The sequence below is a fragment of the Eretmochelys imbricata genome, chromosome 1, assembly GCF_965152235.1.
Source record: "Eretmochelys imbricata isolate rEreImb1 chromosome 1, rEreImb1.hap1, whole genome shotgun sequence".
Lineage (NCBI taxonomy): Eukaryota > Metazoa > Chordata > Testudines > Cheloniidae > Eretmochelys > Eretmochelys imbricata.
The window spans coordinates 162,648,739-162,871,729 of record NC_135572.1 but is presented as its reverse complement, the minus strand read 5'-3'; the positions used below and the strand labels follow the sequence as shown (position 1 = coordinate 162,871,729).

Genomic DNA, 222,991 nt, shown 5'->3' with positions numbered 1-222,991 from the left:
TTCATGTATAACAACCCCACCAGACTTGTATGGATACTCATATAGATTTCAAATATTGTCCATGTTACAAATATAAAGCCAGTTAAAAGAAACTTATTAAAATTGCGATACATTTTGCATTTCCAATTTTCTGAACTGACAACAGTAGCTCTTTGAAATGTATTGTTGACACGTGTGAAACCACAAAGTCAGAGTTGATGAGGAAGGAGAATTGAGTTCAACTTAAAGACAAAAATGAGAGACAGAGACCAGATAACCAGGTTGGGCTGATCATAGGCAAATCTTCCATTCCCCCAGCACAGATTTCCCATTTTTTAATTAAATTCTTGGTTATTACATATTTTTACATCTTTACATACTCCTTGTATTAAGAATTTTTGTGTAAGTTCTTATATTTGTTCTTTCCCCTTGTCCCCAGCTCCATATTTCCTTTTTCTCAGCTGTCTTATCTTTTCTTGTGTCCCTTTCAGTTTGTTGTCTTCATTGTTTCTGTTTCGCAGAACAATTTTTTCTCCTCCAACTTCCTTGTTTTATATTCAGGGTCTTGCAGGTTGTTTCTGTTACGAAGAGAAATTGATGATAAATAAACAAGTCCTGCTTCCCTGAACAAAGTAAGACTCAAACAGGAGGAAGTCTCTTTGCTCCGTGGTCCAAGGCCCTTTCCAGCTAGCGCTCTGCCCAAAAGCCCCCTCTCTTAGCTTTGTTCTCACTGTCACATTACAAGTGCACAGTCTTGTAACAAGTGCTATGTCTGGTGCTTCCTTCTCTGTTTGCCTTTGTAATGTTTCTCCTATTCACACACGTTTGTGCATAAAGCTCTACCATACAATACCTAGCCCCCTGTGTTTGCTTTTCTAGCAAAGTTCCTTGTCCTGGGTCCTGTGTGTGTTGTGTTTGTGGTTCGTTTGTTTGTTTTGTTTTTTTTTTGAGGTGGCTCATATTTCAGGTATCTTACTCCACAAAGGAGCTTAGCTGTTTTTTACGTTTATTCTGAATGAGGGCCTGCTGTTAAACTCACCAGCTTCAATGGTTTCACCCAAATCCTGGCATAAAGATATGGCTCCTTTCCTGTTTTGTATTCCTCATTCTCAATTTCTCTGTACTCTTTCCACTGTCATCTTCTCTCTCATATACTGTCCTACCTCTCCCACTATAAACTGTCACACATTCTTCTTTTTTATCCCAACTAATGCTCACTTCTGCTTCATGCCCCCCAGATCTTTCACAGATGCTCCACTGCCTGGCTTTCAAGTTTGAGTAACTGCTAAACACATGCAAACTCCCCAAGAATCTTCTCTTGCACACAGACTCCCTCCCCTGCACTCACCAAAGGTATTGACACAGGCAGGCTCCCCTCAATCCCAACCTACTTGGGATGCGTTACATAGCCTCACCTCCAAAAATTTATTTACATTGTCTCTCTCCCACTATGAGCAATCTGTCCCTTCCTTGTCAAGTTCTACTTCCCTCTCTAGCCTATAAACATACACAGCCTCCAACTCCCTCATGGTTTTCTCATTCGCATACTATCACCCTCCCAATTTAACCGATTTAAGTTAGTGATACTTCTTTCTTGTGAAGACCAGGCCTAAGTCTACTAGACCTAATAAATACCAGTGCTACAATTTAAAGGAATACAATGGTTGAATGCTGTCTACTGAGCACTATTTAATTGTACATACTGTCATTCCATTAAATTTTTAGAAATTTAACTTGTTACATCTTGTCTCTCCTGACTTCAGTTCACTTTTTTTCTGTTGTAGATCATGAGGGGTGGCTGGTGCCCAAAATCAGTGGTGAGACAACAGATACCATAGTAAAAAGAAAAGGAGGACTTGTGGTACCTTAGAGACTAATCAATTTATTTGAGCATAAGCTTTTGTGAGCTACAGCTCACTTCATCGGATGCATTCAGTGGAAAATACAGTGGGGAGATTTATATACACAGAGAACATGAAACAATGGGTGTTACCATACACACTGTAAGGAGAGTGATCAGGTAAGGTGAGCTATTACCAGCAGTGTTTCCCTAACTTACCCCTTCTCTGGGTTTTCTATTTTGTTGACTGGAGTCTTCCGTACAGCATCATGGGCTTTTTAAAATTTATTCCATCAAGTCAGGTGATACCTGTTCTCCCTCTATATAAAGAACAACATTATTATTATTTTTTTAGAGCATTTTCATTCTCCATCAGGTAACATATGATCTGCAACTATGATCCCTCACCACAAATTAATTAGATTTTTCAAAGTATAAAACTGGCACACTAGTGAGCATGTCCCTTAGAGGCTTTTGGTGAGGAATGAGGGAGATTGGGGACAAGCTGAAAGAGGGAGAATCCTTTTCTTCCCTCTCCATAACCCTCTTTCCTAATGAAAAACTGGGAAACATTATAACCAAGAGAAGGGTGGAAGAAATGAATGTCCCCTTTTGTGCCTTGGTGAAAAATAAGGGAGAGGGAGATTGTGATCCCTGCTTAGTGCACACACACAAGCTTATTCGCCAGTTCAACTCTTATCCCTCTCCTAGCCGTTTCCCTTTCAATTAAGAACATCCAAGTTCCTTAACTATTTCTTTCCAGCCTGATCTCCCCCAGGCTAATCCTTCCTCCCCCTGCCCTCTGTTTCCCTTTTACCTGCAGGTAAGAACCCTCTCCCCTGCTTGCTCCCCACCCCCAAACGCCCTTCTACTTCCAAAAATGAGAGGAGACCTACTCTTCACTGTTTTTGCTGATACAGACTAACAAGGCTACCACTCTGAAACCTTCTACTTCCAGATAACCTTCCTTCACTCTGGCTCAAACCTGCTACTCCCTCACAACTTAACCTCCATCAGAATCCCTAGCTCAGAAGTCTTCTTCCTCCCATGTACCAAATCTTCAGTCCTCATCATAACCATCCTCCCTGACTAGTCCCAAGTTCAGAATTCCTCCCATCCAGCCTTTCTTTCTCCGGTCTCAGAAATTCACCCTCACCCACCCAGTGCCTCTTGCATATTCAGAAACCCTTCTCTAGCCAACATATTGGGTTTAGAACTTCCACATGGCTGCTACTCTGAAACTTGTCATCTCCTACCTGTTGCTAAACCTGATGAAGCAGCAGGGAAGGACTGTGGCTGAAGGCAGCATGTAGAGGGGCTCCATATCTTGTTTTTAAGTCTGCCTTGCAGAAGCCTGTATTCCTGGTATCTACATCTGCTTCCTCTACTGCCTGCATCTTGTGTGCTGCAGCAAGACCACCCACCAGGAGTCTGACAGTAGCAGCAAGTGATACGTGGGTACAACAGCTACATTGAACAACAGCTACATTTGTTGTGCTCTCCATGCCAAAGGGGTGGCATTAAGTGTTAAAAATTCAGCTTGCCTGGTATCTTATGTGAGCCACATAGTATATTCAGATTCTGCAGAATCTAAACTTTCATTAAAAATTCTAGCTTTCATGGTTGCAAAAATAATCTTTCAAATGCAAACTGAGTGTAAATGCAGTGCTGTTTTCCTGAATGTGCAAGCAGCCTGAAACAATGCCTTAGAGAAGTGTGAAGTTCCTGTCTGCTTAAATCTTTTTATTAACACTCATATCTAACAATGACATTTTACATGTCTCTAACTATTTAATTGTTGATTTTTTTTCAGATGGGATGGAAAATGGTGTAGGAGTGAAACTATATGGAGGGAATTGGGAATTGTTGCACATCAGACACTGTAAAGAGACCTAGAGGCAGAAAATATTGAGAGAAGACACAAAATAAGAGTACAAGGAAGGAAGAGGAAATAGAGGGAACAAATAGCACTAGTTGGTCCTAAACAGGAGAAGCATTTCCCGAGTGATGCTGTATGTGACTTAACACATAATTAAAAGTTTAGGTATTAAAGACCATATTCTACTACTGATTTTTGTGCAAGCCTCCCAGTAAGATGATTGGGAACTCCACAGTAGATTTAGAGTAGTATGTAGAACTAAATTTAGAGCCTGAGCCCAAATTAAAAGTAATATTCAGGCCTCTTTAAAGAATGTGCATGGCACCCTTACTATAGACACTAAATACCATCTGTACTATGGCTGCCAAATTGAAGCTTTACAGTCCCTAAGGACTGGACACTCAAATTTTTTTTTTGGGTCTGTCTTCAGTGCGTATTTCCTCCCCTCAATCCAACCTTCTTATTCATTTCTCTTTATTCCCTACATCCTGTTATCTATCTTTTCTAACATTTTTGTCCTCCCCACTAATCTTTCTCCCAGTATCCTACTTCTGCTGTCTAATATATTCCCCCTGCATCTCTCCCTTATACTGATCCACTCACAAACCAGGATAGCTGGTAAATTTTTCTGTGTAAATGCCAGAGAGCTAAACCTACTAGCCCAAGCCCAAAAGAATATGTAGGAACTATCTTGTGCAGAAAAATGCCTCAGGGAGATGTCAACTCTCCTTGCAGGAAAAGAGGAAGACCCTGGGCCTCCCTCAGGTGCTTTCTCTGGAGGACCTTATCTTGCCCTAAACTTGCTGGCTACACACAGTAATAGATGGGTTAGGTTCTCTGCTATGCTAAGCCTGCTGGGTGATGCAAAGTTCCAGGTCTGCTACCTTTTCCTTCTAATCTCCACCTGGGGTCTCCTTCCTACTAGCTAGCTGCAGGGCTACCTTCTAATATTGCTCAGTGTTGGTTTTTCTTTGGGGGGGCTCTGTAGAAGGCTTCTTAATAGCTGCCATTGCCCTGGCCTCAGCTTAAGCCTGAAAGGTTAGTCCGGCAGCAGAGGTACTGGAGCTGCCTGCAGGTCCAGGAAGGCTGCGCTGCCCCTCAGCTTATCCTCCCGTAACGCGTGGAAGGGTTTCTCTCCACAACTGAACACTAGAAACTTCTTTGCCTGCTGCGCGAAGAGGGGGCGAGTGCGGCTCCTGCCCGCTGGCGCTCATGCGCCAGATCCCGCTGGCTCAGGCCCAGGGGCAGCAGAGAGGAGGCACTTCCCGCCGCGGCGCGCAGGGTGCTGGGCCTAACGCCTGGCGCTCCAGGGGAGCCGAGTCCAGCCAGGCGCGGGGCGCGCGCCCCCTCCGGAGGCTCCCCCGGACGACTCCCGCTGCGGCGGCGGCACCTCTGAGTTCATAACGTCACACGATGGTGGAACGAGGGAGGGAGAGAAGCACCAGTTGCCAAGGCAACCAAGCCCCTCCTTCGCCCATTTCTCCCCCTTCCTCACGTCAGAGCGGCCTCCCGCCTGGCGGGGGCGGGGCGCCTCCCGGCGTGATTGACAGTTGCCATAGTAACAGGCTTGTCCCGTCGCCATTTTGTCAGTTGGGTTTTTTTTTTTTCAAATAATTTCCCTTCCCGCCCGAATTATAATTTTACCCAGGAAATTGTCGTCGCGGGTTTTGGGGGCTTCACCCCTCGCGGGCGCAGGGACAGCAGAGAGGGGGCGCAGGGGAGGCGGCAGCGCGGGCGGGCGCGGCAAGGAAGGGTCCGGGGTACAGCCCTGGAGAAGCCGGCTCGGAAGGGGGGAGGGGGAGGAGCGGGGGGGGCGGGCAAGTGAGCGAGGAGTTCCCGGGGGCTCGGTTCGGCGCTGCGCTCCCCCCCGCTCGCTCGCTCGCTCGCTCTCGCGGCTGTCTCCGCTCTGCCTGGCCGGGGCTCCCAGGCCGCCGCCGCCGCCGCCGCGTCCGGGCCCCGCTGCCGCCGCCGGTCGCTGCGCAGGTTTGGAACGCGCGCCATTTTGTGAGCGATAGAAAATCTGCCCGGCCAGGAAGCGCCGCGGATCCGCCCGCCGGGCCGGGCCCCCCCTGAACTCCCCGCGAGAGGGAGGCGCGCTCTTTCCGGGGCCTGGGCCCCGCACCACACCGGGGCCCGAGGGCGGCTGGGCTGCGGAGCGGAGGTGCTGCGGGGCCGGGGCCCCTGACCGAAGAGGGGGAAGCGCTGTGCCCCGCCGCCTCCCCGGAGCTTGAGAGAGGAGGCCTCTGCCGGGACCGGCCCCCCACGGCAGGAGAGCAGTGGCCACCCCCCCAGCCTGGTAAGTGCCCTGGCCGGGGCCTCTCGCACCAGGCTAGCAAATGCCATCCCCTCGGCGTGAGGACAGCCCCGCTGCCATCTTAGAGAGAGGGGCCCGGGGAGTCTCCGCCCCAGCCTGCCGGGCCGGGGCCCGCTGCACCCGCGCAGCCCAGGGGAGGCTGGGTCTGGCCGGGCGGCCGCAACACCCTTTTCTCCCTGGCGTGAAGGTGGCGGGCCCCGTGCCCGGGAGAGGCTGCTCTTGTCGGTGGGGGTCGCTCCGCTCGCGGGGGCTGGGAGAGCAGGGAGATGATCCCGACTGTGCGGGGGGGAAGGGGCTGGCAGGACTCTCCGGTTCTGACCTTACGATAGGTGGGGAGTGTCGGACTCTCCCGCTGCCCCCCAAGGCCGGGGGAAAGAGTCAGAAGTTTAACAGAGCAGGCACCTGTTGGGGTGGTGGGTTGAGGTGCCCCCTCTGCACTCGGGTAAGTGGCTTCCATGGCAGGTGTGGAAGTTGGAGGTGTGGGTGGTGAGAATACTTGTGTCACGTTACTGTCATTCTGGGGCACCCACAGTGTGCACATCTTCTAGTTAGACAACTGGCTGCAATCTTTTAGGGATTTTGCTCTGTGTTGGTAAAGAAACTAGAAACATACATTATCCACTTCATACAGTGAATGTTTTTGCTGAAAAGCAGCTCTTTCTCTAACAAACTCTCAAAACGCAACCAGGTGCTGTAATTAGACATTGCAGTATTGATGGGTTTCTGACTCTTAATCAACTTTGAAGTTTCCAGGTTAGTCTTTCCAAGGACTATATAACGATTCTTTGATCAAGAGTCTTGAATGCTGGTGCTGCTTAGTTCTTCCATTATTCCCCAGTCAAGAGAGAAAAAAATCAAACAGATATGTCTTTTCTTTTAAGCTAATAAACACAGAAGATCTGTCTACAAAAAATCAACAAGCATAAAATATTTTTTTACAGCAGACTTTTTTTCATCCCAGTCATAATGTGCTATTAAAATAGCTTGTGTTTCTAAACACTTGCAAGGAATAACGTCACTTTTATGGGGACGCTCTTCCAAGGTTCTATACAAGTAGAAGTTAGCTGTTTTATCGTTATATTGATATTTCCATGTTGTGGCATCAATTTCTTTAATTTATTTCCAAATTAAGAAAGCCTAATCCTGAATTAATCTGATAAAGCATTAACAATTTTTTTGTAATAGTGGAATACTATTGAAATAATTATACTCTTTTGGGTCTGATGTTTTAGTAAGTACATTGCAATATTCAAATGTTAGATGTTACCTGCTTATTGGCTACTGTTTTTCATATATTTAGTGAACTTTGTAAATACATAAACTATTCTGTAGACTGTCCTTAGTATCATCAGTTCATACGAATGAGGTATCTACAACTAGGGTGTTTTTTGTATTTGAGCTTTAAAGTAATTAACATATATGCAAAAAGAAAAGGAGTACTTGTGGCACCTTAGCTTATGCTCAAATAAATTGGTTAGCCTCTAAGGTGCCACAAGTACTCCTTTTCTTTTTGCAAATACAGACTAACACGGCTGTTACTCTGAAACCTAACATATATGGTGCGTTAGGTTTGTTTTCTTTCCATTAATTTTTTTTGGCGTTTGTTTAGCACAAGTGTCTGAAGCTTAACATCGCTTCATGCATGTGTCTTGAAGTTAATGTGTAAAGTTAATGCATCTGGTATAGGAGTTGAATATGAGAGAGCTATTGCTTTTATAATCTTACTAAAAAGGACAGTTCCCTATTTCTAGATACTGTGCAAGTGTTTACTAAATGAAAGTGCTTTGATATTGTTTCCAGGCAAATGTGTAGGACACAATTTGTTAGGTCAGTAACAGTATTACAGTTCCTGAAATAAGATTTGTTTAGGTTTAGAACTTATCATCTTGGTTTTCTTAGTGTTGGCAACTTGAGGGAAAGAGGAGTGAGTGAGGATGGTTTTAGCAAGTAGTAGTAGCAAAGAGATTTCTCCGATACTTGTGCTTCAAAAAAAGTCCAGTGACTTGTAGATAGTAAGGTGTAATGATGTGGTCTTTTAAGCATCTATCCATTTTTGAAAGTTTTGGGCTCTGTGTAGATGTGAGAACTTGTTAGCTAATAGTCTGGACAAGGTGCACTAACTTGACCAGGTTAGCATGTATTAAGTAAGGCATTGTAACATGTCTAGACTAGACTTTTAAAAAAAGTTAGCATGTGTTTTCTAACATATGCTAGTACCTCATCTTTAAATCTTAGCCTAGAAAAGGGCTCAGTGAGAAACTTGTAACTGAGTTAAAACCTCTAGACTGTCTTAATAGGCAAAAGAGTTGTGAGGTGTCTATCATGTTAACTCAAATGAGATAGCATAACAAGATTGAAAAGCTCTCCTTATGCTTGTTAGGATGCAGGCTAAGACATTTGAAACTGCTAACTGGTTCTATTTTGGCATTCTACCTAAACAGCTTCATGTTCAGCATGGCTTTTCAATCATATTCAGCTAACTTAACAGGAAAACATACTTTTTATCTGTCAAGACAGGGCTTTATAGCTACATTTCTCTTAATAGAAGAACTGGGTAGTGAGCTAAAACACAAATGCTTCTCTATTAAATAGTGCTATAGTGTGTCTGAATTTTCCTTTTAAAAGCTCTTATTTGGAGGTGTTCATAATTGATACGGTCTGTTTTTATCTGAAAGTTGGCTCATAAGGGCTCAAACTTGAAAGCAACTATTGAAAATTAGATTTAAAAATAATTTAACATATTAGTGCAGTTTCAGTGGCTTTTTGGCCTTCGTATAACTTAAATGACACAGATTTTTAAAAGATGATCATTTGGAAAACTATTTCTCCATAATGAGACCCTAAATGCTTTTCGTATCTTTCTATTTTTGAGAATGCTGGGAAACTTGTAACACTTCTGAGACTCTGAACTTTTACAAATGAATACTGTTGTTGTGCAGTAACTTATTATTTTTATAGTCCTATCATAATTACTTTTGTCTACACACTTGATTAAAATGGGTTGGGTTTATAAATCACTTTAAAAATGAGTAGTATTACACCTGTTTTTCTTCTTGAGTAGGAGTGTATTAGGGCAACCTTAACTTTTGACTGACTTTGGTTGTGTCATAAATTCATCTAACTAGACTTTTTTTAAAAACATCAAAAGGTTTGGATATACTGTGGTGGTTTTTGCTACAAGAATGTCCATTTGGGAGATTTTCCTATTGAAAGCTTTCCAAATTGTGTGGTGTGTGTTTTTGTTGTTGTAAATCTGTGAGAAAATAAGGTAACAAGTAATTATGGTAAAGGGAGTATATTCTTTGGCCACTGGAATGAGAGAGGAATTATCTCTAGTATATTTAAAAAAATACCATTTAAAAAAATTACATGGAACAATTTCCAACACGATCTGGACACTCTTCAGAAACAACTAACTATACTGTTAAGTGAGAATATATGTGCAGTCTAAAAATACAGTAACACTTTTTCCCAAGGTGGTGAGGGAGACAGGTCATCCCCATAAAAGCTTGAATGGCTTTATTATCAACTGTACAACATGCTTTCATGTAACAGTTCACTAGTGGTCTCCAAATATAACCTATTTGGATCATCTTTTCTCTTTTAGGGATGAAAGATTTAATTCCATTTTCTTTATCGTCCTCCATCTCTCCCGAGCACAACTTACAAAATTTACCAACTTATAACTTCTTTTCCTATTACAGATATATTTTGATACTTTCAGTAAGTCTTCATTGCAGAGTTCACCTGTGTTTTAACCCAACCTCCGGTCTACATACCATTGCTTGGAGGTTTAAGCTTAGGCTCTGCTTTAGCTTAGGCTGGAACCTGTCCACTTTGCAATGAGGATGTAGGCTAAATTGCGCAAGTGCTGATAGTCTCCCCACAGTTCCCCATGAAGACCAAGCAAGTTCTCCCAGTTGACTGTGAAAGAATCATAGATAATCTTAGTCCAAACAGAACATGAGAACAGCCATACTGGGTCAGACCAAAGGTTCATCTATTGCAGTATCCTGTCTTCCCACAGTGGCCAATGCCAGGTGCCTCAGAGGGAATGAATAGAACAGGTAATCATCAAGTGATCCATCCACTGTCACCCATTCCCAGCTTCTGGCAAACAGAGACTACGGACACCGTCCCTACCCATCCAGGCTAATAGCCATTGATGGATCTATCCTTCATGAACTTATCTAGTTCTTTTTTTAAACCATGTTATAGTCTTGGCCTTCACAACATCCTCTGGCAAGGAGTTCCAAAGATTAACTGCATTGTGTGGAAAAAATACTTCCTTTTGTTTGTTTTAAACCTGCTGCCTATTACTTTCATTTGGTGACCACTAGTTTGTGTGTTATGAGAAGGAGTAAATAACACTTACTTCTTTATTTTCTCCACCCAGTCATGATTTTATAGACTTCTATCATATCCCCCCTTAGTCGTCTCTTTTTCAAGCTGAAAGGTCTCAGTCTTATTAATCTCTCCTCATATGGAAGCCGTTCCATACCCCTAATAATTTTTGTTGCTGTTTTCTGTACTTTTTCCAATTCCAATATATCTTTTTTTCAGATGGGTCGACCACATTCGCTCTCAGTATTCAAGACGTGGGCCTACCATGGATTTATATAACGACAATATGATATTTTCTGGCTTATTATCTATCCCTTTCTTAATGATTCACAACATTCTGTTCCCTTTTTTGACTGCTGCTGCACATTGAGTGGATGTTTTCAGAGAGCTATCCACAATGACTCCAAGATCTCTTTTTTTGAGCGGTAACAGCTAATTTGGACCCTGTCATTTTTGGGATTATGTTCTCCAGTGTGCATTACTTTGCATTTATCAACATTGAATTTCATCTGCCATTTTGTTGCCCAGTCATCCAGTTTTGTGAGATCCTTTTGTAGCTCTTCGCAGTCTGCCTGGGACTTACCTATCTTGAGTAGTTTTGTATCATCTGCAAATTTTGCCATCTCACTGTTTATCCCTTTTTCCAGATCATTTATGAATATACTGAATAGGACTGGTCCCAGTACAGACCCCTTGGGGACACCACTATTTACCTCTTTCCATTCTGAAAACTGACCCTTTATTCCTACCCTTTGTTTCCTATCTTTTAACCAGTTACCAATCCCTGAGAGGACCTTCCTTCTTATCCCATGATAGCTTACTTTGCTTAAGAGCCTTTGGTGAGGGACCTTGTCAAAGGCTTTCTGAAAATCTAAGTACACTATATCCCCTGGATCCCTCTTATCCACATGCTTCTTGATCCCCTCAAAGAATTCTAGTAGATGGTGAGGCATGATTTCCCTTTACAAAAACCATGTTGACTCTTCCCCAACAACTTATGTTAATCTATGTGTCTGACAATTCTGTTCTTTACTATAGTTTCAACCAGTTTGCCTGCTACTGAGGTCAGGTTTACCAGCCTGTAATTGGCGGGATCACCTCTGGAGCCCTTTTTAAAAATTGGCGTCACATTAGCTAATCTCCAGTCATTTGGTACAGAAGCTGATCTAAATGATAGATTACAAACTGCAATTAGTAGTTTTGCAATTTCACATTTGAGTTCCTTCCGAACTCTTGGGTGAATACCATCTGGTCCTGGTGACTTATTACTGTTTAGTTCAGGGGTTCTCAAACTGGGGGTCGTGAGCCCTCTGGGGTTGCAAGTTTATTACATGGGTGGTCATGAGCAGTCAGCCTCAACACCCAAACTCTGCTTTGCCTCCAGCATTTATAATAGTGTTAAATATTAAAGAAGTGCTTTTAATTTGTAAGGGGGGGTCGCACTCATAGGTTTGAGGTGTGAAAGGGGTCACCAATACAAAAATTTGAGAACCACGGGTTTAGTTTATCAATTTGTTCCAAAACCTCCTCTGACACCTTGACCTGGGACCGTTCCTCAGATTTGTCACCTAAAAAGTATGGCTTAGGTTTGGGAATCTCCCTCACATCGTCAGCTGTGAAGATGGATGCAAAGATTTCATTTTGTTTCTCCGTAATGGGCTTATCATCCTTGAGTACTGCTTTAGCATCTTGATTGTCCAGTGGCTCTGCTGGTTGTTTAGGAGGCTTCCTGCTTCTGATATACTTAAAATTTTCTTTGCTATTACTTTTTGAGTCTTTGTCTCTTCAAATTCTTCAAATTCTTTTTGTTCTTCAAATTCTTTTTGGGGCATCCTAATTATATTCTTACACTTCATTTGCCAGAGTTTATGCTCCTGTCTATTTTCCTCACTAGGATTTAACTTACACTTTTTAAAGGATGCCTGTTTTGTCCCTCACTGCTTCTTTTACTTTGTTGTTTAGCCACCATGGCACTTCTTTGATTCTCTTACAAAGTTTTTTAATTTGGGGTATACATTTAAGTTGAGCCTGTATTATAGTGTCTTTAAAAAGTTTCCTTGCAGCTTGCAGGGATTTCACTTTTTAAATTTCTGTTTAACTGACTTCCTCATTTTTGTGTAGTCCCCCTTTCTGAAATTAAATGCTACAGTGGTGGACTGCTGTGGTGTTTTCCCAGCCATAGGGTTGTTAAATGTAATTATATTATGGCCACTATTACCAAGCGGACCAGATCCTGTGCTTCGCTTAGGACTAAATCAAGAATTGCCTCTCCTCTTGTGGGTTCCAGGACTAGTTGCTCCAAGAAGCTGTCATTTAAGGTGTCAAGAAACTTTATCTCTGCATCCTGTCCTGAGATGACATGTACCAGTCAATATGGGGGTAGTTGAAATCACCCATTATTAGTGAGTTTTTTTTGTTTGTAAAGCCTCTCTAATCTCCCTGAGCATTTCACAGTCACTATTAAGAGCCATGAGATATGTTCCCCTCCCGATACCACAAACACAGATGAATGCAGAGATGGGGAGGACACAGTAAAATGGGTATGGTTTTGCAGTGGGGATGCTCACACCTGGACTAGGCTAATTAATGTACCCTTAAAGTGAAATGTTCCCCATCCCCAAAGAAAGAATATTTAATCGTCGGATTTGTTGTTACCTTGGGGCAATAGTTTGAAAAATCTACAGATTGAGGCACCAGGACATTACTGTTCTGCACGTTTTAGTTGAGATGCCTAGAAATAATCTGTTCAAGTGAATGACTGGATAAATTAAAATAGCAAAAATTACCAATTTGCAACATCTTAATTTATATGAATGGTGTTAATGTTTAATTAAACACTTTTTTTATGAATTAATGGAGCCAACCCATGGTAAGCGTTAAAAATTATATGCAAAGATATTTTAAAGTGATTGACTTGTCCTTTCCCTGTGTGTGGTATCCTGGGTTCAAATGTAAGTATAGTAGAACCTAGGAGTTACAAATATTAGAGTTACGAACTGACCAGTCTAGCACACACCTCATTTGGAACTGGAATTACAAAATCAGGCAGCAGCAGAGTTAACCCCCCCGCCCCAAAGAAACCAAATGCAATAAAGTGTTAAACATAAACTACTTTTTTTCTAAAATAAAGGGAAAGCAGCATTTTTCTTCTACATAGTAAAGATTCAAAGCTGTATTAAGTCAATGTTCAGTTGTAACCTTTTGAAAGAACAACCGTAACGTTTTGTTCAGAGTTATGAACACCTCCATTCCTGAGGTGCTCATGACTCTGAGGTTCTACTGTAGTTAAAATTGATTGTTTTATTATTAAACCTATTCAGTGTGTGTGTACAAGTTTCCACTTGTCTTTCAGAGAGCTAAGTAAACTACAGACAGCCTCTAGTTTATTCTGATAGCAGGGTCTGTTGCTGAGGAGCTAGTAAGAACTATGCACATTCATTTTCCTTGTAGAGGAAGCAGATTGGTAGCATCTGAGACCAAGGACATAGAAAACCACTATTCAAACTGAAGTAATGGGGTAAAGAGAAGAAAACTGCTGTCTGTCAGGCAAGGCAAGTGTTAAGTACTTGCCCATTTTTTTTCCATTGTCTTGAACACATGGACTCTTTCTCATGCAGATCCCTGTTTTGTCTGTCTGGTTATCACAACAAATTTTGTTAGTACACCTAAACAAATAGTTACAAGAACATAACATAAGAATGGCCATACTGGGTCAAATCAGTGGTCTATCTAGCCCTGTCTTCTGACAGTGGCCAGTGCCAGATGCTTCAGAAGGAATGAACAGAATAGGGCAATTATTGAGTAATCCATCCCTTGCTGTCCAGTCCCAGCTTCTAGCAATCAGAGGTTTTAGGGACACTCATAGCATGGGGTGCATCCCTGACCATTTTGACTAATAGCCAGTGATGGACTTATCCTGCATGAACTTTTTGAACCCAGTTATACTTTTGTATAACATAGAGGTGATAGTTCGTTTTTAAATAAGTTGTTTTACAGGGCTGAACTACAAAATACATGTTGGGTACAAATCCGATTACAGTCATTTGTGTTAAATGGTTTCATTTACTTTTCTTTTTTAAATAATCCAGTGATGGTAGCAGAAATTCATTGGCTGTTTTGATATCTGATTCTGGTTTCTTTATTATTGGAAATTCTGATTAACAGCTAAAAACACATTTGATGGTATACTGACAAACAGGAAAACTTACCCTGGACATCTGAAATATGGTGATAAATTTGATAATGTTATGGGAGGTGATAATCAGATGTAACGTTTGAGAATTCACTTATCCATATGTGTAATTCTTCACCTCATATTTCTGGAATAATAAAATCTAATATACATTTTTTTCTAGAACCACAGATGCATAGGTGTAGCATCTTGTACTTTTTTCTTTCTTATATGTACTAACTTTTTTGTAATAAAGGTTCAGTATAATTTTACAAGTTTAAACTTTTTATATAGGCATTCTCTTTTTATGGTATGCATTTTAACAAGTTAGGACCTGATACTACAGATATTTACATACATGCAAGTGGTCACATTTAAAGCAGTGGGATTGGTTGATGTATGTTAGTGTTTGCAAGATAGGGCCTTGAATCTGCAGCAAGGTATTACGCCCCTCTCTCTCTCTCTCTCTCTCTCTCTCTCTCTTTAGCTAGTATCACAAACTTTTGATTACAAAGTTAATATAATTTCATTGTTGGATGGCCTACATATGTCAACAGACTTTCACTGTTACTCTGTATATTTAATATGCAATATGTTTTATAAGTTTGTTTTACTGTATGTGTTCATGAAAGTCATTTATATGACACAGCGTCTGGGACACATGGTATTACAAATGCTACGTGTGTACAAGGTTGAAGGGAAAATGTATAATCTAGTATTATTTGAGACATGACTATATATGAAAACTGTATCATAACTACTTCCCCTGTGTATGCATTAATATTGTTTTATTTTGTCTTACTATAGTGCTTAGAAACTTTGGTCAGGATCTGGTTCCTATCGTATTGGGTGGTGCATAAAACACAGCATAAATGCAGTCTCTGTCCCAAAGAGTTTACAGTCATAAAATCTTGACTTGACTGATTATCCATTCAAGTGCATCATTCTCCTAATGTAGGAGTTTTTTTTGTGGGGAATTAATAAATATTTCAAAAAATGCTCAAATAAAACAAAAGAGAGTGCATGCTAGTGTACTTGAAGGTCTGTTGATTTGCAGAACTTTGGCAATAGCACATCTACATTTCATTACCTGCAAGTGTGGCTAGAAACCACTGATAATGTCTTAGGGTGGTGCTCTGGAGAGAGCCTCTGTCCTGTCCACATAGGATCTATAGAGCAGCATTCCAAACTGTGTGTTTTGCACAGTAGCCCTTTGCACCTTAGTGTCTGCATGAATCCTCTTTCATTCTCTTTGCCCCTTCCTTAGCCTACAAACTTCACTACGCTATGAAGCTAAAGTAGCCACCCTCGTTCATAGCATGGCCTTCCTTACAGTTTGAGCTTAGTGAAAGACCTTGTGTGGAATGTATTGCACATATAAAAACAGACCGTTTGAACAGAAATGCTCAGCCACCTTAACTCTAGTGGCTGGTGCCATTACCAATATAATTTTTTTTTTTAAATTGCTCTTCCCTGTGTCCCCATAGGGTATAAGTATTTCTTGTGCAAGGGGCTACTTTGTATTTAACCGCAGATACAAGGAAATATGTATGATTGCAGATTGCTTCACCATAGAAGTCTGAGTATAATACACCTTCTAAAATAACATCTACTGTCCTTTCACTTAATTTGCATAGTGCCCAGTTGCTCTCATTTACAGCAAGCTAAACATGTTTTAAAAAAATACTTCCTTAATAGTAAAGGTAAAAGGTTCCTAAAATGAGGAAAGCTTGTTTGCATTTGAAGGGGAAATGTTATATTTTATCATCAGGCCCTTATGGTTTATACCATAACTGTCAGATACCTGTTTCCCAATTCAGGTAAATATTACCAGGGTTAAATAGAGGATCTCTATGTCTAGTAGAAAACCAGAATGTTCTTACTCACCATCCATTTATTCCAAGACATTGGTATATGAGATAACAAGTTTAGTCTTTAGTTCACAAGATTGAAGTATATATTTTGAAATCGTTCTCTCTTCTACCTGACTTAGAGATAAATGCTACTTCTACTTTTTATTATCAGTTTAACTACTGCTTTTGTAATGAAAGTAAAAGTATACGATGATAATGTTTAGCTAAAGAACCCATTTTTTCATTGGTGTAGGGAGAAAAAGATGTATGTGTGTGGCAAACTTTTTTTTTTTAAATGTGTACTTACCTGTTGCAGCCCAATGATTGGATGAATGTAGGTTTGTGCATTTAGAAATAAATTGCCATGCTAGATCAGACCACTGATCAATCTATCTCAGTATCCTGTTTGAGGGCCAGTTCTGGATGCTTCTGGGAAGGTGCAAGAAATCCCATATTGAAATAACCTGCCTATGGTAGAAGTTTCTTTCTAACTGCTTGGGGTTAGTGGTTGGATTATGTCCTGAAGCAAAAGGCTTTGTAATTATAGATAGTTTTGTCCTGTCTAACGTAACTAAAGATGCTCCTTGTTAATTTCTGATTCTTTTTAAAGGATTATAACGTTTTAAGTTTTTGGCCTCAATAACATCTTGTGATAGAGTTCCAAAGGCTAATCGTGTTGTGTGGAAAAAATATTTCCTTGTATCCGTTTTACATTTGTTGCTCTTCAATTTTATTTGTCTCTTATTCTATTATTATGAAAAAGGGTGTATGGAAGTTTTTGACTTACCTCATCTACGTTATTCCTTTTATACACCTCTATAATCTCCTCTCATATTTGTCTGATTTCTAAAGTATAATATAGGTTTAGGCCAACATTTTCAGTCCTCCATGCCTAAATGTTAGGCTCCAAAATCCATGTTTAGGCATAAGTAAATCCTGTCTTGAGTCTCCCCATCCCCCTGCAAAGACACTGAGACGTCTAGTTTTTGTTGACTTGCTTGAGCTGTGTGTGTTCAGCAACTCTAAAAATGAGGCCACTTTTATTTTGGTGCCTGAATATAGGATTAGGAGCCTAATTTTTGGTCAGATTTTATCCTTAATCTTTTTAATCTCCTGATGTGACATTAGTTTCATGTATTCATTGCCTTTCTCTGGACTTCTGTTATTTCTGTTATAGATATTTAATTAAATTGCACACATGTTAATGCAATGTTAAGGTTGTATAGTTACACCTGGGACCTGTTGCTTAGGGAGCTCACAGCGGAAAGTTCAATGATACATTGTTTAGGAAGTATACAGTGGGACAGTATACAATTCCCAAGTTACGTGCCGGTGTTTAAAGGTGCTCCTAATGGAAAATGATGGAAAATAATCAGTGTCATGGCTAGGGGAAAGATGTGATTTGGGATGTGTGTGTCTTAAAGACAGCCTTTCCCCTTACATTCTATCCTAAGATGATGATGAAATTACAAAATTACATGCTATTTTTTCCACAGGACATATGCCTCATTCAGAGGAGGTGCTTTGGGAATGATACAGCATTCAAAATTTGTTTGTATTCTTTTCAGTGTGTGGCCACACAGGTTACTTTGGATGGTGCTGCACACCATCCGAACCTTGCACTAAATGGGGAGTTAATCATGGGCTCAACAGTGCAGTATCTGAGCCTAACAAACACTGTTGAAGTTATTCTCCAAGCACCGAGAAGCAAAACTCTCCATTAATCTTGGAAAAAAGAAAAGGAGTACTTGTGGCACCTTAGAGACTAACCAATTTATTTTAGCATGAGCTTTCGTGAGCTACAGCTCACTTCATCAGATACATACCGTGGAAACTGCAGCAGACTTTATATATACACAGAGAATATGAAACAATACCTCCTCCCACCCCACTGTCCTGCTGGTAATAGCTTATCTAAAGTAATCGTCAGGTTAGGCCATTCCAGCACAAATCCAGGACACTTCAATCTCTCTGGTCACGCAATCACAGTCATGAAGGTCGCTATCTTAAAACAAAAAAACTTCAAATCCAGACTCCAGCGAGAAACTGCTGAATTGGAATTCATTTGCAAATTGGATACTATTAATTTAGGCTTAAATAGAGACTGGGAGTGGCTAAGTCATTATGCAAGGTAGCCTATTTCCTCTTGTTTTTTCCTCCCTCCCCCCCCCCCCAGATGTTCTGGTTTAACTTGGATTTAAACTTGGAGAGTGGTCAGTTTGGACGAGCTATTACCAGCAGGAGAGTGAGTCTGTGTGTGTATGGGGGTGGGTTTTTGGAGGGGGGTGAGGGAGTGAGAGAACCTGGATTTGTGCAGGAAATGGCCTAACTTCATTATCATGCACATTGTGTAAAGAGTTGTCACTTTGGATGGGCTATCACCAGCAGGAGAGTGAATTTGTGTGGGGGGGTGGAGGGTGAGAAAACCTGGATTTGTGCTGGAAATGGCCTAACCTGACGATTACTTTAGATAAGCTATTACCAGCAGGACAGTGGGGTGGGAGGAGGTATTGTTTCATATTCTCTGTGTATATATAAAGTCTGCTGCAGTTTCCACGGTATGTATCTGATGAAGTGAGCTGTAGCTCACGAAAGCTCATGCTCAAATAAATTGGTTAGTCTCTAAGGTGCCACAAGTACTCCTTTTCTTTTTGCGAATACAGACTAACACGGCTGTTACTCTGAAACCTGTCATTAATCTTGGCTATCTCAATGATTGGGCACAGAACTTGAGAGACAAGGCCTGATTTTTCAGAGTACAGCACATGGCATTTTTTTTTTATTGGACTTCTGTGTCTACATAGTGCTCTGAACATACCATTAGTTCTTGCAATAGCTGTAGGACATTGGTTCTCAAACTTTTGAACTGGTGACCCCTTTCACATAGCAAGCCTCTGAGTGCGACCCCCCCCTTATAAATTAAAACCACTTTTTAATATATTTAACATCATTATAAAAGCAGGAGGCAAAACGGAGTTTGGGGTGGAGGCTGACAGCTCATTACCCCCCCCCCCCAGGTAATAACCTCGCGACCCCCTGAGGGGTCCTGACCCCCAGTTTGAGAACCCCTGCTGTAGGAGGTAGGGAAATAAGTATTAACTTGTTTTACATAGGGGGAAAACTGAAACAGAAAGGCAACATGACTTTCCCAAAGCTACATGATGAATCAATGGGAGAGTCAGGTTTAGAACTCTAGGCCTTCTGGCTCCCAACCCTGTGCTTATTTCCTCTAGACCTTACTGCCTGAGATGATGAACATCTACATTTGCTATTGATTTTAGCTGAAATTGTGAGGGTTCAGTACTTCAGAAAATCAGGCCTTATGCGTCTTAAGTTGGGGACCCAGAAAATGAGAATAAAATTAGTGGCCACATCACAAAACTTTGGTGTAAGGGACTTGCCATCTTCACATAGCAAGCCTATGGTGGGGTCAGGGATAGCAACCAGTTCTTCTGTGTGGCATTCATCTGCCTTAACCATATTTCCACCTCTCCTCTTCCCAAAGTCTCCTGCCTCATTCAACACATGTCTTCCAACTTTGCAATAAATTATGCAGAGTTCTTATAATCCACCCGTTTTACTGCAGAGCCTGGATTCATTCTCTGTGTGCTTAGAGAGGCAGGTGTCCTGTAGATAAAATAGTATGTGACCATGTAATTAAAGACTATTGTGTTACATATACATGGATAACCTTAATTCTGGCATTTCCTAACTTTTGAGTGCTCGACTTTTTAACCTTAGTAACATTCTTCTAGATTTTGTTTTTGGAATGTAAGTTTGTTAGATTGCTTTCCTTTTAATTAAAAAAAATGTATGTGCAGCTGTAATGCCACCTGATATTAGCAAGATTTGAACCTGGTTCATCAGCACTGCAGCACACACCGCTGCGATTTGATCCAAAGAACTAGCTACAGTAGGAGTGTTCTGTTATCTTTGGTGTACTGGCCACCAACTGATCCACAGTATGGTGAAACAGTGGCTTATAATATACACAAGTAGCCCCATTTTACAGGCAGCTTTTTTGTGAACTTAGGTTTAGCGGATTCTTTCTTGACAGTGGATAAGTGATTTAAATGTGATATTGGAAATCTAGGTTCAGTTTCCAACTTGTATAACCTCTTATTGGCGCATGAGACCTTGCTTAATAAGTAATAAAGGGTTTGAAATGGCACAAATTTACTACCTGTTACTATGAACACTTGAACTCAAGATCTCTTGGGTTATGTCTCACAGCCCGAGTCAACCGATGGGCTTGCTCTGCAGGGCTAAAAATAGCTGTATAGGGCAGTGGTCTCCAAACTTTTTTGATCGCGCACACCTAGGAAAAAAAAAATGTGACGCAGGCGTGCAGCTGAAGGAAAGGGGGAAAAATGTGGAAGAGCCACCGCAGAACCAAAGGTGGAAGAGCTGTGGCAGGCATGCTGGCGGCGCTTCTCCTGCCGTGCACCCCCAGGGATTGTCTTGCGCACCTCACTTTAGAGACCACTGGTATAGGGATTCAGGTTTGGGCTGGAGCCTGGGCTCAGAGACCCTCTCCATTGCCAGGTTTCAGAACCTGAGCTCCAGCCTGAGTCTGAACTACTACACAGCTTTTTGTAGCCCTGCAGCATGAACCCCACAAATCCAAGTCAGTTGACCAGGGCTCTGAGAATCTCTGTTGTGGGTTGGTGGTTTTATGTGTGCATTTATGTATGCATGTAGCTGTATAGATCAGTGGTCTCCAAAGTGGGGTGCGCACAAGATGATCCCTGGGGGTGCGCGGCAGGAGGAGTGCCGCTGGCACGCCTGCTGCAGGTCTTCTACCTTTGGTTCTGTGGCGGCAGGAGGAGTGCGCCTGTGGCAGCTCTTCTACATAGCAGCCCCTCCCTTTTCTTTTCTGCGGCGGCACACCTGCGGCAGCCCTTCCCTTTTCTTTTCTGCGGCGGCGTGCTTGCGGCAGCCCCTCCACTTTTTTTCCTTCGTTGGCACGCCTACATCAAATTTTTTTTTCCTGGGGGTGCGCGATCAAAAAAGTTTGGAGACCACTGGTATAGATGAACCCTTGGTTCCCAGCCCTTCCTATAGGCCACAGGGAGATGGGAGAAGTGCAGGAAGATTCCATTTTTTTTCTGTCACATCCAGGGTGTATTCGATTTAAATCAAATTGATTTAAATCACTAATTGGGAAGACTCGATTTAATCATGGTTTTCTACATAAAAGTGCATTCTTGTTGGTTGTTATAAACTTAATACATATTCTTCACAACTCAGAGATAGATGTAGGTTTCATTTTTAGAAGGTACACAGTATACATTTTCAAACAGTGATTTATTTTGAAAACTTTTCAGATTAGTTTTACAGCTATATCAGAAAATGAATGATTGGTTATTTCATTTATCAAAGGTAATTGAAGCAGATATTTATGAAGTCATTGGGAGGTGAACTATCTCCAATTCAACAGGATAGTCATTAATATTTGGAGGATTTTCTTGCCATGATGTATTAGGAGACCATCACCGGACAGACATTTAAATTGTTTTATTTAATTAAAACAATAACGTTAAGTATTCTGGATTTTTTTCTTCAACAGCAAACATATAATATTTTAACAAAACAAGCATATGTCCCTCGCTTCTCACATTTATCTCCAGACTTCTCCTTGTCCAGATCTATTCTGCCCCCAACCATCTTCTATTCATTGAACTTTTTGAAACTTTGCACTTTTAGAGAGAGATAAGGGATTGACTGTGTACACAAATTTGCAGAGGGACAATAGAGTTGAGGTTTTTTAGGTCTCACCTCTATTTATTTATTTATTTATTTATTTATTTATTTATTTAAAATATTTTTGCTGTTAAAAAGGATGTTACTTCTGGAGACACAAATCCAGTTTGTGGACTGCAAAACTAAGCGTTTCTGATGGTATCTTCTAGACTGAGCACTGAATCCCATTGGATAGATAGAAGGATTAACCTAAATAATCTATATAGAAGCCTGTGGAATCCCATAAGATTCGGTTCCTAATCCATGAACTACTGGAACTCATTTACAAAACTTTTCTTAAACTTTACATGAATATATTGTCTCATACTATAGAATTAGAATTTATAATCCCTATTCCATGATGAGATATCTTTGAGCTATAATGTATCTTAATTAAAACGATCTTTAGATAAGTTTTTTCCTCAAAAAGCATTTTATCAAAAAATCCAATTTAAATCTGATTTTTTTTTTTTAATTTAAATCATTGATTTTTATTCACCCTGGTCACATCTAGAGCAGTTCTGTGTGGCATGCTGAAGTGAGACACCAGGGTGGTACATGTGCCGTGCTAACAGAATGTTCAGGGTTTTTGGCAACAAGCCAGGAACAAGCTGTGCAGAGGAAAAGAGAGACAGCAAATGCAGGATTTTGAGCACTGGTGTCTTGCTCAAATCTGAATGGACTCTTGTGGGGCCAGCAAAAAAGGCATTTTGTTGTTGTCCCCAGAATTAGTCTTCTGCCAGAGTTTAACCTCCTGCTGCAAACCATGGAGATGCTAGAGCTCTTTGATGAAAACCATTGGAAGAATATTTATAATAGAAAGTGTTAGTTTAGGTATTGCTGCTGCTGCCATTGCCTCTGTAACAAACTGCACAAGGTAGGGAGGAAATCTACTCAAGATGACCAGTCCTTATCAGGGACATCAACTTAAAGCACATTTGAAATTTCTAGACTAAATCTAAAAATTTGAAATCTGAATTATGTTGAGTCACAAAAGTGTTAGAAATAAATCAAAAAATGAATATACAATTTCTGGACCCTCACATCTTCCAGACTCATCTGATGTACCTCTAACATTTCCAGTTAAATTATACCCTGACATAAGATCATACATACAAAATCTTTGTATGGATTGGCTTTTTGCTTGACAAAATTGAAGGTTTATACAAGGTTTTCAAAATTGAGGTTATAATGAAAGGCTTGTTTCAACCTTACTAGTCTTGGAGACTAGCATGTCTCCGTAATTTGCAAAAATTAAATTGCAAAATTAAAAAAAAAGGGCTTGTGGCCTTTTCTTTATAGTGTAGGACAGTGGCTTTTGACTTGTGGTCTGTGGACCCCTGGGGGTCAGCAGACTATGTCTAAGATTTCCAAAGGGGTCCGCACGTCCATTTGAATTTTTTTAGGGTTCTGCAAATGCAAAAAGGTTGAAAACTACTGATGTAGAAAGAAGGTCCGGAATGGTATTTTCTTCTACCTGCCACCTTTTTTAAAATTTATATAATAATAAAAAGAAAAGGAGTACTTTTCTTAGTGGTCAGTAGGTTTCCGGTATAGGGCAGTGTTTATGTGACATGGTCACATAAACACCGCCCTATACCGGAAACCTACTGACCGCTATTCCTACCTACATGCCTCCAGCTTTCACCCAGACCACACCACACGGTCCATTGTCTACAGCCAAGCTCTACGATACAACCACATTTGCTCCAACCCCTCAGAAAGAGACAAACACCTACAAGATCTCTATCAAGCATTCTTACAACTACAGTACCCATCTGCTGAAGTGAAGAAACAGATTGACAGAGCCAGAAGAGTACCCAGAAGTCACCTACTACAGGACAGGCCTAACAAAGAAAATAACAGAACGCCACTAGCCATCACCTTCAGCCCCCAACTGAAACCTCTCCAACGCATTATCAAGGATCTACGATCTATCCTGAAGGACTATCTCTCATTCTCACAGATCTTGGGAGACAGGCCAGTCCTTGCTTACAGACAGCCCCCCAACCTGAAGCAAATACTCACCAGCAACCACACACCACACAACAAAAACACTAACCCAGGAACCTATCCTTGCAACAAAGCCCGTTGCCAACTGTGCCCACATATCTATTCAGGGGACACCATCAGAGGGCCTAATTCACCTGCACATCTACCAATGTGATATATGCCATCATGTGCAAGCAATGCCCCTCTGCCATGAGAGTGGGGTGGGGGGAGAAAACCTTTTGAAGTGATAAACACCCATTTTTTCATGGTCTGTGTGTATAAAAACATCCTCACTGCATTTTCCACTTTTATGCATCTGATAAAGTGAGCTGTAGCTCACTTTTGCTCACTTGTACTCCTTTTCTTTTTGCGAATACAGACTAACACGGCTGCTACTCTGAAATATATAATAATAGAAATTTCCATCTTGTCTGTCATGGAAGACAGAACCTGTGGGATTATGATATCAAATACAAGGAAGTAAAAACTGATGGGAGAAATAATTTTTATTCATACTGTTTTATTTTTAATGTCTATTTAACACTCGAGAGAATAACTTTTTAATTGAGAAGACAGGTGTGGTGAAGCCTTAATGTTTGAGACATATTTGAACTATCCAAGGAGTTCTCTAATAAAAACTGGGAAGAGCAGCCCTAATATCCTGAAATTTTAAGGTGAAAAACAAGCAATCTTCTTTCTCTCACCCTTTAACCCTTTCTTTTGCGGAAAACAAAACCTTTTAGGCCTTCGTTACAAAGAAGCCAAAGGAAGGGGGAGCAAAACCCCTTCTTTTTATTTTGCAAATCGGATTTACAGATCTGCATAAACATTAACTTGGCTGGACTGCACATCCTGTGTGTGTGTTGTATGTGTGTGGTATACATTTTACAGTAGAAATAGTAATATATTAAGCTTCACATTTAACCAGTAAAACAGGAATAGAAAATACCACTTACAGAGAGACCACAGTTTGACTGTAATCTTGTCGGACATTCAAAACACTTGTAAAATCAGCTTTTCCGACAACAAATTCTGTAAAGATGTTATCAACACAGGCTCTTCACTCCTGCCTTTCTCATGGTAGGAAGCACAAGACCCAGGACACTCCCAGATTTAGGGCTTCTGTTTCCTAAAGGCAGCAGTAGTGTATTGGGACATGAACCATGCCCCTACTAGTGGGCACATGCTACAATTCTAATTGGTGGCCTTGGAATCTTCTAATCAATAAAGAGTTTCTTGCAGGTGCTTCATCTATTCAGCTGCTGCTCTGGTTCTTTATGGTATCTAGCTTCCACTTTCCGTTGGGTATCCTGTTTGTATGCCTTCCTACTTTCCAGTGAGGTCTATTTATTATACTTTTAAAATAGTATCTTTCAGGGTTCTGTAACGTTTTGACTTCTTCTAACCAAGAAGCCCTGCTCAGTCTCTGGAAGCACTCAGTCAAGTCAAGGTTTACGTGCTTTAATGTTTTGCTTTGGTGTCTATATCTCAGCACTGTATTTTTTTCACTAAGCCTTGGTGGTGGTTTTTCTCCCTGCAGGTTCAAAGTTCTCAGTTTCCTGCTTTGAGTGTCTTCATTTGCCCTTCAGGATATCATCCATTTCTTCAAGCCTTTAGGAGGAGGGAAAACTGTTCAGTCACTTCAAGCAATGTCTGCGTGACTGAAAAATCTCTCATATATTAGCATGTTCATCAGTATCGTCTTGATCACACAAGTGTCATGGGTAAAGCTTCCAAGCCTACCACAAGAAACCCCCTAGCAATTCCTGCAAGTCCAGCATGAAGCCAACCTGGAGTGCTCCAAATGAAAATCTCTCCAAGTGAAAACATAAGTGGGCCTTCACTGCTAAATGCTGGTACTGCAGTGGCACAGACCCAGCTTCCTCTCCAGGTTGGCCTAATGGAACATCTTCAACTCTCCACCACAATGTCTTTCAACATCTCCTCTGCAGCTGGGGACTCTGCCATGTGCTAAGACCATGTAGCCATTAATTTATCTTTTGGATCAGTGGTTCTGAGCTCTGGCTCATTGGATGAGATCTCATTTCTTCATAAGAAGTGCTGAGAGAAGGAGCTGAAAGAGCCAGCAGCCCTCCAGCTCTGAAGGCTGCAGCTTCTTGTTAAGGCACCTGGCATCCTCCTTTCGGTAGGGTTCAGGATAAGTAGACGAGTCAGGAATCCTGATTACTTCTGTGTATTTGGGAACCTGGACAAATCACTCCTTATTTCTGTGACTGTCTTCAAGGTTTCTTCATTATTTCCTTCTTGTCCTATGTTGGGAATTGGCTGAGCTTGATGGGCAATGGGAGTGATTTTTGTACAGAGATCAGCCCCCCCTCAACACTGGGAGTTGAATCATTTACTGGGCAGAGTATTGGTTCTGACTCCTGAGACACTGTTGATGACCCATGCCCCTCAGTTTCATCCACTTGTGTGAGGGCAAGATCTTGATCCTACTGAGACTCAGAAATTGGGCACTTCTAATGCCAAATACTAGGACTTAGAAACTGGGGCACTCTTCAATGCCAGATACATCTCCATGGTAGGATACAGTGATTCTACATGTGGGGATTCAGCTTCCCATCAGCTTCTCAAAAACTTACCACGTCAATTGGCCTTGAGTTAGGGTTGATACAGATATCTGTCAAGGCCTAAAGTGGCACCTGAGCCAGTAACTCCTCTTCAATACCTCTGTGCCCTTGCACCCCTATTTTGGAACAGCTGATGGTGTGGCAGGTACTTTACACTGCTTCTGCTTTCTTAGAGGTGGTTGAGGGGAAAGAACTCCTCCCCAAGGACGCCTCTGGCCACATCTTCCATTCAGCACATTGAGGTATCACCTTATATTCTCTTGTGGCCATGTCCTTTCTCTTGGGCCCTTTTGTGAAACAGAAAAAAGAGGACCTGTTTCAAAAGTTATCTTTTCCAATCACAATACTTTTTAAGGGAGCATAGTATATATTTACATAAGATGCTCTGCATCTGTAGCATTAGCAGTCACCAAAGGATACTAAGCCCCCTTTCAATAAGCACAAAAAACAAGTTATGAGGGGCTCTAGAGCATCTAGTGATCCATCCATGGTTAGTATCTGCTGGCATTTCAAGGGAGACAAGGGGTGTTCTAATTCCTATGGCCCTGGTCATCTCAGACACCTGGTTTTGAGCACTGTTTGGTAGGGCTCTACAATCAGGTTTTTACAAAGCCCTTCAAGTTCTCTCTCTATTATGCCGTCTCCTGCTCTCAGTCACATTCTGTTAAAACTCTTGAGAATCTTATTGGGAAGAGATGCTTTCAAGAAATCCAATCCCTCCTGGTAGAGACTTGTCAACTTTTAGTGTTGTTTCAGGTACTCTTTGGTAATCAAAAAGACAGGAGGTCTCCCACTAATTTTGTATTTCAGGGTCCTAATTCAGTGTTTTGTCAGAGAGATTCAAGTTGGTCATCCTGAAAGAAGATATCCCTGTTGTAGAGCAAAATGATTCGGTATGCACTCTAGACTTTGGACATTTATATGCACTTGGAAAATATCTTATCCTTACAAAATTAATAGTGCAACTGCCATATTGTATCTTGCCTTTTGATTTGGCATTAGCATTGTGTGTTTGTATGAAGTGTGTGGTGGTAGTTGTATCTGCTTATACAGAATAACAATTCTAATCCCCCTACTTAAAAATTGGGTAATCAAAGACACTAGTTTGGAGGATGTCGAAAGATTGTTTTTTTACCATTAGGGCATTGGAGGTGCTAGGGTTCAACTACCCAAAGTTTCAATTAGTTTCCATCTGGCAATTGGATTACATAAAAGCCTTGCTAAACAAAACTCATCTGAATGTTCTCATGTGAGAGAGCCTCCAGGGGCCTTGAGATCGTACGGGAAACAACTATCACATCTGGGCAACAGGTGTCTTCTGGACTTCCCTGTTCTAATAGCAGTCTAAGGACAAGATTCATTTAGGATTTGAGTTCCAAACACTTCCCATCCAAATTGTGGTGAGCATGGCTGTATCCAGCTGCTCATCATTGTTATGGAAAGGAGCGTAGTCCCAAATTCATGAAGGATGTTGAGAGCTGGTATACCAAAAATTAGCCCCAATTTCAAATGTACAGTCTGACCACAATATCATACATAAACAAATTTGGTTGTACCAGTTGTGTCTCCAGTGCCAGAAAGCCCTGCAGACGTGGCAATGGTCTCTGACCTCAAGTGTATTTCTGGCTGCCTTGTATCTAGCATGTAGACAGAGTCAGTCCACAGTAGATCTGCAGGAATGGTCTCCGGATTCAAGAGTTATAGTAAATAGTTATCCACTGATAGGGGACATAAGAGGTGGTGCTTTTTGCCACCTGTTTGAACAAGTTATCTGTCTTCTGCTCATGGCACCAAGAGAAGTTTGCTGCCCAGAAACGTTTTCTCCATCTGTTGGGGTACAAGGCTTCTGTATGACTTCTCCATCAATACCTCTTGTAATGTGCGTTTTGGCAAAGCCCAGGAGAAACCAAACGCTCAGTGATCTTCTTAAGACAAGTTTTGGTTTTCAACCCTTTTGTATCAGAGGGCACTGCACTTAATCCAGCCCAGGAGCATTTTTCCTGGCAGCTTGGCTCATGTCATGGTCCAATTCCATAGGTACCAGAAGGATTTAGAGTGATAAGTAGACTAGGTTTGAAGAGTGGTGCAAACAGCCCCAGATTTGACCCCTTGACTAATATTGCTCAAACTACGTGACAGTTTTACCTCTGTCTGATTTATCTGCCAAATAACTCTGATTGAATTAATCTAATTCAATTCATGGAACACTCCAAGATAGACCAGTGTTTCTGCAGCCTTTGTTAGGTTCATGTAGGGCTTAATGCTATTAACCTCTAATTAACATCATGCTATTAACTTTTCTTTAAGAAAAAGCCCTTGCATCATAGGACATTGGCAAAACTTTTTTGAACCATTTAGTGTCTGCTAGTTTAAGATAGACAAGTCAGACAGGAAATAATGCACAAATATTTAACAGTGAGGGTAGTTAACTCAGTTGAATGTATCAAGAGATGTGATGGATTGTCTACTACTTGATGCCTTTAAATTGATTTGATGTATTTCAAAGAAAGATGCTGTAGCTCATCCAGAAGACATGGGCTTGCAGTAGAAACTACTAGGTTAAACTGTGTGGCCTGTGTTATTTAGAAGGTCAGACTAAATAATCAAATGGTACCCTCTGGGCATAGTTTTTTTGATAGAATGTAATTTTCCTGTTGGCAGTGACTTCAGGTCACAAAGTGAGAAAGTTTCAGTCTCTAGTGATTGATCTACCTTTTATACCATATTTTACAAGAATAAGGTGGTGCCATGAACTCCATCTGAGATTCCTATCCAAAATGATAACAGATTTCACCTTAAGGAACTTATCATCCTGTCAATATGCTTACCATGTCCTTATGGTCATCCCAGTGAGGCTCTTTCCCACATACTCAACCTTTAAAGGTCCTTGGAGTTCTGCTTAATGGGCTGATGCTCTTAGAAATTCCGTCAACTTTAATTTCCTCTGAAACTTTTATTTCCTATTCTGTAGGCAGTGAAGTAAGTCTTTGTGTGTGTATTGTGAGCTCATGCCTTAATTGAAGGGTATGGTTGTTTTACTATATTTACAGGAACATATTTTAAGTCTATAATTAGTCATTGAAGTCCAATGAATGCTTACAAATTAATAACATCCCTACATTTTAAATCTGACTAAAAACTTGCTCATTACTCCATTTAAGGTCAAGAAGTTCTTTTAGAGAATTTGCAGTTTGAGACCTGCACAATTTGCAGGATGAGAAAACTGCACAGTTAGAGCTGAAGAAATCCACCTCTTTCTCCCACTGGAACCTTTTATAAGTCTTGGTTCAGAAATCCCTCTGAGCCAGGGTCCGCAGAACACCACAATTAAGCTGGTAAAGTCTTCCAAACAGGCTGAGGAGAGTTTTGATGCTGGGGAATTAAGCCTTCTCACTACTTATCTCCCCCTTCCTGGGAAGAAGAAGGGGGCGGGTTTTAATTCTTTTAGCCACCAGAGTTCTAGAGCTGCACAGTAAATAGTAAATAGACTAGTGGTGTCCTTGTCCATGCTAGGACTGCTACTTTCACTGCCAGAAGGGTTACTACACTGGTGGAAAATTGGGGGAATTTTTTAGGTTAAAAATTATAATGTAGATTACAGCCATATGGGTGGTTTTACGCTCTCTGGCTGCTGGCATCTACTCATATGCATGCATACAATTTGAATATCCTAAATTACAAAAGTCAAAGGACAATTCAGCTCATTGTTTACTTTAAATTAGGCAGGATCTGCACTTAAAACTACTCCTGGGGGAATTCTGTGCCAAAAAAATAAAAAATTCTGCGCACAATATTTTAAAACTCTGCAAATTTTATTTTTCAAAATAACACTACATAATCACACCAGTTTCATTTATTTTGGTAATTTATTTCAAAATACCTGTCAGCAAGTATGTCCGTAACAATATGGACACGCACAAATTCCACCAGGAGTAGAGAGTGAAAGAAACACCTATGACAACCCGGTTCCTGTTTCTCTGCCCCTTTCCACTTCAGAGCCCAGTCGGGGGGTAAGACACCCACAACCATATCCCCAGAGCCCAACCATAGCCTCCTCCCCCCGCCCCACCTGAGCCCAGCTGCGGGGCCCCTTCTTGCCCTGTTACCTGCAAACCTACCCCCCCCCCACCCAGCCACAGGGCCCCTTCCCCCCCCAGCCCAGACACCTCTCCCTCCCCCGCAGGGCCCAACTGTGGTCCCCCCAGCTCAGATACCTACCACTCAGAGCCCAGAGATCCAGAGGGAGAAATAGCCTGATGCTCGGTCCTAGGCTTGTGTAGATTTTCCTGCGTGCTACTGTCTCCTTCCCTCAGGGTGTGCGGGGAACTGCAGATGCCGGGAACCCTCTAGCTCCTTCCCCATCCCCTGGCAGTGTCTTCTAGGTATGAGTTGGCCTCTGTCGGGTCCTGCGGCCCCTAGTGACGGGCAGCAGAACTGTAGCCCATGGGGAAGGAAATTCTGCATGCACATTAATTTCTGCAAGATTCTGCATTGTGCAGTGGTGCAGAATTCCTCCAGGAGTAACATAGTTAAGGTGGTCAGGTGTGAAACATCCACGCCGCTGAGTGTTGTATCTATACCAACCTAATCCCTGATATAGATGTAACTGTGTGTTGAAGAAGAATACTTCTGTTGGCCTAGCTATCGTCACTTGGTTTTTCTACAGCAAGGAAAAACCACTTCTGTTGCTAGGCTGTGTTTTTATTATGGAGTGGAGTTATGCCTGCGTAGCTACAGCACTGTAGCTGCGTTGCTACAATCCCGGTAGAGTAGATGCAGCCTTAGTCTTTGTCCCCTTTTTGGGTTCCTTGCTAATAATACCAGCCAGCTCATTGCATTGCCCAAGAATGCCACAGAATGGGGCACTGCAGCTGTTAATGGGATGACATTGAAGTGTGAAGCTGCCTTACAAAGGATCTAGTAAGTTTCTTTTATTCCATGGTATGGTTAAGACCATTTTAAAATTCCTGTATATAGTCTTCACAAGTTGCTTGTCTGATGCCATGTAACAGTGGTTTTTAACCTTTTCCCATTTGTGGACCCCTAAAAAATTTTGAACGGAGGTGCTGGACTCCTTCGGAAATCTTGGATATAGTCTGTGGACTCCCAGGGTTCCGCGGACCGCATGGTGAAAACCATTGCCGTATAAGAAAATACTGTGGGTTTGTCTTCACTGTAGGAAATTAGCTCGATTTAGTACACTTGGGTTATTAGCCTTGCTCAAGTGAGAGCAACCACATTGCAAAACAATACTCAAGCTACACAGAGTTGATTAGAAGCACAGAGTGATTGAGTTAGGAGATGATGACCTGATGTAAGCTGACCAGCTGCATTCCCACAGCATTACTAGCTACAGCATCAGCAGCATTAGAGTTTCAGCCTATCCTAACAGGCCAGCTAGCTTGAGCTAAACCAGTGATACTCACCCTTCATTGGTTCAGGAGCCAAATTAGTGATCAGCATTACTCAAAAGAGCCACAGTAGTGTGAATTTGTTTCATTTACTATTTTTTATATATAATTCCCACAGCAAAATGACTGACCAAGTATTATTTTATCAACTACAGTTGGTTAATAACATAGAAAAAGCTTCCCAATTGGTTAATAAGTTCGGTTAATAATTAAATCACACAATCTGTATTTTACTATTGTGCTGAAAAGAGCCACAGGGAGACTCATTAAAGAGCTGCTTGTGGTTCTCAAGCCTCAGAGGTCTGAGTATCACTGAGCTAGACTCAAGTTAGAGACTTTTGCTTGAGGACAGGAGTTGGGTTAGAGGTGAAACTTGAGTTATACCTTGAGCTGACTATTAAGTGAAAAGCCATGGCAAATACCCGTTAAAAGGTATTGCTTACTTTTAATCTATAATTTTTTGTGTGCAGAATACTGTAGTAGTGGCTGTGTTTCAGTGGAGTAGAGCATTTTGACATCCTTCAAGATGAAAGGTACTGTATAAATGCCCCCCCCCCCCAAAAAAACAAAACAAAACAAAAAACAACACCCTAGCTCTTCTATAGGGCTTTTCATCAATAGATTTCAAAGCGCTTTACCAAGGAGGTAAGTATAATTATCCTAATTTACAGATGGGTCAGCTGAGGCATAGGCAGGTGAAATGACTTTCCTGATGTCATCCAGCAGGACTGTGGGACAGCTGGGAATAAAACAGTCTCCTAAGTCCCAGTCCACTATTCTCTCCACTAGCTCAAACTTCCTCCCCATGGTATTTGATGTATTCTGACACATACCAATACATTTACTTAATTTTTCTTAATTAGCACACCACCTGTAAAACAAAACTCAGGGAGGATTCTTTGGGTCAATGATGGAATGTGGGAAAAGTCTTACTGGTTTTTTAGACACATGATATGATGACAGCTGTGCATCTTATTACATAGGGATTTTTTTATATCACTTGTAAATAATTTTTCATTTCTTAGTTTATAATGGTCTGTTTGAGCAGGTTTTTACATTACTCAATCATCTATTCAGAAAGAGTTACTATGTCTTTTTTGATCTCTTGACCCACGTTACAATAATTTTTATCCTTAAAACATATGACAATGATTTGTAATCATCATTACGCAAATCAGGGTCTAAAACTACATTATGTCATTGTGTGGGACTTGTTCTATTCTGTATCAGAGCAGTATCGCAGAACTGCTGCTAGAGCAACAAACTAGTAATTGTTTAAGGTCCAATAGCTCATCTTCCATGTTGTTTAGAAACACACCTGTGGACCATTGGAAAGCTGTAGTTCACATGGGTTTATTCACAAAAGTTGACCCTTAAAATTATGCTATTTTGATTAGCATTTTGTTTTATTACAGTTGATAGAATTTCTACCTGGTTTTTGCAGCTGCCCTTGAGAACCATTGGAGGTTTAGAAAACGGTACCTTCTAAAACTTTGTAATTACAATTGAAGTGTTTGGTGGGGAAAGCTAGATGATGATCTGATTAATAGGTCTGACATTTTGCAGCCTTTCTTGAGTTAGTAGCACTTCATTACAGAATACTGATGGTGAGAACTCTTGTAATACTTCTCAAAACTTTGGTCCTGGACGAACGTTAGTTATTTTCATCCAAAGTAGATTCCCCCATAGCCAAACCCCTTAAAACATCACAGCTGTGTTTATTGAAAGGGACAATGGAAACAAAATTATTACATTATAATTAAAGTACTAGTCAACAACCACCCAATAATGATGTGGTAAACGTATAGATATACTAGTATGTAGTAAAGATCTGTGAGTTGTCAATGAGTGATTACCTGCCTTTGAACTTGTTTACATTAATTTTAATTTAGGAAGTGCTGGATTAAAGGGACAGTTTTAATTTAAATCTTAGGTTTGTCTTAATATTTTTTCCTGCTGTTATCAATACTCAAAATAACTATAACTCAAAAAGATTAGAAAAAAATGGGGAGGCTCACATCTTTTAGAACTGTTTCTGGCTGTCTGCAGTTTAAAGAATTTAGCTGTGGTTTGGTTTAAATTTGGTTTGCATTTTGAAGGCTCTCTTCCCAACCACAAGGACTAAGAACAGTTTTATATGAAATCCTCAGTTCTGGAGATCAACTCTACAGCAAAAGATGGATTCTTCAGTAAATTTCACAGCGCAGCGGTAGAATCGCACAATATGTGGAGCCCTACCTAGAATGGGATGAACTGATTTACAGTATTCTCTTAAATGTTCTTTGTGGTACTGTAAGATTACGTGTGTGCTATCACACTATACATTTTTCATACATGCAACACAGAAACTAAATATACTCTGTTAGTACAATTACACACAAACTTGTACATCACATACCATCTTCTAAAGAAATTGTGTAGGAAGTACACGTTAACAAGAAAAAGACCAGCCCAGGATTGTTTTTTCAATATATGAAGTAGTTTGAGCAACTTCCAGTATTTAAATAGCTTAAAATATATTCATTTAACACCACACAGAAATAACTCCTACAGCAAAGTATTCAGATTTTAGAAACGTAATTATAACTTGTTTCCAATGTGAATTTGTAATGGAATTGTTTCCAATTATCACATAAACATAACTCTTTAATAGTTGTTGTAATATTCAGTAAGCTCATTAAATGCTGCTAAGACAAGCATGTTGGTTTAAAGATTTCATCAGCAGTCAAACAGTAGTTCTGAATATTTCAGCTGGGGGATGGACAGCTGCTTCTGAAGCATCTCTTTGCTTCCAATGCATGGGGGATGGGAATGTAAACAGAGCAGCATGACTTGCTGTTGTAACCAGAATCTTAACTCCATGCTTATAAACCTGACTATATTGCTTTCATTTAACAACATAAAACTCCACTTTCCCCAGTTTTATTGTGCATTGTCTAGTCAACCAATCACTAAAGCCAACTTAACATTTTTATATGTTGTCAGTATAGGAGCATGAAAAAATTCTGCTGGAATTCCATATATCCAGAATCACTAGATTAGCAATAAAGATATCATTTTTTTCTTGAGATAGTTAATAATCTCTAGAACGATAGCCCTAGTTAGAGATTTATTCTGTCCTTTGAATAGCTATCAAAAACAGCACTTGCTAATCCTTACAGTTTTTGTAATTGTTTCCTGTATTTGAGGTGAAAATAACAAGGGACTAAGTAGTGAAAGCTAATTCTCATTAGAATCATATTAACTGGACAATGTGGGATTTATTTTCAAAATATTTACTACTTTTTTGTGTGAAATGAGGGATAATATGTGGCTATAGAACGAACTTTGAAAAAAATTCAAAATAGCATTACCTGAATTAATAAACAGGCATGGATGGCGTCTTCCTAGCTTCTACTGTGATAGCTACACGTCGTATTAGTCCTCACTTTGCCTGGGTTGAACTCAGATAAGAAAGATATGTTTGTGTTGCACAGTAGAGGCTGACTACACATACTGTCATTATCAGAACTGGAGCACAAGTTGAAGTCCAATTTAAAATACAAAAGTGATACACTATGTAAAACTAGTCTCACAAAATTTTTTCACTGCGGGCAAGTAATCTTTTTTGGAACCGTGAGTTAAAATTTTAGTTTTCTCACCGTCAGAGCGGTGGTAATGGTGGAGTAGATTTTGTGTTAGACCTGGTAAATTTTCAGAACAGTTTTGCAAGTTTGTAAACTTACAGAATATTTCCCTCAGAAATGTATATAAAAAACTTGCTTTGAATGTACAAAAAAAACCACCTAAATTGAAAGTGTGTGTTATTGGTGAACGATGAGTAAAGATACGTTTTACTCACAGGTATTTTTAGTAAAAGTCATGGATGGGTTACAGGCTGTAAACAAAAATTCATGCCACATGACCGGTCCATGACTTGTACTATATACCCCTGACTAAATCTGGGGGAGGGGAAAGCCTGCGAGTGCTTGGGGGCGGGGGTGCAGAGGTGGCCCAGGACCTGCTCTGGTGTTGGGGGCAGGAGGGCGGGGAGGAGGAGAAGGGGGTTGGCGGCATTGGCTGGCTCTGCACCTCCCTGGAAGTAGCGACATCCCTCAGCTGCTAGGCAGAGGCGTGGCCAGGCACCTCTGTGTGCTGCCTCCTCCCCGAGAGCTGGCTCCGCAGTGCCTGGCCAATGGGAGCTGCAGAGGCTGTGCACAGAGCCCCTGGCTGTGCCTCTCCCTAGGAGCCGAGGGATGTTGCCGTTTCCAGGGAGCCCCCTGAGCTTAAATGCTCCCAGGGCCCTCACCCCTTCCTGCGCTCCAACTCACTAGTGCTGAGCGCCTCACCCAAACTCTTGCTGCTGCTGGGTGAGGGGGAGGTACAGCGGCCCTCTGGCCAGCCACACCGGCTGCTGCAGAGGTTGCAGAAAGTCACAGAATGACACACTCGCAGCCTTAACTATGAGTCAGTCAAGTTTAAGGTGAAGTAGAACAGTCTTGAACTGGTTAACACTCAAAGCCTGTAGATGTCTGAAAGGGATGCAACCAATTTGAAACCTGGTTGTATTCACCTATTTTAATCCCAGTATTGGTCTACAAAAGACCCACACTAAAATGATCCCATGCACAGTTCTGTAAAATGCACAAAATAACCTAAAAAGAGAATATTTCAGTTGCATAGGTTCTTAACTTTGAAACCTAGAGATGACCTAGCCACTTCAAGTATTCCACTGCTGATCGTTTTAGTTGGAACATCCAGCTAATATGCTTATTCCACAATACCAAACCACCTAGCCTTCACAAACAAGTGCCTTTCCACTTGTTTGAAGACATTTGGATTAGAAGTAAGACGTTTGAAAAGTCAAATAATGTGATCAGTATGCTATTTTCTACTAAATGTTCAATGTACTGTGCACCAAGTATACAAGCAAGCAGGTTGTGTAAAACTGGAGTTGTATATATTGATTTACACATTGATATAAAATGTATCTAGTATTTTTATTTGAATGTTTGATTCTCTGTATGCCTTAGATTATGTACTGTTTATTTGGATAAATTTTGCTTTGTACATTAGATAAAAGACGTTACACTGTATTTGTGTGTTGAAATATTGGTTGAGTATCACTCTTGTTAGGTCTTTAAGGATGGAAACGAGTATATACTTGATCATAAGCTGGTTTGTTTATAAGCCGACTCCCCCAAAAAATGGATAAGTAAAAATGGAAAAATTTTATGACCCTATAATTCAGGGGTCAGCAAACCTTGGCTCCCGGGCCATCAGGATAAGCTGCTGGCGGGGGCCGAGATGGTTTGTTTACCTTGAGCCTCTGCAGGCACGGAGGTAAATCTAAGTAAACAAAGTGTCCCAGTGTGCCAGGGGATGATGTCTCTGGCCTGGCTGGAGCTGCTCCGGCAGGCTGGGCTGCGCGGCCGCAGCATGTTCCAGTGGGCTGCACTGGGCAGCATGGCCGCAGCGTGCTTTGGCGGGCTGGGTGGCGCAGCCACAGCCTGCTCTGGGGGGCTGGGCCAAGCGGCGTGGCTGCATTATTGTATCTTTTTAGTTCCATTTATACATAAAAATGAGTGCCTATGCCATTGCCCCAGCTTTTGAGCCTTGAAAGCAGTAAAATATACAAATGTACTTTTTAAATGCACGAGAATCAAATTCATTCACCTTTATACAAGGCACTGGTGAGACCTCATCTGGAATACTCTGTGCCGTTCTGGTCTCCCATGTTAGAGAAGGATGAATTCAAACTGGAACACGTACAGGGAAGGGCTACTAGGATGATCCGAGGAGTGGAAAACCTGTCTTATGAAAGGAGACTCAAAGAGCTTGGCTTCTTTAGCCTAACCAAAAGAAGGCTGAGGGGAGATATGATTGCTCTCTATAAATAGAGGGTTTAGCTGATCGCCATATTTGGGGTCGGGAAGGAATTTTCCTCCTGGGCAGATTGGCAGAGGCCCTGGGGGGTTTTCGCCTTCCTCTGCAGCGTGGGGCACAGGTCACTTGCTGGAGGATTCTCTGCACCTTGAAGTCTTTTAACCACGATTTGAGGACTTCAGTAGCTCAGACATAAGTTGGGTTTGTTACGGGAGTTGGTGGGTGAGATTCCGTGGCTGCTTGTGTAGGAGGTCAAACTAGACGATCATAATGGTCCCTTCTGACCTTTAAAGTCTATGGCTTCCACAGCAATTATAACTTGGCCCCTTTTCACACATGTATCTTGTATTACTGTGTATTATCGTAACTTACATGTATGTATTGGACAATAAAAGTTAAGATTTTATACTGTAATACCAAACTATATGTTCAGGGTAGTTACAGTTGCTTGTAAGAACCATAATTTTGAATTGCCTCAGTAGTACGTATTCAGGATCCTGTCCTAGAAAGTAAGGGTAGATACAACTTGCAAGATTGGGTCCTTACTGTTGAAATCTTGACATATTAGTAATTCTTGGCATTTTATTTATATAGTATTTTAAATGGAAAACAAACTGTATTTACGTATATCTTTTTAAATTTGGCAGATTGTTTCCTATAGAATGTCTGCATGAACCAACATCATTGTCATTGTAGCTTCAAGAATAGGCTGTTGCAGGTATAGAATAAAGGAGCACAAGAGTGATTTTCTGTTTGGTTCTACACCAATATCTGGTCAGTTGTATGTTTGCTAGGTGGTTTGATTTTGCTGTTTATGTACTCTTGGATGTTTCTACTCTAAGAACATAAGAATGGCCATACTGGCTCAGACCAGTATTCCATCTAGCTCAGTATCCTGTCTTCCTGGCGTTGGCCGCTGTTGGTGCTTCAGAGGGAATGAAACAGAACAGACAATCATTGAGTGATCCGTCCCCAGTTGTCCACTCCCAGCTTCTGGCAGTCAGAGGCTAGGGACATACAGGGCATGGGGTTTTAAGAACGTATGTTTCTCACGTTCAGGTAGGCCTGTTGGTATCAATGTATCAAGGACTATTGATCTAAATGTTGCACGTTTTTGACTACTGTTCCCTATATCTGTAAGGAGGAATATACGGGTTTCTTGTATGCCTCAGGAGAATTGCTATTAGAAGTTACAAAATAGCCTTTCTGTGGAGAATAGAGGTCCTTCCAGAAGCTGCTGTTGAGATAGACAGTCTTTCAATCCTTTATGAAAGCTTCTATTGAGTCTTGTGCAACAGTATTGAGCAAAGAAAGTTAATCTGTAATAATAAGTAAAAACTTCTAATAAAAAAAATCCATGTAGCCCTGTTCATTCATGCAGTGTTTTGTGTATGACAAAGATAGTTGATCCTTTAAAAACTTTTATTTAAATTTGTTCTCAGAGGAATGTTTTGATTGCTATAGAGCAGGGATTGGCAACCTTTGGCCTGCGGCCCACCAGGGTAAACCCCCTGGCGGGCTGGGTCAGTTTGTTTACCTGCTGCGTCCGCAGTCTGGCCGATCGTGGCTCCCACTAGCTGCAGTTTGCCGCTCCAGGCCAATGGGGCTGCGGGAAGTGGCGCGGGCTGAACTTACCCTGACGGGCTGCGTGCCAAAGGTTGCCAATCCCTGTTATAGAGCAACAGTGAAGCTGTGGTGAAAATGTTTTCTGTGGTGCTAATTATAGTTCATGAACTCTGTTGCTTGCTTTCTGTCTTTTGTCCTATCCAGTAGTAAAATGTAGTACTTTAAACACTACTTACTCTAAATTTTATTTTAACAGTTAAAGTAGAATTTTAACCTGTGTTTTAAAGTATCAAGTTGTAGTTCTCCAATACACCTACAGATTTAAAATTATGAAATGTGGACTTCTAAAATTATTATTATATTAGTACCTAGAGGCCTTAGTCTGGATGGGTATGCCATTGTGCTCACATGTAGTAAGAGATGGTCCCTATCCCAGAATAATCTCAGTTTAATTTGAGACCCAATGCAATAAGTGAATTTGACATACAAAAAAGAAAATGTGGGGAGGGATGAAGACTGAGGGTAATTAAAATGACATCATAGCATTGCACAATTTAATGGTGCCAAATCATTTTACTTCTAAAAAAAAAAAAAAATTTAAAATGTAGTCATCCTGACTCATGCACAATCTACCTGTTGTTGGTTAGCTGGTTTCTTATAGAGGTCACAGCAGAAGTATATTCTGAGGAAGGTTTCAAAGGAGGAGAGATTTTTCTTTTTTATATGAATGGTGTTAAGGAGCAATGTGGAAGAAATCATTGTGAGAGATGCTGACAAATAGGAAAATGAAGGCTGGTTGGGTGAGGGACAGTATAGGTGGGTCTACATTACAGAACATTATTTTTTGTGTGTTGTTGTGAAGAATAGTTAGGTAACATGTCGACCAGAATCTTCTTATAGCATATCCTAGGATGAATTGTGTTCATCAGTATGTAAGGACACTGAGTAAATATTTTGTAAGAAAAATGACCCCCTAGTTGAGTTTACTGTGGTGGAGAGGGGAGCAGTGGAGGGATTTAGAGTAGAGTGATCCAATCAGAGTGACTGGTAAGGAAATTGAACCTGTCAGTTATATTTTTAATGGATCATAGAGGAGCAGTGTATGTGTTGGGGACATTAAAATAGAGGTGGGTCTCATTTTTTAGGTGAATTGTAAATTTGCTGAAGAAAGCATTTGGGGGTGGAGGGTGGCATGGAAGCTATTCAAATTCAGGTTGAATTTGATGAATAGTTTTGGTCAAAAAACCAAACCAAAGCCCCAGAAAACCAAAACTTGACTATTTGTTTTGGGGAATTGTTGAAATGAAAAGTTTCAACATTTGTGAATTGGATAATTTTGGCTTTTTATGTTGAATTGACTTTTTGTTTCAACTCAACACGTTCTAAACTTTTTGTTTGTTTTTGTTTTTTTGTTTGTTTTTCAACTTGGTGATAAATTTTTTTAAAAAGCAGTGTTCATTTTTCTGACCCCCCCCCCCCCCCAATTTTTTCACTTTGGTCACCAAAACAAAAAAATCTATTATTCACTCAGCTCTACAGAGGAAGCAGCAACAATAATTAAGTTGAGAGATAAGAGCCTGAACGAACGTTTTAACTGTATTAGTATTAGAGGATTGATGAAGACTTACATCTGATCTATGGTGACCACTCTTGTCTCTTGGTTTCAAATCAAATGAAGCTTCTTAAATTAACTCTTTTTGCTTGTGGTGTCATGCTCAATCCTTTGTCTCCACCCCCCTTTCCTATCTCTTTCCTAACTACCCTTTGTTTCTTCCTGTTCTTCCACAATTGCTTCATTTCCTATTTTCAATTCTTCTCCCTTCTTCTTTGGTAAAGTAGGTCATACTGGATTACACACTAGTCCATGAAATCTGAAAGTGGTACTTCTCTTGAGGAGGAAGTTGGTTTACTCTCTTAATGACCTAACAAAGAGCGTGGTGAGGGAGATTCCTTCTGGACTCTTGTGGTGATCAATGTATGTTGTGACTCATGAGTCCATGTGCCTCTATTTTAAATTATGCAAAAACGTATCTGTTGTTGGTCACAAAACTATCTGGCCCCTTCTTAAAACTAGCACTTTTTTTTGTATGTGACCCTCTGTGGCTTTCAGTTTCAGAGGTTAAATAAGCGGGGGAGGGATAGCTCAGTGGTTTGAGCATTGGCCTGCTAAATCCAGGGTTGTGAGTTCAATCCTTGAAGGGTCCGTTTAGGGATCTGGGACAAAAACTGGGGATTGGTCCTGCTTTGAGCAGGGGGTTGGACTAGGTGACCTCCTGAGGTCCCTTCCAACCCTGATATTCTATGATTCTATGCGTTATTGAAACTCCTAGACAGTTCTTTGATATTCCTGATCCTAATGGCATACCTTTCTGATGTTAGTGTTTGGTAACTTGAAAAAGTTTGGAACAGTGTTAAGGAGACAATATTAAAACAAATATGCTGGATTGCGATTGTTGTGGCTGCTTGGTTACATCCACCCACTTTATAACTGTTGATTTCCTTTTCCTAGGACTTTACATTTGTTGTTAGTGAATCTCCCGTTATCGCCTGCAGCTCCAGTCTGCTCTAATCTCGCTGGATTGCTTTCGAATTTTAATATGTGAGAGATACTCTTCCAATCTGGTGTCTTTTGCAAATTTGATCGTGACTGAATTTTGCCAGACATGTCACAAAAGGTACGCAGCCATGCAGGATTCACAGAGGGATGTGCGCGCTTTTTAAAAAATCGTGTAGAAGGGTACTGGAATAGTTTGCAATTAGTGGAAAGCATAACTATTTGTATATGAACAATCTGTTCACCACTGTGACAGAATCAGTTATGTAAAACTTGGAACAGTTCTGTAAGATGCAGATTGAGAACTCCTAAATTTTACTGGATGTTGTAATTTTATAAAGTTATTACTTTTTTTTGTATTATGGGACAGAGTAAGTAAAGAGGAGAGATTGATCAGTATGACTTCAAACTTTTTTGATTCCCAGTCCCATTACCCAGGAGACCGTGCTCTCTTGTGGTGTAGCAGTCAGAGTTGGGAATGATACTTCAGATCATGGAGTACCTTTATTCAGTATATCATATTTTCTCTTCCTTTAATTCATACAGGTGTCCATTAGCTTTATATAATTGTTACTTTACACAGGGCAAGTATCTTTACTCAGCTATCAATGAAGACCTCAAAATTTCTTTCTTTGGTGAATGGCACTAGCTTAGAGCCTGTTGATGTGTTTTCATTTTCATGTGCCATGGTGGTGAACACTGCATACGAGTCCATTTGCGTGTCTCCTCCTCGCTAGTCTTTATGAAAAGAAACTGTTCTGTGTCAGACTTTCACCAGTTTGCCACCCAACTCTATCCTTCAGAACAACACAAGTTTCTCTTTTTTCATTATTGTAGTATGCAGTTCTCTCACACCCACTACACTTTTCAATACCTCTCACTGGCCCACTTTTTCTCTGCTTTAAGAACTTGGGTGCAACCGTAAGCTGAATTTGCCATTTTGTTCAATTCCTCTGAATGATTTCACGTTTCACAAAACTTTTGCTATAAGAAGTGCTGGAATATGTAGGAAATGCATGAGTATGTTTCCGCTTGTAGACCGAGAAAGTTTATAAAGCGACTAAAAACGTAGTTTCATGCTTGAAAACTGAGCAGGTGGTGGTGGCATAAATTATGACGAGATGAAGTTCAGTAGGCTTAGTTTTCTTAAGAAGAAAATGATTATTTATTAATTTTGAAAATTAATATCTCAGGAAGTGCTTGAATACTGACTTGGTGTTCTCAGAGGATGCAACGTAGAATAGAGATAAACTTGCTTGCACTGAATCTGAACACAGATTTTGTATATCAAAACAATTAACCAGTTTAGTAATTCAAAAGAATGTCATCTAAAATACTGAGTTCTTAAGTATTTTGATATTTTGCATAGGTTGCATAGTAAGTAAAGGCCACATATCTTGGAGCATATTTTGAAAATGGGCCATTCTTACAAAAAAATGTCTGGTTCTTTGTAGATACTTTCTGCTCTTTATTTTTGTTGGAGTAACAGCTTTCTTCCTTACAGCTCACCTTTTCTTTCTGCTTAATCTTGTTGTGAAGTCATAATTCTTTGGTTCTGAAAATATATTAATATTTAGAAATGATGCTGAATTAGATCATTTATCATGTGAGATCAAGCAGAAAAGCTGGACTATATGAGGGAGATCCCTCCTTACACTAGGTGTGTCTATGAGCTTTCTGTAGTGGTGATTCAGTAAAGTCATACAGAATTTTAACATTATTTATTAGTTTTACAATATTATTGTAGGCTTCTATAACACTTAACATCCAAAGATATCTAAGAGCGTTGCCAAGGTGGGTAAGTATTTCCATAGAGGAACAGATTAGCTAAGAGTCTGATTATTCAGTGGTGCTGAATTAGAGGTGGGAAATGGAGGGTGAGCAGCATCTCTGAAATTTGGGCACTGTCTGATTTGTCACTGACAGTTGGGAATAGAACCCAGGTCTCCTGATTTCTACTCTTTTATACAGTAACAGCTCGGCACTTCTTCCTTCCGTGTAAATATATGATTTCTTTGAAGTTGTGTATGTCTTGCACTAGCACCTAGAGGCCATGACCAGTGACTAGGGCCTCGTTGAACTAGGCAGTATACACACACATAACAAAAAGACTGTTCTGTCCCCAAAGATTTTAAAGTCTTAGATCCTTTATTAGAAATGGATTATCAGGGTAATTGCATCTTGTATTTTTGCCTCTTGTTTTAAGCTGTTTTTCTTCATTTTACAGTGTTGTGTTTTGCTGCTGGACACTCCCCTGCCACCCACCCCCACAGGATGATATGAGACTTGAAAGAAGACGATGCATACAGGTGATCCTAGTTTTGAAATTCATGTAGAAAGATTGATCTATATTGTTATTTTGATTTCTATTCTTCCTTTGGATTTTTTTCCTACACCCCAAAACTGCATCATTACAACCTTCATAAAACATATTTACAAAAGGAGTAGAAATCATTGAAGCACCTTTGATTTTTCGGAAATGACTGTCTAAAAATTATAGTTTGAAATGTCCAGTAGGAAAACTGTTTTCCTGAATGTAGATTCTTTTCCAGTTTTCTCTAAATAGATGGCCAGGCAGTCAAAGTGTTGGGAAAGCATATTGCTTTTATATTAAGTCCCCTTTCTTTGTTAATATTCCTCCTTTCATACCTTTCCCAGTTATAGATTTCCAGTTGTGTTGTATAATTATGTGAATATAAATTTTAATGTTAAAATAATGTATTATTTTTGATCACTTCGTAAAAAAGACCTCAAGTATGCATCTGACAAACTATTTTAAGCAAGGAAATAGTTAACACTGCTTCATCTCTAACTCTCACCATTGGACCTAGATTTCGTAATGGTTTCATAGGAGTTGATGATATAGCCCTCAACTGTTGCAGTATACAGCCATTCTTCAAGCTGATGCTTTGTTTTTGTGCCTTTTTTAAAACTGGAAGTTCTAAAACAAGTGTGGATAAAAAAAAAATTTCAAAACCTTTTCAGATATCATACCCTTTTTGGGGGGGGAAGGGGGGCGCTGCTATGTGGATCTCTCAAAATGTCGTGTATATTTTGTTTCAACCAGAAGGGCATTACTATGGCCAAGCCTCAAATCCCGTAAAATGGGATACATAATGGAAAAAAACCAAATGAAGCAAAGTAGATTCCTTGGGCCTCATAAGGTTGGAGCAGGAGTGTAACTGCTTAGTTGCAATTAGTTTTACCAAAAGTTTTGATATATGTGGAATCTATAAGTTAAGAAATCTTATTTCTGATGATATACATAAATTCTTTTTTTGGGGGGTATGGTTAATAAGTTGATCTGAAAAGTGCTGATATTCAAGAGATAGACCTGCACTTACATAAAGTATAGTAACAGTAGCCAGCTAAGACTATAATAATCAATTGCTCGTATTCCAAAGCCTCTAGAGGTGAACAAACACAGAACAGAGCAAGACTTTGTCATTTGTTTGTTTCACTTTAAAACTCATGCATACTTAATTAAAAGACAAAAAGGATAGATGGCTGCATGCATGCATGCATGCATATCTTTTGATTGAGAGTCCTTAGTTGCATAGATCCTTCATGCATGAACTGCTTCACATGATGTATTTACATGGAGCAAACCGAATTAAGTTTAAGATGCTGTAGATGGATATCTTTCAAAATTAAGCATTTTGTCATTTCGTTTAAATATCTGAAATATCTTATGGTGATAGATATAAAAAAAAAAGTGCTTTTTTCTGGGGACACAGTTGAAGAAAATTGTTGATGCCTGCCACCCAATGGAGCTAGGAATGAGGGCTTCAGAGTGTGGGAGGGGGCTCTGGGCTGGGGCAGGTGGTTGGATTGCGGGAGGGGGTCAGGACTCTGGGCTGGGGGTTCAGGCTCTGGGGTGGGGCCAGGGATGAGGGGTTTTGGGTGCAGGGAGGGGTTCTAGGTTTGGGGGGGGGAGGGGTCAGGGCAGGGGATTGGGGCACAGGGTTGGGAACTGGACTTACCTCTGGTGGCTCCCGGTCAGCAGTGCATCCGGGGTGCAGAGTCAGGCTTTCAGTCTGTCCTGGCACCATGGACTGCGCTGGGCCCCGGAAGCGGCCAGCATCAGGTCTGGCTCCTAGGCAAATGCGCACAAGTAGCTTCAAGCGACTCTCGCCTGCGGGCACCGCTTCCCCTCCCTCCCCCAGTTTCCATTGGCCAGTTCCCAGAGTGTGGAGCTGGTACTCGGGACAGGGGCAGCGTGCGGAGCCCCGTCGCCTCCCTGCCTAGAATCCGGACTCGCTGATGACCGCTTCCGGGGCGCAGCATGGTGGCAAAATAGGTAGGCACTAGTCTGCTTTAGCTGGGCAGCACCGCCAACGGGAATTTTAACATCCTGATCAGCGGTGCTGACCAGAGCAACCCCAGGGCCTGACTTGCCACGACCCAGTACTGGATCACAATCCGAACTTTGAAAAACGCTGGCCTAGTGGACACGCAGCATATACCAGCAAAAGGAGTCACTTTGTGTGTGCAATTAAACCACCTCCGTGAGCATCATAAGATATACCAGCAAAAGGACTCTCTTTCTGGTATAACCTGCATCTGTACAGGGGATTTTGCTAGCATAGCTGTCAGAGGTGTGATATTTTTTTTTCTCCTCACATTCTTAAGCGATATAACTATGTCAGCAAAATTTTGTGATATACTCCTGGCCTGAGTGCTCTCATAAGGATATCCAAAAACAGTACTGAGAATCCCCTTCTGTTTTAAGGCTACCACAGACACACTGGTGAATAAGCATGTTTGGGAGATCATACCATGCTAATGGTGACAGCATGAAGATGGGATAGTTATCATGTTTGGTCAAATTCAAATACTTATGTATGGTGATCGAAATCTGTGGCCATGTTAAATAAGGAAATGTATGTCATGGGTTTTTTGTTTTTGTTACTGTGCAACAGAATTTATCAAGTATTAACTCCTTAATCTCAGCCATCTATAGAGCCATATAGAGCCATCTATATGGTTAGGACAGAGCTCAAAGTGGATAAATTACATATTTTTATGTATGTTGATCATCCTATATTCAGTGTGAAGTTATTCTGAGTGCACCATGAGATGAGCTGTGGAATGATAGATGTCTGAAATGTTAAGGACTGGAAGATTCTGAGCCACTGTATGTTCCATTTTAAAACTTCTAATTCTGAAGTTGATAGAAAGTGTAATAATACTATATCTTACTTCAGTCTACAGTTGTAAAACGCTGCTCGCTGGAAAGGGAACAAAGCCAAAGTAGTGCTCCTTCTGACATTGTATTACAATGTTGATATTCTACAGTTTTTTTTTAAAATTTTTTGTTTGTTTTTTGTGGTCAGATTGCTTATTAAAATTATTTGGAGAAAGTTCGAACACATTTCGGGAAATAAAGAGTACAGAGCTGGAATTACAGATTTGTAAAATATTTGGGTGTTGGTTTTATGTAATAGTAAAAAGAAAATGACAGTATGAAGGGTTGGACTGTGCCTTCTGTGTGATTGTTTCTGACATAGTATTTAACTGCTAATTTTATTAAATGTTTATTCACTGCACCTGTTTTAAAAGAGGGTAACTGTTGTGCTATATTATGAACAAGATCTAATGTTGCTTCTTCAATTTTTGTAAATCATCTGTTCTTTGAATGATTGTCCACAAGTATTCCGCTTCTTGTACACATCTGCATGAGATTAGAGTCTTTTGAGTAACAGTTTATTTTGGTGCCATGCTGCACCTGCAAGCCCTCTGGTCACCCTGAAGCTGAGGGTAAAACAATAGTGCGGCCACAACCACTCTCCAGTTCTTTCTTACTGCTCATAGCTGTGATACAGAACACCTATAGTGTCTGCATCTCTGTATGCTGTACAGTTTTTCTTTCAAGGTAGATATAGTTTAATTCTTTTAGTCCATTGACTTAAAAAAATGGATTTTAGGGTCTTTGAGTCCATGTGCTGCTTTTGTCACCCGGACCTGCCTGTCCATGGTGGAGACAAATCCCCTGGATTAAAGATCTTCTCCTCTTTCAGTGGAAAAATCCCCATCAATGATGGAGACTCCAGGTGCCTCTTCTGTCTGGGGCAACTACACATATCATGAAAGTGCTCTATAGCTGCTTTTCAAAAAGAACCCAGAGTCCATGTGTCTTGACTCAAACTTTTCTTCCTCAAGAGCTCAATGAGGGTTTTCTTGGCACTGGAAGGCAAGAAGACTGGTCTTTACCAGACCACCTCTCAGAGCTCCCCAGTAAGCCATCTGTCTGTCTGCTGTGGCTTCCAGAGCCCATTTGGGGTTGAGGAAGTTCCATTTCTGTGCTATGGAGTTGGTCAGTACCTCCTTCATCTCTTCAGCCCAAGCCTCTGATGAGAGAGGATGGAAGGAGCATCACTCTTGAGGTGGCTAGAAAAGGAGATCCTCCTTCTTTGGATCTGAGCAGATCCAGCCTAGGAGGCAGTTTGAGGCCCAGATCAGGTCCTACTGATGCCTCAGCACCAAGCAACCATTGACCAGCCTCTGCGGATGTTCCAGAACCTGACAGTATATTTGGTACTGGTGACCGAGGATCAAAGTGCTTGGCGCTGAAACAATCAGCACAGAGACACTCTGCACTGAAACCAACAGTATAGAAGTGCTCTTTGGACCTCCTGGCACCAACACGGTAGCCCCGGCACCAGAAAAGTGTGATCTGACTGATAGTTTTCCTTCAGTACTGAAAACCTTGGCACTGACTTCTGCCCTGTGCTCTGTGGTACCAACCATTCTTCCTGAAACTTTGCCCCGGAGCCTCTTTGTGGTACCAATGTGGTTCATGGTACCAGTAGATTTAGTATAGGACCAACCTGCTGTTCTATTGCTGTCCTCCACTAAGAAACTTTCTACGCTGGTTTCAGCACTTCCAGTACAGGTTACTTTCATATTCTCGAAACATCTACACCACCTATGGAGGGTGGTAAATTCTTGCTTTCTCGTCTGCCTCAGAGGACCAGTGTGAAACGTCTGCCTTAGTCCCTAGACCCATACAACTCTAGGTTGTCTGAAACGGTATTCAGAGACTGTCTCTGTAGTTCCTCCTGTGGGAACAACCATGAGCAATACCCTGCATGGTACCTATCATGGTCTGAACCTCACTTTTCCAGAATTCCATGCAGTCAAGCCCCTTCTGGGCCCCGGGGCGGGGAGTATGCTCTACTGACAGGGTTCCCACTGCCTCTCTGACAACTAGAGCAAGGCCCTCGTAGACCTCAAGATGGTCACGGCACTCAGCTGGCACCTCATGTACTTGATACAGAGAGCGAATAGAAGGACTTTCAGGAAACTGAAGGCCAACCTGTCCCAACAGCAATCTCATCCTCTTCACCTAATGAAGCAGTGGCCATGATAGTTCTAAACCAGCCTATAGATTACTGTATCTTTGAGAAACTTCCAGGAGGATGGCTGACACTCTGGAAACCCCAGTTGAGACTGTGCGACTACTTCTCATAGACTACAAGGCCAGAAGGGACCATCAGGATCATCTAGTCTGACCATCTGGACATTGCAGGCTACAAAACCTCACCAACCCATTCCTGTAATAGACCCATAACCTTTGGCTGAGTTACTGAAGTCCTCAAATCATGCTTGTAAAATTTTAAGTTACAGAGAATCCACCATTTACACTAGTTTAAACATGCAAGTGCCCCATGCTGCAGAAGAAGGAGAAACCCCCCTGGGTTCCTTGCACTAACTTCTTGACATCCTGCACTTGTTGGCCCCTGGTAGATTGGCAGTACAATCGTGTATGGTCATTAATGGACTCCAGTATGCAAGATCTCTTTCACAGATGTGGGTGCCTGACTTCAGAGCTGTTTGCATCCAACCAGAATGTCAGATGCTCCAGAGCGGGAGCCAGTCCTAGCTCTCTGCCTTTCTGATTCCATGGGCACGGGATTGATGTATGCCTACCCTCCAATTCCCCTGATACCCAGAGTCCTCAGTAAAATCACAGAAGACACAGTTCAAATGGTGATGCTAGCCTAGCACTGGAGTGGCCCAGATAGTTCTAGTTCTCAGACTTCTTGAACTTGTCAATATGGCCTCGACCATGCTCTCACATACCCGGACATTAGCATGCAATTGCAGGGATAAATCCTGCACCTAGAGATATCTCTCCATCTCACAGTCTGGATGCTAGCTAGATGATATCCACTGACAGATTTTGCTATTTAGCAGTTCAAAACATCCTGATTTTCAGCAGAAAGAACTCCACCAGACTGAACTATACTGCTAATTGGAAGAGATTCTCTATCTGGTCCTTGGAGAATTGCCTCTCCCTGGGATGCGCCTCTGTCTGCCATCCTGGACTGTCTGCTTGCTTTAAAGTATTTGGGCCTTTTCATTAGCTCCATAAAGTGCTTCTCTTGGTGATCTCTGTTCACCATCCCCCAGTGGAAGGTCACACTGTTTTTTCTCAGTGACTAGATTTCTCAAGGTCTGATTCATGTCTGTCGAAGAGGCCCTCCACCCTTCTGGGACCTCACCATTGTTCTAACAGGTTTAATGGGAGGGGACCCCCTTTTGAATCTTTGATGACTTGCTCTTTGTAACACCTCTCTGTGAAGACTGCATTCCTACTGGCCATAACCTCAGCCAGAAGGATAGGAGAGATTCAAGTCCTTATTATGGTCAGGCCAGTTTATAGAGGTTCCCATGGTTGCAAAATGACTTAAAGACCTCAGTGAATGACTTCAGTCTTAATCGAATAATCCACCTACCAATCTTCCCTAAGCCTCACTCCATTTGAGGAGAAGCTATAATTCACACTTTGGATATTGTCAGGGTTTTTTCCTACTGTCTAGAAAAAAGTCCTTCAGAAATTCTTCTAGATTGTTCCTCATGTTTGCTGACAGGATGAAAGGTCAGTCAGTCTCCATTCAGACTGTCAGAATAAATCTTGGATTATATTGAAATGTGCTATGTGGTGGGACACTTAGATCCATCTGGACAAGTTAGAACTGATTCAGTCAGGGCTCAGGAGACCTCGGTTTTCTCTCTGTGCATGTCCCTACCTCAGAGGTTTGTAAGACCTGGAGTTCAGTCTATATCTTTTACTCAGCACTATCTCTTAGTAGAGGGCTCCAGGTTAGACACCTATCAGTAGACTCCCAAGTATCCACCTCCAGGATACGAGTTACTGTTGCTTTTGAAGGGAATGCAGAAGTGGAATGCATGTGGACTATCACTCGAAAAATGGTTGCTTTATAGTGATTGGTTGTTCTTCGAGTGCTTGCTCATATCGAGTCCAATTAGATGTGTGCGCGCCGCGTGCGCGATCGTCAGAAAATTTTTACCCCAGCAACACTCGGTGGGTCGGCTGAGGCGCCCCCTGGAGTGGTGCCTTCATGGTGCCGGATATATTCCCCAGCCGACCCAGCGCTCCCTCAGTTCCTTCTTACCGCCCATGATGGTTGTTAGAACTGTGGGGTGCAGTGTAGCTGATCTTCACTCTCCCTAGCCTTCTCTCTTAGTACCTGTTAATAGTTGTAATTAGTTGTTAATAGTTAGTGTAGTTAGATTAGTGTACTTAGTAGGGTGGAGTGGGGTCTTCTCCCCTCTCCCCTGTCCCGGAACTGCGGCTCATGCCGAGGTCTCTCGGCTTGATTGAAGCTGATGCCAACGGGAGACCCCCATGACTCTTGCCTAAGGTGTCTGGGGGAATCCCACCAAGCGGACAAGTGCTGCATTTGCAAAGCCTTCAAGCAGAGGACCAACTGTAAACTCAAGCAACTCCTTATGGAGGTGGCACTTAGCCCGGTCCCTTCCTCCGTGCACCGGGACTCGGCGTCATCTTCGGTGCGGAGTGCCCCTGCGGCACTGACTGGTCCAGCACGGCGTTCAGACTCTGCTGAAGACTCACGGCGTCGGGGCCCCCCCCGGCACCTCCACCACCGAGGCGCTGGTCCCTGTCTCTGGGCCAGAAGAAGCAGCAGCCCAAGCAGGTGACGACTGCTTCTTCTTTGTCGGTTTGACAGCCACTGATGCTTCCTGCATCGCAGCCGGAGCCACGTCCATTGCTGGAGCGCACAGGACAAGTAACAGCTCCTGCACTGTCGACTCCGCCTCCATGTTGTCACGCTCACAAGGTAGCCACCATGCCTAGGACCAGGGTGAGGACGGTGCAGGACAGTGGCTGGACGAAGGCCAGGACCCAGGCCAAGGACCTCCACAATGGTCTTTTTGGACCCCCTGGGCATACCATCAGGCCCAAAGGGTTCATTTAGGGGCTTCCTGTTCCGCCCCTTTGGAGCCCTGAGTACTGAAGGCTACTCTGTCTCCCCCCCCCGGGGGAGTTCTGAGGGGACTGCTCCAGCGCCAACACAGGCCCACGCCCCTAGCGTGGTGGACCTTGGGCAACAAGTTCCTCCACGTGAGGACCCCACGGAGGATCCCTTAGTCCTGGGGGTATCTTCCTCGTCCTCGCCCGATGAGGCAGTGGCAGGGACTACGGTTTCGGGCCCTCCTCCTATGGACCTCCGCGCATACCAGGAGCTGCTCTGCAGGGTGGCACACAATATAAACCTCCAGGGAGAGGAGGTGGTAGAGGTAGAGGACCTGTTGGTCGATGTTCTGTCTGCGGAGGTACCGTCCAGGGTGGCCCTCTCAGTCATACAGACTATACAGGCCAATGCCAAGACAATCTGGTAATCTCCAGCCTCTCTTCCACCTATGGGTGGAAAGGAAGTATTTTGTTCCCTCAAAGGAGTACGAGTACCTTTACTTGCACCCCCAACCATGTTCCCTTGTTGTGGCTTTGGTCAACGAGAGGGAATGGCATGGTCAGCAGGCCCCAGCGCCCAAATCAAAGGATGCTAGATGCCTAGAATTGTTTGGACGTAAGGTGTATTCGGCTGGAGGCTTGCAGCTCAGGGTGGCCAACCAGCAGGCACTCCTGAGCAGATACGATTGTAATTCATGGCACTCTGTGGAGAAATTCAAAGAGTTGGTTCTACAGGAGTCCAGAGAGGAATTTGGAGCTCTAGTGGAGGAGGGCAAGAAGGTGGCCAGAACCTCCCTACAAGCCTCTCTGGACGCGGTGGACTCGGCGGCTAGGACCCTGGCCTTAGGCATAGCCATGCGCCACATCTCATGACTGCAGGTCTCTGGCTTCCCACCAAAGTTGCAGCAGACCCTCCCCTTTGATGGCCAGGGCCTATTCTCAGACAAAATAGACTCAAGGCTGCAGAGTCTGAAGGACTTGAGAACTATTATGCGTTCTTTGGGAATGCATACCCCAGTAACGCAGAGGAGGCCCTTCAGACCACAGCCTCAGAGGTCCTACCCTCCCCCTTGGCCAAGACAGGACTTCTTTAGAAGACGCGGCCAAAGTGGTAGAAGACAACAAACTGGCTACCAAGCTGGCCAGGGCCCTCCCAAGCCATCGGCTGGGCCTAGCAGAACTTTTGAAGGTGCGCCCGAGGACTGAGCACCAGTCTCCATTCAGGATTGTTCCCTGCCTTTCCAAGATCATCTCTCCCATTTGCTCCGTGCATGGTCTCGCATAACATCAGACCGTTGGGTCCTTCGCATGGTGGAAAGGAGTTACTCTCTTCAATTTGCTTTCCCCCACCCTCCTACCCTGTCTCTCTTCAGGGACCCTTTTCACAAGCACTTCCTTCTACAGGAGGTCCAATCACTCCTCGCTGTGGGGGCAATAGAGGAGGTTTCAAGAGAGTCAAAGGGCAGGGGTTTTTATTCCTGCTACTTCCTAATCCCCAAGGCCAAGGGCAGGCTTCGGCCCATCCTGGACCTACGCGGACTCAACAAATTCATGGTAAAGTTGAAGTTCCGCATGGTCTCTCTAGGGACCATTATTCCTTCCTTAGATCCCGGAGACTGGTACACCGCCCTCGACATGAAGGATGCATACTTCCATATTGTGATCTACCCAGCGCACAGACGCTTCCTTCACTTTGTGGTCAATCAACAGCACTTTCAATTCACCGTCTTTCAGCCCCCAGGGTGTTTACCAAGTGCATGGCTGTTGTGGCTTCTTTCCTTCGTCGACAACAGATCCAAGTGTTCCCATACCTTGATGACTGGCTTATTCGGGGCCGCTCTAGGGATCAGGTGCAGTCTCATGTCCAGCTCACCATGAACATGTTCAATCGACTGGGCCTCCTGCTCAGTGTCACGAAATGTACTCTGATACCAACCGAGAGGATAGAATTCATAGGAGCAGTCTTAGACTCAGGCCTAGCCTGAGCACTTCTGCCGGAAGCATGCTTCCAATCCCTGGTGAACATCGTCCACAGCCTGCAAAATGTCCCAACCTCAACCGTGAAAACATGTCTCTGCCTCCTGGGACGTATGGCCTCTTGCACATATGTGACCATGTATGCCAGGCTGCGGCTACGTCCACTCCAAGCCTGGCTATCAACAGTATACCGCCCAGGTCGGGACAGCTTGAGCACGGTGGCTACCGTCCGCCAGGGATATTAGCCTCTCTAGACTGGTGGCTGAACCCCAAATCAGTGTGCGAAGGGGTGCCATTTCACGCCCCGCAGCCCTCTGTGTCCCTAGTCATGGATGCGTCATCCCTGGGATGGGGAGCACACCTCGGGGCCCTCCATACACAGGGGCTATGGTCGGGAGGAGAGTTATCCCTGCACATCAATGTACGGGAACTCAGCTGTGCACCTGGCGTGTCAGGCATTCTGAGAGCGCATTCAAGGCTGTTGTGTTGCAGTCCTCATGGAAAACACAACAGCCATGTTTTACATCAACAAGCAAGGGGGAGCCCGGTCATCCCCCCTCTGTCAGAAGGCCACTCATCTGTGGGAATTCTGTATAGCCCACTTGATCCATCTGGTGGCGTCGTTTCTCCCAGGAGTCCAGAACACCTTAACAGACCACCTCAGCAGATCATTTCAGACTCAAGAGTGGTCGGTTTGCCCGGACATCATCCACTCTGTCTTCCTGAAGTGGGGCTTCCCCCTGATAGAGCTATTCGCCTCTCGCGAGAATCGGAAATGCCAAGTGTTCTGCTCTCTACAAGGACACTCTCCAGGTTCCCTGTCAGACGCCTTCCTCATACAGTGGAAGGATCACCTGTGCTATGCCTTCCCTCCATTCCCGCTAGTCCACAGGGTGCTGGTCAAGCTGCGCAGGGACAGAGCCTGTCTGATTTTGGTCATCCCAGCGGGGCACAGGCAGCACTGGTATACCACTCTCCTAGAGTTGTCGGTGGATACTCCAATTCCACTCCTTCTGTGGCCAGACCTGATCACTCAGGACCACCGACAACTCTGTCATCCCGACCTGCAATCTCTTCACCTCACAGCATGGATGCTGCATGGCTAACTCAATCTGAGCTGTGCTGCTCTTGCTTGGTACAGCAGGTAGCAAGAAGCCCTCTACCAGGTCCACATACTTAGCTAAGTGGAAGCTTTTTTCCTGCTGGTGCGCTCAGTCATACGGCCCAGCTACAGGCGTCAGTACCTATCATCTTGGACTACCTCCTGTCCTTAAAACAGCAGGGCTTGGCAATATCATCCATCAGAGTGCACCTGGCAGCTATTTCGGCTTTCCACCCGGGCGAAAACGGGCGTTCGGTCTTCTCCAATCCTATGGTCAGCAGATTTCTCAAGGGGTTGGAGCGCCTGTTCCCACGAATTCGACAACCGGTCCCTACGTGGGATCTTAACCTTGTCCTCCCCAGACTCATGGCCACCTGCTCACTCCTGTACATTTCCTGGAAGACAGCCTTCCTCGTAGCTATCACTTCGGCGAGGTGTGTCTCTGAGCTCTGGGCACTCACATCAGAACCGCTGTATACGGTGTTCCATAAGGACAAGGTACAGCTGTGGCCCCACCCAGCCTTCCTCCTTAAGGTGGTGTCCTGGTTGAGATGGAAGGCAGACGTCTTCCTCCCTGTCTTCTACCCGAAGCCGCATGCCTCTGGACGGGAACAACAGCTGCACTCCCTGGACGTTCACAGGGCCCTCGCCTTCTACATTGAATGAACGAAACCTTTCAGGAAAACATTGCAGCTGTTTGTTGCTGTGGCAGACCGGATGAAGGGCCTTCTGGTCTCCTCCCAGCGCATCACATCATGCATCCGTGCGTGCTATGACTTGGCTGGTGTCCCGACTACGCACCTTACGGCCCACTCCATGCGGGCTCAGGCTTCATCTTCTGTTTTTCTGGCACACGTACCCATACAGTAGATATGAAGGGCAGCGACTTGGTCATCGGTGCATACCTTCGCCGCCCACTATGCGATAATTCAGCAGTCCAGGGGTGATGCCGCATTTGGTTCAGCGGTCCTTCACTCCGCGACATCTCACACCGACCCCACCACCTAGGTAAGGCTTGGGAGTCACCTAATTGGAATAGATATGAGCAAGCACTGGAAGAAGAAAAGACGGTTCTTCGAGATGTGTTGCTCATATCCATTCCAAACCCGCTCTCCTTACCCTCTGTCGGAGTAGCTGGCAAGAAGGAACTGAGGGGGCGCTGGGTCGGCTGGGGCATATATCTGGCGCCATGAAGGCGCCACTCCAGGGGGTGCCTCAGCTGACCCACCGAGTGTTGCTGGGGTAAAAATCTTCCGATGATCATGCATGCGGCACGCACACACCTAATTGGAATGGATATGAGCAACACATCTCGAAGAACAACAATTACAAAGGTGAGTCACCGTCTTTTCTCTGAGACTTGTCCACATGTATTCTACAGCCTATCCTCTTTCCCTGATACTGGATTCTGTTTTTTGTGAAGGAACTGGAGAATGGTTGCAGCAGCCCTACCAAATTCATGGTCATGAAAAGCGCGTCACGAACTGTGAAATCTGATCTTCTCTGTGGAATGTGCCTCTGTGAGGGCAGTCCAGCTGCAGCTCCTATCATGCGCTGGGCTCCAGCTGCTAGTCCTGATGGGGCTTGGGAGGGACAGGACATCCTTTTCTCCTGTAGGGGCCATTGCTGGGTCTGGGTCAAACCCATCTCTGGGAATCTACCCGGCTACAGGAAGCTGTGCCCCCTGCTCTGTTTATTGTTCTCATCACTCCCCAGCTGCGGAGGGAGGGATCACTGTATGGGGAGAAGCCATGGAGCTCCTTGCAGCTGGGACAGGTTCCTGGAGATGAGTCTGACCAGTTCTGTTTTGTCTTGATTCTGGTTGGTGGCTTATGTATGTTCCAGTCTAAATATACTGGAGTAATCTTTTTGTAACTTTTCTACATATCTTGTACTGGTATTGCTTGTACTTATTTGCTGTACAGACATGTCTAGACATGGTAGAGGTTTCTTAAAGGAAGATGTCAAGAAGATAGTCCACCTTGGGTGAAAGGTATGCCTATTCACCATGTTAGTTATATGTAGCTAATGAACAAGCATTGTGTCAGGATCCTGGCTGTCGGGGTGTGGGCTGAGGCTGGGGCCTGAGTTGGAGGGGACCTAAGAATGTGGTCCGAGTTCAGTCTAGAGGGCCAAGACCTGAAGCAGCAGTCTGTACCAGTGTCACGCTGTAGGTAAGTTGGAGTTGAGGTCAATGAGTTGTACCAAGTCAGAGCCAAATGAGTCAGCTGAAGTAGGATTAGTGGAACAGAGGCAAGGTGAGATGTCGGGAGGGAGGCAAGGTGACTGGGGATCTGGAACTAAGAGCATGGTAGGTATTGGGAGTGCACAGCAGGTCTGTTTGCAGTAGCAAACCAGGGATTCACAGATAGCCTCTGGGTGTTTTCCCTTGGTCCAGATATGCTATTTAAGGCCTATCAAGGAACATGGGAGACTCTGCCAGTCTTCACCTCTGTGGGCAGGACATTCTGTGATATTTGAACCCGTAGGGCTCGTAGGCTGTTGTTCCTCACTTTGCCAGAGCTGTTGGGTGCTGGTGTGAACACACTGACGGATCCTCACATGTTGTGGGTGAAATATAATTTTTTTCTTGGGATAGACTAACGGTCTTACTTGAATAGAGGCCAGGAAGGAAATCTCAATCTCTTGTCGGTGGTGGACAGAATGCAGTCAGATATGAATTGAACACAGTGGCCTGTTCCAGGGCAACAGTAGTTATGAAGAGTTGCACATCATGACGGAAGAGGAAGCCTAGCTGAAAGTGGAATTCTGTCTTTCAGGAATCTAGTTGTAGTCTACTCAACAAATGAGAACCTTGACTTCAAAACTAGATGTGTACTATAATCTTTGAATTTTGGGTTAGAGTTTTAAAAACCTTTATGCCTGATGTTAGACTCCTAAATCTGTATTTAAATACTTGAATAAAAGTTGCTTGATCTATTCGAAGGTACTGGGCACCGGTTGCTCCTCATGACACCAAGACACTGAAGTCCAAAATTTTCAGACTTTAGTGTCTTGGTGTCATGGGGAGCCACTGGTCCTCCCCCCATCATTGTAGCAAGTGTTTACGGCACTACAGTGGCAAAGCTGCAGTACTTCTGTTGTGCAGCTGTTGTGCCTGTGATGTAAATAAGCCCTAGGTTTTCATCTAAGAGGAAGTAGATGCCCACTAAATTTTTAAAATAGGATTTTTCCTCAACCATAGATCAGCACAGAAACTAACTTCCTTTTTTCCTAGATAGGAAAGGATTTAAAACAGAAGGCATTATTGGCAGCCCCTATTTTCTGTTTGTCTCCTCCTATGAGAGAACAATTTTGTTGGGTTTCTTGAGGGACTCAGACCTTTCCTAGTGGGTACCTAGCCTTTTCTTTTCATCCCTGGGGATTGCCTTTTCTTTCCTTGTGGCATGCAGTGGAGTTATATCAGACAAATGAGTCTTAGAAATACATATAACTAATATGACAGGTTTCAGAGTAGCAGCCGTGTTAGTCTGTATGCGCAAAAAGAAAAGGAGTACTTGTGGCACCTTAGAAACTAACAAATTTATTTGAGCATAGGCTTTTGTGAGCTACATCTCACTTCATCATATGTATCCAGATGGTATTTTCTGTTCAGTTTACTCTGTGCTGCCATACCCAGTCCTTTTTCCTGTTCCTTTTTTGGGGGATCCCTTTTTTAAGAGTCTCTAAGGTGCCACAAGTACTCCTCTTCTTTCTTAAGAAGGAAAGAGAAGCCTCTGTCTTCTAAATGTGAGCAATATAGAATCTGCACCAGCATCATAAGAAGGCAATTTATTCCCCCTCCTCATTTCTAGGAACGATTTTTTCTATATCTAGAGTTAAATGAAGGTTCACATAATCCTTTCTGAAAGCTAAGAGACTGGTTTGTGCCTTTCAACCCAGCGGTGTTATATTTTCATATATTTATTGGCCAGCAAAAATACCTCTAGTTCGGAATTACCAATACAAAGTGGTTACTTTTGGTGCTTTTACAGCTCCCAAATTCTTCATTAAATGTCTAGATGTAATGTCTGTACACTTAAGATGTTGAGGTATCTACATCTGTCATTACGTGAATCACTGGTTGAAAGGTGAATGAGAGCACATCTTCGGGGAATTCATTGTGTCCTATAGATAGTGGATGTAGTTCCAGGGTTTGGGTTTGAGGAGAAACTGAGAAAAGCCTTCTTTTTGCATAAACTTAGACTGTGGTGTTTATAGGGGCTGTTCTGGAATCTGCCAGAGAGACACATGTCAAGGGATGCAGAAATCTGTGCCTGTGAAGGACTTCATTGAAAGCCATATGGATCATTCGATTTTTGAGATTTACATGGCTTCTTGCATTTAAGTGATATTGTTTATTAGACTCAGGGTGGAAGCTCTGGCAGTGTACTTCTTGGGCAGCATATCAAAATCAAGAGGACAATATACAGTCCACTTTTACTGTGCTTTGAACTATCCAAGGTTCTCTACTGGGGTGGATAGTACCGGAAAAAAAAATTCAGAAAGTACCATTCAGTCCTCCTTCATCAATTGTAGCTGTGACAGATGCTTTGGTCATAGGTTGGAAAGAACTCAATGAACAATCCTGGGGCTCTTAAAAACCATAGTCAAAACTTCATATAAATGACTTAAGAGCTGAGAACAGTTCAATTTTCATTCTTTCATTTTGAGCTTTTCTATTTCCAAATCACGTATTGGTGGATAAGTCTTGATGGGCACCACTATGAACTCATATTATATAAGATGGCAGGGTTGCATTCATTCTTTTCTGTCTTACGAGAACATTGTGTGGTTTTGTGAATGGTTGTCAGATATCAAGTCATATCTCTGACCCTTCATTTTCTATCAACAGATTTAGAAGTCAGAAACTACATTGTTTTACACAAATAATCTTTACAAGACATTAGTCAGTCAATCAGACATTTTGTCACAAAGGAGAGAGACGCATGCCTTCAGTTTTGCTTTAGAGGTGCAAAGATTCTAGTTCCTTGATAGATGTTTTCTTCTATACGGAAGTAAGTTGATATGCACCTGCCTTTGGCACACCTGCAACCAAGGGTCCTTTAAGAAAAGAGAGGACAAAGTTCATGTGATATTAATAGGTAAAGATACAGTTATATCATGGTGGTCACCACTTCTCATGGAACCCATGCATTTGTCTCTTTATTTCATCTCGGCCATGAAAGGTCGCAGAACTGTGAATGTTGCCATTTATATAGACCCTGCTGCTGCACATTAGCAGTTCATTAGTTTGTTTTGATCAGTTGCATAGTTTGCTTTGATTTAGTCCCGTTGCAAAGGGGGCTATGTCAAAGTGAACTAATGAACTGCTGTTCCTCAACAGCATGGTCCAGAAGGTTGCCATCATCATAGCGTGAAATTATCTTCTTTTTTTTAACTGTGCTTGTGCTGTGAATTAAATATAATTTTACTGTGACAAAATCGTATCCAGGCTAATTTTTTCTTGGCGGGTTGCTTCTTACTTCCATTCCTTGCATTGAAACCTAATCCATTGTCTGTACTCTGGACCTCCTGTCTCAAGGCCAGAATCCAGTTTTTCATCTGAATCTAAATTCTCTTGGGCTGGTCGGTTGGGGTTTGGCATGTTGCTGATTTCTGATTTTGACTGTTCCCAAGAAGTTCAACAGATCCTTCAAGAAGTTCAAGAGGCCCCTCTCACTCTTAAGAGAATGCTTCTAATCTCTTGAACAGCCAAAGAATTGAGACTTGTGGGACATCTTTTTATCTTCTCTGAGGGCCCTAGAAGGAAAATAAAGAAAGGTTTTGGTGGTGAAGTCGTGCATCGTCCAAATCAATTCTTTCCAGGTGGATAAAGTGTCAAGTCTGAAAGCTTGCCTCTCTGCAGACAAAGTCCACTGCACTGGAAAGTTAACTGTCATGGGCTGAGAAGGTGTATTCATTGCTATTGGAGATGTATAATCCAAGCTCCCTGGGTTACCTATTCTACGCTATTTATTTTCTCTGAACACCACAGATTTATGTTCAGTTATCAACTAGTATATATTATTCAGTAACTGTGTGTTGCAGGCAGTCTTCTTAAGTTTGGCACCACACTGATTTGGGAGGTCCCAAGTGATTGGGATTGGCATAGATGGAAGAGAAGAAAATTCTCCTTACCTCTGTTTTCATTGAGATCTCTGATGCTGGTCTAGATACCCTCCTCTTTGCTGCCTCTTCGAGGATAAACTCCTGTTTTAATACAAAGATTTTTTTTGTGGGATGGGGAATATTTGTGAGCAAATTTCATGCTAGTGTTTCAGGATCTCAGGTTTGTGAGATTTGTATTTTACTTAGTATATTACATTTTTAGAAGATACAACCGAGTTCTAGTAACAGTTCTAGTAATGTTAGTTAGGCTGCAATATTTAGATTCTATATTAAACAAGTTGATTGGGGACTATGGCTCCTTTATGGTACAAATATAACCATGTTGCAGACACATTTACAATGTCATTGTCTCCTGACCTGGTTATAATATGGCTAATGTTCTATTTGTATCACAAACTGAAATTGTGTTGCAACTGGGTCCCATGACACAGTTATTTGTAATGTAGATGAGATATTTATTAGAGCAGAGCTAACCCTGCAGGCTTCAATTCTTGTTAAGTTTTCATATTGAACTTGTGAGGTTCAGTTCACAGGTTAGTAAGTTTAACTCTAAAGAGTTGCATAGTTGTTTTGTACTTAGTCCCACATAATCCCTTCAATGCCCTTCAAACAAGCTTTTGAGTCCCCTTCATTACATTAGAGGTCCCTCCTCTGCCTAAAAACCCTCTTGCTATGGCACTGGGTCCAGGAGGCTCCTCTGTGTCTACCTTATCTTTTAGCCACCCTGAAAGGGGTGGTAGAATGTTTGTTTTCACCCCTGCTCTTCTTCCTTCAAATCAGGTATCTTGGTAAAGATCTCAGTTTCATATCTCTGAAAAAAGAAAAGGAGTCCTTGTGGCACCTTAGAGACTAACCAATTTATTTGAGCATGAGCTTTCGTGAGCTACAGCTCAGATGATGAAGTGTGCTGTAGCTCACGAAAGCTCATGCTCAAATAAATTGGTTAGTCTCTAAGGTGCCACAAGGACTCCTTTTCTTTTTGCGAATACAGACTAACACGGCTGTTACTCTGAAACATATCTCTGAAAGAATCTTATGGTGGACAGGATGTACCTATTTCTCTTCTCCCCTTCTCCCACAGTAGTGCAGCAGAAGCAGCAAACAGGCTGCTCTGAGTAACTTGCTTTGGGCGGCAGGGAGCAGGTATACAATGCCCTATTAAAAACTGGGGACACACTCTCTCTCTCTCCCTTCTCCACAAAATTGTGGGTGGAAAGGGAGATGAGAATTGTTGGGCTTATTCGTGAAAAGGGGGAACAGATGGAGATAGGTCAGTACAGAGTGGGTCACAAAGCTAAACATGAGTCTCAGCCCAGGTTTCTGAAATTCTTGTCACCAGGGGCTGAGGTTTAAAGAAGCAGGGAATCTTAAATCTAGGGTAAGTTTAAGATTTGTTGTAAACAATTTGCACAGCTCTAAAACTTATAAACTATCATTTCCAGGAAATCACAGTCGTGAGTAAAGGAATTTCAACAATTTCTGGAGTACACACTGCTTTGATTGTAGACCAGAAACATGAGAACATATAGATGTCGAGATATACAAAGTATAATACTTGGAAAATAAAAAATTGTGTGTGTATGTATATATGTGTGTGTATTATATATATATTTTTTGTATATTCCTGGGTCGTAATACTGTTTTCATGACACAGTTGCAGTTAAGTAATATACCCTTTTTTAATGTTGTATTGTATTTAAAGAATCTTAGTACTGCTTTGGGCAAATAAACATTCACAAACTAAGTTTTACTACTTCAGATTTCAGTGTGCGTTCTCTCTAATGAGGAGGTAAATCAAGTAGATAGGAAACAGTGCAATTTATTAACTGGGATGAGGTTGTTTAATGATTTCACAAAGTCTGAGTGTAGAGTATCAGGAACTAAAAGCTGAACTGAAACACTTCTGATTTGGGTTAAATACCACTGCCAAAATATGTAATTTTGTTAAAGAAATACCTGGCAGCTTCTTCTCAAGTGTACTAATTTTATGAAAATAGGAAAAAAATTATTTTAAATAGTTTTAAGTATGGTTTTGGTAGATACACAGGAGAGGTGTGTGTAAATAGCCTGAAATTTTTTTAAGTCTGTTCCAGTTTTATTTGTTTAAAAGCACAAATATTCATGAAACTCAAATAAATTGCTCTAATCTTTACACACCTATTCTTTTGTTTGATTGAAGTCAACTAAGGCCTTGTCTGCACTAGAAAGGGTTTGCTGATACGAGTTACGTCTCCAATAGGAGGATTTGCAGCAGAGTGGATTTAATTTAATCATGGATTTCTGCATAAAGGTGCACTCTTGTTGGTTGTTATAACCTTAATACATATTCTTCACAACTCAGAGATAGATGTAGGTTTCGTTTTTAGAAGGTACACACTATACATTTTTTAAAGTGATTTATTTTGAAAATTTTCAGATTAGTTTTACAGCTATATCAGAAAATGAATGAACGATTGGTTATTTCATTTACCAAAGGTAATTGAAACAGATATTTATGAAGTCATTGGGAGGTGAACTATCTCCAATTCAACAGGATAATCATTAATATTTGGAGGATTTTCTTGCCATGCTGTATTAGGAGGAGAGCATCACCAGACAGACATTTAAATTGTTTTATTTAACTAAAACAACAACATTATGTATTCTGGATTTTTTTCTTCAACAGCAAACATATAATATTTTAACAAAACGAGTATGAATTTTTGAATTTAGTTAAACATTTAAGGTTTTTAAACTCAGGTTTGTTTTTGTGAAAAATTTTTTTAACTAAAATAGTTAGTTAAAATATTTAAATAAAAAGACAACAAAAATTAAATCAACTGTCAGCCAGGTCCACATGAGAAACTTAAAATATTGGCTTCTGCTGCTAACTCGGTCATCTTCACTGTCATTTTCCTGTTTGTTCATAATCTGGAAAAGAAAAAAAAGCTTTCTTGCTTTTTCAGGTAGCAAATGATTTCTCAGTTTTGAATGAATTAGTCCAAAGGAGGAAAATATTCTTTCTACACTGGCAGAAGAAGCTACTGCTGTTAAAAGTGAGATTATCACTTCAACAGTCTCTGAATCCAAGTGCTTAAGGGACTTCCACCGGTTCACTGGGTTTGATTTTCTTTAAAACATCATCAGCAAACATTTCTTGAATGGTTCACGCTTAGCTCTGAAGTTTATTATAGTTGGCTTTATGGAGGGATGATTGCTGGATGTCCATGTCACAGCCGACTCCTCTTCACCAGTTAAGGTTTGACCCTGGTACCGAGTATTGAGAATATTTGGAAAAAAAAGAGCTGGAGATAGTGCTTGTCCTGTTTATTTTTTTTAATGCTTGTAATTTAACTGTCATTGACTATTTCTCTTTTTAAGATCTCACTCAGTTCCTTGCAAATTTCAACAGTGTCAGCAATAAAACAGCTATTTCACTGCATTTTGTTCAAGCTACAGAAATAGACTTCAGGGTACTCAGCATGTGTTCAACATTTCTCTTATGCCCAGTGTTGAGAACTTTGGCGGTGACAGTGCCATCTATATTTTTCACGATTTTGTTCACAAACTGTCGTCAGATTAGGCCAGCTCTTGATCTAGTGCTCAAAACAGTCCACTACTGTGTTCCATTGCATGTCTTGTGGGAGAGTTAGCTTGGTTCCTCCCACTTTTTTCAGAGCAGCTGCTGCAAAGTGGTTGCTATGGAAGTATTTTGCAATTTCAACAACATTAGCCTTTGTTTCTGGAAAACTGAAGTCTGGTTAGGAGGTGCATCAAATGAGTACTGCAACGTATGTTGTTAGCTTGGGACTCTCTTCTAAATAATTTCTTCTCATCTTGGATACATTTGCAACATAGTCTGTGACCAAGCTTCGTACTAGACATTTAATTATTTTTCACAGTTTGTTATAGTTTTTACTATACTGTTTATACTGTACTACTATTTGCCTGCAACATCTGCTTTTGGGTGGACTGTATCCTGGTCTTATGACTGAACCATGTTAATGAAGTGTGGGTTCTCAATCCTATAGAAAGGGGAGTTTGTTGATTAAACAAACCAGGCAATTTTTTCATCAATTACCTCTTTTTTTAATCTGTTGGTTCTTATCACAAACTTATCTATGGTGGCTTCTGGATGATGGAGAGTTTTTTTTTTTTTCTTTTTGGTAAAGATGATATACTGTGACTGTGTGATGTACATGATGTGACTGAAACACTATCATTGACAGATAACTCTGAAACTATAGAAAATGATGGTGATCTTGAAGGTTGATAGTCTTCAGAATCTTGTATGTTGAGGATGGATTCTCCTAAACAAAATAAGTCAGTGCAGTTATTTAATTATTATTACCATAGTGCTCACGTAGTACTGAGTGTCAATGAATAATACTACTTTAAAGGTGAAATTGTAAAAGGAAGATCTGCCTATATCAGCTATTTATTTTTTTTATCACAACTGCATCTAAAATGATTGTACCATAAAGTAACGACTGTATTTTTTGTTCAAACATGAGAATGCAAGAATAGTCCAGAAGGAAGACAGACAGTCCTTAAGAAAAGTATTGAATAAAAAAGTTTAGCAACCTGAAGATCCTGCGTGTTCAGACATGTTCCTTTCATAATCTTCAATGCAGCTTCCTCCTGAGAGGGAACACTTCTCATGATATTGTTTCATTGAGGCAACCAGGCCTTGCATTTCTTTGTTGCACTGTTTGCATTTTGCATGCATGCCTTACCCACAGGTAGAGGAACTTCTTTAAAATATTCCCAAACTGGGTCTCTTTTACGGCCTCCTACCATTATAGGTTTTCCCTTCTAGTGAGAGAATAGTATGGTAGATCTCAAATCAGAAAGGCCTCAAGACTTCTGGAATATGCTGCTCAAACAGTTCCACTTTTGTTTCTACTGCTGGTTCATCCCTTCTCACATTTATCTCCAGACGTCTCCTTGTCCAGATCTATTCCCCCCTGACAATCTTCTGTTCATTGAACTTTTTGAAACTTTGCACTTTTAGAGAGAGGTAAGGGATTGACTTTGTGTATACAAATTTGCAGAGGGACACCTCTATATATTATTGTTTTAAAAACATTTTTGCTGTTAACAAGCACGTTATCTCTGGAGACACAAATCCACAGTTTGTGAACTGCAAAACTAAACATTTCTGATGGTATTTTCTAGACTGAGCCCTATTGGGTAGATAGAAAGATTATCCTAAATAATCTATACAGAAGCCCCTGGAACTCTATAAGATTGGGTCCCTAATCCATGAACTATTGGAACTCATTTACAAAACTTTTCTTAGACATTACATGAATATATTATCTCATACTATAGAATTAGAATTTATAATCCCTATTCCATGATGAGGTATCTTTGAGCTATAATGTATGTTAATTAAAACTAGCTTTTGCTAGGTATTTCCTCAAAAAGCATTTTATCAAAAAAATCCAATTTAAATAAATCCGTTTTTTATTTAAAAAAAAAATCATTGATTTTTACCCACCCTGATTTGCAGTGACAACTAGCTATATAGAAGTTCAGTTTACACTTGTTCAAAAGGACTTTGTTGCCAGTATGACTGCACCTACAACAAAATTTTTGCCAACATAGCTGTTTTAGTTGGGGTGTGATTCCTTCCCCCCCCTCCCCAAACTCCTAACCCATGTGGCTATGCCTGCAAAACTTAAGTGTAGACCAGGTTGAAGGCCACACTGCGAGAATGCTTGTAGTAGCTGTAGGATTAGGCATTATCCAAAGCCTTTTGGTGGAGGGAAATAAAATTCCAAAACCACAGGACTTGTGAATATAGAAATGTGTTTTATAGTATGCTTCTTTTCAGTATTGTATGAGAGATGAAGCCTACCTTTATGGTACGCATTAAAGTGCAGTCTTCATTGAGTTCATATAATGAAAGTAGCTTGATAATTAAGGCAATTGTTAGAAAGCAGATTTTACAACTGAATTCTAAAATGAAGTGTATTTTTAATCCAATTCATGTTTGGCATAATTATTCAAAACTATAAAACTTCTTTCAGACCCCTGCCTCTGGCCAGTCTGTTTCCTTGGTCAGGTATTACTGATTTATACCATGTGAGACTATTGCACATGATGTAGTCATCTTTTGTTTAGCTCTTACATTAACAGTTTGGCATGTTGGCTGTGCATACATAGGATAGATGTTTCCCATTTCTTCTCTACCAACTGTTTAAATATATCTCGTGCCTCAGTATCTACACATGAAAAATGACTTGAATTATTCTGTTTCTCTTGCTGGCACTTATGTATATAGGAAGAGAAAAGTCTAATTTCTGGTTGTACTATAGATTAAGAAAAAGTTTGAGGATGTTTAGGATACTTATAATGGACACTAAATTATGTATAATTGAAAAGACATGGGTTTTCCTTTTTAGCAGTAAATGGTCTTGTATTTGTGATTAATTATGTTTACAGACATTAGGCTAAGGTGGTCTGTCTATTGTTGTGTGTATTTTATCCCAAGAAAGTTCTCAGTCATCTTTTTTTTAGCTCTATGCTAACTGTAGGGCATTGTTTCAGTACATAATTATTAGTGTAGGATTCACCTAATGTATTACATGGGTATGATTGTGCAGCAGCTGACTTATGTTCAATCTTATCTGTTACTTTGCCTTGTAAACCATTAAAAATTTTAAGTATTGGGAATTGATGTTTGGTCTTTGGAGTTATGGAGATGAGGTTGCAGCAGTGTTAGAGACCCCAAGTTAGCTAAACCACTGATAAAAAGCTTTACTTCTCCTGAGGAGATAGTGGAGCAGACTAGTTGAAGTATTAGTGCTGCAAAGTGTTGGTCCAAATAGATTGCTGAAAATCTTGTAAGCTTATGGTCAGATAATGCCTTCCTTCTGCTCTCTGCCAATGCTGCTGCAAAACTGTCTGTGCAGTAGATATACTAGATGGGCATAAATTGAAAGGCTGTAAAAATTTAACTGTTCAAATGAGATAAAGAATAAACTGATTTTAATGTAACTACTAGGTGGCATGTTTATATTGAGACTGTAATATGATGATGTGTCCTGAGGAAATTTAAGAAGAATTATTTTCATTAGATTTCATGTTAACAACTTTCATTTTGAACATGGTTCTTCCAAGTGAGGCATCCCATATAATTTTTTTATATTAAAATTGTATCATGGAGATAAACTTTTGACATAAACTTTTCCAAATTGTGTTTAGTGCTCAAAGTTCTGGCTGGTATAGGGATTGGTAATGAAATACAGAGTCTGTCACCTCTTCAGCTGTGACCTGGATTGGGCCACTAGTATTTGAAAGTCATTACCCTCTGACAGCTAGGTGATGGACAGAATAGTATTATGGCCCATTGACAGGGTTGGGATGCATATATTGCTGCTACTTCATGTACCTGGCCTGTGGTTTAAAAGATGACAGTTTCCAGGGCTGTCAGACACTTTTCACAAGCACATAAGAAAGTGAATTGCATTAACACTTTCACTTCACTGCAAATCTGTAGAAAATGAGGTAAAACATCTAAAGAATCTCTTCCTTTGCTACATTATAAAGTTAAGATATGTAGCTGCATTCTGCTTTTAAATGGAGGCAGAATGGTGCAGAGAAATAAATCTGAGTTAATCTTTTTGGGTCTTGTAATAGATGTTTAATTTTAAATGGACTGAATCACGCTGAATTTCAGAAGAAACATATGTATGGGATGTGAAAAATTCTCTTAGAACTATGGAAAGTATTAATGGTCAATACTGTTGTTTGTATTTATACATATATAATTTGCCTGTTAGTTATATAGATACTTATTGAAACACATTAGTTTTATTTTACTTACATCCTTTAAATTTTGTAAATGATGATGATTTGAGGAAAATCTAGCCATTCCCTTGCATTCTAGTGTTTATATCTTGGCACTAATCTGTTAATTGAAATAGAGTTCAGTGTATGGAGTATTGTAAAATATTGAAGTAGCTTCCTATTTTATTTTATGCTTGTCCTCCACAATGATCAAAATATCTGGAACTTTGGTGCATGGGATTAAAGGGAGTTTTTTAAAGAAGTGTATTTTAATTTTTATTATAGCAATTGTTCTACGTATACTTCATAAAAACAAATCCTTGATAAAGTAAACTGTGTTCCTCCCTTGCTATAATTGTCAGCTTTATATATTTAAAATGTTTTACATTTTTTTGTTTAAATTCTTCCCCATTAGAAGTGTATGGCTACCTTTTGCAATTGTATACTTTAAAAATCCCAGAACTTTGAAGATTTTTTTTCATGCTTACAGTGTGGCTATTCTGTGAGAAGTTTAAATCCTAATGCAGTACTTAGCTATAATCCTTGGGTATCATTACTGTATTACCCCTTTCTTTGGGGGTGAACTGTAAAGCATGATTCTGATCCTTTCTGGGTGTAGCTAATTTTGCTTTAAACTTGAAAGTGTGAACAACTTGAAAATATGATAAAGCTCAGTTTCATTTCTTGTTTATTGCTTGTTTTCCTATTGGACAATAGGAAGCAGCTCTACCCTGGCAACTAAAGTATGCTATTTGCATAACCTGGTTTGATTGGCCAGCTCGCTGACTAACTCTTCCAATCATATGGTGTCGTTTTAGTGGTAGGCTATGCTAATTAGCTGCTGTTGCTGGGGTTCCCAGTGGTTTCTGTGTGCTGTTCTGCTGCATTGTGTTGCCTGGTGAGAGACATTGATAAATGAGTATTTAATGATCTGCAGCAGTTCCCACTCACTGCAGGCAGACACAGATTTTAGAACAGAAGTGGAAATAAGGATTTAATTGCTGTTAAATATCTATAACTGCTCTATATAAACTTAATATTAGGTTGATACTTAAAATGCTTGTCTTTATGGAATACTTCATAGATTTTTAAAGAGGAAACAGTGCAGTGTAGATGGGTTTTATTCAAGGAGGAGGGCTGGGGTTTTAGATTTTAAAAGGGTCTAGTATCAAAGTAACAAGACTGATATAAGCATGACTTTGTCTGGGAACATTAATGACGCCAAATTAATATCTGTACTACCTATATAATATCCCTTTGTTTTCACAAAAAATGTTTAGACTGTGTGTCGATACAATGTATATCCAGAGTGAACTCTCTCCTGTAAGCACAGTAAATTCAGATGTCATTGGGTTTTTCATATAAATGTGTTTGAGAGGTTAGCATGCATGCTATCTAGGCAGTGTGGCCTAATGCATCGAGCACTGGACTGAAACTCAAGATATCTGGGTTCTATTCCCAGGTCATCTGCTGGCTGGCTGTGACACCTGGGGCAAGTCACGTGTCTCTGTGCTTCAGTTTCTCCATCTCTAAACTGGGAAGAATAATACTTGCCACCTTCGTAAAGCATTTTCCTGTTGTGTGGTGCACTGATGAAAAGCATTCTGCGAGAGCTAGGTATTAGTATTATTATTGGTTCTGCTTAAGAACATTGGTTCTTCTTCGAGTGATTGTTCACATCCATTCCAATTAGGTTTGTGTGCGCTGCATGCACTTATGTCGGAGCTTTTCCCCTTAGCAGCTCCTATCAGGATGGCAGGGGAGCCCCCCAGAGTGGCACCCTCATGGCGGTGTATATAGTACCTCCCTTCAGTTCCTTCTTACCATCCATGGCGGTGTTGGAATGTTCTCTCTCTCAGCCTTTCAGTCTTCTAGTTAGAGTTGTTCTTAGATAGTTATCAGTTAGTTAAATACTATTGTATTCAGGTGTCTGGAAGCTAGTTCCAGCACCAGCCTTGGGCTGCAGGGCGTGCCGCAAGTCTATGCCTAACAGTGACCCCCCATGACTTGTGTCTCTGGTGTCAGGGAGAGGCTTGTCGGGCAGAGCGCTGCAAAATCTGCAAGGCCTTCAAGCTGTGCACTAAGAAAGAAAGAGACTTTAGCCTTAAGCAGTTACTCATGGAGGCCGTGTTACAACCACTGGCCCCAGACCGACTGGCACCGCCTCCAGCTTCCTTAGTGTGAAGTGCCCTGGCATCCGTGTGCGATTTGGCACCGTCCAGGCACTGTAAATCGCCAGCACCGAGACGGGACAGCTAACCTTGAAACCGGTTGACCTCTCCGCGTAAGCGTCACAAGAAAGGGGAAAGAGGGTGCTCTCCCCAAATTGCCGCTAATCCTCTCAAAAAGTCCCTGGCGTGCAAAGACAGATTGCGGGCCTGAGCCCGGAACTGGCACCATTGTCTCCGGCACCACAGGCCCCGTTGAGTCCGGAACCCAGCAAATTTAGTGCCGATAAATGTCTGGAGGAGGTCCTGTGTCAAGGTTCCTCCCCCACTCTGAACTCTAGGGTACAGATGTGGGGACCTGCATGAAAAACCTCCTAAGCTTATCTTTACCAGCTTAGGTCAAAACTTCCCCAAGGTACAAAGTATTCCACCCGTGGTCCTTGGAATGGCCGCTACCACCACCAAACTAATACTGGTTACTGGGGAAGAGCTGTTTGGACGCGTCTTTCCCCCCAAAATACTTCCCAAAACCCTGCACCCCACTTCCTGGACAAGGTTTGGTAAAAAGCCTCACCAATTTGCCTAGGTGACTACAGACCCAGACCCTTGGATCTTAAGAACAATGAACAATCCTCCCAACACTTGCACCCCCCCCTTTCCTGGGAAATGTTGGATAAAAAGCCTCACCAATTTGCATAGGTGACCACAGACCCAAACCCTTGGATCTGAGAACAATGAAAAAACATTCAGTTTTTTACAAGAAGACTTTTAATAGAAAATAGAAGTAAATAGAAATGAAGAAATCCCCCCTGTAAAATCAGGATGGTAGATATCTTACAGGGTAATTAGATTAAAAAACATAGAGAACCCCTCTAGGCAAAACCTTAAGTTACAAAAAAGATACACAGACAGAAATAGTTATTCTATTCAGCACAATTCTTTTCTCAGCCATTTAAAGAAATCATAATCTAACACATACCTAGCTAGATTACTTACTAAAAGTTCTAAGACTCCATTCCTGGTCTATCCCTGGCCAAGCACAGCATACAGACAGACACAGACCCTTTGTTTCTCTCCCTCCTCCCAGCTTTTGAAAGTATCTTGTCCCCTCATTGGTCATTTTGGTCAGGTGCCAGCGAGGTTACCTTTAGCTTCTTAACCCTTTACAGGTGAGAGGAGCTTTCCCCTGGCCAGGAGGGATTTCAAAGGGGTTTACCCTTCCCTTTATATTTATGACATCCTGGAACACCCCTCTATGCCTGACGCTTTCAAGGCAGCGAAAGAGCTCATTGAGCTGTCGGTCCCAAACCCCCGCCCGTACAGGGAGAAGCCTCCGGCACCACCCAAGAGGCTGTTGTCCAGAGGGAAGCCGGCAATGGTGCGCTGCTCAAGGTCACCATCTCGGTACCGCTCACGGCACTGTTCCCGTTCGAGCTCGGCATCCCGCTACTCCCTGGCACCCGTGACCCAGCGTGAGGTTATGGCACCGGAGGTGAACCTGCGAGCGGTACCCACGGCGACTACACGCCGATCCATGACATCATCGGTTGTGCGGCACCGACAACCTCACCGGCACAGAGTAAGAGGCACTGGTCCCGGTCCTGAGACTCCTGGTACTGTTCGCTGTCCAGGTCAGCCGGGGTCCGCTCCCTGGCCCCTCATGTTGTGGCACCCTATGGCTGCTCAACATTCGGCATTGCCCTGGTCCTCTCAGTCAGCATCCTCCAGCTCTGAGGCCAACACCAGTCGCTCCAGCTGTAGCAGACATCGGATCGTGGCCAGCAGAGAATCCCACTCAGCATGGCAGCGACAGTGGCCTCCTCTGGGTCAGTGGCCTTTCTGGACCCCATGGGCCTACCATCAGCAGCAGTGCACCATATCTGGAGCCTCCAGGTCCGGATACTCCATGTGTCACCATTCTAGGTTGCCACACAAACATGCATCAGGGTCAAGGGAGGCCACTCTCTCCAGGCTGCCCCAAGAGTAACTGGAGATGCCAGGCCCAAGGCCTGAGCCTGTGCCAAGCACTGTGACACCTCGAGAGGGGTCAGCCCCATCGGGCCCTGAAGTGACCCAGGCCTATGGGGACACACAGGAGGGTCTCGATGAGGACAACCAGCAGCACCTCACTTCCTCCTTTTCCCCAGATGAGGCTGTGGCGGGTACATCCGTGTCAGGACCGCCACCAATCAACCACAGGGCTCACCAAGAGCTGCTCCGCAGAATCACCTTCAATTTGGGCCTTAAGGCGGAAGAAATTCGAGCAGAAGGATCCGATGGTGGACATCCTGGCTCCCGAGGGTCCCTCCAGAGTCGTGCTCCCTCTCATAAAGACCATACAGTCAAACTACAACACTATATGGCAGACCCCGGCCTTGATCACACCGATGGCCAGGGGGGAGAAAGGAAATACTTCACCCCTTCCAAGGGCTACAAGTTCCTATTCTGCCATCCGACTCCCTCCTCCCTAGTTGTTTCAGCAGTCAGTGAGAAGGAACAACAGGGCCAACAAGCCTCAGCCACAAAGGCCAAGGAGGCCAAACGTTTGAACCTCTTTGGTAGGAGGGTCTACTCCTCCGAGGGCCTCCAGCTATGCATAGCCAACCAGCAGGCTATCCTTAATAGACATAACTTCAACTCTTGGATGGCCGTCTCCAAGTTTTAAACATCGCCTGCCCCAGGACTCTCACTCTGAGTTTGCTGTGTTATTCGAGGAAGGAAAGGAGGTGGCTAAGACTTCTCTACAAGCCTCCCTCAATTCGGCTGACTCTGCTGCCAGAACCATTGTCTCGGGGGTGGTCATGTGACACTCAACATGGCTCCAGGCATTGGGCCTCCCTTCAGAGGTCCAGAACACCCTCCAAGACCTCCCCTTTGAGGGCTTGGGCCTTTTCTTGGAGCAAACAGACTCCAGGCTGCACAGCCTTAAGGATTCTAGGGTCACGCTGAAGTCGCTAGGGATGCATACGCCGGCAACCCAGAGAAAGCCCTTCAGGCCTCAGCCTCCTCAGCAGAGGCAGTATCAACCCTGCCCCAGACAGGAGCGGTATCACAGGTGGGGCAGAAATAACAGGCGTAGACCGCAAAATAACATGCCTGACCAAGGCCAGAATAAACCCTAGCCTGGAAACAAGCAAGGGTTTTGAAGACATCCTCGGACAGTGTACCAACCCAGTACCTGAATCCATCTCCTCGGTTTTTAAACCAGCTATCCCACTTCTACCGTGCATGGTCCCGTATAACATCAGACCTCTGGGTCCTATGCATGGTATAGGTGGGATCCTCCCTACAGTTCTCCTTTTTCCCTCCCTCCCACCCACCTTCCCTGTCCCTCTCATGAGCAACTCCTTATGCAGGAGGTTCGTTCGCTCCTCGAGATAGGGGCGGTGGAGGAGGTTCCACAGGTGCTAAGGGGAAAGGGGTTTTACTCCCATTACTTCCTAATCCCCAAGGCAAAGGGGGGTCTTCGACCCATTTTAGACCTTCGCGGGCTCAACAAATCTATGGTCAAACTCCGGTTCCGCATGGTCTCCCTAAGCACTATCATTCCATCACTGGATCCGGGAGATTGGTACACGTCCCTCAACACGAAAGACACCTACTTCCATATTGTCGTTCATCCGGCGCACCGACTCTGCTTCTGGTTTGTTATAAACCAACATCACTACTAGTTCACGGTTCTCCTGTTCGGCCTGTCCACAGCTCCTCGAGTGTTCATGAAATGCATGGCGGTGGTGGCGGCCTTCCTGCGGAAAAGGCAAATCCGAGTGTACCACTACCTCAACGACTGGCTACTGACAGGTTGTTCCAAGGACGAGGTCCAGTCCCACATGACAGTGGTCATGGACACAGACTGGGACTCCTCCTCAACGTACCCAAATCATCACTCATACCTACCCAAAGGATAGAGTTTTTAGGGGCAGTCCTAGTCTCGGTACAGGCAAAAACGAGCCTTCTAGAGCCCAGGTTCCAAGCCATAGAACAGATTGTCAAAACAGTGCCTCAGTATCCCACCATGACAGTCAGGTGTTGTCTGCAGCTAATGGGGCATATGGTAGGTTGCATGTATGTGGTCAAGCATGCCCGACTGAGACTCAGGCCAATACAGGCGTGGCTCGCACTATCTTACCGTCTGTACCGAGACCCCCGGACCTTGTGGTGACAACCTCGGGAAAGATACTAGAATCCCTGCATTGGTGGCTGGACCAACCAGTGGTCTGTGCAGGAGTCCCCTTCGCCAAGCCCCAACCTTCTCTGACGTTAATAACAGACGCATCAGATCTGGGCTGGAGTGCACACTTAAGGGATCTGAGGACACAAGGCTTGTGGTTGAGGGATGAGATACCTCTCCATATCAACCTGAAAGAGCTCAGGGCGGTTCATCTGGCCTGTCAAATCTTTCATGCCATTTTGCAAGGTCACAGCGTGACAGTCCTGACAGACAACACCACCGCCATGTTCTACATAAACAAACAAGGCGGAGCCGCGCCTCATCTCTCTGCCATGAGGCTCTTCTTCTCTGGGACTTCTGTATAGCCTGATCCATTCAGTTGGAAGCATCCTACCTTCTAGGGGTACGGAACGAAGCTGGCGGATCGCCTCAGCAGGTTATACCACATGAACGAGTAGTCAATCAGATCGGACATTATACAGTCAGTCTTCCAAAAGTGGGGGTATCCCCAAATAGACTTCTTTGCCACCAAGAGTAACAGGCAGTGCCCTCAGTTCTGCTCATTCCAAAACCACAGTTGGGGCTCTATTGCCGATGCGTTCCTAATGCCCTGGGGCGAGGGGCTGAAGTATGCCTTCCCTCCTATCCCGGTCGTCCACCGGGTCCTCCTGAAAATTCTCAGGGACAGGGCAATGGTTATCATGGTTGCCCTGCCTTGGCTGCGGCAGCATTGGTACATGACCATCCCAGAGCTGTCCGTAGATGACCCGATAGCCCTGCCTCTCCACCTGGATCTAATCACGTAGGACCACGGGTGCCTCCTCCACCCGAACCTGCAGTTTCTACATCTCATGGCTTGGAAACTCCATGGCTAAATCCCATGGAGAGCCAGTGTTCTGAGTCGGTGAGACAGATTCTCCTTGGTAGTAGGAAGCCTTCCAGTAGGGCTACCTACCTGGCGAAGTGGAAAAGCTTTTCCTGCTTGTGTGAACCCAAGTGCCTTCAACCGCTCCAGGTTCCTATCCCGGTTATTTTGGAGTACCTCTTACCCCTTAAGCAACAGGGTCTGTCCCTTTCCTTCATCAGAGTGCACTTACAGCCATTTCAGCTTTCCATCCAGGGGAGTCTGGGCACTCAGTGTTTTTGAATCCCATCGTGGGGCGATTCCTCAAAGGGCTGGAGAGGGTGTTCCCATACTCACGCCCGCCAGTCCCAGCCTGGAACCTGAACCTGGTCTTCTCCAAACTCATGAGCCCGCCGTTTGAGCCCCTGGCTACTTGTTCCCTCCTCCACCTTTCTTGGAAGGTGGCATTCCTGGTGGCCATTACACCAGCAAGGAGGGTGTCCGAACTGAGAGCTCTCACCTCTGAACCCCCTTGCACTGTGTTTCATAAGGACAAGGTGCAGCTTAGAGCACACCCCAAATTTCTCCCCAAGGTGGTCTCCCAATTTCACATGGGTCAGGACATTTGCTTGCCGGTGTTCTTTCCGAAACCCCACACGAGTCTGAGACACCGCAGCCTACACATGCTGGATGTCCAAAGAGCCTTGGAGCTCTACATAGAGCGCACAAAACCTTTCCGCAAATCAACCCAGTTGTTTGTCACCTTAGCCGATAGAATGAAGGGCCTTCCTGTCTCTATGCAATGCATGTTGTCCTGGATCACAGACTACATTCGCACGTGCTACGAGCTGGCCAAGGTCCCAGCCCCAACTATTACAGCCCATTCAACCAGAGCGCAGGCATCTTTATCTGCCTTTCTGGCTTAGATCCCCATCCAGGAGATCTGCAAAGCAGCCACCTGGTCTTCAGTGCATATGTTTACAGCCCACTATGCTGTTCACCAACAGGCCAGAGATGATGCGGTGTTCGGCAGAGCTGTTCTTCAATCAATCGTTCCATGACTCCTATCCTCCTCCAATGGTAAGCTTGGAAGTCACCTAATTGGAATGGACGTGAACAATCACTCGAAGAAGAAAAGACTGTTACTTACCTCTCGTAACTGTTCTTCGAGATGTGTTGTTTACGTCCGTTACTGTCATAAATATAAAGGGAAGGGTAAACCCCTTTGAAATCCCTCCTGGCCAGGGGAAAGCTCCTCTCACCTGTAAAGGGTTAAGAAGCTAAAGGTAACCTCGCTGGCACCTGACCAAAATGACCAATGAGGGGACAAGATACTTTCAAAAGCTGGGAGGAGGGAGAGAAACAAAGGGTCTGTGTCTGTCTGTATGCTGTGCTTGGCCAGGGATAGACCAGGAATGGAGTCTTAGAACTTTTAGTAAGTAATCTAGCTAGGTATGTGTTAGATTATGATTTCTTTAAATGGCTGAGAAAAGAATTGTGCTGAATAGAATAACTATTTCTGTCTGTGTATCTTTTTTGTAACTTAAGGTTTTGCCTAGAGGGGTTCTCTATGTTTTTTAATCTAATTACCCTGTAAGATATCTACCATCCTGATTTTACAGGGGGGATTTCTTTATTTCTATTTACTTCTATTTTCTATTAAAAGTTTTCTTGTAAAAAACTGAATGCTTTTTCATTGTTCTCAGATCCAAGGGTTTGGGTCTGTGGTCACCTATGCAAATTGGTGAGGCTTTTTATCCAACATTTCCCAGGAAAGGGGGGGTGCAAGTGTTGGGAGGATTGTTCATTGTTCTTAAGATCCAAGGGTCTGGGTCTGTAGTCACCTAGGCAAATTGGTGAGGCTTTTTACCAAACCTTGTTCAGGAAGTGGGGTGCAGGGTTTTGGGAAGTATTTTGGGGGGAAAGACGCGTCCAAACAGCTCTTCCCCAGTAACCAGTATTAGTTTGGTGGTGGTAGCGGCCATTCCAAGGACCACGGGTGGAATACTTTGTACCTTGGGGAAGTTTTGACCTAAGCTGGTAAAGATAAGCTTAGGAGGTTTTTCATGCAGGTCCCCACATCTGTACCCTAGAGTTCAGAGTGGGGGAGGAACCTTGACATGGTGGCATAGTGGTGGGATTAACCTGAAATCATTTTGAGATCCAGTTGAGATTTTTTGAACTAGAAATACAGATTTTAAAAAGGAATTTTTTTTTTCCTTTGGAAAGCAGTTGAAACTGAAAGCAGATTGTTTTTCTCTGCTTTGTGGCCAAGCAGAGACAAAAGGGGATTATCTTGTGAATTGCAGGTTTTCTTTGCCTGGAGGCAGGGTACTTAACTCCTGCAGGGAAATTCACAGTCTTCCAACCCAGAGGTTTTTTTTTTTTTTTTCCTTCCTAAAAGTAAATAGGGGGTGTGTGCTCTACCCATTTGCCTGGAGACAAAAGTGGCAGGGGTTTTTTTTTTTTGGATTTTGATTTTTTTGTTTTACAAGGAGCACAGGTTTGAAAGGGAATTTTTTTTTTCTTTGGGCTGGGTAAGCAGGTTTCCAAGTAGCTGGAGGTTTTTTGCTTTAAGTTGGGCCCAGAGCAGAGACAAGGGAATTGTCTTTTTCTGTAGGCTGACAATCACTATCAGAGAATAGGTATTCTATTCCAGCACAGCAAAATTTTACAGCCAAGTTTTGTTTGTTTATTTCTAAACCTCGGGTGTAAAGTTAGTTAAAAACAGAGAGGTTAGAATGACCAAATCCTCAGCTCGACTACAGCTGGAATTAGCCAAATTTCAGGCTGAGGAAAGACAAAGGGAACATGAAAGACAGATAGAACTCATGCAGCTGAAGAAGGAACAAGAAAGGGAGGCAGCGAGAGAAGCAGAACAACACCAAGCGGCTGCTCACAGGAGAGCTATGGAAGCGAGGGACAAAGAACTGGAGGAGAAGGAAAAAGAGAGGAAGTATGTGGAGGAGATGGAGAAGATAAAGGCTCAGCAGAATATCCCAACAAACCCTAGTAATCCTTCTCCAAGTACCACTTCCCATCCCAGAAAGTTCCCCACCTACAAGGCAGGCGATGATACTGAGGCCTTCCTAGAAAACTTCGAAAGGGCCTGCCTTGGGTACAACATCTCTACTGACCAATACATGGTAGAGCTGAGGCTGCAGCTCAGTGGACCCTTAGCTGAGGTGGCAGCTGAAATGCCTAAAGAACACATGAACAAGTATGAACTGTTTAAATCCAAGGCGAGAGTCAGAATGGGGATAACACCCGAGCAGTCTCGTCGGAGGTTCAGAGCCCTAAGGTGGAAACCAGACATGTCATTTACCCGACATGCCTACCACATTGTGAAACATTGGGATGCCTGGATATCAGGAGCAAGTGTTGAATCTCCAGTAAATTTGCCCTTCCTAATGCAAATGAAACAATTCTTAGAGGGTGTTCCTGAGGAAATAGAAAGATACATCCTAGATGGGAAACCCAAAACTGTAATCGAGGCAGGAGAGATTGGAGCCAGATGGGTGGAGGTGGCAGAGAAGAAGAAAACTGGTCGCAGTTGGAGCGGAGACCAGAAGGGACCACCCCAGACCACACCCTATTACCGGGGGCCGCCCAAGGCCCCACCTACCTCCCAAAGAACCCTCCAGACCCCTTATCGTCCCACCACCCCGTTCTCCAGCAACCCTCCTCGCCCCAGTGACCCGTCAGCTGGACGATGTTTTAAATGTAACGAGCTGGGGCATGTAAAGGCCAACTGCCCCAAGAACCCCAACAGATTACAGTTCATTGCACCGGAATCACACCAGAGGTCCACAGGCCCAGATACCTCCCAGATACCCTTGGAGCGGAGGGAAACTGTGAGTGTGGGCGGGAAGAAGGTCACCGCGTGGAGGGACACCGGAGCACAAGTGTCAGCTATCCATGCTTCCTTAGTGGACCCCAATTTAATCAACCCAGAGATCCAAGTGACGATTCAACCCTTCAAGTCCAACTCTTTCAATTTGCCTACAGCCAAGTTGCCTGTCCAGTACAAGGGCTGGTCAGGAATGTGGACTTTTGCAGTCTATGATGATTATCCCATCCCCATGCTGTTGGGGGAAGACTTGGCCAATCATGTGAAGCAGGCCAAGAGGGTGGGAATGGTCACCCGCAGCCAGGCTAAACAAGCCGTGAGGCCTAGCTCTGTTCCGGAAACTTCTATCAGGACCCAGTCAGAGGTGATGGACCCGGACCCCAGGCCAATGTCTGCAACAGCAGTAGTGGATCCAGTCCCAGAACCGGAACCAGCCGAACAACCAACACCAAACCCCGTGCCAGCACTAAATCCAGTACTTGCAACCTCAACACCAGAGGGCCCCACCGAACCTGAACTGGCAGCAGCCGATAACCCTACACAAGAGGCTCAGCCGGAGCCTGAATCCCAACCTAGTGCACCAGCGGAGAGCGGTTCACAGTCAACAGAAACAGCTCCATCCCCTATATCGCTTCCAGAGGGACCAAGCCTAGGTCCACAATCCAATGAGGAACTGATGTCCCCAGCATCAAGGGAACAGTTCCAGACCGAACAGGAAGCAGATGAAAGCCTCCAGAGAGCTTGGACGGCGGCATGGAGCAACCCACCGCCTCTCAGCTCTTCTAATCGATCCAGGTTTGTTGTAGAAAGAGGACTTTTATACAAGGAAACTCTTTCTGGTGGACACCAGGAAGACTGGCATCCTCAGAGACAGTTGGTAGTTCCAAGTAAATACCGGGCCAAGCTCTTGAGCTTAGCCCACGATCACCCTAGTGGCCATGCTGGGGTGAACAGGACCAAAGACCGTTTGGGGGGGTCATTCCACTGGGAGGGAATGGGCAAGGATGTTTCTACCTATGTCCAGTCTTGTGAGGTGTGCCAAAGAGTGGGAAAACCCCAAGACCAGGTCAAAGCCCCTCTACAACCACTCCCCATCATTGAAGTTCCATTTCAGCGAGTAGCTGTGGATATTCTGGGTCCTTTTCCGAAAAAGACAGCCAGAGGAAAGCAGTACATACTGACTTTCATGGATTTTGCCACCCGATGGCCGGAAGCAGTAGCTCTAAGCAACACCAGGGCTAAAAGTGTATGCCAGGCACTAGCAGACATTTTTGCCAGGGTAGGTTGGCCCTCCGACATCCTCACAGATACAGGGACTAATTTCCTGGCAGGAACTATGAAAAACCTTTGGGAAGCTCATGGGGTAAATCACTTGGTTGCCACTCCTTACCACCATCAAACAAATGGCATGGTGGAGAAGTTTAATGGAACTTTGGGGGCCATGATACGTAAATTCGTAAATGAGCGCTCCAATGATTGGGACCTAGTGTTGCAGCAGTTGCTCTTTGCCTACAGAGCTGTACCACATCCCAGTTTAGGGTTTTCCCCATTTGAACTTGTATATGGCCGTGAGGTTAAGGGGCCATTGCAGTTGGTGAAGCAGCAATGGGAGGGATTTACACCTTCTCCAGGAACTAACATTCTGGACTTTGTAACCAACCTACAAAACACCCTCCGAACCTCTTTAGCCCTTGCTAAAGAAAACTTACAGGATGCTCAAAAAGAGCAAAAAGCCTGGTATGATAAACATGCCAGAGAGCGTTCCTTCAGAGTAGGAGACCAGGTCATGGTCTTAAGGGCGCTCCAGGCCCATAAAATGGAAGCATCGTGGGAAGGGCCATTCATGGTCCAGGAGCGCCTGGGAGCTGTTAATTATCTCATAGCATTCCCCACCTCCAACCGAAAGCCTCAGGTGTACCATATTAATTCTCTAAAGCCCTTTTATTCCAGAGAATTAAAGGTTTGTCAGTTTACAGCCCAGGGAGAAGATGATGCTGAGTGGCCTGAAGGTGTCTACTACGAAGGGAAATGTGCTGGTGGTGTGGAAGAGGTGAACCTCTCCATGACCCTTAAGCGTATGCAGCGACAGCAGATCCAGGAGCTGTGCACTAGCTACGCGCCAACGTTCTCAGCCACCCCAGGACTGACTGAACGGGCATACCACTCCATTGACACAGGTAATGCTCACCCAACTAGGGTCCAACCTTACCGGGTGTCTCCTCAAGCTAAAACTGCTATAGAACGGGAGATCCAGGATATGTTACAGATGGGTGTAATCCGCCCCTCTGAAAGTGCATGGGCATCTCCAGTGGTTCTAGTTCCCAAACCAGATGGGGAAATACGTTTTTGCGTGGACTACCGTAAGCTAAATGCTGTAACTCGCCCAGACAACTATCCAATGCCACGCACAGATGAACTATTAGAGAAACTGGGACGGGCCCAGTTCATCTCTACCTTGGACTTAACAAAGGGGTACTGGCAGGTACCGCTAGATGAATCTGCCAAGGAAAGGTCAGCCTTCATCACACATCTCGGGCTGTATGAATTTAATGTACTCCCTTTCGGGCTGCGAAATGCACCCGCCACTTTCCAAAGACTTGTAGATGGTCTCCTAGCGGGATTAGGAGAATATGCAGTCGCCTACCTTGACGACGTGGCCATATTTTCAGATTCCTGGGCAGACCACCTGGAACATCTACAAAAAGTCCTTGAGCGCATAAGGGAGGCAGGACTAACTGTTAAGGCTAAGAAGTGTCAAATAGGCCTAAACAGAGTGACTTACCTTGGACACCAGGTGGGTCAAGGAACTATCAGCCCCCTACAGGCCAAAGTGGATGCTATCCAAAAGTGGCCTGTCCCAAAGTCAAAGAAACAGGTTCAATCCTTCTTAGGCTTGGCCGGTTATTACAGACGATTTGTACCGCACTACAGCCAAATCGCTGCCCCACTGACAGACCTAACCAAAAAGAAACAGCCAAATGCTGTTCAGTGGACCGGAAAGTGTCAGAAGGCCTTTAACAAGCTTAAAGCGACACTCATGTCTGACCCTGTACTAAGGGCCCCAGACTTTGACAAACCGTTCCTAGTAACCACAGATGCATCCGAGCGTGGTGTGGGAGCAGTTTTAATGCAGAAAGGATCTGATCAAGAATTCCACCCTGTAGTGTTTCTCAGCAAAAAACTGTCTGAGAGGGAAAGCAACTGGTCAGTCACTGAAAAAGAATGTTATGCCATTGTCTACGCTCTGGAAAAGCTACGCCCATATGTTTGGGGACGGCGTTTCCACCTGCAAACCGACCATGCTGCACTGAAGTGGCTTCACACCGTCAAGGAAACTAACAAAAAACTTCTTCGGTGGAGTTTAGCTCTCCAAGATTTTGATTTCGACATCCAACACATCTCAGGAGCTTCTAACAAAGTGGCTGATGCACTCTCCCGTGAAAGTTTCCCAGAGTCAACTGGTTAAAATCGTCCTTGAGATGTGGAAAATATTGTTAGTCTTTATGTACTTGGTAGTATATTTAGAGATGCATGTGTCTTATTAACTCTGTTTTTCCTAGAGCTCCAGGAAGAAATCCCAGCCAGTGTTTCACCCTAGCTGAGATTTGGGGGGCGTGTCATAAATATAAAGGGAAGGGTAAACCCCTTTGAAATCCCTCCTGGCCAGGGGAAAGCTCCTCTCACCTGTAAAGGGTTAAGAAGCTAAAGGTAACCTCGCTGGCACCTGACCAAAATGACCAATGAGGGGACAAGATACTTTCAAAAGCTGGGAGGAGGGAGAGAAACAAAGGGTCTGTGTCTGTCTGTATGCTGTGCTTGGCCAGGGATAGACCAGGAATGGAGTCTTAGAACTTTTAGTAAGTAATCTAGCTAGGTATGTGTTAGATTATGATTTCTTTAAATGGCTGAGAAAAGAATTGTGCTGAATAGAATAACTATTTCTGTCTGTGTATCTTTTTTGTAACTTAAGGTTTTGCCTAGAGGGGTTCTCTATGTTTTTTAATCTAATTACCCTGTAAGATATCTACCATCCTGATTTTACAGGGGGGATTTCTTTATTTCTATTTACTTCTATTTTCTATTAAAAGTTTTCTTGTAAAAAACTGAATGCTTTTTCATTGTTCTCAGATCCAAGGGTTTGGGTCTGTGGTCACCTATGCAAATTGGTGAGGCTTTTTATCCAACATTTCCCAGGAAAGGGGGGGTGCAAGTGTTGGGAGGATTGTTCATTGTTCTTAAGATCCAAGGGTCTGGGTCTGTAGTCACCTAGGCAAATTGGTGAGGCTTTTTACCAAACCTTGTTCAGGAAGTGGGGTGCAGGGTTTTGGGAAGTATTTTGGGGGGAAAGACGCGTCCAAACAGCTCTTCCCCAGTAACCAGTATTAGTTTGGTGGTGGTAGCGGCCATTCCAAGGACCACGGGTGGAATACTTTGTACCTTGGGGAAGTTTTGACCTAAGCTGGTAAAGATAAGCTTAGGAGGTTTTTCATGCAGGTCCCCACATCTGTACCCTAGAGTTCAGAGTGGGGGAGGAACCTTGACAGTTACAATGCCCCTTCCCCCCTTCCCCTCTGTTGGAGTCAAAAGCAAGAAGGAATCAAAGGGGGGTTGGGCTGGCAGGGTACTATATACACCACCATGAGGGCGCCACTCTGCGGGGCTCCTCTGCCATCCCTACTGAAGCTGCTAAGGGAAAAAGTTCCGACGTCCCAGCACGCGCACACCTAATTGTAATGGAGGTGAACAACACATCTCAAAGAACAACAGTTACAAGAGGTAAGTAATCGTCTTTTTTTCACCTTCGACTGATGTATACATCATTTTCCTTCTTGCTGCTTTCTTGCCTGTTCATAGACCAACTTACCTCCTTTAGCCTTCTGTTTCTCTTTTCTGTCCACATTCCCAAAGAATCAGAGAAATGTATGGCTGGAAGTGACCTTGAGAGAGCATCAAGTCCAGCTTCCTGCATTGAGGCATGATCCAATAAACCTAGACCATCTCTGGCAGGTGTTTTGTCCAACTTGTTCTTAAAAGCCTCCAATGACTGGTATTCCACAACTTTCCTTGGAAGCCTAATGTAGAACTTGACTACCCTCATAGTTAAAAAGTTTTCCCTGGTATCTAATCTAAATCTTCCTAGACACAGATTAAGCCCATTACTACTTGTCCTACCTTCAGTGGATGTGAAGAACAGCTTGATTGCCATCCTCTTTATAACAGCCCTTAATATATTTGAAGGTCCCCTCTGTTGTCTTTTTTGAAGACTAAATATGCCCAGATTTTTAACCTTTTCTCATAGGTCAGGTTTTCTCAACCTTCTATCATTTTTGTTGCTCTCCTCTGGACTGTCTCCAGTTTGTTCACATCTTTCCTAAAGAGCGACGCCTAGAACTACACACAGTACTCCAGCTGAGGCCTCAGCTGTGCTGTGTCTTACATATGACACTCTTCTTAATGCCCTTAAGAATGATACTGGCCTTTTTTGCAACTGCATCACACTGACTCATATTCAATTTGTGATCCACTATAACCCCCAGATCACTTCTAATGGTGCTACCCATTAGCCAGTTATTCCCCCTTTTGTAGCTGTATATTTGATTTTTTTCCTTCCTAAGTTTAGTACTTTGCACTTTATTGAATGTCATTTTGTTAATTTCAGACTAATTCTCTAATTTATCAAGGTTATTTTGAATTTTAATCCTGATCTCCTAAATTTGAGCAAGCCCCTCTGCTCCCCCCCACAGTTGGTGTCATCCTCGGATTTTATAAGCATACCCTCCATTCCGTTATCCAAGTCATTAAAGAAAATATTGATTGGCTCAGGACCCAGGCCTCTGACCCCTGCCGGGCCCCACTAGATACAGTATTACATTGTTGACACAGATTTAGTTGGTGATTCACTATAACCTTCTGAACCTTTTCTGCCGTCCACCTTCCTAGGCAGTCATTTGCAATTTTTTATTTGTGCAATGGATTATTCCTTCCTAAATGTAGTACTTCGCATTTGTGTTTGAGTTTCATTCTGTTTAATTCAGACCATTTCTCTAGTTTGTCAAGATCATTTTGAATTCTAATCATGTCCTCCAAAATGCTTGCAGCCTCTCCCAGCTTGGTATCATCCACAAACTTTGTGTACTCTGTATGCCATTATCCAAATCCATTTATTGAAGATATTGAATAGAATCAGACACAGGACAGATCTCTACAGGACCCACTTAATATGCCCTTCTAGCTCGATTGTGAACCATTGATAACTGTGCATAGAAACGGGCAAAAAAGGAGGCTAAAAAGGCAATTGCAAAGGCAAGAATGGAGGCTGATCAGGAAGAATTATACAGAAAGCTGGAGGAAGATGGCAGGAAATCAATTTTTGGATTGGCAATAAAGGGGAACATTGAAACACAAGATATGAAGAAATATTTGTGTGTGAAAGATGGGAACTGTGTGGTGACTAAATCTAAAGAGATGTTAGAAGTATGAGAAAAATATTTCCAAAGGCTGTTAAATGTGAAGACAGAGTTGTGAGTGCTAGGTCCACCAACAATTATTGTGAAGCCTCTCAAATGTTATCAGTCTCTGTAAAGGAGGTAAAAGAAGCACTGAATAAGATGAAGAGTGGTAAAGCTGCTGGTGAAGATGAGACAACTGTTGATATGATCATGGTATTCTGAATACAGGACAGTCTGAATGCAGGAAAAAAGTGGCTACAAAGATTACTTGGTGGATCAAGTTAGATAACAGCAGACTAGAGCACGGGATTGATTGTGCTTCTTTGGAAAGTTAAGGGTGATACAAATGATTCAAACACCTATCAGGGCATCCCCCTTTTAAAACAGCTTGTTGACGACGTGCTTGAGAGAGTTCTAGAGGTTAGGTTGAGGTGCAAGGTGGAGGAAAATATAGGAATGGAGTAATATAGCTTTAGGAAGGAAAGGAGTATTGTAGATGCAAATGAGGTCAGTTTGAAAGAAAGATAAATGGAGGGTTTAACTGCTAGGTAGCATTTATTGCTCTTGAGAAAACATGATCTTGGTTCTGTGGGAGTTGGTGTTTGGAGTATTAAAATGGATGGGTGGGGGTCTTCAAGAAGTGGAGATGATAGAGGAGTTATATCAAGGATCAGGAGCTAAGGTGGTGACAATGCAAGGAATTTGAGTTTTGAGGTGACAGTAGGATTGAGACACGGCAGTGTGTTGCATCAATTTTTCTTAATCCTAGCTGAAGAGTTCATTAGTAGGAGAACTAAGCCTTTGGAGACCCAGAGAAATCTAACATATGCTGACAATCTGGCCTTTTAGCAGACCGGAAAGAGGAATTGGTAAATATGGTATAAGAGAGGGCATTCATGTTTGAAGATCATGATTTGAGGGTATAAACAAAGAAAATTGAAGTCATGTAAGTGGGGAATGTAAAAAAAGACCTATTGATTGAAATTTCAGGAGAGAAGCTGAATCAGAAGTGTACTTTGGAAGTATACTTAGTGCCCTTAGAGAGACATCTGGGGAATTGAAAAGAAGAAGCTGATGTGCATGTGTGGCAGTCAAAAAGATAGCAGAAGTAGTGTGGAACTGGCAAGTAAGTCACAAACTGAAAGGAAAAGTGTATGTTTTGTGTGTTTTGTCCCTGTCTGCTCTATGGTTTGGAAATGGTGGGTCTCAAAGAGATGGAAGAAAAGATGATGCAGGTAGTAGAAAATATGCCGAGCAAGATGGCAGGCAGCGGAGGGTGTACAAAGTGTGTATGGAAGAAATAAGGGAAAAGATGAATTTGGGCCTCTCAGGGATAGGCTGAAGAGTGTACATTTGAGGTGGACTGGGCATATGATAAGAATAGGAGAAAAATGACAATCAAAGAAAGCATGAGAGGAAAGCTGTTTTGAAGAGAAAAGGACTGGAACTCCCAGACCTACATACCCATGCCATCGACTGGAAGGAGTGGCAAAGAACCGTGGGCAATCCAATTCCAAGTAAATGGTCAAAGGAGTTGAGTAGTGAAGTGATTGAACCGCTCCACATACGTTTGTTACCACGTGTTGATTTGTAACTGAGAATGCATTACAAGGTTAGTAAGATTACCTTTGTGTTCTAGTAATGGTGTAAGCTACTTTGACCCTTTGGCATATATAGGGCCAAATTCAGTCTTGGTGTGAGCAAGTGTAAATCCCTTAAATCACAGATGGTGTTCACTCCTGGCATAATTGGGTACATTTGAGCCATGTTTTTTGTTTTTCAGATATTTTTGGAAAACATCTTTGCTCCCACTTTTTCATTTTTAAAAATGTCAAGAGACTCTCTACTTTTAAGACAAAGATAAAAACACCAAACCTCTGATAATTAAGGGTTTACTCTTTGGAAGAAAGCCATTTGAGAGTCCATTGGGTAATAGCAGGAAGGGTATTTTGCAGTGGTCTGCAGCCATTTTCAGTAAATGTTGATGTGAGTTGGTGTAGAGGAATACGCTAAAGTATAAAGCAGTGTTGGGAGTATCTTGGGAATATATTTGGATTTAAACTAATAGTTTTTCTACTTTTAATATTTAATTATGTTTTGTAAACCGTGATTTGAGAAAACAGACATGGGCACACACAACTTTTATTTGAGTATAAACATTTAACAGTTTCTTTTAACAGATTAATTTAAAAATTGTCAGTACATATGTCAAGAGGCTGGAAGATGATAATGTGTGATAGTGGGGAGTATGGTTTGGAAAGGAGAGTGTTTGAGGCCTGGAAAAATATGAATTTAGTGGTTCCTTAGCAGCTTATATCTGGTCAGTGGAATGGAATTTATAGGCAAATATCAACTTCAAAATAACATTTATCTGATTTTATTTTACCTACTGTTACAGGATTACTATGGCTGAAAGAGAGACAAAATATTTTTGTCTTTCAGTTTACTTCATGCATTTGTAACACTGTATATAATCAATTTCTCCTATTCCTTGTATGGGTCCATAAAATTGGCATTGGGACTCAAACTACATTTAACAATTTTTTAAAAAACTGCTTAAAGTTCACAGTGTCAAATAAAAAGAGTACTTGTGGCACCTTAGAGACTAACCAATTTATTTGAGCATAAGCTTTCGTGAGCTACAGCTACAGCTCACGAAAGCTTATGCTCAAATAAATTGGTTAGTCTCTAAGGTGCCACAAGTACTCCTTTTCTTTTTGCAAAGACAGACTAACAGGGCTGGTACAGTGTCAAATAAAATAGCTTGTAAACATTCTAAATATGTAATTACATTTACATTTTATTCTTTGTTTCTCTGTGTATTGTTTTGAACCTTTTATTGATCATAAAATACAATGTATCCATTTTCCTGCAGGTGTATATGTTCAGTTTGTAGTAAATACAGGGATTTTCATTAAGGCAAAAAAAAAAAAAATTACAAACTGTGTAGTCCAGTAGACTGAGTTGTGTACTTGCAGAACACGTATTAGAGCTATAATAGATCTGAAGGAATCTGTGCTTCTGGGGGAATTCTGACCACTGTGCACGGGCAAAATTCATGTCCCTGAAGATTTCTTTGCTTTCTTGCAGAAAAGTTTTCTGACTGGACAGCAAAGGGAAGCTGTAAAAGTGGTCACATGCTCCTTCCCAGCAGCATAGGCATGTTGTTCAGGGTGCCTGGAGGAGCTGGTGGAGAGGAAGGCAGGGCTGGAGATGCCCCGAACTGGTGGCTCCTACCCTGTGCCAGGCTCAGCTGCTAGTCCTTGCTGGGATGGAAGCAGGGGAGGATGGGACTTGCTCTTCCCCTGCAAGGAGCAGCCAGGTCAGACCCACCCCTGGAAACCTCCCCCAGCTGTAGGAAGCACCGCACACTCCCCCATCCCTTTCTTCCTGCCCCCATTGCTCCTCACCCATGGAGAGAGGAGTCACAGTTTGGGGAGCTGCTCCCCCGTCTCCCCAATCCTGTGCATCCAGACCCCACAATAACCAAACTCCCCTGGCAAGCCTCACTTCCCACCACCCGAGCCCGCATCTCTGAGCTTCAACCCTGGCATCCAGAGTCCCGCTGCACTCAGACCTCTTTGGGTCCTGTGCACTGCATCTGGACCCTACCTCTGCACTCAGACCACCCCCCACTTGAATCCCCACCCTGATGAGCCACACCCCGATGAGCCTTACCAAGGGTGGATTTGATTTAAATCATGAGCTATAATGCATCTAAGTTTTTCTCTCAAAAAGCATTTGATCAAAAAAAATCTGATTTAAAATTTTTTTTTAAAAAATTGATTTTTATCCACCCTGCCCTACCCCCTGCATTCACAACCCCCCTGCATGCAGAGCCACCCACTGAGCCCCAGTCAGCTGCACCCAAGCCCCCACTCACCCAGCACCTGGATGAGCCCCATCTGCCCTCACCTAAACCCACTCTGCTGCACCCCAATAACCTTCACCCCTCCTGCAGAGTCCCATTGTCCCTGCACCTGGAAACCCCCCCCCCCCCCCCCCCAAGAGGCCCAGTGCATCCAGATCCCATGCACCTGTACCTTCCACTGAACTGCCCTCATCCAGATTGCCTCATACAGAACCTTCTCACCCCACACTAAGTCCCTCCACCTTTGGATCCTGCTGGATTGAGTCTGCCTGCCCACACCTGGTATGGAGAGGCAGGGTCCCAGGGTGTTTCTGGGGCAGGCCCAGGCCTTGCAGTGGGTCAGGTTCAACCTCGCTGTCGAGTCCGTGTCCGGTGACGGGAGGCCACAGGGAGATCTCCCACATGCATGCAGCCAGTGGCCTGTGCTCCCCACTGCCATGCTGGAGCCAACATTTATTTATTGACAAATAAGATTTGCAAAATTTTGCATATTTTTAAAATATTGTGCGCAGAATTTTTTTTAAACTGGTGCAGAAATCTCTCTAGTAAATCTGAAAAAGGCAAGGATGATGGTACTGATGTAGCTTCACCATCAGCAGTAGCCTCTGAAAAATAAGTAAATCTGTAGTACTGTTTAATCTTGGATTTATTTCTGACCTTTTAATCTGGCAGATACTGAACTATATTTTCCTGATTGGTCTTTACATGCCAACCTCTAGTTAGCCCTCTGTCTTTCAGAGAGAGCTTCTTAAGCACTTTCATTTTATAAGCAAATGTTGGTTAGAACTCATTTTCTAAAGTTACCTATTGAATATCACCTGTTCACTTTCATTTGCTGCAATTAAGTTCATGTGTATGCAATTTGTCTGAAGTAATCTGCAGTTTCTCAGACAAATTGGACAGTTTCATTGTACTTTGTCAGAACAGAACAAGCTAGGTAGCTCTTATGAAGCCTCTCATTCGGTTTACTGGATCAGTACAACTGTCTGACATCACAGCTTTATGAAAGGGACAATCTGAATTTATTGCCGTTGTTATTAATTATACACTAGTGCCTTCTGGCACTGATGAGCCATGTTCTTCTTTAGTCTGTGACACGAAGAACTGAACTGCCTTTCCTTAAGTCTGAGTATTTCACTGTCAACAGAATTGAATGCCTCACCTAAAACTCTCATTACATCTGCACAACTTTCAATAGTAGGAAATCTTTCTGGCTTATTGAGTGCTTCAGTTTTCTTCCTGAGAGTTCAGTAAACCAAAGTTTTTTTATAGACTTAAGCACTTCCCAACATTTTTCTTACACAACAATTCTGAATGATCTGAAAAATCCAGGCCTGGGAACCCTGAATTAGTGAACAATTTTGACCATAATCCCTGTACCTCTGTTCCTCATTTGTAAAATTGAGATTCCTTACCTCACAGGAGTGTTATGAACATAAATTCGTTGTTTGTAAGGGACTCAGATACGCTGGTGATGGGTACTTTAACAACTCTTTATTCAGAGCAAGTTATGAAGAGTGCAGTAAATAAGGCATGGGGCCATCCAGTGAATGAGGAGGATAAAAATGTTGAATATCTGCCAATTTAGTGATCACTGTGCAATATAGGAGGCCAGACTAGATGATTACAGTATTCCCTTCTGACCTTTGGAATTTATGAAAAAGGCAGACATCCTATGGAATAAAGTAGTATATGAGCATGTAGTTAAAGACTGACAGAAGGGGATGAATTAAAGTTGCACAGCTCTGCCAAGCTGCTTCAACTGATCCTTCCACCATTCAATATAGGTACACCTAACACAGTGAACACGGCAGGAATGTGTGGAAATACTGTAATTCAAATTTATGAATCATAGCACAAACAATGGTATGTTCTTAGTCCTTTCATCTACTTATTGTAGATTTTTTTTTTTTTTTAAGGCCAGAAGGAACCATCAGATCATCTAGTCTGATCTCCAGTTAAGAGATCAGAGAATTTCACCCAATTATTCCTGCATTGAGCCTAATAACTTGATTGACTAAAGCATCTTCCATTAAGGCATCTGGTCATGATTTGAAAACATCATGGGATGGAGAATCCACCACTTCTTTTAGTAGTTTAACCTTGTACCACACCTACAGAACCATGCCCCAGCAGCTATTGCCTGTTCTGGAGGGCAGAGTTAAGGTTGTGTTGCAGGGGTGGCATGTACTTTTACTTTGTATTTCCTGGTTTCCAAAGGTTTAAATTTAGCCCGTCTCCATATTCTGGAACCTTACATACCAGTGGACAGCCTTAATTTTGTGTTAACTAAGGCTTTGTCTACACTGCAGTTTTAAGTGGACCTAACATAGGTTGACTTACAGCCACCGCATTAATTACTGTGGTGGCAGATGTCCATGCTACCTTCTTGCCTTCACACTCCTCGCTGGGAGGAGTGGGGGCAGCAGTGTGGGGCTTTTTGCCTCAGGCAGGGAGATACACACCTGGAATCCAAATCAGCTGCTGTGCTCCCAGCCGAGAGCCAGGACCCTGGGGGCAGCAGGGCTCCCTCCAGGGAGCCTAGGGAGCAGTTCAAGCCGGGAACCTGCGTGGCAGCCTGGCTTGGAGCAGAGACAGGGCAGCAGCCTGGCTGGGGAGCCAAGGAGCAGGCTTTCTGGAGCCATGAAGTTGACAAGAATGATAACAAACAGCCAATATAAGTAAGGCAATGCCCACACAGGCTCGGTGTCGCCCTAACTACACTGCCATAAGCCCTATGCCTCTCAGTGTTGTTAAAGCAGAGGATTTACGTCGACGGGAGGAGCATTTCAGTGTGTACACCTTCAGTTTTTTCAACAAAAGCCGACTCTTGACAAAACTGTGTCGTGTAGACAAGGCCTAAGTTAGAGTATTTAATATGTATTCAGTGTATAGGTATAAGTAAAACACCATGTATGTTATGGTGTTGATATTTAGAGATTATAGTATGTATATTATACATTGTGACAAAGTTCCTCCTCTGCGTTGGTGGCTCCTGCACTTATTGGAGGATTTTCTCACCTCAGAGCTTTACTGCAGTCCTCAGTTTGGCCACTTTTATGGCCCAAATCTGCCATTCACTTAGTTAGCCTCATCACTGGCCAGCATGGGGGAAACAGAGAATACTTGCAGTCTATGTGTCCCACGTGGTAGGTCAGGGACAGGGCAGCTCCCTTTCCCTTACCTTCACTTCTGGTGTTTCTCACAGACCAGGTCATCTCCTTCTGTGTCCAATCAGGAGTTGAGGGGATGGGAGGGAACCCAGGCCCACTCTCTACACCGGGTTCCGGCCCAGGGCTCTGTGGACAGAAGCTTTCCACAATGTTCCCTGTATCAGCTGCATGACAGCTACAACTCCCTGGGCTACTTCCCCATTGCCTTCCCCCCAGCACCTTCTTTATCCTCACTGCAGGATGTTCCTCCTGAAGCCTGATCATGCTTGAACTCTTCACTCCTCCAGCAGCACACCTTCTTACTCCTTGCTCCTGGTGCACTCCCCTACTAACTGATGGAGGGTCCTTTTTAAACCAGGTGTCCTAATTAGCCTGCCAGCCATAATTGAATCTAGAAAGTTCTTAATTGGCTCCAGGTGTCTTGAGTAGTTTGCCTGTCTTAACTCGTTCTGGCAGGTTCCTGATTGCTCTAGGGCAGCCCCTGCTCTGGTCACTCAGGGAACAGTTTTCTGTTCACCCAGTGGCTAAAATATTTACCTTCTACCAGACTCCTGTATCCCACTCGTCTGGGTCTGTCACAACATGTGTGCAGATCTAGTTATTGGACCCATGAAACATGAACCAAAGACCTCCATGATAAGAGAACTAGAAATGTAAAGGAGAACTTCAGTTTTCTTTGTATGAAGTAATTTTCTAATAGTCTTCCTTGGGAAGATATACAGTAGAACCTCAGAGTTAAAAATACCTTGGGAATGGAGATTGTAACTCTGAAATGTTCGTAACTCTGAACAAAATGTTATGCTTGTTCTTTCAGAAGTTTACAACTGAACAATTACTTAATACAACTTAATAAACTTTACTATGCAGAAGAAAAATGCTGCTTTTAACCACCTTAATTTAAATGAAACAAGCACAAAAACAGTTTCCTTACCTTGTCAAATCTTAACTTTCCCTTTATCTTTGTAGAAGTTTACATTTAACACAGTGCTGTATTTGCATTTTTGTTTTTATTTTTGTTTTTGCTGCTGCCTCAGTGCAAACTTCCGGTTCCAAATGAGGTGGGTGGTTGACTGGTTGTAACTGGTGTTCGTAACTCAAGGTTCTATTGTAAGTGGCCAGATAGTGGGGAAAAAGAACGTTAATGGACATCTATTTAAATTATAAGTACACTCACCTGGCAAAGCTACCCCATAACCCAGGGATCGGCAACCTTTTAGAAGTGGTGTGCCGAGTCTTCATTTATTAACTTTAAGGTTTCGTGTGCCAAGAATACATTAACGTTTTTAGCAGGTCTCTCGCTATAAGTCTGTATAACTAAACTATTGTATGTAAAACAAGGTTTTCAAAATGTTTACGAAGCTTCAATTAAATTAAAATGCTGATCTTACACCACTGGCCCGCTCAGCCTGTTGCCGGCCTGGGGTTTCGTTCACCTAGGCCGGCAGCGGGCTGAGCGGAGCCTGCGGCCGGGACCCCAACTGGGAAGGGGCGGGCAGCCAGAACTTCAGACCAGCAGCGGGCTGAGCGGGGTTGGCGGCCGGGACCCCAGACCAGCAGCGGGCTGAGCGGCTCAGCCTGCTGCTGCTCAGCCCACTGCCAGTTTGGGGGTCTGTCCGCTGGCTCCTGGCCCTGCTGCCGGTCTGGAATCCCAGCCCTGTCCACATCGAGTGGGTACCTACCTTCTCCCTGGTTCTAGCCATTCTCTTCCTCTCTCTGCACTGAGATGAGGGTGGGAGTGTTCTGAGTACAGGGCTGGGGGGTGAAGGAGCAGGCTGGGGGTTGGGGTGCAGGTTCTGGCCAGGAGCTAGAATGAGGGAGGGGGGCTCAGGGTTGGGGCAGGAGGTCTGGGTGTGGAGCACTTACCTGGGCAGCTCTCATTTGGTGCTAGGGGTGCAGATGGGAATGTGGGTGTGTGTGGGGTGCAAGAGTCAGGGTAGGGGTCTGGGGGTGTGTGAGTAGGGTGCAGGAGTCAGGGCTGGTTGTGTGTGAGGGGGTGCAGGGATCAGGCAGAAGGCTGGGGTCATGGGGGTGCTCCCAGCCACCTGCCCTGAGCGGCTCACAGCAGGGGGCTGGAGGGGATATGCCGATTCCACCCCCTTCCCCAGGGTCCCCCGAGCAGAGATCCTGAGCATGCTGTGGCTCCACTTTTCCCTCTCTCCCTCTGTAGCAAGGGCCATCAGCTGATCAGCCACAGGGAGGGAGAAGAGGAGGGGCAGGAACCCAGCACACCCGGGGAAGGGGGAAGCTTGCCTGCCTTGCAAGGAGAGAGCAGTGGGCAGGGAGCAGGGAAGAGCAGGCTGGGCCGGATTTTTAGTGACAATTAAAAATTGGCTCGCATGCCATCTTTGATGGCAGCTGTTGGCAGCCAACCTTTCACTGCCAGAGTTGCTACATTTCCCTGGGCCACTTCCCCACAGCTCCCACACTTTTCTCTCTTAATGTCTTCTTCACCCTTACCTTAAGGCTCCCTTTCCAGTGGCTTGAGGATGTCTTCATTACCTAGCCCTTCAGCTTCACTTCCTCTCCTCAGCCTGACTGGAGTGAGCCCTTTTATAGTATCAGAGGGGCCTTAATTAGAGTCAGGTGTTCATATTAGCTTAACAGCCTCACCTGACTCTTTGCAGGTTAATTGGAGTCAGGTGTTCTCATTAGCCTAACGGCTTCAGCTGACTCTTTGCAGGTTAATTGGAGTCATGTGTTCACCCTAGCTTGGAGCAGCCCGTGCTCTGGTCAGTTAGGGAACAGAAAAGTGCTTCTCTAGTGGTCAGTAGCTCTGCCCTCGCTCCTCTCTGATAGCCCTCTAGCTTGGAGGAAGATGGGAGGCTGCTGCTGCTGCTCCTCCAGCAACACCGCTGGCTGGGCCAGGCCACCCCCTTCTCTGTTACCTGGTTGCTGGCTGGTGGACACCCACCCCCACCCCCCTGGAACCTTCCATTACTGCTGTTCCTGCTGCAGCCCCTTGGCGAGGCCTGCTGGCTCGCTCCCCAGAGGAGGAGAGTGAAGGGCCCCAGCCGTTGCTGCTGTGGACACCACCACCTGAGTGGGGTCCTTCCTGCCTGGCCACTAGACTGCCTGCTGGAGCTGCTGTTGTTGCCTGGGAGCTGCTGGAGCCTCGAGGAGGAGGAAGAAGAGGACTGTCTGCTGCTGGGGGAGCGCGCAGAGACTCTGCAGACCACTGTGGAGGGGGCCTTTAAGACTGAGTAACTTTTGAACTATGCTCTTGTGGTGGGGGGTCTTGACTGTGTTTGTGGGGATATAAGGGGTGTGGTGTGGAGCCTCTCCCCTCCCCTACACTACCCCCACTGGCTGCTTACCATCTGCCTCAGCTCCTGCCTCTGGGACTCAACTGCTCGCCTGGCTTGCCACACCCTTTTGGTGCCATTTGGGCCTGAAGCAGCAGCCAGCAAACGTTGACATTGCCTTTTTTTTGCAAGCGCACGTGGGTGCACATAGCCCCCCTCCCTCGGGACTGACCCTCCCCCCCTTCCCTGTATCAGTCTCCTTCTCTCCCCCCTACCCCCTTGCAGCTCTTTGCCCTCCCTTTTTGTCCTAGCCCCTCAGCAGCTTCAGTTTGTTTGCCTGCCCCAGCTTTTTCCCTCTGCAGTTTTTGCTTGTTTGTTTGCCCTGCCCCAGCATCTGAAGCTAGCCCCTTGGTTTCCCTGCCCTACCTCCAGCCTGGTTGTTCACCCCCCACCACCCCCGCGGCCCCCTATCCTGACTGGCCCCTTGCTCTGTGCACCCATGCCCCCTCCCATGCGCTTGTGCCCCTCCCTTGTTTCAGTTCACTGCATACCGCCCTCCCATGCTATTATAACTCTCCCTCCCCTAGTGCAGCTAGGGGAGCTGGAATTCCTTCCTGAGTTGGTGACTGACACCCCTCCACCCTACCCAGTCTTTGCCTTTGTAGGCCGCCTCTATTCAGCCCCCTGCTTCTGGCGCCCTCCTCCCCTGCCTAGAGCCTAGTGGAGAGGAGTGGTTGACCTGTTTCATTGAGCATTGCCTGAGCATTGGCTGGCCACCACGGATGTCCTCCGGGAGATTGTCAGCCATCGCTCTCTGGTGGACGTCTGGCAAGACTACCACCCGGACAATGTCTCAATGTTCACCTTTGACCGCGTGGAGGCCCATCGGTTGCTCCACTCCTGGTTGGATTTCATATACCTATCACGCCGTCACCTTTCATGGGCCCACTCCTCCAACATCCGGCCGGCCCTGTTCTCTGATCACCACCTGGCGACCGTGACTGCCTCTCTCAGTGTGGAGAGGCTGAGACTGGCCTATTGGCATTTTAATAACAGCTTGTTGGAGGATGTGGGCTTTGTGGCGTCCTTCCGGGAGTTCTGGCTGGCCTGGCTAGGATAGAGGTGCGTCTTTCCCTTGGCGCGGCACTGGTGGGATGTGGGGAAGGTGCGCGCCCGGCTCTTCTGCCGCGACTACACCCTGGGCGCTAGCTGACGGAGGGATGCGACGATAGAGCAGTTGGAATGGGGGGGTCTTAGAGCTGGAAAGGCATCTGGCTGCCAGCCCCAAGAATCCACCCCTCTGCGGAGTGTGCCGGGAGAAGTGGGAGGAGCTCCGGGCCCTTGAGGACTATTGGGCCCGGGGCGCCTTTGTTTGATCCTGCATCCATCTCCTTCGGGAGATGGATCGCGGCTCCCGCTTCTACGCCCTGGAGAAAAGGAGGGGGGCCAAGAAGCACGTCACCTGCCTCCTGGCAGAGGACGGCACCCCCCTCACGGATCCAGCAGAGATGTGTGGTAGGGCCAGGGCCTTCTATGTGGGCCTTTTCTCCCAGGATCCGACCGATCCTAATGCTTGCAGAGTGCTCTGGGATGGACTCCCGACAGTCAGTGCGGGCGCCCGACAGCAGCTAGAGCTGCCTCTCACTCTGGCTGTGTTCTCGGAAGCCCTCCGCTGCATGCCCACCAATAAATCCCTGGGCATGGGCTGGCTGACCGTGGAGTTCTACCACGTGTTCTGGGACATCCTCGGCCCAGACCTAGTCACCATCTGGGCTGAGTCCTTGGAGAGCGGGGTCCTCCCCCTGTCATGCAGGCGAGCCATGCTTGCCTTGCTCCCAAAGAAGGGGGGCCGCTGCGACCTTTGGAATTGGCATCCCGTCTCGCTTCTCAGCACGGACTACAAAGTTGTAGCGACAACCGTCTTGCTGCAGCTACGGTCCGTTCTGGCAGACGTGGTCCACCCCAACCAGACGGACACCATCCCGGGCTGTACCATCTTTGACAATCTGTATTTGGTCCGGGATATCTTGGAGCTTGGGTGTAGGAATAATCTGTCATTCGCCCTTCTGTCCCTGGATCAGGAGAAGGTGTTCGATAGGCTGCACCATGGGTATCTCCTGAGCACTCTGCGAGCATTTGGCTTCAGACCCCAGTTTGTGAGTTTTCTCCAGGTGTTGTGCACCTCCGTGGAGTGTCTGGTCAGGCTCAACTGGACCCTGACCGAGCAGGTCAGCTTCGGGCGGGGAGTACGGCAGTGGTGCCCTCTCTCAGGCCAGCTGTATGCTCCAGTGATCGAGCCCTTCCTCTGTCTCCTCTGCTGGAGGTTGACGGGGTTGGTGCTGCTGGAGCCGGAGTTGCCGCTGGTCCTGTCGGCATACGCTGACGATGTCCTCCTTGTGCCCGGGTGTCTTGGTGTGGGTGGAGGTTTGCCAGGTTATCTACTTGGCGGCCTCCTCTGCCCGGGTCAGCTGGGTCAAGAGCTCTGGCCTGGTGGTCGGGAATGGGTGGCAGGCGAGCTTCCTCCTACCCGCACTTCAGGCCATCCGGTGGAGCATGGGTCCACTGCTCTGTCTCGGCGTTTACCTTTCTGCCACGGATCCGTCTCTGCCGGAGAACTGGCAAGGTTTAGAGGGCAGGGTGGTAGAGCGGCTCCGGAGATGGACAGGACTTCTCTGGTGCCTCTCCCTCCGAGGGAGGACACTGGTGCTCAATCAGCTAGTCCTGTTCATGCTCTGGCAGCGGCTCAACACACTGGTCCCGGCCCCGGATTTCCTGGCTAACCTCCGAAATCAGTTCTGGAGTTCTTCTGGCCAGGACTGTACTGGGTCTCTGCAGGAGTCCTCCACCTGCCCCTGGAGGAGGGAGGACAGGGCCTGAAGTGCCCGCACACTCAGGTCCACGTCTTCCGCCTCCAGGCCCTGCAGAGGCTCCTTTATAGTGCAGGTAGTCTGGCGTGGAGCGTACTGGCGCACACCTTCCTGCACCGCTTCCGAGAGCTCAGATACGACTAGCAGCTCCTTTATCTCCATCCGAGAGATCTTCCACGAGACCTCCGGACCTGGAAACTGCTCTCGGCGACCAGGTCTGTGGCAGCCACCGAGGGGGCGGATCTCCTTGTGGAGCTCCAGCTACACAACCCCCAGCTCCATGTGCAGGTGGCGGAGTCCCCCTCAGTGCGCCAGCGGTTGGTCCTGGAGGAAGTCACCAGAGTCAGAGACCTCCTGAACTACGACCGGGGAGACTGGCTGGATCCCCTGATGCTCGCGTGGCGCATGGGGCTCTCCAGGCCTCATACTCCCTGGTGCGTACTTCAGGAGGCAAGGGCCGCTTTACCGTCCACAGCTCGGGTTTTCCTCGACTGGGTCGTACGAGAGGGCATGCCCCACCCACCCTCCATCCCAGGCCCTTTGGACCTTTTCATCAAGCCCCTGCCCTGTGGACGCTCCCCGCCATCCCCGCCCCTTTACCGTGAGCTGGCTGCACAAGTTGCAACCGCCTCGGTTCCGGACTGCGCCGAGAAAACATCTGTACACGCTTGTGCTCCACACCCTTCACATCCTCACCCTTGCATCCCGTCCCGACACGAAGTCGCGGGATCTTCTGCCACCTCTGGAGGGTGAGGAGCCCCGGTGGGCCATCCTATATTCCACCCTGGTCCCGAGGCCTGCTGGGGACATCAGCTGGCAGCTCCTTCACAGAGTCTTGAGCACGGGTGTGTACTTGGCTCAGTTCATTCCCCTCCCACACACCTGCCCCTTTTGCGGCATGAGGGAGACCCTGGCACACGTTTACCTGGAGTGTGCCAGGTTGCAGCCCCTATTCCCACTCCTCTTGGACATCATGTTATATTTTTGGTTGCACTTTTCCCCTCACCTGTTCATCTACGCACTCCCCATCCGTGGCCTCACAAAGTCGCAGGACCTCCTTGTCAACATTCTCCTAGCCCTGGCCAAAATGACCATCAACAAAACCAGGGAGAGGAGGTTGGCCAATGGGGGATTCCTTCGCCTGTGGGGCCTATTTTCGCTTCTCAGTCCATTCAAGTATCTGGGCAGAGTTGCTCTGGGCGGCATCCGCTGGCTCCCTTGACACCTTCGAGGAGCAGTGGGCACTGTCCGGGGTTTTCTGCTTGGTGTCCCCGTCAGGTTCCCTTTGTTCAGCTCTGTGACCTCACTCCCGATCCTGTTATCTCATTAGGTGTCACACGGAATTATTTGGTTTCCTGGACCTGTGGATCCTCCCCTTAGGCTGGTGGGAGGTCCTTTAGCAGTGGGCGGGCTTTACTTGCCCACTTCCTGGACACCAACAGGACTACTCTGCTGTACCCAACTGGCCTGGGTCTATCACAAAGAGAAGAAAATTTAGTTCATCCTCAGAATAGGTTTGGAGCCACTCAGCCATTAAATTAAGTGCAAGTTTAAAACATTGAGTGTGGAGAACTTCTACCATCATTCATTTGTTTGAGGCCATAGCCCCTCATGCATCCCAAGACAGACCAGAACAAATTAGTGAAATCAGTTTTAGGGTTTTTATACTGGTGCACTGTAAAATCTGAGGACTTCCCAGGTTACTTGGATTGGCATTCGGAGGTATCTGATGGTCTTGTTGGAGTCTAATGTTCTTTCTTTTCCTTCATTCTTTTCTTTTTTCTTGTATTTGTAGGATGATATAGTTATAAATTTAAGCTTTTCCATCAAAACAAGAATTAATCAGGAGGGTTATGATGCATGGTGACCTAAAAGTGGTCAAGCTCTGGATCATTATAATCTTTTCTGAAAGTTCATTCCACATCTGGATCCCCTAGACCAGGGGTGGACAAACTTTTTGGGCCAAGGGCCACATTTGGGTGGGGAAATTGCATGCCGGGGGAGGGGGTTGGGGTGTGTGTGTGTGTGTGTGGGGGGGGGGGGGTGCGGTGTGCAGGAACGGGCTCAGGGCAGGGGATTGGGGCAGAGGAGGGGTCCAGGATGTATGAGGGGGCTCAGGAAAGGGGGTGGGGTGCAGGAGGGGTTCAGGCTCTGGCCCAGCACAGCTTATCTAAAGTGGCTCTGGGGTGGCAGCGGTGCACACCGGGGCCAGGGCAGGCTCCCTGCATGCTTGCCCTGGCCCCATGCAGTGCCTCTCTGGGAAGCGGCCAGCACCACATCCCCCTGGGGGGAGGGTGGAGTGCACACAGCTCCACGCGCTGCCCTTGCCACGCCTCCAGGTTCCCCGTTTCCGGCCAATGGGAGTTGCGGGGGGCGGTGCCTGGAGGCAAGGGCAGTGCATGGAGCTCTTTCCCCACCTCCCCCCATGGGGGGCAATCCCGCGGGCCAGATCCAAAGCCCTGAGGGGCCTGATCCGGCCCATGGGCCATAGTTTGCCCAACCTTGCCCTAGACTGAAGGTGCCTTGTCTTTTGAGTTGCATGGTTTGTTCTGAACGTTATAATCTCTGTTGTCCCTGAGGAATGCATCTTGGATGGCAGTTTGTAGATGCTCTTGCATTCTTCTAAGTAGCTAGGATCTGATCTATTAATGGCCTTAAAGATCAGGACCAAGGCCTTGAACTGACAGTGGAAGACTGGAAGAGAGTTGAGGGACCAGAGCAAAGGGAATGATGCACTCAGAGTGTCTTAACTTATTAAAGAGGTGAGCCGCCTCTATGTATCAGCTGGAGCCTGTCCATTATTTTTACATCAATTTAGATATAGCAAATTACAATAATCCTCTCTGGAGGTAACATACTTGGATTACCATGATCAAGTTATCTTATGGGAGGAAAGAGCAAAGTTTGCTAGTAGGATGGAGATGAAAAACAGGCCTTTTTCCCCATTTCTTTAATTTTAAAAAAATAAAATAAAATCACTGACCGTACCAGATCATCCAGGCTCAGTGATGAGGCAGAAAAATAACAGATGCTTTACCCAACTTTGTCAAACTGGATGCATATTTTCAAAGAAAGGAAAGTGTCCCATGTAGTTTCTAGAAAAAGCAGCAGCAGTGGCTTTCAGTGGGCTGATGCTGTGTTTTGATTTATAAGCCTTGAAAGGTTTGGGATGTAGCTGAGATAGTGTCTCTGAACCAGTGACACATTATCTCAGTTAATATCAGCAGAGGTGTTTGAGTTGGTGTTCCTTCAATATAACTGAGATTTGCTGGCAAGCCTCATGTCATTGGAAGAGGAGCTTATGCTCTCACTATATTTAATTGATCTCGTTTACCTTTTGCAGAAAAAGATAAACGATGGTTTAGATGAGCAATTACAGCTACAACTATTGGTCCTGAAAAGAAATGACTTGAGTTATTGAAGTGCTGTGCTGCCTATGCCTTGTCTATCTAATAATGCAAATTGTGGAGATATAGCCATAACCATGAAGACAGGGTCTTTCAGTGGTCTTTCACATATACTGTGTCCTTGTCTGAAGCCCAGCTGAGAGGCATCCAGGATGTTAGCACATGCCACTTCCTCACAGATTTTTGCCTGAGAGTCTGAGGTTGAAGAAAAGGTCATAGTTGGAATGGTCTTCTGGATCAAGTATTCAATTTCTGACGATCAGGTGAAGTTAGTTTTTCAGGGAGATTCTCTGAAACAAGGCTGCGATGGTTTCTTTTACGAGTGAAAGGCATTGATCGTTTCCATTAGGTGCTTTTCCCAGCCGGCACAATTATTGAATTATTTCACATATGGTAGCTCTGATCTTTTCCAGAGTTTCTTGAGATTCACCAGTGCGATGGAGCCAAACTCTGGGAATGGGTAATGTAGTTTGGTCAAGTAGATCTAATCTACGTGGATTTCAGTAAAGCATTTGATACAGTTCCACGTGGGAAATTATTAGTTGGGATTAATATGAGAATCGAAAGATTGGTAAGGCACTGGTTAAAGGAGAGACTGCAATAGGTTATACTGAAAGGAGAATTGTCAGGCTGGAGAGAGCTTACTAGCGCAATTTCTCAAGGATCGGTCATGGGACCCAATCTTATTTAACATTTTCTTTCATGACCGTGGCACAAAAAGTGGGTGTGCGCTAATAAAGTTTGCAGATGACATAAAGTTGGGAGGTATTGTCAATATGGAGGAGGACTGGAATATCATACAAAAAAATTTTGACCTTGAAAACTGATGTAATAGAAATTGGATGAAATTTAATAATGCAGAGTGCAAGGTCAAGCACTTACGGGCTTACAACAAGAATTTTTGCTATAAGCTGGGGACAGATCAGTTGGAAGCGACAGAGGACAACGAGAGACCTGGATGCATTGGTCAATCATGGGATGACTATAAGCTGCCTATGTGATGCGGCCGTGAAAAAGGCTAATGCAGTCCTAGGATGCATCAGATGTGGTATTTCCAGTAGAATTAGGGAAGTGTTATTACTAAGGCTATTACTTCGTAGTAAGGCTACAGTTTTGTCATGGAGGTCGCAGAAGTCACGGAATTCGTGACTTCAGCCCTGGCGGCTGGGAACTGCAGGGTCCTGCTGCCTCCTGCAGTGGCAGGGAGCTGTAAGGTACCCCACCGCCTGAGGCAGCAGGCACCCAAGCTTGCAGCCGCCATAGGCAGGTGGGTACCCCACAGCTCCCGGCTGCTGCAAAGGACACGGGGATCCTGGCAGCTCCCCACTGCAGCGGTGGCAGGGGAATTCCCAGAGTGCTCCCTATCGCTGGGGAAAGGGCAGGGGAACCCTGGAGCTCTGAGCCCCCCCATATGGTGGGGCCCCAGAGCTCCCAGCCATCCCACAGCTGCCCAGTCCCTTCCCATTTTATCATGGACAGGTCACAGGTAATAAAGAAAAATTCACGGCAGTCCATGACCTGTCCCTGACTTTTATTAAAAATATCCATGACAAAATCTTAGCCTTAGTTATTACCATTATACAAGGCACTGGTGACAACTGATCTGGAATACTATGTGCAATTCTGCTCTCCCTTCTTTAAGAAAAATGAATGCCAAATTGAACAGGTGCAGAGCAGGGCTGCTAGGATGATCAGAGGAATGGAGAAGACTCAGAGCTTGTTTGCTATGTGGAACAGCTACATTGGCCATGATTTTGGTGCTGTGATAGTGGAAAAGAAGAATGCTTTAGTTTCTTTACTGTGATGGTGTAGTCCTGTGAATAGTTTTTTGTTCTATTGGCAGATGAATTCGGGTCCAGTTTTGTACTGCTTTCATTGTAATCCTCTGCCTATACATTTTTTCCACAGCAGTTCATCTGAGCTATGATGGTCTATGGTGGCTTGGGGCCAAAGTGTCAACTGTAATGGTCATCAAGTCATGGTACTTATTGGGAACTTTACTTTGTAGGTGGGTGCCTTGTTGTCCCAGAATGAGTTGAAAATTGAATCATCAAATATTTTCAAGGATGAACCAGCCTTGATTGCTTCCCTAGTAAAATGAAGGAAAGACCCTGATTTTCGTTAGGATGTGGCAGTTGCTGGCCCAAAAAAGTAAATGTGATTTCTCCCATACTGGAAATTGGTCCCGAGTGTATTTGGCTAAGTGTGAGAGTTGGGGATGGTGTTAAAGCATCCAGTGGTTCCCCCGTAAACTAAAAGATCACACACTAATACTGGTGTTTACTTATATGGAAGTTGAAGTTGCTGAGTATGACCACCCTTGAGGTTCCAGAACCCTCCTGGCCAGCGGATCTATTATGTTTTTCCAGGAAGTTTCCAGGATTTTCATCTGAAGAGTCTAGACCACCAAGAGGCCTAGCTTTTTTTTTTTTTCCTCACAGATTAGATGGGTGCACTCAAATATTACTGTTTCTGTAGTGCAGTGTCCCCTGCATCTGAGGTTAGTGGGATTAGGATGGCTATTCTGCCTACTTATGTATTCTTTCTAACTCACTGGATCTTTCTTGGCTTTCAGTATATTGTAATGACTACATAAGGATTAGATGTGCTAGAGTAGGGTTGGAAGTGGCATTGAACCAGGTCTGTGGTGCAGGCAAGATCAGGTTTCAAGGATCAGATTTTGAATGGTGGTTGTTTTTGTTGATGGCTGACCTTGTATTCATCAGCAGAAGCCTGACTTTCTCTCAGTTTCTCTGTGTCTCCATCCCAGTGACAGCAGGAATTGGTAAAGTTAGGAACAGTTGGTTTCCAGATTTTTCAACAGGCCTTGTATTCCAGTTGTTAAAATTCTGAGTGTTTGACATTGATGTGCTGGCCTCTCATGGAAAAGGTTTGCATGGTGGAATTGATCTGTGGAACCAAGCACACAAACCTTGCACATTTTTATGCGGAATTGTTCCAGCTGGTGAATAGCCTGGTTAATTTGGGCTGCCTCCAACCTGAAACAGTCCAGAAGTTGATACAGAATGCAATTGCCCACCTATTAAATGGCGCTTCACAATAAGCGTACATACAGCAACACTGCTGCTCAGTTGATTAGTTTTCTTTTGGCTTCCATGTTGTGTTTTAGTTATTTAACAAATAATGCCCTAAATGTAATGAAACTTGGCCATCTGAGAAATCTGTATGTCTGTGTGATTACTGCAGCTGTCATCTATAATGAAGCTTGAGTGAGATACTGCTTGGTTTAAGTGGGTGGAGACTACTAATGAAGTATTCTGTTACTGGTCTTCTCTGGAAGTTATTTTACCTCTAGATCCACTGGAGCCTGGTTTTGTTTAACCATGTAGGTGTGCTGCAAATCTTAGTGTGTCAGGTTTTTAGCTCAACAGGGGACATAAGCCCAGGATCCTTGTCTGATGCCTTTTTAATCTAGTGGTTTGGTGTATACTTAATTGCCAGTTCCATTGATTTCCAGAGTGCTCTGCAAGAGAAGAAAGTACTTGGCCAGACTATATGGATGGCTCTCTTGTGGTTGAGGCAGTTTTGGTTCCCAAGCAGCCTGAACCTGTCAATCTGCCAACCAAGGACCTTGCATCTGCTTCTGGATCTGCTGTTGCAGGATGAAGAGAAGATTCTGTACCCAGATCTGAATTCCCTTGATCTCACAGTTGGGCTGCTGGATGGATATTGGAAGTAGAGCATTTGTGCTCTTTACCTGTTCAGAATATTTTAGTGAACAGTAGAAAGTCTCTTTGAGGTGCTCACCTGGTGAAATGGACAAGGTTTTCTTGTGGGTGTCATCAGAAGTCCCTGATTCCACAACAAACTTTGGTGCTGGAGATTTTAGACTACTTTCTGGGCTTGAAGCAGAGTAACCTTTCACTGAGCTGAGAAACAGTCCATCTGGTAGTTTTTTATGCACACCATCCGCCTATAGAAGGTCACAGTGTCTTTTCTTATCCAATTGTAATCAGATTTTGAAGAGCCTGGCTAAGGTGTTTCCAGCTGTTTAAAAAAAAAACAGTCCCACCATGGGACCTTAACTTAGTACTTTTGGCCCTGATTGGGCCTCTGTTTGAGCTGATGGCAGTCTGTTCCCTGTTACTTTTCAATGAAAACATCCTTTCTGGTTGCCTTTACATCTGTGAGGATGGTAGAGAGAGAGACCCACCCATTTATTTTTTATTTATTTAAATATTTAAATTTTAAGCTTTTATTTTTTAAATAAAATTCTGTTCAACCCTGGAAGACAGAAACTAAAAAGTGTTTAAGATAAAATCTTGAGCAGAGTGAAAACCAATGAAAGGACCTCTGCAGAGTACCTGAAACAGTAGCTCTTAAAAGGAGTGAACCCAGTTAGGGCTCTGTGGACTCCATGATGCCTGGGAAAATTGGCATTTTTCAAGGTGTTATAGAACTCTGCATTTTGGCCACAGAATTTTTCATTTTGATGCAACAAAACATCCAGCCTTTATATGTCTCTTTCTCCCTGCCCTGCAGTTGCCTCTTGCACTTCAGTTTTTCCTGCCTAAAAAGTAATACATTGGGTTGTAGTGCATGCTTCCTGGTGGAGCTGTGCAACAGGGATCAGAGAGTTAGGGCTAGAGTCCAGCTTGTAGTCAGGGAATATGGATCCAGAAATGCAGATTGGTGAACTAGGCTGTCTGTAGAAAAGCAGAGTGGCTGAGGCCCCAGGGAAATGAGCTGCTGAATCTGTATACAAATTATCCTCTTCCCTGGAATGCTTGAAGGAAAGAGTTACTTTTGTCAAGGCGCCTGGACAACATCTTGGGAGCAGAGGCCTGGGGATTGTAGCTGGCCTCCTTGGAGATCATAACAAAAATTCCCATTTTTGAAAATAATCACTGACATATTTTATTGGTATTTTTAATTACGAATCATAGGTGAGGGTGTCTGTGAATGGGAGTTAAGGGTTACAGTACTCTTCTCTCTGTGAGTATTCAGCCACAATTGAGATCAGAGGTACTCAAGCTGAAGCTGTCTCAGTATAAATGAGAGGAATCCTGCTCAGAGGGCCTTTGTTTTGGAATTTGCTTCCCACTTTGGTCTGCCAGAGTCCAAGTTTGTTAACATTGTGGGCACACTTCAAAACCATCTTCTGTCTCTTTTCTGATGTCAGGGATGGGTAGACTGCACGGATATGATAGGGGCAGTCCTTTCATTATTTAGGTATTTTAATGTATGGGATAGGCCTCTAAACGGACCTTAAATTGCATTTTAGATATTTCAGTACATTAAAAAATGGTGGTAGAATAAATTAATGCTTTTAAAGAATTTATGGGTTATTGCTGCAGAATTTAGTCCATTGTGTTGCAGCATACACAGGGCTCTGAAGTTATCCTCTATTTTAAACAGTGTCCAAGACATTTTATAACTATTGTTTAAATGACTCTGAAATTAAAAATTTCCTACTTTCCCAAGTGTTGTGTGTCAGCATAATTTGAAAAGTTCCCTTTGGGGTGTCTCCTTTGTCGTAGTCATAGACTTTTGAAGCACTAGGTTGTGGCAGCGATGTCTATAATTTAAAAAAAAAAAAAAAAATACTCAACATGAGGAAACCTTGTTTTAACAGAGACAGCTTTCCAGTATCAGCCTGTTAAAAAAAATTGTTCATTAAAATTCTTGAAGTGTCTTATCTTGGAAAGAGTTGTGGTCTAGTGTTCAGAATTGAAGACTTGCCTACATTAGGAAATTGTAGGGGAGAAAAAAAATATCAGTGGTGTTACCACTAGATCAGCATCCGTAGGAGAGCTGGTATAGAGAAGGGTTCAGCAACTGGACCCATTTAACCTTGTCAATTAAACCTGCTTTTTAGCAAGTTGAACATAGCAGTAATATGTCAGAACCCACCAGTACCTCATCTGTTATCGCTTCCGCTTGAAACTAGTTTAGTTTTAAAATATTGTTTTCCAAGTATTCTGCCTAGAGCTGGGCAAAAATAGATTTTTGATTTGCTGGTAGTTTAAAAAATAAAAATCTTTCAGGTTGACCCAAAAACAAAAATTCAGAAAAAAATTAGGCAAATCAAAGAAGTCAGTTTTAGAACACTTCATCTCAAAATGTTTTGTTTTCAGGCATTTTTAGAGGACTAAATTCATGAAATGGGGGAAGTTTTTGTGCCCTACTTTTAATTTTTAGCCCAGTTAGTTGAGACAGTCACCTAGAACGTATGAAGCCTGTTTTCACTTCTCCCCTCTGCTTGATATGGAACAGCTCTAATTCCACCTGAATGTCTATTCTTTTGTTATGATTCTGCAATATTTTCCATTCATTTACATTTATGTTTTGTCCCTTTCTGCTGTGTGAAAGACTCTCACGATCCAGGAGAACTGAAATGATGAAATTGATCGTATAGAAAGATCTCTCGTGGCATTAAATAGAGAAACCACACAACTATATTTTCTTCTTATCTCTTTTCAGTTATAATGGTAGATGTTACTTGTAAAAGTGGGAGGTAAACAATTTTTCTAACACATTTTTTAGTTTGTCACTTCAATGCATCTCTGTGCCACAACTTTCCCATTTGTAAAATGGGGTGTAATAATACTTTTTACTCACCTTTGTGCACTTTAAGATCTCTGGATTAATGCTGCTGTATATGTGCAAAGTATTGTTTTATCTGGTATTATTTATTTTATGGCCTTGGAAATGGAGGTCAACTGGTGCAAATACCATGAGGATGTAAACATTACACTAAAATCTTGAATTGTTTTTCTAGGAGGAGAGACTTCAGCATGCAAACCTTCATCTGTTCGGCTTGCACCGTCATTTTCATTCCATGCTGCTGGCCTTCAGATGGCTGGACAGATGTCCCATTCACATCAACAGTACAGCGATCGTCGGCAGCAGAACATAAATGACCAACAGGTTTCTGCCTTATCCTACACTGACCAGATTCAACAACCTCTAACCAACCAGGTATGTGATATCAGGAGAGAGACTTTTCCGTTTTGAGATACGTGCTTTCTTCCCTAAATATTTAAATATTTTGGGACACTTTACCCATAACTTTGTTTAAAATAGAAACCTCTGTGATTACAAGGTTCACATCTAATGCATCTAGATCAAAACTTTTGATATTTTTAAAAATTGAGAAATACTATTGCTCCTTTGTAAGAGGCTTCAAGAGACAATCTTTTAGCAGTTAAATAAATACTTGCCTTATTTGTAAAAGGAAATATTCTATTCTAACCATTCTTGACGTGGAAAGGAAGTAAAGTAATCTGAGGGGAATTTATGGCAATTGAAGATTAATCTAATGATAATCATGAAAAATGTAAATTGAAGTCCAAGTTTGACTGCTTTATTTTTATAAAGAGGGAGAATTTTATAGGTAACTTTGGATTGTAAAGTTATTATACAGAACTTTATAAAGATCTTGATTTCAAAACAATAATACAAATTTATACTATCACTGGGACTCTTTCACTGCTCCTCTCCCACGTCAGAGTTCTGCATTCTCATATATTAGCTCTTATCTTGGATAGATGAAGTGAGCATACTTGGGGAGTAGGAGGACTCCAGCTGGGTACTTACTATCTGGCTGACATACCTTCCCTAGTGTCATTGGACTATGGCAGCAGCTCCCCACCTATGAGGGCTAGATTACCCCCTTGCTCTCCCTGAGAGTATTCCTCTGTAGTTCCCCCCCTTCTTGAAAGCAGCAAGGAAGCTGACCACCTGCTTAAAGGGGGCTGTTTAGTACCTGCTCCCTGCTTACATCCAGATTGACTGACTGATTTTGGATTTAGGAAGTCTTTAAATTCTGCCTTCAAAGCATACAGGATAGTAAAATGAGCCCAACATAAGAGGAGGGAATGCTGCTGCTGCGCCCTGGTGCAAATCATCCCATCCCCATCTAAGCCACCTTGGATGTGCTGCAATACTATCATGAGAGCTTTACCAGGACTCCCCAAGTGTGTTGCTGTGTGGAAAAGCAAGATGAGGGAAGGGACCACAGAAGAAGAGGAAGAGAGAGAGATTAGAGAAGATGAGTGTGATCAAGATCAGCCCTAAGAGATGCAGGATCCTCTGGCATGTAAGGGGGGAGAGGGAAGTTCAGGCTGTTCAAGTGAAAGGACTTATCAGACTTACTTTCCAGGATTGCTCAGCTCCTGAAAATTGGAAATGGAAGAGCCAGGTGATCTGATACCAAGCAATCCCATCCTACCTAGTTCATATAGGTCCCAGAAAACTCCATATGTTAAAAACAAGACATGATGGCTCAAGAGTAGAAATCTCCATTAAGAAGTTGCCTGCAGGCAGGCTTGTGAAGATCCTATATCTGCCAACAGAGGAAAAAATGCCAAGATCTGACTGTCCATCAGTGGATATAGCCACCTCAAGAGTGGCAAAAGGGGTGATAGTACCTATCAGAAGGCGTGTTTTCCGTTTAAAACGGTTGCTTAAGAGAGAGGTCAAATCTGCTTTTAAAGGAGCATTTAGCTCAGGAACCCTGCAGGGGACCCTGTATGTGATTTATTCTTCTAGGGTAATATTTGGTGAATGCACAGATTTTTCATGTTCTCTAATGCTAAGGATAAATAGATGGTGATGGCTGAAATGCTGCCCTTGTTGGAAGCTGCAGTGTTTTTCATGGCAGATGTGACATACAGCTTAACCAGGACCACCTTAGTAGCCAGGGTGATGTTCATAACAGTAAAGAGGTCCCCGAGGGCTGAAGTAGTGGTCAACTGATTAGATAGCCAAGGCCAGCCTAGCTCCTCTACCCTTTAGGACAGCAATCCTGCTTGGCAAAGAGCTTCAGAAGCTGTAGGAAAAACAGAGTCTTCCCACAGTACACCACCTGCAGACACTGGTACAAATCTCAATCTTGGCCGGCTCTTGCCTCTCTAAACCTACCCCCATCAACCAGGGAAAAGAATTTGGCAGGCTTCTTTTTGAGGAAAAAAATCTGTGCGCTTCTCTGTGGGTACAAAAGTAATTAGGAGCCCCAGGCAATCAGCATGAAGGTATGCAGACGAATACCGCATCTTTGCCACCTCCTAAATGCAGAGGTTAACACCACTTTGGATCATTGGGTATTGCATGCAGTACCCTGAGACTTTTGAGGAGAGACCCACTCCAAAAGCTTTTTTTACTTAGTCACCTTGCTTCAGCACCAAAAAGAGGCAGGATGTACAAGACCATAGACACCCTGACACCCTGCAGAATTTGTAGCAAATCCCCAAAATCATTCCAGTTTCCTAGAATTTAGTGGGAACAGGGGACCTATTAAATGTACTTCACATTTCCCAAGACTAGCGATGGACTGTGCCCAGTTTTGGACCTGTGTTTGGCACTAGTGTGACTGCTGTTGGGATAGTGTGCCCCTTTCTGGGGTGTAGAGTTCAAGAAAGATATTGATAAATTGGAGATCGCTCAGAGGGTAGCCATGGAATGATTAAAGGATTGGAAAATATCCATTATAATGATAAACAGGTTGAGCTCTTTGAGCCTATCTGAACATAGAGAAAGTTAAAGGGTGACTTGATCACAGTCCATAACTATCTACATAGCAAACAAAAAATTTGATGCTAAAGAGCTCTTCAGCCTAGCAGATAAAAGTATTACAAATAAAAATGACTGGAATCTGTAGCTAGACAAATTCAGACTAAAATAAGGCAAACGTTTAACAGTAAGGGTAATTAAGCACTGGAACAGTTTACCAAGGGATGTGGTGGATTCTCCATCACTGGAAATTTTAAAGTCAAAATTGCATGTTTTTCTAAAAGATATGCTTTAGTTCAAACAGGAATTAATTCAGGGAAGTTCTATGTCCTGTGTTATACAGGAGGTCAGACTAGATTATCATAATCATTCCGTCTGGTCTTAATTTGTGTATCTGTGAAAATAAATTCTTCATTTCAGGGTTAGAGAAAGATCAAATCTCAAATTAGGGATTTGGTCAGTCAATTCAGGAATTTGCCTGTTCCCTGGATCTTCAAGATGCCTGTCTATACATCCAAATTTGGCATTATATCGATTAATCCTATTTTACACAATATTTGGAGCATTTCCGGCAATATCAAGCTCTCCCAAAATAGGACCTAGATATGTACTGTGACTGCGATGAATTTCCTCTGACCCAAATCAGGCTCCAATTTGTAGAGCCAAGGTAGGATCATCAACAGGGGGTTTCCTGTCACAGTGTCAGCAGCTGGCCTGTCTGTGAGCCCAGTTAACATACAAGCAGATAAAACCTTAATTCAGGGCAGGTGTCGGAAGCAGCAATACCAGTTGCCATCCCTGTTGCAACTGCAGGTAGTGTTCTCCTGGGATTACGTATGGGTGCTGGAGTCTATGGCAGCATGCTTGACAATAGTTCCCTGGACCGACTTCCAAATAAGCATGCTACCATGTTTTCTGTTTTCAAACTGAGCAGAATCAAAGAACTCCAGGCTATATCATCAACTGCTCTCTGCATTCAGAATGGCTCTAAGGTTGTGGCTAGACAACACAAATCAGAAGGGTTGCTCCCTTGGTTGTCCCTGATAATTGGCTGATTAAGACTGGAAGCTTGTTAGGATAGGGAAGCCAACTAAGAGAGGCTGTGGCTCAAGGGAAATGGTCCACAAGGGAGAAGAGCTCGTAAATCAGCCACCTCAAAATTAAGGCTTAAGACTCACCTTGCTCCACTAACACACAACCTGGAGTTCCCCTCCTCTAATTCCATTTAAGATCCACTCCAATCTGGCTTTCACTCCTTGTATTCCACTGAAATGGCTCTCATTAAAGGCTGTAATGACCTCTACCTAGCCAAAGCTCAGAATCAGTATTAGATCCTTATCCTCCTTTACCTGTCAGCCGCTTTCAACACAGTCAGTCGTACTCTTCTTGAAATCTTTTCCTCCCTTGTCTTTTTGTGACTGTCCTCTCCTAATTCCCCCTCATCTCTAATCTCTCCTTCTGGATGTCCTTCGGAGGATCCTCCTTATCACCATCTAGTTTTCTCAGTGCGTTCCACAGAGATCTGTCCTTGGTCCCCTTGTCTTTTCCCTGTATAGCCTCTCTAAGTAATCTCATCCTAAAACACAAATTCAGCTATCAACTCTGAGTTGATGACTCTCTACTCCAGACCTGTCATCTTCTGTCCAGACTAAAGTCTCTCTCTCTCTCTCACACTCACTCACACCCCTCTACCTCTCCTTGTGGAAGTCTAGATCTCCTCTCAAGCTCAACTTGGCTAAAATAGAACTTGTAATTTTTCTGTCCAGGTCTTCCCTACTACCTCCTTTCCTGATCACTGCAGACAACACCACCATCCTGCCTGACACTCAGGCCTGTAACCTGGGTGTTATCTTTGACTTGGACCTCTTTAGGTCCTCACACTAAGGCTAAAGTTTGCAGATTCTTTCTGCATAAAATCTCTGAGATATGGCTTTTCCTATCCAACTGCAGTTTAAGTTCTCATCCAGGCTTCTGTCTTCTCACATTTTGATCACTGTAACATCCTTCTGTCTAGCCTTGACAAATGCAGTCTTATCCTTCTGAGAATTGAGAATGCTGCTGCAAAGATCATTTTCCTATTCCTTTGCTTTGATCATGTTGCCCCATCTGCATCCCTCCATTGGCTCCCTCTTCAGGATTGAATCAAATGTAAGCTACCTGTCTTCACTTTCAAGGCCCTTCATTCCCTATCCCCACCCTACTTATTATCTCTCATTTTCTATTGAGATGCCAACTTCTAGCTCCAATTGGCACATGATGCCAGTCTGCATTGCCCACTTGTCAGGTTTTCAAACAAGCACTTTTGTGCTTTCTCCCATGCTGCCCTTCATGCTTGGGAGGAGCTCCCAATAAGCATTCTCAAAACTAACTCATTATTCTCCTTTAAAACCTTTCTCAAAACTCTACCCATGTTGCCTACAAAAAAGCTTGACAGTGGCTAGCCTGCTGATACCACTGCCCATCATGCTGACCAAACTGTGTAATTGTTTCCTTGTACTTCCGCGTCTGTTGTCTTGTCTTATAATTTTGTAAGCTCCTTGGGGCAGGCTTTGTCTTTTGCTCTGTTTGTACAATGCTGAGTACAATGGGGTCCTGCCTATGACTAAGACTGCTATGTTCCACAGTGATACAAATAATAATCATGGACTTAATGAGCCCATTTAGATAGTCCAATATTGTTATCCTGGGCACATACACACATTGTCAAGGAGGTACGAATAGCAAGGGCATGGTTAAGAAGCTGCTCATGCTTATGACCTGGCCAGAAAAAGCATTTTGAAAGATGTCACCCACAAATAGCAGGGGATCAAAATGACACTGTAGACTGGCCAGGCAGGCAACAGGTATGTCCATGAGAGGTGGGAACTCAGTTGTAAGATGCTTACTGTAATATGTCAAACATAAGGAACCCCGTAGATCGATCTGATTGCCATCAAGATCAGTAGGAAGACAGAGGTGTACTTCAGCAGATGTAAGGAGCATAACTCCCTCGGAAATAGGCATTCTGCCTCTCTCAACGGGTTTTCTCCTCACACATCACCATCAGTAACAGGATACTATGTACCAATTTACCAGCCCTGCCGCACACAGTAATGGTTTCCAATGACAGATCAAAGATCCAGTTTATTGTTTTGGTGCTACCGTACATAGCAGCCTCAGGGTCACATGTTACCCAAAGGGAGGAAGCCTTCTTGGGTATGATTTCTTAGTTCAACCAGATGTTCTGTAATACTCTCTTGCAAGACCTACACACCAAAAAAGTGGTGGTGTGGGTTTTTTTGTGTTTTTTGTTTTGTTTTTGCTTTGTTGTTTCAGTGACTGTATTGTACACAGTGTGAGTGAGGGTCTTTCTCTAGCGGTTTATTTGCCATGCTGAGATTATTGGACAAAATTTTTAGTTTTATAAACTCCAACCTCCATCTTCTGGCCAGACTGCTGCACTGCACCACTTGCTCCTGTTCAAGTTCAGTGCCTTGGCTGGTGAGTTCAAGTGCTTTTGCTCTGATAAGAGACTTTCCTCAAAATTCCTAAACCTTCCATATCTTGAACAAGCCTAATTCTTCCTAATTTCAGTAAAAATTTCTGTTGGATTTTTAATAGCTCCTCTCCAAGCCCAAATGTTGTATTAATATTTCCTCAGCCTCTATCTCAGTGGGACAAATTAAGGAAATCTTTTTTCAGTCTCCAGGACTCCTCATTTCTTCTTAGTCTCCTCATTTCTAGCATTTAGGACTGAAATGTTTTCCACAAAGATTCTGATGTTGGTGGATACCAAAGGGAGCACACAATGATTTGGAAGAATATACAGATTTCTCTAAAATGGCCTTCATATCTATTGTCAGTTGTCTCCTGCCCTCTATGATTGCCAAAGGTTGTATGGCTTATTGTTGGGATAGAGCATCCAGCAAGAGGAAAAAACAACTTCAATCCAGCAAGTTGACTCTGGTTTTCATTTATGGTATTTTTGATACTGCAAGCAGCCATTCAAGTTTATTTACATTTATGGGAAATAATGCTGCCTGCTTCTTATTTACAATCTCACCTAAAAGTGAGAACAGACATTCATATGGCACTGTTGTAGCCGGCGTTGCAAGGTATTAACCTGCCAGATATGCTAAACATTTGTATGCCCCTTTATGCTTCGACTTGTAGGCTCTAAAGCAGGAGTTCTCAAACTGGGGGTTGGGACCCCTCAGGGGGTCGTGAGGTTATTACATGTGGGGGTCGTGAGCTGTCAGCGTCCACCCCAAACCCCACTTTATATCCAGCATTTATAATGGTGTTAAATATATAAAAAAGTGTTTTTTAATTTATAAATGGGGTCGCACTCAGAGGCTTGCTATTTGAAAGGGGTCACCAGTACAAAAGTTTGAGAACCACTGCTCTAAAGTAATAATAATTCTACATTTGAAAGTGGCACTTTCACGATAGATTGTACTAGAGTACTTGTATGAGATGTATTGAAAAATACTGTTATACAGTGCAAATATTTGTAGTACAAATGATATAAAGTATTCTGTATTGTAATTGAAATCAATATATTTTAAAATATAGAAAAATGTCCAAAATATTTATAATAAATTTACATTGGCATTCTATTATTGTTTAATAGTGTGATTAAAACTGTGATTAATCACAACTGTTTTTTAAAATTTAGTTAATTTGTTTTGTGTTAATTGCTTGCTTTAACTGCAATTAATTGACAGCCCTAAAAATAAGTTAACTGGAATTTTTAGTTAGACACAGTGGTATAAAATATAAATTCCTTTCATTGTACTCCCTTTGTAAACAAAGTCACACTAGATGTAGCCAGAATCTCTGCTACTCCTTGTTATACTCAATTTCATTTTTTTTTAAGTATCCAAATATCTCTTGATGGATTAGGACATCTATTTTACAAGATATATATCCCCTGTCATAAAAATTCTCATAATGAAATAAGGTATATTTAACAAGAAACACCACTGCTTTGGGCAGTAAAGAATGGGACCACATGAAGAAATTTGTGTGACAGTCACTTAATTATCTATTCCCTCTTTTACCAAACACTGCAAAATTAACATTATTGTCAGCTGATACGTGGTCCTTCAAGCTGCTCTGGACCAATTAAAGAAATGAAAATAGATCAATTTAATGTGCATAGCTGGGACTCTTAGGCTTGTTGTCTACTCTGTTTTTATTATCTGTTTTTATTATTTGGTTGTTTTCCTGTTCTGACTTTGTGCTTCCTAACTTTCATTTGCATACCGACAAATGGGTCATGTGAAATTGAAAATTTGACTTTCTTATTTGTAATTTTAATTTCTCTTAGAGGTACCAATCCCTGCTATGCATGTCCTGCTCCATGAATCTGTTAAGATGATAAAATTTTGTTGTTTATTTACAATTATAATTGCAATGAAACCACTTGATTGTCATTTATCTTGGCATTTATACATATTTTCTGAGTTATGTTTTCCAACCTTCACATTTTGGAAATATCTCGTGGGGTTTCAGTTAGCTATGTGGCCAGCTGGTAGAGACTGGAGTCTGCAAAGCAGGATTTAAAAAATTAACCAAGAGAGCCGCTTCAAAGCCAAAGGAGAGGCAGGATTACCTAACAATACAGTATGGTATGTTACCACTATGCAAAATAGGCATTGTCCCCTTCTTGTGCCATCATTCTCTCCTTTCATTCCTCAGAGGAAGAGGTGGTTATATAATTGGAGCAAGATTCAAATCTTTCATATTTTTCTGAGGGGATCTTGTTGTACCATTAGAATGTCCTGATTAAGAATATAGCTAAGCATTTTAAAATGCAGCCTATGTAGGAATCTGCCACCTTTTTCCTCCATTTTTTTCCTTTCCAATCTTCCATCCCATTTTTCAGAAGGTAGAGAGGAAAATACTGCCTCTTTAAAAAGTTAATACAGGTCATATTATGTCCTTAATAATAACTGAGCTGCTGTATTAGTTTTAGACTATGTCTATACTGCACTGAAGTTGGGACTATGGGGATGTGAATAGCAGCACGCACCAAAGTGCTGTGCTATAACTCCCCTGTGTGGATACTGTAGGAACAAATGAAAAGGTTCCTAGTTCCCATTACTGTGGTCCTATTTGAAGAGGACTGTGATAATGCAAAGTAGGAACCTTTTGGCTTGTGGCTGGAGCATCCACACAGGGAAGTTGCAGTACAGCCCTTTGGTGTGTGCTGCTATTCACACCCCTATAATCTGAGCTGTGAGATAGTGTAGACAGGCTCTGAGTGATGCTGCACAGGTGTAATTGAAAGCATGATTTGGAGATAAAGGAGTTAGGGTTATCACTGTGAAGCTGAGAAGGGCGCAAGTTGGCCTGCAGAATCTTAATTATTGTTTGTGGTTCACAAGAAGAAAAGAAAACCAGCCTGATTTTCTCAGGTTGAATTTTCAGGGCTGTTGCTAGAAAAATGTTTTACTTGTAAAGTGAACAAATTTGAGCTAGAAATTGGAGATGGACATGGAACCCCTGCAATTCTGTCCTACAAAGGAGAATATGCATGGGTCCTACACATGCCTATCACAAGGGGTGAACCTCATCCGGTGCACTAAATGCCCCAATAATGATGTGGGTGAAACCAGACAATCACTATGCTCTTGAATGAGCGAACACTGGAACATGATAGAAGACAGAAACACCATAGCACCTATGAGTGAACACTTTTTGCAAAGTCCTCATTCTCAAAGGAAACCTGCACAACACTTTTTCAAAAGACAAGCCAGAGAGCTTAAATTCATAACTTTTCTAGATACTAAAAATCATGGACTGAAGGATTTGTGGCTTATTACAACATTCTATAACCCACTAGTCCTGCCACTCCCCTCTAACCTCTCTCCCCCATTCCTTTTCCTCCCTATGACTGGAATGGTGTTAACGAGGGCCACTTCACCTTGAATGGTCCCTTGAAATATGTTAGCTACTTATTCTAAAAAACCTCTTCCACCTTGTATTTATCTGTGACAGTCTGTGTTTGTTTTCCAGACCTGAAGAAGAACTGTGTAAGAGAGACAGGCTTTAACAGGGCTATAACAACACTGCATTCTACAGAACAGGCACGCTGCTAACTTCTTCCACAGTTGGGAGAACAACCCCACAAAGTCTAGTTGTGGCAGCAAAGAGACTGGTCATTACACATGCCCTGAACAAAGAATAGCCTTTACGTTTTTCCCTGTGACATGAGTGGAGTGATTAATGGATAGTGGCAGAGCCTCCAGCCACGCTACCAAATTCCTGCTTTTGGCTTAAATGCTTATAAGGATATTACCAACTGAAAAATCCTATTTACATATGTAAACTTTGTACCATGTAGGTTTATAAATAAACCCTACTATTATTATTATTATTACTATTATAATAACTGAAACAGATTGGAGGGAGAAATAATTCCCTTTATTTAAATTTATTTTCTTCATTTTATAGCACTTTATTTTATAGTCAGTTTTGCTGTCTTGTCAATGGTGCACACTGCTCTTTTTGGCTCTGCAAAAGGGTGTTTATCAGTTATAGTGAAACCGATGAGGCTGTAGGCTACATTGTGTACACAGCGAGGAGAAGTGTTCCTAAGCACATTTGGTGATATCACGTTGGCACTAGAGCAACACAATTCTCTACTCTTTTTTTCTAATTCCTGTTCACAGTTAGTCTTCCACGTGCTGTTTAAAGGTTGTTCTACCAGAAAATTGAATGTTTTAAAACTAGTCAGTTTTGGAAAATACAATTTGTGTTCCTTTTTAAGTATTTTAAAAAATATATACTTTTGATTTGTCTTTAACAGATCCATTTATGTCTAGATCTCTCACATCATATAGATTGATAGATTCCAAAGCCAGAAGGGATCATTGTGAGCATCTAGCCTGGCCTCCTGTATAAAACAGGCCACAGAGCTTCCCCAAAATAATTTCTAGAGCATATCTTTAGAAAAAGTATTCAATCTTGATTTAAAAATTGTGAGTAATGGAGAATCCATCACAACCCTTTGTAAATTGTTGCAGTGGTTAATTACTCTCACCGTTAAAATGTATACCTTATTTCCAGTCTGAATTTGTCTAGCTTCAGTGGTATACCAGCTTTTCTAAGCCCCCATAATATCACTGAATATAATGAAGCATTTTTGAAATGTATTGACTCTGCTGTTCCATAACAGCATTCGTGGCATTTTACTATTTAAACAGTTGGTATACCTGTATTCATTATGGTTTTATGTTTAACTGCAAGTATGTTTAAAATACAAATATTTTGCATGTGCCTGATAAGTCAAAGGACCAGAGACAGAAGTGGGGTAGGGAGGGCAATAAGGGGATATATTGTCAACTAGCTCAAAAAACTATGGGAATACTAAACCTATTAGTAGAGGTAATTTTTTATTTAAACACAGCTTTGTAAATATTAGAAATTCATCACTTAGAGTGGATAGTAATTATTTAGTTAAAGTACTAGTTTTTTCTGTCTTTCTAAAGTGATGCCTGATATTGTCATGTTACAGAGGCGGATGCCCCAATCTTTCCGTGATCCAGCTACTGCTCCCCTGAGGAAACTCTCCGTTGATCTGATCAAAACATACAAACATATTAATGAGGTAAAGACCGTATAGTTCACCGTTATATTTTTATTTAATGTGTGATAGCTTGCTAATAATTACAATATGTAGTGGTATCAAAAATATTGTTTAAAGTGTTCCAAGTAGATTTTTCTGTAAGATGCAATGAATTTAGACACATTTTCTTTTACTGGCACATTATACAGGCATTCTTTCTTAATTTATGAATTAACTTGATGAATTCTAAATTAAACAAGTCCATGTACTTTTATTGTCAGTAAAAATAACATGCAAACTACAAAAGGGGTTGTGCACTTTTTTATTCTTTATTATGTAGCCCTGAAAAATGTGTTTAAAATCTGGGTTCATCCCTTCCCCATCAGTAATGCCTTGTCTTTTTTTTTTTTTTTTTTGGTGGGATGTCTCCTTCAAGGACCTGAAGTTGAAACTTTCTCTGCCTGTAATTTAAAGGGGGTTTGTTAGTATTGAATATTTAGGTCTAAATTTTCAAAAGTGACTATTTTGGGCTCCTCAGTTTTCGGGTGCCCAACTTCAGACAACTTTAGCGAGCCTGATTTTTTCAGAACTGTTGAGCACCTGCCTTTCAGTTGTCTCAATTTGAGCACCCAAATCCTGGCTCCCAAAATCAACAGTCACTTTTGAAAGTGTAGGTCTTTGTAGTTTTTTTCTTCTTCCAGCAGTTCGTAGGGCATTTACTTTCCATTTACAAACAACACATGCGTTTTAAACACTGAATAAAAATCAGATTCCCTCCCAATTGCTCATGTTTCCCTACTTGATACCTGTGAGGTCATAATCCTACAGGCTTCCAGTCCATAACCTTCTGGAAAAGAAGGCCTAGACAGCAGTTGAATTGCTATTGTAAATATAAATAAACCTGAAGGTCTTTTATATGTATCATCAGGAAAACATAAGCCATCTTTGTCTTTCATGTTATCTTTTGAATACTTTATGTTTTAGGAAATTTGTGCTTCTGTACTGCCTCCTTAATTGATCTGATTATCTTAATTATTCAAAATCCAAAAGAAGGCAAAGTTATAAAGCAGGGAAGTGGTGATGTCCTCCTAGATGCCTGTGGTGATTGTAGAATAAAAGGAGTGGCCACTGCAGCCACCCATGATTTCACTTTGTTTTTTCTTTTAGTCTTGGATACTTATGGACTGGCAAAGTTACTATCTTTAATCAAGGCCCCAGCAGTTTAAAAGCAGCTGCTGCTATCTAGTGGCCTGTGCTTGAGCCTGGGAATCCAGAACTGCTATGTCATTGAGTGGCCATAGCAAGATGTTTAATTCTTTTTCCTCACGTTTTCTACCCTACTGTTTTGTACAGCACTTGAAAAATATAAAATGTTAAGTGCCAAGTACTTCCATATTTAATTAGCATTATTATATTGTGTATATACTGCAGTGCTAGGCAACAATTGAATCTTTTGTTACTCAGCTTCTCCCAATGCTTACGTATATAATTTTACTTTCTGTTGGTTATGCTTTAGTCGTTGTCTTACCTTTTTAAACATGAAAATTAACCTAACATCTTTATTTATGTGTGTGTGTGTGTGTGTGAAGTACAATCATAGGACTGTAAGGGACCTCGAGAGGTCTTCTAGTCCAGTTCCCTGCATTCAAGGCAGGACTAAGTATTACCTTTTGTGTGTGAGAGAGACAGAGTAAGTGATTTAACCATGGTGTGTTTTCTCTTTTGTATCCTTTGTTTATAATAGGCTCAAAGGCTACGTTTTATGAATATGTTGCTGTGGTGTGCTTACAGATGTTTCTTAAATATTCATAAATATTGGGATATTTGTTTTTGGTATAAATGACTGACTGAATTTCAGATCCTGTGATTATAATTAAAACATTGTGTGCACTTCTAAAGGGACACATTAATTCAAAAATTGCTCTTTTCCCTGAAACTTTATCTACTTTATTTATAAATATCACTTAGGATTATTATATCTAAAATTATAATTCTTAGATACATTTTCTGTTTTACTTTGTGAATTTGATAGCGCTGTGTTCAGAGATTCACTGTTTTCTCAGTATAGTCAATTAGTTATCCTGGTTTTTATGGGTGTCTTTCACACAGTAACAGGGGAGGGGAAAATAACTTTTAAAAAAAGGAAAATGGTTTTGTAAAGCCAGAAAATTTTGCTGGCGGAGGTGGGAGGGAAGACTAGAGTAATACCTGAAGCTATTCTTTACTGATTAAAGTGACACCATCAGTTGAAATTTAAACCAGTGTGTTCCTCATCTTCAGGTTTACTATGCAAAAAAGAAGAGGCGGCACCAACAGGGCCAAGGAGATGATTCCAGTCATAAAAAGGAACGGAAAGTTTACAATGATGGCTATGATGATGATAACTATGACTATATTGTAAAAAATGGGGAAAAGTGGATGGATCGTTATGAAATTGACTCTTTAATTGGCAAAGGATCCTTTGGGCAGGTAATGGATGTCAGCTGAAAAATCATTAACTCATTTGAGTTATAATAGCCATCTAAATGAGTTAATATCTAGGCCACGCCCTATCTCATTCCTTATTGTTTCCTTATTCATTAGCCCTTGGAATAAGATGTCTATTCAAAATTTCTGCATTTGTAATTTTTCTTCTTTATAAAACATGAAATTTGAATTTTCTTGAGCATACGCATCCAGTAACTGCTTTTGCAAGATAATCAAACCTGTTAATTTGGAAAAGAGACGGCTAAGGCGAGATACGATTGAGGTCTATAAAATCATGACTAGTGTAGAGAAAGTGGATAAGGAAGTGTTTACTACTTCTCATAATTTCATTTGGTGACCCCTAGTTCTTGTGTTAATAGGCAGCAGGTTTAAAACAAATAAAAGGAAGTATTTCTTCACACAACGCACAGTCAACCTGTGGAACTCCTTGCGAGAGGATGTTGTGAAGGCCAAGACCATAACAGGGTTCAAAAAAGAATTGGATAAATTCATGCAGGATAGGTCCATCAATGGCTATTAGCCAGGATGGGCAGGAATGTTGTCCCTAGCCTTTGTTTGCCAGAAGCTGGGAATGAGTGACAGGGGATGGATCACTTGATGATTACCTATTTTGTTCATTCCCTCTGGGGCACCTGGCACGGGCCAATGTCAGAAGACAGGATACTGGGCTAGATGGACCTTTGCTCTGACCCAGTAGGGCCATTCTTATATTCTTAATTTAACACTTAACTTGCGTTTGCTGTCATTCAGAATTTTTAGCACATGGTGGTATGGAAACCCAAATTTAATTTTCTGTGATTCCGGAGATAACAGACAGCATAGTGTATGTAATAAATACACATCATACCCTAGTTAACTCTTGAAAAAGGCATTTTGAGAATTAAGCATTTCTAAATAGTGAATATTTAATAGAAAGTGGATTTTACTTTAATAGTTGTTTTCTATATTGATCTTTTTTTATACTTGTACTTGAATTAGATGTTATTTCCTCAGTCCAGCTTCTCAATGACGTCTGCATCCTGTTTTTGTGGCATTTTTGTTATGAAAATATCATAGTATCTCCTATGGTTTCACAGTAGAAACAAGAAAAGAAAATGGTCTAGATAGTATGAAAATTCTTATTTTCAAGAAAAATATCTTCAATACAAGTTAAATGTACTTAGTAAAATTTTGGAATATAAACTGGATTATTAAGTATGTTTTAAATATGATTAATTTCAAAGCTTTCTTGATTTTGAAAGTCTGTTTAATAAATAAATTTAATGAAATGTGCAGTTACTTGAACATTGTATTTAGCACGTCTTTTTTTTCCCTTTCAGGTTGTAAAGGCTTATGATCGTGTGGAACAGGAGTGGGTTGCTATTAAAATTATAAAGAACAAGAAGGCTTTCCTAAATCAAGCCCAGATTGAAGTGCGGCTTTTGGAGCTTATGAACAAACATGACACTGAAATGAAATACTATATAGGTATTAAGATAATTCTTGCAAATATTTGAGAATTGGCTGGAGAACCTAAGACCATACTACTACTTTTTACAGTGCTCATAATGTTGAGGAATTACACATTTGTTTGATTTTTACATCGATAGTTACTTTACAGCAGACTGTCTTACCTAAAGAGGTCAGTTGACCTGTGCATGTAGAACCTGATCCAGAAGAAGTTATATGAGACCATCTGACATTATTAACTCTCTTGTGTTTTTAACAATGAGTTCTGTTGCTGTATATGACAATTAGATTGGACAGAGTCTGTTTTGCCCCTGAGAAGGGGGCAGTCTTCAGTCCCTACTGCCTCTTCTTAATATGGAAAAGCTGTTGGCAAAACAAATTTGACCTATACCGGGGGTATAAATTCCAGAAAAAAATAAGAAGCCCAATATGATTATGGTACCAGAGAAGATCATATTGCTGGCATTTGCCCACTTCTCATAGAAACTTGCTAAAAGGAGGCAGAAGCTCCAATTCATTCCCCAGCTGGATCCAGACATTATACGTTTCTTAAACTTGGTCTTTTAAGAAGACAAGGCAGGAAGTAGTTTTTCTTATCCTCTCGGTTTACTTGGGATAGTTGGAACTCTGTTGTGGACCAGCATGTTCCCACAAGAGAAGAATGTTCTTATGACAACTAGTGGCTGCCCTTTCTCTCCCCCATTCTCCTCTACTTTCCCTGAGACAGGATGAGGAGGATAGTCAGGAAGCTGCCTGGACCGTGGTCTACGACTGGTTCCATGTTCTCTGTTTCCTTTCTCTGATATCGTCTGTTGATGGGAGATGCTGGGATTTGCCCAGTGACCCCTGTGATACAGCAGGGCCAGGGAGCAGTGGGAGAGTGGTAGAGGGGAGACATAAGCCTGAGGCTAATTATGGTGTCATTCCATGTAGACTAGGAAAGGTTACTAAAAGTTAATTGGAGCACCTGTAGTCAATTAAGGCCCTGTCAGGAACCTAATAAAACCCCCTGCTTCAGGCAGTCAGCATGGTGTGAGGCAGGAGGGAGGACTGAAGGTCTGTTGCTGAGACTTGAAAGAACAGAGAACTGAAGGAAGGGAGACCCCAGCGTCAAGGACCAAGGGTAACCCTACCCAAGGGGGAAGAGGATAAGAAACCCACAGGAGTTGAGAGGGGCTGGGGCTCAGAGTGAGGAGCAAACCCAGACCTCTTCCCCACTTCCCTCCTCTACCACCTTCCTGGGCCACTAGCGGGGCCCTCGGCACCCCAAGAGCAGGAGCAAGGGATGGCGTCCTAGCCCTCCCGCCAAGAAAACCGCAGGACCCACCATACCAACTGTCAGGATCCTTCCACCACCACCACTCTGAACTCCGAGGTACAGATGTGGGGACCCGCATGAAAGACCCCCTAAGCTTATTTTCTACCAGCTTAGGTTAAAACTTCCCCAAAGCACACATTGCTTTCCTTGTCCTTGGACAGTATTGCTGCCACCACCAAGTGATTTACACACACATTCAGGGAAGGGTCACTTGGAATCCCTGTCCCCCCAAGCCCCTTCACCTCCTTTCCTGAGGAGGATTGAGAATAATATACCAACCAATTGCCATAGCGATGTGAGCACAGACCAGACCCTTTGTCTTCAGAACACTAAAAATCAATCAGGTTCTTAAAAGAAGAAATTTATTTATAAAGAAAAAAGTAAAAGAATCAGACCTGCAAAATCAGGATGGAAGGTAACTTTACAAGGTAATAAAAATATTTAAAACACCGAGGATTCCCCTTTGGGCTCAACTTTAAGTTACAAAAATAGGAATAAAACTACCTCTGTAGCATAGAAAAATTCACAAGCCAAAACAAAAGTTTACCTAACACATTCCCTTGCCCTACTTACAATTTCTGTGGTTTTAGATGGATCATTCCAGGTATATTTTCAGGAGATGTTGAACCTGCTTGTCTTCTCCCTCCATCCGGAGAGGGAACAACAAACAAATCCCGCCCCCCCCCCCCCCACCAAACCAAGAAACCTAGGTTATTTGAATTATTTAATCCCTTACAGGTAAGGCAATCCAGTACAATTGCCAAGGATACATAAAGGTTGCTACCCTTCCTTCTATTCATGACACCAACATGGCCATTTTGTTACCCTCCCACTCCCTTCATAAGTTCCGAGGAAAAGAAATACTTTCAACATAAGTAAAGATTCTGATTCTGAGGATGTTAACCAAGTACTTGTGCCCCTTATAATTTCCCTCAGGATGGCAAGCCATTAGAAGAGACTCTGTCATTCCTACTTTATCTGACATAGGCAAGCAATATCCTTCCTCCTCCAAGAAAGAGACCCTTTTAAGTCCAGCTAGAAGTCTGATGTGTATTTTCCAATTCACTTGGATGTTGAAGAGTTGATCACAAGAATCCTGGAAGAGATCTGATGCTAAACCTAGCTTACCAAAGGCCAAACGTGATTTGTATAGGCTCCCAAGAAGGTATTTAGACTTGTAGAGTACTCTGTTATGTATAGACCGTGAAGTTACATCCTCAGTAAGGAAGTCTTCCTTTCCTGAAGAAGGCCCTGTGTCCCTGTAGGGCTCCTCTGACCATATCTTAGATTCCAGTTTCCACAGAAATCACAATTAAGTGATTGTCCATTGCTGCCAGTTATGCTATGACCCTATGTCCAAAAGCAAAGGAGGGCTCTGCAGAAACTGTTCTGAACTGTGGTTAAAGGCCTTTGCTGAATGAATCACTGATATTAAAATGCTTGGGAATACGTTTGGTCAGTCTCCGACTTTCTTCATAGCACAGTGTTGGATTGATTCACCTAATCATCTCTTGTACTGGCCAACAACTAAACCTGCAGAAAGGTTTTCTGGCTTAGATCCCGGAAAGGGGAATTCCAGAACCAAGTGCATCTCTTTGCAGTTCCCATTTTAAAAGGGGTACACTTTCAAATATGTCTTGGATCAGACATTACAGGATCTCCATGACAAAACCTCCCTTCTCGTAATCAAACAGTTTGCCGTTCATGCAGGAACTATACTTTTTTTTTTTTTAAAACTTCTCCAGCATATCCTCGTATGGATCTCTAAAGCTCTAAGAAGCATGAAAAAAACAGCTCAGCCTTCAAAGCAAGTCAATTCTTTTTTTATGCCACTTCCCAATGTGTTAGTGTCTCCTGAAAATCATTTTACAAACTTGGGCTTTTGCTTGTAAATAATTCCTTTGTTTTTTTTCCCCCTCCAGTGCTTTCTTCCAATCTTGATATTTTTTCACTCAGTTCACCAGCATCATTAAGAGAAGAAATCCCGTTTTCTTCAATAATGAGCTCTGAAAACAAGAAGCAAGTGGGTATTTTGCCCACTTTTTAAGGGGGATTCTCAGGTAGAAAATGGAATCCCTTCTCCAGTGAGGCGCAATAGTGCACATACCTCTTCAACACCAAGAAAAAGATGCTTACTCTGTGTACTTCCTAGTCCCGAAAAAGATGAGAGGTTGGAAACCTATCCTCAAGCTCCGCAATGTCAACCGCTTTATTTGCTAGCTGACATTTTGCATGGGCACACTGGCATCAATAATGTTGTCCCCTGGAAAAAGACATATATGGTTTATAGCGTCCTTCATAATAACAGCTTACTTTTGGCAGCATTGCCCATTGGGGAAGTGCCAGCACTTTGTGTCCCCATGCCCCAGCTAGGTGCATACGCGGAGGGGACACCTCAACTATCGCTCAGTTCCTACTCATCACCTGTGGCTACGGGTCAGAGCTTGCAGTGACTGCCTCTTCATATGCGTTGTAAATTGCTAATTAGGTACTTAATTTAAAGAAGTGTTAGGAATTTTTCTAGGGTTTCTTTTTCCTTTGTGACAAAATTGTCCTTTATTTGTTTATGTGGGAGGTACTTTCAGTACCACTTCAGTCATGATGACTGAACATAAATCCCCGGGATTCAAGAATTGCCCTTTATGTGAGGCAGCATGGGCATGCTTGGTGTTTGATTTATCTGAGTGTAGGTGTGTTTTAAATCTGCAAATCATTCTCAAAAATAATCCAGAGGACAAGAGTCTTGTATTAAAATGTTCTTTTTAGAGAGGTCAGTGCACCCTGCCTCTCATCCTGGCTTGTCTGGGGCAGAATCATCTGATTGCTCCATTTCAGGGAGTGCCCCAGCTGCTGCTTCTCCTAAAGCTATCATTCCGAATTTAAAAAACCTATCATCTTCATCTTGGAGGTTCTCAGAGCAGGAGAAAACTGCATAAGTCTCAGAGAGAGAGAGAGCGCAGATACAGAGCTTCTCTGGGCCCTTCAGCTTCCAAGGCCCTTTGATTTTCAAGGCCCATAAATCCTCTCAGTTGACTGAATCTAAGGGTATGTCTACACTGCAGTTAGACACCCGCGGCTGACCCATGCCAGCTGACTCAGGCTCGCAGGGCTCAGGCTTAACGGGCTGTTTAACTGCTGTGTAGACATTCAGACTGCAGACCAGGCTCTGGGACTCTTCCCACCTTACAGGGTACTTGAACCTGGCTCCATCTCAAGCCTGAACATCAATGCTGCCGTTGAACAGCCCCTTAGCCCGAGCCCTGCGAGCCCAAGTTAGCTGGCATGGGCCAGCTGAGGATTTTTAATTGCACGGTGGACATATCCCTAAGGGTAGCCTTAGAGCTAAGAAGGGTTGTTACAGCACCCATTCAGACTCCGGATACCATGCCTCAGGATCTGATATTATGTTCCCTCAGAAATTGTCTGGTACCAGCCCTACAATGTCAAGGCCCCTGGTACCAACAACTATGGTACCGATGGCCCCGGAACCACAGGATCCACTTCTCTATTAGTGACTTTACCAGCACAGTCACTTTTGGTAAAAGAGAACTGGATAAATTCATGGAGGTTAAGTCCATTCATGGCTATTAGCCAGGATGGGTAAGGAATGGTGTCCCTAGCCTCTGTTTGTCAGAGGGTGGAGGTGGATGGCAGGAGAGAGATCACTTGATCATTACCTGTTAGGTTCCCGCCCTCTGGGGCACCTGGCATTGGCCACTGTCAGTAGGCAGGATACTGGCCTGGATTGACCTTTGGTCTGACCCAGTATGGCCGTTCTTATGTTCTAAGTCATCTGTCATGGGTGTTTCACAGACTTCAGTGTATGCATTGCTGAGGGTTTACTTGGTAGCAAAGGACTTCTCCGTATCCTCTGTACTGGACTTGCCTCTGTTGGCAACCTTAAAAGTTCCTCCACTAGTACCACCATCATTACTGACTTCAGTGCCTAGTGTATCCTCTACACCAGTGAAATCTCAGTTGGTCTGGGCACTGAGTACACCAGCTGGAAAGTCCCTCCTTTGCACAAGGAATATTCTTTCTCCTCCTGTGAATCTGAGGACAGCAGGAAAGCTTCATCAACAAGATCCCTTGTGTCAGGATATTCAGGCAGGATATGCAGGGCAGGGATTCTAGAGCTGATTTTGATTGTCAAAGGCTGAAGCCTAGGTAAGAAAGGATATGAATCCTTAGTACCCTCCTCCTTGGCTAACAGCCTCCTATGCTTATCAACACGTGTGGGCTTATTGGGCTTTCTGAGACATATTCTGCATGCTCAAAGAATTGCTTCAGCATCACAAACCAGACCCAAATTATCCTTGCCCCAACTTCCCATGAAGGGCATATCACTCTTATGTCGGTACACTGTCCTTGATCATGTTTCTTCTTCCTCTCCAGATGAGGCTGTAATGTCAGAGTCTTCATCCACCCCAGGTGATTATAAAACATTTCAAGATCTTATGAGGGGAGTTGCCTCAACTCTAGAGATTCCTGTTGAGGTAGTCCAAGACAAACCTCTCAGACTCCTCCATACCTGTGTATCAACTTGCGTGACTACCAATTAGGCCCTGCCCAACTACTGTGATAAACCTCAGCCTCAATGGCTTCAACATCTAAAAGAATGGATGGGTGCTATTAAGCCCCTTCTCAAGGATTTGAACAAGTTTATACCTATCTCACACAAGACTCACTGGCAGCAGCGAATAAGATGAATCTCCAGAGACGACAAAGATTGATGCCCCCCAGAATTGGACTTGTTTGGCAGAAAAAAATTATTCCACCTCTAGTTTGCAAATAAGAATTTACAACTACCAAGCCTTGTTGGCAAAATATGATTTTATTAATTGGGACTGACAAAATTCACTGAGAAGATTCCACAGGAAGTGATAGATAAATTCAAATCCATCATTGCTGAGGGTCAGCTTGTGGCTGGAACATCTCTGCAGGCAGCACTTGGTGCAGCAGATAGTTTCCACATCAGTGGTTACTTCCATAGCCAGGGGAAGGTCCTCTTGACTCCACTCCTCTGGAATTCTAAAGGAGGTACAAGTCATAATTGAAAACCTTCCATTCAAGGGATGCAGCTTTTTCTATGCAAAGGCTGATGAGGCACACTACATTCTCTTAAGGACTCAGTGGCAACCCTGAGGTCTTCGAGAGTTTATATACCTGCTCTCAAAGGAAAGCAATATAAGCCACAGCTTTACCAAATGCCATTCTTTCTATCAACAGAACAAACAGTTGGATCCACCAAGGAAATGACAACAGTTTCCTTGGTAGAAATCTTCCACTTCCACTGCTGTGTTGACCCATCAGCCTTCTTTGATTTTGACTGCTTGCTTAAGAGCCGAGTACCAATCCCTACAGATCATCCCATCCCATCCCATCCCATCTTTCTTTCGGGAACCATTTATATCTGTTTTGAAAATTCTGGAACACTATCACTATTGATCAGTGGGTTCTGAACATAGTAGAGATTGGATATCCAATCCAGTTCCAGTCTCCTTGTCACCCTCAAATACCTTCCCCAAATGATCCTCGTGATGAGAGTATTTTTTGTTAAGAGGTGTGTCTCCTGATGCAACAGAAATCCTGTGTTAGTACAGGGGAGAGGAATTTTAGTCCCCAAGAGAGCACTGAAGTCTATCCTGGACCTAAGATAAGTAAACCCCTTCATCAGAAAGATCAAGTTCAGGATCATTTGCCTCTGTTACCCTATCCCTAGAGCAGAGGAGATTGATAAACCACTCTCCATTGCCTGGATGCCCATTTTTGCATCACAGTTCACCCGGCCCGCATAAGATATCTAACATTCCTAGTGGGAGATTGCTATTACCAGTACAGAGTACTAACATTTGGCCTGTTGATAGCTCCCAGACTGTTCACAGTGCCTTGAAAGAATGGCAACTTACCTCAGGAAGTTGGAAATCCAAGTGTTCCCATGCTTAGATGACTGGCTGATTTGTGCGAAGTCTCGTCAACAGGTAGCATACTTCATCCAGCAGATACTGCTTCTTTTGCATGATTATTTTTTGTACCGTTGTCAGTACTTACTGGTCTTTATTTTCAGACTTAGAGTTCATTGGGGTCATTATAGACTTGGACAACAGTAGTATGCACGCATGTCCAGACTAATCCAGAATATATCTCAGATTACTGGCCTGTATGGCATCCTGTACCTTTATGACTCAATATGCCAGACTTTACCTGTGCTGCATGCAAAAGTGACTGAAGTCTGTGTATCAGCTATGCAAACATCATCTGGACATGTTGGTTCCTGTTCCACCGTGAGTCCTGTTATCATTAGAGGTGGATAGACCTGACAGAAGTCTGCAAACAAGTTCCAGTCTTCCCCCACCAGTGCTATCAAAGACTCTGGTGATAGATGCATCCACATTGGGCTGGGAGCCCAATCTTGGATGACTGGCAAATACAGTGGTTTTGGACCGTGAGAAACAGCTCTTCTCATAAACATGCTAGAGTTAAGAACCAGTCATCAAGCTTATGTGATATTTCTACCAACTATCAAGGGGCTTACCACGTAAATCATAACAGGCAACATTAGCATATTTTACTTAAACAAGCAGAGTGGAATCAGATCCATTCTGCTGTGTCAAGAGGTAGCCCAACTGTAGAACTTTTTACATATGCCATAAAGTCGCCCTGAAGAAGTTTCATCTTCCAGAAATACACAGTGTACTGTCAGATCACCTCAGCAAAAAGTTTGTGGAGAACAGGAAGTGTTGTCCATAAAAGATGATGTAACTCAATAGATGCTGATCAAGTGGGGTTCCCCTACTATGAACTTGTTCAACATCAGGCTGTACAGGAAATCTCATCGCGTCTGCCCCAGAGAGGGTCAGAGTCCAGAGACTACTTTGGATGCATTCCTGATCCTGTGATCCATAGATCTTCTCTACACCACATTTCTTCCAATTCCATCAACATCAAGAGTCCTCAGGAAGTGGTCAAAATGATCATGTTAGCCCCAGCCTGGCCAAGGGAATTTTGCGTCTCAGTTTCCAAAGTCTCTCAGTCAGGCTTCCAATAACTGTGCCACTGATTCCAGACATATTGTATCATGGTCAAGTCCTACATTCTTATCCACGCACTTTCCATCTTGCAGTGTGGGTGTTGAATAATTGACTTAGCAAAGAGCATGCTCATCAAACTTTCAAAATATCCTTATTCATAGAAGAAGAGACTCTTCTCAGATGTACTTACTTGGCAAAATGGAAGAGATTCAGCATATGGAACACTTGCTGTCAATTGTCTCCTTCCGGAGCTTTCAGATCCTTGATATTCTTGAATAACTGCTGGAATTAAAGAATTCAGGTTTATGAATGAGCTTGTTAAAGAGTTCATGTACTGATTCTTTCAGCAATTCACTCTCCTTTACAAGGACATTGCACTCTCTCATACCTTGGTAGCCAGTTTATTGAAAGGATTTATGTGGATCCTTTCTCAGAAAGGGAGCCTGTTATTTCCATGGGACCTAAATTTAGTGTTAACAGGGGTCATGGGCATCTCTATTTGAATCCTTAGCCTCTTGCTTCATTTTCCATCTCTCACTGGGTGCTGGACTCACTGCTGGAATTCACCCCCTTTAGGTGATCCTGGGGATTAGTTCTGTCTGGTTCAGTGCTCCTCTCTTATCTTCTACCATTACACTCTCCTCCCACTCAAGAAGTCACAGTTCAACTGCTTTGTGACTTGGCCCTTTGGCCAGGTCACGTTGTGATTTCCCTTTCTGCAGGGGGTGAATCAAAGAATATTGGGACCCACTGTCCCAGTCAGTGTTCTGTTTCACTGCCCCTCAACAGTGTCATTTCCCCAGTGGCTGTTAGGGGAACCTGGGGCCATCCTTTTCTCTGGATACCAGCTCAGGACTCTCTCTAATTAGCAGCCAAGGTTTGTAACATCCTAAACTGTGTTTCCTTTTTCCTGAGCCTTTTCTACACCTTCTGGCTCCCCTCCCCAAATCTGGGTTTGGCAGCCCAAACTCCCCCCTCCCAAAAAATAACTGCGGATTAAAACTCCATAGACCCAAATGAGCCTCCCTTCCCCCAGGGGAGTGACTGCAGACTACTTCCGTGCAGCCTAAATCTCCCCCTGTCTGCGGCTTAATTGGCTAATTGGTCCCTCCTGGCCTAGTCAACTCTTTCAGGTCTGCTGTGGGGAGTACACCCCATCACAACACCTTTCTATCAAGACAGCCTTTACAGTGGCCCTATCATCAGCCAGGAGTATGGGGGAGTTACAGGTGTTGATAGCAGGAACAATCTATATAATCTTCTGTAAAGACAAGATATCCTTGAAATCAGACACCAAATTCTTTCCTAAAGTGGTGTCTGAGTTCCATTTAACTCAGATCTTCCATCTGCCAGTGTTTTTTCCTTAAACTACATATGAACAAAGGTGAAGAGAAATTACATTCACTAAACTCTTGGTCTATGTAGACAGAATAAAGCATTTTAGAACTTCTAGACTTTTCATAGCATATGGAGAGAGGGCAAGAAGTTTCAATGTGACGTCTCTCTAATTGGATCTCATCCTATATTAAATTGTGTTACCAATTGGCTGGTATGGCCCCATAATCAAGAGTTCATGCCACTTCAGTAGCTTCCCTGAAAAATGTTTTTAGTGCAGCCATGTGGTCTTCCGTTCATGTGGTTACCCAGTACTGTGCTATTGTAGAGGCATGTAGAACTGATGTAAACGTTGGCAGGGCTGTCATAGACATTATTTAATTAAACTCCTAGTATCCACCTCCAAAAAGGATTACTGCTTGGAAGTCACCAACAGTGGAATATATATATATATATGGAGAAGCGCACACAAAAAGAAATTGTTTGGTACAGTAACTGTGGCTCTTTGGGGTGTGGTGTGTTTGTCATATTTCTGTGTCCTGTCCTGTCCCCTCGTGCTCCCTGTTCCTTGCTACTGCAGAGTCTCTTAACATGAAGATTCTATAGGATGAAGAAATTGAGGGGTGGTTGGGGTGGCTCTGCCCTTTATGCTGTCCGTGTCTGAAAGGACATTCAGGGTGCAGGCACTATTCCAACAGACGCTGTAACCTGACATCCAGGCTAAATCTTGCAGATTCTTTCTATGTAACATCTCCAAGACATGGCCTACCCTATCTATCTGCACAGCTAAAACTCTCGTCCATGCTCGCATCATTTTGTTTTGAATGCTGTGACATCCTTTTCTCTGGCTTTGACAAATATAATCTTGGCACACTGAGATCTATTCAGAATGCTGCTGCAAAGATCTTTTTTTTTTTTTTTTTTTTTTGGTCACTTTGATCGTGTGACCACTTTCTTTGAATGCTTTCATTGGCTTTCCTGTTTTCTTTGTATCAAGCATAAGCTGCTTCTCTTCATTTTCATGGCCCTTTACAACCTAGTCTCATCTTACCTATTATTTCTCATTTGGTATTAGCTCAGCCTGCATCAACCACTTGTTAAATTTTCAGACAGGCCCCTTCATGCTTTCTCCCATGCTGCCCCTCACACCGGGCACACTCTCCATTGCCATGAGACCTCCAAAACCTTGACAATGGCTAGGCTGCTGGTGTGCAGAAATCACTGCCTATCATGCTGACCAGTATTGTTCTCTTGTTTCCTTGTAATCCACGGTCAGTCTGTATTTATCTGTTGTCTTTTGTCTTATACTTAGATTGTAAACTTCTCGGGTCAGGGATTGTCTTTTTGTTTTGTGTTTGGACAGCATCTAGCACAGTGTCATAACTAGAAAAGGAGTACTTGTGGCACCTTAGAGACTAACCAATTTATTTGAGCATAAGCTTTCGTGAGCTACAGCTCACTTCATCGGATGCATTCAGTGGAAAATACAGTGAGCTGTATGGTGTCATAACTGGGGCTCTTAGGTGCTGTAGTAATACAAATAACAAATAATTGCTGGCTGATAGAATCAGTGTCAAGTGTGCTGGGCGCACACACACCAAAAATATAACGTAACCTATATAGAAAACACCGCTTGGAGAAACCACAGTTACTTTAAGGTAAATAACTGTTTTTTTGCCTCCACTCAATCAGATTGTTAACAAGGTGAACTTTTTTTCCTGCTCCATGGATAAAAATTGATTAGATTTGGACTAGATTGGATGCTTTTCGTAGACTGACATAATGTCTAAATGGGACAGATGTGAGTGATGCCTTGGGGATTTTGGCCCATTTTATTCCATGAAATTTTGGAAGGCTGTAACCTGTGATTTGCACGGTACACCTTTTGTGATTAGTTAAATCATGCAGGAGTTGTTGGTGAAAATTGTTAATACTGCCTTCTGGAAAGGCAAGAGACCACTTCCTTTGAGAGTTACAACTTTACTCAAGAAACCATTTCTAGATGGTAGTAATCTTGCCTAATCTTTTCTTTTACTCCATTGTCTCTTCCCCAGAAAACAGAATACTTTTGTTTTTCTTCTTGGCTGAATGATTGCAGATATCTTATACTTTCCCATTATTAAAATAATTAAAATGTATGTTTTGGAGAGGCAGCCTGCATGTGTTTCTCCTAGACCTGGGAGATGCTGTAAAGATATTCATATCATAAAAGTCCCTTTAAGATCACGTTGTTATAGCTCCATAGCTCACATGCTGTGCAGATCCATACTTGGCATCCCTTCCCATTTTTCACTTTATTGCATTCTCATCACTCACTTCCTTTCCTTTCCGTGAATGTCTCTTCTTTGTTTTTTCTTATTTCACCTCCTTATGTAATCATTTCAATCAGATTAATGAGGTGTTAAGTGCATACTGTTTTCGATAAATAATTACAGTCAGAAAATATCACTAACTAGTACCTATTTTAATAAATATGTTGGAAGTTGACCCTATAAGGTACATGAAGCACCTTGTGTAATAATTTGTTGTATTTTTGCATTTGTTAGTTATCACAGTGAATATGTACTTCTAATGTAAAATTATTTTCTTTCTTCTTTTAGTGCATTTGAAACGCCACTTCATGTTCCGAAACCATCTCTGTTTAGTTTTTGAAATGCTGTCCTACAACCTCTATGACCTGTTGCGGAACACCAACTTCAGAGGTGTCTCACTGAACCTGACACGAAAGTTTGCACAGCAGATGTGCACTGCACTGCTTTTCCTTGCGACTCCTGAACTTAGTATCATTCACTGTGACCTAAAACCTGAGAATATCCTGCTCTGTAACCCCAAACGAAGCGCTATCAAGATTGTTGATTTTGGCAGTTCTTGCCAACTTGGGCAGAGGGTGGGTGTTACATAAATGTTAATGTTTTGTCATATTAGAAGTTTGAGGAATATTTAAAGATGAGATTTAGCAAATCCTAACACTTGATCATTGCCGATTTCAGCTTTGCTTATGTTGATTAATATCAAACACTCATTTGTTTTTATGATGTGGCAACATAAGAGTGCATATGAAAAATAATATCTTTAACAAATTCCCAGTTAATTTTCCTGATGCTATTTCATAATGCAGAAGACATCTTCATTTAACAGTAGGAGCTTAATATAGTACAAGGGTAATAAATTAAATATTTTCATTAGTATTTTCTTTTTCTGTGTTTGTATTTCCTTTTTTTATTTTAAGATATTACTTATTTGGGATGAGTAAGAGAAAACATTCAAGATATTTGTTGGTAGTAACGTTAGAATAGTTGGCTTTTAAATATGGGGCCAACCAGACTCTCTCAGAGCTTTGAGGTAACTTTAAAAAAAATATTTAGAGAGAGAGAGAACACCATTTTCATAACATTAATCTTTTGTCATAAAGTGTGTTCATTGTCAGGAATAGAAGAAAATAAGTGGTAGACTGGGAATACTGGGTAGCTCAGGGGATTGGTGATGGAGTGTGGAACTTCTAACATCTACTTTGCTAGCTGAAATTCAGTTCCAGGGTGAAAAACTTGAGCCACTGTCATCTGATAGTTGTTCAGTGGTTCAGTCCACATCACAGAATCCACCACCATAATTAGCACTGATTGGCCATGTTCTTGAGAGTCTCTCCCAAGACAAAAACTTGAGTGGGTTTAGTGACGAAGGCCTCAATTCTGCAAACATTTAAGCATATGAGTAACTTTACTCATATGGGTAGTTGCATTGACTTCAGTGGGATTATTTGTGAGTAAAATTGTGTATGCATTCAAGTGTTTGTGGAATAGGGGCCTGAATTACCCTATGTCTTGGAGATGGTTCCTTTAGATTAGAATAGAAGCACATTGCTTGGGCAGCAAAGGAAAACTTAATTTCCATGATTTATGCTGTATGTGTTTTGAGATGACTTCAGTATTCAGGGCTATCTATCTAGCACCTTCAGTGAGTACTAATTTCATGTACAGTAAAAAAAAATTGTATTAAACCATTTACTATAATTGTAGATAAGTATATAAATGTTGTTTTGGCTGATGCCAAAAGCCTCTCCCTTCCTGAGGAAGAATTGGACTCTCCACCTAGTTTAATTTTTAATGGCAGTCTGCTCATAGACATTATTTCAAGATACACGGAGCATATTTATTGCATCCCAATATATCCTAGTGTGCAGAAAGGTTCTTCACTGTCTGAATAGCATTCAGTCAGTGAAGAAGCATCCCACCATACATAATAACCTTTCCCTGCCTGACAGCTCTAAAACATGGGTGTCAGTCATACAGATGACTAGGAATCCTGTAGAGAGAAATTTTTCAAAAGCATCTAAGTGACTTGGGAGCTTAAGTCTCATTGAAAGCCAATGGGACTTGGTCTCCTAAGTGCCTAAATCACTTTTGAACATGGCATTTAGGCTTGCAAGTCACTTAGGCACTTTTGAAATTTTACTTGTAAAGATTAAGAATTCTTTGCAAAGGTTGAGTGTTGGGAGGAGTGTGAAGAAGGATGTTCCCCACCCACAGCGGGTACCCAACAGAAATCTGAATAGGGTATTCAGAGGAGGATATTACTCTGAATTGGGAGAAATCCTATTTTTTCTTAAAGATTAATTTAAAGAAACAAAAAAGAATCACTTTGAGTAAAGCCCTATTTTTAAAAGATGTGTAGCAGATGTTGGGGCTCAGGAGAGTGATGGTATTAAGTGTTGATATGTAAATATCTGAGACTTCAAATACAAGTTCTGATTTTTATATTTATTATTACATTTTCAGACTTCCCTTTTCGTCCTCCCCAACCTCAAAAATACTTTTCTGTGGTAAAGTTCTTGTAAGTCACTAATGTCTAAATCAGGACATGACTTTTCAGAAATTGTTCATTATCTTTCTGTGCGTTTATTTCAGATATACCAATATATCCAGAGTCGTTTTTATAGATCTCCAGAGGTGCTACTGGGAATGCCTTATGACCTTGCAATTGACATGTGGTCCCTTGGGTGTATTTTAGTAGAAATGCACACTGGAGAACCTCTCTTTAGTGGAGCAAACGAGGTGTGTAAATTCCCAATGGTAGAAGTGATCTTATTCTTCATTCTTTCTAATCAGGAGTTTGATCTAATTAATTGTAAGGCACACCTAGAGGAAGCCTGTTTAATTGTTTAAGAATTGGCATCAACTTTGCTGTAGGAATATCTTTTGACAGGAGTCTAAAGCAAGATTGCTTATATCAAATTATAATGTATTGATTTCTGCAAATGTTGATACTTGTACTTATTTGTGTATTTGCTTCTTACATAAGAATTAATATTCTCAAATGTTACAGCTGATTTGTAACTCAACAGCTTTTTTAGGTAGTTCCAGTTTTCTTCCCACATGTCTACCTAGAATTTTAGATTTCATCTCATAAAAAAAAAATGTAGTAAATAATTTGGCAATAACTATTCTTTCTTTTGAACCAGGTGGATCAAATGAATAAAATAGTGGAAGTTCTGGGTATAGCACCTGCTCACATTCTTGACCAAGCACCAAAAGCAAGAAAGTTCTTTGAAAAGTTGCCAGATGGCACTTGGAACTTAAAGAAGACCAAAGATGGAAAAAGGGTAGGTTAGGTATCCGAGTTAAGGGATGGAGTGTTCTAAATAAGTTTCTGTGGTAACTATTGTACTGATTTTAAAATGTTTGTTCTTCTGAAGACTTAATTTTAACACTGTTTAATATTATTCAGTGTGATAGAATTGATTTGAAAATTAAATCTATTAATGTTCTCAGTACTGACAAAGAACTTCCGACTTTCATTTGACTGATTTTTTTCTTTTATGATTTATTTAAATGGTGATAATGTCAAGTTTAGCTTGAATGACAATCAACTGCTAACTTCTCAACAGGAGTACAAACCACCAGGAACTCGTAAACTTCACAATATACTTGGAGTTGAAACAGGGGGACCAGGCGGACGGCGTGCTGGGGAATCGGGTCATACTGTAGCTGACTACTTGAAGTTCAAAGACCTCATCTTAAGGATGCTTGATTATGACCCCAAAACCCGAATTCAACCTTATTATGCCCTGCAGCATAGTTTCTTTAAGAAAACAGCAGATGAAGGTACAAATACAAGTAACAGTGTGTCTACGAGTCCTGCCATGGAGCAGTCGCAGTCTTCAGGAACCACCTCTAGCACATCTTCAAGCTCAGGTACATTTCTCATTAGTAAATTGTCAAGATAGTATTATTTGAAAGAGAAAATATTGTAAAAAATTTCAAATCAGCAATTTTTCCATATAAATGTCTTCATTTTTTCACTTCCGAAAGCCTGTCTTTTTAAAAACAAAAATGTTTAAAAAATTCGTAATAGTTTTCCACTACAACCTATAACTTAAAAATCCAGTAGAATTTTTTTCATCTAGACCTATTTCTGCTTTATAAGGAATAAATTGTTTCAAGATAAAAGTCTAAGATTATGTTCCTAATGTAGTTGTTCTATGGAATGCTGTAAATATTGCTAATGTTCTATTACTGCTTGTGTTATGATTGTTATAGGCGGATCTTCTGGGATAAGCAACAGTGGAAGGGCTCGGTCAGACCCTACACATCAGCATCGACACAGTGGTGGACACTTCACTGCTGCTGTCCAAGCTATGGACTGTGAAACACACAGTCCACAGGTATGCTCTTGAACAGAGCTTCTCCCTGATGCATTTATAAAAATGCAATGGCTTTTATATTTTGAGAAAATTGAATCCATAAACTATCCTGTAATGTCAAGATTTATGCTACTTAACACTTCGAAATGAGGAAAAAGGGTGGGGTAGGCATGGAACTGGGAGTTGGAAGACTTGGATTCTGCTAGTCCCAGTTCTTCCACAGATAATCCTCTGTGAATATCTTGGGTAAGTCACTTCGGCCAAAATAGTACCAGCAGCCTTAATAATTTGTCTAAGTACTGGGGAATCCTGCAGCTATAAGGGGGAAGATCCCCCACTCCCTAACTAGGGAGTGCCAACAACAGAAAGCATCTAGGGCTCTTGAAGCTTTTCCTCCATTTCCCTGTTAAGGACCAGAGAATCCAAATAGTCATAAATCTTCCAGTCCATCCCAAAGAGCAGTTTGAACATAGACTTTAAGGCCAGAAGGGATCATCATGATCGTCTAGTTTCTAGAATCTCACCCACCCACTCCTGTAATAGACCCATAACCTCTGGCTGAGTTACTGAAATCTTCAAATCATGATTTAAAGACTTTAAGTTACAGAGAATCCACCATTTACTCTAGTTTAAACCTGCAAGTGATCCACGCCCCATGCTGCAGAGGAAGGCGAAACCCCTCACAGGGTTCCCGCCGATCTGATGGAGGGGAAATTTCCTTCAAACAACCCCAAATATGGTGGTCAGTTAGACCATGAGCATCTGGGCAAGACCCACCAGCCTCACAGCTGGGAAGGAATTCTCTATAGAAACTGAGAGCCCTCCCCATCTAGTGTCCCATTGCCACATGTTGGAGATATTTGCTGCTCTCCGTCACAGATTGGCAATATGCCATTGTACACAGTCTCATCATACCATACACTCCATAAACTTATCAAGCTCAGTCTTGAAGCCAGTTAGGTTTTTGCCCCTACTACTCCCATTGGAAGGCTGTTCCAGAACTTCTCTCCTCTGATGGTTAGAAACCTTTGACTGATTTCTTCTAATGTTGATCACCAGTTTATATCCATTTGTTCTTGTGTCCACATTGGTGCTTAACTTAAATAACTCCTCTCCCTCCCTGATATTTATTCCTCTGATGTATTTACAGAGAGCAGTGATATTTCCCTTCAACCTTCTTTTGGTTAGGCTAAACAAGCCAAGCTGTTTGAGTCTCCTCTCATAAGGTAGCTTTTCCATTCCTCTGATCATCCTAGTAGTCCTTCTCTGTTCCTGTTCCAGTTTGAATTCATCTTTCTTAAACCAGGGAGACCAGAACTGTACACAGTATTCCAGGTGAGGTCTCACCAGTGCCTTGTATAATGGTATTACTACTTCTGTTTCTCTACTAGAAATACCTTGCTTGATGCATACTAGGACTGCATTAGCCTTTTTTCACAGCATCACACTGGCGGCTCATAGTCATCCTGTGATCAACACCCAGGTCTTTCTCCTTCTCTGTTGCTTCCAACTGATAAGTCCACACCTTATAGCAAAAAATTTTTGTTATTAGTCCCTAAGTGCATGACCGTGCACTTTGTACTATTCAATTTCATCCCATTTTTATTACTCCAATTTTCAAAGTCATCCAGGTCGTCTTGTATGATATTCCAGTCCTCTTCTGTATTGGCAATACCTCCCAACTTTGGGTCAGTCACAGTCTTTATTAACACACACCTGCTTTTTGTGCCAAGGTCACAACAGTATTGCAGAGAACCCACACAGAGCTTGCAGTGGCAGGGTCTGTCCCCAGGTAAACTTGTGCATCAGTTTCTTTCTTTATCCTCATTTGACATTAATGTTTCTGAGACATATTAATGTTCTTGAAGGAAAGCCACTATACAAGTGCAAAGTAGTAGTAGTATTTTTTGTTGCTTTTATTATTTGTTGAACTATGGTCTTGGTTAAAAATATAGATGAGTATATGTCCACTTGGTTTACTGATAAAAGAATAAACTAAAATTTAGTAGTTTACTGGCCACTGCTGCTCATCACTTTACAACATAAAGCTAGTGGAAAAACAGAGCTTCTCTGTATTGCCATCACTATTATAAAAGGAGTAATTTTACTTCTTCCCAGGTGAGGGGAATAATTATGAAAATAAACTTATGAAATCAGTTTTATTAGCTAATATTTTGGTAGAGTTTTAAATACTCTTCTGATGCTATTGACATCTCAGTGCAAGCTTCAAACTACAGCATACTTGTCTAATAATATTAATTACAGTAAAAGCTGTTTTATCTGGCACTTCACCAACTGGAAAGCTCTATAAAGCAGCCGGGACAGGTTGCCGCTTGCGGGGAGCCGCCTGAGGTGAGGGCCTCTCGCATCCACCATCTCGCACTCCCTCCCATGCCCCAGCCCGCTGCCTCGAGCCCGCACCTCAGGCCACTGCCTTGAGCTCCTTCGCACACCTGAGCTCTCTCCAAGAGCCCATTCTCCGCACCCCCTCCCGTGCCCCAACCCCCAGCCCCGCACCCCCTCATACATCCAAATTCCCTCCGTCTTAGTTAACCGGCATTTTTCACTTACCAGCAACCCCCATTCCCCCAACATGCCAGATAAAACTGCTTTTACTGTCCTAATAATTTGTTTTTCAATACTAGAGGCCCCAGTCAGAGATCAGGGTCCTGTTGTGCTAGGCTCTATGTAAACACATACTTACTGATTACTACCATTAAACAATGCTGCCTCTGCATTTGCTTTTTACAGCTTTTGCAGTAAGGTCACATAATATTGCTGATACACTCAAGAAAAAAAATCCAATTAAGTTAAAAGTTTCTGTCCTAGTTTTTCTTTTCCAAAGATACATTTAGAAAAGCATATTAGAAATATTTCTAAATTTGTACTTTTATCAGTTTTTATGCTACTTAAAATTTAGATTTTTTTTTAATGTTCGTAAATTTTAATGGTTTTTAAGCTCTTTGTATAAGTGGTATATAAAACATAATTTGATTAAATATTTTATTTCTTAAACTATGCTCATAGGTTCGACAGCAGTTTCCTCCTCCACTTGGTTGGACAAGCACTGAAGCTCCTACACAGATCACCGTTGAAACCCATCCAGTTCAAGAAACCACCTTTCATGTATCCGCTCAGCAACAGAATGCATTACATCACCACCATGGGAATAGCTCCCACCATGGGAATAGCTCCCACCATCACCACCACCCCCACCACCATCATCATGGACAGCAAGCCTTGGGTAGCCGGACCAGGCCAAGGGTCTACAATTCTCCAACAAATAGCTCCTCCACCCAGGATTCTATGGAGGTGGGCCATAGTCACCACTCCATGACATCTCTGTCTTCCTCAACTACTTCTTCCTCTACATCTTCCTCTTCTACCGGTAACCAAGGCAATCAAGCCTATCAGAACCGCCCAGTGGCTGCTAATACCTTGGACTTCGGACAAAATGGAGCTATGGACATGAATTTAACAGTCTATTCTAATCCACGCCAAGAGACTGGCTTAGCTGGACATCCAACATACCAGTTTTCTGCTAATACAGGTCCTGCTCATTACATGACTGAAGGACACCTTGCAATGAGGCAAGGAATTGATAGAGAAGAGTCTCCCATGACAGGAGTTTGTGTTCAGCAAAGTCCTGTGGCTAGCTCGTGACTAAACTGAAACTAAGTTTGTTTCTTGTGTGTTTTTATAGAAGTGGTGTTTTTCCAAAAAACAAAGTGCAAAGCTGCTTGAATCAGAAGGAGATAAACTCACTGAACCGCTACAGGAGGGCAAAGCTGACTATTTTTTTAAACTTGAAAAAGATTGCAAAGGGACAATGAAAGTTTTTTAAGAGCCATGTCCAAACCCACCTTAATGGATAGCTTAGAGGTGTTGTCTCACCTTTTGCTTCCCCCTTTCCCCATTTTAAGTTGTTACAACCTAGTCATAAATTTATTTTTTCATCTCCTTCAACAGGGGTTAATGTTCAAACGTTGGTCTTAGTTGCAAATTCTTTTTTTTAAAAGCACTGCACATGATTTACATAAAAGGACCCTTTGAGGTTGGCGGGGAGGGATTGAGTAATATAGGTTTTTTAAGTTCCCCAAATACACATGGGCACAGAAATGGAGTACTGTAAGGAAGAGGGACCTTCAGATTACACAATATATAATATTCAGCTGTAAAAAGGGACAGTTGTAAAGGAGTTTGTAAGGCACATTAAGCATGCTAAATGGCGGTGATCAGAACTCTCCTTATCTGAATCTACTGAGGATCAAAGCAGCAATTATAATGGGATTCTGTGTGTCTCATATTTTAGAGACCACAGTCAGCTAGTATTGGAATATGACTGGTCTCATAACTAAGGTGCACTGAGAAGCAATCAACGGGTTGATCCTGGCCAGTCTTGGGGAGGTCTTAAGTGGTGGTCTTTGGGATAACCTTTGGCCTTATGGATTTGGACTCTTAAATTAGAAGAGCCTACCATTTCAGATGCAATCACTTTTGGACATGCTTTTGCAGACAGTCCTTAATGCTGAAAACAGAGAATGGGTAATTCAAGAGGCCTTTCTTTTAAAATAGACTTTTGTGACCCACTTATTGTAAGGTATTGCAAGGTCACTTTGCGTGTGTCATAAAGTTGACTTCCTTATTGGTTGAAGGTCACAGAAGTAGTGGTTTGCGTTTGATGGAAATAGCTACAACTGTGTCCCTTCCTGCTTTTTTACTTTTTTCTTTTGCTTTTTCTCGGCACGTGGTTTCTCCACCATTACTTCTGCACAAATATGTCTTCTGTTCATTCTGAACATTTTAAAAAAATGCAGAATTTTATGTGACTGCTTTTTTGCCTCACAATTATGCTGTGAATTTTACAAAAATTTATTTTCTTTTTTGATAATTTATTGTACCAAAGCTGTTTTTATAGCACATAGATGTCTGTAACCAATAATGTAGCAGTTCTGCACTTTGACACAAGGTGTAATTAGACCATTTTTAAATGTCAGTTGAAAATTATGGCTGTACTATTGCTTAAACAAAACTGGAACTGTTGTTGAATTCGTAGCCAATACATTTACAGCAATCTGTGTACTGAACATAATAGATTGACATCTAATTCAAGACTGTAACATCTGTTACATTATAAATGTATTCAGGCTTCTGAAGGTAAAAGGGACATTAGATCCAGAAGCTATGAAACCAGCAGTTGATTCTTGTATTCCCTATTAACATAAATGTGAACTTGAAGGCAAGACCTTGATTGCATGAACAGGTCCAAAACAATAGTATGAGTAAAGCAAAAAGCTCATGAGGGACCTGAAGTTAGAAGGCTGTATTTAACAGGTGCCTAATTTTTGGGTTATGCTGCCTTAATATAACACAGTCAGCTTGGCAGTTGCTAAATTTATGGGCCCACATAAAGGTTTATAAATACTAGGAATAAAAACTCAGTGAATTAAAGTGAAAAATAAGGGTAATTCAGCAATTACCCATCCCAGAACAATGTTTGCCCATTAGATATTACAGAAGCAGTGATCTACCTCTGCCAGTAAGCCCTTTAAAAAGGTAATTCAGCAGAAGAATATTGCATACTTGTACTGGTCAATTCCATGTGGCTGGCTAAGTCAGTTGTGGTTTTTTGTTTTTTTTTAACGAGGTTTTTTTATTGTTTTCTTATACTTAACAATGGCAACACAGCAGCTGAATACTGTGTAAATGCAAATGAGTACTTGGGGTTTATCAGTTTTTGTAAATCACAATTTTTTTTAATCAAGGGATCCATATTTCTTTTGTATTGACATGTCAAGCCTGTGAATGAAAGTATTTTTGAACTCAGTAGTTTAGAAAAGTTTACAGCAATTGAAATTCTGTCATCTTAGAAACAGAGCACTGAGTTTAGCAATATAAAAAGGAATCCAGTACTTACTGCTGTCTAGCAACATAAAAGTAATATAAAATATGGGTAATTTTTCCTGTGTTGGTTGCCACACTTTAGCAAGCACCAAAAATTAAAGCCGTTTAAAAAAATATTTACATAAAGAAAAATAATAAAATCCAATGCTTCTGCATACTGTGTTATGTTACAGTCCAGTTTTGTGTGCTTTACTACACAGTTTGGTTACAGGACTTCTGTGCATTGTAAACATAAACAGCATGGAAAAGGTTAAATACCTGTGTTCAGATTGTAAGATCTAGTCCGGACTTGCTGTGTATATTGTAACGTTAAATGAAAAAGACAAGCCCTTTGTATTATAGTCATGCAGTCTTATGTATGATAAACAGTTGAATAATTTGTCCTCAGACTCTTTACTGTGCTTTTTAAAAAGTAATTTAAGATAAAAATGTAAACATAGTAATATCTTCCTATGCAATTAACTTACTCCAAACCTTGGTTTGGTAGGTATAACTATAGTAAAATATGTAAATATTAGATACATTGACACAGACTTTTAAAAAATTACAGAAGTAAAAGTTGGAGGCGTAACAGATCATTTTGAGTTTTTAATTGAAACAGCAAGATATATAAATCATTGATGTATAAACACTGATGCATTTGATCTCTGCTTGATTCCAATTGACATATAGTATTGCTTTTAATTTCAGAATTGTTTATATTCTCATCCACTAGTTTCAGAATATTACAGAGATCTTCTTACGTGCACTTCGGAGCTCCTACGATTATAAACCAATTGATAGATTTCAAGGCCAGAAGGGCCATTATAATGATCTAGTCTGACCTCCTGCATAACACTGGGCATAGCATTTTATCTGGTAATTCCTTCATCAAGCCCATATCGTTTTAGAAAGACCTCTGGTCTTGATTTAGAGGTTTCAAGAGATGTAGATTCTCTGTCATCTCTTGGTAAGCAGTATATAATTATCCACACTTAAAAATTATTCTCCTGGCTCCCAGTTTAAATTTGTCAAGCTTCAGCTTCCAGTATTGGGATATTGTTATGCTTTTGCTTACTAGGTTAGAGCTATCTAGTTTCAGACATCTCCCCCGTAAAGAGTGAGCAAGTCACCCCATAACCTTCTCTTTAATAAGCTGCCTTGATCAGGCCCCTTAAGTCTCTAACTGCCAAGCATGTTTTCCAGACCTCAAATTATTCTTGTGGCTCTTCTCTGAACTTTCTTCAATTTTTAACATCCGTTTTAAAGTGTGGATACCAAAACTAGACAGTGTTCCAGTAATGGTCTTAATAATGCCATATACCGAGGTAATATCACCTTACTCCTATTTGTTTATACCTATTCCTGTTTATCCATCCAAGGACTGCATTTTAGGCTTTTTAGCCACAGCATTGCACTGGAAACTATGTTTAGTTGGTTATCCACAATGATTCCTAAGTTCTTTTCAGAGTTGCTGCTTTCCAGGATGCAGTCAACCATCCTGTAAGTATGACCTTATATTCTTTACTAGAGTATGGTTTTGCATTTGACTATTTTAAAATGTATGATGTTTGAATGTGCCTGGTTTACAAAGCAGTCCAGTTCTGTAGAAATGACCTGTCCTTTTTATTTACCACGCCACCAATTTTTATGTGGTCTGCAAACTTTATCAGCAATGATCTTATATCTTCTTCCAGATAACAGATGAAAATATTGAAATAACTTTTGAGCTGAAAGCCATCCCTGTTGAATCTCTCACTAGAAACACCTTCAATTGTTGGTGATTTCCCCATTAACTGTTATATTGAGATATATTGATTAGCCAGTTTTTAATCCATTTAATATGTCCTGTATTTATTTTTGTATGATATTTTAATCAGAATGTGGTATACTTTGAGGTAGCATGGAAATATCTACATCTCCAAAATAACCAAATAACTCGTAAAATGGTATATAATTATAAACTTAGCATGCATGCAAAATTTATAAGATCAATATCACCAGTTTCTTATATATGATTCAGCATGTCTGTGTGGTAAGATGTATCCTGATGTAGAGGTGCACATCAAAATATTAGAATTCTACAGGATATTATGGTTGCCAGACAAACAGACATACACATCGTCTCTATAGGATAATAGGTGATCTGTGCACACCATTGTTTGACTGGGTCCTGTTGAATCACCCTATTGTTGGGTATATCAAGAAATTTCGTATGATCGTTAGAAATTAGCATTTATTGTCCACCTGATGATTACCTTTAAATTCCTAATTTTTCCATCTCTCTCTCTCTCTCTCTTTTTTTTTTTTTTAAACCTGCTTAGGGCACTTGTTTAATTTCCATAACATTTCTCCAAGATAGTGGTGTGAAATATGCTGGCCCCCTCAGATCTAAGTGATTGTGATTTCTAGAACGAATAATACTGTACATAGATTTATTATGAAGCACTAACATGCACAATACTGCATAAGACACAAACACGGTACCTGCCCCAGAGAGCTGAATGACAAATATAGATGTGATACACTGGGTAAGCTAGAGGAGAAGGTATACATACAAATATAAACTACAGCTCCTACTTTTCTAAAGGTTGTGTAGAGAGAACAATCTAACTCATCTGGGTTTGTGCTTATGGGTCTCAGAGAAGAAATGGGTCATTAGGAGAGATTTGAATTGGGAGTGGGTTAGGACCTAGCACAATGGAATTGAAGAGAAAATCTATGTGTAGTGGGCAAATCTGGAGGGTATGCGGGGGGGAAGCTCTGGGTGAGGCTGGTATTGTTGGTGGAGTGATAGGGTTGAGAGGCAATAAAACAAGGAATCGGATACGAGATCAGGGTAGAGTGGAATTGTGTAGATCTTGAAAATGAGAATGAGAGGTTTAATTAGATTGATCCTGGGAGACCTAGTGAAGGGATTTGAAGAGGTAATGAATGATGTGGTCAGATTGGTTGAGGAAGATCATTTGAACAGTTGTACTTTGGATTGTCTGGATGGAAGCAATATGGGTCTCAAGGAAGCCAGAGAAGAGCAAATTCCAGTAATGAAAATGGGAGATAACTAGGGCATAGATAAATGTTTTGGCTGTTGGGACAGGATTGATTTTCAGTATGTTATGTTATGGAGGAGGAGGAAGTGGCAAGACTTAGCAGTAGTCCTGATATGCAGGATAAAGAAGAGAGGAAATGAAAGATCATAGAATCATAGAATATCAGGGTTGGAAGGGACCTCAGGAGGTCATCTAGTCCAACCCCCTACTCAAAGCAGGATGGATCCCCAATTAAATCATCCCAGTCAGGGTTTTGTCAAGCCTGACCTTAAAAACTTCTAAGGAAGGAGATTCTACCACCTCCCTAGGTAAGCATTCCAGTGTTTCATCACCCTCCAAGTGAAAAAGTTTTTCCTGATATCCAACCTAAATCTCCCCCACTGCAACTGGAGACCATTACTCCTTGTCCTGTCATCCGCTACCACTGAGAACAATCTAGATCCATCCTCTTTGGAACCCCCTTTCAGGTAGTTGAAAGCAGCTATCAAATCCCCCCTCATTCTTCTCTTCTGCAGACTAAACAATCCCAGTTCCCTCAGCCTCTCCTCATAAGTCATGTGTTCCAGACCCCTAACCACTTTTGTTGCCCTCTGCTGGACGTTTTCCAATTTTTCCACATCCTTCTTGTAGTGTGGGGCCCAAAGCTGGACACAGTACTCCAGATGAGACCTCACCAATGTCGAATAGAGAGAAACGATCACTTCCCTCGATCTGCTGGCAATGCCCCTACTTATACATCCCAAAATGCCATTGGCCACCGTGGCAACAAGGGCACACTGTTGACTCATATCTAGCTTCTCGTCCACTGTAACACCTAGGTCCTTTTCTGCAGAACTGCTGCCAAGCCATTCGGTCCCTAGTCTGTAGCGGTGCATTGGATTCTTCCGTCCTAAGTGCAGGACTCTGCACTTGTCCTTGTTGAACCTCATCAGATTTCTTTTGGCCCAATCCTCCAATTTGTGTAGGTCCCTCTGTATCCTATCCGTCCCCTCCAGCGTATCTACCTCTCCTGCCAGTTTAGTGTCATCTGCAAACTTGCTGAGGGTGCAATCCACACCATCCTCCAGATCGTTTATGAAGATATTGAACAAAACCGGCCCCAGGACCGACCCTTGGGGCACTCCATTTGATACCGGCTGCCAACTAGACATGGAGCCATTGATCACTACCCTTTGAGCCCAACAATCTAGCCAGCTTTCTATCCACCTTTATAGTCCATTCATCTAGCCCATACTTCTTTAACTTGCTGGCAAGAATACTGTGGGAGACCATGTCAAAAGCTTTGCTAAAGTCAAGGAACAACATGTCCACTGCTTTCCCTTCATCCACAGAGCCAGTTATCTCGTCATAGAAGGCAATTAGATTAGTCAGGCATGACTTGCCCTTGGTGAATCCATGCTGACTGTTCCTGATCACTTTCCTGTCCTCTAAGTGCTTCAGAATTGATTCCTTGAGGACCTGCTCCATGATTTTTCCAGGGACTGAGGTGAGGCTGACTGGCCTGTAGTTCTCAGGATCTTCCTTCTTCCCTTTAATAAAGATGGGCACTACATTAGCCTTTTTCCAGTCGTCGGGGACTTCTCCCTATCGCCATGAGTTTTCAAAGATAATGGCCAATGGCTCTGCAATTACATCTGCCAACTCCTTTAGCACTCTCGGATGCAGTGCATCCGGCCCCATGGACTTATGCACGTCCAGCTTTTCTAAATAGTCCTGAACCACTTCTTTCTCCACAGAGGGCTGGTCACCTCCTCCCCATGCTGTGCTGCGCAGTGCAGCAGTCTGGGAGTTGACCTTGTTCATGAAGACAGAGGCAAAAAAAGCATTGAGTACATTAGCTTCTTCCACATCCTCTGTCACTAGGTTGCGTCCCTCATTCAGTAAGGGGCCCACACTTTCCTTGACTTTCTTCTTGTTGCTAACATACCTGAAGAAACCCTTCTTGTTATTCTTAATATCTCTTGCTAGCTGCAACTCCAGGTGTGATTTGGCCTTCCTGATTTCACTCCTGCATGCCCAAACAACATTTTTATACTCATCCCTGGTCATTTGTCCAATCTTCTACTTCTTGTAAGCTTCTTCTTTGTATTTAAGATCAGCAAGAATTTCACTGTTAAGCCAAGCTGGTTGCCTGCCATATTTACTATTCTTTCTATACATCAGGATGGTTTGTCCCTGTAACCTCAATAAGGATTCTTTAAAATACAGCCAGCTTTCCTGAACTCCTTTCCCCCTTGTGTTATTCTCCCAGGAGATCCTGCCCATCAGTTCCCTGAGGGAGTCAGTCTGCTTTTCTGAAGTCTAGGGTCCGTATTCTGCTGCTTTCCTTTCTTCCTTGTGTCAGGATCCTGAACTCGACCATCTCATGGTCACTGCCTCCCAGGTTCCCATCCACTTTTGCTTCCCCTACTAATTCTTCCCTGTTTATGAGCAGCAGGTCAAGAAGAGCTCTGCCCCTAGTTGGTTCTTCCAGCACTTGCACCAGGAAATTGTCCCCTACACTTTCCAAAAACTTCCTGGATTGTCTGTGCACTGCTGTATTGCTCTCCCAGCAGATATCGGGGTGATTGAAGTCTCCCATGAGAACCAGGGCTTGCGGTCCAGTAACTTCTGCAAGTTGCCGGAAGAAAGCCTCGTCTACCTCATCCCCCTGGTCCGGTGGTCTATAGTAGACTTCCACCACGACATCACCCTTGTTGCTCACACTTCTAAACTTACTCCAGAGACACTCAGGTTTTTCTGCAGTTTCATACTTGAGCTCTGAGCAGTCATACTGCTCTCTTACATACAATGCAACTCCCCCACATTTTCTGCCCTGCCTGTCCTTCCTGAACAGTTTATATCCATCCATGACAGTACTTCAGTCACGTGAGTTATCCTACCAAGTCTCTGTTATTCCAATCACATCATAATTCCTTGACTTTGCCAGGACTTCCAGTTCTGCCTGCTTGTTTCCCAGGCTTCGTGCATTTGTGCATAGGCACTTGAGATAACCCGCTGATTGCCCCTCTTTCTCATATGAAGCAGGAGCCCTCCCCTCTCACGCGCTCCTGCTCGTGCTTCCGCCCGGTATCCCACTTCCCCACTTACCTCAGGGCTTTGGTCTCCTTCCCCCAGTGAACCTAGTTTAAAGCCCTCCTCACTAGGTTAGCCAGCCTGCTTGCGAAGATGCTCTTCCCTCTCTTCGTTAGGTGGAGCCCATCTCTGCCTAGCACTCCTCCTTCTTGGAACACCATCCCATGGTCAAAGAATCCAAAGCCTTCTCTCCAACACCACCTGCGTAGCCATTCGTTGACTTCCACGATTCGGTGGTCTCTACCCAGGCCTTTTCCTTCCACGGGGAGGATGGACGAGAACACCGCTTGTGCCTCAAACTGCTTTATCCTTCTTTCCAGAGCCATGTAGTCTCAGTGATCCGCTCAAGGTCATTCTTGGCAGTATCATTGGTGCCCACGTGCAGAAGCAGGAAGGGGTAGCGATCCGAGGGCTTGATGAGTCTCAGCAGTCTCTCCGTCACATTGCGAATCTTAGCTCCTGGCAAGCAGCAGACTTCTCGGTTTTCCCGGTCGGGGCGGCAGATAGATGACTCAGTCCCCCTGAGGAGAGAGTCCCCAACCACCACCACCCGCCTCCTTCTCTTGGGAGCGGTGGTCGTGGAACCCCCAACCCTAGGACAGTGTATCTCATGCCTTCGAGTCGGCGGAGTCTCCTTCTGCTCCCTTCCTTCAGACGTATCATCTGGTCCACTCTCTGCATTAGTACCTGTGGAGAGAACATGAAAATGGTTACTTACCTGTATCTGCGTTGCTGGTACATGGACGTTCCCCTTTTTTCTTCTGGAGGTCACATGATGCCAAATTTCTTCACCGTCCTCCTGTCTCCGCTGTGCAGCCTGCTCTGAATCTTCAGAACCTTGTGCCCGTAGAATCATATCCTGACATGTGTCCAGGAAATCTTCAGTTTCTCTTATGCAACGCAGGGTCGATACCTGTTGCTCCAGACCTTGAACCTTCTCTTCCAATATGGAGACCAGCTTGCACTTTGTACAGACAAAGTCGCTTCTGTCCTGTGGAAGAAAGACAACCATAGCACATCCAGTGCAGGTCACAACAGCTGAACACCCCCCATCCATATTACCTTCCTTCTATGAGCTTCCTCAGGAGTTGTAGTAATTACTCAGAGAATCCGGCAAGATGTAAGCCTCAGTGGGCTCTCCCCACTGGGGGAACTTCCAGGCAAACTCCTTCTGTTCGCTGCTCTGCTGGTTTGCAGTTAACCGGCTTTTTATACAGTCAGGCCCACTTAAGGCTCACCTGGAATGATGATCACAAGTATTCGTGACTGGATGAAAAGTGTTGTAATTGAGAAAGGCAGAGGTGGAGAAGAGGGCTTGGTTTGGGCCTTTTAAGCTTGAGCTGTTGTGGTGAACCAACCAGGATCATATGTCAGAGAGTCAGAAATGTGGAGGGTGAACAACAGAAACTGAAGTATGTAGGTGGTAGAATAGAGTCAGCATAGAGGTAACAGCTAATGCTGCTAATTCATTAGGTCAACTAAGGAGAAAATGAAAGGACTTGAGGACTGAGCCCTGTGAATCACCAACAAAAGACTGGCTGAGTAGGAGGAGCCCCACTACAACAGACACTGAAAGTACACAATGCTAGAACAGCATCACAAAAGTCAAGAAGACGGTGTCTTCTGAGAGAGTTATCAACTGCTAAAGCCTGTAGAAAGATTGAGGATGAGCATGGAGGAGAGGCTACCTCTTTTTCCCACAAGTTGTTTTACCTGAAAAGCCTTGGCTGTCATGAAAGCCTCAGCTGGCTGCAACCTTTGATAACAGTGAGTCCTTTGTCACCAAGGGCTCTGGCTCATGCCTCATCAGTCCAGTCGGTCTCCACTCAGCCGAGACCCAGCAGCAGGGAGCATGGGGATGAAGTGATTCAGATCTCTCTTATCTGAGAGATGGTCCTGCCTTCAAGGCTCTAGAGGGTTATTTTATGTTGTAGCTGAGAGCAAGCCTCCCAGCGCGGGTGGCCACTTGCACTAGCAGGGCTCGAGCTAGTGTATTAAAAATACCAATGTGGCTGTTCTGGCTATAAGGCTGGAGCTCAGGTGTATGGGGTTGGATAGGCTTGAGAGCCTGCGCTGGAATGCCCACATTGGTATTTTCAGCACAGTAGTGTGAGTCTGTCTATCTGAGTTGGGAGACTCTGCTAGCTGCAGTATAGACATGTGCTAGAGTCCCGCAGGAGATCATAAAGTGGGCACTGTTTTCCTTAGGGAGATATGCAGGATATGTGTCTGCAGCCTGCCCTTTCAGTCTCCCTGGTAACACACACTCCCCTCACAGGGCCCCTTCCCACTTCTCTCAGGGGTTTGGCCCATGGACTGGTGTAGGATATTGCTGACAATCAGCTCTTTAAGGGTCAACGCAGTCTTAAAACCTCTCCTGAGTCTCCTATGCAGTTCCTCTGAATAGGAGAAAGCTCTAAATCTGTGAGTTACAGTGAAATACCCAGGACTCTACGTTTTATCAGAATTAAGCAGGAATGACTCACTAACTTCTCAGATGCTTTTAGTTTTAGAAAAAGAAACATCAATTCCTCCTCCCTCCAAATAAAAATGAAATAAAGAACCTTGCAAGGTTGAAGGGCTGTGTAATTCATTCTTACTTGGTTTATAAGGATGGATTAAGATGGATTAAGATGGAGTGGGAATTCCCTATCAAGACCTATGTATTCCTAAAGACTCAATGTCTTCATTACTCTGAAAAAAGAAAAGGAGTACTTGTGGCACCTTAGAGATGAACCAATTTATTTGAGCATAAGCTTTTGTGAGCTACAGCTCACTTCATCAGATGCATCCGATGAAGTGAGCTGTAGCTCACGAAAGCTCATGCTCAAATAAATTGGTTAGTCTCTAAGGTGCCACAAGTACTCCTTTTCTTTTTGCGAATACAGACTAACACGGCTGCTACTCTGAAACCTTTCATTACTCTGCTTAATGTTAAGCTTACTCCTGACTCCTTAATAAAAAAGGGCATAGTTATGCCAGTGGAGATAGTATTCCTGACAAACTTACAGACTGGAGAATACATCATCACTCAGACTAAATTTAGATCTAGCAGTCTCAGCCCTGAGAGTATTAGCTGTAGTCTCCAACTGTGAAGTCTTACCTGGGAGGCCATTGTGAGCACATACAAAAAACACCCCAAACCACCGCACACCTACCCTGCATAAAATCTACTTTAAAGATTTCCCTAGCAGCTTTTTCAGGACTGATGCTTCCCCTGGCTCTGATTTGCTGTATGTTGAAAACTTCCAAAGATATGTCGAAGGGGCAACTGTGGCTCCATCTGAAGAAGTTGGAATTGCAGGCTAACATCATCAGGCGCTTTGGGGAGCAGAGACAAAGCAGCCACTGAGACTTCAGACAAGGGAAAAGTCCCTCCCTCCATCCAGTGAAAGAATCTTCGAACTACATTATCTCAGCAGGCATTCCCTTTGAAGCTGCTGCTTCTCCAGATTCCAGCACAGAGTTTACATGTTTTGAGGAGGCCATTTGCTGCCTTTCCTGAGAGTTGGAAGACTAAGGCTGGGATTCTCTGGAATACTATCCCACCCCAAAAGCATCTCTTGATTTTACATTTCACAAGTCTGGGCAAACTAAATCCCCCTTCCTGCGAAGGGATGCTTTTTCAATCTGTGATTGAACCACCTCAGAAAATGAGTGGTTCAGATAATCAGGGAAAGATATTCAATAGAATTCACTTACTGTTCCTGGGACAAGTTTATCCTTTGCCCAAAGTAAATTAAAATAAAGCAACACTATCCACAAGATCCTGTGTACCATCGGAAGATGAAGGTGCAATAGTCCATATCCTCCAACCAGTTCTTTGGAGACAGGTATTTTCAGAAGAATACAAAGATTCTTTGTGGTGCAAAGAGAAACAGACATAGAAATGGATGTGAACAGAGCCTACTGAGGAATAAAGGCATGTATAGCAGAGGCATTTAAAGTCTCGGGTACAACCCCTGTCATTACTGTGTGTTCTGAAGATAGCTGTGATTTTGTGGGGGAAGAGATTGTACACATCTTATGCAAAAGTCTGTAAGGTGCTGTGATGATTTAAAATATCTGTCACCAATATCTAACTTTTTAGTGAGTACTTTAAAAAAAATTGATCTCCATTATTGGATAGCGTTTAAGAATTCTGCTTAGTTCAAGATAGAGCTTCGTCATTTTCTGTTGCTTGAACTTAAGCTTACATCATTTAGTAGTATTTGTAATAATGAATTGCTACAGATTCACTTGAGGCAAGGATTTTTTGTTTATCACATTAAGAGGCTCTAAAACCACACGAAGTCTCCCAGCAGACAACTCAGTTTCTATCCTTTTTTGTGGTTTGTCCTAAAGCAATGTGAAAGGCCTAGTATTCTCGTTGAACACCACATCTTACAGGCCCATTATAACATTTAGGCATTACTGATAGGTGATGGTAAAGAATAGTATAACCTGTGAATTAAGAAATAAATTTCCAATTAAGGTATTTCATTAAGCTGTTGTAGGTTTTCAAAAATGTTTATGAATATTGTTGATAGCATCACTTCTGAAATGTTAACATTCACCAATATTTGATTAGTATTTAAGGCAATAAGAATACTACTGCTTAGCACTTGAGCTATTAGTACACCATTTTGAAAAATGTAACACTTGCAGCTTCCCAGGAAAGATGCTTTTTACAGAATGGGAAACTGAGGTAGAGCAGTTAAAGTATTTTGCTCAATGCCATGCAACAAATTAGTTCCAGTGCCCAGGTTAGTGCTTGGGGAAGCTGGCTGACAGCCTAGTGCTCAGTTGCTTAGACAGCTCTCCCACTCTGCCTCATGCATCATCAAACAAATTAACTAAATTCCAATTGCAAAAGAAATGTCTGCCATTAGTTACACCTGTGCATGCCCAGTGAATATAAAGGGGCTGTACAGGTGTAACTTGGCATGTTCAATCTTTACTGTTGATGGTGATATCAGTCAAAAAGAGCACAGCTTGACTTTCAGATCCCAAGTTTGCAGAACTGGCATTTAGAAACCCCATCATCTCACTTGTTAAATAAGCAAATTTGAAATTAAAATACTTGAGATAAAATAAACATGAAGCCCCATATTATCATTTTTACTGTCATTTTCTATCTCCTAATTACTCCTTCAATCTGAGACATTTAGCCTGTACCTCATTTCCTGCAAATTCCAAAGGCGATTCAAACCATTCCAAAGGGCTCTGGAGCTTGCCCCCTTCTATCTTTGTACCAGATTCTCTTCCTTGGGCAATATATGCCTTCCTCTGCCTTAGAGGAGCAAATTTTCCAATGTTCTGCACCCCCCAAATGTGATCGCCTGTTACTTGGAGAAATATGGTGGGAGGTGAGGATCCCCATCCCCTTTCCAGCAGAACTTAAGTATTGTAAGGTTGTTAAACTTGGTCTTCCAAGAAGTCAAGGCTGGAAAAGGGATCTTTCCTCCTCCTAGTTTTCTCAGAACAGTCAGCATCAGCCCAGTGCTCTTCCCAGCAACTGTCTACCCTATTCCCTTTTCCCCTTTCTCCGTCAAGACAGGACGAGACTGAGGAGCCTGGAAGTTGCTTGGATCATATTCAACAGCTGGCTCCAAGTTCTTTTCTGCCCTCATTGCAGTTATTATTGGGAGGCAGAGCAGGCTCATCCAAAGGGGACCCCTCTTGTAGGCCCTGTGCCCTTTCTAGCTTAGATTGTTGGTAAAAACCTGGAGTCCTGGCTGAGCAATATGGCAAACAATTTCCCTCAGAGAATATTAAGACATTAGGAAAGACAGCGTAATCTATCTGATTCTTGTCTGAGGCAAGAAACGCCTCTTAAATTCATCCAGAAGCCTGGTGTATGCTTTCCAATTCATATAGATTTTGACGAGTTAATCACCGCATCTTGGAAGAAACCTGATGCCTAGCCATCCTTACCTAAGAGTAAGTATAAGTTTTTATAGGCTGCCAGAAAGGTGATTGGAACTCCTGGAGCCTCTACTTCATATAAATCCTGTTTTATTCTCTCCCCCTATAGAAGGCACTGCATCCCTAAGGGACCCATGACAACAATCTACCACAGGAACGACAATTAAGTGAACAAGTCCATTGCTACCATCTGCCATGGCCCTATGTATAAAAAGCATAGTGTTTTGGTAGAGGAGGTCTCTCCAGAAACCATTTCAGATAGTGGTTGTGTTAAAAAGACCTAAGAAGGCATGTGGTCAGTTTCAGATTTTCTTCATGGTGCACTGTTGGATTTGGTCACTTTATGATTTTCTACTGGCCAACAACTTAACTGACAGAGGACTTTGTATTGGGTCCTGGAAAGGGAAATTATTTGGTGCATTCTCCAAGGCAATTTTAACTTTCCTGTGGTACAATAACCAATCCTGTACATAATATTTCAGAGAGGGGTCTGCCCAAGCGCTCTCCTCATTAACCATTAGAACACTGTGGACAAGCATAGTTGCTCATCTCTGTATTCTGTACCAAGGAGCTGAAAACAAATTCACTTTCGTTAATCTTTTCTCTCCTGACCCTAGAAAAGGAGGTTAATAGAAGATAACTAATTTGAGAAACTAAAGTACCGCTGAATTCAGTCCTCCTAGAATATCAACTTTGAACAGAGAGAGAGAATCTCCCAATTTATATCAATTTATTTTGTATATACCAAATGCAGGGAAATAGAAGCTACTGTTAAATAGGAAAGGGATTTAAATGAACAATGTTTTAGCTTGGTTACCTATTCCAGTCTCCATCAGTGGAAGGTTCCAAATGTGTGTGTTTCATTTAATTCATAGAACATATCACTCCAGAAATATGTGCTCAAAATAGATGGTGGTGGTGGTGATGAATATATAAAATTTAAATTCCAAAAGGGGTTGCCCCAAAAATCACTGTTCTGACACAAGGTTGAAAAATCAATTGAAGATGTCCTGGAAATGTTTAATATATGCCAATCTCAAATATGTGTACTCCCATGTTCTGTATGACCTTCCTCTGGACATACAGAAAAGTGAATTCTTGGATATTGCACAGTCTGGTAGTAAGGATCTGTCTTCTAAAACAATGGAAAGACATTTTTCTGTTCTTGGAAGAATGGATGAAGGATGGACGCTCTTTCCTCTGGGAGAAAGCAATTTATGAGAGAAGATAAAAAAATTTCTGATTTATGTAAGGAATTATTACATTTACCTAAAACATTTCATAATGTATGCATGGCATGTGATGCTGAACTTAATTAGGGCTACTATAGAAACTTAAACGTTAACATTAAGCAACTGTGTATAAGAGGACTGTTGAGAATTGTTATGTTAGACTATGATTCCTATTTGATAACTTATTGTGATGTCCTAATGCATATTAACATCATACCTTTGCATTACTTTTCTGCATTGCAGCAGTTCTCTTTGAAGTCAATGGAGCTGTGCCAATTTACACCTGCTTAGGATCGGATCCAGTGTCTCCTTTTTGGGGGGGAACGTGGGTAAAAGAGGGTTTTATTTTTGCTAATCCTCACCATACTGACTCCCTAAAGAATATAGAGTCAAATTCTAGGTCTTGGTCCTTGTCTTCAGGACATTCTATAACCTGGGCCCACGGTATCTAAAAAATCACTTACAGCTCCAGTATAGGACCACAATTGACAACACTGCTTCTCATACACAAAGGAACTGTCTATTGTAAGGGTAAAGCTGGTCTGTGTAAGAAATAGTGCTTTCATGGGGACCAGTCCAAGACTCTGCACCATAATCCGTCAGGATCTAAGAACAGGCTGAACCCTCCTATCTCTTAGTCGAAGGTCTACATTTTTTGACCTGGCCTTCAGTAATTAAAATGCATAACATGGTAGTGTGACCTCAGAGCATCCTAATGCCAGATGGCAAAGGGCCTCCTGCTGTGTAACAGTAAAACTCAGCTGGTCTGACCAGCTCGATACACCTCATACACTGTTGTCCTGATATTTATGTAAAAGGCGTCAGGTGTATACATCATTTGAAAACTAACCACACTGTTTGTAACATTTCAGGTGAAATTATGGATATTCTCCAATATTATGTCTTGGAGACTAAACAGACAAAGGAGACAAATTTTTTTCCCCCAGACACCCAGGAAGGCAAACACCTCTGGCTTAGTGGCAAATTGAGCTAGGCGTTACCAGAGATATAGAGAATGGTCTGTTTATTTGCATTGGAGATTACAGGAAATCATTTGTATTGTAAAATCATAGAGACTGCAAGATGAACAGGGTATTGGCTTCCCTGGGGGACACAGAAAACAGAGCCAAGCTGAGCCTCCAGTAGGGCTTCCTAACTTTTAAGTCAAAGATAAACTTTGGGAATATAAGGAATTGCTGAATGACTTTGGAGTATCCATCTTTGAGTGATGAAAGACACCTGCATTTTGATACTGTAAGAATGGATCCTGGCTGGAATAGCTGGTCATGCTGGGGAAGTTGCTGAAAGTAGGGAAACCATCTTGAACAAGAACTATAGCAGATTAAGTTGAGTTTAGTTTTAGAAATGTTTTTGTACTTGTATTTGTTTGTAACCATTTCTGTCTATTCCTTCTACTTGGTATCTTTTGTTTTGTTTTATTCGTATTATAACCCAACTCAGTGCTAGGGTTGAAGGAAAGGATGTATTTTACCTAGCTCAAGATAATAAGCTATAGTGTACTGATTCTTTAAAAGAGCAGAACTTCTGTGAATGGTCAGTATGAGGGCTGGACATTGCAGGGCAGATGGTTCTGGGGAAATTTGGAACTGAGAGAGTATTGGGGTCATTCTACAAAAAGTAACTGGGCAGTGGAAGCCAGGGTGTGACCTGCATGCCTGTAGGCTGGCTAATGGTGTCAAACTGTAAGCCACAGTTATAGTGTTTAAGGTACCCAGAATTGCAAGTGGTAATGCAACCCCTCACTGGTCTGGTCTGAACCCCAAGTGTCACAAGTATATATAAAGATTATTAAAACAGCAGCAGCAACCCTCTCTCACAATTCTCCCCCTGGGCCTGGGGAGGAGAGTGGGAGAAAGTATGTGTCCCATATGATAGATATTAGTCAAATCATGCAATGCAGTGCAGAGATACTATGTTGAGGAGGTCAGTATAAGAATCTGAATAGAATACAAATCTGTTTTTGATTTGTGTGTTGTTGCTTCCCTCATACCACCTGCTCCCTTTTACCAACAAAATGAGGCCCTTCCCATAGTATCTTCCTCAGTCCGCAAAATGTACCAAAAAATCCTTCTCCCTGTAGTCCTCCAGCTCAGTTCACCAATCCTTCCCAGGTACCTCCTTGCTTCTGGCTTCCTTCACAATTCTTTCCCAGCATTACATTCCAAGCATTAAGGGAACAATGGGGTCAAGGTGGGAGTGGATGCAAGAGGGTGAAGAAGAGTTGCCGGAAGGAGGATTGGTTCTGTCCTGTGCGCATTGGTCATCCAGGGTTTGCTGCCAATCTCCAAATTGCTCCAGCTCTCAGGAGGGTTCTAAGTCCTGGGCTCCTTTGGGGGTGTTCCATTCCACGACCTCTGTTCCTGGTGGTCTTCTCCGCTTTTCCAAAACACAACGACTCCAGGGACACGAAGCTCTGCTCCCCACCTCGTCGTCTCGCTGGTGTTTTCCGTCTCCGCAGCCCTGGTTCAATGTACTTTTTCTTTTCTCGTGGCTGGCTGTGGCTGGGTAAGATTTTTCGTCTAGCGCCGTGACCTTGGACTGGGGCCAGCTCTTATCGTGGGACTGAGCTTGCTAGCTGCAGTATTGCGTTAACCCCTTCTCTGCTGTCTTTCTCCTTCCCCCTTTGGCTTTTCGCAGCCTGCAAAAGAATCTTCCATTCCACACTCACTCACACCTTTGACCCTTCCCAAAATATCCTGCAATACTTAGCAATATACAATGCTGATCTGCCTTCCCCAGGGGACCCCTTGAGGGAGGGGGCCAGCGGGGTGTGACACAATCATCTGTCAGAGAATTATCTAGTTTTCAAAAGGTTCTCTGTACCATCTCTTGCTTTTTCTTTCCCCTCCACTAATACAACCTGTTGCACCGTTTGCCATTTCCCCTTACCACAACCAGATAAAGTATTCATTGCTTTTATTTTTCCTCCAATGCAGTCTTCTGAACATGAAAAAAAAATTTCTGATTTATGTAAGGAATTATTACATTTACCTACATTTTTATTTTGTCTATAAAAATACTGTTCACAAATTACTCTGAGTAAATAAATTCAGTGGGGTTGGAAATCAAAAGATTAGTGTCTACTGACCTAGTAACTTCAAAGAGACCTGTCTCTAACATAATCCCAGTAAGTTAGAGGAGCTGAGCTAATAGCTGTACACAGGACTGTGCAAAGACATCAGCCCAGCAAATGACAAGTGCTGAGAGCCAATGGTATCATGGACACTTGTGCCTTGAAACCAGCTGGAGCAAGGAGATATACTGAGCCAGTGATGTCACAGCAGTCTGTCCCTTGGCATCAGCCCAGCAAGTTACAGGTGTTGAGGCAGTGACATCACAGAAATCTCTGCCTTGACATCAGCCTACTAAGCTAGAAATACTGAACCAGGAATCTTAAAGAAGCCAATGGCTGGAAATCAGCCCAACAAGGTGAAAGTGCTTGAGTATAGCTGGTAGGGAAAAACTGGATTCCCCCCCCCCTCATTTTTCTTTGAATGAAATATTTTAATTTGAAATTTCTTGATAAACTTCAAAACAAAATGAATTTTTTCATTTTACAGTAGAATGTCAGAGTTACGAACACCAGAGTTATGAACTGACCAGTCAACCACATGCCTCATTTGGAACCGGAAGTATGCAATCAGGCAGCACATGGGGGGGTGAGGGGAGGCAAATGCAATACAGTACTGTGTTAAACATAAACTACAAAAAATAAAGTTAAAGAAAGATTTGACAAGGTAAGAAAACTGTTTCTGTGCTTGTTTCATCTAAATTAAGATGGTTAAAAGCAGCATTTTTCTTCTGCACAGTAAAGTTTCAAAGCTGAATTTAGTCAATGTTCAGTTCCAAACTTTTGAAAGAACCACCGTAATGTTTTGTTCAGCGTTATGAACATTTCAGAGTTACAAACAACCTCCGTTCCTGAGGTGTTTGTAACTTGGAGCTTTTCAATGTTGAGAACAATACACATTTGGTTTTCAGTTATTTCCCTGTATTTTTTCAGCTGGAAAAGATGGGGGGAGGAGGGAAGCAAAAAAGTTTGGAACTGAACATTTTAAAACTTTTTTATTTTTTCCACCACTGGAAAAGAGGCAGTGAGGGAGTAAAAAATCCAAAGGAAATGGTTTTCCTCACACACATTCTCTTTTTCTTTCTATTTGAAAAATGGTGGGGAGGAGGTTTTTTTTTAAAAAAAAAAATTGGAAAAAAAGTGTTACTACTACTTTGATTGTTTATATATAGTCTACTCTTGGAGTATATGCACTCTTGTGTTCAAGATCAGATTCTTTTGGATAGCACTGCCTGTTGGGGCTCTTCTATGCCCTTGTTTTTCTCATGCCCCTGACCTTGGGGGCGCATAAAGGGCAGGGGGACCTCAAGTGTCCCTCAGTTCCTTCTTACTGCCCATGGCTATGAATCGGAACTCTAGCAGCATCTATGTCTCTTGCTCACTGTAAATAGTGTAAATAGTTCCTAAGATATTTTTTAGTACTAGTTAGATAGATAGTCTTTTACCTCCTTTTAAAAAAAACAAAAACAAGTTAACCTTTTTTTAAAGCATTTTTTCTTGTGAAAATTCCCTTGTGCTGGGTTCAGCCTTTATGACAGAGCTAAACTCTCCTAGATTTGGAAACTGGCTCTCTTGCAATGCAGTGACATTGCTTAATGATGGAAACATGAGGTGCCTGTTGTGCCCGTGTGAGGAGGACGTTCCCGAGAAATATGTCACTTGCCAGTCTTTCTTTGAGAATGCAAAAAGCGAGAATGGCTTGCCTGAAACTCTTTTTTTACTGGAGACATCTATGTGCCCCTTTTTGTATCCAGGAGTGGCTGAGACTAATAAACCTCTTCAAGAAGTGCTCCAGCAAACTCAGGGACAACTCACAACTTGGGGATTTATTGTCAGGATCCTTGCTGCAGGCCACACGTCCAGGCTTGAAGCTGTAGCCTGCACAGGTGTCAGACTGCAGTTAGAGTCGGTGAGCTGTGCCAAGTCAGAAGCCCAGTGGCTGCATCAAGGCTGGACTAGTGGAGCAGGGGCAGAGTTGAGAGGTCAGGGAGATCGGGACCCAGGAAGCAGGAGTGATTAGGGAGGCCAACTTTCTATTCATACAAAACCAAATATCCTTGCTCTGCCTCGCCCCCTGCTCACTGCATCCCTGCTCCCTTTGTTGTTTGCTCTCCCCACCCCCACTCACTCACTCATTTTCACCAGGCTGGCTTGGGGGGTTGGGGTGTGGGAGGGGGTGAGGGCTCCAGCTGGGGATGCAGGCTCTGGGGTGGGGCCAGACATGAGTTCAGGGTGTGGGAGGGGACTCTGGGCTGATGCAGTAGGTCGGGATGCGGAATGGGGTGAGGGCTCTGGCTAGGGATGGGGAATCTGGAGTGGGACCAGGGATGAGGGGTTTGGGGTGCAGGAGGAGGCTGGGGGTTTGATCTGGGACCCCAGTTCAGGTTGCTCCACCTCTGGAAGAGGAATACTCTTTCTTCTCTTCAGCCTTTGAGCATAGCAGGGAAGCACCATGGATTCACTCTCTAAGGTTCCTATCTTTTGACCCCTATGTGGTATATCTACACTCCAGTTGAAAACCCGCAGCTGGCCTGCGTCAGCTGGCTGGTGGTAAGGGGCTGTTTAATTGTGGTGTAGACATGGGGGCTCAGGCTGGAGCCCAGGTTCTGGGATGCCATGAGGGGGGGAGGGTTCCAGAGCTCAGGCTCCACCCAAGCCCAAATGTCTACACCACAATTAAACAGCCCCGATGCCCAAGCCCCATGAGCCTAAGTCTACTGACATGGGCCAGCCATGGGTGTTTAATTGCAGTGTAGACATACTCTGTGGGGTTCACATCCAGCTTTTGCAGTTCCATCTAGGGTCAGATTTCCCTTGAGACATCAGAGAGAACTGCAGGGAGCTCAAATGGCAATTCTCCTCCTGAATAACTGCAGGAACAGGGCTCTGAGGAAAAGATCTGCAGGCTGATGAACAGATTGTACCAGCACCTATTTCCTTTTCTTCACTCGACGTGGAGGTATTCCTTTCATCAAGTGCACAGACTAATAATAACTATAAGACCTTCCAAGAGCTGTTACACTCTATGGTGGACACTTTTGAAATACATGGGGAAGTTGTTCAGGAAAAATTCCATAAATTCTTGGAGATGTGCATAACTTGCTGCCTGGACAGTTGGTGACACCGATAAATGAGGGTGTGTTAGAACTGGCTAAACAGCTCTGGCAGATGCTAGCATCCCTAGTGCCTACACCCAAATGAGGAGATTGGCAATACCCAGGCCCTCTCACCAGGCTTTGAGCAATTCCATAGGCACCCTGTTCCCTGGCCTTTTGTTGCAGCTGCAGTACATGAAAGGACCAGGTAACAGGGACTACTGAGACTCAGGTGCTGACGAGACTATTTGGCTGCCAAAACTACTCTTCAGCCAGTTTGCAAATGAGGATTGCTGATTATCAGGCTTTATGGGCAAAATATGATTATTTAAATGAGGACAGTGCCTCCAAATTGATGGACAAACTCCCCCATGGCAGCAGAGAGGAATTTAAGTAGTTTGTCTCTGAAAGTCAGCTCGTGGTGCACCCTGCTCTCCAGGCTGCTCTCAATGTTTGAGAAACAGCAGCAAGTTCCATGGCCACATGGGGGAGCACATGGGTCTCAATTTTTCCCAGTGGGAAATAAATACATAAGTGAGTGTGTTTTGGTCCCATTTTCAGTGTTTTGCCTCTTCCCCCATTTTTCCAGTGGTGGTGGGAAAAGAGGCGGGGGGGGGGGGGAGAGCAGGAATGTTACAAAAATTTCAAAATTTGAAATATTGAAAATATAAAATAAATAAAACTTAGGGGATTGTTTTGAAACAGCTTTACATTAGAATTTTTTTAATGTTTTGATGAAACTCCATTCTTCAATTAAACACTTATTGTTAAAACTATTTTAACCCATTCTAGCACTGACACAGTGATCTCACAAAGTCCTAGGAAACTAGGGGTGTATTAATCCAATAACCTCACAAATACCTTGAGCCTTGGTTTCAGCCCAGTATCCTAATGCTCCTGAGCTAATCACCTCACAAACTCCTGTCCCCTGATATCAGCCCAACAAGCTACAGATGCTGAACTGAAGTTATGTAAGGGAGAGTGGGTGGGAGTGGAAGAATTGTTCCTCTTCCTCTCCTAGGTTTAGGGGAACTCAGCTCCCATCCTTCAGCCACTATTGTTGAAATGAGGGGATACCAGGTAGGAATGTCTGTAATGCCAGTAGCAGGAGGAGCTCTTTCTGGCTGGGGAGTTTATGGAGCTCCAGGCCTTCTTGCCAGTGGGTGGATTGGCAGTAGCACCTGATGAGAGAAGAATTGTCCAAGCTGAGAAACCACAATCTGCCTTTTTTCTTTAGCTGGAAGATCGGTCCCCCTGCTGGTTCCCTTCCCATCCAGAGAAACACAGAGAGAAAGAGGTAGAGGTCTGCCACTTCTGTCTCACCCTTCCTTTCAGGCTTCTTTTCAGCTAGAATCAAAGGGAAACAGAACTGTCTTGTCAGTGCCTCTGCCCTCCTGGCTCTCCGTATTGTGTGTGGGGAGGGGGGAACTTGAAGGGGCTTGCAGCACAAGGATTTTCCCTCTTATACAGCAGGGATATGCACTCTGGACATTTACATGTACAACTTTTGCCTGGCTGGCTGTGGATCCACCAGGGACCTGAACATCCCCAAGGTCCTTCCCCAAGCCATGCCTTATTACCTAAGGTCAGGTAGCGTCGCTTTGCCACAACACCCACAATGCCTTACGGGCACCCAAACTGGTGAACTTTCCCTCCTGTTCTGATTTACTTAACTACTGTTCAGTTCAGCTGTTTGGTGGGAGTTTGACAGACTGTGTGTCCTGTTCTTTATTGGAACACCTCATGGTTTTGTGTACAGCCAAATTGCTTTTCTAAGGGAAGATTGTGCCTTAATAGAGATGCCTATGATGGGTGTGGTGCAGAACCACACAACTGCTAAGCTAGCCAGCATGTGCCACGCCACCATTCTAATGTGAGGAGGGAAGGGCATAATCCTGCCCTCTCTGGGTTGGCTAGTGCCCCACAGACTGCAAGTGTGGCTAGTCCTCATACAGGGTTTTTAAGGAGGGGGACAGGCTCCTTGTGCCCTGTGTTTGGTGCTCATGCAAGGGATGGGGACAGTCTGTCCCTCAGTAAAGAGTAGAAGTTGTACTTTTTCTGTCTCCCATGAAAGCAATGAAGGGTTACTCATGAAGTTTTATCCATTGTGACAAAGTTCCTCCTCTGCTTTGGTGGGTCCTGCATTTATTGGCAGCTTTGCTTGCCTCAGAGATTCACGGCAGCCCTCAGTTTGGCCACTTTTGCTAGTGGCTCAAACCTGCCATTCACTTAGCTAACCTCCTCATTGGCCAGCATGGGAAAAAGGAAGGAGAACAATCCCCACAGTCTCTGCTGATCACCATGTGGGTCAGGGAACAGCCCAGAGACTTTCCCCTCTGGTGGAACCCACAGTCCAGGCCAACTCCTGTGTCTGATCAGGAGTTGGGAGGAACCCAGGCCCACCCACTACTCTGGGTTCCAGCCCAGGGCCCTGTGGACAGCAGCTGTCCAGAGTGCATCTTGGTACAGCTTTGTGACAGCTACAACTCCCTGGGCTACTTCCCCATGGCCTCCTCCCAACACCTTCTTTACCCCCACCACAGGATCTTCCTCCTGGTGTCTGATAAGCCTTGTACTCCTCAGTCCTCCAGCAGTACACACTCTCAGCTCCTCGCACACATGCCATGAACTGAAGTGAGGTCCTTTTTAAACTCAGGTGTCCTGATTAGCCAGCCTGCCCTAATTGATTCTAGCAGCTTCTTAATTGGCTCCAGGTGTTCTAATTAGCCTGCCTCCCTGAATTTGTTCCAGCATGTACCTTCTTGTTCTGGAACTGCCCCTGTTATCCTACCCAGGGAAAATGGACCTGCTTAATCTGGGACTAATATATCTGCCTTCTAACTGACGCCGAGCCTTCTGCCTTGCCCACAGGTGCGTTCCATCCACCGGTGCTAGCTGGGGAAGACGTGGCAGCACTGGAGGGTCATATCGTCCCTCCATGGGAGTCTGTCACCACCGAGGCCCCCGATGGAGCCCCTCCTGCCTCGGAACCATCTGAAGCCCCTGTGAGCCCTGAGGTGACCGTCACTTTGGGTGCTGGTGGGGAGAACCCTGGGGTGGCGGAAGGTAATCTCCCCTCCATTTACGAGGAGATCGAGGCCCTGGGTCTGACCCTGGTCACCCAGGGGGAGGACGACCCTCTGTCAGCGAGCCTCGATCTGAGTGACCTCACCCTGGCCCCCTTTCCCCATGCTCCCTCCCGCTAACCATTACTTCCGCTCCTGCCTCCGAGGAGCCCCTGGACTCTTCCATCAACCCGGCTGCAGGTGGCACCCTGCTGATGGCCGCCAAGCCTGTCGAGGCCAGTGCCACGTGGCCGGGACCCGAGCCACCAGGGGCACCTCTCGTTGCTGTGGAGCAATCAACCTCCTTCCCGAGGGGGGCCCTACAGAAGACAGTCCACCACCTGGTGCCATGGCTGCCAAGCCCACCATAGAGTTTGCACCCAGCATCGCTGAGAGCTCCCTCTCCACCCCCCGAGCCCTTGAGCCTGACCGGGAAGTGCCACCACCCAGTTGCTTGGCTTCTGGAGCCTGGAATCTCACCTCTGCCCCTGGCCCTGGCCCTGCCCCTGATGCCCATCCTGTCCCAATCCTCTCCACCTCCCGTGATGTTATTGCCACCCCTGGGGCAGTCTCCTTCCCTTTTCCGGTGAATGACCCCCCAGAGAGCAGCCTTTGTGTTTCCCTGTCCCGACCCACTAGGGGCTGCTATCTTCCCGCCACCGCCCCCTATTGACCCAGGGTTTGAGGTGGGCCGCGAGGCGCCAGCCCATCGGGCGCCACGTTGAGGTTCTGCCCCTTGCCTGCCCATCTCGGTGGGCCATGGGGCTGTATCACGGGCCCTGCCAGAGGATGGTCAGAAGGCAGTAATCCTATCCCTCCATGCGCTGCAAGAGGAGCTGCGGGAGTTTCTTGAAGATGTCCGCAGCTCCCGCAACAAGGTACAGCTTGCTCTCCAGCGATGGGGGGACTTTCATCAAATCCTCCGGGCCGCAAGGGCCCTTATGGGGGAGGGTAAAGGGAGCAGGAGGCAGGCTGCCACAGCCTACTACAGGTCTGCGGCTTCCATGACTCATTGCTCACCTATAGGGTAGGTCACAGTTTGCTGCGCGGCGCAATGGGGGCCACGAGCATCCCTGCCGGTGAGGATTCCCCCCAGCCCTCCTCATGGCACCACTCATCATCGCAACATTGAACACCTGGGGCTGTAGGATGGGTCTCTGCAGGTCCAGGTGCTCTCCTTCCTTCAGGAGTGGGGGTACTCTGTGGTTTTCCTGCAGGAGACCCATACGGAGCCAGCCGCTGAGGACAGCTGGTGGCTGGAATGGGGGGACAGAGTCTATTTTAACCATCTCACAGTTCGTACAGCTGGAGTGGCGACCCTGTTCTCCCCCGACCTACGGCCCGAGGTGCTGGGGGTCGCCACGGCTGTGCCACGCCACCTGCTGCACTTCCGGGTTCATATGGAGGGGCTTGTGGTCAACCTTGTTAATCTCCATGTCCCAACATTAGGCCTGGAGCGGCTGCGATTCTATCAGCAGGCATCCGCCTTTCTTGGCACCTTGGATCCTTGCGAGTGCCTGGTCCTGGGCAGGGACTTTAACACCACCCTCGAGAAGTGGGACCGCTCGGGGACCGAGCAGTGCCCAGCCGCCGCAGACGTCCTCCGGGAGATAGTCGAACATCACTCCCTGGTAGACGTCTGGTGCGACCACCACCTGGATGACATTTCGACGTTCACCTTTGTCCGGGTGGAAGCCCATTGGTCGCGCCACTCCCGGTTGGACTGCATCTATTTATCATGCTTCCACCTTTCACGGGCCCGCTTCTCCAGCATCTGGCCGGCCCCTTTTTCTGATCATCATCTAGCCACTGTGATGGCCTCCCTCTGCGCGGAGAGGCCTGGGCCGTCCCATTGCCATTTCAGCAACAGCTTGTTGGAGGATGTGGGCTTCATGGCATCCTTTCAGGAGTTCTGGCTGGCCTGGCGAGGGCACCGGCCTGCCTTTCCCTCGGCGCGGCAGTGGTAGGACCTGGGGAAGGTGTGCGCCCGGCTCTTCTGGCGTGACTACACCTGGGGTGCCAGCCGACGGAGGGATGCGGCGATAGAGCAGTTGGAACGGGAGGTCTTAGAGCTGGAGAGGCGTCTGGTCGCCAGCCCCAAGGATCCATCCCTCTGCGGAGCATGCCGGGAGAAGCGGGAGGAGCTCTGGGCCCTCGAAGATCATCGGGCCCGGGGCGCCTTTGTTCGATCCTGCATCCTGATCACGGCTCCCGCTTCTTCTACGCCCTTGAGAAAAGGAGGGGGGCCAAGAAGCACATCACCTGCCTTCTAGCAGAGGACGGCACCCCCCTCACGGAAAGGGTGGAGATGAGCGGGAGGGCCAGGGCCTTCTATGCAAGCCTTTTCTTCCCAGATCCGACCGATCCTAATGCTTGCAGAGTGCTCTGGGACAAGCTCCCTACGGTCAGCGTGGGCGACTGAGACCTGCTAGAGCTGCCTCTCACTCTGGCCAAGTTCTCGGGAGCCCTCCACCACATGCTCACCAGTAAATCTTCGGGCAAGGATGAGCTGACCATGGAGTTCTACTGTGTGTTCTGGGACGTCCTCGGCCCAGACCTAGTCACTGTCTGGGCCAAGTCTTTGCAGAGCGGGGTCCTCCCTCTTCCACGCAGACGAACCGTGCTTGCCTTATTGCCAAAGAAGGGGGACCTCCGCAATTTATGAAATTGGCATCCCGTCTTGCTCCTCAGCACGGACTACAAAGTCGTAGCAAAAGCAATCTCGCTGCGGCTAGGGTCCGTGCTGGCGGACGTGGTCCACCCAGATCAGACCTATACCATCCTGGGCCGCAGAATCCTTGACAACCTGTAGCTGGTCCAGGACCTCTTGGAACTCGGGTGTAGGGATGGTCCGTTGTCCGCCCTCCTGTCCTTGGATCAGGAGAAGGCGTTCGACAGCGTGGACCACGGGTATCTCCTGAGCACTCTGCAAGTGTTTGGCTTTGGACCCCAGTTTGTGGGTTTTCTCCAGGTGCTGTATGCCTCTGCAGAGTGTTTGGTCAGGCTCAACTGGACCCTGACCAAACCGGTCATCTTCGGGCGAGGAGTATGGCGGGGTGCCCCCCCTCGGACCAGCTGTATGCTCCGGCGATCGAGCCCTTCCTCTGTCTCCTCTGTAGGAGGTTGACGGGGTTGATGCTGCAGGAGCCGGAGCTGCAGCTGGTCCTGTTGGTGTATGCCGACTATGTGCTCCTCGTGGTCCAGGACCCGGGCAACTTGGCGCGGGTGGAGGCTTGCCAGGCCATCTATTCGGCAGCCTCCTCCACCCAGGTCAACTGCGTCAAGAGCTCTGGCCTGGTGGTCGGGGACGGCTGGCAGGCGAGCTCCCTCCCACCCGCGCTTCAGGCCATCTGGTGGAGCGCGGGTCCACTGCTCTATCTTGGCGTTTACCTTTCTGCCACACATCCTTCTCCACCAGAGAACTGGCACGATTTAGAGGGCAGAGTGATAGAGCGGCTCCGGAAATGGACAGGACTACTCCGGTGCCTCTCCCTCTGAGGGAGAGCGCTGGTGCTTAATAAATTAGTCGTGTCCATGCTCTGGTACTGGCTCAACATCCTGGTTCTGGCCCTGGGTTTCCAGGCCAACCTCCGGACATCGATTCTGGAGTTCTTTTGGTCAAGACTGCACTGGCTCTCTGCAGGGGTTCTCCATATACCCCTGGAGGAGAGGGCAGGGCCTGAAATGTCTGCACACTCAGGTCGGCGTCTTCCGCCTCCAGGCGCTGCAGAGGCTCCTTTATGGTGCAGGTAGCCCAGTGTGGAGCGTACTGGAGCACGCCTTCCTGCGCCGCTTCTGAGGGCTCAGATATGTCCGGCAGCTCCTTTATCTCCATCCGAGAGGTCTTTCGCAAGACCTCTCCAGGCTGCCGGTCTTCTACCAGGACCTCCTCCGGACCTGGAAACTACTTTCAATGACCAGGTCCGTGGCGGCCACCGAGGGGGCAGATCTCTTCGCGGAGCCCCTGCTACACAACCCCCAGCTCCGTGTACAGGTGGTGGAGTCCCCCTCGGTGCGCCAGAGGTTGGTCCTGGCAGAAGTCACAAGAGTCGGAGACTTTCTGGACTACAACCAAGGAGACTGGCTGGATCCCCTGATGCTTGCTCAGCACATGGGGCTCTCCAGACCTTGTACTCCCCGGCGCGTACTTCAGGAGGTGAGGGCCGCTTTGCTGCTTGGGTTTACTTCAACTGGGTCCTGCACGAGGGCGTGCCCCACCCATCCTCCACCCCAGGCCCGCCGGACCTTTTCATTGGGCCCCTGCCCCGTGGACCCAAACGACCTACTCTCCCCTTCACCGTGAGCTGACTGCACAAGCTGCAGCCGGTCTGCCTCCAGACTGTGCCAAGGAAACATCTATACATGCTCGTGCTCCACACCCTTCATGTCCTCACCCTTGCATCCCACCCCGATACAAAAAGGTGGGACCTCCTGCCACCTCTGGAGGGTGAGGAGCCCTGGTGAGCCAGCCTATATTCCATCTTGGTCCTGGAGCCCGCTGGGGATATCAGTTGGTGGCTCCTTCATGGAGCCATGAGCACGGGCGTGTACTTGGCGCGGTTCTGCCCTATCCCAGACACCTGCCCCTTTTGTGGTGTGAGGGAAACCCTGGCACACATATACTTGGAGTGTGCCAGGCTGCAGACCCTATTCCGGCTCCTTACGAATATTTTGTTATGCTTTTGGTTACATTTTTCTCCTCACCTTTTTATTTATGCACTCCTTATCTGCAGCCCCACAAAGTCACAGGACCTCCTGGTCAGCCTCCTCCTGGCTCTGGCTAAAGTGGCCATCTATAAAACCAGGGTGAGGAGGTTGGCCGATGGAGTCTCCTGTGACTGTGGGGCCTATTTCCGATCCTCTGTCCATTCATGTATCTGGGCAGAATTCCTCTGGGCGGCGTCCAATGACTCCCTTGACGCCTTTGAGGAGCAGTGGGCGCTGTCTGGGGTTCTCTGCTCGGTGTCCCCGTCTGGTACCCTTCATTTGACCCTTTGACCATACTCCTGTCCCTGTTATTTCATAGTTGTCCCCCATACTCATTTGGTGTCCAGGTCCTGTGGATCCCCCTTTTAGGCTGGGGGGGATCCTTTAGCAGTGGGCGGGCTTTGCCCACCCACTTCCTGGATTCCAATAGGACCACGCTCCTGTAGCCATCTGGCCCAACCCTGTTATATATATTGACATGTGGAAAGATTTTTATTATGTTATCACTGCTTATATCTGCTAAAGATGGGCCTGAACAACCCTGGACCTTGAGGAGGATGATTGAATACAACCCTGGATCCAAATTTCATGGGTGGCTTCACTCTTTTGATTCAGGTGATCACAACGAGAGAAGAGCTATTTAAGCTAAAGATGATGTTGTTACAAGAACAAATGAATCTAAACTGTCCATGAATAAATTTAGGCTGGAAATTAGAAGAAGGTTTTGAACCATCAGAGGAGTGAAGTTCTGGAACAGCCTTCCAATAGGAATTGTGAGGGCAAATAACCTAACTAGTTTTAAAATAGAGCTTGATTAAATCTGGGTGGGATTGTATGTCAGGGTTGCTTGTGATAGTGTGGGGGCAGGGCTCAGCAGCCTGGGGGTCCCTTCCAGTTTATGTCTTACATTCCTAAAATCTCATGCTCCAGGGCTTCAGTAGATCCTTCAGCAGGAAGGGAATTTGTGTTCAATTTTATTTGTCTGTCTCCTTCCTCTGAAACATCAGAGATGGCCACCGCTGGAAATGGGACATCAGATGGAATGGACTGGTACTCTGAGGTCATACTAAGAATTCTCTTTCTCAGGTGCTTGGCTCTGGTGGGTCTTGTTCACATGCTCAGGATCTAACTGATTACCATAGTTGGGGTCAGAAAATAATTTTCCCCCAGATCAGATTGGCAGGGATCTTGAGAATTTTTTACCTTCCTCTGAAGCCTGGTGTTACTGGTCATTTGCTAGGATCATCTTGGTATATCTCACCAAATAAATTCCCTGCCATTTCAGGGCCCCTGGGCATGTGCACCTCAATTACTCCTGTTCTCTGCATGGGGAACACAACAGTTTAGCCTCCGAGGGCTGTACATACTTTCGTCTAATTCTTGTTGTTGGCTTGGTGTGAGAGTGGCTGGGTGGGGTTGCGTGGCTTATGGTATACAGGAGGTCAGACTAGATGATCTGGAAGTCCATTCTGGCCTTAAAATCCTGTGAAAATGTATACATATAGATGTTTGAAATTTGGTTTCAATCATTCCTGCATGTTAGATTGTAAGCTGTTATCGCAGAGGACTGTCTTCTTTTGTTCTAGTACAAGGGAGTCCTGGTCCATCACTAGGTCTTCTAGGCACTATGGTAATACAAATAACACTCCAGCTCCCATGGAAGTCAGTGGGTGTCAGATCAAGCCCTTAATACAAACCCCCAGGGTTGGTTTTTGTAGTTTTAGAAGACATTTTTTTCCATGCAATATCAATCCCTGTACTTAAAATTGCCAGACCTGGATCAGCTTTGCTATACACTGTTTAAAATGGATGGTTCATTTTGACCCCAGAGTGATACTGATCATGTAGTAGCTTCCTTAACTACTCAAGTAGGAAAATCTTCCAGAAGGATTCACTATAGGGCAATGAGGCAGGAAATTTATAGCTAACACTGAATAATGTGCCAGGCAGTTAAGTGTTTTTGCTGGTCTACGACAATAATTTATAGCAAGCAAAACAAGTGTAAAGGCCAATATATATCACATTCTTAACAGGCTCTTCAAAAAGAAGAATATTGACAGTTGAAAACATCTCTATTTCCTTTCTCAAAAAACATAGTATTTTTCTGTTTCAATTACTGTTGTCACAAGCATGCATTTATGGTTTATTTCCAGTAAAGAAAAGAAAAATATGGGAAGAGAATCTATTGAATAAATAACCCCCAGCTGTTGTTAGAGTTTCTTTAGGTCTGTTTTAACTTGCATCCAGAGTACATTTACAGTAATCTTGTCAAGAAATGCCCTCTTTGTACCATTCATCCTGACAACATAGTATGTTTCCTTACAAGGAAGAACCTTATTTATTGGCCATTTTTTCACTCATTCATAAACAGATTTTCAGCAATCAAGTAATTAACCTTTCTAGCTGGGATAAAATACATCCAACAGAAAGGAATGAAATTAAATGAGAGAAAAATGAGCTATCAATAATAACGATAATTTATCATCCTTAATTTATAGTATGTAGGCGTCAGTTTGACACCTCGCAAATATTTCTATGTTTCCTCCTCTTACTTCCGTCAAGTCCATTTGTCTCATTTGATTGAGATAAGGGATTGATTTTATAATTTGAAGGAGCATTGGAATGCAATTATAGTTTAGTGATATAGCACAATGGGAGTGCTTATAATGTCAATAACATCTTTCTAATACAACTTTTTGTAGTAGTTACATTTGTTGGTGTTATAGTGGAGAGGAAGGATGGTACAGTGCTTAGGGGGCTAGCCTCGGGGTTGCCAGACCTCCATTCAAGTCCCTGCTTCACTAAAAACTTTGTGTGACACTGGACAAGTCACTTAGTTTTTCTATGCTGCAATTCCCTGTCTGTAAAATGGGGATAATTGTATTCTCTGCTTCACAGAGGCTAAATACATTAAAGATTGTGAGGCACTCAGGTACTATGATGACAGGGGGCCCATACAAGATTCTAAGATAGCACTAGAGATGGGCGGTGGGGGGGGGTGGAGAACAGATTTTACAGTCTGTCAAGCAGAGAACAGCAGCAGGAGAGGACAATATGAAAGTGGTGGATATGTGAAAGCTCTATGGGGATCCAGATCATTGGGGGAGCAGGGCAAAGGGTCCAGCCAACATGGCAGAATTCCTCCTGCCTCCAAATTTCAAACCCACAGGGAAAAATGGCACAGATTACTGCAGACAGTCCTGCAGCAATTTATATTGGTTGCCTTTGTGCTCTGTGGGGACTTGTGGGCTGGTATTGGTTTGGGGGTGCTACTGGCACCAGACCTCCTTCAAGAACCTTGTTGTCAAGCAGCCTTGAAGGCAGCAATGTGGAGGGAAGGGCTTCCACATAGGTGACCATTGCTTTGATGTGGTCTCCCAAGATCCATGAAATTATGAAGGTTAACCCCTGGTCTCTTCTGCAAGGGGGCAGCTCTGCCTCCCACCCTGCTCCCAGTGAAAGAATGGGGAAATTCTTTTATCTGGAACCTTTGAAGTTTCCTATATGGGAATAACTCAGACAGGGAGCATGTGGTCCATGGGATTTTAGCCTTCTTTATAATTGTGTGTCATCTTTCTATAGTCTCATTGATTTTATCCAGTAACACCGGCCTAACATGAAAAAACAAATCAGAATAAAGGGTACATTAGTACGAATTATTTGGTTCCTGAGCTTTTGGCTAAATTAAAAGGAAGATCAAATTAACCTGAGATTGAATAGATGATGTAGTCTAGTAGTCTGAGCCTGAGACTCTGGGAGTCCTGAGCTCTTCATTCCAACTCTGCCACTGAATGACTGACTGGAAAAATCACCTGTTCTCTCTGGGCATGATGCTGCAACTCCTAATCAATTCACTAACTGTTAGGAAAACAGGGATATGTATCCCAAACACAAGGCTCTGCTTCCATGCACTGACTATCAGTGGTTTCACAGGCACCGACTTTCAGCTTTCCCCAGGGAGTGCTCCACCTCCGCTCCACCCCAAGGCCCTTCCCCCACTCTGCCCCTCCCCCCCAGTGCCTCCCGCCCATCACTGAACAGCTGATCAGCAGTGGGTGGGAGGTGCGGGGGAGGGGGGACCTGATCAGCGGGGCCCACTGAACAACTGATCGGCAGGTGACTGGCGGGTGCTCCAGCCCCAGAGCACCCACGGAGTCAGCGCCTATGGGTGGCTTGGCATTGATAGCTAGGGGGCCTGATGCAAAGCCCAAGGAAGTCAATGGGGGGACTTTTCATTTACCTATGAACTAGGAAGAAAAAAGATAAGATGCATATAGATATTTGCAGAAATGTCCTCAATTTCTCTTTATTTGGATACTAAGCAGCTAATGCATTTGAGTTCTCAAAAACAAACAAAACTATGCAGTTTATCACAGAGACGGTAGGTTGTGATATGTGACATCGCATACTGGGCCTTAATCATCAGCAGTAATTGAAGAAATGGAAGGTTCAGGTTGTCCTCAGTGTTTGTATTAGCTTCCCAATGAGAAACACAGGTGCTTTACAGACAAATAGCTATCATTGTGAATCTCTGTAAATTAATCAATAATGTTTGCACTTGTGGGTTCATTCCATCAAGTCTCAACTGTTATTTCTGTAATTACAGCATGTGAATTACCATTTGAATAGTTTAGTGGCAAACCAATTTCGGATGCAACAAAAACATCTTCTCACACTAACTGGCTATTTTTTCTCCTGATATGAGTAGTAGTATCTATTTATCTTAGTTACTTATATGGACGCTATTACCATAATAGCCAAGACATCTGACAATCTTGGATGTATTGATCTTGACAGCATCCCGGTGAGGTAGGGAAATACTATGATTTGTTTAGATTTGTACAAAAGTAAGGAAGGGGACCAAGGTTCTACATACCCTTGCCATAAATTGGAAAAACAAAACAATGAAACAATCTTCTTATCGCAAATATTTTTGTTTCTATATTTTCTGTCCATGAGCTGAATGGTCACTGCTAATTGCAGCAATACCTCTTAGATTTAGCCCTGGTCTACACTGCGTGTTTAGGTTGAATTTAGCAGCGTTAGATTGATTTAACCCTGCACCCGTCCACACAACAAAGCCATTTTTGTCGACTTAATGGGCTCTTAAAATTGATTTCTGTACTCCTCCACGACGAGGAGATTAGCGCTGAAATCGACATTGCCGGGTCAAATTTGGGTTAGCGTGGATGCAATTCGATGGTATTGGCCTCTGGGAGCTATCCCACAGTGCTCCATTGTGACCACTCTGGACAGCACTCTGAACTCGGATGCACTGGCCAGGTAGACAGGAAAAGCCCCGCGAACTTTTGAATTTCATTTCCTGTTTGGCCAGTGTGGCAAGCTGATCAGCACAGGTGACCGTGCAGAGCTCATCAGCAGAGGTGACCATGGAGTCCCAGAATCGCAGAAGAGCTCCAGCACGGACCGAATGGGAGGTACTGGATCTGATCGCTGTATGGGGAGACGAATCAGTGCTATCAGAACTCCGTTCCAAAAGATGAAATGCCAAAATATTTGAAAAAATCTCCAAGGGCATGAAGGACAGAGGCTATCACAGGGACCTGCAGCAGTGCAGCATGAAACTTAAGGAGCTTTGGCAAGCCTACCAGAAAACCCAAGAGGCAAACGCCCACTCTGTGTTAGAGCCCCAGACATGCCCCTTCTAGGATGAGCTGCATGAAATTCTAGGGAGTGCCCCTACCAGTGCCCCACCCCTGTACATGGACTCCTGCAAGGGGGAAGTCTCATGCAACAGGGATGAGTATTTTGGGGAGGAGGAAGATGATAGCGCACACCAGGCAAATGGAGAAACCATTCTCCCCGACAGCCAGGTACTGTTTATTACCCTGGATCCAATACCCTTCCAACCCTCCCAACCCGGGCTCCTGGACCTTGAAGGCGGAGAAGGCACCTCTGGTGAGTGTACCTCTGTAAATATAATACACGGTTTAAAAACAAGCGCGTTTAATTATTGCTTTGCCCTGAAGACTTGGGATGCATTCATGGCTGCCAGTACAGCTACTGGAAAAGTCTGTTAACGTGTCTGGGGACGGGGCAGAAATCCTCCAGGAACATCTCAATAAAGCTGTCCTGGAGGTACTCCCAAAGTCTTTGCAAAAGGTTTCTGGGGAGGGCAGCCTTGTTGCGTCCTCCATGGTAGGACACTTTACCACGGCAGGCCAGTAGCAAGTAGTCTGGAATCATTGCATAAGAAAGCATGGCAGCGTGTGGTCCTGGTGTTTGCTGGCATTCAAGCAACATCTGTTCTTTATCTCTCTGTGTTATCCTCAGGAGAGTGATATCATTTCATGGTCACCTGGTTGAAATAGGGGAATTTTATTCAGGGGACATTCAGAGGTGGCCGTTCCTGCTGGACTGTTTGCCTGTGGCTGAAAAGAAATCATCCCCGCTGTTAGCCATGCGGTGGGGGAAGGGGTAAAGCGATCATCCCAGAGAATTGGGGGTGGTTAGTTGGGTTTGTGCTGCACATTAACCCGAAAACATCAGCCCCTCCTTTTAAATGGCCAATGTGTCTTTTTCAATGTTAATCTCCCTTTTTTCCCTCCCACAGCTGCAAATGTTTCAACGCTGCGACTAGCATCTCTGTCCCAGAGGCTAGCGCAGATAAGAAGGTGAAAAAAATGCACTCACAATGAAATGTTCTCTGAGCTCATGCAGCCCACCCAAACTGAAAAAGCCCAGCAGGATGCATGGAGGCAGACAATGGCAGAGTCCAGGAAAGCACAAAATGAACAAGAGGACAGATGGCTGGAGCAACAGGAGAGGTGGCAGCAGCATGATGAAAGGAGGAGGGATGCAATGCTGAGGCTACTGGAGAATCAAACTGATATGCTCCGGCGTATGGTTGAGGTGCAGGAAAATCATGTTGGTGGTGCCTCATGATGGTCTAAATCCATACTGGGAGTCTGGAATTAATTCCTTTGCAAGAGGGAGCCGGCAATTTAGTAAGATTCTAGCAAGAATCTCTCCAGCGATTGCAAGGAGGGCAATGTCTCAGTAGTTGCCACACTGTGTGTGCGTGCCTAATGTACGCTTACTAAAACAACTGCTGTATGCCCAGCTCACCAAAGGAGAAAGGAAACGGGGATGTCAAAAGAAACGCTTTAAAGACACCCTCAAGATAAACACCAAGATATGTTTAATGCTGGGAGACAGCAGCCCAGGATAGGGATTGCTGGTGAAGACTTGTCAGAGAGGGAACATCCACTTTTGAGGAAAATTACTTGCCCTGGTCGCAGAAAAATGCCAGAAAAGAAAGGAAAGACAACGGTCACTCAGCAATCACAGCCCAACCGTGTCTTCCTGCAATGTCTGCCAATGAGCCTGTGGCTCAAGGATCAGACTCCTCGGTCACCAAAGGACCTATGAAAAATAATACTTGTGAAGCTCACGAAAGCTCATGCTCAGATAAATTGGTTAGTCTCTAAGGTGCCACAAGTCCTCCTTTTCTACTTGTGAAAGAGTTCATCCTTGACCTTGAGGGATCACCGATGATATCTAGTGTGTCTTTCTGGGCATGAATCCTGCTATTCCCCATTTCTTTCTGTTGATGTGGTGAGTGATGGCATACTACTCTTGGTTTATTGTGCCAAAGTTCTGCAGTGCACTGCTTTACATAGCATGTAACAAGGCCCGAAAGCCAGCATATCCAGCTGCAAGAGGATCATTCCATTATAGGGTGAATGATCCCCCTGATGTGTAGAGCTAGAATAGACATCCTTATGCCACCTCCCCCCATCAGACTGCCAGTGTAGGGGGACATGGCTGAAGCAAAGGCGGCATGGCCAGAGCTCTCTTATACTAGGCTAATTCTCTTACTATGGTTTTGGTCCTATGGGGCTGTTGGTAGCTGTTGTAGCTTAGAGCAGCTTTCAGTTGCTCTAACCTATCTCATCTAGTTCCCCATGATAGGAAGAATTCAAAGGTCATCTTTATGCCACCTTTGCATCACTTTTCCCAATCTGCAACCTTTGCACCCACTCTCCCAAAGTGCAGTATATGTACCTTGGCCACAGCAAAAGATCCACTCAAAATAATTTTCAACAAGGGTTCTTCCCAGACCAAATGCCAGCTTATTCACAGCCCCTTTGGCTGCATAGACATTTTTTTTAAAAAAGCCATAAAAGACTTTGTTTACTAAGGGGGGAAATGGGTTTTTTTTTTCATTATCCTAATACTCAAAAAACAAAAAAAACATTTTTTCCCTCAAAATTAAAAAAAATCACTTTTAGACTAAGCCAAGTCTGGAATTTTGGCCCAAAGAGGGAAAGTTTTAGATAGTTATGAGTGACAGGAAACCAGAATGACAAGATTTATGCAACCTTAACTAAAGTGACCATTGCCCATCCCAATACAACACGAACCTGTCTTTGAGATTTTGTTATTGTTTTTTGTTCAAAGCTTACAAATAGTTTAAAAAAAACCTAAAATGTTTTGATTGTTGCTTTACACAGAAGATGAATGTTTTTAGAGCAGCAGGATCCTCTTTATATTTCATTTTGTAGCTCCCACTGACAAAATTTGATTGCAGGAATGATTTTTCTGTTCATGATTTACCTCATGCGCCTTAAAGAGAGATTTTTATCAATACAAGCTTTTCTCTTGTTTTCTTATTATAAAAATAGTTATAGTTTTATCCAGTATGCCATCTAGAGGCAGCTTTGGTGAGATTGCTTGAAGATACTTTGTACAGCAGCAGATTTATTTTCATTAGCAGATCAGGCCCAGAACTTTACCTACATTTTGTTTGCCTTTCTTTGCACTGTATAATAAAGGTTTGGGTACAATGAAAATAAAACGGATCTGTTCACCTACATTATGCTGTAAAACCATCTCCCTGGGACAGTTGTTTAAAATCCTCAGTATGACAAAGCTACTCAAGGATTATTTTTCATAAAAAAGGGGGATAATGCAGAACTGATAGCATAGAAGATAAAAAGGCAAAAAACTTGATGAAATGGACCATTATCATCGTGGGATAACTAGATGTTAATTTGATCATAGTTATATTCACATCTTCATGTTTTCTTTCATGCTATCTACATGCTTGGAATGCCTTCCTTCTCTTTTCCCCATAAGCAACGTCCCTTTCCACAGTGAAATCGTCTCTTCACAGCATCTCAACTCTTCCAGAGGGGTCATGAATCTGTTTCTCTTAGAATAGTCTATAGAGCCTATCTAATATAAATTCTGAGGAGAAAGGAAAGGGGGAAAGAAATTAAATAAACCAGTAATCACCAACTGCATGAAAGCTTTACCATTTACCTGCTTATACATTATGCACTTACATCATTGTGATCTATCTTTAATATTATGGTAGTGCTGTGGTATCAGTGTCTAATTTAGATTGTCAGCTCCTTGAGGTAAAGACTTGGGGTGGGGAGTGAGATTCTGTAGCATTGTACACTCTGGCTCTGACTTCCTTCTGCCCACAACCCCACATCCAGCACTAGGGCTTTTTTGGGAGTCCTCAGAGCAGAGCCTATGACTGTCTTCCTCAGTGCCTGCCCTGGAGGAAACAAGGCTCTTTATTCTGCTCTGGCTTTTAACCTGTCATAAAAGGGGCCAGAGTGGGGATGAGGTTCTTACTCTGAAATGTCTTCCTTGCTTTGTACAGCACCAAGCACACTTAGTAGCCTATGTAAAATGTTTCTGAAATATGAGGAAATACATTTATTATACTGATAGGGACTGTGCAAAACCCTGATATATAGAATCATAGAATCATAGAATATCAGGGTTGGAAGGGACCCCCGAAGGTCATCTAGTCCAACCCCCTGCTCGAAGCAGGACCAATTCCCAGTTAAATCATCCCAGCCAGGGCTTTGTCAAGCCTGACCTTAAAAACTTCCAAGGAAGGAGATTCCACCACCTCCCTAGGCAACGCATTCCAGTGTTTCACCACCCTCTTAGTGAAAAAGTTTTTCCTAATATCCAATCTAAACCTCCCCCACTGCAACTTGAAGCCATTACTCCTCGTTCTGTCATCTGCTACCATTGAGAACAGTCTAGAGCCATCCTCTTTGGAACCCCCTTTCAGGTAGTTGAAAGCAGCTATCAAATCCCCCCTCATTCTTCTCTTCTGCAGGCTAAACAATCCCAGCTCCCTCAGCCTCTCCTCATAAGTCATGTGTTCTAGACCCCTAATCATTTTTGTTGCCCTTCGCTGGACTCTCTCCAATTTATCCACATCCTTCTTGTAGTGTGGGGCCCAAAACTGGACACAGTACTCCAGATGAGGCCTCACCAATGTCGAATAGAGGGGGACGATCACGTCCCTCGATCTGCTCGCTATGCCCCTACGTATACATCCCAAAATGCCATTGGCCTTCTTGGCAACAAGGGCACACTGCTGACTCATATCCAGCTTCTCGTCCACTGTCACCCCTAGGTCCTTTTCCGCAGAACTGCTGCCTAGCCATTCGGTCCCTAGTCTGTAGCGGTGCATTGGATTCTTCCGTCCTAAGTGCAGGACCCTGCACTTATCCTTATTGAACCTCATCAGATTTCTTTTGGCCCAATCCTCCAATTTGTCTAGGTCCTTCTGTATCCTATCCCTCCCCTCCAGCGTATCTACCACTCCTCCCAGTTTAGTATCGTCCGCAAATTTGCTGAGAGTGCAATCCACACCATCCTCCAGATCATTTATGAAGATATTGAACAAAACCGGCCCCAGGACCGACCCCTGGGGCACTCCACTTGACACCGGCTGCCAACTAGACATGGAGCCATTGATCACTACCCGTTGAGCCCGACAATCTAGCCAGCTTTCTACCCACCCTATAGTGCATTCATCCAGCCCATACTTCCTTAACTTGCTGACAAGAATACTGTGGGAGACCGTGTCAAAAGCTTTGCTAAAGTCAAGAAACAATACATCCACTGCTTTCCCTTCATCCACAGAACCAGTAATCTCATGATAAAAGGCGATTAGATTAGTCAGGCATGACCTTCCCTTGGTGAATCCATGCTGGCTGTTCCTGATCACTTTCCTTTCATGCAAGTACTTCAAGATTGATTCTTTGAGGACCTGCTCCATGATTTTTCCAGGGACTGAGGTGAGGCTGACTGGCCTGTAGTTCCCAGGATCCTCCTTCTTCCCTTTTTTAAAGATTGGCACTACATTAGCCTTTTTCCAGTCATCCGGGACTTCCCCGGTTCGCCACGAGTTTTCAAAGATAATGGCCAATGGCTCTGCAATCACAGCCGCCAATTCCTTCAGCACTCTCGGATGCAACTCGTCCGGCCCCATGGACTTGTGCACGTCCAGCTTTTCTAAATAGTCCCTAACCACCTCTATCTCCACAGAGGGCTGGCCATCTCTTCCCCATTTTGTGATGCCCAGCGTAGCAGTCTGGGAGCTGTCCTTGTTAGTGAAAACAGAGGCAAAAAAAGCATTGAGTACATTAGCTTTTTCCACATCCTCTGTCACTAGGTTATAGGTAAGTCATGAACTGCCTTTTCTAGATTAACATAGTTAGCCACTCCGGAATTTTGCCCATTTTTCTCAGTGCAGTGTTCAGAAAGTTCCCATGTTGGGAAGCCCTATAGAGGGTTAAATGCATTTCAAACTGCAGTTTGTGTATGGCAACAGGCATTTTTGAGCTTACAGCTCTTGGGGACCCAACTTGCTATGAAATGGCATTATCTGAGACTCTGCTTTTGGAAAGGAGTCCAAAGTAAGAACGAATCAACTAGTTTTTATCTTGGTGTATAATAGATTTCATAATCAGAATTACTCGATTTTTAAAAAAATCATGAGTCTTGAAGAGTAAACTGAGCTTTCTTACTGTTAGTGTCACAAACAATATTGCTTCTCAGCAAGATGGTTGCCAGCAACTGTAATCAAAAATGTTTTTTTTTCTAGAATAAATTTCACAGTTTATAAATGGTATGAAGTGCTTTCCACCAGATGATCATTCAGAAAGTTGTATTGTCAAGCAAAATAGATGGTTTCCTTTTAAATTTACCCTTAGAGGATGATTAAGTGACTGTTTCTGTGCTTGGAAACTTATTTTAAAGAAAGAAGGAGGAGACCTAAGGAGAAGAGGGTGGCTATCTTATACAAGAAATTTAAACCTTTCTGTGATATTTTATTTATGAAAATATCCTATTTCTGCTAAGTCAAATCTAAATCATATTGGTAACTATTTTCTTTAGCTAGGTCTTTCCCTTTTCAGCCACACAGAATAGAAACTCATGCAAGGGCTTGTCTGTACGGAGAATTAATGCGCAGCAAGCAACGGTGTGAATCTGCAGCACACTAGCTTGCTACACATCAACTCCTCATGTGGACCCTGCACCCGTGCACTGAAGGATCCGTAGTGTGCTTTGACCTACTGCTGTTTGAAATGGGAGTACGTGAAAGCACACTATGGAACCTTTAGTGAGCTGTAGCAGGATCCATGCAGCAAGTTACTATGCAGCAGGCTAGTGTGCTGTAGTCACACCTTAGCTTGCCATGTACTAACTCACCTTATAGACAAGCCCTAAAAGTACTGTGGGAGGATCTGGTTGTGAAGTCCCCCTTTCTTTGGTCTATTTCTGTTCTATCAATTGTTTTTGAAGAGGACTTGTGTGTGCAAGGATAGATGTTCAGTTTCTTTGCACCTGTAGTAGGAAGCCAGGCAAGGACTGGGAAAGATTTGTGGCAGCAGCTGTACAATGAAGCAAAGAGAGACAGAAGAGCTTAAAGGACAATACTGTTTTCCTTACTGAGTCTATTAACGCCAATGGTAAAACTCCCATTGGCTTTAATGGGAGCAGAGTTAAGCCAATGCTGAGCGCTTTTGAAAATTCCACCCATAATGGTGCAATACTGTCAAAAAATAAATACATTGGTGGCATCTAACATCTTTGTCATTTGAGAGATTATCTAGCAGCTTGTACACGTGATGCACTGAATTGATTAAAACCTTTTCCTGAGGGAACAGGTTGTCTTTAGCAGCTTTCTTTGCAAGTTGTTTTGCTGCAGTGGCCCTATCTATTTGATGGCTAATGGAAAGCACTGCATTTCCATGACAAATTCCTGAAGAGCAATTAATGAGGGATGTTTCAACGTCAAATGGAGTTGAGAAGGATCTTGTTAAGTGCCCAAAATTGTTTACATGATGTTACATAATAAACCAGTAAAATGTAGCAGTTTCTGTTAATTGTGCCACCAGTGAACTGCCGACAGCGTTGTGACAAGGCTGTATTCAAATATATTTCATCTCCGTTGGTGATACTCTCAACATTTCCTGGGCAAAGTACTTTCTCCTAGCTTCTTCCTACCCCCCACCCCCACTAAATAAATAATAAAAAATCAATCAATTCCTCACAATTCTTCTGTGAATGCCACCTCACAAATTGACTCCATACTCTTTTCTCCTGCACCAGAAATTCAGTAATCCATACCCTTTCCCTCCTCAAAGATCTGTAAAAATCCATACCCACCTCAATTTGAATCCATCAATCCTTCCAGTCCCATCCTCCAGCCCAGTACACCTCAACCCACTATTCTTCTCCCTTCCCAGCATCTCAGGGAGGTTCCTTTAGGTGGTCCCCTTTCTTGGCAGGTGGGGTGTCTTGTGGCTTCTGCTGGCAGCTCTGGTGGCAAGTATGTTGTCCTGTGGCCCCTGGCTGTGGAATGATTGGTTGGGGGTAGTGGATCCCTTCTGACAGTGGGATGGATGGTCAATGGGAAATAGGTCCCCTTTGATTCCTGAAGTTGGACAAATCTCACTTCACTCCTGGTGGTCTACCTTAACTGATGTGGGGCTGGGGAAGGAAGTCTCCCAGGTTAATAGGAGGGTGGGAGGAGGCCTCTATGCACTTTCTCAGAAATCAGCTCTTCGGCTTCTTTAGATTCCAGGCTGGGGATGGACTCTGAAGAGTCAAACAGCTCTGCTGATCGTAACTGTAGGAATGGCTAGAGAAGCGGTTTCTCAGCGAACCAAATCACAGACCATTTAGAACTTTATAAGTTGAAACCAATACACTGAACTTCCCCTGGAAATGTTAGTAGCTAGTTCACAATATGCAGTTATGATATAATGTGCCTTTGAAAGGAAAGATCACACACTCTTTGCCAAAAACAGATTGGAAAAATACAATCTAGTCCCACTGGCGCTACTTGGTTGCAGACTTTCTTTCCAGCTGGTGTATATGCTGTCTTGATCAGAGGTACCAACATAGATCTTGGGCCTCCATAATTAGAATTGTCTCTAAAAGATCCCATGACACTTTGGGGTTTTTTCCATTTCACGTAACCATTTGGGAAAATGACAAAATATGTAATTGTGTATTATCAGTATAAAACATGGTTTAAAAAAAAGCTGCAAGTGATCATGAATGCACCAAAAAGACAAAAGGTGACCTGATCCATAAAGTTCCCAAAATACCACCAGTATAGACAAATCTTTGAAAGGAATGGTAAAAATCATTACTCTTCCTTTCCATCTGGCCAGGCAAAGAAATAAAAATACATTAATTACTAATATCCCAACACTTTGGCATGCAACTATTCAAAAATTATTATAAGAAACTCTCTTCAAAGTTTGTTTTCAAAGAAATACATAAGAAAAGTAGTACAATCAGTCATATTTGGATAAAACTGAATCATTTTCTTCCACTGACAAGATCTATTTGTATAATTGAGATGAGAACAAATACTTAGCCTGATCATAGGAATAAAGTAAGAACTACTCTTGTAACCCATAATCTGCGTTTAATGGGAGCCAAAATGAGAAATTTAAGGGGTGACATCCTGGCTCCAATAAAGTGAAGAGAGTTTGGCCAACATTTCACCCAAGGTCTGGAATTCAGTTCTTTGTCAAGAAGAAAGAAGCTTGTTGTTTTGGGTTCATTTACCAGCCCAAGAAATGATGTACACTTTATTATAGTCTGAAAGCTTTTGCCCTTAGTTTTCCAAATCTGATACATGTTTTGTTCATGGTAAATTGTAAATCCTAAAGAAATAATGACAGGCCTTTTTTGAGAGTATAAAACTTGTAGCAAGAGTAGATTGTTTTCAGTATTCCAGAAATCTTATCAGTGGGTTCAGTTCTGTTCATTATGACCCTGATTCAGCAAGGTACTTAAGCATAACTTTAATCATGTGAGCAGTAATCATGTTTAAAATTAATCATGTGCTTAAGTACCTTATTGAATCAGGGCCAAAATTACGAATGCCCCAAATACAAAACATTGCACAATTTTGCAAATTTTTCCAGATTAGTTTCTATGTAACATTATGTTATTCATTAGTATTCTTATTAGTGATTTGATGCTCTTTCTTATCATTAAAATCTTTCTGAAATGTATTAATTGAATCAGCGCTCTGCATTGGTCATTCTAAGTAAAATAACCTCTAATTTAGAATAAAATAAATCTACTTTTGCCTGTGGAGACTGGACTGCAGTGAACAGCATCTAGAAAATTCGTACAGTGAGCATAAGTAGTTTTGAAATAAATTTATATTTAGCTGATTGTACAGCCTTTCTAACAGATACACACACAGGACTTTGTGTAAGCACACTGATCGATCAAAAATAGATTAGGAAGAGAGCAAAGAGTCAGTATTCTAATCTTGGTCCTAACCCTGACACTTCTTGGCCCCAATTTCCCCATTTGTAACATGGGGTTAATAAACTTTATCTATTAGTAATAATCTTGTAAACTCTGCAACAAGTGGGAGAGTTCAATTTGTCAGGAAGGTATTTGACTTAGTTCTTATTTTCCCAGCATGTTGACCCACTTCTCCTCCTAAAAACAAAATAAAATAAAAAATACCACATCACCACAATGACACACTTCTTAAAAGCCCATCTGTTCTGCAGAGTCTACAGGGAATAAAGTCTGCACACCATTCCTTTGTGGTATTTTCTGCTCCTTGTAAAGCATGATGTAAAATTACAACATTATGGCTAGATTATAAATTTACAATTGGCTTGGAGCGAGTTGCATCACCTCAGGAACAGACCAGAGAATTAATTGTGATTTAGACTGTCAAATTCCTCCCTTGCTTCTCCCTTGCTCTGGAGGGAGCAAGTTTACTTCCTCTTTTCATGGAACAGTTTGTTCACTCCTTCCTGGCGCACATAGTCAGCTGCTCTGGCCAGGGCTCATCCCACTTCTCACCCCTGCCTACCTGTCCTCTGATGCATATTCAGCAAATAGCTCCTGCTTTCCTCTTCTGGCCAATCATCATCAGAGTGGGGCAATGAAAAGGAATGAGAGGAAGGCTAGTGTTGCGTTCTCAGGACAAATTTTTTGGTGGCCTCAGAGTGCGGCCATCAACTCTTGCTGGTGGCTGCTCTAACACTTTTTCCCTAAAATACTTAATTAGCTTTAGGAAAAACAAATACATGGGCTCATATACATGCCCATATAAATGTAGTTTATTTATTGCTAGCTAGTAAGTCTGTTGTAAAAAGTGATATTAACAAACATAAAAGTATCACTTTTCACAGCAGACTTACTCAACCCTGCCAAGCCTGGGGACAAATTAAGTCCTGGATGGCGGGTCGGGGTATGCAGTAGGGGTCAGGGACGATGGAGTTGGAGGGGGGCAGGGGAGATAGTGGGGGGGCAGAGCCCAAAGGTTGTGGCCAGGGGACAGGGATGGAGCCTGAAGTCGTGTGGCTGGAGCCTGCAGCCACATCACAGCAGGGGTGAAGCCCAAAGCCTGAGCCCTACCACCCCTGGGAAGGTGGGGAACTCACCAGCTGCCTGCTCCTCCAGTGTTGTGCCCCAGCTGTCTCCGGGGTGGGGGGAAGGGCCCACCCCTGCTTGCAGCACCAGCAGACAATATCAAGGTGGTGCATCCAGGAGAAATGGGTTGCAGGGTCGGGGGTGCTGCTTTGCCCTCTCTCCCCCCCCAGTCACAGCCCAGAAGGCTGTGGCCACAAGAAAAGCCACCGGTGGCTGCATTTGAGAAATGCTGGGCTAGTCTATGAAGGAGGATAGCCCATTGGTTAAGGTGCTAGCCTACTACTTGGGACCTTGAGGTCAGGTCTGCTTTGCTATCCAGGCATAGTCCGTCTGCCTCAGATGCCCACCTGTGAAATGGGGATAACATTACTTTCCTTCCTCACAGGGGTGTGGGAGCATAAGTATATTAAAAATTGACAGATAATACAGTGATGGGATCAATGTAAGTACTTAAGATAGATAAAGGAGGGCCTGTATCTTTAGCTGGCTAAGGCAAGGCTGTAAGAAGCTAGTCCTTCATAAATAATCTGCTGGGCTCCCCAACACATTTTGTCATATTTCAGAGCTACATCTTTGGCCTATGAAACAATTTAGTAAACAATCCTTTAGATATTTTCAAATTAATTCTAAAGCTAAAACTGCACAGATTTTGTATTTCAGATGTGAAAAATGCTTTCCCTCTGCCTCTGTATGTGCTATATTTAATAACCATGACTGAACATCTGTGTATACTTTCCTACAGAGAGTAGGGATTTTATATGTAACTAATGCAACCCTAAAATGGTAGTGTGACTTGTGCCAAGAAAAATAAGCATCTAGTAATGTAAAGCATTTATTGAGTAACTGGGTAATTATAATTTCATCTCTTGCATTAAAATGGTGGTACAAAAGATATGCAAAGAAAATAATTAGTAAACCAAGGCTTTAAAATATTCTGTTCTTGAGTACAGAGATCCTTAGATCATTAACTTTTAATTTTTTTATTTCTAAAATGAAATTTAATGCTCTTGGATGTTATCTCGATTGCTAGCGTTTGGGGATGCAAGATTTGCATGAGATTTATCAAAATGCACTTATCCAAAATCCTCTGGACTAGGCAACCTTTGGCATGCGACCCATCAGGGAAATCCCCTGATGGGTTGGGCCAGTTTGCTTACCTGCGGCGCCCACAAGTTCAGCAAATTGCAGCTCCCACTGGCTGCGGTTCACCATTCCAGGCCAACGGGGGCTGCGGGAGGCAACACAGGCTGAGAGATGTGCTGGCCACTGCTTCTCAAAGCCCCCATTGGCCAGGAATGGTGAACCACAGCCAGTGGGATCTGCGATCGGCTGAACCTGCAGATGCTGCAGGTAAACAAACCGTCCCAGCCCGCCAGCGGATTTCCCTGATGGGCCATGTGCCAAAGGTTGCCGATCCCTGCTCTGGACTTTTGATAAGGTGTGTATATCCAGCTTGGTTCCCCTATAACTACTTATTAATTGTAACACCTATAAAAGCATCCCTTTCTAGTATGTTTCATGGTGCATATACATTTACTAAATTCATAAAATGTTGCCTCTTTTTCAAGAAGCAGAAAGAAAAGATTTCCCTAAAACCAAATAATTCTCCTGCCTACAACTCAACCAAACCTTTTAAACATTGGAGAAGGATGGGCATGCACTGTGCCTTAAAGGTCAATAGATTTGGCCTCTGTCACCCCACTGTAGGGAATGAGTTCCAGTCTGGACTATCTTCTGCGAAGAACACCCCCCCCACCAAACCGAGGAACATAGAAACATATGGTCTGTAATTCTGAGCAACTCAACTGACTTAAATTTCCATGCTCTAAGAAGAGAGATGCAATGAATCAGTTAGGTCTCAGAACATGTAGAGGTTTATAGATCAAAGTCAATGCACTCTGAAATGGACCTGGAAGTGAGTAGGGAGCAAGTGTAGTGCCCGGAGAACTGGCGTAGCATATTCTCTGAGGAGCAGGCCAATACTGCCCAGCATGAAGGCAGTTGCATTCTACACTAGCTGTATTGTAACTTCTGAAGTGGTCTTCCACGTTAGTCCAAAGTAAAGCATGCTGTAATAATCCAAACTAGGAATTACAAAGGCATCTAAAGCCGAGGCACTGACAGAAAGAATATAGTTAGCCATCCCTAATTGGGCTTCTTTGAATGGATTTTGGTGCTTATGAATGTGATCCTATTAACATGGACTTGAGACAAGCATCACTGACTGGAGCTGAACAAGGCTTTCCTGTCATTAAAACCCAATTTTGATCTCCTACACTCAGGGGTGAAAGTAACTCCGAAGATTTACTGGTATGGGGGCCGGGCCTCGGGTGGAAGGGGCTGGGAGGAGTCAGCGTTCCCCAGCCAGCCCTTCCACACCACCTGGCCCACGCTGCCCTGGGCTCCAGTGGTGATTTAAAGGGTCCGGGACTCTGGCTTCTGCTGCTGTGGTAGCATCAGCGGCAGCTGGAGCACCAGGCCCTTTTAAATCGCCAGTCCCAGAGCAGCTGCTCCCTTTGCCCCCCGCCAGTTGGTGGCCGTGGTGGGGAGCAAAAGGGGCAGAGATGTTAAGCGCTGACACAGCAAAGGACCTGCTTAAAGCGCTTTGTGATACAGCATGGCCAGAGGGCAGTAGGAGAGTGTTAGAAGGAGCCTTATTCCCTGTAGAGGGAAGAAAGTTTGCTATAGATTAATTAAAGCACCTGAAGCCAACGAGAGCCCCTGAAGCCAGTCACCTGATAAAAACCCCCTGCTTCAAGCAGACAAGGAAAGGAGTGGAAGCAGAGTGGATTGGTGTTGGAGTAGAGAGCAGTTTGGAGGGAAGCAGAGGAGAGTTTGGAGAAGTGCTGCGGTGGGTTAAGGAGACCAAGACCCGAGGTAAAGGGACACCTGGTTTGTGCAGAGGGAGGGCAGGAAGCCCCACAAGCTGAAGGGCAGGAGAGGGAAGTAGCCCAGGGGAAGGAACTGCTAATTCAAGAGGTTTACTGCTATCCCTAGGGCCCCTGGGCGGGGACCTGGAGTAGCGGGCAGGCCCAGGTCCCTCCCTCTCCACTCTCCTCCTCTAGGACACTAGTGGGGCAGTTTTGGGGTGAGAAATGGTGCCCTGAACCCTCCCCAAGAAGAGAAAGCATGAGACCCATCAAAGTAGTGCTGGCAATTTGCCACAGCTTTAATGTGGGCTATGTACGGGCTGGTACCAGCTTCTTACCGGTACACTGTACCGGCCTGTACCAGCTCACTTTCACCCCTGACTACACCCTACTGTCCCAGACCTCAGACAGAACTACAATGCTAAATTTGAGGGCTCACTTTGTGATATGGGCAAATGCCCGTTAAGGATGAAGCTGAGCCCCTCCAAACTCATTTTGTTTACAACCCAATCACGATTTAAACCAGACCTCCAGAAGGGAAGATTAGTGCACTAACTCATTTTACCCTTAGCAGTGCTCTCTTTCACATATATTCAGGATGGAATACCAAATCTTCTCCCCTAAAGTTAATCAGCTTGATCAATATTTAGGCACCTAAACAGGTGGCCTGCTTTTCAGAGAAGCCAAATACCTGCGTTTCCTCATGACTTCATTTACTTTTTCAAATAACTGGAGAGGTGCTAAAGGACCAGGGACAAAAAAGAAAATTCCAGTGCCTTGGACAAGAACTATCACATGAACCATCTAAATAGCTCCAGACAAAGGCTAGCCATAAATAAGAATATATCTAGTTTGGGACAGAGCAGGAAATGTGTTAGCATGAATGTCTGTGGCCCTTACTAAGTCCTATCTTAATTTAGTATTTTTATTAAAGAGCTGGAAGGGGGAATAAACAGTGTATTAAAATCACCTATTTTTACGTGTATGGTCCCCATTACTGTAGTATATAGGTGCCTCACAATCATCAATGTATTTATGCTTACAACATCCCCGTAAGGTAGAGAAGTGCTATTATCCCCGTTTTACAGATGGGGAAAGCTGTGACAGACAGCCTAAATGACTTGCACACAGGGAGTCTGTGGCAGAGAATGGAGTTGATCCTGGAATTCCCAAGTCCCAGGTTAATGCCCTAACCACTGGACAACTCTTCCTTTCCAAACTGGGGATTGTTATGAGCACTAGCGAGAACAGAAATTGTAGTGCAGAGGGCACTAGGGTATTTAAAAATGAGTATTTCTTTAGCGTTTGCATATTCGTCGAGCCAAGCAATAGCATTCGTAGTGGCCAAGTGGAGCTCTCGGAGCCCACCACTGAATGTGGTTAGTGGGCACTCCTCCACAATGTGTATCATAGTTTGATCTGTGCCATGGCTGCAGCTTGGATTGTCTCAAAGACTGCACGGGTGCTGGTTGGTGGCTCGGAGGCCTGGCCCACTCCGGAATCAGTTAAGAAGGGCCCACTGACGATGTGGCAGGTTGAAGCTGGGCATGCGAGCAGTAAGGTCTGTGACACGGAACTGGTTGGTGTTAAGCACCAGTCTTCCCACCACAGGGACTCTACTGTCACATCCTGGCCTGGCAGCCTCAACCACAGTGAGTGCTGTGAGGAAAGACGTGTAGCTGGTGAGCTTAAAAAAAAAAAAGGGATTGACAATGGATCGGCGTTCTTGTTGTGCCACCTGTCAGTACCTGGCACAATCTGGGGAAATCAATGATCCTAGCAAGCTCATACTTGAAGAATCCCGGTGTCGCTGCTTCCAGTAACCCTAAGAATGTGCAATCCCACGGCTTCCATACCATCGGGCCTGCGCTTCAAGTCTCACAACTCCACGCTGAGGGTTTATCGACAGCCAGGCAACATATAATCAATGCTCTTGCTTATCAAAAATCTGAGTGGGAAATAACAAAACGAGATTTAGCCTGGGAAAAATACTATGTATTGAATGGGAGGCGGGAAAACCTGTAATGCTAATAGAAGTGTTGGTGTGGTAATGGATTGCAAAATAGCTATGAGTTTGCAAAATGCAACGGCATGGATATAAAGGTGAGAAGAAGGTTGGGACCCAGATTACTGGCAGTAAGGAAGGGAGGAGACAGAGATAGACCTGGAGAGAGAAGATGATTTGTGAGAATAGGGAAGTAGAGACTTATCTACACTACCTTATTAAACCATTTTAACTAAAAGAGTGACCAATCAGTGCAAAAGGCTGTGTGGATACTCTTATTTTCATTTAAATTAGACTTATTTCAGTTTAGTTTAAGTAGATTAACCATCAGTTTATGCTAAAGACAAATAAGCCACTCTTAAACCAATATATGAATCTCCACATGGGGTCTGCATCAGTTTAACTAAATGGATATAAAAATGATTTAAATTGAACTGGTACAACTTTCTTGTATAGAAAGTCTTCAGCTGAAACAGTCATGCTCAGAGATAGCAGGAGTTGGGTGCTTAAATGTATGATTATATATGGGAAGGAGAGGCTCCAGAGGACATGGACAAGAAACAGTATCACATTAACTGAGTGGGAGTTTGAAATGCAAAATGTAGAGAGGGAAATTAAGGGTTATAACAAGGATAATTTAAGTGGGAGAGGAGAGGGTGGAATGAACTAAGTGGTAACTGCAAATAAACATCAAAGGTTCAGCATTGTGGCAGAAAACAGTAGTGAAGGATCAAATCAATGAAGGATGGAAGCCTATAAATTGGTAAAGCAAGTTTGACAGAAGAATCAATCAATGAAATGATTGTGGAAGGCAACCACATATGAAATAAGGGTGTGCTGAGAGCTGTTGGCAATGTTTTTATCTGTGCTGAAACAAGGAAATGAGGTGATATCCTCCTGGGTGCCCTGCGGCTGCTTTTGGGAAAATGGCCACTGAAGTGGGAGCTGGGATAGCTACTCTCCTGGTGCTCGTGTGTCTGTTTATTTGCAATGGAGACAGTGGTGAAAGTATTTGTGCCTGACCAAGATCCTGTGCAACAAATACCAACCTCCCTATTAGCTCAGGCTCTGCTCAGACCATGTGCTGTTAGGGAAAAATCTGCTGTCACTAAAATGGTCAGTTATTAAAGGCAACTGACGCAAAGCCTTGTGTGACAGGGAGAGGAGGAGGCTGGTAAATAACGTTCTTCCAGAATTGTGTGTGTGTGTGCACAGTACACACACTGTTTGTGTGATGTTTATGATAAAAAGGTAATCACAGAGGGCATATGAGAAGGAAAACAACAAATGGAACAATATATATATATAAAGTCCCAGAGTAGCACTTGTATTATCTGAAATATTTTAAATGACCTAGAAAAGGGGCTAAGAAATGAAGTGGCAAAATGTGCAGAAAAACAACACTGGAGAAAACTTGGAGGAACTTCAGAGGGACCAAACCAAGATAGGGAATTCATCCAGAATACAGTGTGCAGTTCTGGTCACACCCTCTCAAAAAGGATACAGGACAGATAGAAAGGGACGGTTTAGCAGAGATAATGGAAAATGATTAGGGTCATGGAAAAGCTCTCAAGAAAAGAGACTAAAAAGATTGGGACCATTTGTCATAGAAAGGAGACATATAAGATGGGCCATAATATAAGTATGCAGTGGTTCTCAGACTAGGGCCTCTGCTTGTTCAGGGAAAGCCCCTGGCAGGCCGGGCCAGTTTGTTTACCTGCTGCGCCCGCAGGTTCGGCCGATCGCGGTTCCCACTGGCCGTGGTTTGTCGTTCCAGGCCAATGGGGGCTGCGGGAAGTGGTGCAGGCTGAAGGATGTGCTGGCCGCCTTTCCTGCAGCCCCCATTGGCCTGGAGCAATGAACCGTGGCCAGTGGGAGCCGCCATTGGCCAAACCTACCGATGCGGCAGGTAAACAAACTGGCCCGACCCGCCAGGGGCTTTCCCTGAACAAGCGGTGGCCCTAGTTTGAGAACCACTGCAGTAATGAATGATATGGAGAAAGGAAAGCAGCCCTGCTGTTCAGATTCTTTCATAATAGAAGAACAAGATGAAATTGTTACATTCAATGAAGTTTAAAGATAGCAAATTCAAACCTGAAAATAGATGAGTGCTGTTTCACACATGGCACAATTAGTCCATAAAACTCATTGCTGTAAGCTGGCACTGAAGCAGAGTTTAGCAGGGTTCAAAAGAAAGGATTATGTATTTATCTGGATAACAAGAATAGCCAGTGTTATTATAGTGATTATTAAAAAACAAAAGTTGGAGGTAATATAAGCCATATAATCTTAGAAGCATAAGCCAACTTCTAACTATTGGGTGTTAGGTGAAAACTTGCCCTGCAGGGCAAGTTATCTCAAAATTGCCTACTGGAGGGTTTCTTCCTCTGAAAATCTGGTGCTCATCACTGTTATAGACAGGACACTGGACTAGAAGGCTCATTGGTCTGATCCAATATGGCAGCTCTTTCATTCTTAGAGAGGTAAATCGCTTTGACAAGCAGCCTGGGTCTCTCCTGCAGCTCTTTCCTCTATCACTAAGCCCAGACTGCCCTCCCTCTTATTCCAGAAATGGGCTCTTGTCCCTTTTTGAGTACTATCTGAACACCCATCACTTTCATACATTTTCATAAATCCCAGATTCTTAAATTAATAGATAGCAAACCAGAAAGGACCACTGTGATTATCTATTCTGATCAGCTGTATAAAACAGGCTATAGAACTTCCCCAAAATAATTTCTAGAAAAACATCCAGTCTTGATTTAAAAATTGCCAGACTTGATGGAGAATCCACCACAACCCTTGGTAAATTGTTCCAATGGTTAATTACTCTCACTGTTAAAAATTTACAGTTTATTTCCAGTCTGAATTTGTCTGCATTCAGCTTCCAACCATTGGATCGTGTTGTACTTTTCTCTGCTAGACTGAGGAGCTCATTATTAAATACTTTTTCTCTATGTCAATTGTTAGGGGGCTTATTCCTTCACCCACTTACTTCCCTGGTCCTTCTCGTATGAACAGAGAGCAACAATACCCAAAGTCCAAAGGTGTAAACAATTTGATGTTTATTGGGGGGAACTTCCAGCAAGCATGATTCCAGTTTCCTTCCTTAGTGTCCCCCTTCCCAGTTCTGACACCACAGAGCCTTACTTGTGTTCCTGTTCCCATTCCCCCCTCTTAGCAAAACATGATTCCAATTCTCCACCCTCATTCCCTGTTCCCATTTCCCCCCCCTTCCTGATTGACTGCAGACTATATAGTAAAACTTGAGTTCTGCTTAGCTATACCTTAACCAATCATTTTACTGAAATTTAACTAACCAATCCTAACATATTGTAACATGATTATTTAACCAATTACATCCCACCACCTTAGTTTACACCCAGCAAAATTAATTATACAGCGGACGGAAACAATCACAGAACCAGAGAGAGATTATACAGACAAACAATAAGGAAATGGGGACTACAGTGATAGAACAATGAAGAAATGAGGATTTCATATCCCAGCTATTGATAAGTGAGTTCTTGCCAGACAGGATGCTATCAAACTAAGTTTCCTTTTACATCTTCTAGGCACTTCCCTTTCTCTGGAGGTGATAGGCATTATCAGGACAGGATTGTATTCCTAACAGCCCAATAGCACCTTCTTTCAATGTGACTAGTTTGGAATGTGAGGAGGTGACCGGTGGCTTCCCAGCTTATGGCTGCCTCTGCTGCTTAGCCAAAGGCCTTAGCCTAAGAACAGGGCCTCAGACTGTCACAGTAAGAGAAGGACCTTACACTGGCAGACAGTGATTTTGATTCTTTCTTTCATACCTCTATAACTAGCTAAGTGATAAGAATATACCTAAATTCTTAGAGTGTAGGCCTTTACAGACAGGCCTGAATATCTATATCCTAACATCAATACTTACAGACTGTAATCCTGACATAATTCAAAAAAGGAGAGAGAGATTCCGTAGATTAGATAAAATGCAGAGGTTGCAACTATCAACACAGAAATACTCTCAGTGAGTTGAGCTAAGAAATATGAAGGGTGAAAGTCTATTAATAACAATGGTACATTTAAAAAAAAAAATCCCACATGGGTAGATGGGAATGTAATGCTATTAGAATGGCTTGTAAAAACAGTAAAGTATGATTGAAGGGGACGTTTCAGAGTCATGCCTGTGAAGCAATGGAAACATAAAATGATAATTTCTTGAATTGAAGTCTCAGAAATCTTTGAGTTAGAGGAGGTCTGGAATCAACCAAAAACCATGCCAGAATAAAAGTATCACAGAAATAGCTGAGCTGCCATATCAAATGACCACAAGAAGATTACATTTGATATAACGTGGAAATCAAAAACCCTTCTATACATCAATCAGGAATGGAATGTGAGAGGAAGAAGAGCAGAGTGGCTAAAGCTTACAAGAAGGAAAAGAATTTGGGTTGGCAAAAAGCCCACATGACATCACTCTGCTACTCTGATGTATTCATTGTTTCACTGAGCAGGAACTCCCCCTCCCCCCCTTTACTAGTGTAACCCTTCTGCCTGTCAGAGTTGGCAGCAACAAGTATCTAGGGGTTCTATTCCAATAACACAATGCAAAACCGGCTCGAGCCCCCACAAATATAGCCCGGAGGGGTGCTATATATTTGTGACCTGGGACAAATATATAGCACCCCTCCGGGCTCCTCCAAGAGGCAATACTTCCCCTCTTGCAAGCACGTAGTCTGAGTGTAGCAAAAAGCCTTTTAATAACAGAGAAACAATGTGGCATTATGTTGGGGAAACACCACCAACAGGATTCATAACACAACCCATGAGCAAAAAAACCCACCCCAAGCAAATGGGGGTGTGTCCTTTCCCTTTAGAATCATAGAATATCAGGGTTGGAAGGGACCCCAGAAGGTCATCTAGTCCAACCCCCTGCTTGAAGCAGGACCAATTCCCAGTTAAATCATCCCAGCCAGGGCTTTGTCAAGCCTGACCTTAAAAACCTCTAAGGAAGGAGATTCTACCACCTCCCTAGGTAACGCATTCCAGTGTTTCACCACCCTCTTAGTGAAAAAGTTTTTCCTAATATCCAATCTAAACCTCCCCCACTGCAACTTGAGACCATTACTCCTCGTTCTGTCATCTGCTACCATTGAGAACAGTCTAGAGCCATCCTCTTTGGAACCCCCTTTCAGGTAGTTGAAAGCAGCTATCAAATCCCCCCTCATTCTTCTCTTCTGCAGGCTAAACAATCCCAGCTCCCTCAGCCTCTCCTCATAAGTCATGTGTTCTAGACCCCTAATAATTTTTGTTGCCCTTCGCTGGACTCTTTCCAATTTATCCACATCCTTCTTGTAGTGTGGGGCCCAAAACTGGACACAGTACTCCAGATGAGGCCTCACCAATGTCGAATAGAGGGGAACGATCACGTCCCTCGATCTGCTCGCTATGCCCCTACTTATACATCCCAAAATGCCATTGGCCTTCTTGGCAACAAGGGCACACTGCTGGCTCATATCCAGCTTCTCGTCCACTGTCACCCCTAGGTCCTTTTCTGCAGAACTGCTGCCTAGCCATTCGGTCCCTAGTCTGTAGCGGTGCATTGGATTCTTCCATCCTAAGTGCAGGACCCTGCACTTATCCTTATTGAACCTCATCAGATTTCTTTTGGCCCAATCCTCCAATTTGTCTAGGTCCTTCTGTATCCTATCCCTTCTTCCAGCGTATCTACCACTCCTCCCAGTTTAGTATCATCCGCAAATTTGCTGAGAGTGCAATCCACACCATCCTCCAGATCGTTTATGAAGATATTGAACAAAACCGGCCCCAGGACCTACCCTTGGGGCACTCCACTTGATACCGGCTGCCAACTAGACATGGAGCCATTGATCACTACCCGTTGAGCCCGACAATCTAGCCAGCTTTCTACCCACCTTTTAGTGCATTCATCCAGCCCATACTTCCTTAACTTGCTGACAAGAATACTGTGGGAGACCGTGTCAAAAGCTTTGCTAAAGTCAAGAAACAATACATCCACTGCTTTCCCTTCATCCACAGAACCAGTAATCTCATCATAAAAGGCGATTAGATTAGTCAGGCATGACCTTCCCTTGGTGAATCCATGCTGGCTGTTCCTGATCACTTTCCTCTCATGCAAGTGCTTCAGGATTGATTCTTTGAGGACCTGCTCCATGATTTTTCCAGGGACTGAGGTGAGGCTTTAGTTCTCGAGTCCAGCAACCCAAAGTCCCAAAAGTCCAGCGACCCAAAAGTCTCTGTCCCTGGTCAGGGCAGCCCCAGAGTTCGAAAGTTTATCTGCAGAGTTTTACCTCCAAACCTGCGTGGAGATGGGGGGAGGGGTTAAGGGGCACCTTACGTGGTCCAAAGCTGATGGCCCCACCTCTTCATGGGGCTCCATTCTGCCAGCCACCCCATGAGCTGCTCTAGGCATCCGACAAACTGCTCTGCTCCACCAGCCGCTCTTCTCCGCAAACTGCAATGCTCTGCTCGCCGTCCCACAAACTGCTCCACCATATATCTTCAGGCTCCCCCACTACTTAACACAACACTCAGTGATTTCAGCTCTTAGTAAGTTTAGCTTTTTTGTGATTTCAGCTTGTAGTAGCGGAGCCTCAGTGCTGGTGCACCATTAGCCCAAAGTGAATTCAGCACAGCAGCCTGTAACTAGACTCCTAATGGAATCAAAATTAGCTCTGATATTTCACAGTGGAGAGAGGAGAAAGTACAATTAGCATATAAGGCCCTCACAAGGGCACCCATACCACCAAGTATTAATACCTGTCCCCAGCCTCTCTCCATTCCCAGAGTTTTGGAACCCATGTCCCTTGCCTAGCGAGTGCTACTTAGTTGATGGCAAGTCCCTCCATCATAACAAAAGGCCAAGGACAGTTCCACTGTCCTTGATTCACATAATCAGGGTAATAACTATTTATTCTTCCTGCCCCAATAACAGAGACATTGGGGATCCCACCGCAGTCAAAGTGACTTTGGGCAGCTATGGCCTCATTCTAGGCAGGGTGAGTGTGCCTATGCAAATGAGATCCACCCCTGAAGTTCTTTTCCACAACTTGCCACACCTCACCACCAGATGTCAGGGTGGAGCTCATCTTGACTCTGCTGACATCAGGAACAATATAGAAAAAGTAGTATCAGTCTGAGCAGAAAATGAAGGGCCCAATTCCAGTTAAGTCAATGGCAAACTATAGATTTCACCATGTGCAGGAGAAATGGAAGGCCAAGTGGTAACTGCAAAACCCCGCTCCGGTCACACTGGAATGCAAACAACCTGGCCTACAAGACCCAAGAGAGGAATTTTAAGAAAATGTTTTTTTGCAACCTACAATATTTAATAATAATAATTAAATATATAATAATTTAATATAGTTCCTTTCATTCAAAGATAGCATATGTTCAAAATGTCCTGTGACAGTACTGTAAGACTATGTCAGAATATGTTCAGTTCTTTATTACCAGCATGGGACTGAATCATGGGTACCGCTGCTGTACCTCCTCTTTGTTTCCATAACTAAATTAAAAATACAGAAGCTGTTTTTTAGATCTATTCTGTGGTAGTTTGATATGTATATGAATCTTTCCATATCGCCATCCTTTGTCCCTATTGCTTTTCACTCCAAATAATTTTTCAAAATACCTGGCCACCTAGCAAATATGCACTGAATATTTGCTAAGGGGTATTGTAGATACAAATAAGTAAGTAAAAAAAGCTTCTAGACAGAATATTGGAAGGAGTTTCTCATCTGGCTTTCTCCTTTAACACCTCCATTTGCCTCAGTGACCTCTTTTCATCTCCCTTGTGCCCACCCTTACCCCTTCCCTTACCCTTTTCATTCACCTCTTGCTCTGCACCCCCACAATACAAGCCTGCTTTACTCTCCACCATTGTTAAAACAACTCACTCTTATGCTCACTTGCCTTTCCAACTAACACCCTATTGCTTTTCTCCCTTTCAACTCAAAGCATATTAAGCACAGTGTCTATAATCACTGTCTGGAGTTCCTCTCCTCCAGTTCCATCCTAGACTCTCTTCAGTCTGGCTTCCACCCCTTGCACTCCACTGAAACTGCTCTTTCCAAAGTTTCTAAGGACCTCTTCCTAGCCAAAGCTCAAAACCAGCACTCCATCATCATCCTCCTTGACCTGTCACCTGCCTTTGACACAGTTGGCTGTGCTTCTCTTCTTGAAATCTTCTCCTCCCTCATTTTTTTGTGAATCTGGCCTCTCCTGGTTCCCCCTCATCTCTATTTTCTCGTTCTGGATGTCCTTTGGAGGGAAACTCCTTATCACCCTCTAGTTTTCTGAGTGCATTCAACAGGGTTCTGTCCTTTGTCCCCTTGTCTTCTCCCTATACCTCATCTCTAAGTAATCTCATCCTAAAACACAAATTCAGCTGCCTTCTCTGGGCTAATGACTCTCAGATCTGCCTCTCTACTCCAGAATTGTCATTGTCTGTCCAGACTAAAATCTCAGTTTGTCTCTGACATCTCCCTGTGGATGTCTAGCCATCAACTCAAGCTCAACATGACTCAAACAGAGTTCTTAATCTGTACTCCCATGCCCTCCCTCTCACCTTCTTTCTCAATCACTTTCTCTTGGCAAGTAGGTGGTCAGATTAGATGATCACGGTAGTCTCTTCTGTCTTTAGAATTTAGGAATCTATGCAATAATTTTCACCAATATAGTAAATATTATGACCAATATTTTAAAAGAGGCCACTGATTTTGGGTGTTGTGTTTGAGTTTCATGCTGTGGTCTGATTTTCCAAAGTGCTGAGGATCCTAAACTTCAGCCAAAGCTCAGCGAGAGCTGTTGGTACTCATTGCTTCTAAAAATCAGGGACCAGGCATCTGAAGTTGGGCACCGAAAAATGGAGGCAACCAAAATTAGCCTTAACCTCGCTAAACCAAATTCAGCCAAGCAGTGGGTAAGCACAACTCCCACTGAATGATGGCAGAGCGGAATTCAATCCTTTGTCTGTCTTTCCTGCCTATAAAACTGTAACAATAACACTCACCTATATCATAGGCTGGTTGTGTGGATTAAGTAGTTAATATTTGTGTAGTGTTTGATGATATAGCTCCATTACCTTTCGGTCACTGAGGCCAGGTTTACACTATAAACGGACGTCACTATAACTACCCGCCTGAGAGATGCAGTTATACCAACCTAACCCCTGGTGTAGTCAGCACTACGTCGATGAGAGAGCTTCTCCAGTCACCATAGCCATTATCTCTCATGGAGGTTGATTAATGCTGCTGACGGGAAAAGCTCTCCCATTGGCATAGTCACTGAAGTGCTACAGCACCGCGGCTGCATCAATGCACCGTTTTAAGTGTAGACCTGCCCTCAGACAGTGCAAAGATAGAGGATATTTGCTGCAAGTCTCCCTGGTGGGGAGTCTCCTAGCTTTAGGGAGCCCTAGTAGGTGTAAAGCAGATATAGCCAGCTCCTATGCTGCTCTCCCCACAGCCCCCAGTGCAGGGAATGTGTTGGAGTGAACGGGGGTGGGTGGGTGTCCAGAGTGCAGTCCTGTGGGACATGGCCTGCTGGTGCAGGTTAAACCAGCTGCTGTGCTTAGAGCTGGGACTAGAGGAAAGCAGGAAGCCATGATCGTGCCCCTCCCCCCCCCCCCGCCAATCCTGCTCTGCTGCACCTAATGCAAGCTGGGCACAGGAGAGTCTAGCCCATAAAGTGCTCTGTACATACATACATACATAGATAGGCATGATTATTATTATACAGAGTCGAGAGGAAAGTAAGAACTCTGTGAGTCTCTTGAAGTCTGAGGCGTGGGCAGCTCCAGATGAAGTTTCTTACCCTCTGAGTCCAGGTGTGGGATTCCCCTGTGCTTTTTGAGCTCTTTGCGCTGGAGAAAGGAAGGGGGAGATACCTTTTTCTCTGCCCTCCAAGCACTAATTCTTTGTCTGCTCCCCCTCACCTCAGGCTGTTCATATTTTCAAACCCAAATTGTAGAAAGTTGATGCTGAAGTCTGGTCTGTGCATTCTGATGTCAGTCCTCTATATGCACTGTACATTGCTACCCAACTTACCCATGCAGCCACTGACAAAATATGGCTTGCTCTAGCTAGGCCCTGTATGTGGGTAGCTGTGGATAGGCCAGTTCTGGGGATTGAAATGTCTCCCTGCTGCTATGTAAGGGCCATGCTATGTAAATGTGCCTCTTGTTAGTTGCTGACAGAAAATATTACCTTTGGAAGTACTAATTTGCATAGCAGAGGACAAAGCTGTCTGTGAGAATTGAATCCAGGAGCAGATACACAGGAATAGGTCCAATGGTATTTTGCTGAAAGATTTCATTGTGCATTGCAGCCACTGGGGCACCACTCATCAGAGGTAGGCTCAAGTTACAAATTCAGATTCTGGCTTATTATAAGAAGTGGCTATCTGCAAAACTGTGATCGGGATCAGGGTTCAGTTCACACATTATTATTAAGTGTTGGCTGTGTGCTTGGTGCTGTACAAGGCATAGTCTGTGCCCTGAGGAGCTCACAGTTTAAAAGACAATGTAGATTAGACAGTAATATTCAGGAGAAGGCCTAGGGAATGGCCGTAACTTGAGTGAGCATTTGCTTACATTTTCTTACATAGTGATTGGATGAAACCATAAATTCTGAGACAGTGATGGCACAATGCCGAGGTGGATCAGTATTTGTGGGCCTCTGGGGAAAAGTTGGTTTCAGGAAGGATATAAATGACAGGAGGGAGGGATACTAGTCTGGTGGGGAAAGGGAGGTAGTTCCAGGCATGGAGGAAGCAGATAGGATGGGAGTGGGAGAAGGAAATGAAGTAGCAGTGTGGATGGTATCACTGGTACAGCAATGATGATAAGATTTGGGGATGTCTCATCCTGTAGGAGAGCAAGGTCCTGGAACAAGTGGGTCTTGAAGAGGAATTTGAAGGAAAAGAGGGCGAATGGTGGACAGGAAAAGGAGGGTTACCCAAGCACAGGGGGCAGCCTGGGTGAAGGAGACAAAGACCCTAGGAGGCATAGATAGTGAAAGAAGAAGAAGAAATGAGAAGAGAGATGTAGTGGCATGGGGGGACATTATGTATGATCTTGTAGACGAAGGCAAGGAGATTTAATCTGATGCATAAACAAACAGGAAGGCGGTAAAGGGATTCCAAGAGGGGGCTGTGATCAGAGCAATGCAACAGGTAGATGGCCTGGCTGCGTTGCTAGACTAAAGAGAGAAGCGGGGAGAAGAATGTCACAGCAGTCAGTATGAGGGATGGCTTGGTCACAGGCAGAACACAATAGCACTCTCCACTCTAGGAAGTGCAGGGACTGCTTGGCCTTGTCCCTCCTTGGGAGGGAGGAGGCAGGGCCATAGCCTTGGCCCCAGATTGCACTAAGCCTGTCACATGGGCCCAGCACGCTCGGTGGAGCATTCTGTCCATAAGGGCTGGCACAAAATGCACATGCCCTGTTTACAGGGAGCAGTACTGAGGAAGATGGGGCCTGCCTCAGATAAGTTTTCTTCAGTTGTCCTCTGGTGGTGGTGCTGCTCTGCACTGCCTCCCACTCAGGACTTGTGGCTAAAAGTTACAAGCTAGCCCTGCAAGGAGAGAGGATCAAAGGAAAGGAGTGGAATAGAAAGGGCAAGCAAAGTAGCAGCGGAAGCCAAGCTAAGGGTTGTGCCTGACAATTATCAGAATAAAATGTTTGTATCTGTTTGGTGTTCAGCTCAGAAAGGCTCTCTGCCCACTGCTACTAAATGCATTTCTATAAGTGCAGCCATGTCACTTCAGACTGTCCGATCACATCAGAGCTCATAAACTTGGGCCAGGTTAGTACCTGGCTAGGTGACTGTACTGGATATCCCAGCTTGCTGCAGGAAGTGGTTCTGAAGCGTTAGGCACAAATCCAGCTCTGTGGTGCCCACGGGCAGAGTACTGGAACCCCCATTAAAGTCAGAGGGTTCTGTGTGAGCATAGCAATCTGCCTGAACAGATTAGTATGTAGCACTCTTTGTGCCCCGTCACTCTGGGCTCAGTGCCGAGCATAGTGCTATGGAGCTATATACTACCGGAGGTGCTGTTTTTCCTTTCAGAGAGAGAACTGAGATCTTGAACACATGTGGTCATTGAAGACTCCCTGATGTCCTTGCCATATTGTTCTGCTTATTTAAAATTCGTTGTGCAGACTGTTCCAGTTGGATATATTCCTTTTCACTGCTGCTCCTAAAATGTTGTATAGTGTTGCTGTGGGCTATCAAACAACTGTTGCATTTAGCCACAGAAGGGCATCATTTCACGGTGGGAGGAGGTGACTCCTATTATGATGAATCAGGAAAAGTTTGTATTTCTTAGGAATATTACGTGCAACTTGGTTTCCCTGCTCAATTTTATATCACTGCCTGTCTGAATCTACAGAGTTAATTCAAAGAAGGCTGTAAAGGGGGGTTTGTTGACACACATAAGACAACCTCTCAGGTACCCGCTTGAAAGGAATGAAGATGGCTGTGGTAGGGGAAGAACTTATCTGGGTGGCACCTTCCAAACTAAGATGTTTTTCTCTTTCCAAGCCTTGGGCTTGAGATCAAAAGATCCTCAGGGATTAAAAGGTGCCTTAGCAGAAAGGGAGGTGGAGAGTAATCAGCTCAGCTGGAAGCCACCAAGGACCGAATGTCAGCCTGCAGGGAAGCTGTCATGCAGACAGACTGACTCGAGAGTCAGGGTAGCAGCTGGCGAGCTGTAACTGGGTGCTCAGAAAGAACAGGGGATGTCAAGGCTAAGTCATGTGTACCCAGGGGCTTGAGCGGGAATGCCAAGCTTAGGTAAGACAATATGCATATAAGCCTCTTTGTTTTTTTTTTTAAATTTTTCCTCTTCTTCTCTCAGCTCTGTGTACCGTTTGGGCAAATAAATCATACTGTAGTTTGGAGAAACTGCTTGTGTGTGTCTGCATACTATTCCTGACCACAGGCTCACAAAGGAGGTTTCAAGCAGGGTCCAAGTCCAGCTGAATCTGCTAGGAGACATAGGTGGCAGCCAGGGAGATGTAACCTGAAGGCAGTCAGAGAGTGATTGGATTGAAGGATCCTTCTCCAAAGAGAAGTGGAGGCATGGGCCTGCTGCTAGAAAGGGGTGCACTTGTGGCAGGGGGCTGTAACAGGGTCTCAGAAGGAGCAGCTCCCTCTAGGACTCTGACACCTATTTTGTCACCAAATCCTGAAGCCCTTTGCCAGGCAAAAACTCTCAAGGAGGTCAGACCCTGAACACTTGCAACTCCCAGTGACTTCAGATATCATGTCGTGTATTCAGCCTGTCTCAGGAGTTTGGGATTTGCCCCAGTGTCTGTAACAGGGCTGGCCTTACCATGAGGTGAACTGATGCGGCTGCCTCAGGTGCCAGACTGGGGGTGTGTGTGTGGGGGGGGAATCACTAGGACCCAGAGTGTAGAAAATTGTGTCTGCTGCTGGGGCATATGTATTCTCTCTGCTCTAGATGCACAGAGATGGTGGAGCGCTGTGCTGGAGAAAGGAGGGCACAAGAGACATAACAGGCAGGCAGGAGAAAAGGTGAGAGGGAATAACAGAAAGCAGCAGGAGCTGCAGGGAGAGAGAGGAGGAGGAGCCTCTTATGTACCTCTCTAGCACCCCCAGGAACCTGGACTGATTAACACCAGCTTCTCAGGGAGCTTCCTCTTTCCTCCTGCTTCCCAGAACCCACTTGAGGAGAACAGGCAGTCAACTGAAGTAGTATGAGCCAGTTAGGCCCTTAAGATGCTGATATCTTCCGTCACTCAGGCCCTGCTACCAGCCTGCTTATTTGTCCCCTTCACTTGAGTGTTGAGAGCCACTATAGCTGGCACAGAACAGCAGTCATGAGTGAAAGAAGAAAACGCCCCTCTGTCAGAGAGAATTTTCTAGAATTTATTGACATTGATGATACTGCAGGAGCTGGTATGACAAATGTGCTTCTTAAAAAGCTGGAAGATACGGGAATTGCGATAGCTGACATGAGAGATCAGGGCTACGATAATGGAGCCAACATGAGAGGAAAGAACAGAGGAGTGCAGACACAGATCCAAGAGTTAAACCCTCAACCTTTTATTGTCCCATGCAGTTCTCATTCATTGAACATGGTGGTCATTGATGCAGCATCAGCTTTTAGTGAGGCTTCTGAATTTTTTAATGTAATTCAGAGCATCTATGTATTTTTCTCTGCATCAACTCATGGATGGCAAATTTTGAAGCAACATCTGGGAACATCCTCTCTGACACTGAAACCACTGAGTGCCACACAATGGGAAAGTCGAGTGGAGACGATAAAGCCTATCAAACACCAAACTGGGAAGATTGATGATGCCATAGTTGCCATTATGGAGGATAATGCTATGACAGGAACTGTTTGTGGGAGAACAGTGGCAGAGGGAAATGGAATCACCAGAATATACATAACTTCAAATTTCTGTGTGGCTTAGTGTTGTGGCATGACATACTGTTTGAAATAAATGTTGTAAGCAAGAGACTCCAAGGTGTTGACCTTGATATATCTGGAGCAATGGAACAACTGGACAAAGCAAAGTCATACCTACTGTCTTACCGGTCAGATGAGGGATTTCAAAACATTCTGAAGAGTGCACAGAAGTTGGCAGAGGAATTTCACACTGAAGCTATTTTCCTACCCATTCAATAATACAAGAGTCACCGAAGAAGAAGACATTTTGATTACGAGGCACGGGATAATCCCATAAGAGACCCCAAATAACAATACAATACAGTCAGTTGAAGAAAATTTCATGCAGCTCAAGGAACACAGCAGAATATTTGGGATGTTGTATGATATTCCAAAACTCCTCACTATAACTGAAGACTTACACCAGCAATGCAGGGCACTAGAGACAGTGACACATGATGACATGCGCGATATTGATGCAAGTGATTTAGGTGATGACTGAAAGCCCTTTCAAGATACATTTCAACAGGATCAACTCAAAGGCTGTTCTGGAATATATGTGCACAAATAAGATTACCACCCTCTTTCCAAATGCTTTTATTGCTCTGTGGGTACTTCTAACACTTCCTGTAACAGTTGCCAGTGGAGAACGTAGCTTCTCCAAGCTGAAGTTAACAACAACACATCTACGCTCTACAATGACACAGGAGAGGCTGGTTGGCCTTGCAACCATCTCAGTAGAGCATGAGCTGGTCCAGACTGTGGACCTTCAGGAAGCAGTTCAAATCTTTGCAACCAAGGCAGCATGGAAAGCACCACTGTGATTATTCAAACAGATAAAAATGCCAGTGTTTACTATGCAGACAAGAAAAGTTAAGTGTTACTTAACATTTTTGAATAAGGCATTTTAAGTTGTTAGTTCTCCTTTATTGGGGCAGGTAGCAGAGCAGTACCATGAGAGGAGTAGAACAGGAAGAAGGCAGAATTGAGAACTTTCAAAGTTTTGGCCCAAGCGAGGGGACATGGGGGCATCATTTGAGCTCCCCACCTCAGGTGCCAAAATATTGTGGGCCGGCCCTGATGAGTAAGGTGATTTGGGGTCCTTTGCAGTAGAAGGCACAGTAGAAATTTGAGCTATTATAGTAAGAACTGAACTCTTGTTTTATCTTAAACATAAAACTTGATTTTTTTTCAAAACCATATCAGTGTGAAAGAAAGTCATAAGTGTAATCCATGGCTGTTGGTACACTGTGACATCATATAAGGTGATGTGATGTACTATAAGATGATGTACAAGAAGAAGTCCAGTTATATGAGACAGAAGATGGTGAAAGGCAGTTTCAAGATTTCTCAGTTCAATACTTGATATGAGCCAATGACCATTCTTTAAAATCCTCTATTGGCAGCCATCCTTGTTGCCAGCTGTCCTCGCACTTGGGGATGGGGATGCCATTCATGAAAGGACTAGGTGGGCTGGAGGGCAGACCTGTGGGAGTTTTGAGCTGGGGCTGCAGGAGAGGCCTAGAAAGCAGTCTGTCTGAGTGGCCACCAGGAGCTTGTAACTACATGTATGAATTGGCCAGGGCCCAAAGGGAAGGATGCACTGGATCGGTGACTGAGGTATTAATGCTGGAGGGGCACTGGGACTGTTTGTTTGCTGATAAAGGTGTGGAAGTGATTTCTGGGTTAGTTTCTGCCTCCCACAAGGCTGTAGGAGGGATCTCCACCCCAAGTTAAGGGGTGGGAGTTTGAAAGCCACTTCCAGCAAGGGGGGTGTCATAAATATAAAGGGAAGGGTAACCACCTCTTTGTATATTGAACTATAAAATCCCTCCTGGCCAGAGGCAAAACCCTTTCACCTGTAAAGGGTTAAGAAACTAAGATAACCTCACTGGCACCTGACCAAAATGACCAATGAGGAGACAAGATACTTTCAAAGCTGGAGGGAGACAGGACGGACAAAGGGTCTGTTTGTCTGTGTGATGCTTTTGCCAGTAACAGATCAGGAATGCTTTTCATAACTCCTCAGAACTTCTGTTAAGTTAATAAGTAATCTAGCTAGAAATGCGTTAGATTTCCTTTTGTTAAATGGCTGGTAAAATAGGTTGTGCTGAATGGAATGTATATTCCTGTTTTTGTGCCTTTTTGTAACTTAAGGGTTTGCCTAGAGGGATTCTCTATGTTTTGAATCTGATTACCCTGTAAGGTATTTACCATCCTGATTTTACAGAGGTGATTCTTTTACCTTTTCTTTCATTAAAATTCTTCTTTTAAGAACCTGATTGCTTTTTCATTGTTCTTAAGATCCAAGGGTTTGGGTCTGTGTTCACCTATGCAAATTGGTGAGGATTTTTATCAAGCCTTCCCCAGGAAAGGGGATGTAGGGCTTGGGGGGATATTTTGCGGGGAAGACGTCTCCAAGTGGGCTCTTTCCCTGTTCTTTGTTTAACACGGTTGGTGGTGGCAGTATAGGGTTCAAGGACAAGGCAAAGTTTGTACCTTGAGGAAGTTTTTAACCTAAGCTGGTAAGAATAAGCTCAGGGGGTCTTTCATGCAGGTCTCCACATCTGTACCCTAGAGTTCAGAGTGGGGAAGGCACTTTGACAGGGGGCGTTCACCACAATGGCTCTTCTAAACAGGTGGAAAACTTTGTGGGAAATGGGAGGAATTAGTAAAACTGCTTATGTTTGTCTTTGCTACCATCTTTCCATAGCCACAATATCAGATGCTATATCAGATGTGTAAATTACTGCTGGCTGTCGAGAAGATACTCTTTGCTTTGGAGTTTTGGTACATGCGTTTCCCATAGCTCTTTTGTTCCATGTTTCAAGTCACAATCCTGCAACAATATGTGAGACTTCAGTGAGGCTCTGCATAGGGGCAGGGACCTGCCCATGCATGTGCAGTTGCAGAAGTGGGGACTCTCTCTCACACCTCATCCCACTCAAAGGGGACATTTTGGGGATGGGACTTTTGTCGTGGAGCCTGGAAACTTGGTATTGCTCTTGACATCTCATCATTTGATGGCTGAAACCTCACTGTATCATGCAGTATATTTTTGGATGTATTCTATATTCATAAACGTGACATTTTATTCTGTGCCCTTTGGAACCAACTTCAGTGATAGTCAACTGAAACAAACCGAATACCAGTGTGTTGCCAAAGAACAGAGGTAACACAGATGGTTTAATATGAATTTAATTGCTCTGGTACACTATTGTCCCTCATAGTTAGATGTGTAATACACCATCTGACCCAAAACGGAGACTAGCGCAGCTATAGAAAGTGGTGATAGATAGCTATAAAAGCAAGCACGTGAGAAAGCGATTAGGGATAGATTTTTCAAGAGTGCCTAAGGGTGTGTCAATGCAGCCTGTGGCACTAAGCTTCCCAGCCTGGGTTGACAGACTCAGGCTCATGCTATCATTCTAAACGTAGCTGTACGCTCCAGCCCAAGTTGCAACTTTGAAGCACGGTTTATACAGCACAAGCCCCAGCAGCCTGAGTCTGTCGACCTGGGCTGGGAGGCTTGCTCCTGGGGGCTGTGTAAATGTACCCTAAACAAGTTAGAAGCACAAGTCCCAGGAGCATAAACTTCCATTACAATAGTATCTGAGTGCCTCACAATCTGTAATCTCATGATTTATAAACCAATCTCATGACTGTTGGGGGCCTGACTCATGGTTTTTGAACACTCCAGTGTTGCAATACTGTTGATTAATGTCCACAGGTCTTTTCAGAAGTGTTTTTTTTTGGGGGGGGAAGAGGGCTACTGGATGGCTGCCACATTTTTAACTCCTAGAAAAGTGTTAATGATTTTTTAAAAGGAACAAATAAGCAGTGTTTGGCTGAAACTCTCGGACCTCAATAGCAAATAATAAAGAACATAATTCAGTGAAGAAACATGAACAGGATTTTGATTGAATGTAATGTTTTGGGAACATGGAAAATAGCATGTAAATCTTAGCTGTGATATTTTGGCTATTGTTCTGTATGGTTAGTTTTTGGGACCTTCAGTTTTCAGGCCATCATAGATTAATCACTGACTAATGAAATTCAAACTTCTTTTGACATTTGTTGCTATTGCAGGAAAGTAATCCCCAAGTGAACCAGGAAGTTCAGTGGAAATTACTATCTGTGAAGTTAACTTGTTTTTTGCTCAGGCGAGGTAGAATGTGAGTCCAGCAAAGTTCCCAAATGCAATTTCAAAACTGTGAAGCTGAAATTAAAGCAAAATGTGGTTGCTCCTACCTGCTACTTACTTTTTCAACCCACATACAGGCTTATATAGGCTTGAGGAAATGATCATGTGTGATCTGTGATGGAAATGGGAAGAAAACCGATCTCCAGCTACAACCAGCGCTGCCAATAAATATATTTTTTAAAGCAACACATCAAGTACATTTTCTGTCCTGGAAGCTGCACAAGAAATCCACTGGAAAACTTAGCTCTAAATTAGTACTAATCATGGTCCATCTTGCACAATGGTGGTAGAGTTTAGTGGATAAATAAAGACAAATCAAACCAAGGCCATGTCCAAAGTTATTTATTGTTCCAGCCAAAAGACGAAAACTTCCCCCAATGTGTAAACTGTTTTTGTAACAGTAGTTTCACAAAGATGTTTATATTTTAAAAATGTGGCACTGTAAATTTTCTAAATACACGTTTGTCTTGTGCTTCCATAATAAGTGTGCTTTCATTTCATTGCCCGTGCAAGATACATTGAAACTGATTCAAGGGAGTTACAAAAGGATTCAAAGATAGTTCAGGAGCCAAACCAGTATTTTAGCCATTCCCAGCTGGTATAGTCTTTTATTATATGATAGAACAATTGTATAAGTAGCAGCCTGAGCATAGATAGTTAACTGTGGTTTACACATAAACGGAGAAATGAAGAAAGGGTAGAAACATTGGCTTGATTTCTGAGAGTTTGTTTTTAGTATGTTTTCTTATTGATAGTCCTATGAATTGTTTGCAGCTTTTAATTATTATTAATGAACTTCCATAAATCTTGGGTAGATTAAACTTGCTTCCAAATTTGCTAGCCAAATTCTATTATTATTTAGAAGCTGAGATATATGTTGAAATTTAAGCATGATTTATTTTGTAATTCAGTAAAACTTTAAATCTTTTAATATCAGGGGACTCGTATTAGCGTCACCCTTACCTTATGCTGCCCATTAGTGGAAAAGTTCCAAATGTAAAAAGCACTTCTCAGAATTAGTAGACTGTGGGCCAAATTCTGCAGTCTTTAATTGAGTAAATAGAGGTTTTAATTACATTTGTCACTTCTGAATCTACTCTAAACTGTGGCCATCTTTCCAAAAAATGACAGCATTTGTGACTCTGGTAGCTGGGAACTTCTAAACCAGGGCTTGAACTTGGCTACCTAAAACTAGTTACCTAAATCTTTATTTGTCCATCTATTGAATTCAATGGAAATCCAGACTTGTGATGCCAAAATGAGATGTCACTCACAGCAGAGTGTGCAGATCTTCATAATATTGTCTTTATTGTGTGATTTGATCAGCAGTTAAATAGTTAATAATGTAAATATATTTTATACTGGGGTTCAGAGCTAACACCTCACTGAGATCATTGGTAACAGTCCATACCTTTCAGAGCTATTGTTTCAGGCTGTTTTCTGACCCAGACAGACATAGCTCTATTAGTCTATTAGTGGATTTGCATTTTGAAGATTTTTGGGCACCTATACTTGAAATTGTTGGCCTTTGTTTTAATATTAAACATGCAAGTTTGTTCTGTGATTGTTATACTGGTCATCTATAGAATAGAATAGAAAAGCAATTTGGAAACTTTTTTAGCAAGATGGCTGTCAACAGTGTGTGTCACTGAAAGAGCAAGCAGGCTGACAGAGCACAGTTGAACAGAGTTGCCAGGTGAACCCTCGACTGTATTTTTTCCTATGTTGAAGGAACTTTCCAGTGCTTCCAAGAAGAGTACTGATTCTGTGAAGCTACTGCATTGACAGGTGACATGCCTAGCAACACAATGAAATATTGACAGGAAGCCTCTGTTCAGCTGCGGTTTATAGAAGGTTCAACAATCTTTGGGCGCTGCACAAATAGGACTGGCTCTTGGAGACCGTGCCTGCCGATGGAGTCCTCTCGTATCGTTTGTACCTTTATCATGAAGGACAATAAAGCACTCTCTTGCCAGGCTGAGGTGGTGAAAAATGAGGTATGAAGCTACAATATGTGTTTGTGGAGAGTGGAGATGTTCATCTGGAGAAGAAAGGGAAGAAAGTGGGTTTTTTTTTTTAAGGCACTCTTATTTCAGGACTACTTAGAATTGACGCTGACAATTGTTTATCCCAAGGAAATATTATCAGATCTTGTGAGAGGAGTAACAGTGGAATCTGAAATTCTGTGTTTCTCCACAGAACAAGTACAACATAGAAGACAGCAATGTAAAAGTCTCCCCACGCTTCTTATCCAGTGTGCCTCAGCCATGACCTGGAGGAACAATCACTCATGCTTTTTTAAATCTTGGCCTCTGTGTTACTGCTGACAAGTCTGTCAGCTGTGATGGTGTTTTTCTGATGTGAACGTTAGTCTATTAGGAACTGGAGGAGTTGTCACTCACCAGCTCATTCCAAGTAGGCCACGAGGGCCTATGATAGTGACTTTCAATCACTACCAGCTGGGGTCAGATTAAAACTGGTGACTAGCGAAAGGCCTTGAATCTCACTATCAAACTGATGAGTAGAGCTCGCTGGAATGTTTTGATTTTAGTTAAGTTTTTGTTCTGAAGGGGTGTGTGTGCAAGGGTGAGAGAGAGACTGAGTCTCTCTAGCATGGTGGTTAGATCACTGCTGTGAGATTTGGGAGATCCAGGTTCCCCACATCAGACACAGAAAAACTCAGGTTTTGATCTGAACATCTACTTTTAAACACAATTCTGTTTTCGTGCAAATGTTCAAAAAGTCTTGTTTAGCTGCATAATGGATTTGGTGTCCCCTGAACAGCTCTGCTTGTGAGCAATTCAGCTTCTATTACACATTAATTAATTAATGTTAACTGTCATGAGAGTTAAAGTAATAGCTAACTAATCGATACCATAATGGCAAGGATGGGAGCAGATTAACCTGCATTGCTACAGATGTCTAGCCCTGAGAGTTTTTACGGTATATTGACTGATTAATATGGTAATGTAATAGTGCTCATTAACAGTGCTAATTAACTGGAATAGTTAATAAAGCATCATGCTAAACTTTTTCTTTAAAAAATTAGAATTCCTTTGAAAAGTTCAATATTTTCATGGTTACACAATTATCCAGCAAATCAGACTGTTGACTGTATAAAAAAGAGCCCAAACACTATATATATATATATATATTTTTTTTTTTTTAAAAAAGAAAAGGTTAAGATCTTCATTTACTTAGTCCTATGAAACAGAGCCCTATAAATTTCCCAAGAAAATCTCTCGTGTTTTTTTTTCCTCTCAAGATTTTTCCTTTTTTAATTTGTGTGTGTGAGGTTGTTTCTTACCTGGGCAATGAGCTAAGTAAAAGTTTGACTCCTTTTACATTTATTAGAATCAACATGATTGATCTCTGAGATTTTTCTTCAGTTTTATTGTAAAGCTGTTCCATGCATTTCAAGGCACAATAAGCTTGTATATAATCAATACCATAGATATTACTAGACACTTAGTGTCAGACACAGGACAAAAATATGTTTCGGTCCTTGCCATCTAGATGGTAGCAAAAGCCAGTAATAGCAGATACATAATGATTTGTAACATGAGATTTTTTTTCTTTCAAATGCCATGAATTTTACAGAGTAGCTATTTATTGTATCTTTTTTTAATTGCTGTCTCAGGAATGAAAAGGCGAAAACACATATGAATTGTAAATCCTCTTTCCTGATTCCCCTACAGTACAGAGTTCAGATCAACAGCACTATTCAGTATTTTTAAACTTCGTTTTGGACTTCACTGATCTAGTATATTTTTGTTGCTCTGTTTATTTATAACAATTTTCTATAGTTTATAAATGTCTTCATTTACTTTGATAACATTTTTTTAAATGGCCCTGATCCAGCAAAGTACTTAAGCTCATGCGTAACTTTAAGCACTTGACTTTAATGGGACTACTCACTTGCTAAAGTGCTTTGGTGGGTCTGGGCCTATATGACTGTATATATACTTGAATTCAGTCTAATTCTTCCTATATTTGTCAGGGATCTTTTGTATCTAGTAAGAGCGACTTCACCTCTTAAGTAGAAATTTTGTTTTTTTATTATTTTTTAATCCGAAATTTTATGTTGGTGAAATGAGCTGGGTTGACAGCTCGGGAGACTGAAGTCTTTCATTTGCCCCCAGAAAAGGTACAGCACAAGCAACAGGAGTGCAGGTTCCCTGCCCTGCACCCTGATTCAGAGAGACCATCTCTAAGAGGGAGAGCGAAGCTCAACTTCCACATTCATTTGATCTCCTTCCTTAGAAGTTTTTAAGGTCAGGCTTGACAAAGCCCTGGCTGGGATGATTTAATTGGGTATGGGTCCTGCTTTTGAGCAGGGGGTTGGACTAGATGACCTCCTGAGGTCCCTTCCAACCCTGATATTCTATGATTCTATGATTCTCTTTAGCGAGTGTGCAAAGAAGGGTGCATAGGCCTTACATCACCAAAGCACTTATGCATGTGGTTAACTTTAAGCATCTGAATACTCCCATGGGACTTAAAGCACATGGTTGAAGTTAACCACATGCTTAAGTGGTTTGCTGAATGGAGGTATTAATTCTGGTGGTGTTTCATTGATGTGGATGCCTCTCCTGAGACCACCACGTTCGGGATTTTAAAAAGTAAGAGCAAACAGAAGGGCCAAAGATCCTTACTTTGGCACCCAACTAAGTGGCCTGATTTTTCAAAAGGGTTCAGCGCCCAGCAGTTCCCACTGAAATCAGTGGGAGTTTTTGGATCTTCAGTACTTCTGAAAATTAGGCAGGTGCCTAATTGTGGATTTAGGATCTTAACTTTTTGCTCTACTTCTGAAAATTTTCACATGAGCCTAAAATGTTGCTGGCAGAGGATACCAGTTTTCATTATGGCCTGAGCCAAATTCATTCTAATGACTTAGAAGTAACACATTTGTTTTTCCCTGACCCAACCAATCCCTTCTGATTAAAAATTTCAAGTGAGATACTGGTGGTTTTTACTTTAACATAAGTTTACCTTGGAATCAAATTTGATTGTAGACATATTCTTAGAGAGATCACTTATCATTCAGCAGAACTATGTATAAGTATAAAATGTGAGTTTTGATAATGTATACTTTTTTCCCACCTAAGAGCTTTATGTACTGTACATGTCAAATGGATCAATCAGCACAGTATGCTATAATCCTTTCATTATGGGTGGTGCTTGGAAAATGACAATCCCAATCCCTGCATCACAAGTCATTTAACATAGATCTGTCAGTGAGGACTTCAGGCCCTCATGTTTCAGCAGATCCCTGTTACGGCAGGAGGCAAGGGATGTGGAAGTGAGGACACTTGCCTCAATACCATGCATCCTTGTTTTCCCAGGCCCTGTGGAAGTCCAGAGTGGTTCAGTTTCAACAGGCTGGAATGGATGGGATGGGACCAGTAGCTCCCCATCAGTTCCTCCCATTCAATCTGCAAATGATGCCACCACAAATAACTTCAAACAGAGGCCACAGTCACTTGAGAGGCTTCCTTTTTATGGCTTGGGAATGCGGCTGAGGTGGATTTACCCCTTTCCTCCAGCAGATCCTATGAGAGCTGCAGGTTTGGGGCTGGAATCACTGGCATCTTCACTGGGAGGCAAAGGAAGGAGCTGGCAATTGTGCCCATGTGACAGAAGAATTCAAAGCAGATTACACAAAATGAAACTCTGAATTTTGACTCTGCTGTGTGGGTTATTCTCATATTAGGGGGGAATGGGCCAGAAGTGAGATGTGCATTTGTCAATTTGCTTAAAATAGAAAACTAATTTCACACCCGTGAGATGAAATACATACTTTGCCGGGTTTTAGAACAGAGTTTGTCTTTTGCTATGATAAGTGTTACATCTACATGCCATCTGGGGTATCAACATACAGTAAATCTCTGAGAGAATCATCATAGAAGTGTAGGACTGGAAGGAACGTCGAGAGGTCATCTAGTCCAGTCCCCTGCACTCAAAGCAGGACTAAGTATTATCTAGACCATCCCTGACAGGTGTTTGTCTAACCTGCTCTTAAAAATCTCCAATGATGGAGATATCACAACCTCACTAGGCAATTTATTCCGGTGGTTAACCACCCTGACAGTTAGGAAGTTTTTCCTAATGTCCAACCTAAACCTCCCTTGCTGCAATTTAAGCCCATTGTTTCTTGTGCTATCTGCAGAAGTTAAGAACAGCAATTTTTCTCCCTCCTCCTTGTAACAACCTTTTACATACTTGAACACGGTTATCATGTCCCCTCTCAGTCTTCTCTTCTCCAGACTAAACAAACCCATTTTTTTCAATCTTCCATCATAGGTCATGTTTTCTAGAACCTTAATCATTTTTGTTGCTCTTCTCTGGACTTTCTCCAATTTGTCCACATCTTTCCTGAAATGTGGCTCCCAGAACTGGACACAATACTCCAGTTGAGGCCTAATCAGCGTGTAGTAGAGTGGAAGAATACTTCTCGTGTCTTGCTTACAATACATCTGCTAATGGTGAAGCAGGACTCAGTTACGCTATAGTCACCCATACAAGTGATTCTGAAAATCCAATGGAGTTTGAAGTGGTGGGTGGGAAAGAGGGAAGATGGATATATTGTTAGTGTCTACATTTTTAATATTTAGTTTAAATTTTTGTTCAGGGGCATGAAACACAATCCTTTAAACTAAACGAGGAGATCCTTAGGCTCTTGCATTAAGAAGAATTTAGTTCACAAAGTCCAAATCTGTGTCAAATAGTTCCCCCAACTGTCATTAATGTCATTCCCTTTTCTCACAGTCAATGGTGGATTAGCCACTGGGCCAATGGGGCCTGTGCCCAGGGGCCCTGGCCAATTGGGGAGCCCCAGAAAAATGGGTGTCCCCACACCCTAACCTGCTCCGCCTGCCTGGTGCTCCAGCCAGGGAGTGGGATCGGAGCATGGGGGCTTTCCCTGCTCTGCCCACCCTGCACGGGGGGCAGGTGGGTGGGCAGAACGGGGCAAGCCCCCGTGCGCTGATGCCACTCCTCAGCTGGAATGCCAGGCGGAATGGGGAAAGCCCCCGACCCCACTCCCCAGCAGGAGTGCCAAGCGTGTGGAATGGGGCAAGCCCCTGTGCCCCGAACCATTTCCCTGGCAGGAGCACTGTGATAGGGGTGTGTGTGCAGGGGGGAATCCCAGGGGCCCCACAAAACCCTAATCCGCCCCTGCTCACAGTGAGAGTCCAGCTGTATTTCTTCTATTGTATATGATTTGCATCATGTTATCAGAATGCTGTCACATAGTATCAGAATTTCAGAAGACAAACCATCTTCAAAACTGCCTGAAAGCAAAGATGTATTGAGAAAAGAAAATACTGAAATACATTTTTCCATTGTATCTTATTTCGAAATCCCCACTAGATACAAAATAAGGGTTCTTACATCTCAGCCTCTTGAATACAGCAAGGCTATTTGGAGCAAGTCTGAATTAAGACTCTAAGATTTAGTGCCACCTCTTGCTCGTGCCTGTCCAGTATTATTAAAAGGAAATGGTATATACTTTCTCCTAGTGGGAAATAGAAAGGGTGACTAAAATCATTGTCATGTGATCAGAAAGTCACTTTATACATATGAACATTTCTTTTTAAAGTTATAAATAGGGTTTCCACTTTCAAATTTAAATGCCACTCAGCAAAAAATTTCAAAATAGATTTTGATGAAACGTACACCAAAAATACCCCAAATCGTAAATTTGTGCATTGTTGAAAATTGTTTGCAGATGGAATCTGTGATCCTAACAGACCTACCAGTCTCACTATGCCTTTGAACCTGCAAACTCTTACACTTGTGTGTAACTTTGCTCACACAAATTGATTTCAGAGGGATTGCTCATGTGCATAACGTTACTCACGTGTTTAAGTATTTGCAGGATCAGGGCCTAGAAGTTCAACTCCCAGAGTGGCCAGCTTTGTTGTAATTTAAGGAATACCATTTTTATTCCTAAAATAATACACCAGAACTTGCCTTAAAATAAA

At 43.4% G+C, this 222,991-nt stretch overlaps 1 protein-coding gene and 1 long non-coding RNA gene across 4 annotated transcripts; one reads left to right on the top strand and one right to left on the bottom strand.

Moving 5' to 3' along the window:
- Positions 1-299: 299 nt before the first annotated feature.
- On the bottom strand, positions 300-6,459 carry LOC144265655 (uncharacterized). 2 transcript variants are annotated; one of them, XR_013346330.1, is made up of 3 exons: positions 6,332-6,459; positions 2,039-2,139; positions 300-557 (listed from the first exon to the last, which is right to left on the bottom strand). It is a non-coding gene; the product is annotated as an uncharacterized LOC144265655 (long non-coding RNA). The 2 variants fall into 2 exon arrangements; XR_013346331.1 differs by lacking the exon at positions 6,332-6,459 and adding an exon at positions 5,343-5,436.
- On the top strand, positions 5,534-147,952 carry DYRK1A (dual specificity tyrosine phosphorylation regulated kinase 1A). Of its 2 annotated transcripts, XM_077818469.1 has the most exons (13): positions 5,534-5,994; positions 42,057-42,222; positions 44,329-44,410; positions 110,116-110,315; positions 121,351-121,443; positions 123,682-123,870; positions 125,208-125,355; positions 137,622-137,908; positions 139,926-140,072; positions 140,480-140,620; positions 140,906-141,212; positions 141,558-141,682; positions 144,689-147,952. In XM_077818469.1, the coding sequence occupies exons 3-13, from the start codon at positions 44,401-44,403 to the stop codon at positions 145,322-145,324; spliced, it is 2,283 nt and encodes a 760-aa protein (XP_077674595.1). In that variant the 5' UTR covers positions 5,534-5,994; positions 42,057-42,222; positions 44,329-44,400; the 3' UTR covers positions 145,325-147,952. The 2 variants fall into 2 exon arrangements, with proteins under 2 accessions (XP_077674595.1, XP_077674586.1); XM_077818460.1 differs by lacking the exon at positions 42,057-42,222.
- The last annotated feature ends 75,039 nt before the right edge of the window (positions 147,953-222,991 follow it).

Bases quoted from the DNA above. Each gene is read 5' to 3' on its own strand.
- DYRK1A (XM_077818460.1), top strand. The intron at 110,316-121,350 runs GTATGTGATATC...GTCATGTTACAG, and splicing joins AACAACCTCTAACCAACCAG to AGGCGGATGCCCCAATCTTT. The intron at 140,073-140,479 runs GTGTGTAAATTC...CTTTTGAACCAG, and splicing joins TCTTTAGTGGAGCAAACGAG to GTGGATCAAATGAATAAAAT.